Consider the following 288,358-nt stretch of genomic DNA (forward strand, 5'->3'; position numbering starts at 1 on the left):
AAACCTGTAAAAGAAATACTTACCTTGAAAATCAAAAATACTTATGGAGGTAGAGGGATGTGAGGCTGTGGACCATCGGGGTTGATGGCCCGTGCACGCCCTGTTCCTCCTTCGGGAGGGACAGGTTCTTTTTCTTCAACCCTAACACAACGCTGTGGGTGGCTGTAGCTCAGGTGGCAGAGCAGGTCAGCCACTAATCCGAAGGTCGGTGGTTCGATCCCAGGCTGCCCCCTGGCTGCATGCCAAATATCCTTGGGCAAGATACTAACCCCATGTTTGTTAGGATGCCTGGGTCGTTGACCCAGGGTTTTTGAGTTTATGATATTATTTATACTTTCTAGTTTTTGGTTTCTTTGAGTTCTGTCTTATGGTTTTTGTCTCTGTCTTCTTTAGTTGCTCTGTCTCCCCTATCACCTGCATCCCCTTGTCTAGTTCGCGTCTGTGTATCCTTAGTTTCTATATCCCCGTGTCCAGTCAGTGTTTGTGTCTGCCCTGGTCCCACGTCTCTGTTCCCTCTGTAGTGCCTGCATGTGAGTCTGTGTCTTTGTTCAGTCTGTGTTATGTGTTTCCTGTTTTACTTTGAAGGTCTCTGTCTTATCTCAGTGTGTTCAGGTTACGCTTCTTTGGTCTCGTCAGTTCTGATTTGCCCCAGCTGTGTTTCCCTCCTGTTACTCATTTCCTGATTGCTCCCTCTGTGTATTTAAGCCCTGTGTTTCTCTGTGTCCGTGTCGCGATCTACCGTTTTCCTAGCTGTGTGTTCTGTCATTCCTCCAGTTTAAGTTTGTTTTGAGTTTTTTCAGTTATGTTATATTTTGAGTACCAAATTAAAGCCTTTTTGAGTTCACGACTGTCTCCGGAGTCTGCACCTTGGGTCCTATTCCTGTCTGCACACAGCCACACCTAACAATGTTTGCCTACTGGTGGTGGTCAGAGGGCCTGGTGGCGCCAGTGTCCGGCAGCCTCGCCTCTGTCAGTGCGCCCCAGGGCAGCTGTGGCTACAATGTAGTTTGCCATCGCCAGTGTGTGAATGTGTGTGTGAATGGGTGAATGACTGAATGTAGTGTGAAGCGCTTTGGGGTCCTTAGGGACTAGAAAAGCGCTATACAAATGCAGGCCATTAACAGAAAGCAACCAAGTTTATTTAACATGAAAAATGACAAAACACAAAGAAAAGAAATGATTAATAAAAGTCTTTTTTTTTATTTAGCTCATAGGACCATATGCAATGCTATATAGGAATGTTTACACATTTATGAGTGAAACAGTAAGAGCATTTGGAGAGTTTGGAAACATCCCATTAAGAAAGAGAAATCAAACATTTGGATTCATTTTAATAAGCTCAGACTGTAGTTGTGAACTGAGCTTCAGAGAAACACAACATACTGATATTCACTGTAAAGATTTAAATGGAAAAATACAGAAAAACAACATGTGGATCCTGGAATAATGGGAGCATCCATCTTTAAAGGACGGAAGAGGAAGACGTTCACAAGGAATCATTTAGAACAGTTCAAAACATCAACTGATTGAATCCATTAATCTGAAAATGTGTTTCTGAGTGAAAGAGAGAGACATGTACAGACTTAACTCTGTTTCTCTAACAGGAGGACACTCTTTACATTAAACTCAGCAGAAGGACACTGAGGAACCAGGACCAATATAAAACCCAGGATAAAGAGGTTCGGTGAATGTGGTGTTGAAGGTGTGAAGGTGGATCAGAATGTCAGAGGAGACTCTTAGGAAGGACAGAGTGCCAGCAGGACAGTCCACATACACTGCTACTCTGTTAGAAACAGAGGAGGAGCAGAAGATGGATGTGTTACTGTTATTGTGACAGGCAGACTGAGGACCATCATCAGAGCCACACAGACTCCAGGACTGATCATTGTATCCAAACCAACAGGCATCACTGTCTCCTTTCCTTCTGATTCTTCTGTAACTCACTGATATATAAACGTCTCCTCTCCACTCGACCTCCCAGTAATGGCGACCAGTCAGACCATTTCTACACAGCAGCTGATAAAAATAACTAAATCTGTCTGGGTGATCAGGATATGACTGAACCTCCTTCATATGTGTCACCTTCCTGTTGTTGTCAGACAGTTGGAGTCTTTCGTGTACTGTGTTTGTGTCGATTGTGAGTTGACAGGAATCTGATGGAGAGAACAAACACAATCCAGCTGCAGTTATTGATCCATCCTCTGTTCATTGATTGACACTTTGATGATGACTCCTGACAGAGATGTGAATGAGTGATGTGACAGTTTGAAGATGGTTGAATGTGTGCTGCTTTGTTTTTATGAATCACATTAAAAACACACTTACACTTCCTCAGACCTGGTCTCAACCATCGGACTCCAGCAGGCTCCACCCTGAAAGGAGGAGGGGGGTCAGACCAGCACAGTCTCTTTCAGCATGCACACATGGACATTACATGGCTCTCATACACATACTGCTGATGCACATAACAGGCAAGGAAACTAAGATTCCCCAGGGTAATATCAGTGCTCCTGTGCAAGCATTTTTGGCCTCATGGCCTCTAGAAGTTGTAGCAGTTGCTTTCACAGTACTAAAACCAGCTTCTGGTGTATGTGAAAATGTATTTGTTTTCACTGATGTATTCACAAAGTTCCTAAAAACTTTCCCTTCTTAACACCAGAAAGCTGACACTACAGCTAAGGTTTTGCTGAAGAATTGGTTCATATAGTATGGAGTGCCTGAAAAGCTACATTCTGATCACACTGGAAAATTTAACCCTCTCAGGCTCAAATTGTTTTTGTTGCCAATGCACAAAAGAATACCTGCAGTGGTACTTCTGAGTAAGAAAAACCTCATAAAATATGTATGTGGGGTAATCAGGTTGTTAGCTTTTAACTGTTACAAATCTGCAACGCCTGCCTTGATACCCTTGTGTAGATAGCAGAATTTTGCAAATTTTATTGCTGGCAAGGACAACTCCTTAGAGAACACAAGTCAGCTCTCAGTGTTAAATGTTTTCACTTCATAATTTAAGGGAACACCCCCACCAGGGAAACAAAAACGATTTTTGTAGTGGGTGTGGGAAATATATCATTTTTTATTAAGCTTGAGTAGTGACATTTTGGTAAAACTTTTATTAAGTGAAGTAATCATAATCATTTTCTTATACATATTGCAAATGTGCTCATAAAGAGTTAGCATGCAGTCTTTTGAGGATTATAAGCTTCATCTGGCGAGACCATTCAGACGACATATTGTGAAAGGTCACAGAGTGCAGAAAAGGTCAATTCAAACACGCTTACATACACAGACAAGAATTATATATGAGTTTTTAGGTGAGAGGTAAGATATGTTTCTTGCAACTGCATTTTGTGCCTGCATAGCACAGTTGGGACAGGACGTGCTCATGATGTTCCAGAAGATAAGCAAGAAGAGAACAAGCAACAGGAAACACCTGGAATGAAGATGGTTGAAAACAGCCCTTTAAGTATGTTAACGGTTGTCAACAAAAGAAATGTAGCAACTGTCATTAACTGTAATCTATGCATGTTATGTATCTGCTTGACGCAAGAAGGGGCGTAAACCCTGACATATAAAAAACATTGGAAGTGTGCTTTCTTGCGGACATCTATGCTGATGATGTGACGGTGTGTATCTTCCCACGCGTGTGTGTTCAATAAAATCATTGTTTTGACTGAACTCATCTGGACCAGTGGTTTTTTGTTCTCATACCTCAATTACTGTATCAGGACAGACGTTGGGGCCCCCAACGTCTGTTATGCGCACTGCTAAGGCAGGAGAGTAGAGACTATCAGACAACAGACCAGACTGGTTGTAAGATCATCGCGATATGCTTAGACAGGCACACAAGCAAGCCAGGGAATATTCAGAGCAGAAAGCAGCTAATATGTTTTCCTTTAAAAATGAAAAAGTGTACCTTCTTGTAAACGTTGGTCAGTTGGTTTTCTTATGTCACAATTCTTGAGGTAGCATAGGATCCAAGACACTTGGCGACAAATGGGTTACAGAATTGTGAACATTCAGGGTACCACACCCTGTAGAACTTTTTGAAGGAGTGCATAGATCACAAATGTGACCTTGTGCAAGTCCAGTTTCCAAACCTAGAACTAAAACTATTGACACTTATGGACACTCACCCTGTACATGAAGAGTTTCAGGTATATCCTCCACAGTATGCTGTGCTTAACATACCTGCAGTATCAGGAAGTGATGACTTTGACGTTTGCACAATAATGACCATAACAGTCTGGAAATACATGTTGCAGGTAGGAGCAGCAGTGAGAATACGTAAATAATGATATGCATTTTGAAGCTGAGTACAGTGACTTGCCCATCACCGAAGCCAAGGAGAGGCAAATGCTAAGTGCTGACAGCGTGGATTCCTTTCTTTGTTTCTGTGTGTAGCCAGAGCCACGGCCGTATTTTTTGTGTATATTTTTTCCATTGTATATTTTCTACTTTTTTCCCATTTTTTGTATCTTATCTATTCTTGTCACTTTATGAAAAAAACCTTTTCTTTTGAATGACTTTATAACCGAACCCCTTTCACTGCATCCTGCATGGAAACTATTCTCAGACTACACAATTCAAGTGAAGAATAGGCCATTTCAGTTCTGACACACACCTCCACTTTGTAAGCAGACCTTTCTCTACCTGAAATGCAGTTGATTATAGTAGTGTCATCTCAAAATTTAACTGTAGTGTGTTAGGATGCCTGGGTCGTTGACCCAGGGGTTTTGAGTTTATTATATTATTTATACTTTCTAGTCTTTGGTTTCTTTGAGTTCTGTTTTATAGTTTATGTCTCTGTCTTCTCTAGCTGCTGTCTCCCCTGTCAGCTGTATCCCCTTGTCTAGTTCGCGTCTATGTGTATCTTAAGTTCCTATATCCCCGTTTTCAGTCAGTGTTTTGTGTCTGCCCTGTTCCCACGTCTCTGTTCCCTTTGTAGTGCCTGCTTATGAGCCTGTGTCTTTGTTCAGTCTGTGTTATGCGTTTCCTGTTTTACTTTGAAGGTCTGTGTCTTATCTCAGTGTGTTCAGTTTACGCTTCTTTGGTCTCGTCAGTTCTGATTTGTCCCAGCTGTGTTTCCCTCCTGTTACCCATTCCCTGATTGCTCCCTCTGTGTATTTAAGCCCAGTGTTTCTCTGTGTCCGTGTCGCGATCTACCGTTTACCAAGCTGTGTGTTCTGTCTGTCCTCCGGTATTAGTTTATTTTTTTGATTGTTTCCAGTTATGTTATATTTGAGTTTAACATTAAAACGGTTTTTGAGTTTACATCTGTCTCTGGAGTCTGCACCTTGGGTCCTATTCCTGCCTGCACACAGCCACACCTAACAGAAGATCGCGACCAGAACATGGACCCTGCAGACTCTTTTTCCTTTGAGTTCAACGGCGAGATGGAGCGGCTGGTGCGCCTGCTCGATCGCATCGCCCAGTCCCCGGATTTAAGGACCATGGCAGTGGGGCTGAGCGCGGTGGAGGCCATCATTCGGCATAATCCCCAGCTTAGCCAGTTCGCTAAAGACACTGAGTTGGGGAACACCATAACTGCCTGGAGAGAGCAGGTCAGGGCTAGTGAGCTTGCTCTCTCCCTCACTACATCTTCCCCACCGCTGCCGCAGGACAATGCACACTCTGCTTCATCGCCACTGCAGGCTTCCTCCCCTTCCTCACGCCAGCTGGGACCTTGTTCGTCTGTCCGTTCGCCTGCCTTTTTCCTGGCGGCTGTGTGGTCGGAGGATGAGGAGGAGGTCTCCGTTTCTCCGCCGGTTCCTGTTCCCTCGTCTAAAAGGGAGCGACGTCACCGTCGCTCCTCTCCTCGGTCGTCCGTTCAGCCACCTGTCTCCGCTGGAGGGTCCGAGGAACCGCTTCAGCCACCTGTTTCCGCTGGAGGGTCCGAGGAATCGCTTCAGCCGTCTCTTCTTGCTGGAGGATCCGAGGGGCCAGTTCAGCCTCACGCCTCGTCAGCTGGAGGGTCCGAGGAGCCCGTTCAGCCACCTGTCTCCGCTGGAGGGTCCGAGGGGCCCGTTCAGCCACCTGTCTCCGCTGGAGGTTCCGAGGGGCCCGTTCAGCCACCTGTCTCCGCTGGAGGTTCCGAGGGGCCCGTTCAGCCACCTGTCTCCGCTGGAGGTTCCGAGGGGCCCGTTCAGCCACCTGTCTCCGCTGGAGGGTCCGAGGGGCCCGCTCAGCCACCTGTCTCCGCTGGAGGGTCCGAGGAACCCATTCAGCCACCTGTCTCCGCTGGAGGGTCCGAGGAATCGCTTCAGCCGTCTCTTCCTGCTGGAGGATCCGAGGGGCCAGTTCAGCCTCACGCCACCTCAGCTGGAGGGCCCGAGGAGCCCATCCAGCCGCCATTAGCCTCTGCCTCGGCTACACCTGGTCCAGCCTCAGCTTCTGCAGTTCCGCCTGGTCCGGCCTCCGAGTCTGCAGTTCCGTCTGGTCCGGCCTCCGAGTCTGCAGCTCCGCCTGGTCCTGCATCTGCAGCTCCGCCTGGTCCGGCCCCCGAGTCTGCAGTTCCGCCTGGTCCGGCCCCCGAGTCTGTAGCTCCGCCTGGTCCGGCCTCCGAGTGTTCAGCTTCGTCTGCTCCTGAGGTCTCCATGCTGTCTGTTCCTGCACGTCCTGCCCGGCCTGCTCGTCCTGCACGTCCTGTCCGGCCTGCTCATCCTGCACGGCCTGCACGTCCTGTCCAGCCTGCTCATCCTGCACGGCCTGCACGGCCTGCACGGCCTGCACGTCCTGCACGTCCTGTCCGGCCCGCTCGTCCTGCACGTCCTGTCCGGCCTGCTCATCCTGCACGGCCTGCACGTCCTGTCCAGCCTGCTCATCCTGCACGGCCTGCACGTCCTGCCCGGCCTGCACGTCCTGTCCGGCCTGCACGGCCTGCACGTCCTGTCCGGCCTGCTCATCCTGCACGTCCTGTCCGGCCTGCTCATCCTGCACGTCCTGTCCGGCCTGCTCGTCCTGCACGTCCTGTCCGGCCTGCTCGTCCTGCACGTTCTGTCCGGCCGATGACTGGACGTCGTTGCCGTCATGGACAGCCCTCTGAACTACGCCGCCGTCATGGACGGCCCCCTGAACTACGCTGCTGCCTCTCGCCCGGCCGGCCTCCTGATCTGCTCGGTCGCCGTCGGTGCCTCCCGCCCGGCCGGCCTCCTGATCTGCTCCGTCGCCACCGGTGCCTTCCGCCTGGTCGGCCTCCTGAACTGTTTTCTGGGCTCTTGGACTGTCAGCCTCCGGGCCGGCCCCCCTGAACTTTTTTGAGACTATTGCATGGGCCTCTGCGCCTTTCGTGAGCTTTTTTGTTTGTTTGCTTTTGGACTTTGCCTGGGCCTTGGTGCTGTTGTTTTGGACTTTGTTTCTGTATTTTGTTCTGTTGCTTTCCGGGCTCCAGTGTTTGCATTTTTTTTTTTTTTTTTTTTGTTTCTGGCTCCTTGTTTGGTTTGTTTCGAGCCCTCCATCCTGTTTCCCCCGCCGCCCACCCTGGTTGGGTTGTTTTTGTTTTTTTTGATTTTGGTGTTTTGGTTTGGGCTGTCTGGAAGCCAGCCCTTAAGGGGGGGGGGGTACTGTTAGGATGCCTGGGTCGTTGACCCAGGGGTTTTGAGTTTATTATATTATTTATACTTTCTAGTCTTTGGTTTCTTTGAGTTCTGTTTTATAGTTTATGTCTCTGTCTTCTCTAGCTGCTGTCTCCCCTGTCAGCTGTATCCCCTTGTCTAGTTCGCGTCTATGTGTATCTTAAGTTCCTATATCCCCGTTTTCAGTCAGTGTTTTGTGTCTGCCCTGTTCCCACGTCTCTGTTCCCTTTGTAGTGCCTGCTTATGAGCCTGTGTCTTTGTTCAGTCTGTGTTATGCGTTTCCTGTTTTACTTTGAAGGTCTGTGTCTTATCTCAGTGTGTTCAGTTTACGCTTCTTTGGTCTCGTCAGTTCTGATTTGTCCCAGCTGTGTTTCCCTCCTGTTACCCATTCCCTGATTGCTCCCTCTGTGTATTTAAGCCCAGTGTTTCTCTGTGTCCGTGTCGCGATCTACCGTTTACCAAGCTGTGTGTTCTGTCTGTCCTCCGGTATTAGTTTATTTTTTTGATTGTTTCCAGTTATGTTATATTTGAGTTTAACATTAAAACGGTTTTTGAGTTTACATCTGTCTCTGGAGTCTGCACCTTGGGTCCTATTCCTGCCTGCACACAGCCACACCTAACATAGTGTTGGATCTGTGTTTGTCACACAGTCAAGGGTGATTAGGGTATACACCAGGGGGTGTATACCCTAATCTGCAGTGAAATGTAGAGCCGAGCCGCCGAGTGTGCGCCTTAAATGCAACTTGAATCTTTACTGAATCTCAGTATTTGAAACAGAGTTCACTGCTGTAAAGTTTTTATTCAATACAATAAATTTAATATTGGCCATAATATATTTACATTACTAAAATGAGAGAGCACTAGTGTCATGAACAACATTAGCTAATTGTTGTTTACAAGCTAATGTGGAGCAGGGAAATTATTTTACTGCTATTGGTAAATAATCATCATCATTACTATTGCATTAATAATATAATCTGCAGCAATGATATTGTATTCAGAGGTTTAAACAGTGTGTGTGTCTTTCAGAAAGACTAAGTTGCAGGAGTTGACAGGAAGTTGCAGAGGCTTTGCAGAACTGAAACCGAAAGTCATTCTGAGGAGCAGGTTAGACGAGGCTATTTGAATTACTAGGTTATTCAAATTGTCTGTTATACTTTTATATTCTTTTACTAAGCTCTTAGTAGAGGTTCTTGATTAAAACATTTATTCAACAAAGTACATATAGTTTCGGTTAGGTTATTACACATAAGGATGAGCCTCTGGTCTGGTAAAAGGTCAGAAGTGCAACGGGTGAATTGAGAGAGCATTTGAGGACGACACACACACACACTCAGTTAGAGAGAATCATTTATAGGTGGAAGTTTAATCATGTTTTGCTTGGGGTTGCAAAAGAGCAGTTTGTCGCAGAACTGCTGCTGAGGTGTCAAGATGACAAGAGAGCATCCGGCAGTGACAGGAAGTACCGGCCATGAAGATAGAAGACAACGTTCCTTTAAACTGTGTTAAAAGTCATTGTGGTTTTGATTTGACGTGCGTATATATTCTGTCTGTGACGTATGAAGGGGCGTCATTAATTCAAACCCTGATGCTATAAAAATCTGTGTATGCTTTAAGTCAAAGATTAATTCCTGTCTGCGAACAGATTAGTTTTCCCACGCGTGGATTCATTAAAATCAATTGTTTGACCAAGATCTTCTGGACCTGGTTGTTTGTACTCTCCTTCCTCAATTATGTGAACCTTAACACTAATCTTAAAATTACTGTTGGGTGTAGAAATTAATCCCAACAAGCAGTACCATGGTCTTAGCCTCAGATACCTAAGAGGACAAAAAATATCATAAAAAGATAAACACAAATAATGCTGTATAAAATAGCCTGAGGAAGCAGACAGAAGCAGCCTCTCATTGGTGGATTCAAGCTGCCTGTCCTGTGTGTGTGTGTGTGTGGGTGCGTGTGTGCCTGTGTGTCCAAATTAGTAAACATTGGCACGTATGCAATTTTTTACCTTAGCTTATCTACTTGCTGTTCTTTCTTGCCTGTCTAAATTTTCAATTTCTCACCATTTACCAAGAAGTACCTATGAAGGAACTTCAGCTTTTTTCAGCTGACGATTTTTCATTTTCCATATTTCTGTTAATTTATTACGATTCTGCAAAATTATTACGATATCAGCAACTTTTCTAATATTTAACTCAGCTTCTTTACCTGTTTTCAGCAGACAATTTTGGCTGCACAGCATTCACAAAGCACATTTGAAGGAAATGCAAATTTTTCAAGTAATAAAATTATTAACAATTAATAATAAAATACAAATACATAGTAATACAATGTCCTGCGATTAAAGTCGAAGTTGTGGACATTTTTAAATCTTTTGTGATACAGCAAAGGGATAAATCTGAGTATTAGATTATTTTTACAGTAGACACCTTTCACAGGCTACTCTGGCCATTAGAGTACCAGTTCCTGGGGACCTACTGTCCAGGCCACTAAAACTATCCCAGATTAAAGACAACACAATCTAGGCTCTGACTGATTAGTCAGGTTTTCCTGTATCGTTGAAGTAGACAAGACACTGGGCAACTCCCCTCACCCATATATACTGGCTTGACTGAACTTTCCATCACTTACTAGGTAAGACTCATAGAATCAGAAATTGGAACTGAGGTAAACCAAACTTCATTTAAAGGAGTTATGAGCCCTCAAATTGAAAAGGGTGAAGGGTGGGTTTCTGCAGCCTATCTGAAGGAAAATTGAATATATTATGAACCTAATGGATGTAATACAACAGCAGACATTACTAAAGCTGAACGATAGCCAAGCTTAAACACGCTGATCAGTTGATATAGCTTATAATATTGTAACAAGCGTATTGGACTGTGAACAGAACTATGTCTGTGCATTGTAGTGTTTATTGTTGTCATGTTTTGCTGCACCACAGGAAATTGGCGGGTGAGTTACACGGGAAAGCGAGGGGGAGTGTTTTTGTTGTTGTTGTTTTGGGAGCAAGCAAGAGAAGTTGCTGTAACCAGAAGTTTCTTGTGGGCATAACGGCCTGATTGTTCGTGTTCACTGAAGAAACAGTGGTGAGTTTCAAATGGTCTGGTGCTTGAGTGCATAGACACATGTTACATATTGTTAAAGAGTTTATATAATTATACATTATTCATAGAAGTCAACAACTTTATATGAAGCAGATTTGATTTCAGCAGACTGAACTTCATAGTTTACCTGGTGCTGGATTTTATGATCTGACACACACACACACACACACACACACACACACACACACCCTTCTATCACTGTTTGTCTCAGGAAGTGAAATGAGTGGTTTGAGACTCTTTGTAAATGTGATATTGAAATGGGCACAAATACTGGGTAAATACTAGCAGGTCAACAGACCTGCAGTCACTTTCCCTAATCCTCTGGACCTTGTAGTGGTATGACTCTCACTTGTGGCACGAGAGGTCCTAGGTTCAAATTCTGGACAAGCCCCAATTCATGGTATGTTCTCGGCCTTGAGATAAACTGAGCATAACAAGATATTCAACACTCCCAAAGTCTCCTCTGCCACTTATAAAGAATCTATACATGAAACACAGCCTAAATAATGCCACCAGGCTGTAATACCCAGATAATGGACTATTTACAGTCCAGTCCTCCAACCAAAATTTTAGCAGGATGTAGAACAAAAGTGCTAGTTTTTGTAAGACAGTCTGACCATAGCAAATCAGAATCCAAGAATAATTCATGAAGCACATTTAGCTAAAAACTCTGTTTTTGCAATCCTGAAAGAAAAAAAAACCCTCTTTTTTCCTGAAAGAGAGTTAATGTCAGGACTGATTCAGTTACCGTGGTAACAGACTTAACGTAACCTGCTTGCTGCCAGGTTTCGTTTGACAAACCATGAGTTTATCTCAGACTTACCCCCTACTGCTGCACCTGAAACAGATGACACTTAATTTCATGTCATTATTCAAAATTCATAGCATGGTGAAATCATTTGTAGAATTGTATGTTTTTACTTTACATGACTAATTACAGACTAAATCTATAGACCCTTTGGACAGTAATAAAATGGATCTATCAGCCTGTCAATTGGGTTCTGGCACTGAAAAACAATTAGGAACTGATCCGTGAGCAATATTTTGTGTCATAAGGATTGAAAAATGTGCTTCTTTTGGATGTTAGAGATGGTGTGAAATTGCTTTAAAACTAATTTGAATATATTTTATTGTCACCTTCTTAATTTAGCCATCAGAAATTATGCAAAGCATGTATAACATCAAAAGGATTAATCCCAGCATAGGACCCTGTGGTAGCCTGTGACTAATATTTGTGTGTGAATTTTCTCTCTTAATCTATGTGAATAATTGTTGTGATCAGTGCTTTGCAATGTTGTACCCGAGTCTAGTAGGACAAGCACAGAGATAGGTCCACTGTCTAAGGCCATATTAAGATCCTTAGTAACCTTCACTAGTGCCTTTATTTGAAGAATTTCAGTAGCTGGCCTCCAGCTACTGTGATTCAGGGCAGTTAAATTCAGCTAGGTTTAGGTAAGGAGTGTACATGTTCTCTTCTGTCTATAGTCATTTATACTGCATTTTAACAACATAAATTCAAAATAAATCTCATCTCTGGACAGACATTACTACACCAAAAACCAACTAAATTATAAGAGACTCAAGCCCTTTCTCAAGCCACTCTTTTACAACACTTAAATTTGGATAATTGTAGTATTTGTAAGATAAACTCTACATTCTTCTTCAGGGTTAGATAAAAGGTTAGATATGACAAACAACATCTGAAGATACAGTTGTACATGGTTAAGCATCTATGCATTGAAATAATTCAGGTTTTAAATAGTCATCAGTGGAAAATATTGGATCCTGACCTGAGAATTCCCAGTGAACAATGTGGACTCTCCAGTGCAGGAGACAGGAGCATCAGCGCTGAATCCTCCAGGCCATTGTTTCTCAGATCAAGCTCTCTCAGACAACAGGAGGGGGATATGAGAACTGAGGACAGAGCTTTATAGCTTCTCTCTGACAGGTTACAGCCCCTCAGACTGAAATAAAAGGGGGGAAAAGATATTTGTAATCAGATGAAATAATCGAAAAAGATTGATCGAGAGAAGATCGAAAAACAACTCTCAGGGAAGCAGTCTAAGCACACTTATGGTGTGCTTATATATTGTCACAGTCCTGGGTTGATGACCCAGCGGTTTGAGTTTCCAGTGTTTTTGTCTTTTTTTCCATTATGCTAAGTCTGCTCTGAAACGCTTGGTGGCTGTGGCGCAAATAATGCTGTGTCTTCCAACACTGATATCTTTATTTTCCATAAAGGTATTATAAAGTGGGTGATCAGAGTTCTTAAGAATGGCTTCTAGTGTTTTTAGTGAACATCTTTCCACCTCCTCCTCGAGCATGTCCATCCGGGCTCCCATTACACCTAAATTGCTGGCGGTCTGGCTCATATCCAGAACATGATGTGGGCTTTATAGATAAAACCTTCTAAGGAAAACCTACTCTATCAGAGTTAAACCCAGGGTGGAGAGGTGCAGTCTTAGATGGCTCTCTGCAGTTTCTTCCCTTCTTCCTGTTATGGCAGGGTGGGTATCCTAGTATTCCCTCATATTTCTCTGGTAAGGTGGCATCTATCCCACTTTGGATGGAGCAGCTATCATTTCTAGTAATCTGGCCAAATTTATTAAACCCCCCAAAATATGACTATACAGAGTTGGGACCAGGAAGTAGAGTTGCAGTCTTACACACCTCTCTGCAGCTTCTCTCCTCCCAAAATCCCCCTCTCCCCCATCTCCATACAGAATGTGTCAGCTCCCAAACAGACAAAAAACAAACTAAAAACCAGCAAAAAACGACGTGAACATAAAGAAATCACAAAGAAGGAACAAGGTTACAAGGTTACAAATGATCCTCTTATGGCCTCTGAAAGTGGACTGATCTCGGTGCTTGTTCTACTAGACCTCAGTGCAGCGTTCGATACTGTTGACCATAATATTCTATTAGCGTGCTTTATTCGATTAGAGCACGCTGTAGATATTACAGGTACTGCGCTGCAGTGGTTTGTGTCATACCTATCTAATAGATTCCAAATTGTTAACCTCTAATTTTCTGCTTCTAAATTCAGATAAAACTGAGGTTATTGTACTCGGTCCTAAAAATCTTAGCGATATGGTATCTAACCAGATACTTACACTTGATGGAATTACCTTGACCTCCAGTAACACTGTGAGGAACCTTGTAGTAATCTTTGACCAGAATATGTCCTTCAATGCACAAATTAAACAAATATGTAAGACTGCTTTCTTCCATTTGTGCAACATCTCTAAAATTAGAAATATCCTGTCTCAGAGTGACGCTGAAAAACTAGTTCATGCATTTATTACTTCTAGGCTTGACTACTAAGTCCTAAAAACTCCCTGAAAAGATTTAATCAAAAATGCTGCAGAAAGAGTCCTGACAGAGAGTAGAAAGAGAGAGCAGATTTCTCCTGTATTGGCTTCCCTTCATTGGCTTCCTGTTAAATCCAGAATTGAATTCAAAATCCTGCTCCTCACATACAAGGTCTTAAATAATCAGGCCCTATCTTATCTTAATGACCTCATAGTACCATATCACCCTATTAGAGCAGTTCGCTCTCGCTCTGCAGGCTTACTTGTTGTTCCTAGAGTATTTAAAAATAGAATGGGAGGCAGAGCCTTCAGTTTTCAGGCCCCTCTTCTATGGAACCAGCTTCCAGTTTGGATTGAGACACACACTATCTCTACTTTTAAGATTAGGCTTCACACTTTCGTTTTTGCTTTTCGTTCCACGTCTCACGTGTACACCACTTTGTATTGGTCTTTCACGTGGTATTCCAATAAAATTGATTCATGTTTGTGCCTGTAATGTGATAAAATGTGGAACCGTTCAAGGGGGCCGAATACTTTTGCAAGCCACTGTAGTTAGGGCTGGATTAAGTAACCCTGAATCCTCCCTTAGCTCCTCACTTACAAGGTTTTGATAATCATCTTATCATAGTCCCCTTATAGAACTGCTGGGGAATTTCCATTGATGCATTGAGTGTTTTGTCTTTGGTTACCATTTTCACTATGTGTTTATATATCTGTCTGCATTTACTTATTAACCATTATTAACCTTTGGCTTTCTTCCCCAGCATATCTTTGTTCCCTCCTTCCCCTTTTTTGTAATATTACAAGGTTTTTCTATTTTAGAAGAAGTTTACAAGTTTGTGGACAATACTCAGCGGGCCCAACACTCTAAAGGAAAAGAAAGACAATGCAGGAAATTCCACACTTAGCTAACCAAAACTTACTTACTTACTTCCCATTCAGAACCTATATAACACAGGGAAGAACACAAGGACTTCACACCTGAAGACAGAAATTGCTAGCCAAAGGACTCAATTTTGCCATTTCTCCTCAGCAGTCGCCTATAGTGGTCCTCAACACAAGCACAGGAACTGCCATAAGGATCAAGAAATTATCACAAACACATCACATCCTGATTTGCAAAAGTAGAGCAAATCAGGATGAATGTTTCAGCCACCCCTCTCCAGTGCAAATGTCCCTCTGTCTAACCTCAAAACACAAGAAAAGAAGGCCGTCACTTCCCTGAGCAAAGACCACAACATCACTATTTTACCAGCTGACAAGAGAAGGTGCACTGTTGTTCTAAATGGTAAATGGTAAATGGCCTGTATTTGTATAGCGCTTTACTTAGTCCCTAAGGACCCCAAAGCACTTTACACCCAGTCATCCACCCATTCACACACACATTCACACACAGGTGATGGCAAGCTACAGTGTAGCCACAGCCACTCTGTTGCACACTGACAGAGGCGAGGGTTCTAAGCACAACGGATTACCACACAGAAAATATTACACTCCTCAGTGAAAACATAACCTATGAAGCCTTAGAATGAGACCCCACAAGCAGCTACAAATATAAAGTTATCCAGAATAATATATAATATAAATATAATTAAATGTGTCAATAATTAATTAATTAACTGTGTCCTAAATATTTATTTAATTCATTTTTTTCCAATTTTAATTAATTATTTCCACATTTAAGTAATTATTTAATGGTGTATTTAATTAATTCATTATGTCAGTCCTGGCGTTCCATAAATCTGCTTTTGAATGCTGAAAAGAATAAAAATAGAAACAATGGTTTTAATATTTACCAACCAAAGTTAGTGGTCCCTTAATATTTATTTCTATGTTTGATTCTTTATTGACAATATTTAAATCTGCAATTATTAAATAACTAGATTTTAAAAAAATCTTTAAATATGACTTAGGTTTGTCATGGTCAGTGAGGGCGGAGCCGCCGCATCATACTGACAGGCTGCACCTGAGTGCAATTCGAACTACTGGCTTTTTAAGACCAGCATTCAGAATTACACCTCGCCAGATTGTCTGCAAACTTTAGTCAGTCAAGGTTGCCACAGTTTAAGATTCTTCTTGTAATGTTTCTTGTAGTTTTGACTTTTGTGTTTTTCTTCTCACAGAAGACTGCTGGACATTGCCAAACCACTGCTATAACCTGTTTTGATTTTCCTAACTGGTTTGCTTACAGTTTCCTTCATGCACACCTGCCCAGCCCCCAGACGTTGTGGAACTCGCTCTCTGGATTTCCTTCACCTCTCCCCCAGATCATCTCCCCTCTGAATTACTCTCCCGCCTCTGCATAAGTAAGACTGTTAAATGATTTTTACAAGCACTTTGAACCAACTTCTGGCTAACACTTGCTCTCCCTATTTTGCAGTGACTACTCCCTCTCCTATTCTCCTCCCCCTTTTGTGAGTGTGGACGCTTCCTCTCTTTGCTCTCTAAATGCTTTGCTTCTTTTATTGATTTTTATTGATTTTTATGCTGATTTTTCCCTTATTTCCGTATGAGCTTACCTACAATAGCTTCTGGACACTTATAGATCATTAGGACTAAAGTCCTAAACATTTTTATAGTTACCTTATCTTAGGGTTAGTCTTTATTCACTGCAAACCGTTTTTATTCTCCGCGGGAGTTTGCTTCATTTATCTTGGCCGCTGTTTACATCCCGCCAGATGCGGGTGTGCAGGCTGCTTAGTGCGCACTCGTGGAGCAGATACTGCACATGGAGAGGACATTCCCGGACTCTCTCATTGTTGCTCTTGGGGACTTTAACAAAGCCAATCTGAGCCAAGAGCTTCCCAAATACAAGCAGTATATTAAATGCCCGACCAGAGAGGAGAGGACATTGGACCCCGCGCTTCACTCTGACTTTCTGACCACGTCATGATCCACCTGATCCCCGCATACAGACAGAGGCTGAACCTGTCGTGAGGACTAAAAAACTGTGGAGCAACGAGGCTGTGGAGGAGCTTCGCACGTGTTTGGAATCTACAGACTGGGACACAATGAAGGCTGCTTCTAACAGCTTGGACGAGTTTACAGACATTGTCACCTCCTATATCCACTTCTGTGAGGACAGCATTGTGCCATCACGCACCAGGGTGAGTTATAACCTTGACCAACCCTGGTTTACTCCTAAACTCAAAAAGCTGTGGCTGGAAAAGAGAAAGGCGTTCAGAAGCGGAGACAGGGACTGCTACAGAGAGGCCAAGTACAGGTTCACTAAAGAAGTGGACATTGCTAAACATCAGCGCTCTGAGAAGATGCAGCAGCAGATCTCAGAGAATGAATCGGCCTCTGTGTGGAAAAGTTTTAGGAATATCACCAACTACAAGCCTAAAACCCCCCACTTCACTGATGACTTGCTCTTGGCCAACACCCTTAACGACTTTTACTGCCGTTTTGACGAGCCATCAGGCAGCCTTCACACCTCCAACGGCCCCAACAATAGAGACACTTTGGACACTCATTCCCCCACCTCTCCCCCCTCCATAGAGCCATCACCACCATCAAACACTTCACCTAAAACACCTCCCTCCACACCCCACACCAAGGAGGATTTCACACCACCTTCTCCCACCACAACTCTTCATATTCATGAAGCAGATGTGAGGAAGCAGTTTAGAATTAGAATTAGAATTAGAATTCAACTTTATTGTCATTGCACATGCACAGGTACAGGGCAACGAAATGCAGTTTGCATCCATCCAGAAGTGCTTTAGTGATATAGATACATTACAATATATATTAGTAATAATATAGATATGTGAGTATATTACAGAAATGGGTCTATTATGGTATGTTATAATGTACACGGTATGAAGTTTGTTGTGAATATTCTATAACTATAAGTATGTACAGGCTGTAGTGAGTACAAGCTATGTACAGGCTATGAACAGGATATAAATATGAAAAACTATACAGAATATGAAATAAATAACTTTACAGAATCTGAGATATACAGCTATACAGAAATGGGAACTATGCAAGTTGTAGGATTAAAGATTATCGAATGTACAGAATGATTATTTACACAGAGCTATACAGTAGTGCAGTTAAGATAAGTGAGGGTGTAGATAGTTTCTACAGAGGTTATATAAAGTGCTGGTGGTTGTGAGTGGTGGTTCAGTCCATGTTATTATTGTGTGTTTGAGGGTACAGTTGTCCATTGTGGGTGTGTGTATGTTCAGTCCATGAGTTTAACGTGGGTCATATGTCAGGAGGCAGAGTTCAGGAGTCTGACAGCTGTGGGGAAGAAGCTGTTCCGGTACCTGGTGGTCTTAGTCCGGAGGCTCCTGTGGCGCCTCCCAGAGGGCAGGAGGGTGAAGAGTCCATGTGATGGGTGACTGGCGTCTTTGATGATTTTCCCAGCCCTTTTCAGACACTGCTTCCTGTAGATGTCTGTTATGGCAGGAAGTGGTGCTCCGGCGATGCGCTGGGCAGTTTTCACGACCCTCTGCAACGCCTTCCGGTCCGAGGCAGAGCAGTTCCCGTACCAGACTGTTATACAGTTGGTCAGGATGCTCTCGATGGTGCAACGATAGAAGTTCACCAGGATGTCTGAGGACAGGTGGTTCTTCCTCAGAGTCCTCAAGAAGAAGAGGCGCTGGTGAGCCTTCTTGACCAGCTTGGAGCAGTTGGTCGTCCAGGTGAGATCCTCGGAGATGTGGACTCCCAGGAACTTGAAGCTGCTCACACGCTCCACAGCCGTCCCCTTAATGTGGATGGGTGGATGTGGGTCAGCATTCCTCCTGTAGTCCACGATGAGCTCCTTGGTCTTCTCTGTGTTAAGCAGCAGGTTGTTTCTGTCGCACCACTCAGCCAGACGATCCACCTCCTCCCTGTAGGCGGCCTCATCGTTGTCACTGATGAGGCCAATCACCGTGGTGTCATCTGCAAACTTAATGATGGTGTTGGAACCATCAGCAGGTCTGCAGTCGTGGGTGAAGAGGGAGTAGAGGAAAGGGCTCATCACACAGCCTTGTGGTACACCGGTGTTCATCATGATTGTCGATGAGCAGCGGTTATCCAGTCGGACATGTTGGGGGCGGTTGGTCAGGAAGTCCAGTAACCATTTGCAGATGAGGGAACTGATGCCCAGGTCTGTCAGTTTCCTGATGAGCTGTGAGGGGTGGATTGTATTGAATGCTGAACTGAAGTCTATAAACAGCATTCTGGCGTAGGTGTTGTTGTTGTCCAGGTGTGAGAGGACAGAGTGCAGTGCAATGGAGACTGCGTTTAAGAGTCTGAATGCTCGAAAAGCTCCTGGCCCAGACGGTGTGTCTCCTGCCACCCTCAGATACTGTGCAAACGAGCTGGCCCCAGTGTTTTCTGGCATTTTCAACTCGTCACTGCAGGCATGTCATGTGCCTGCCTGCTTCAAGTCCTCTACCATAATCCCTGTTCCCAAGAAACCTAGGATCACTGGACTAAATGACTACAGACCTGTGGCTATGACATCTGTTGTCATGAAGTCATTTCAGCGGCTGGTTCTCTCCTACCTCAAGACCCACACGGCCCCCCTCATGGACCCCCTGCAGTTTGCATACAGAGCCAACAGGTCTGTAGACGACGCTATCAACATGGCTCTAGACTTCATCCTGCAGCATCTGGACTCCCCAGGAACCTACGCCAGGATCCTGTTTGTGGACTTCAACTCTGCCTTCAACACCATCCTTCCAGACCATTTCCAAGGCAAGCTTTCCCAGATGAATGTGCCTGATCCCATCTGCCGGTGGATCACTGAATTCCTGACGGACAGGAAGCAGCATGTGAGGCTGGGAAAGAATGTCTCGGACTCCCGGACCATCAGCACCGGCTCCCCTCAGGGCTGTGTTCTTTCTCCTCTGCTCTTCTCCCTCTACATCAACTGCCGCACCTCCTCCCACCAGTCTGTCAAGCTAATCAAGTTTGCAGATGACACCACCGTTATTGGACTCATCTCAGACGGGGATGAGTATGTCTACAGGAGGGAAGTTGAACGACTGGTGTCCTGGTGCAGCCACAACAACCTGGTGCTGAATGCCCAGAAGACAGTGGAGATTATTGTGGACTTCAGGAAGCACACAGCCCCCCCCCCCCCCCCCCCCCCCCCCCCCCCATCATCCTGACTGACACCCTCATCACCTCTGTGGACTCATTCTGCTTCCATCACCCACGACCTGAAGTGGGAGCCCACCATCACCTCCGTCATTAAGAAAGCCCAGCAGAGGATGTACTTCCTGAGGCAGCTGAAGAAATTCAACCTGCCAACAAGGATGATGATGCAATTCTACACTGCAATCATCGAGTCCATCCTCACCTCCTCCATCACCGTGTGGTACGCTGGAGCAACTATCAGGGACAAACAGAGACTGCAGCGTGTTGTGCGCTCTGCTGAGAAGGTGATTGGCTGCAGACTCCCATCTCTGCAGGACCTGTACACCTCCAGGACACTGGGGCGTGCAGCTCGGATCACAGCTGACCCTTCTCACCCTGGACACAGTCTGTTTTACCTGTTCCCCTCAGGCAGGAGGCTCCGGTCCATTCGCACCAGAACCTCTCGCCATAAGAACAGTTTCTTCCCCTCTGCTGTTGGACTCATGAACAATAACCATATGACTGTTCCCACCACTAACACATGACTATACGCTGTGTTCACTGCATCATTCCATGTTTGGCACTGATTACCACCTGCACTCATGTATATATCTATCTACTTAGCACTTTTAATTCTTATTTTTATGTCTATTTAAGCGTTATATGACAGTATGTTTGCACTAAGTACCGCAGCAATTTCCTAATGTTTTAAACCTGCTCAACATTTGGCAATAAAACCCTTTCTGATTCTGATCTTCAGCGCCCGGTGTGTCTGTGGCCTACACACAGCTGAAGCCTGATTACAGCGTCTGGGAACCAAACAGCCTCAATAGCCTGGAAAGGTGCTAACCGCTAGACTAACTAGCAACAAGATGCCTTCCCTCTCAACAGATGACTACCACAGACTCCTGCAGAAGATTGCACTACTGGAGACAAAAATTTATTGCTTAGAAGTAAACGTAAGTAATTACGTAAAACTTTATTTATATAGCACCTTTCAAGATAAAAATCACAAAGTGCTTCACAGAAGCTAAAACCTAAAAATAAAAATCAACCAAAAGCAAGTTTAAAAAGATGAGTTTTTAGCTGTTTTTTTTTTTTTAAAGCGACCACTGAGTCCACAGATCTCAGGCTCAAAGGGAGAGAGTTCCACAATCTGGGGGCCACAGTTCCAAAAGCTTTGTCGCCTTTTGTTTTCAGCCTCGTGTGTTGGACAGCAAGCAAGCCCTGGTCACATGACCTCAGGGACCTGCTAGGAATGTATGGATGTAAAAGTTCACTTATATATGTTGGTGCTTGTCCATGCAGAGCCCTGAAAGTCAAGGTCAAAACCTTAAACTGGATTCTGAATTTAACGGGGAGCCAGTGCAGCTGAATCAGCAGGGGTGTGACATGGGAAAACTTGGAGGACTTGGTCAGAAGCTTTGCAGCAGCATTCTGAACAACTTGCAGACACTCCAAAGAGGCTTTATATAAACAAGTAAACAAAGAATTAAAATAGTCCAGACGAGATGAAACAAATGCATGAATGACAATTTCTAATTCGGAGCGCGATACAATGGAACTCAGCTTAGCAATGTTTCTCAAGTGATAAAAACAGGAGGGAACCAAAGATTTTACATGGGCATCCAAAGTCAGAGCTGAGTCAATACTAACACCAAGGCTCCTGATAGACGGTTTTGCAAATGTAGCAAGTGGACCCAAGTTTTCCATAATACTAGGTACAACATTTTTAGGAGCACAAACAAGAACTTCAGTCTTCTCCTCATTTAGTTGAAGAAAGTTTCCAGCCATTCAACATCTAATGGAGTATATGCACTTATGCAAAATCTGTAGCTTGGAAACATCATGGGGCTTAAAGGAGATATATAACTGAATATCATCTGCATAGCAGTGATACGAAATGTCCTTAAAAGTGCTCAATAAGTGTTGAAGAGGAAGTAAATACAGTAAGAACAATTCAGGCCCCAAAACTGAACCTTGTGGCACACCATAGGCAAGAAAAGTAGAAGAGGAACTGTACTTAGAGGTAGCCACAGAAAAGGATCGTTTATGCAAATAGGATTCAAACCAGTCCAAAGCAGCCCCTGATATACCCACCCAGTGTCTCAGCCTATCTAGCAGAATATGATGGTCCACAGTATCAAAGGCGGAGGTCAGGTCCAACATCAACAGAACGGAGCATTCTCCTGCATCACATCTCATCAAAATGTCGTTGGAGAGTCTAAGAAGTGTAGTTTCAGTAGAGTGAGCTCTACGAAAACCAGATTGGAATTTATCCAGAATGCTGTATTCATCTAGAACAGCTATAAGCTGCTTAGCCACAACCTTTTCTAAAATCTTAGAAATGAACGGTAATTTTGAAATCGGTCTGTAGCTACTAAGAAGAGAAGCATCAAGCTTAGGTTTTTTTTAACAGTGGGTGAATGACAGCATTCTTACAATAAACAGGGACCTAACCAGAAACCAGTGAGGTATTGATAATTGTGAGCCCACAGGGAACAACAGACTGAAAGACATTTTTAAACAAAGATCCAGGTAAAATATCAAGAGAGCAGGAGGATGCTTTCATTGAATTATCTAACTTGACCAGCTCAGGTAAGGACACAGGTAAAAATCTTTCTAAAATTACAGGCCTAGCTTGAGTTGGAGCAGACAAGAGAGACACAGAAGGAGAGATATTGTTCCTCACGTTACTGACTTTTTCAATAAAGAAAGAAAGAAATTTTTCACAATCTTCATTTGATGAAATTGGGACAGCATGTGGAGCAGGAGCAACAATATCACTAATGGTGTCGAATAGTACCTTAGGGTTACCTGTGCTCTTAGACACTAAGTCTGAGAAATAGGCCGCCCTTGCATCTCGAACTGAAGTGTTAAAAGAGACTAAAAGGTCCTTTAAATGAAGGGGATGGACATGCAAACGCTGTTTCCTCCATAAACGAGGCGATCGTGGGGCGATCGTGGCTCAAGAGTTGGGAGTTCGCCTTGTAATCGGAAGGTTGCCGGTTCGAGCCCCGGCTTGGACAGTCTCGGTCGTTGTGTCCTTGGGCAAGACACTTCACCCGTTGCCTACTGGTGGTGGTCAGAGGGCCCGGTAGCACCAGTGTCCGGCAGCCTCGCCTCTGTCAGTGCGCCCCAGGGTGGCTGTGGCTACAATGTAGCTTGCCATCACCAGTGTGTGAATGTGTGTGTGAATGGGTGGATGACTGGATATGTAAAGCGCCTTGCGGTCCTTAGGGACTAGTAAAGCACTATATAAATACAGGCCATTTACCATTTACCATAAACGCTCAACCTTACGGCAGCAACGCTTTAAGAAGCGAATGCTGTCATTTATCCAGGGAGACGACTTTGAAACCGGAGCTAGTCTAGCTTTGACAGGACAAACATTGTCTAAAATACAAAGACAATGATTATTAAAAACATTTGTTAAAAAATGAACATCTTTATAAGGAGATAAAACTAAATTAAAAGCATCGGAAAATTTTACAGCAGTAGAGGAAGTTAAGATGCGAGAGCTAACCACATGTCGAATAGGAGAGAGGGACAAATGAAAAGACAGATTAAAAAGAATACAATGATGATCTGAAATAAAAATGTCCTCAGTACAAATAAAATTAATGTTTAAACCTAAAGTAAAAACAAGGTCCAGTGTGTGTCTTTTGGTGTGTGTGGGACCAGATACATGCTGAGTAAAATGAAAAGAATCCATGACGCTAAGGAAACCTCTGGCAAAGAGGTCAGAGTCATCATCAACGTGTATATTAAAATCCCCGACTATAACCAGTCTGGACAGCTTCAAAGTTGAGGATCAAAAGTCACTGAACTCCTTTAAAAACATACTGTTTAGGCCAGGTGGACGATACACTACAGTGCAGTAAAATGGATCTTTATTTCCAATTCTAACCAGCTGTAGTTCGAAGGATGAAAAATGTCCGACCGACACTGCGCGACAGTAAAACCAGCTTCCAAACACCGCAGCGACACCTCCTCCTCGACCCGACGTCCGAGGCTGGCTGATGAATGAGTACCCACTCGGACAGAGTTCGATGAAGGATGAAAAGTCACCATCGCGCTGCCAGGTTTTGGTTAGAAATAAGAAGTCCAGTTTCTTGGAAAGAATAAAATCGTTCAGCAGGAATGTTTTATTAGTCATTGATCGAGCGTTAAAAAGCGCCACTCTCAGCGAAGTAGAAGACATATTATTCACAGAAGCAGCCCGATTTAGGGGACAAAGAAACAGAGAGTTTGATCCGCGACGTTCATAAATTCCACTCACCGCGGGGATGGAAGGCCAAACAACAGGAGAGTCTGGATGAACACTCCTGAGGTAGCGCCGTCTCATAGATCCAGGCACAGTTAGTCCCCGCTTCCAGAACAGAGTTTTACCTGGACACCTGCTCTTTTTCCTCTCCTCCTCCGTGACTTGCGCGGACGCAGAAAGGTGCCACTGATGACACCTAACGAAGATCCAGACACCGGTGTCGGCAGCGGAGGATGGAAAATACCGCAGGAGGATACGGCATCTTGACTTATCATAGAGGATCGGATGGATAATAGCGTCAGGTGATCATAGACAAGGGCAGCCAACACATTAGTGACAAAAAGCGAAAGCAAAAAGGCCGAAAAAAACAGCACAGAGAAACCACGGCCGGCAGCGGCAAAGCCAAACACAGGCGCCATCATACCGGAAGTGCGTCAGAGACCATGGAGGTAAATGGACTGTGTGGAAATGAAACAACCTTGCCTTTGATTCAAAACAATAGCAATGAGCAAGCTAGTACACAGCTAAGGAGCACAGATAACATGACCAAGAAAGTAGACTCTGTGCATTATAATAAATCCTCAAGTGATAATCCCCCCTTGGACTGTCTTAGTGCAAAACCAAGACAAAAATCATGTCTCCTGGAAGGGGGAGGACGTATCACAGGCAGACCACAGAGAGCTGAAATCTCTGAAACCGACTGGCCTTCACTTCCTACGAGACAGAGAAGCTCTTCTACCCCTGTATACGGGAGGAAACAGGACTGGACAACTATGAAAAGGAAGGTTAACAACAAACCTCCAAAACAACTGAATGTGAAACTGCAGAACAGATTTTCTCCACTTTCAAAGGACCCTGGATCTATATCGGACAACCATCCATCTAATAGTAGCGAAGTAAGGTCTGAAAATCTGTTGAAAAGTAAAAGGCCACTGGGAAAGCTAAAGGCTAGGCCTGAAACTCTGATTGTGGGTGACTCTGCCATAAAGGATGTACAAAGGATGTGCGGTAAGAACACTAAAGTCCTCTGCTTTCCTAAGGATATGGTTGACAACCTGAAGGAGAGAATTCTTCAAATTGCAGATGAATATCCAACTGTGACAAACATTGTTCTGCATACAGGGTCAAACGATGTGTCCAAACAACAGTCGGAGGTTCTGAAACGGGACTTTACTGGATTATTAAATACTGTAAACTCTCTGAATGCAGCTGTATTCATCAGTGGACCTGTACCGCCCATCAGAGGAGGAGACGAGCGATTCAGCAGGTTGTTTGCACTGAATAAATGGCTTATATCAGCATGTGCTGACCACTCAGTGCATTTTATCAACAATTTTAATATTTTTTGGGAACGCAGGCATCTGTTTAAAGCAAATGGATTTAATTTTAACAAGTCTGGGGTGAAACTGTTCACCTCCAACTGGTTTTATTCCATACGTCATCCATCTGTGCTTGGCGCCAAGGCTGAGATAAACGAGGAGTTATCTCATATAGAGCAACAAACAGTACTCCAAGAACAGACAAAGCCCAGCAGAAACCTTGAGGAGGAGCTTCATCTGCCCCCACCTGGGAAGAGCCTCAGAAAGGAGAGACATCTGAGGCAAGAAGAGGGGTCCCTATTTGCCTCCAACTCTCTCAACAACACCAACGACTAGGACCAGGGACCACGACCTTCCCCAGTCCCCCAAACCCCTGACAGGCCATCACCCTCATCCCCCTCCCTTTCTCCCTCCTCCCCACACCTGAAATTCACTGAGGAGATGATGGAACGGGTCAATGCTGGGCTCCGATCTACCCCCCGGCCCAATCCCTTTTTGTCCCCCATAAACCCCCCACCAGAGCAGCCAAAGGTTCGCCATCGAGCCCCACCCTTAACAGAGCAATCGAAGTTACATTGCCCAGCCTTGCCCCCCTTAGTTTCTCCTTACCACCTTCATGCTCTGTCTCCGCAGTCTGATGTGTGATGTGTGGGTGGTCCAGGCTGCGAGGATTATGGCAGTGGTGTTCAAAAGACAGAGAGCTGCACTCTAAAAGATCTTTAAATATAGTAAACATACCTTGTGTGCCACAGACTGCTCCCAAACACGAGGGGGCAAATAATACCTCTAAAAAACTTAAGTTGGCTTTATTAAACGTTAGATCTTTAGCTGGGAAAACATTTTTAATTAATGATTTAATCACTGAGCACAGGCTTGATTTTATGTTTTTAACTGAAACTTGGTTGGACCAAAGTAACAGTGGAGCTGTTCTCATCGAGACGACCCCTCCTAACTACAGTTTTATCAGTGAGGCCAGGGTGAGCAGGAGAGGAGGGGTTGCTGTCTTATTTAATGAATCATTTCAATGTAAGCAGCTATCTCCTGGAAGTTTTCAGTCTTTTGAATATGTGGCTTTACAGCTGAAGGCCCCATCCAGCGTTGTGTTTCTTAATGTTTACAGGCCTCCCAAATACTGCACAGACCTTTTTAATGATCTCAGTGAACTGCTGTCTGTGATCTGTGTTGATTTTGACTGTGTAATTATTGTTGGGGATTTTAACATCCATGTGGACAACCCTCAGGACAAAGGGACTAAAGACCTGAGTAACACTCTGGGCACTTTTGGGCTGACTCAGCATGTAACAGAGGCCACACATAATAGAGGACACACTCTTGACCAACTGATCTCCAAGAGCTTGAGCATTTCAAACTTTACTGTGTCTGATGTGGGCCTGTCTGATCATTACTGTGTTTTCTTTGAAAGTAAAATTTCAGCACACGCAAATATATCAACAGCAGTGATCACAAAACGGTGTATAACTGAATACAGTAGTGAGATCTTTAACCAGGTCTTCCCATTAACACCTGACTAGGGATGGGTATTGATAAGATTTTCACGATTCCGATTCCATTTTCGATTCTGTTTAACGATTCGATTCTTTATCGATTCTCTTATCGATTCTTTTTAAAAAAGGAGAACACTAAGGTCGATTAGCTTAGAACAGGGGTGCTCAATCCCAGTCCTCGAGAGCTACTGTCCTACAGCTTTTAGATGCATCCTTGTTCTGACACAGCTGAATCAAATGAATGGCTTGTTATCAGGCCTTTTCCAAACTTGATGGCATGCTGAAGAGGTAATCAAACATTTGATTCAGCTGTGTTGGAGTAGGGATGCATCTAAAAGCTGCAGGACAGTAGCTCTTGAGGACTGGGATTGAGCACCCCTGGCTTAGAACTTTGTTTTATATCTTCTCTTTGAACAAGATAGAAATTTAGGAGTAGCATGGCCTTACAAACCCAGCAGTGAGATCTTAAGAGATCCAGCCTACGGCTCTTCAATGGGTATCACAGGGTCCCCAGGAAAAAAAATTGTAAATGTAAAATAATAAAATAACTATTCTTCAGTAGCAATAACAAAGTATACCATAAATTATTTTGTAGCAATTACACAAGAATATCCAGTAATGTCCCTGCCTACAATTAAACACATTCACTTACGGAAAATCGGGGCATCTGCTGTGGCAAATGGGTGCAAGCCTTTGACCACAAACTTAGTCACTGCTCGGTGACATTCGTCTATCCTGGCCTGAAAGGAGACGTTACCGGTAGACTGCAGCGAGAACTGGCAGCATCTGAGCCAGACAGACTCTGTCTCTCTCATCACGGTCACCTAAATGCACAGTAATGGCAGGTTTTGTAATAAGACAGATCACGCTAACATAATATGCACTGTTAGTTGATTATTTACCTGCCGCATTAACGGGAGAGGACGTGCAAACGTTACCGCTGCTGCTGGGTTGGGATTCACGAGTCCGGAGCGGAATTAATAACACGACATTCATTTAAGGTCATCGCGTGTTTTGTGAGCAAATGCTTTTGCATATTCGTAGTGTTTCCACCCTTAAATGAAATGTCTACTTTTCAGGTACTGCAAGTTGCCCTGTTGTCATCCGTTCTCGTAAAGTATAATCAAACTTTTGAGCGTTTGAGCCGCTTACGCGCCGTGTTTCCTGCCAGGTAAATGACGCTCCGCAACGTGGTGACGTCATTCGGGGCGACTGGAATCGATAAGGGAATCATTTGCAAAAATGGCAAACAATTCCAAGGAATTGAAACAGTGGGAACCGGTTCTCAACAAGAACCGGTTTTCGATACCCATCCCTACACCTGACCTGTCCAGAGGTTCAGTCAATGAGCTCATCAATAGCTTCAATGCTAAAATGTTAAATGTAATGGACACTATTGCTCCCATTAAGGTGAAGGTTATCTCTGGAAGGAAGAAGTCTCCATGGACAAACTCCACACCGGTGAAAAATGAAAAAAAGATTGTAGGAAAGCTGAGCACAGATGGAGAAAAAAAACCCTCCAGGTTCATTATGACATCTATAAATAGAAACTTCACAATTATAATTTACAACTGAGGAGTGCAAGGAGGTCCTACTTCTCTGACATCATCACTAAAAACAGTCATAATGCTCGGGTCTTATTTTCTACATTTGACAGGCTAACAAACCCTCCGGATCGAAATTGTGTTGATATCTGGTGAACGCAGTAACCGGGTCATTGCAGCAGATTTCAATGCAAGACACCCTACGTGACCACCCATCTCCCATGCTAGAGCTAGCAAACTGCTTGCTAAGGTTTGTGAAACTGGTTCAGTGTTGGATTTGCAAAAATGTGGACACAAGAAAACTGTCACTAATGAAGAAAGGGCTGTCCTAGCTTATTAGCTACTCACAAATGGCACCCTTAAAAACTCCAGCTACTGCAGCATCTCAACAAGGATGACCCAGATCGGCGCACAGAATTTGCAGAATGGGCAAAACAAAAATTGGAACAGGACCCTCAGTTCACATAGAAGATTTTGTTCAGTGATGAGGCAAACTTTTATGTGAATGGTGAAGTTAAAAAACAAAACCACCGCTATTGGTCTGATACTAACCCACATTAGATGGATCCCTCCAAGACTGTTGGAACAACAAAAGTGATGGTTTAGTGTGGTATATGGGGTACAACGATAGTGGGTCCATTCTTCATCAATGGAAACCTCAAGGCCACTGGATATTTGAAATTGCTACATAATGATGTGTTTCCCTCTTTATGCACTGAAGCTGGCACGTTCCCTGAGTTTTTCCAGCAAGATGGTGCACCACCACATTATGGGTCCGGGCATTCCTAGATGAACAGTTTCCTGGAAAGTGGATTGGTCATCGTGGCCCAGTTGAATGGCCCCCAAGGTCTCCCGATCTGACCCCCTTAGACTTTTATCTTTGGGGTCATCTGAAGGCAATTGTCTATGGTGTGAAGATACAAGATGTGCAGCACCTGAAACTATGGATACTGGATGTCTGTGCTGGCATTTCTCCTGCAGTGTTGCTATCAGTGTGTGAAGAGTTGGAGAAGAGGGTTGCATTGACAATCCAACACAATGGGCAGCACATTGAACACATTTTATAAATGGTCAGAAACTTGTAAATAACTCATGAAAGAATAAAGTTACGTTGAAACCAAGCACACCATTGTTTTTCTTGTGACATTACCAATAAGTTTGATATGTCACATGGCCCTCTTCCAATTGAAAAAACAAAAGTTGTATCCAAGATGGCCGACTTCTAAATGGCCACCATGTGGTCACCATCCATCTTGAGGAGTTTGCCCCCTCACATATACTAATGTGCCACAAACAGGACTTTAATATCACCAACCATTCCAATTTTATTACGGTGTATCCATATAAATGGCCCACCCTGTAGTTCACAGTGGAGAACAGCTGCCGACATAATGTGGATCCGAAGATCCATAATTGGTCTACCTGGGGTCGAAAGTCTCGATAAATGCATGGCTTTTCGGCGGGTATACCGGCTTCTGCGAGTGTGACGCTTATTTTGAGCGATGAAAAAATAATAAGATATAATTTTATATTTATATTTCAAAATCACAATAATCTTCCAATTTAGAACTTAAAGTTTAAAAAAAAGAACTAAACACAAATAAAATACACTTCAGCTTAATACTTCTAATTTGTTTTCCCAAACCACCCGGAGCTGCAAAATAAAGACTAAAGAGCCTCATGCGGCTCCGGAGCCGTGGGTTGCCGACCCCTGGTTTAGAGTGTCTAGAAGAGAGTCCTGTCTCAGTCACTTATGGATGATGTGAGAGGGCGGTGTGTGTTTGTGTGTGTGTGTAGGGGGTAGCTCATCTTAAATCTCTCTGTCTTTGCCCGGATGATGCAGAACCTTCTACCGGATTGTAGAAGTTGGAACAGTTTGTTGCCAAGATGGGACGGGTCCTTCAGTATCTGCGCTGCTCAAGTCCGGCATCTCCTGGTGTAGGTGTCCTGAAGCGTGGGAGAGCAATCCTGCAGCAGCATTCTGCTGTACGGATCACTCTCTGAAGAGCCTTTTGGTCCTTAACACAGCTGTTCCGATACCTCGATGTCACCCCCCCCCCCCCCCCCCCACATAAAATATCACATACAGTAAACAGACACCTTTAACAACTGCCACCAAGTCCGTTACTGGGGTTAATACTGGGTCCTGGACAGTGCATCAGCCACCACGTTGTCCACACCTCTCTGATGTCGGATGTCTATGTTATACTCCTGAGCAAGCAACACCCATCTCATCAATCTTTGGTTATGATTGTACATGTGCTTTAGGAATACCAGAGGGTTATGGTCAGTATAAACCATGACAGGGGTGGTGATTGACCCCACGTACACGTCAAAATGCTGCAGAGCAAGCAACATGGCCAGGGTTTCCTTCTCAATGGTGGAATAGTTGAGTTGATGAGGCTTGAACTTAGCTGAGAAGTAGGAAACCGGGTGACTGATGCCATCAACTCCATCCTGTAACAGTACTGCTCCAGCGCCAGTAGCGCTTGCATCCACTTCCAGCTTGAAGGCCTTGCTGAAGTCGGGAGCAGCCAGTACAGGGGCACTGCAAAGGAGAGACTTGGCACAGTCAAATGCATGTTGGCACTCAGCAGTCCATACGAAGGGTTCCTTTGGACTGCACAGATGAGTCAGGGGAGCCACTACTGTCGAAAAGTTCCGGCAGAAACATCTGTAGTAGCCCACCAGACCCAAGAAGCGCCTGAGGTCCCGTCTGGTGGTGGGCACTGGGTAGCTCAGTACGGCCTCCACCTTTGCATTCACGGGGCGCACCTGGCCATGTCCTACTTGTTTTCTGAGGTATGTCACTACCGCCTTGGCAAATTCACACTTTGCCAGGTTCAGAGTTAGGGAAGCCTGGGTTAAATGAGCAAAAACATCCCTCAGAGTACTCACGTGATCAGTCCAGCAAGAAGAATATACCACAATGTCATCCAAATACACATTACAACTGTTAATGTCCGCTAACACAAAGTTCATAAGTCGTTGGAAAGTGGCTGGTGCATTCCGCATGCCAAACGCCATCACTGTGTACTGCAAGAAATGGTCTGGAGTAACAAATGCTGAAATATCAGAGGCTCTGCTAGTTAGAGGAACCTGCCAGTACCCTTTTAACAGATCTAGCTTTGTTATGTAGGTGGCGGCTCCAATACTGTCTATGCAGTCTTCCATGCGAGGCAACGGGTATGAGTCAGGGACTGTGACTGCATTTACTCTCCTAAAATCAGTACAAAAACGAGGAGAACCATCTGACTTTGGTGTCAGCAGACATGGAGAGCTCCAAGAGCTATGGCTAGGTATCGCCAAACCATTTCCAAGCAGGTACTGTACCTCATTTTTCATTAATTCCCTCTTGAGTGGGGGGCACCGGTATGCGTATTGCTTAATAGGGCACGCATCACCCACGTCAATGTCGTGCTTTAACACTGGGGTTTTAGACGGTACATCCCCAAACAGACTAGGGTGCGCTTGGATCAGATCTTTCACGTCGTCTCTCTCGTCATGAGGAAGATAGGAGAGGTACGTGTCTAAGGCACCAAGAACCTCTGAGTTTGCAAGCCTGCCGCTCTGCTGACCTTCACTACCCTTCACCAAACCATCATCATGGTTTATGGGCACAGAAATGAGTGAGATGGAGCCCTCGCGATCGTCTTCCCTAGAGTGAAACAGTTTCAGCATGTTTATATGGCAGAGCCGTGTTTTACGCCTTCTATCCGGAGTGCGAACGATGTAGTCTGTGTCAATGACTTTGCTCTCTACCACATATGGTCCCGCAAATTGGGCTGACAGAGATGGACCAGATGTGGGCACCAACATGAGTACCTGATCACCAGGTTTAAAAGAACGCTGCACTGCCTTCCTGTCATACTGCCGCTTCATTTTCCCTTGGGCTGCTGACAGAGACTTCTTAGCTATTGCACAAGCATGGTACAAACGTTCCCGACACTGCGTGACAAACTCAAGCACATTTGATTGCGGCTGCACATCAGATAAAAACTGTTCTTTCAGAGCTTTTAGTGGCCCTCTCACACTATGCTCAAAAACTAATTCAGCAGGGCTGAAACCAAGGGACTCCTGTTTTGCTTCACGAGCTGCAAACAGTAGGAATGGCAGTCCCTCATCCCAGTTCTTGTCAGTCACCAGACAATATTTTTCGGATCATCAACTTTATGGTCTGGTGCCATCTTTCTAGTGCATCTTGTGACTGGGGATGGTAAGGGCTGGAAGGGATGTGTTTGATACCAAGTGATTGTAATGTCTGCTTGAACAGTTTTGACTGGAGATTGCTGCCTTGGTCGGTCTGAACAATTCTAGGCAGACCAAATGTTGAAAAGAATTTAAGTAGAGCCTTAATCACAGTGGGAGCGGTGATTTTTCGAAGTGGTATGGCTTCAGGAAAACGGGTTGTGGCACACATGATTGTCAAGAGGAACTGATTACCCGTTTTTGTTCTGGGTAGAGGACCCACACAGTCCACTAAAACACGCTCAAAAGGCTCCCCAACTACCGGGATGGGTTTAAGAGGAGCAGGTGGCACCGTCTGATTAGGTTTACCCACAATTTGGCAAACCTGGCATGTTTTGCAGAACTTGGCAATGTCTTTCTTCAGACCTGGCCAGAAAAAGTGCTGAAGAATGCGGTCATAGGTTTTAGTGATTCCTAAATGACCTGACCATGGGTGTTCATGCGCAAGCTGCAATATGCCACCCCGGTAATCCCTAGGAATGACTATTTGGCGTACCACCCCCCAACCCTCATCACCTCCTTCCTGCTGTAATGCAGGTCTTGAGACCCATTTTCTTAGCAGTAACCCATCCTCAAGATAAAACCTGTGTGCCTTTTTATTGTTTGCTAACTCGCTTACCTCTTTAAAACACTTAGCGAGTGACTCATCCTTTTCCTGAGCCTGGCTCAAACACTCACGTGAGACCGGCAAAGGAAGAACCTCAGACAGAGTAGCCAGACCCTGTTCATCGAGTGCTGGTTTAGAAGGGCTCGCAGCCGGCTCTCTGTCCCCAGTTAGAACAGATCCAAGAACAGTCTCAATCAGGTTCACTTCTTCCGGCTTACGAGCTTGCGACCTGGTAAGAACACTGACAGAAAACACATCAGGGTGGGATTTCAACAGCTCATCCTCTTCTGGGATACAGCTGGGTTTATCCACCACTTCAGGAACAGGGAGTACTTTGTCCCCAGCAATATCATTTCCCATTATAAACTCAACACCCTGAATAGGAAATGAGTTTCTTACTGCAACCTTGAACAAACCAGAGGCTAACTTCGACTGCACATGAACACAATGTAATGGTGGAGGTATGTAGGTGTGGACAAGAGATATTTTATTCTGTATTCTTATGGTCACAGTTATAATCAGAATTATCACTGATCAATCATTTACCATTGTTGAATCAGTTGACAGAATAATCTCTGAATCACATCTATGTTAATCTGAGCAAGATAGCATTGTATACAGATTATCATCACTTTAATCAGTCTATTGTTGTGCTGTATTATCCTTTCTTCTGTTTAAGCTGTTGCACATTTTGTAACCACTGTCTACATTCAGTTTTGCACGTACTCCCGGCCTTTAACAACATGCACACCGTTATGTAATTCACGCACGTTTACATACACACTTAATAAGAACAGAAAGGTCGTCTTAGGACAGTCTTTCTCTGAGAGCTACCCTATCACAAAATGCACAATGTAATACACACTTGTTTTTCTCTAAAGTAGCAATTGAGATCCATATAAGGAGAACTTTTTGAGTGCGAGGAACTGTTATCATTTCCAGTAAGATCTAACTGTGTGACGTCATAATGACTATAAAGCTTTCTGTCTTTGTGCAAACGAAGAAGAAGTCCGGCTCTTCCCACACTGTAATGTGTGTTTTAATAAAATGATCTGTGCTGACCCAAACTATATACCAGTCGTGGTCTCTTCCTCAAAATCCGAACCATGACATAGGCCATCCCAATACCTTGCACTATTGTACTAGCGTTACAAGATGACTCATCACTGACTGGCAAAACGTCGGCCAATAGAAATGATTGTGAGCCACCCGTGTCCCTCAGTATTCTCACGGGCTTTTGATCCCCAGGAAACCCTGTTAAGGAGACAAAACCATCGAAAATGAAGGGTTTAAAACACTTATCAGGTTCACTCATGGTCACATGGGAGGGGGAGTTCAGCGACTTGACTAGGCCAACCCCTTTAGCTTGTTTTAATTGCTGGGGCACTTGTTTACGTTTAAGAGCCAAACACTCAGAAACTATATGCCCCACTTTGTGACAGTAAAAACATTGTCTATCAGACTTGGAACCCGAGGAACCCCTAGGTTGTTGAGGGTGCGGCTTTGTGTCCTTTTTCAGTTGTTCATGATAGTGTGATTCGGATTTACCCACAAACACGCTTTTGTGCGTCAAAGCAAATTCTTCTGCCAGGACAGCTGCCTCCTGCAAAGTGGCCACTTTTTGTTCATTCAGGTACAGCACTGTATGGTCAGGTACACAGTTTTTGAATTCCTCCAACAATACCAGTTCACGCAATGCGTTAAACTCTGACACTTTGCTTGCTTGACACCACCTATCAAATAGTATCCCTTTTTCCCTTGCGAACTCAAGGAATGTTTGAGCAGCGGATTTCCTCAGGGTCCTGAAACGCTGCCTGTAGGCTTCAGGCACCAACTCATAGGCTCTGAGTATAGCGCTTTTCACATTGTCATACACAAGACTGTCCTCGATAGTGAGAGCTGCGCATACTTCCTGTGCCTTACCAATTAATTTGCACTGAAGCAAAAGGGACCAAACCTCCTTGGGCCAATGTAAAGCCATAGCAATGCGCTCAAACGCATTAAAATAGGCCTCCACCTCAGTCTCCCTGAATGGTGGAACTAGGGCAATGATTTTGCCCACATCAAATGCCGGAGGTGCAGGAGCAGGGGGAGAATTATCTGAAGGATTACTATTGTTATCTTCATCCTTCACTGTAGGTGGAGCAGAAGGCTCAGGAGACAATTTGTTAGCTTGCAACTCCAGTTGACGCAACCTAATAGATGTCTCAGCTTCTAGCTCCCGACACTTTAGCTTGAACTCAAGCTTATCCTTACGTTCCCTTTCTTTGGCCTCAAGTTCAAGACAAACTAAACGTACCTTTACGCGTGCACTAACACTGGGATTACTGGATTCGACAGAGAAGGGCTCAAACCGTGGAAGAGAGGCTGGTGGCTTTCCCTCACCTGGTTTGACCACCGTAGGTGTCCCCGCCCCCTCCTCAGCACAAACCTCAGGCTGACCAGAGGTTTCGAGGAGTGACGCGGCATCCCCCGAGTCCACCTCTAAGGGGAACACACCTTTCCCAACCAACCCACTGACAACAAGAGTCTTTAACTCGCTCTTCTTCATGGACTTAGCCACAAGGATTTCATAATGCGCGGCAACAGCACACAAATCCTCCTTCCGACATGCATCAAGCTGGTCCAATGCAGGCTTAGCTATAAAATCACCCAGGCTAAACTGTGCCATAACCAAAATAATCCCGGACGAGCCCCCACTTATGTTACGCCCCACTTAAAAACGAAGTGTTGACTGGAGTGAGGGGTAACACAAAGTGAAAGGGAACACATGAACTACTGGAGAAATAGATGTCAGTATACAAGATTTATTGCCTAAAACTACTACAGTAAAAACAAACACAGGGAAGCTCTTTTCTTCAGGGTCTCCAAGGCCAAAACAACAAACAAAACACCCCCCTTTAGCTAGAAATCAAAACCAAGTACTCACTAACCAAAACAAAATACAATGGCTGAGCTCCCTGTCTAACCAAACCAGGAGAAACCAGTTGAAACAAAAATGGCAGAGAACCCCTACCTGCTTCCACAATGACGAACTAATTAACACAATAAGGGCACACCTTTGCTTACAATAAAAGAAAGAAAACCAAAGTTCACAGAGGTTAAGTTCTCACACACATACACACTAAGGCCCGCTGCCCAAAACTCTACAGCTCACAGCTCTGGCAAAAATGGGGAAAATGGCAGGGGGTATGGCAGTTTAGGATGGCAGACTATATGCCGTGGCTGACAAGCTGGAATACACCTCAGCTGTGGCTCATGAGGCAGACCTGCAACACAAGAAAAGGAGAAAAAAAACTCTTCTACAGAGGGAGAGCCACTAGAGGTCAGCGACCGTAACAAGGGGGTAGCTCATCTTGAATCTCTCTGTCTTTGCCCGGATGATGCAGAACCTTCTACCGGATTGTAGAAGTTGGAACAGTTTGTTGCCAAGATGGGACGGGTCCTTCAGTATCTGCGCTGCTCAAGTCCGGCATCTCCTGGTGTAGGTGTCCTGAAGCGTGGGAGAGCAATCCTGCAGCAGCATTCTGCTGTACGGATCACTCTCTGAAGAGCCTTTTGGTCCTTAACACAGCTGTTCCGATACCTCGATGTCATGTTCTGTGTGAGGATGCTCTCCACAGCGCCTGTATAGAAAGTCCTGAGGATCACTGGAGAGACCCTGAACTTCCTCAGTTGTCGTAGGTGGTACAGGCACTGCCTAGCCTTTTTGGCTGGACCTGAATTTGGACAGACCATGACATGGTCTGACGAGGTGTGGACACCGAGATACTTGAAGGACTGCACCATCTCCACTGGAGCTCCATTAATGATAATGGGCTTGTAGTCTCTGTGCTGACTCCTTCTGAAGTCCATCACCAGCTCCTTGGTCTTGAAAATGTTCAGCTGAAGATGGTTGTCCCGGCACCATGATGCCAGATTCTTTACTTCCTCCATGTAGGCCGCCTCATTGTTGTTGGAGATGGCGCCCAACACCACTGTGTTGTCCGCAAACTTCACAATGGTGTTGGAGCCGTGGTTGGCCACACAGTCTGAAGTGTAGAGGGAGTAGAGCAGTGGTGAGAGGACACATCCCTGTGCTGCTCCTGTGTTGATGTTGATGCTGTTAGAGACAAATCTACCCACCCTCACCACCTGAGTTCTGCCAGTGAGGAAGTCCAACACCAATGCACACAGATGGCTGTTGAGTCCCAGATTCCTCAGCTTTGTGAACAGTCTGCTGGGCACTATTGTGTTAAACGCTGAACTGTAATCAACAAAAAGCATTCTCACATAGTTACCCTGTTTCTTGTCCACGTGGCTGAGGGTGGTGTGCGGGACGTGGGTGATGGCATCCTCTGTGGATCTGTTGGGTCAGCAAGTGAACTGGAGTGGATCTGTGGTGTCTGGGATGGAGGAGGGGATGATGCTCTTCAGCAGCCTCTCAAACACCTTCATTACTACCGAGGTCAGTGCAACTGGCCGGTAATCGTTCAGGGATGAGGATTTGCTGTTCTTGGGCACAGGGATGACAGTCGATCTGTTGAAGCATGTGGGGACCACAGACTTTGCCAGGGACTCGTTGAAGATTGAAGTGAACACACCTGCTAACTGGTCAGTACAGCAGTGCAGCAGACGGCCGGTGATGCCATCTTGCCCCGCCGCTTTCCTTGTGTTTACTCTCCTCAATGCCGCTCGGACGTCGCGCCCCGTGATGCTGATTACCGGTCTCTCGCTGATTGGTTGGTGAATGCAGAGTCGGCGTTGATCGGCGCAGTGTCCCTGGCTTTGTAGTCCGTGCCACATACTCCGTGTGTCGCCCTGGTCGAAGTGAGACTCCACGCGGGTAGATAAAAACTGTGGCACTTAATGCTCAGGAATTCCAGATGTGGCAAGCAGCCGGTCAAGAACAGCACAGTGGGGGGGGGGGGGGGGGGGGGGACTGTGGAGAAGGCAAACGAACTCAAGAACTTCTTCAACAGGTTTGACTGGCACATAAAAGACGACGCTGGCACGGCTGGCAGCCTTAACCCAATTTCCTTCGGGATGAATAAAGTATGATCAATCAATCAATCAATCAATAACCCCCCACACACACCGTCACCCTCACCTTTACAACAAAGCCCTCTCCCTACTCTCCTACCTCCCTCACTACAACTAGTTTTCAACCTCAGCCTACAACTGGGGAGAGTGCCCGCCCTCTGGAAGACATCCTGCATCATCCCGGTCCCCAAAAGGAACTGTTCCAATGAGCTGAATGACTTCTGACTGGTGGCACTGACGTCACATCTTATGAAAACTCTAGAGTGGCTCTTCCTCAGCCTCCTCCGACCACAGGTACAACATGCTCAGGACCCACTACAGTTTGCCTACAAGGCGGATGTCGGAGTGCAGGATGCCATCCTGTACCTTCTACACAGAGCCCACTCACACCTGGACAAGGGAAAAGGCACAGTCAGGATCCTGTTTCTTGACTTTTCCAGTGCCTTCAATACAATCCGGCCCTGTCTGCTCCAGGAGAAACTACACAGGATGCAGGTGGACCCCTGCCTGGTTGCTTGGATCTCTGACTACCTCACCGACAGACCACAGTACGTCAGGCTGAAGGACATCACGTCTGACACTGCGGTCAGCAGCACAGGGAACTGTGCTGTCCCCTCTTCTCTTCACCCTGTACACCTGTGACCTCTGCTACAACTCTGAACTATGCCATATTCAGAAGTTTGCAGATGACATGGCCATCACGGGGTGTATCTGGGATGACCAGGAAGAGGAGTACAGGAGTCTGGTGAGGAACTTCGTCACATGGAGTCACACAAACCACCTGTAATTCAACACCTCAAAGACCAAGGAACTGGTTGTGGACTTCGGGAGGTCCAGAGCAGGTCCACTGCCAGTTCAAATAGAGGGAGAGGAAGTGGAGGTGGTCAACACATACAAGTACCTCGGGCTGTGGGTGGACAACAAACTGGACTGGTCATGCAACACGCAGCACCTGTATAAAAAAGGCCAAAGCCGACTGTACTTCCTCAGGAGGCTGAGGTCTTTTAACATCTGCAGGAAGCTCCTGAGGATGTTTTACCAGTCGGTGGTTGCAGGAGTACTTTTCTATGGCGTGGTGTGCTGGGGGAGGAGCACAGCAAAGAAGGACTCATCCAAGCTGGAGAAACTAATCAGGAAGGCGGGCTCTGTGGTAGGCATGAAGCTGGACACTCTGGTTACAGTGGCAGAGAAAAGGACATTAAAGAAACTGATGGATATTATAAACAATGCTGGGCATCCGATGCACATGGTCGTAAACAATCAGAGGAGTCTGTTCAGCGACAGGTTGCTTCTCCCAAAGTCAAAAACCAACAGACTTAAAAACTCCTTTGTCCCACATGCCATCAGACTGTTTAACTCCTCACTGGAGGCGAGGGAGAAGAGAAACAGGGGGACAAGGGAGGAGGAACAACTGAGCTGTATTGCTTTTTTACACTGTGCAATATTTGCAATATTTGTTTTGTATTTTTCTTATATTCGACTGTGCAATAATCACTGTGCAATATACTCACTCAAATTGTGCAATCCTATTTATCCATATTGTATATTCTGTATTTATATATGCGTATATGTGTATGTATGGTGTATTTATGCTTATATCCTTACTCTCATTCCCCTTTTGTATCTGTAACATGCAACTTATTTTGGTGATGTGCTACTGGAAACTGAATTTCCCAGAGGAACCCACCCGAGGGATTAATACAGTTTCATCTAATCTCTAATCTAATCTATTTCCTTTTCTGAGTTCATATTTAAATCTAGTTAATTGGATTTTTCCTCTTTTAAAATCTAGTCAGTAGAATCATTGTGAACTTCAGGCTCAATATTAGTTTGCTCTGAACCCACAGCTTCATGGAAGCCTTTTGAGTTCTTTATTTCCTCTTTAAAAGCCAACCCATTTCCTCTTGAACTAATTTAGTTTATGGTTTGTAGTCTTTTTTATGTTTCTTGTGTGCATGTGTGCACTCACTCTAAATGAAACATTATCACTCTCTGTTTTTGTGTCTCCGAGTGCTGTCCGCTTTAGAGTCTGTGCGCTCTCATTTGGCTCTGAGCGTGACAAGGTTAGATTGTCACGATCCTGGGTTGGTGACCCAGCGGTTCCAGTTTCCTGTGTTTTTGTCTTTTTTTCTGCATTATAAGTCTACTTTGTTATTTCTAAGGACTATACTATATTAACTGTGTTGTTCTGTTTAGTTTTGTTATTAGATTCCCTCTTGTGCCTTTGCTTGTGTGTCTCCATCTGGGGGGGTCTGTGTTTATATTGTTGTGGAAGTTCTTGTGACGCGTTTCCCCTCGTGTTTTGTGCCGTTATGTTTATCTATGCTTCCCAGCTCCTCTGTGCACTTCCTGTTTTACTGTGATAGTCTCCTGTCAGTGTGCGTTATGATCTGTTTGCTCTTCCCATCTCCTTAGGGTAATTTGTGCCAAGGTGTGTCCTCCTTGCCCTGAATCCCTCTGTATATTTATGTCAGAGTCTCCCTTATTCTCGTGTCATAAGCTGTGTCCCAGTTGCTAGACCGCATCCTTCGGAGGCTGCATTTGAAGGCTGATTACATCACAGCCAGGTGACGAAGGCTGTGCCAATTTGAAGGCTGCCCCAAATGCAGCCGAGAAATGAATCCTTTATTTCCCCAGATTTGAAGGATGGGTCAGGTGTATCCCTCGTGGCCCAACCTATCCCAGATTTCATAGACTTCCAGTTTCCAACAATGGCGGCAGCTACTAGTATTAACCCTAACCCTAACCCTTACATTTTTTTCCTCTAAAGAAATCTTTTGCTATCAAAAATATGTTTTTTATTCATCAAATGGTCTGGAAATAACAGAAGTTATTCAGTACTATACTATGCATGATTGGAATAAGTTTTAAGTAATTTGATTTATTTGTGGGGTTTTATAACACCCGTTGTCCTCGGGGACAAAAATGTCCCCACAGTACAAAGTGTTGCAAAGGGCCATATTTTAACACCATACTGCTTTCAAACATCTTTGATCTTGGATCACTGATGTGTGGGGTCAAGCAATGGTCATAACAACCAATGCAACAACAGGCAGCACAATGAGGAGGCAGGTGGTCTACAGTCAATTAAATTTTATTTATACAGCTCCAAATCACAACAGTTGCATCAAGGTGCTTCATATTGTAAGGTAGACCCTACAATAATACATACACAGAAAGTATGCTCACAAGCCTCCATTGCACTGGAGGCTTGTGAGCTATTTTTTTTTTTTTAGCTCACAAGCCTGGATGTATAAAGGAATGAGCAGTAGAAGAATGCATATATTGTCCTCTAGTATAATGAGGAGGAAGTATCAATGTTCAGGGAGATCCAGGGTTAGAAGATAAAGAAAATATTGCTAATATTTAGATCAAATGCTACCTTTTCTCTAAAAAAGCACATCACCCACCTGCAGAAGTGTAAGAAGGCTATGAAATGAAGGAAAGTGATGAAGAGTAAGTTCAAGTAGGTTCTCAGGCATCCAGGACATGGTAGTCTGAGGAGCTTGGAACGAAAGTAACTAGGCTTCTTGAAGTTTCAGAATGTGAAACTGAAATAGAAGATGTGTCAGGGGACTACACATCTTCCATTTCAATCATGATGAAGATCAAGCAAGAAAGAGGAGTCAGGTGAGACATAAGAATAGTTGCAGTAATGTGAGGAAACATTGATCTAGTCTTCTATCCTTCCCAGTGACAGAATCTACCATGGTCCAAGCACATATGCCAGGTCCCGTACTCCTTCAATTGGTTTTCTACTCGAGTACCGAAAGCATTATACACAATGTATTGTGCTTGAATAATGCTTTTTAACTTTCATATGTTCAGTTACTTGCCCAAGGACACCTTGGAAAGAACTCAAGACTAGAGCACACAGAGATTGAATCAACAACCATACAATTAGTAGTTGACCTCAGTGTTGGGTAAGTTACTTTTAAAAAGTAATTAATTACTAATTACTAATTACTTAATCAATATTGTATTTACAATACTTATCTAATTACTGTGTCTGAAAAGTAACTTAATTACTCAATAAGTAATTTAACTAAATATTTCTTAAAATCTCTATAAACCATGAGTGGACAAACAATAGAAGTTAAACTCTTTAAATAATGATTTTATTTTATTTTTTTAAGACGGAGACTCTACAGTACGCAGCGGTAGCATATCTTCCACAATGTAGCCTGCAATCATTTTTTTAAGCTCACCTTCAGTTGCTTTCTGTGCTGCTGAAGTAAAATCAAGTTTTGCCTGCTTAGCAGGAGTTGCCACAGTGTTATCCATGGATAATGAACAAGGATCACTCAGAAGTGTTTGTCTATGCTCTCGTGTCAGGCGCTTCAGTAGACTACTCATGCGGCCGATAGTTTTTTCTCCCCAGGACATAACTTACATATTACTGTAATGTTCTTGTCTGCTTGTTTCAAAAAAAAATGAAGAGACGGGAATATGTCAATTTCATGAAACAGCCACTTGCTTCAGCTGAGCAAACTGGCAGCAGCAAACTGGCACGAAATGATGTGCACCTGCACTACAACGATGTTAAAGTGGCAGAGTTTACTTTTACCTTTAGAAGATAAATTATTGAAATTAAATAATGATATTCGGTGAGTTTAATTATTTTACAATGAAAGGCAAGTACATTGTAAGTAACTGTGATTAAAATACCTAAAAATGAACAGTAATCAGTTACTCTACTTTTTCAGTTGAAAAGTAATTTAATTACAGTACCAACACTGGTTGACCTGCTCTACAGCCAACTCAATGACAAACAAGGAGGGACAACAAGAGAGGAAGAAAAATGGATCGAATGCAGCTGTAGGCATTTGTGGGTATATTGATTCTTACTCCCGTGCATCTATCCAGTAAAGTTGCTACGGGCAGTTTATGATATCTTGAGTTTGGTAGGGAAGTTTTCATGCATGTTAATCATAGAATCTCAAAAAGGATATCATTTCATGATAAAGACACAATAGATGATCGTCATTCATGACACAATTATTGAAGTGTATGGAACAAGTGGGTGTTTCTCCTGCTGTTGATGTACGATCCAAGTACTGATATGACTGTGATATGACCAACTCCCCTTCAGATGACTCTGTCAATTCCAACAGAACATCCCAAGTAAACCAGGGAACTATGAGATAAAAACAAGGGTAGCATGTGATGCCAGGTACAGCTGTACATGGAACATGCAAGTGTACGATGGCAATCTGTCTTGCTTGCAGTCAGGGCACGCGAGTTATCCCTAACATTGCAGGTTTCCAAAAGAAAACAATCACCTGTTTACTTCATATGCCCTTGAGCTGAAACTACAGAAAAAGAAAGCTGTCCATGATGGGACCAGTACAGAGGAATAAACTTGAGCTTCTTCCAGCATTTGTGTCAAATATGGACACACCTTTGTTCTCATGAAAGTTTGCCTTCACTAAGACCCATGCCTTGGTGTTCCTACCATGCCAAAATATAGAAAAATGCCATGTAATGAGTTGGAATACAGTTGAATAAAACCTTGAAACACAGAGATGGATGATATTTTATACGTATTGTTTTATAAATAAATAAATAGTCAAACCAGACGGGGTAATTTTTAACCACAGAGGACAACAGATTTGCTTATTTGCTGCCAGTTAAGTAATTTAAAAACAGCTTCCTAAATTAACTTTGGCATATACCGGTCTGTGAGTAGGTAAATTTTGTGGTAATGTGTTGATCTTAAGTAAAACTAAGGTGTAACACTAAATTGATTGGAAATTTATACTTTATACTTTAAAAAACACTCAAATGAAGTGGGGACATTTTTGTCCCCTGAGGACCACAGGTGGATGGAGATTGGGAGGACATTATAAAGGTTAATATTACTCTCTCTGGGTCACTTAATAAAGTTTAGGACTCGGCCCAAGTAGACCGCACAGGCCGGGTCCTCTTTTTTGGCCTTGTATTGTTAAAGTTGAAAGTGGAAAAACTGAATCTTGTAGTTGAACAATTACTGGTTAAAACTAAACCTATTGGATGTAGGTTGTTAGAACAAAACATTTTCAGCACCTGAAATATTTAAAAAAGTAAGTTACAATTTAGAAGGTCAAAACTTTTATCTTTTTTTGCCATAGAGCATAGGCTTATGCAAATTTTTAATAATTAGGTTATTACAAAAATTATTGTGTTCCAGGTGCATTTGTTTCAGGATATTGAAGGCAAAAATCAAATAATGCTTATCATCAAAATTTTAAAGCTAAGAGGATGATCACATCTTAACTTACAGAGCTGTGTGGGAGGCTTTGACCACTGGCAGCAGCCTCAGAAGAGCCTCCTCTGAAGCAGAGTATTTCTTCAGGTCGAAAACATCCAGATCTTTTTCTGATGACAGTAAGATGAAGACCAGAGCTGACCACTGAGCAGGAGACAGTTTATCTGTGGAGAGACTTCCTGATCTCAGGGACTGTTGGATCTCGTCCACTAGAGAACAATCATTCAGTTCATTCAGACAGTGGAACAGATTTATGCTTTTCTCTGCAGACAGATTCTCACTGAGCTTCTTCTTGATGCACTCAACTGTTTTTTTATTGGTCTGTGAGCTCCTTCCTGTCTGTGTCAGCAGACCTCGTAGGAGAGTCTGATTGGTCTGCAGTGAAAGACCCAGGAGGAAGCGGAGGAACAAGTCCAGGTGTCCATTTGGACTCTGTAAGGCCTTGTTCACAGCACTCTGGTGGAGAGATTTTAAATTAATTTTCTTTTCAAATAATTTAGACTTTTTGTGAGTTGTTTGTTGTTCTTCTAGCATATTGACTCCAGAGTCGATGAAGGTCAGGTGGACATAAAGAGCAGCCAGAAACTCCTGAACACTCAGATGGATGAAGCAGAACACCTTGTCCTGGTACAGTCCTCTCTCCTCTTTAAAGATCTGTGTGAACACTCCTGAGTACACTGCGGCTGCTCTGATATCGATGCCACACTCTGTCAGGTCTGATTCATAGAAGATTAGGTTTCCTTTCTGCAGCTGATCAAAAGCCAGTTTTCCCAGAGACTCAATCATCTTCCTGCTCTCTGGACTCCAGTGTGGATCTATCTCAGCTCCTCCATCATACTTGACCTTCTTCACTTTGGCCTGAACCACCAGGAAGTGGATGTACATGTCAGTCAGGGTCTTGGGCAGCTGTCCTCCCTCTTCGGTTTTCAGCACATCCTCCAGAACTGTAGCAGTGATCCAGGAGAAGACTGGGATGTGGCACATGATGTGGAGGCTTCGTGATGTCTTGATGTGGGAGATGATCCTGGCGGCCTGCTCCTCATCTCTGAATCTCTTCCTGAAGTACTCCTCCTTCTGTGGGTCAGTGAACCCTCTGACCTCTGTCACCATGTCAACACGTTCAGGAGGGATCTGATTGGCTGCTGCTGGTCGCATGGTTATCCAGAGGTAAACATAGGGAAGTAGGTACCCCCTGATGAGGTTTATCAGCAAGACATCCACTGATGTGGACTTTCTAGGGTCCGTTAGGACTGTAGTTTTGTGAAAGTCCAGAGGAAGTCGACACTCATCCAGACCATCAAAGATGAACACAACCTGGAAGTTTTCAAAGCTGCACATTCCTGCTTCTTTTGTTTCAGGAAAGAAGTGGTGAACAAGTCCCACCAAGCTGAAATTTTCCTCTTTCAGCACATTCAGCTCTCTGAAAGTGAATGGAAATATGAACTGGATGTCCTGGTTGGCTTTGTCTTCAGCCCAGTCAAGGGTGTATTTCTGTGTCAAGACTGTTTTCCCAATGCCAGCCACTCCCTTTGTCAGCACTGTTCTGATTGGTTTGTCTCTTCCAGGTGAGGCTTTAAAGATGTCTTCTTGTCTGATTGTTGTTTCTGGTCTGTCAGGTTTCCTGGATGCTGCTTCAATCTGTCTGACCTCATGCTCATCATTGACCTCTGCAGTCCCTCCCTCTGTGATGTAGAGTTCTGTGTAGATGTGATTCAGAAGGGTTGGGTTTCCTGCTTCAGCAATCCCCTCAAACACACACTGGAACTTCTTCTTCAGGCTAGATTTTAGTTCCCTTTTACAATGTTCACTAAAAAATGTCACTAAAAAGAATGAAGAAGCAAAGATAAATGTGAATACTGGAAGTTTTATTTCTTGGAAATTTATCATTATTTTAAGAGACATTCACAGATTTCCAACCAGTAGCTTAAATCTTTAAAGAAGAGATCATGAACTTCATTTGTCCTAGGGCCAGACTTTCTTTGTCAGCAGACACTGAAGGTGAGATGCGCACATTTTATTCATTCATCCATCCATTCTCCTTTGCTTATACTTACTAATGCTACAGCGCTTATACATGCTTATAGTTGAGTGATGAATGAATAGATTGCTTGACGTTATTTAACATAAACTGGGAAGCCCAAGAGTGAGCTAACCAGGCAAGAAAAACTCTTCATAGCTCACTAACGTTAGCAACTTCCAAGTCAACCTGGCTGCATAAATCAATGAAACTGCAGACAATAAGCTAGATGTGAAGCTGTCTGGCAGGCTGGAGAAGTCTCACTCACTGACTCATGTGTCAGATGCAGCAAGGTCCAAATGGTTCCTAAACTGTCAAGAGGGAACACAGCCTGCATCAGCAAGCACCGACTGGGTGCTGAGTATAAACTAGAGAGACAGTGGGAACTGCTAGATACCCACAATGGCTGGAGAACTCTCACTCACTGGGCTGGGGTGGCCACAACAAGTGGGGCAGTAGCCTTGGCAGAGAAGCCCAGACTCTCCCTCTCCCTAGCCATTTCCTCTAGCTTGTCCAGGCGAACACCAAGGCATTCTGTGGTAGATTTATAGATGACATGGTCAGGTCATTCCCAGGCCAGCTCAGATATCCCTTCAGCATGTCCTGGGTCACTATGTGTGAGGATAAGGGTAGGGATGTAGATTGACCAGTAAATCAACAGCTTTGGTTTTGCACTCAGCTCACACTTTTCACCATGATATGGGCCAGTACAGCGTCTGTATCACTGCAGACATTGCACCAGTCCTGCAGGATGCAATGTAGGGACCTGGTGTAATGTGTGTCAGGTGGCAGTCAGGAGGGGTGGGGGTGGGTTAACGAAGCTGGCTAATGTAACAACACCTGCATGAAAGTTTAAATCCATCTATCTTGTTCCGCTTATCGGGGCCTGGTCACGGGGGCAGCAGGCTAAGAAGAGAAGCCCAGACCTTCCTCTCCCCAGCCACCTCCTCCAGCTTATCCGGTGGAACACCAAAAGTGTTCCCAGGCCAGCCAAGAGTTATAATTTCTCCAGCATGTCCTGGGTCTGAACAACCTCAAATGGCCTCCTCTCGGTGGGACATGCCTGTAACACCTCACCGAGGAGGCGCCGAGGAGGAATCCTTGCCAGATGCCCGAACCACCTTAGCTGGCTCCTTTCAATGTGGAGGAGCAGCGGCTCTACTCTGAGCCCCACTAAGATGGCCAGACTTCTCATCCTATCTCTAAGGGAGAGGCCAGCCATCCTTGGGAGGAAGCCCATTTCCATCGCTTGTATCCGTGATCTCATTCTTTCGTTCACTACCCACAGCTCGTGACCATAAGTGAGGGTAGGGGCGTAGATCGACCTGTAAATTGAGAGCTTCGCTTTTATACTCAGCTCCCTCTTCACTGTGACAGATTGGTACAGCGTCCAACCATGTAGACTGGTTGAGTAAACTCCCATGCACCCTCAAATATCCTTGGGAGGATAAAGAGCTGGTCCAATGTGCCACGAACAGGACAAAAACCATATTGTTTCTCTTGTATAGGTTCGACTAACGGACGGACTCTCCTTTCCAGCACCCTGGTATAAACTTTCCCAGGGAGGCTGAGATCCCTCTATAGTTGGAACACACTCTCCAGTCCCCTGTCTTAAATATGGGAACCACCACTCCGGTCTGCCAATCAAGAGGTACTGCCCCTGATCTCCACATACCATTGTAGAGGCATGTCAACCAGGACAGCCCTCTAACATTCAGAGCCTTCAGACAATGAGGGGGGACCTCATCCACTCCAGGGGCTCTACCACTAAGGAGTTTTTGCTTCCTCCACCGCCCGAGCCGCATTCGACTTGGCCTGTCGGTACCTATCAGCTGCCTCCAAAGTCCCACAGACTAACCAAGCCTGATAGGACACCTTCAGCTTGGTGGCTCTCCTCACCTCTGGTATCCACCATTTGGTTCGGGGATTGCCACCACGACAGACACCAATCACCTTGCGGCCACAGCTCAGTGCAGCGGCTTCGGCAATGGAAGCACTGAACATAGTCCATTCGGACTCAGTGTCCCCACTCTCCCTCGGAATGCTGTTGAAGCTCTGCCAGAGGTGTGTGTTGAAGATTTCACGGACTCAGGGGTTTAACGTCTACACAGTAATTTTATAAGTAAGCTGTGGGATGTGGCTGGGCCAGCTGGAGTGTCTTAAAGAAGTATCCATGCACCACATGACTAACGCTAACCCTCTACCCCTCGTAGGAGGTTAAGTGGGGTAAGTTGATGTAGAAAACTACAATAGTCTAGGGGCCACGGGCCGCCACTTGACATTCACTCCATAATAGAAATTCTCTTACTGCTCTGCAGATGGTCAGCAAGCTCCTCTTGCTTCATTCTCCTCAGGAAGTCCAGTGTGATCTTCAACAATGCCTCTTTAGTGCCCCCCCTCTGCTCCTCATCTTCCCTCTGACTTTCTAAGCATTCTGGGTAATCTGGACTCAGAACCTTCTGGATCTTCTTAAGCTCATTCTTCACGAAAGCAATGATGTTTTCTTCCAGCAGCTGGAACAGAATACTTTAAGAATGACCCAATCAGACTGAAATGATGGACCCAAACATCAGATCCATGTTGGGCACACTGTCACTGGTCTACAAATAGCAGCATGGAGATGACTGTGAACAAAATAGATATAAAAGTAGCTGTACATGTACAGACCACAAATATGGAGTCCAGCTGTGTTTGATGCTGCTGGGTAGGCTGACCACTGGGGACATCTGAGCTCTCCTGATCCAATCTGTGGAGGAACCATGAAGAATTAGTTCAAAGTCATATTAAAAGTTTTATGATGTGTGTTTGTTCTCATAGAACATCATCTTAAGCTTGTAAACTGTATTCCAGATTTAGCTGACAATATAAGGAATTTTTTTTTTGTCTGTTTCAAATTTGTGAAATCACTACCTCATCATGGTGTAGGGGTTTGTGTATCCCAGAGGCTATGTTGTCTGGGAGGTTTTGCCCCCTGGTAGGGTCTCCCATGGCAAATTGGTACTGATTGAGGGACCAGAAAAAAAAAGATTTGGAAGACACCTATGAAAAGACCATTGAGGGAACAGTTCACCGTGCCTGGGATAGGGTTACTGGGACCCTGCCCCGGATCCAGACCCCGGGAGGGCAACCGAGGGCAAGCGTCTGGTACTGAATGTAGTCTGTGCTTATGCAGCTAGTTGCTTGTCAGAGTACCCAGCCTTCTTGGAGCCCCTGGGTGGGGTGCTGAAGGGTGCTCTGCCTGTGGACCATGTTGTCCTACTGGGAGACTTCAATGCCCATATGGGCAACGACAGTGAGACCTGGAGGGGCTTGATTGGGAGGAACGGGCTACCGGATTTGAACCAGAGCGGTGTTTTGTTGTTGGACTTCTCTAAAAACCACAGTTTGGCCATATTGAACACCATGTTCGAACATAAGAGTGTCCATGAGTGCACATGGCACCAGGACGCTCTAGACCGCAGGTCGATGATCCATTAATCAGGCCTCCGGCCATATGTTCAAAACACTCGGGTAATGAGAGGGGCTGAGATGTCAACCCATCACCATCTGGAAGTGAGTTGGATCAGGTGGACAGAGAGGATGCTGGACAGACCTGGCGTGCCTAAACATGCAGTGAGGGTGGGCTGAGAATGCATAGCAGAGGCCCCAGTCCGTGGGATCTTTAACACACACCTCTGGCAGAGGTTCAACAGCATTCCGAGGGAGAGTGGGGACACTGAGTCTGAATTTACCATGTTCAGTGCTTCCATTGCCAAGGCCACTGCACTGAGCTGTGGTCACAAGCAATGTTCCCCCACGGTCTCTGCGCACAGAAAATCTGCACTGTGCACAAAAAAAATCCAACCTGAATTGAAATTAACACAAATAAATAACAATTCATTCAGTGCTGTTTTGCAGTGTGAGTCAGTGAGTGACTGGTGACTGGCTGTTCCACCCAATGATGAGATTCACATTCGTATGTACGCAGCTAATCAACGTCGCTAACAGGCTATGACAGCATCCTTATTTGCTGACACTGGTGTTTTAGGTAGCAAAGCAGATACCGAACGTTTTCACTAACCATACAAATAATTGATTTCAGGTGTTCCAATCACTTCCATGTCTACATGTGCATAAAATCAAGCACCTAGGCATGCAGACTGTTTTACAAAAATATGTGAAAGAATGGCTCACTCACGGGACCTCAGGAAACTCCAGTCTCGTACTGTCATAGGATGAAATCAGTCAGCTGTTAGAGGGTTTCTAATAAAGTGGAAAAGATCTAACGACAGAAGTGTTAGGCCACGTAAAATCAAAGAGTGGGGTCAGCTGATGCCCAGTGCAGAGAGGTTGCCAGTTTTCTGCAGAGTCAATTGATGGAGTCAAATTGTTAAATGTTGTCATTGTGTTACTTAAATTTGTAAATCTTGGTTTAAACTGTATGATCAAAGACATCCCTTTGTTTCTAACTCCCAGCCTGTTAGAGGGGAGGCTGTAGTGTTTTATTACAGGCACATTCTATGTGAAGGTTCTGTTTTGTTGTTTAGTAAACTTCCTGCCCTTTATGGCCTCACTTGTGTTGTGCATGGTGAACCAATACAGGAATTGAGCCATATATAGGGTGCAGGGGAGATTGCCCTTTATATGACCAAGGATGTTGTTAAAAACAGTTGTAATCAGGAAGTCACGCACACAGAGACACACACTCACTCACATGCACACACACACACACACACACACACACACACACACACACACACGTGCTTACACGTGCACACACATACACACACAGTGCTTTATCTTTTATAACCATAAGGGGGGGTTACAATGGGTGGTGCTTGTGTGTACTGTAACTGTTTTCAATAAAAGGCGGCAAGCGAAAGCTGGTTCTTCGAAGTGGTCTGACCGAGGGCAGAAGGGCTGCTCTGAGATCCTTCCCTTGCGCAAGTGAAATCGCTGTTCGTCTTGCTTCCTTGTCGTTAACGGGAATAAGTTTCTAAACCAGTGGGGCCTGTGGAAGCGCAGACCCAACATCAATCACTACAGGCCTCCAAACTTCACATGGCCATTTGATTATCTTAAGAGGAGAGTCTCATCGAATGGGTTTCCGTGGCAACCAACTGCTCTGCCCTGGGTCTCTTTGTGACCTCTCAGACTGATTAACAGCTTACTCTTAAAGATCAGACACAAAGCCATGAAAATTAGAGACAGCAGCTCTGTTCTTTAAAGAACCCACTCAGTACATATTTTCCCCACAGATATGAGCATCATGGTCTGGTAAATGGTAAATGGACTGGTTCTTATATAGCGCTTTTCTATTCTATCTTCAGCACTCAAAGCACTTTACACAACTTGTGCATTCACCCATTCACACCAGCACTTTGTTAACTGAGTGCTTTCTAACTAACATTCATACTCCGATGGATGCATTGGAGACCAACTTGGGGTTAGTGTCTTGCCCAAGGATATTTGGCATGCAGACTAAGGGGGGAGCCAGGAATCGAACCACCAACCTTCAGAACAGCAAATGACCAAGTATAATATTTCTATCTTTTAAGTTTCATCTTTTTTTTTTCTTTTTTTTTTAATGAATCTTTATAAAAATCTGAGGATTTTTCAGGTCACATTCATCAGGGAAAACACAAACATCTGAAGGAGCTCATTACAGTTCTCTTACCTCTGTGGTCTAAGTTCCTTATTGAACGTTGAATATCGGTATCTGGACCCACTATTGGATCCTGTAGACCGAGCATGCTGACCGCTGCAGACAAAAACATGTTTTATTCAATGAGTGATAAATTCTTTGCTGAAATCATTGAAGCAGCTCTGATGTCACAGCAGTCTATGCATATTAAAACAAAAAAACAAAAAAAACCCGAAAAAGTATTACATTCTTTATGAATTAATAAACTAAAGCTGTTTTAATATTTTATTATATACACAATGCAAATGTGCTCAAAACGAGTTGGCACTCCGTGTTTGAGGTTCAAAAGCTTCGTCCAGGTATTCTCTGGACTGAATATTGCAGGATAACATTGAGCACTTGAGGGTTCTTTTCTCTGTATGCTTACACACATATGGTAATGGTTAGAACAGTCTCTGGGTCAGGAAGTCAGAACAAGGTATCCTGAATTGGGCCTTAGAATCAGCAGAAGGATAATAGCAGATAGTCAAGGCTACGCAGGGTGTGTTTTTGTGTGTGTTTGTCTGCGCCTTTCTGATTCAAGGAAAAGGAGCCAATAGGAGGTCGAGGGAGTGAGAGGAACTGAACGGGGAAGGATTCTCAGCAGACTGCCACATTCATGTTGGGAGAAGATAGGCATAATAATGTTTCTCATTGTCACAGTATAATGACCAAATCTAATATTTTCAACTTTTCTGTTTTATTGTTTTTTTAATTAATCTTTTTAAAAATCTGAGGATTTTTCAAGTCGTATTTATCCAGGAAAACACAAAAATCTAAAGGAGCTCATTATAGTTCTCTTACCTTGTTGGCCCAGGTTCATTACTGAAGTCTGGATTGTTACCTTTGGAACAGTCACTCATCATAGACAGATCACACAATCCTGTAAACTGAGAACTCTGACCTCTGCAGACACAAACATGTTTTATTCAGTGAGTGATAAATTCTCTGCTGGAAGTCGAGAAGCAGCTCTGATCACACAGCACTCTATCCAGAAAAGTCCAGACCTTCCTCTCACCAGCTACCTCCTCTTGCTTATCAGGGGAATCACAAAGACATTCCCTCTTCACAAAGGCATTCTTCTCAAATGGGAACTCCATTAATGCTAACAGGCATAAAGGTGCTTTTGGAATGGCCGGCTGTTTAATCAACTGACACACTAGCCAGGAGATATACCATCTGTACAGTTTTACGCATGGATGACTGGTCAATAATATTTGGCCATTATTAGTCCAGAGATTTCTCATATCCCATATGCCCTAACATGAGGTTATAAAGAGCAGTCTCAAAAACATGATTTTCCTGTAGCCTTTCAGCATCAAACACTGGCTGTGTTCCTCCTGTGTGCAAGTGGCTCAGGGGGTTGGGTCTTCGGTTCGATCCCCGGGCTCTCTGTCCCGGTCGTTGTGTCCTTGGGCAAGACACTTTACCCTACCGCCTACTGGTGTTGGCCAGAGGGGCCGATGGCGCGATATGGCAGCCTCACTTCTGTCAGTCTGCCCCAGGGCAGCTGTGGCTACAACCGTAGCCAGTGTGTGAATGTGAGAGTGAATGAATAGTGGCATTGTAAAGCGCTTTGGGTGCCTTGAAAAGCGCTATATAAATCCAATCCATTATTATTATTATTACAAGTGTCATAACTCACTCGATATCATCTTTAATCAATATGAAATGCGGGTAGGTCCCTGCTGCTTCCTGGTACACCAAGTGACTATAATTTTTATCACTTGGTTGTGATGGAAGTTTATTTTATGTACTGGTCACGTGTTTTAGTAATATCCTTTTTGTGACACTGAATTATATGGGAAACGTTCAGCTTTAACTTAATTGCACACATACAGTTAAGCATTGTGAGAAAATTGGTGACAGTCAGTGGTGGGATTCAACAGGTGGTGAAGCACTTTGTTATTCATGTCTTTTAGGATGGGGGGACGAGGCAAGGAGCAGTCTTTATGTGACACTGTAAGAGAAGATTGTAAAGGTTGTAAACTCTCCACTTCTGGAGGGTGTAGACAACAGCTGTGGAGTGCTGATCTGTATTTTAAAAAGGGCTGAGCTATACATCTTTAGCCTTCTTCTTGTGTTAGCTTTCTGTTATCATATCTTATGTTAACGGGTCGGTTTTGACCCGTGTATTAAATCAGCTATAAAATACACTAAAAACAACAAAACAACAAGTTATCGTCCAATTTGTTTCTCATCTCTTGGTTACCTTGTTAGGCTTCCTTACCCATGAAAATGCTGGTTTTAATACTTTTGGTGTGGGCCTCTGGGTCTTTTTTTGTCACTAAACCCCTCAATTTCAATTAAAAAAGATAGTGAAATAAATCTCAAGAGAATCATAATAATAAATAAAAGGTTTTTGTGTTACCTGACTATTACTGAGGGGTATAGTACACATCTCTTAAATAAATCTTTTATTGATTTTTTTCATTTTAATATTAATAACTAAAATTACATCTATGGTGGTACGGGTCAATTCCGACCCATAGATGTTTACATCATCCATCCATCCATCCATCTTCATCCGCTTTATCCGAGGCCGGGTCGCGGGGGCAGCAGCCTAAGCAAAGAGGCCCAGACCTCCCTTTCCCCAGCCACCTCCTCCAGCTTGTCCGGGGGAACACCAAGGCGTTCCCAGGACAGCCGAGAGATATAATCTCTCCAGCGTGTCCTGGGTCTGCCCCGGGGCCTCCTCCCGGTGGGACATGCCTGGAACACCTCGCCCAGGAGGCGCCCAGGGGGCATCCTTGTCAGATACCCGAACCACCTCAGCTGGCTCCTTTCGATGTGGAGCAGCAGCTGCTCTACTCTGAGCCCCTCCCGGATGGCCGAACTTCTCACCCTATCTCTAAGGGAGATAGTATCCGCGATCTCGTTCTTTCGGTCACTACCCACAGCTCGTGGCCATAGGTGAGGGTAGGGACGTAGATCGACCGGTAAATTGAGAGCTTCGCTTTTACACTCAGCTCCCTCTTCACCATGACTGACCGGTGCAGCGTCCGCATTACTGCAGCTGCAGCCCCAATCCGTCTGTCGATCTCCGGCTCCCTTCTCCCATCACTCGTGAACAAGACCCCGAGATACTTGAACTCCTCCACTTGGGGCAGGAACTCATCCCCGACCCGGAGTGGGACTCCACCCTTTTCCGGCTGAGAACCATGGCCTCAGATTTGGAGGTGCTGATCCTCATTCCCGCTGCTTCACACTCGGCTGCGAACCGTTCCAGTGCGAGCTGGAGGCCCTCACCCGATGAAGCCAACAGAACCACATCATCCGCAAAAATCAGAGATGAGATTCTGAGGCCACCAAAGCGAAAGCCCTCCGCCACTTGGCTGCGCCTAGAAATCCTGTCCATAAAAATTATGAACAGAACCGGAGACAAAGGGCAGCCCTGGCGGAGCCCATCACCCACCGGGAACGAGTCCGACTTATTGCCGGCAATGCGAACCAAGCTCTTGCAACGGTTGTATAGGGATCAAATGGCCCGTAGCAATGGGCCAGACACCCCATATTCCCGCAACACCTCCCACAGGACACCCCGAGGGACACGGTCGAATGCCTTCTCCAAGTCCACAAAACACATGTAGACTGGTTGGGCAAACTCCCATGCACCCTCAAGTATCCTGGAGAGGATAAAGAGCTGGTCCCGCGACCAGGACGAAAACCGCATTGTTCCTCCTGTATCCGAGGTTCAACTAGCGGACGAACTCTCCTTTCCAGCACCCTGGCATAGACTTTCCCAGGGAGGCTGAGGAGTGTGATCCACCTGTAGTTGGAACACACCCCCCGGCATCAAGAAAAGACAAAAACTTTTTTTTGTTTCAGCAGTAGACCTTTAAAACAAACTGAAAAAAAGAAAAAAGTCCACTCCTTTCTTTTGGTTGTAGTCGTGGGTAATTGTGGGCTTTTTATAACTTCCCAATGATACAGCTACACCTTTGTGAAGTTTCCTTTGTGAAGTTTCCTTTGTAAAGTTCTTGTCCGAGGTCATATCTGTTAAAAAATAAAATAAAATATCACAGCTGATATTGTGACCCTGCAGTCCAGTGGTCATATCGAGGACCACACATTTTCATTTGATCTTCTCAGGGGTGCCACTCACTAGTGATGTGCGAAACCACTGATTTCCTTTCCGATCCAATACCAAGTAATATTCAGGGTGGTATCGACGATACTGATCCGATACCGATACTCAAAATGATTACAGGACATCAGATTACTTGTTCTTATCACTTAACAATGCAGAGTTCATCATATAGAAATAAAAAAAACTGAAGTTGTGCACTATTTGAACACCTTGCCTGCCAGCAGCACTAAAGGACTCCGTGAGAGACGTCTGTCAGCACCTGTCCCTCTCCTGCTCTTCAGTTCCTCTCAACATACGCTCGTCATATCCTGTGATATGATTTACTCTGAGGTGTTTGACAAGGGTAGTGATGTTGCCACAACCATACATGCCAACCCCCCCGGGAGAATCCCGAATTTCAGTGCCCCTCCCGAAAATCTCCCGGAGCCACCATTCTCCCGAATTTCTCGCGATATTCCACCCGGACAACAAAATTGCAGAATTTATAGCGTGACCCAACCAATTCCAGTCTCTAACAATGTCAGCAGCAACTTAGTTTTAATATTACTCTTATTTCTCTTTCTGGGTCGCAAAAAAACTTTGAACATATTTTCTGTTGACAAAGAACCTTTTGGCAGTGTGGATTTACTTCATACTGAAAGAATTTTGAGTGTTTGAAGCCTCGCTACATGCTGCCAAACTGGCATTTCATCTCTGAGCAAGCTATCCCAGAGAAGTAAGCAAGTATTGAAGTTCAGCTCTGAATGTTTCTAAAGCATCCCTCCATTAAGTTTAACAACCGATATTTGGAGCTCAGACGTCTGTTCATTGTTAATGCTAAGTCTGACAATACGATGGATAGACTCAAGCTGCACTTTGCAAAAAGCAGTGTTGCAGGCTAAACAGTTCCATGGCTCAAAACAAAAACTATGAAAAACATTTTTTTTCCATACTTCTGATAAGATTTGTATAGAAATTACACAAAATTCAATCTCTGGTTAAATTTGATAGAAACACCTTATACTAACATCATCTTGATAAAAGGTGAGTGTACTGAGAAGCAATGTTTTCATTTATTTGCAATGCTTTCTACTCTGGATGTTAAGCTTTAGCTATGAAAGGGTCCATTCTATAACGTTTTTTAAGATTTTGAATATAAACATTACTTTGTCCTCAACATGGTTTATTAAGGTGGTACAGTAACAGGGCAGTTAATGCTGAGGGAGAGTCCTCACGAACAAAACACTTTTTAGCTCCGATAACTGCCTCCCACCCCCATTACCACTCAATGTTTTTCATGCACCAAAACCAAATCATGCTTCTTTTTTTTTTTTTTTTTCTTTTTGCCTGTCCCATTTGGTTCTTTAGCCATCAGAATTGTTGTCTGAAGACCAACAAGGATACCCAATGGATTTACTTTGCCAAATGGATCATCGTGGCATTGCCGTATTGGTCCATTTGGTCGATCTTTGTTTTTATTATTTATTATATTTTATTTTCAGATGTTACAGACGGGACAGACATGAGTGAGGGATAGGAAAGGGAGAAAGAAAGAGGAAGGAAAGGAAAAACAGAAGGGGAGAGGGACAGTGAGAAAGGGGGGGGAGAAAAAAAAATAAAAATCTCCTGGATCACCTGTTGAGAGAAAAATAGAAAACAAGCAAAAAAAACAAAGCAACATACTAAACACAACACCATGGCATTAATCTAGCTAAGTGTAAACAGCAGTAAATACTAAATATTCAATGTTGTTGTGCAGCACGCAGGACAGATGTGCTTCGAAGTAGCGGCCAGGAAAGGTGTAATTTGGGTCTACGAGCAGTGAACACCCGTGTGCATACCTGTGTGGATCAGCGCACTTGTATTCCAAAGGTTTCTCCATGTAACGATCTGCTAGGGAGTGTGGGGGGGCCACAGCCCCGTCCTCCAGGGTGTGAAGCGGGTATGGAGGAGATCAAAACTCCAGACATCCAGAGGCCCCCAGAACACAAGAGACCATGGAAGACCAACAGAGGGGCAGCCGCGCCACTGTTCCAGTAAGAGCTGAGGAGAGTCCCAGATGAGGGTTCACTCAGCAGCCGCGGAGCAGAAGCCAGGGGGAGTTGCAGTGACGCGCCCATGAGCTCCGCCGGCCCCCAGCTGTGCCTGAGTGACCGAGCCCCAGGCCGAGAGGCCGGGGGCACCCCACCTCCGAAGTGGCCCGAGCGAGCCCCAGGCTCCAGGCCCCGATAAGCGGCCGCCAAGGAGTGAGCCGGTGTGTACCTGGACGCCCACCCCCAGACACAAAGAACCACCAACGCACCGACACCTGAGGGAGTCCGCCACCGGCAGGGGAAGTGGTGGTGGGTGGAGATAGGCCTCCAAACCTTGGAGGGCCTGAGGTGTCCCCAGAGAGGTGGCGTCTGATACCCAGCCTGACATATAGACACAGACATACAGGCACACACAGACACAAACATCCATTCCCACCCTCATGCTCTCATGTGCACTTACTCCACACTCAACCAACGTGGAGACAGACATAAAGAGACGCTGTACACACGATCACACTCCCCAAGCGTACTCTAAAAACCGGGTCTAGGTACCCTTGCCCCTGGAGGGGGGAACTGCACCCAGACCCAGGTGGTGTTACCCTTTTCCCTGCGGTGGGGAGAGGCAGACCACCCCGACTCCGTAGCAGCAGGGAGGCCCCACACCCCAGACCGCAGTCGGATGGCCAACTCCTCCTAGCCCTCCCGCTCCAGCAGGCCGCAGAGAACGGGGGTGGGAGAAGACTCCAAACCTCCCTCCACCCGCTCATTGTAGTGTTGATGCATGTGTGTTCTAAGGTGCAATTAAAACCCAGGAGGGCATGGAGCTACCTGCCAAGGAGCAGCAGGTAAGCGCATAGTCCCTCCTGATAGCCCTTAATGTCTAAGTGTATTTAAAATTGAGAGGTGGGCAACGACGCCAGGGGTGAGGTGTACACCCTGATGGTAATTTGGACTCCGTGATTGTGCCCACCCCCAAGATCCTATATGTATGTGTAATGAGAGTGTGAATAATGTGAATGTCTAAGTTGTGGGATAAAATTGAGGCAGAGGCAGCCAGAAGGGGACAGGGGGGGGGGGGGGGGGTAGCCTCATCTGCACCCTGGTGACATACCCCTACTCCAAGGTCCTGCATGTTGCATGTGTGGGTGGTTGTGGTGGAGCGGGAAGAGGGAGGCAGCTGGAGATGGGGAGGGAAGGAAGGGAGGGGCAAGTGACCCCTCCCTGGGGCCAGCTCCCCCGCTGACCCCAGTCGGCACCCCCATACTCCGCGACCCGCCAGGGAAAGGGGGCCCAGGCCCATCCAGACCGGGACCCAGTGCAGCAGCGCCTCCCGGCCCCACAGGGCCCGGGACAGTCCACCCAACCCCACCACAGAGAAAACTGCACCCACCCCACCATCCACTCATCTTCCAGACTACATAAGACAGTAAACGCCCAGGCTGAGATCTTCCTCCACCTCCCCTGTGTCTCCCCCTCCTGCAGAGAGAGTTCCTGAAGAGAGGAGAGCTCCTGCAAGATGTGACCATCCCCCCCACCAGTTGAAGAGCCCCCCAGGTGGCTCGACGCACCGGTGGCACCCTGCTCCAGGGCTGGGCCCCCATGCACCCACCTGCCCACAACCCCGGCAACACACCAACCAGGACCCAAGCCCCCAAGGCCCGGCCCGGGCCCCAGCCCAGAGACGGAGCACCCCCAGAACCTCACGCCCATCCCGGACCCACCCAGGGCCAGCCAGGCTACCAGGTCAGTAACCCACGTCCATCAGCACAGACCCTCCCCTAGCCCCGCTGCACGCAGCCGCGAGGAAACAGTCACCTGAGAGCCAACAGAGCCCCCAACCGGACATGACCGCTACCCCGGGTTGAGCCCCCCAAGGAAGATGCCTCCGGGGAACCCCCCGACGCCCTAAGCCTGTCCCTACCCCCACACCAATCACAACAGTGAAGGCGGGACCAAACTATGACCCCCCACCCCCACTAGGTGATGGAGCTGATAAAAGGAGCCCAGAGCAATTGATCTGATGTGGTGGCAGAGGCTGTGTCAAGACTAATGTAATCTAATAGATAATTTCTATATTGGTTAGAATTAAGATTATTTTTATTTTTCCAGTTCATGAGGACTGTTTTCTTGGCTATGCATAGGGCAGTGAAAACCATATGGGCTATATTCTTTTCTGAAGTGACATTATCTAAGCTGCCCAGTAAACACAATAAGGGGGAAGTTGGAATGTTACATTTCTTATGATATGTGAAGACTTTGATAAGTCTTCACATATCTCGCGCCAAAACTTTTGCACTGGTGGACAGAACCAAAGAGCGTGGATGTAATTGTCTGGTGTATTGCCTTGACAGTGTGAGCAGTTGTTGGAAGATGTAAAGCCCATCTTGAACAGCCGATGACCTGTATAGTGCACTCTATGTAGTATTTTGTATTGTATTAATTGCAGACTGGGATTTTTAATTAATTTAAAGGTTTTTGAGCAAATCTGAGACCAGAAGTTTTGGTCTAAGCTGACTGATAAATCTGCTTCCCACTTTGCAATAGGAAGGGATATTGATTCATCTAATTTAGAAAGTGTTCTGTATATTTTAGATAATAATTTGGGGGATTTAAGAGTAAGAAAATGTGCCGCACTTAGTGGTGTTTGTAATTCAACTTGACTGAGGTTAAATTTTTTTTTTACTATGGATTTAATTTGTTGATATTCTAAAAATCTTGTCTTGTTGATCCCATATTGTTCAACTAGTCTGTCAAATGGAATAAATTCTGTTCCCTCTAATATATGTTCTAAGTATTTAATTCCTTTACAACTCCATTCTGGGAAATTAATCATATTATTGTTTTGTAATATGTCAGGGTTATTCCAGATAGGTGTACGTTTGCATGGGATTAATGAAGACTCCGTTATTTTTAGAAACTCCCACCATGCTGTCAGAGAAAAGCTGATGTTGATACTTTTAAAGCATTCATGTCTTTTGATGTTTGAGCTAATAAATGGTAGGTCTGAAATCTCTAGATCCTTGCATAGTGCCTGTTCAACATCTAGCCAAGGCTCAACTAAGAAGGTATGTTTTAACCATTCTGAGATGAACTGAAGCCTGTTGGCTAAGAAGTATTGGTGAAAATTAGGCAGATCTAATCCTCCTCTATCCTTGGTTCTTTGTAGCGTTTTTAAGCTGATACGCGGGGGTTTATCTTTCCAAAGGAATTTGGAAATATATGAATCCAGAGATCTGAACCAATCTTGTGATGGTTTGTTAGGGATCATCAAAAATAAGTAATTTATTTTTGGCAAGATCATCATTTTTATAGTGGCGACCCTTCCCATGAGTGATATGGGTAAAGATTTCCATCTAGTCAGATCGCCTTCTACTTTCTTTAGAAGTGGGATGTGGTTTAATTTAGTTAAGTCTGAAAGCTTAGGAGAGACATTAATACCTAAATATTTAATATTTCCGGACTGCAGTGGGGCAGAGGAAGAATTATGGAAGGAGCAGTTAATGGGGAGAACTGTAGATTTTGGCCAGTTAATTGAATAATCTGAAACTCTTGAAAACCAGTTTATTAAAGTAATTACCTCAGAGAGGTTGGCTTGTGTGTTTTGCAGAAAAAGCAACACTTCATCCGCATAGAGACTGATTTTATGTTCTATGTTCTTACATTTTATGCCCTTAATTGTTGTAGCCTGTCTAAATGCTGCTGCTAGAGGTTCGATAAAAATTGCAAAAAGTGAAGGGGAGAGTGGGCATCCCTGTCTGGTGCCCCTCAGGAGACAGAAGCTGGAGGATGTCTGGTCATTTGTTCTGATACGAGCCGTTGGGGAATTGTATAATATTCTTATCCAGTTTATGAAAGAGTTTCCAAAACCAAATTTGTGTAAAGTTGCGAATAAAAATTTCCAATTAACTCTGTCAAATGCTTTTTCTGCATCTAGAGATAATATTATGGTTTCGATGTTTTTATCGTATGAGTAGTCTATTAAATTAAGTAATCTACGAGTGTTTGTTGAGGAGTGCCGACCTTTTATGAAACCAGTTTGGTCAGGATGAATTAAGAGGGGGGTCATTTTCTCTAATCTCTTTGAAAGAGCTTTGCAGATTATTTTAAGGTCTACATTTAAAAGAGAAATTGGACGATAGCTTGAGGGAAATAAAGGGTCTTTGCCTGGTTTTAGCAGGAGACTAATATTGGCAGAATTCATATTTGGTGGCAGTCTGCCATTTTCCTCGATTTCCTGCAACATGCCGTGGAATACCCGTCTCACTAAAAAAGCCCTTTGCATAGCGGCTGATCCCACACACCCAATGCAAAGCTTCTTCAAGCTGCTGCCGTCGGGGAGGAGACTGCGGAGTCTCCAGGCCAGGACCAGCAGGCTGAAGGACAGCTTCATCCATCAGGCTGTCAGGAAGCTTAACTCCCTCCCGATTCTGCCCCCTCTCCCCTCTCTCCTCCACGGTCTCACTGAACTCTGTCACACACACACAAACACACACACTCTCTGACTCACTCACTGGCCTGCACCAGTTACCAGTCACTTTGTGGAGCATTGGACTGCCATTACCTCATAAGACTTTGTTGTTACACTTTCTCTTACTGTACATTACTAAATCTCCATTTGCACTATTTGCCTATTTGCACTACTCTGCCTGGTTTACACTCAATGTCACTTACCCATTATATTGTATATTATATAGCTTTCTTGTTATATGTAAAATTGTATTTATTTAAATTTTTACTTTTTAATTATTTTACTTGCATTTTTTAATCACTTTTATATTTAAATATATTTAAATGTTCATTTGCTATTTATCTAGGGATTGAAGAGTAACGCAATTTCTATTCTCCGTATGTCCTGTACATGTGGCAGAATCGACAAATAAAGTTGACTTTGACTTTGACTTTGACTTTGAATACTGGTGCCAAAATTGTCCAGAATTCTTTGTAGAATTCTGCAGGGAAGCCGTCTAGACCTGGAGCCTTATTATTGGGCATACTTATCAGGGCTTCCTGGAGTTCACTTGGCGTCAGTGGCGAATCCAGTTCCATTGCTTGACTGTCTAGTAATTTTGGAAGAGTTACGTTGTCAAGAAACAGATCAATTTCATTTTTAGATGGGTTTATTTGTGGTGAGTATAAAGTTTCATAGAAATCCCTAAAAATGTTGTTTATTCTTCCAGGATCATATGTTGTGTTCCCCGATAAATCTTTAGCAGCACATATAGTTGTTTTTTCTTTATTTATTTTTAGCTGGTTAGCTAGAAATCGACCTGATTTGTTACTGTGTTCAAAATTCTGCAAGCGTAGTCTTTGTATAAGGAATTGTGTTTTTTTATTAATAATTTCATTTAATTCTAGTTTTGTTTTGCATATTTTGTTCAATGTTTCCTGATCTTGGTTGCACGCGTAGGCTTCTTCTAGTGATTTGATGTTTTTTTCTAATTCCTGAATATTTTTGTTTTCTTCTTTCTTTTTGTGTGATGAGAAAGAAATTATTTTACCTCTCATCACAGCTTTCCCTGCTTCCCATAGAACAGAAGCTGATGTTTCAGGAGTGTCATTAAAGTCTAAATATGAAGTCCATTCCTTTTTAAAACATTTAATAAAGTCTTCATCTTTAAGTAGTGATATATTAAATCTCCAGTTTTTTCTTGGCGTAGTGTTATTCTCGTGCATTAGTGTTAAAGATACAGGAGCATGATCGCTGACAGCTATAGGATGAATCTCAGTGTCTGAAATGTCACACAGCAGTGAGCTGCTGACCAAAAAATAATCCAGACGAGAGTAAGAGTGATGAACATGCGAGAAAAAAGTATATTCCTTACTGGTGGGGTGAAGAGAGCGCCATGCATCGCAAAGACCAAAGTCGCTCATATACTGTTTGATTATATTTGTGGACTGCCAATTGCACTGAGTTCCTGTTGTGTTGAGCCTATCCATGTCTTCATTTAGTCCAAGGTTGAGGTCACCGCCAAGAATGAGTGTGCAATCAAGGTGTTCAGAGAGTGCACTAAAAAATCCGTGGAAGAATGAGGGTTCATCAACATTTGGACCGTATATACTTACAATACATAGTTTTTTGTTCAATATTGATAGTTTAATAATTAGAAATCTACCCTCTGGATCTATAACTGTATCGAGTACTGTAAAATTAACATTTTTATGTATTAAAATTGCTACTCCCAAGCAAATCATGCTTCTTAAAAGACAGTAGCACTGCAACAGAAATAGTGGACACATTACAATAAAATCACTAGGATCATTACAATACTATATAATCATATAGATATACACACACACTATAAAGCAACACTGGAATGTTTTTATATATGAGAAACACTATGTTAACCCTTGTATGGTGTTCGGGTCTGTGAGACCCATGCCATTTAGAGGCCGTTGCCCCTTTAGGCAGCATATACCATCAAAACCTGCAAAATATGGTATAAAGATATTTACACTTGATTATGACAGATTTTTTTTTGTAACATTTTATTTAAAAAAAACGAGAAGCACATTAATTCATAAATGTGATCGAACAAAGGTAAAGGGGAAAAAAATTAACCATGTTTGCTTTTCACATGGCTCGTAATTGGGATGAAGTAAACATCTGTTGAGTAATTTAAAATAAAATAGTTTGATAGTGTTAATTGGAAAGCCAAAACTCTAGTGGGTCCACCAGACCCATGAACACTGGCTGAGTAACAAAAATACGAACACCACACAAGGGTTAAGCATTTAACCTATATATTTAAATTGTATGTAACCTATATAGTTAGGTCAAGTATATCATACAGTTATGCCACTTGCTGTATGAGCACATGTTGATGCATACTGCTTGTTGTAAGATTCAGTAATTAGCATTAACAGCAATGTTTGACCGTATCGTGACCTATTTTGATAAAGCAAAGTAAAGGGTTAATTAAAGGTTTCTCTCGGCAGATAGCCCTTAGCCAGAGTCCTGACCGAGCTCTGGCTGGTACCTGACCCTGCACCTTTTCAAGATTCAAGATTCTTTATTTGTCACGTGCATGGTTATACAGGTATAACACGCAGTGAAATGTGACCTGATATGCTCCTCGACTGTGCAAAGAAAAACAGAGAGAGAGAGACAGAACTTTATATACAGTGGATTAGTATATACAAGGAGGACATTATGTGTAGCAAGTGGGTGAGTTATGTACATTACATGAATATAAATAAAATAAAAGAATCTGGAAATGTACAGCTCGTGTACATTGCGTGAGGAGGGTGTGAGAGTGTCTTGTGCTATAGCGAGGCCAGAAGGATTCAGGATGATATGAGAATGTGGTAATGAGTCTTGTCTCAGTCACTTAAGGATGATGAGGGGGTGGGGGTGTGGCTGATTCAACACACGAATGTCCTGAGGATTAAATTCCTCTTGAGCCTCTCTGTTCTTGTTTGGATGGTGCGGAACCTTCTGTCTGATTTCAGAAGCTGGAACAGTTCGTTGCTGGGATGGAACGGGTCCTTCAAAATCTGAGTTGCTCTAGTCCAGCATCTCCTGACAAAAATGTCCTGTAGGGAAGGCAGAGCAGTCCTGCAGCTGCATTCTGCTGTACGGATCACTCTCTGAATAGCTTTTTTTCTATCCTTGACACAGCTGTTTCCATACCAGGATGTGATGTTCTGTGTGAGGATGCTCTCCACAGCGCCTGCATAGAAAGTCCTGAGGATCACTGGAGAGACCCTGAACTTCCTCAGTTGTCGTAGGTGGTACAGGCGCTGCCTAGACTTTTTGGTCTCAAGCTGAATGTGGGCAGACCATGTCAGGTCTGAGGAGATGTGGACACCGAGATACTTGAAGGATTGCACCCTCTCCACTGGAGCTCCATTGATGATAATGGGCTTTTAGAAAAAAAAAAAAAAAAAAAAAAAAAGATGATAATGGGCTTGTAGTCTCTGTGCTAACTCCTTCTGAAGTCCACCACCAGCTCCTTGGTCTTGCCAACGTTCAGCTGGAGATGGTTGTCCCGGCACCACGATGCCAGATTCTTCACTTCATCCCTGTAGGCCGCCTCATCATTGTTGGAGATGGTGCCCAACACCACTGTGGCATCAGGAAACTTCACAATGGTGTTGGAGACGTGGTTGGGTTATGATTCAGTGTTATGGATATTTTTTGTACTGTGTTTTTTGTTTGCCACACCAGAAGGTGGCATAGTTTGTGTCCTGTGTTATTGCTGCTACGTGAGTTCTAGGTGGAGGCTGACCATTGGTGAAGGACTGGGAGAGGCCGGCTATGAATGAGGACCCTTCTCAACCAGCACACCCCCGCCTACTTCCTGTTCCCAACAAACTGTGCATGTGGCTGTGTGTGAATTTGTATTCTTGAAGCTTTTGCCGTGTTTTAAATAGTTTGTTGTAAATAGATGTAAATAGTTGTCAATATTTTTTTTACTCGGTAGCTGTAGGGGTGAGAAGCCATTTTTCTTTGGGAACCTTTTCTCCTGTTTTTGGTTAGGGAGGCAGGTAAGACACCTGTAATTTTCTTTTGGGGTTTTCTGTGAAGGTAAGCCAGCTGCATTTCATTTCTAGAGTTTTTGTTTGTTGTTTTGGCCATGCTCACCATGACGCCCGCTACCTTTTGGGACTTAATAAACTGACTGGCTGTTGTGAAATCCGTGGCAGTTGTCTTTTTGGTTCGTCTTCCTTGAGAGCAGGGAGTGTGGGGGCATTTTTCCTTATTTTTATTTTCCTTATGTCGTACGCCGGTTTTCCCTGGGCTGGGGTGTAACAGTGGCCACACAGTCTGAAGTGTAGAGGGAGTAGAGCAGTGGCGAGAGGACACACCCCTGTGGCGCTACCGTGCTAATGGTGATGCTTTTGGAGATGCACCTACCCTCACCACCTGAGTTCTGCAAGTGAGGAAGTCCAACACCCATGTACACAGACGGCTGTTGAGTCCTAGATCCTTCAGCTTTGAGAACAGTGTACCGGGCACTATTGTGTTGAATGCTGAGCTGTAATCAACAAACAGCATTCGCACATAGTTACCCTGTTTCTGGTCCATTCAAGAGTGGCTGAGGGTGGTGTGCAGGACGTGGTTGATGACGTCCTCCATGGATCTGTTGGGTCGGTAGGTGAACTGGAGCGGATCTGTGGTGTCTGGGATGGAAGAGGAGATGGTTTTCTTCAACAGCCTCTCGAACACCTTCATTACTACCGAGGTGAGTGCAACTGGCCGGTAGTCATTCAGGCTGGGAGGGCTTGTTCTTGGGGACAGGGATGATGGTACATCTGTTGAAGCATGTGGGGACCACAGCCTTAGCCAGGGACTCGTTGAAAATCGAAGTGAAGACACCTGCTAGCTGGTTAGCACAGCACCGCAGCAGACGGCCGGTGATGTCGTCTGGCCCTGCCACTTTCCTTGTGCTCACTCTCCTCAGCGCCGCCCGAATGTCGTACTCTGCAATGCTGATAGCTGGTCCCTCTCTGATGACGTCACTGTCCTCACTTGTCAGGCAGTCGTTAGAATTAGCTTCCTGGCTAAACTTGAAATGGGCATAGAACTGGTTCAGTTCATTGGAGAATGCACAGTCAGCTTTGGTCGGCGCAGTGTCCTTGGTTTTATAATCCGTGATTGTGCGTAGTAAGTGCCACATGCCCATTGAGTCGCCTCGGCTGAAGTGAGCCTCCACTCGCTCCCGATACCGGCGTTTGGCATCCCTCACCACGCGCTGCACGCCGTATGAGGCCGCTTTGTAGGTGCTCATATCGCCAGTGGCGAGACCCGCGTTGTAGGTGGCGGTCCTGGCTTTCACTGCAGCGTAGATCGTTCTGTCCACCCACGGCTTCTGGTTCAGGAACGTCACGACTGTCGCAGTGGAGATGATCTCATCTGCTAGAATGTTTACGAAGCTTACTGCTACATCCGTAAACTCATTGATGTCAACTGCGCATGCTCTGAACATGTCCCAGTCTACGTCATTGAGCGTGTCCTTTAGTGTAGCTTCTGATTGGGCCAACCAGCATTCCGCCTCCCTTGTAGTTACTTCATCCCTCCGAATGTGTTGTTTATACTCCGGGATGAGGAAAATGGCGTTGTGGTCAGACTTCCCAAAGGCCAGGTGTGAAACAGCCTTGTAGCCCTGCTTGTAAATGGCCTGCATTTGTATAGCGCTTTTCTAGTCCCTAAGGACCCCAAAGCGCTTCACACTACATTCAGTCATTCACCCATTCACACACACATTCACACACTGGCGATGGCAAGCTACATTGTAGCCACAGCTGCCCTGGGGCGCACTGACAGAGGCGAGGCTGCCGGACACTGGCGCCACCGGGCCCTCTGACCACCACCAGTAGGCAAACATGGGGTTAGTATCTTGCCCAAGGATATTTGGCATGCAGCCAGGGGGCAGCCTGGGATCGAACCACCGACCTTCTGATTAGTGGCTGACCTGCTCTGCCACCTGAGCTACAGCCACCCACATTGCTACACACCTTGTATGGCGTGTAGCAATGGTCCAGTATCCAATCTGCCCTCATCGGACACGTGACATGTTGGTGAAAGGTCGGCATGACCGAGGTTCGCTTTATTAAAGTCTCCTACTACAATGAGTGCTGAGTCCAGATCCCTGTTTTGAAAGGCACTCAGCACATCATGTAGTTCGGATAGAGCCATACCTGTGTCCGCTTGGGGTGGGATGTAGACCACTGTAGCGATTACCGAGGTGAACTCACGGGGCAGGTAGAAAGGGCAACACTTAATGGTCAGGAATTCCAGATGTGGTGAGCAGCTGGTGGAGAGAGTAGAATTGCTCCTGGGGTCACACCACTTTCTGTTTACCATGAAACACACTCCTCCACCTTTTGTTTTGTTCGACTCAACCATTCTGTCCGCATGGAGCACGAAGAATGAATCCGACGGAGTTATGACATGGTCTGGCACGGTGGGGATGTCTCCATGAAGAACAGCATGTTGCAGTCCCTCATGTCACATTGGAAGGTGACTCTTGCCCTCAGATCATCTAGTTTGTCCTCCAACGATTGTACATTAGCCAGCAGGATACTGGGCAGTGGTGTGTGGTGCGCCTGCTGTCTCAGTTCGTTCCGAACGCCAGCGCGTTTCCCCCGGCGTTTCTTTGTTCTGCGCCTCGGGTGAGCGTCCTGTCCATTGTTGTTGGCCGTGCCATATAGTATCTCGGTCGGCCAGGATGGGTCTGGTTTAAAAGTGTCCAAGATCACATGTGTAAACTTGATACCAATGTATAACACGGTAATAAAAAAGTAAACAGCTAAAAAGTTGCATAGACTGTGCGGAGCGGTCAGGAAGGCATTTGGACGTGGCCGCGCCATCTTGGTTCACCTTCTGTTTTTGGCTGAAGGATAAGTGGAACATTACCCAGTAGCAGGGGATGGGGTAGGGGCTTCAAAATTTGCGACTGGCAACTGCAAACATGTGTTTTATGACTACAGAAAAAAAAACAACCAAAACAGAAAACAGAGCAGTCAGGGCAATGAGCTACTAAAGCTCCTTCTGTATTTTTTTTCATTTATTGCTACAATTTAACACTTTAAGGCAGGAACACTCTGACCGGTCTTAAAGCGTTAAAACGAAAGATTCCTGCTGAAAGATATTGTTCCTTATCACAGCAGCTTTTTCTTTATTATGCAGAAAAACTGTTAAATATATAACTTCTTTATACGGAAAGAAAGGGGAGTTTCATTGCTCCGGGCATTTAAGATTAAAGTGGGCTGTATGTAGACTGTGATGTAAAATGAAACTGACACCCCCGATCTAAAACATTTATAAAAATTGCAAGCCCGTTTCAGGGTTTTTCTCTCTAGGAGGATAGATGGGTGCACTCACTGCAAGGTGCAGTGCTGCAACTTGTAATTTCAAGTGCAAAGCAAATCAAATTATTTTTAAACTAAAGATTTTTCTCCTGAATTCCTTCTGAAAAAGTATTTCTAGCAGTAGCCAAGTGCTGAAAGGCTTTCACTTGGGTACTCTCACAGTCTCATCTCTGCTTTTCACAAATGATGTGGTTCTTTTGGCTTCATCAGGTGCTGGCCTCCAGCTCGCTTTAAAATGGTTTGCAGCCGAGTGTTAAGCGGTAGGAATGAGAATCAGCACCTCCAAATCTGAGGCCATGGTCCTCAGAAATAACAGGGTGAAGTGCCCACTCCAGGTAAGGGACAAGTTCCTGTCCAAAGTGGACGAGTTTAAGTATCTTAGGGTCTTGTTCAGAAGTGATGGGAGAAGGGAGCGAGAGATCGACAAAAAGATTGGTGCGAAATGGAGGAGGAGGTAAGTGACGGAAGTGACGGACAAGGTAAGCGACTCATGTTGTAAGTGACGTCAGACGCGGGAGATTTTGGCAGAAAATTAAAGCGAATTGTAGTTTAGATTTGAAAAAATTCCTTTAAGCTTCAGTATTACCAAATACACTTATCAATTGTTTTATAACTAACAACATTTGTGTAAATCATCTCCAACACCCTGGAGAACAACAGGGAGAGTTTAGAGGCTCTCCAAGATTACATTGATCAGTGCTTCCAGGATCTCGTGATGAAGAAGGCCCAGAGTGCAGCTTCCCCGGCCAAACCTGACACGCCGTCGTCGAAAAGACTTCGCCCGGCAGATTCCCCCGGCACAACATCGCCAGCCGGCAAAAATATTGTCGACATACTGGAGTCAATTGACCAACGATTGTCCAGTTTCGATGCAAGGCAGTCCTTGGTGGAGATTCTTCACCGGGAATTTAAATCCTCGCGAGACTCCCTGGAGTTCAGCCAGCAGCAGGTAGAAACGCTCGCTGCTTAAAATACCACGCTAAGGGAGTCGGTGAAATGTCTCACAGACAACGTTACCCAGCTAAATAGAGAAAATAAAAAAATAAAAGAAACAGTTATTGATCTACAAGCTCGTGGAATGCATGATAATCTCGTATTTTCTGGTATTCCAGAAGCCGCTGGAGAGGACGCGGAGACTACGGTAAAAAGCTTCATCAAAACCCACCTGAAGCTGCCGGAGGACTCGGTGAAGAACATCGCCTTTGATAGGGTGCATCGCATCGGCCCCATGCGAGCTGCGACCGGGAGACCACGTCCTATCGTGGCCAAATTTGGCCACTTCAAACAAAAGGAGCAGGTGAAAAGCCGCGGCAGGGAATTAAAAGGAACGGACTTCAGCATGAACGACCAGTTCCCCAAAGAGATCCTGGAACGACGCAGGGTCCTCTTCCCAATCCGACGCGGCTTCATCCAGAAGGGCTCCCGCGCTGTCATCGCTGTGGACCGGCTGTACGTGGACGGACAGCTTTACCGCAACCCCGACATCACTCCGTGGCTGTATTAACTTCACACCAGATAAGAATCCGCTACACCCTTTCCCTATCCACTCACACTAACTTGCATTAACATCTGTTTAACTTACTAGTATCAAATCGCATCTTAAGTGTGATATCATAGCAGAATTAACACCGTCACTCTCCGTCAATGGTTTGATTGGAATGTTTCCGTTTTTTTTCCCCTTCTCATTTTTTTATCTCTCTTTTTCCCCCCCTTGTTTTTAAGCTGCTCAACCTTGTCCTTGGTTTCTTTCTTTTGTTTTGTTTTTTTCTCTTTCACTGCTTCGATCACCTGCTTCCACACTCATCCAAAAACAACATCCTTTATTTCGACACATTCGCACAGCACGATCATGCACAATCATGCTCTCAACGGAAGCACATTTACATCAGTCAGACAGCGCACACAGACCTATAGGATACACACACTTAAGCCAAGCGTATTCATATTAGTCAATATGCACACTCATAGTCAGGCTCAGGGAGCATCTCGCCACACATTTTTTCTCGCTCTCCCTCTCTTTATTTACGAACAAGTGATGTATTCCCTCCACCTGTCTAAGCAACACACACAGCGTACACCACTAGTTATACACAGACATCTATGGGTGCACTGAGGTTTGTTACATGGAATATAAATGGAGCTGGCTCCAGAGAAAAGAGGTTAAAAATATTTAACCAACTCAAGATACAAGATGGCGCTGGAGTGACGGCAGCCTTTCCAAGTAGCTCTGCAACACCGCACCTTTTTTGTTAACTTTAACTTTTTTAGACTAGGCTTTTCAAACTTTTTTTCACCTTCCTCTACTTATACCTCTTAGATATAGCGATACAAGATGGATAATGCACTTTTTAAAACTTCTGGAACCAGTTCCTTCATCTATTCGAGAGCGGAGCTGCTGGCACTAAAAACAAAGGGACAGACCGGCATGCGACACAACATCCCGGCCGAGCTAAAGAGGAGCTACAGAGGCTGCAAAGCTGGAGCGAGGAGAGCGGATCACCGGAGGCGATTCAAACCATCAATCCCGACAGTGATCATGGGCAACGTGAACTCGTTACAGAATAAGATTGATGAACTGTGCGCTCTGAACAACCACAGACTATACCGTGAGTGCAGCTTGTTTATCTTCACGGAGACGTGGCTAACCGAGCTAACGCCGCAGGCTAACGTAGATCTATGCGGTTTCACATCCGTGAGAGCCGATAGGGACACGCAGGCCAGCGGAAAAAGCAGAGGTGGGGGACTCATTGTCTACGTTAACAACAGATACTGTAACCCTGGACACGTCTCCGTTAAAGTTTCGGTATGCCGTCCGGACCTGGAGCTGCTAGCTGTTAGCTTGCGGCCATATTATCTACCTCGGGAGTTCAGTCATGTGATCTGTGTGTGTGTTTACATCCCTCCGAGGGCCGACGCAACAGCTGCCTGTGAGAAAATACACACAGTCACAGCAAGACTTCAGACACAAAACCCCGAGGCTTTCATTATTATATCTGGAGACTTTAACCATGCCACACTGGACTCTACTCTGGCTGCTTTTCACCAGTTTGTGAATTGTCCCACAAGGAGCAACAGGACAATTGACCTATTGTATGCTAATGTGAGAGATGCATACAGAGCCACCCCCCTCCCCCCACTAGGGAAGTCAGACCACAACCTGGTTTACCTACAGCCACAATACACACCCCTCGTCCAAAGGCAGCCTGTCACAACGCGCTCCATCCGGAGATGGACCCCAGAAAAGGAGGATGCTCTGAGGGACTGTTATGACACCACAGACTGGGATGTGCTCCTGAGCCCACATGGTGAGGACATAGAGGGGGCGACACACTGTCTTACAGACTACCTCAACTTTTGTGTGGACACGGTCGCCCCTGCTAAGACGGTACGGTGTTATCCTAATAACAAACCGTGGGTAACACAGGAAGTCAAAGCTGTCCTCAACATGAAGAAGAAGGCTTTCAGGAGCAAAGTGAAGGAGGAGATGAAAGCAGCACAGCGGGAGGTGAAACGCTGCCTGAGGGAAGCAAAGGACACCTACAGGAGGAAGGTGGAGCAGAAGTTGGAGAGGAACAATATGAGGGAGGTCTGGAATGGTGTGAAAACCATCACAGGCCACAACACCAAGAAAAGCACAGTGGGGGGGACTGTGGAGAAGGCAAACGAACTCAACAACTTCTTCAACAGGTTTGACCAGCCCACAACCCCCCCACCCTCACCTTCACTACAGAGTCCAATCCCCACTCTCCTACCTCCCTCGCTTCCCCCCCTTCCTGACACCATGACACCCCCCTCCTCCAATCCCTCTCTCAGCAGCAAGACATCTCCCCCCCTCCCCTCTTCCCAAACATCTCCCAGTGTCAAAGTGGATCAGGTCAGGAGACAACTGAGGAAGCTTCGCCCCAGAAAGGCAGCAGGCCCAGACAAGGTGTGTCCTAGGATGCTAAAGGCGTGTGCTGCTGAACTTGGGGAGCCGCTACAACGAGTCTTCAACCTCAGTCTGCGACTGGGGAGAGTGCCCTCCCTATGGAAGACATCCTGCATCGTCCCGGTCCCCAAAAAGAACCGGCCCAATGAGCTGAATGACTTCCGACCGGTGGCACTGACGTCACATCTTATGAAGACTCTAGAGCGGCTCTTCCTCAACCTCCTCCGACCACAGGTACAACATGCCCAGGACCCACTACAGTTTGCATACAGGGTGGGTGTCGGAGTGGAGGATGCCATCCTGTACCTCCTACACAGAGCCCACTCACACCTGGATGGGGGAAAAGGCACGGTCAGGATCCTGTTTCTTGACTTTTCCAGTGCCTTTAATACCATCCGGCCCTGTATGCTTCAAGAAAAACTGAACAGGATGGAGGTGGACCCCTGCCTGGTGGCTTGGATCTCCGACTACCTCACTGACAGACCACAGTACGTCAGGCTGAAGGACATCACGTCTGACACAGTGGTCAGCAGCACAGGAGCACCACAGGGAACTGTGCTGTCCCCTCTTCTCTTCACCCTGTACACCTCTGACTTCTGCTACAACTCTGAATTATGCCACATTCAGAAGTTTGCAGACGACACAGCCATCATGGGGTGTATCTGGGATGATCAGGAAGAGGAGTACAGAAGTCTGGTGAGGAACTTTGTCGCATGGAGTCACACAAACCAACTGCAACTCAACACCTCAAAGACTAAGGAACTGGTTGTGGACTTCGGGAGGTCTAGAGCAGGTCCACTGCCGGTTCAGATAGAGGGGGAGGAGGTGGAGGTGGTCAACAAGTACAAGTACCTCGGGCTGTGGGTGGACAATAAACTGGACTGGTCATGCAACACAGAGCACCTGTATAAAAAAGCCCAAAGCCGACTGTACTTCCTCAGGAGGCTGAGGTCTTTTAACATCTGCAGGAAGCTCCTGAGGATGTTTTACCAGTCGGTGGTTGCTGGAGTACTTTTCTATGCTGTGGTGTGCTGGGGGAGCAGCACAGCAAAGAAGGACTCATCCAGGCTGGAGAAACTGATCAGGAGGGCTAGCTCTGTGGTCGGCATGAAGCTGGACACTCTGGTGACAGTGGCAGAGAAAAGGACATTAAAGAAACTGATGGACATTATGGACAATGCCAGGCATCCTCTGCACATGGCCATTAACAACCAGAAGAGTCTGTTCAGTGACAGGTTGCTTCTCCCCAAGACAAGAACTAACAGACTTAAAAACTCCTTTGTCCCACACGCCATCAGACTGTTTAACTCCTCTCTGGAGGGGAGAGGGAGGGGAAACAGGAGGACAAAGGAGGGGGGAACAACTCAGCTGTAGTGCCTCTTCACTTCACTGTGCAATACTTTTGTAAATAGTCAACAGTGCAATAGACCTCAATACTTGAAATGTGCAATTCACTTGTATTTTTATTTTTTATTCCTATTTATTCTATTTATCCCCTTCGTATATTTTATTTATATTGTCTCTGTATTTATATATATGTGTGTGTGTGTGTGTGTGTGTGTGTGTGTGTATATATATATATAATATTCTGTAACTGTAACTTCTGTCGGTGCTGTGCTTTTTTGGAAATCGAATTTCCCAGAGGAACCCACCCGAGGGATTAATAAAGTTCTATCTAATCTAATCTAATCTAACTCAAAAAACTACAGGCAGATGTTGTCCTTTTACAAGAGACCAGCAGACCTCTTAGAGGTTCGAATGAACTTAAAACACCTGAGTTTCCTAAAGTGTTCTCAGCTTGTTATTATTCTAGACAAAGGGGAGTAGCAATTTTAATACATAAAAATATTAATTTCACAGTACTCGATATAGTTATAGATCCAGAGGGCAGATTCTTAATCATTTAACTATCTATACTTGATAAAAAGCTATGTATTGTAAGTGTATATGGTCCAAATGTTGACGATCCCTCATTCTTTCACGGTTTTTTCAGTGCACTCTCTGAACACTTAGATAGAACACTTGTCCTTGGAGGCGACCTCAACCTTGGACTAAATGAAGACATGGATAGGCTCAATACAGCAGGAACTCAGCGTAATTGGCAATCCACAAATATAATCAAACAGTATATGAGCGACTTTGGTCTTTGCGATGCATGGCGCTCCCTTCACCCCACCAGTAAGGAATATACTTTTTTCTCACATGTTCATCACTCCTACTCTCGTCTGGATTATTTTTTGGTCTGCAGCTCACTGCTGAGTGGCATTTCAGACACTGAGATTCACCCTATAGCTCTCAGTGATCATGCTCCTGTATCTTTAACACTAATGCACAAGAATAATACTACGCCAAGTAAAAACTGGAGATTTAATACATCACTGCTTAAAGATGAAGACTTTATTAAATATTTTTAAAAAAGAGTGGACTTCATATTTAGACTATAATGACACTCCCGAAACATCAGCTTCTGTTCTATGGGAAGCAGGGAAAGCTGTGATGAGAGGTAAAATAATTTCTTTCTCATCACATAAAAAGAAAAAAGAAAACAAAAATATTCAGGAATTAGAAAAAAACATCAAATCACTAGAAGAAGCCTACGCGTCCAACCAAGATCAGGAAACATTGAACAAAATACTCAAAACAAAACTAGAATTAAATGAGATAATTGATAAAAAAAAAAAAAAAAATCTTAGTACAAAGACTACGCCTACAAAATTATGAACATGGTAATAAATCCGGTCAATTTCTAGCAAACCAGCTAAAAATAAATAAAGAAAAAACAACTATATGTGCTGTTCAAGATTCATCTGGGAACACAATATATGAACCGATACAAATAAACAACATTTTCAGGGATTTCTATAAAACGTTGTATTCACCACAAATAAACCCATCTAAAAAAGAAATTGATCAGTTTTTGGACAACATAACTCTTCCAAAATTATTGGACACTCAAGCAATGGCACTGGATTCACCACTGACATCAGGTGAACTCCAGGAAACCCTGATAAGTATGCCCAATAATAAGGCTCCAGGTCCAGACGGCTTTCCTGCAGAATTCTACAAAGAATTCTGGTCGATTCTAGCACCAGTTTTCTACAGAACGTTGTTGGAAATTAAAGAAAAGGGCAGACTTCCATCAAATATGAATTCTGCAAACATTAATCTCCTGCTAAAACCAGGCAAAGACCCTGTATATCCCTCAAGCTATCGTCCAATATCCCTTATAAATGTAGACCTTAAAATAATCTGCAAAGCTCTCTCAAAGAGACTGGAGAAAATAACCCCCCTCTTAATTCATCCTGACCAAACTGGTTTCATAAAAGGTAGGCTCTCATCAACAAATACACGTAGATTACTTAATTTGATAGACTACTCATACAGTAAAAACCTTGAAACTACAATATTTTCTTTAGATGCAGAAAAAGCATTTGACAGAGTTAACTGGAAATTTCTATTTGCAACTTTACACAAATTTGGTTTTGGATCCTCTTTCATAAACTGGTTAAAATATTATATAATTCCCCAACAGCTTGTGTCAGAACAAATGACCAGACATCCTCCAGCTTCTGTCTCTTGAGGGGCACCAGGCAGGGATGCCTAGCAGCAGCAATTAGACAGAATTCAGTAATTAAGGGCATAAAATGCAAGAACGTGGAACATAAAATCAGCCTTTATGCGGATGATGCGTTACTCTTTCTCCAAAATTCACAAACCAATATCTCTGGGGTGATTGAATTGATAAACTCTTTTGCAAGAATATCAGATTACTCAATTAACTGGTCAAAATCTACAGTCCTACCGATTAATTGCTCCCTCCATAATTCCTCTTCTACACCACTGCAATCGGGAAATATAAAATATTTAGGTATTAATGTTTCTCCCAAGCTTGCAGATCTAACTAAATTAAACCATATCCCACTTTTAAAGAAGGTAGAAAATGATCTGGCTAGATGGAAATGTCTACCTATATCACTCATGGGAAGGGTTGCCGCTATAAAAATGATGGTCTTACCAAAAATAAATTATTTATTCTCAATGATCCCAACTAAACCGCCACAAGATTGGTTCAGATCTCTAGATTCATGTATGTCCAAATTCCTTTGGAAAAAAAAAACCCATGTATTAGCTTAAAAACACTACAAAAGACCAAGAATAAAGGAGGACTAGAACTGCCTAACTTTCAGCACTACTTCTTAGCCAACAGGCTTCAGTTTATCTCAGGATGGCTAAAACATACCCTCTTAGATGAACCTTGGCTAGATGTAGAACAAGCACTTTGCAATAATCTAGAGATCTCAGACCTACCATTTATCAGCTCAAACATCCAACGACATGAATGCTTTAAAAGCATCAACATCAGCTCTTCTCTGACAGCATGGTGGGAGTTTCTAAAATTAACGGCATCTTCATTAATCCCATGCAAACGTACACCTATCTGGAACAACCCTGACATATTACAAAACAATAATATGATAAACTTTTCAGATTGGAGTGGTAAAGGAATTAAATATTTAGAACATTTACTAGAAGGAACAGAATTGCTTTCATTTGACGGACTAGTTACACAATATGGGATCAACAAGAAAAGATTTTTAGAATATCAACAAATTAAATCCATAGTAAAAAAGAAATTTAAACCAGGTCAAGTTGAACTACAAACACCACCAAGTGTGGTTCAATTTCTTACTCTTAAAACCCCCAAATTACTATCCAAAATATACAGAATGCTTTCTAAAACAGATGAATCAATATCACTTCCTATTGCAAAATGGGAAGCGGATTTATCAGTTAACTTAGACCTAAACTTCTGGTCTCAGATTTGCTTAAAAACCTTTCATCTAATTAGAAATCCCAGTCTTCAATTAATTCAATACAAAATATTACATAGAGTGCACTATACAGGTCATCGGATGTTCAAGATGGGCTTTACGTCTAGCAATAACTGCTCACACTGCCAAACCAATTCACCGGACAATTATATCCACGCTCTTTGGTTCTGTCCACCAGTTCAGAAGTTTTGGCGCGAGATATGTGAAGACTTATCGAAGTGTCTGAAATGTAACATTCCAACTTCCCCCTTAGTGTGTTTGTTGGGCAGCTTAGATAATGTCACTTCAGAAAAGAAAATCGCCCATATGGTTTTCACTGCCCTATGCATAGCCAAGAAAACAGTCCTCATGAACTGGAAAAATAAAAATAATCTTAATTCTAACCAATATAGAAATTATCTATTAGATTACATTAGTCTTGATACAGCCTCTGCCACCACATTAGATCAATTGCTCTGGGCTCCTTTGATCAGCTCCATCACCTAGTGGGGGTGGGGGGGTCATAGTTTGGTCCCGCCTTCACTGTTGTGATTGGTGTGGGGGTAGGGACAGGCTTAGGGTGTCGGGGGGTTCCCCGGAGGCATCTTCCTTGGGGGGCTCAACCCGGGGTAGCGGTCATGTCCGGTTAGGGGCTCTGTTGGCTCTCAGGTGACTGTTTCCTCGCGGCTGCGTGCAGCGGGGCTAGGGGAGGGTCTGTGCTGACGGACGTGGGTTACTGATCTGGTAGCCTGGCTGCCCCTGGGTGGGTCCGGGATGGGCGTGAGGTTCTGGGGGCGCTCCGTCTCTGGGCTGGGGCCCTGGCCGGGCCTTGGGGGCTTGGGTCCTGGTTTGTGTGTTGCCGGGGTTGTGGGCAGGTGGGTGCATGGGGGCCCATCCCTGGCGCGGGGTGCCGCCGGTGCATCGAGCCGCCTGGGGGCTCTTCAACTGGTGGGGGAGATTGTCACATCTTGCAGGAGCTTTCCTCTCCTCAGGAACTCTCTGCAGGAGGGGGAGATACAGGAGAGGTGGAGGAAGATCTCAGCCTGGGCGTCTATTGTCTCATGTAGTCTGGAAGATGAATGGATGGTGGGGTGGGTGCAGTTTTCTCTGTGGTGGGGTTGGGTGGACTGTCCCGGGCCCTGTGGGGCCGGGAGGCGCTGCTGCACTGGGCCCCGGTCTGGATGGGCCTGGGCCCCCTTTCCCTGGCGGGTCGCGGAGTATGGGGGTGCCGACTGGGGTCAGCGCGGGAGCTGGCCCCAGGGAGGGGTCACTTGCCCCTCCCTTCCTTCCCTCCCCATCTCCAGCTGCCTCCCTCTTCCCGCTCCACCACAACCACCCACACATGCAACATGCAGGACCTTGGAGTAGGGGTATGTCACCAGGGTGCAGAGGAGGCTACCCCCCCCCCCCCCCCCCGTCCCCTTCTGGCTGCCTCTGCCTCAATTTTATCCCACAACTTAGACATTCACATTACTCACACTCTCATTAGACATACATATAGGATCTTGGGGGTGGGCACGATACACGGAATCCAAAGTACCATCAGGGTGTACACCTCACCCCTGGCGTCGTTGCCCACCTCTCAATTTTAAATACATGTAGACATTGAGGGCTAGCAGGAGGGACCATGCGCTTACCTGCTGCTCTCTGGCAGGTAGCTCCATGCCCTCCTGGGTTTTAAATGCACCTTAGAACAAACATGCATCAACACTACAATGAGCGGGTGGAGGGAGGTTTGGAGTCTTCTCTCACCCCCATTCTCTGCGGCCTGCTGGAGCGGGGGGGCTAGGAGGAGGAATTGGCCGTCCGACTGCGGTCTGGAGTGTGGGGCCTCCCTGCTGCTGCGGAGTCAGGGCGGTCTGCCTCCCCCCACCGCAGGGAAAAGGGTAACACCACCTGGGTCTGGGTGCAGTTCCCCCCTCCAGGGGCAAGGGTACCTAGACCCGGTTTGTAGAGTACGCTTGGGGAGTGTGATCGTGTGTACAGCGTCTCTTTATGTCTGTCTCCACGTTGGTTGAGTGTGGAGTAAGTGCATATGAGAGCATGAGGGTGGGAATGGATGTTTGTATATGTGTGTGCCTGTATGTCTGTGTCTATATGTCAGGTTGGGTGTCAGGCGCCACCTCTCTGGGGACATCTCAGGCCCTCCAAGGTTTGGAGGCCTATCTCCACCCACCACCACTTCCCCTGCCAGTGGCGGACTCCCTCAGACATCGGTGCGTTGGTGGTTCTTTGTGTCCGGGGATGGGCGTCCAGGTACACACCGGCTCACTCCTTGGCGGCCGCTTATTAGGGCCTGGAGCCTGGGGCTCGCTCGGGCCACTTCGGAGGTGGGGTGCCCCCGGCCTCTCGGCCTGGGGCTCGGTCACTCAGGCACGGCTGGCTGCCGGCGGAGCTCACGGGCGCGTCACTGCAACTCCCCCTGGCTTCTGCTCCGCGGCTGCTGAGTAAGCCCTCATCTGGGACTCTCCTCAGCTCTTTCTGGGACAGTGGTGCGGCTGCCCCTCTGTTAGTCTTCCTTGGTCTCTTGTGTTCTGGGGGCCTAAGGATGTATGGAGTTTTGATCTCCTCCATACCTGCTTCATGCCCTGGAGGACGGGGCTGTTTGTATATTCTATTACTCTTGTTCTCTTCTGCTTGTTTTCTTTTTCCTTTCTCAGCAGGTGATCCAGGTGATCGATATATGCATTTTTCTCCTTTTTTTTTTTTTTTCTCTGCCTGTTCTGTTGGTTTTTGTCTTTTGCCCTTCTCCCCTGTCCCTCTTCTCAGCTGTTTCTCTTTCCCTCTTTCTTTCTCCCCTTCTTTCCCCCAGTCAAGTCTGTCCCGTATTCAGTAAGTGAAAATAAAATAAACAATAAAAGGTGAATCAAATGGACCATTACGGCAAGGCTGGGATGGTCAATTTGGTAAAGTAAATCCGTTGGGCATCTTTCTTTGCCTTTAGACAACAATTCTGATGGCAAAAGAGCCAAACGGGACAGGCAAAAAAAAAAAAAAAGTTTATTTTTATGACATAGATTGGATCATGAGTGGGGAAACGGAGCATTTTTAGTTTTGTATAGTATTTTCACACATTTCATGTGTCAAAATAAAGGGGGAATTTAGGGTTTATTAATTTAATTGTTTAATAATTTAGGATCATTTTATGACTTTTGGGTTTTTTGGTCATTTGGATATGGTAAAACTGAAACTGTTATTTTATATTAAGGTTAAAGGATTAAAGTGAACTGAATCCTGTTTAGTAGATACGATGCCAGTGTTTTAAAGCTGTATACAAATCTTAGAGGGAAATTGTGGGACACGTTGACAAAAAGATATGCTTTGGGGAAAATTAGTGAGGGTTGAAGGAGTAGAACAGGTTTGATTTCTTTTTTGGATTTCTAGAAGAAGTGGTTATAATATAGGCTTACACATACAGATATTACATAGATTTATTTTTAGGATAAAGGGGAGAGCTTATAAGTAGAAATGATTTTTATACATATTGCATTTTGTGCCTTTAAAGGAGTTGTGGCTCAATTCGTCTCTTGAGGGTCACGCGCCTTTGGCTAGCGCTATGATTAACCAATCTACTGTGAGGATGATGTGAGTTATTAAAGGATTGCACACGCTTACAGACACAGAGTCCAGAAATACACATGAAAGTATTGATTCCAGGCAAAAGGCCTCAAATTCATTTAGCTTTTAACTGAACTTAAAGAAGGACCAAAGGAAGGAAAGCATGTATTTTGGTTACGTCTGATAAACTAGAATTAGAAGGTATTTTTACATTAAAATGGCAAAATGAAATAAAAAGGCTATACCAAAAACAGGTTATAACATAGGAAATGTGAGGTTAAAATGAAGTTAGTGTTAACACACAGGAGTTGTTTCTCTTATATGCTTAAACTTAATTGATTAAAGTGGTTGTTTTATTTTGGAGCTTTTAGTAGACTAGGCGCTTATAATGATTTTCTTGTTAAGAAAGAACCCACTCAGTACATATTTTCCCAACAGATATGAGCATCATGGACTGGTTCTTATATAGCGCTTTTCTATTCTATCTTCAGCACTCAAAGCCCATACCAAAACTTGTGCATTCACCCATTCACACCAGCACTTTGTTAACTGAGTGCTTTCTAACTAACATTCATACTCCGATGGATGCATTGGAGACCAACTTGGGGTTAGTGTCTTGCCCAAGGATATTTGGCATGCAGACTAAGGGGGGAGCCAGGAATCGAACCACCAACCTTCAGAACAGCAAATGACCAAGTATAATATTTCTATCTTTTAAGTTTCATCTTTTTTTTTCTTTTTTTTTTAATGAATCTTTATAAAAACCTGAGGATTTTTCAGGTCATATTTATCCGGGAAAACAAACATCTGAAGGAGCTCATTACAGTTCTCTTACCTCTGTGGTCTAAGTTCCTTATTGAACGTTGAACATCGGTATCTGGGCCCACTATTGGATCCTGTAGACCGAGCATGCTGACTGCTGCAGACAAAAACATGTTTTATTCAATGAGTGATAAATTCTTTGCTGAAAGTCATTGAAGCAGCTCTGATGTCACATCAGTCTATGCATATTAAAACAAAATAACAAAAAAAAACCCCAAAAAAGTATTACATTCTTTATGAATTAATAAACTAAAGCTGTTTTAATATTTTATTATATACACAATGTGTGAATGTGTGTGTGAATGGGTGGATGACTGGATGTGTAAAGCGCTTTGGGGTCCTTAGGGATTAGTAAAGCGCTATACAAATACAGGCCATTTACAATGCAAATGTGCTCATAACCAGTTGGCGCTCCGTGTTTGAGGTTCAAAAGCTTCGTCCAGGTATTCTCTGTACTGAATCTTGCAGGATAACATTGAGCACTTGAGGGTTCTTTTCTCTGTATGCTTACACACACATGGTAATGGTTAGAACAGTCTCTGGGTCAGGAAGTCAGAACAAGGTATCCTGAATTGGGCCTTAGAATCAGCAGAAGGATAATAGCAGATAGTCAAGGCTACGCAGGGTGTGTTTTTTGTTGTTGTTGTTGTTTGTGTGTGTGTGTGTGTTTGTCTGTGCCTTTCTGATTCAAAGTAAAGGAGCAGATAGGAGGTCGAGGGAGTGAGAGGAACTGAACGGGGAAGGATTCGTAGCAGACTGCCACATTCATGTTGGGAGACGATAGGCATAATAATGTTTGTCATTGTCACAGTATAAAAACTGTATGTCCATTTCAGGGTTTTTCTTTCTAGGAGGACAGATGGGTGCACTCACTGCAAGGTGCAGTCCTGTAACTTGTAACTTCAACTGCAAAGCAAATTCAATTTTTTTTAAAACTACAGATATTTCTTCTGAATTCCTTCTTTAAAAAAATGAACACGACACTACTTTCTCTAGCTTATCAGGGGAATCACAAAGGCATTCCCGACAACAAAAACTCTTTCATTCTTGAAGAAAGAAAAAACACAAATTGCCTTACTTTCAGAAAGTCATTTAAATGATTTGGAACACTCAAAACTAAAAAGAAGTTGGGCTGGCCAAGTTTTTTACTCATCCTATAATACAAAAAGTAGAGGAGTAGCCATCCTTATCCATCGTAATCTGCCTCTAACCATAGAAAAAGTCATAAAAGATAAGGAAGGACGCTACATTCTTATATGTGGTTTCTTATTTAGAGAATCTATCTCCATAGGATGTGTTTATGGTCCAAATTCAGAAGATGTCTTGTTTTCCCCCAATCTCTTAACCCATGTTTCAGCCATAGCTTCCCCATATTTGGTTTTGGGAGGTGACTTTAATTGTGTTCCTGATCCTAGGGTTGATAAATCTCCACCAGGGGGTGACTTGTCGCCAAAAAGCATTAGACTGATAGAGTTTTCTTCTGATCTAGAAATTTTTGATTCCTGGCGAGTAGCTCACCCCACAGATAGGGATTTCACTTTTTTTTCTTGCCCCCATCAGATTTTCTCAAGAATAGATTTGCGCCTGTCATCCAGGATGGTGTTGGATAGGATGGAAGAGTGCTCAATAAGTTCTTTTCCATTATCTGGTCATTCAGTAGTAAGTATAAATATTCACCCACCTTATTTTGAGCCATATTCCCACCGATGGAGGACAAATCCTTATTTATTGAGTAACCCCCTATTTATTGAGTATATCACTAAAGAGTGGAATGTTTTTATGACCATTAATATAACGGAAGATGTAAGCCCATCTTTATTGTGGGAAACTGCAAAAGCCTATCTTAGGGGTAGTATTATCTCATACACCACAGCGCAGAAAAAGGCTTCAATGTAAGAACAACTCAATTTAGTGCACATAATACAAAAACTAGAAGTGCAGTTTAAAATCTCCAGGTCCAAAACTATACTTAAGAAGTAGCCCGCTCAGCTTTAAATCAATTACTGACTAAAAGAGCAAAGGCAGCAATTTTCTTTGCTAAGCATAAATTATAAGAATCTGGGAACAAACCTGGCCGTCTCTTAGCAAAAATAGCAAAAGGCAGGACAGATACAAACGTCATACCATCACTGTTTGATAATAAACATGTCAAGCATTATAAAACAACGGATATCAATCAAATTATGAAGCAGTTCTATATGCACTTGTACTCATCAGAGTGTAGTAATACAGATGGGAAGATGTGGGAATTTCTAGAGAACGTGCCTGTTGTATCGTTATCAGAAAGTCACAGGAAAAAGTTAAAGAACCCTATGACAGAGGAGGAAGTGCGACTTGCTATTAACTCCCTTAACCTCCTAGGACCTGGCGTCCACATATGTGGACATCACACTTTGTGTTCTTTAGACCAAAATACTGAATTTTGCTCTACATGGGCCTAATATCCACTTACGAGGACATTATACTGCTACTGTTCTATCAAAATTTTAAACAAATATCCTCAAATGTAGCTCTTATTTTTCTTCAAAACAAAAATAAGGTTAAAAAAAAAAAACAAACATCTGGCAATTCTTTGTTTTTACATTCATCTGGCCCCAATATGCCCAAATATCAAAGACAAATTAAAAATGTATGCCGTGGAGGAGTTCAGGTCTTAGGAGGTTAAAGGTGGAAAAGCACCAGGGCCTGATGGTTTCTGCCCAGAGTTTTATAAAAAACTAAGTCATCTTCTTGCAGGACCATTGTTCATTCTTAAAAGGACTGTTTTAAGAATGAACAATTGCCCTCAAAACTCAGACCGGCAAATATTTTGTTAATTTGAAAGAAAAATAAATCACCAGATAGGTGTGAATCGTACAGACCGATCAGCCTCATCAATGTCGATCCTAAATTACTCTCCAAGCTATTAGTAAGGAGGCTAGAGGGCATTCTCACACTGCTTATAAACCCTGATCAAACAGGCTTTATTCAAAATCATTTCTCGTCTAATATTTGTAGACTATTAAATATTATACAATACTCGAATCAGACAAATTATAAATGTTATATCTTTAGATGCCAAAAGGGCATTTGACAGAATCGAGTGGACATATTTATTTAATGTATTAGAAAGATTTGGCTTAGGTGAGGGTTTTATTGCATGGATTAAAACTATCTACAAACTTCCAGAAGCTTGGACAATCATGTACAATCATCAGCGTTTCCACTGCAAAGAGGTACGAGGCAAGGCTGTCCCCTCTCCTCTTTGCATTAGTACTTGAACCTCTAGCTGAGGCCATTCGCCAGCACCAAGATGTGCATGGTATAACAGTGGGTGGAACAAATCATAAGATAGCATTGTATGCTGACGATATTTTGCTGTTCTTATCAAAACCAGAACAATCAATACCAGCAATTATGTCCACTATACATGAGTTCAGCTCTTTCTCTGGTTACAGAATTAATTTTGGGAAATCAGAGGTCATGCCGCTGGGTGATCAGATTAACTCTTTGCCAGATATTTCTAACCCCTTTTAATTGTCCCCCAGCGGCTTTACATACCTTGGGCTAAACATTCCACCAGTTCTTAAAGATTTATGGAAACTGAACTTATCACCCGTTATAATAAAAATTTAAAGAGATTTAGATAGATGGCAAAAATTGCCGCTTTCTCTTATGGGGCGCGTGAATTTAATCAAAATGAGTATTCTCCCGCGTTTATTATATCCCCTACAAATGCTGCCTTTACTGATCACCCAGAAAGTTTCTTGAGATATAAAAAAAGCCTTTTCAAAATTTATCTGGCGTGGCAAGAAACCTAGATTAAGGATTGGAACTTTACAACTGCCTATAGATAGGGGATGCTTAGGCTTACCAAATTTAATTTTTTATAATTGGGCATGTCATAGCGGTGTCTTATGGGAGTGGCTACATGCTTTTCTAAATTCTCACTCTCACCTAGACTCTTTGTCCACTTTACCTTATTCCCTTTGGAGTTTAGCTGTCTGTGACAAAAAAACAATATTACAAATGGGGATTAAGAATAACCCAATCATTTATAATACAATAAGGGTCTGGAGGGAAATGCGTAGAAGGTTGGGTAGAGAAGATTGCACTTCATTCTTGACTCCTTTACTGAGAAACAAAGACTTCGTTCCAGGAATGTCTCGCAGTATGTTTGATAAGTGGCATAAAAATGGATTAAGGGTAATTGGCGATTTGTATCAAAACAACACACTGATGAACTTTGAGCAATTGCAGTCAAATTTTAATATTCCTAGTAGAGATGGCACGATACCACTTTTTTATGTCCAATACCGATACCGATATCGTAAATTTGGATATGTGCCGATACCGAAATGAATCTGATATAGTGTGTTTTATAATCAATAAAACTGCTTTTTTTAATATCTTGCTGCTTTTTTGTAAGTTTGTATACTCAAGTTTTAACAAAAGGTCAAGGTCAAGGTCAAGGTCAGATTTATTTATATAGCACATTTCCAACAGCCGATGCTGCACAAAGTGCTTAACAATAACAATAAAATTAAAAACTACAGTGTAATACAATAATAACAATAGAAACAATAGAATAGAAGAATTGAAACAATACTAACTAATTCAGTACAATAATAACAATAGAAACAATAGAATAGAAGAATTGAAACAATACTAACTAATTCAGATAAATCCAAAATGCTTGGGTCATAATGTGTTAAAAGCCAGAGCGTAAAAGTGTGTCTTTAGTAAAGATTTAAATTGCTCAAGAGTTTGAGCAGATCTAATATTAAAGGGGAGACTATTCCAAAGTCTGGGACCTGCCACAGAGAAGGATCTATCACCACGAGATTTGAGGTTAGTCCGTGGAATGGACAACAATAGTTTTGAACTAGATCTCGTGGGTTTTCCTGGAGCATAGGCAGAGAGGAGCTCAGACAAGTAGGGGGGGGCTCGGGCGTTGAGTGACTTAAAAACAAAAAGTAAAAGTTTAAATTGGATCCTGTAGGGGACAGGGAGCCAGTGTAAAGAGGCTAAAATTGGGGTTATATGCTCTCTCCGTTTAGTACCGGTTAGCAGGCGAGCAGCACTAAAGCTATTCTGTTACACCTGTATGCAAAAAATACACTGCACCCAAAATATTTCATAGTTCAGCAATACTGATCAAGCTAATAAACTTAAACCTACTCCGTCATCCCTATTCTGGTATTTTAAAGAGTAAGCAACCTAACCAATCTGGTTCTAAAACTCAGAGAAAGAAAAATAGGAAACCCTCCACCTCATTATGCTTAATCGGCGTAATCAACTTTAATTTGATGCAGTGTGAAAAAAAAATGCACAGAAATCAATTATTTTTCAAGAATAATTAAATAGATTCAACATCTTTCTTCAACAGAACTGCAGACTGCACAGATGGTTCCTTCCCAAAGGAAAAAGTACTATAGCTTACTAGGGTATATTTGACTATATAATTACTATATACAGTAATGGACTTCTATACATTTTACATCAGATTAAAACTTTGGGTGTAAGATTCGGATAATTTTTATTAAAAGCTAGACATTTTAAATCAGAATAAGAGAGAAAAGTATGTCTTTGTGCCCCCCTTTTCCCTGTTAATGCCCTATCGGGCCCCCTTGGCTAAACTTTGCTAGATCCACCCCTGCACAGTTACCAGCCGTCAGCTACGTAGAAAAAGATCCTGGTGTAGAAAGTAATATTAAATAAATTCTAACAACATCTTACCAAGCTTAAACGTGCTGCTGTTGTTCAGTCGCTGGTTTCCTGTTTCTGGCGCGAAGTGGGCGATAAACAAGCAAGAGAGACGGACTCGCGACAGAAAAGCCGATCAGCTGATCATTAATCAGTTTCACGATTGAAGTAGCAGCAGGAGGGGGAGGGGGAGAAGAGGCAGTCGCTCCATACATCGGTTGTTAAGCTTAATGCGGGAATGCTTTACAAACATTCAGAGATGAACTTACAGACTTTCTTTACTTCTCTCTGGGATAACTTCCTCAGAGATGAAATGCCAGATTGGTAGCGAGGCTACAAATACACACAGCCGCTCTATCACCTGACTCACACTGCTCCGACGTGCTACAGTTATGAGCAGACTTATGCCATGTCGCAAGTTTTGTGAGGTGCTTTTTTTGATATTTAATGGATCGGATTACATTTTTTATTCCTTGATATCCGATCAAGTAATTTACGTCAGATACCGATACTTAATATCGGATCGGTCCATCTCTAATTCCTAGAGACCACTTTTTTGGCTTTCTCCAGGTTCGTACCTTTGTTCATTCTAAAATTCCACAGTCTTCAGAACTAGTTATATATGATGATATTGAGACATTTCTTATTAAGCGAAAAGACAGAACTCATTTTATCTCAGCCTTTTATTCTCTCCTATATACTCTCAGTAGCAACACATTGAGTGCTATTCATAAATAGGAGAGAGATCTTAATAATCAATATACCGAAGAGGAGTGGAAAGGAGCCATTAACATGGGTAGTTCCACTTTTACTTGCAACCGCTTGCGAGAAACCCAATACAAATCATACATCGCCTTTACATAGCTCCTAATGTCTTGCATAAGATTGCACCTCATATTTCCCATTTTTGTAGTACATGTCAAAATAGAAACTGACACTTTTTTTCATTACATTTTGGGAATGTAAATTAATCAAAAGATTTTGGAGCTCCATATCTCAAGAACTAAGTAATATTTTTAACAATCTGCATCAAAGGGACCCTAGGTATTTTCTTCTTGGCCTACCCTCAAAAGAAGTAACATTAAATCACTTGCAGCGCAAATTATGTGACAAATTATTTCTGCTAGCTAGGAAATGTATTCTCATTAATTGGGTTAAGGATAAACCTCCCTCTGTGACTTTGCAGTAAAGAGAATTATTTAAAGTTATTCCTCACAAAAGAACTGCTGTCTGTGAAAGTTCTCAGTCATCCACGTCATCGTCTTCAAGCAACTTAAAGAAGTCCAGACGCTTTTCTTTGCAAGCTCCTTTGACAAAAGAACTGCTGCTATTTTAGGAGGAAATGAGGGTCTCTTTCTCAATGTTTGGTCCCCTTTGCTTTCTAATTTGCCAAATGATTTGTCCCAATTGTTGAGGGGGGGTTGTTCCGATTAAGATGTTCTCAGTTAATAAATATGTGAAAGAATGGCTCGCTCACAGGACCTCAGGGAACTCCAGTCTCGTACTGTCATAGGATGCAGTCAGTCAGCTGTTAGAGGGTTTCTAATAACGTGGAAAAGATCTAACAACAGAAGCTCATCCGTGAAGTGTTAGGCCACGTAAAATCAAAGACTGGGGTCAGCTGATGCCCAGTGCAGAGAGGTTGCCAGTTTTCTGCAGAGTCAATCACTACAGGCCTCCAAACTTCACGTGGCCTTCAGATTATCTTAAGAGCAGAGCCTCATCGAATGGGTTTCCGTGGCAACCAACTGCTCTTCCCTGGGTCTCTTTGTGACCTCTCAGACTGATTAACAGCTTACTCTGAAAGATCAGACACAAAGTGCCATGAAAATTAGAGACAGCAGCTCTGTTCTTTAAAGAACCCACTCAGTACATATTTTCCCCACAGATATGAGCATCATGGAGTGGTTCTTATATAGCGCTTTTCTATTCTATCTTCAGCACTCAAAGCCCATACCAAAACGTGTGCATTCACCCATTCACACCAGCACTTTGTTAACTGAGTGCTTTCTAACTAACATTCATACTCCGATGGATGCATTGGAGACCAACTTGGGGTTAGTGTCTTGCCCAAGGATATTTGGCATGCAGACTAAGGGGGGAGCCAGGAATCGAACCACCAACCTTCAGAACAGCAAATGACCAAGTATAATATTTCTATCTTTTAAGTTTCATCTTTTTTTTCTTTTTTTTTAAATGAATCTTTATAAAAACCTGAGGATTTTTCAGGTCATATTTATCCGGGAAAACAAACATCTGAAGGAGCTCATTACAGTTCTCTTACCTCTGTGGTCTAAGTTCGTTATTGAACGTTGAACATCGGTATCTGGGCCCACTATTGGATCCTGTAGACCGAGCATAATGACCGCTGCAGACAAAAACATGTTTTATTCAATGAGTGATAAATTCTTTGCTGAAAGTCATTGAAGCAGCTCTGATGTCACATCAGTCTATGCATATTAAAACAAAATAACAAAAAAAAACCCCAAAAAAGTATTACATTCTTTATGAATTAATAAACTAAAGCTGTTTTAATATTTTATTATATACACAATGTGTGAATGTGTGTGTGAATGGGTGGATGACTGGATGTGTAAAGCGCTTTGGGGTCCTTAGGGATTAGTAAAGCGCTATACAAATACAGGCCATTTACAATGCAAATGTGCTCATAACCAGTTGGCGCTCCGTGTTTGAGGTTCAAAAGCTTCGTCCAGGTATTCTCTGTACTGAATCTTGCAGGATAACATTGAGCACTTGAGGGTTCTTTTCTCTGTATGCTTACACACACATGGTAATGGTTAGAACAGTCTCTGGGTCAGGAAGTCAGAACAAGGTATCCTGAATTGGGCCTTAGAATCAGCAGAAGGATAATAGCAGATAGTCAAGGCTACGCAGGGTGTGTTTTTTTTGTTGTTGTTGTTGTTTGTGTGTGTGTGTGTGTTTGTCTGTGCCTTTCTGATTCAAAGTAAAGGAGCAGATAGGAGGTCGAGGGAGTGAGAGGAACTGAACGGGGAAGGATTCGTAGCAGACTGCCACATTCATGTTGGGAGACGATAGGCATAATAATGTTTGTCATTGTCACAGTATAAAAACTGTATGTCCATTTCAGGGTTTTTCTTTCTAGGAGGACAGATGGGTGCACTCACTGCAAGGTGCAGTCCTGTAACTTGTAACTTCAACTGCAAAGCAAATTCAATTTTTTTTAAAACTACAGATATTTCTTCTGAATTCCTTCTTTAAAAAAATGAACACGACACTACTTTCTCTAGCTTATCAGGGGAATCACAAAGGCATTCCCGACAACAAAAACTCTTTCATTCTTGAAGAAAGAAAAAACACAAATTGCCTTACTTTCAGAAAGTCATTTAAATGATTTGGAACACTCAAAACTAAAAAGAAGTTGGGCTGGCCAAGTTTTTTACTCATCCTATAATACAAAAAGTAGAGGAGTAGCCATCCTTATCCATCGTAATCTGCCTCTAACCATAGAAAAAGTCATAAAAGATAAGGAAGGACGCTACATTCTTATATGCGGTTTCTTATTTAGAGAATCTATCTCCATAGGATGTGTTTATGGTCCAAATTCAGAAGATGTTTTGTTTTCCCCCAATCTCTTAACCCATGTTTCAGCCATAGCTTCCCCATATTTGGTTTTGGGAGGTGACTTTAATTGTGTTCCTGATCCTAGGGTTGATAAATCTCCACCAGGGGGTGACTTGTCGCCAAAAAGCATTAGACTGATAGAGTTTTCTTCTGATCTAGAAATTTTTGATTCCTGGCGAGTAGCTCACCCCACAGATAGGGATTTCACTTTTTTTTCTTGCCCCCATCAGATTTTCTCAAGAATAGATTTGCGCCTGTCATCCAGGATGGTGTTGGATAGGATTGAAGAGTGCTCAATAAGTTCTTTTCCATTATCTGGTCATTCAGTAGTAAGTATAAATATTCACCCACCTTATTTTGAGCCATATTCCCGCCGATGGAGGACAAATCCTTATTTATTGAGTAACCCCCTATTTATTGAGTATATCACTAAAGAGTGGAATGTTTTTATGACCATTAATATAACGGAAGATGTAAGCCCATCTTTATTGTGGGAAACTGCAAAAGCCTATCTTAGGGGTAGTATTATCTCATACACCACAGCGCAGAAAAAGGCTTCAATGTAAGAACAACTCAATTTAGTGCACATAATACAAAAACTAGAAGTGCAGTTTAAAATCTCCAGGTCCAAAACTATACTTAAGAAGTTAGAAGTAGCCCGCTCAGCTTTAAATCAATTACTGACTAAAAGAGCAAAGGCAGCAATTTTCTTTGCTAAGCATAAATTATAAGAATCTGGGAACAAACCTGGCCGTCTCTTAGCAAAAATAGCAAAAGGCAGGACAGATACAAACGTCATACCATCACTGTTTGATAATAAACATGTCAAGCATTATAAAACAACGGATATCAATCAAATTATGAAGCAGTTCTATATGCACTTGTACTCATCAGAGTGTAGTAATACAGATGGGAAGATGTGGGAATTTCTAGAGAACGTGCCTGTTGTATCGTTATCAGAAAGTCACAGGAAAAAGTTAAAGAACCCTATGACAGAGGAGGAAGTGCGACTTGCTATTAACTCCCTTAACCTCCTAGGACCTGGCGTCCACATATGTGGACATCACACTTTGTGTTCTTTAGACCAAAATACTGAATTTTGCTCTACATGGGCCTAATATCCACTTACGAGGACATTATACTGCTACTGTTCTATCAAAATTTTAAACAAATATCCTCAAATGTAGCTCTTATTTTTCTTCAAAACAAAAATAAGGTTAAAAAAAAAAAACAAACATCTGGCAATTCTTTGTTTTTACATTCATCTGGCCCCAATATGCCCAAATATCAAAGACAAATTAAAAATGTATGCCGTGGAGGAGTTCAGGTCTTAGGAGGTTAAAGGTGGAAAAGCACCAGGGCCTGATGGTTTCTGCCCAGAGTTTTATAAAAAACTAAGTCATCTTCTTGCAGGACCATTGTTCATTCTTAAAAGGACTGTTTTAAGAATGAACAATTGCCCTCAAAACTCAGACCGGCAAATATTTTGTTAATTTGAAAGAAAAATAAATCACCAGATAGGTGTGAATCGTACAGACCGATCAGCCTCATCAATGTCGATCCTAAATTACTCTCCAAGCTATTAGTAAGGAGGCTAGAGGGCATTCTCACACTGCTTATAAACCCTGATCAAACAGGCTTTATTCAAAATCATTTCTCGTCTAATATTTGTAGACTATTAAATATTATACAATACTCGAATCAGACAAATTATAAATGTTATATCTTTAGATGCCAAAAGGGCATTTGACAGAATCGAGTGGACATATTTATTTAATGTATTAGAAAGATTTGGCTTAGGTGAGGGTTTTATTGCATGGATTAAAACTATCTACAAACTTCCAGAAGCTTGGACAATCATGTACAATCATCAGCGTTTCCACTGCAAAGAGGTACGAGGCAAGGCTGTCCCCTCTCCTCTTTGCATTAGTACTTGAACCTCTAGCTGAGGCCATTCGCCAGCACCAAGATGTGCATGGTATAACAGTGGGTGGAACAAATCATAAGATAGCATTGTATGCTGACGATATTTTGCTGTTCTTATCAAAACCAGAACAATCAATACCAGCAATTATGTCCACTATACATGAGTTCAGCTCTTTCTCTGGTTACAGAATTAATTTTGGGAAATCAGAGGTCATGCCGCTGGGTGATCAGATTAACTCTTTGCCAGATATTTCTAACCCCTTTTAATTGTCCCCCAGCGGCTTTACATACCTTGGGCTAAACATTCCACCAGTTCTTAAAGATTTATGGAAACTGAACTTATCACCCGTTATAATAAAAATTTAAAGAGATTTAGATAGATGGCAAAAATTGCCGCTTTCTCTTATGGGGCGCGTGAATTTAATCAAAATGAGTATTCTCCCGCGTTTATTATATCCCCTACAAATGCTGCCTTTACTGATCACCCAGAAAGTTTCTTGAGATATAAAAAAAGCCTTTTCAAAATTTATCTGGCGTGGCAAGAAACCTAGATTAAGGATCGGAACTTTACAACTGCCTATAGATAGGGGATGCTTAGGCTTACCAAATTTAATTTTTTATAATTGGGCATGTCATAGCGGTGTCTTATGGGAGTGGCTACATGCTTTTCTAAATTCTCACTCTCACCTAGACTCTTTGTCCACTTTACCTTATTCCCTTTGGAGTTTAGCTGTCTGTGACAAAAAACAATATTACAAATGGGGATTAAGAATAACCCAATCATTTATAATACAATAAGGGTCTGGAGGGAAATGCGTAGAAGGTTGGGTAGAGAAGATTGCACTTCATTCTTGACTCCTTTACTGAGAAACAAAGACTTCGTTCCAGGAATGTCTCGCAGTATGTTCGATAAGTGGCATAAAAATGGATTAAGGGTAATTGGCGATTTGTATCAAAACAACACACTGATGAACTTTGAGCAATTGCAGTCAAATTTTAATATTCCTAGTAGAGATGGCACGATACCACTTTTTTATGTCCAATACCGATACCGATATCGTAAATTTGGATATGTGCCGATACCGAAATGAATCTGATATAGTGTGTTTTATAATCAATAAAACGGCTTTTTTTAATATCTTGCTGCTTTTTTGTAAGTTTGTATACTCAAGTTTTAACAAAACAAAAACACTAAAGCTATTCTGTTACACCTGTATGCAAAAAATACACTGCACCCAAAATATTTCATAGTTCAGCAATACTGATCAAGCTAATAAACTTAAACCTACTCCGTCATCCCTATTCTGGTATTTTAAAGAGTAAGCAACCTAACCAATCTGGTTCTAAAACTCAGAGAAAGAAAAATAGGAAACCCTCCACCTCATTATGCTTAATCGGCGTAATCAACTTTAATTTGATGCAGTGTGAAAAAAAAATGCACAGAAATCAATTATTTTTCAAGAATAATTAAATAGATTCAACATCTTTCTTCAACAGAACTGCAGACTGCACAGATGGTTCCTTCCCAAAGGAAAAAGTACTATAGCTTACTAGGGTATATTTGACTATATAATTACTATATACAGTAATGGACTTCTATACATTTTACATCAGATTAAAACTTTGGGTGTAAGATTCGGATAATTTTTATTAAAAGCTAGACATTTTAAATCAGAATAAGAGAGAAAAGTATGTCTTTGTGCCCCCCTTTTCCCTGTTAATGCCCTATCGGGCCCCCTTGGCTAAACTTTGCTAGATCCACCCCTGCACAGTTACCAGCCGTCAGCTACGTAGAAAAAGATCCTGGTGTAGAAAGTAATATTAAATAAATTCTAACAACATCTTACCAAGCTTAAACGTGCTGCTGTTGTTCAGTCGCTGGTTTCCTGTTTCTGGCGCGAAGTGGGCGATAAACAAGCAAGAGAGACGGACTCGCGACAGAAAAGCCGATCAGCTGATCATTAATCAGTTTCACGATTGAAGTAGCAGCAGGAGGGGGAGGGGGAGAAGAGGCAGTCGCTCCATACATCGGTTGTTAAGCTTAATGCGGGAATGCTTTACAAACATTCAGAGATGAACTTACAGACTTTCTTTACTTCTCTCTGGGATAACTTCCTCAGAGATGAAATGCCAGATTGGTAGCGAGGCTACAAATACACACAGCCGCTCTATCACCTGACTCACACTGCTCCGACGTGCTACAGTTATGAGCAGACTTATGCCATGTCGCAAGTTTTGTGAGGTGCTTTTTTTGATATTTAATGGATCGGATTACATTTTTTATTCCTTGATATCCGATCAAGTAATTTACGTCAGATACCGATACTTAATATCGGATCGGTCCATCTCTAATTCCTAGAGACCACTTTTTTGGCTTTCTCCAGGTTCGTACCTTTGTTCATTCTAAAATTCCACAGTCTTCAGAACTAGTTATATATGATGATATTGAGACATTTCTTATTAAGCGAAAAGACAGAACTCATTTTATCTCAGCCTTTTATTCTCTCCTATATACTCTCAGTAGCAACACATTGAGTGCTATTCATAAATAGGAGAGAGATCTTAATAATCAATATACCGAAGAGGAGTGGAAAGGAGCCATTAACATGGGTAGTTCCACTTTTACTTGCAACCGCTTGCGAGAAACCCAATACAAATCATACATCGCCTTTACATAGCTCCTAATGTCTTGCATAAGATTGCACCTCAATTCAATTCAATTCAATTCAATTTTATTTATATAGCGCCAAATCACAACAAAAGTCGCCTCAAGGCGCTTCATAGATACAGAGAAAAACCCAACAATCATATGACCCCCTATGAGCAAGCACTTTGGCGACAGTGGGAAGGAAAAACTCCCTTTTAACAGGAAGAAACCTCCGGCAGAACCAGGCTCAGGGAGGGGCGGCCATCTGCTGCGACCGGTTGGGGTGAGAGAAGGAAGACAGGATAAAGACATGCTGTGGAAGAGAGACAGAGGTTAATAACAGATATGATTCAATGCAGAGAGGTCTATTAATACATAGTGAGTGAGAAAGGTGACTGGAAAGGAAAAACTCAATGCATCATGGGAATCCCCCGGCAGCCTACATCTATTGCAGCATAACAAAGGGAGGATTCAGGGTCACCTGGTCCAGCCCTAACTATATGCTTTAGAAAAAAGGAAAGTTTTAAGCCTAATCTTAAAAGTAGAGATAGTGTCTGTCTCCCGAATCCAAACTGGAAGCTGGTTCCACAGAAGAGGGGCCTGAAAACTGAAGGCTCTCCCTCCCATTCTACTTTTAAATACTCTAGGAACAACAAGTAGGCCTGCAGAGCGAGAGCGGAGCGCTCTAATAGGGTGATATGGTACTACAAGGTCATTAAGATAAGATGGGGCCTGATTATTTAAGACCTTGTATGTGAGGAGCAGGATTTTGAATTCAATTCTGGATTTAACAGGAAGCCAATGAAGGGAAGCCAAAACAGGAGAAATATGCTCTCTCTTTCTAGTCCCTGTCAGGACTCTTGCTGCAGCATTTTGGATTAGCTGAAGGCTTTTCAGTGAGTTTTTTGGACATCCTGATAATAATGAATTACAGTAGTCCAGCCTGGAAGTAATAAATGCATGAACTAGTTTTTCAGCGTCACTCTGAGACAGGATATTTCTAATTTTAGAGATGTTGCACAAATGGAAGAAAGCAGTCTTACATATTTGTTTAATATGTGCGTTGAAGGACATGTCCTGGTCAAAAATGACTCCAAGGTTCCTCACCGCGTTACTGGAGGCCAAGGTAATGCCATCCAGAGTAAGAATCTGATTAGATACCATATTTCTAAGATTTTCAGGGCCGAGTACAATAACCTCAGTTTTATCTGAATTAAGAAGCAGAAAGTTAGCGGCCATCCAGGTCTTTATGTCTTTAAGACATTCCTGCAGTTTAACTAATTGGTGTGTGTTATCTGGCTTCATGGACAGATAGAGCTGGGTGTCATCTGCATAGCAGTGAAAATGTATGCTATGTCTTCTAATGATACTGCCTAAGGGAAGCATGTATAATGTAAACAGAATTGGTCCTAGCACTGAACCCTGTGGAACTCCATAATTAACCTCAGTGTGTGAAGAGGACTCTCCATTTACATGCACGAATTGGAGTCTATTAGATAGATATGATACAAACCACTGCAGCGCAGTACTTGTAATACCTACAGCATGTTCTAATCGCTCTAATAGGATATTATGATCAACAGTATCGAACGCTGCACTGAGGTCTAGCAGGACAAGCACAGAGATGAGTCCACTGTCAGAGGCCATAAGAAGATCATTTGCAACCTTCACTAAAGCTGTTTCTGTGCTGTGCTGAGCTCTGAAACCTGACTGAAACTCTTCAAATAAACCATTCCTCTGCAGATGATCTGTTAGCTGTTTGACAACTACTCTTTCAAGGATTTTTGATATGAAAGGAAGGTTGGAGATTGGCCTATAATTAGCTAAGACTGCTGGGTCTAGAGATGGCTTTTTGAGTAAAGGTTTAACTACAGCCAGCTTGAAGGCCTGTGGTACATAGCCGATTATTAGAGATAGGTTGATCATATTTAAGATCGAAGAATTAATTAATGGCAGGACTTCTTTGAGCAGTTTTGTAGGAATGGGGTCTAAAAGACACGTTGATGGTTTGGAGGAAGTAATTATTGAAGTTAACTCAGAAAGATCAATTGGAGAAAAAGAGTCTAACTTAATATCAATGGTACTAAGAGTAGCTGTAGATAATATTACATCTGTGGGATGATTATTGGTAATTTTTTCTCTAATGATAAAAATTTTATTTGTGAAGAAGTTCATGAAGTCATTACTAGTTAACGTTAAAGGGATGGTTGGCTCAAAAGAGCTCTGACTTTTTGTCAGCCTGGCTACAGTGCTGAAGAGAAACCTAGGGTTGTTCTTATTTTCTTCAATCAGTGATGAATAGTAAGATGTTCTGGCTTTGCGGAGGGCTTTCTTATAAAGCAGCAAACTATTTCTCCAGGCTAAATGATGATCCTCTAGATTTGTGACACGCCATTTCCTCTCCAGATTACGAGTCATCTGCTTTAGGGTACGTGTTTGAGAATTATACCACGGAGTCAGGTACTTCTGATTTGAGGCCTTAGTTTTCACAGGAGCTACAGTATCCAGAGTCGTACGTAGTGAGGAGGTGAAATTATTAACAAGATAATCGACCTCTGTTGGGGTAGCGTTCAGATAGCTGCTTTGCTCTGTGTTGGTACAGGGCATTGGAGATGATAACAGTGGGTGGATTATATTCTTAAACTTAGTTACAGTGCTTTCAGAAAGACATCTACTTTGATAAAGTCTACTCTTCACCGCTGTGTAATCAATTATTGTAAATGTAAATGTTATCAGGAAATGATCAGACAGGAGAGGGTTTTCAGGAAACACTGTTAAATGTTCAGTTTCTATGCCATATGTTAAAACAAGATCTAGAGTGTGATTAAAGTGGTGGGTGGGTTCTTTTACATTTTGAGAGAAACCAATTGAGTCTAATAACAGATTAAATGCCATGTTGAGGCTGTCATTTTTAGCATCTACATGGATGTTAAAATCACCCACAATAATTATTTTATCTGAGCTCAGAACTAAATTAGATATAAAGTCTGAGAAATCAGACAGAAACTCTGTGTAAGGCCCAGGTGGACGATAGATGATAACAAGTAAGACTGGTTTCTGAGTTTCACAGCTGGGGTGGACAATGTTAAGCATCAGGCTTTCAAATGAATTAAAAGTCTGTCTTGGTCTTTCATTAATTAATAGGCTGGTGTGAAAAATTGCTGCCACACCGCCCCCTCGGCCTGTGCTTCGAGATTTCTGGTAGTTAGAATGGCTCGGGGGTGTTGATTCATTTAAACTAACATAATCATCCTGCTGCAACCAGGTTTCTGTAAGGCAGAGTAAATCAATTTGTTGATCAATTATTAAGTCATGTACTAACAGAGACTTGGAGGAGAGAGACCTAATATTTAATAATCCACATTTCACTGTTTTACTCTTTGGTTCAGATGTGGATACTGTATTGTTCTTTCTTTGTGATTGTTTATGTTTAAGTTGTTTGTTGCTGGTTTTTAGTTTGTTTTTTGTCTTTTTGGAAGCTGACACAGTCTCTATGGAGATGGGTTTTTGGGGGGGTAGCAGGAGGAGAGAAGCTGCAGAGAAGCGTGTAAGACTGCAACTCTGCTTCCTGGTCCCAACTCTGGATAGTCATATTTTGGGGGGTTTAATAAATTTGTCCATATTTCTAGAAATGAGAGCTGCTCCATCCAAAGTGGGATGGATGCCGTCTCTCCTAACAAGACCAGGTTTCCTCCAGAAGGTTTGCCAATTATCTATGAAGCCCACATCGTTTCTGGGACACCACTCAGACAGCCAGCAATTTAAGGAGAACATGCGGCTAAACATGTCACTCCTGGTCTGATTGGGGAGGGGACCAGAGAAAACTACAGAGTCCGACATTGTTTTGGCAAAGTTGCACACCGATTCAATATTGATTTTAGTGACCTCCGATTGGCGTAACCGGGTGTCATTACTGCCGACGTGAATTATGATATTTCATATTTCCCATTTTTGTAGTACATGTCAAAATAGAAACTGACACTTTTTTTCATTACATTTTGGGAATGTAAATTAATCAAAAGATTTTGGAGCTCCATATCTCAAGAACTAAGTAATATTTTTAACAATCTGCATCAAAGGGACCCTAGGTATTTTCTTCTTGGCCTACCCTCAAAAGAAGTAACATTAAATCACTTGCAGCGCAAATTATGTGACAAATTATTTCTGCTAGCTAGGAAATGTATTCTCATTAATTGGGTTAAGGATAAACCTCCCTCTGTGACTTTGCAGTAAAGAGAATTATTTAAAGTTATTCCTCACAAAAGAACTGCTGTCTGTGAAAGTTCTCAGTCATCCACGTCATCGTCTTCAAGCAACTTAAAGAAGTCCAGACGCTTTTCTTTGCAAGCTCCTTTGACAAAAGAACTGCTGCTATTTTAGGAGGAAATGAGGGTCTCTTTCTCAATGTTTGGTCCCCTTTGCTTTCTAATTTGCCAAATGATTTGTCCCAATTGTTGAGGGGGGGTTGTTCCGATTAAGATGTTCTCAGTTAATAAATATGTGAAAGAATGGCTCGCTCACAGGACCTCAGGGAACTCCAGTCTCGTACTGTCATAGGATGCAGTCAGTCAGCTGTTAGAGGGTTTCTAATAACGTGGAAAAGATCTAACAACAGAAGCTCATCCGTGAAGTGTTAGGCCACGTAAAATCAAAGACTGGGGTCAGCTGATGCCCAGTGCAGAGAGGTTGCCAGTTTTCTGCAGAGTCAATCACTACAGGCCTCCAAACTTCACGTGGCCTTCAGATTATCTTAAGAGCAGAGCCTCATCGAATGGGTTTCCGTGGCAACCAACTGCTCTTCCCTGGGTCTCTTTGTGACCTCTCAGACTGATTAACAGCTTACTCTGAAAGATCAGACACAAAGTGCCATGAAAATTAGAGACAGCAGCTCTGTTCTTTAAAGAACCCACTCAGTACATATTTTCCCCACAGATATGAGCATCATGGAGTGGTTCTTATATAGCGCTTTTCTATTCTATCTTCAGCACTCAAAGCCCATACCAAAACGTGTGCATTCACCCATTCACACCAGCACTTTGTTAACTGAGTGCTTTCTAACTAACATTCATACTCCGATGGATGCATTGGAGACCAACTTGGGGTTAGTGTCTTGCCCAAGGATATTTGGCATGCAGACTAAGGGGGGAGCCAGGAATCGAACCACCAACCTTCAGAACAGCAAATGACCAAGTATAATATTTCTATCTTTTAAGTTTCATCTTTTTTTTCTTTTTTTTTAAATGAATCTTTATAAAAACCTGAGGATTTTTCAGGTCATATTTATCCGGGAAAACAAACATCTGAAGGAGCTCATTACAGTTCTCTTACCTCTGTGGTCTAAGTTCGTTATTGAACGTTGAACATCGGTATCTGGGCCCACTATTGGATCCTGTAGACCGAGCATAATGACCGCTGCAGACAAAAACATGTTTTATTCAATGAGTGATAAATTCTTTGCTGAAAGTCATTGAAGCAGCTCTGATGTCACATCAGTCTATGCATATTAAAACAAAATAACAAAAAAAACCCCCAAAAAAGTATTACATTCTTTATGAATTAATAAACTAAAGCTGTTTTAATATTTTATTATATACACAATGTGTGAATGTGTGTGTGAATGGGTGGATGACTGGATGTGTAAAGCGCTTTGGGGTCCTTAGGGATTAGTAAAGCGCTATACAAATACAGGCCATTTACAATGCAAATGTGCTCATAACCAGTTGGCGCTCCGTGTTTGAGGTTCAAAAGCTTCGTCCAGGTATTCTCTGTACTGAATCTTGCAGGATAACATTGAGCACTTGAGGGTTCTTTTCTCTGTATGCTTACACACACATGGTAATGGTTAGAACAGTCTCTGGGTCAGGAAGTCAGAACAAGGTATCCTGAATTGGGCCTTAGAATCAGCAGAAGGATAATAGCAGATAGTCAAGGCTACGCAGGGTGTGTTTTTTTTGTTGTTGTTGTTGTTTGTGTGTGTGTGTGTGTTTGTCTGTGCCTTTCTGATTCAAAGTAAAGGAGCAGATAGGAGGTCGAGGGAGTGAGAGGAACTGAACGGGGAAGGATTCGTAGCAGACTGCCACATTCATGTTGGGAGACGATAGGCATAATAATGTTTGTCATTGTCACAGTATAAAAACTGTATGTCCATTTCAGGGTTTTTCTTTCTAGGAGGACAGATGGGTGCACTCACTGCAAGGTGCAGTCCTGTAACTTGTAACTTCAACTGCAAAGCAAATTCAATTTTTTTTAAAACTACAGATATTTCTTCTGAATTCCTTCTTTAAAAAAATGAACACGACACTACTTTCTCTAGCTTATCAGGGGAATCACAAAGGCATTCCCGACAACAAAAACTCTTTCATTCTTGAAGAAAGAAAAAACACAAATTGCCTTACTTTCAGAAAGTCATTTAAATGATTTGGAACACTCAAAACTAAAAAGAAGTTGGGCTGGCCAAGTTTTTTACTCATCCTATAATACAAAAAGTAGAGGAGTAGCCATCCTTATCCATCGTAATCTGCCTCTAACCATAGAAAAAGTCATAAAAGATAAGGAAGGACGCTACATTCTTATATGCGGTTTCTTATTTAGAGAATCTATCTCCATAGGATGTGTTTATGGTCCAAATTCAGAAGATGTTTTGTTTTCCCCCAATCTCTTAACCCATGTTTCAGCCATAGCTTCCCCATATTTGGTTTTGGGAGGTGACTTTAATTGTGTTCCTGATCCTAGGGTTGATAAATCTCCACCAGGGGGTGACTTGTCGCCAAAAAGCATTAGACTGATAGAGTTTTCTTCTGATCTAGAAATTTTTGATTCCTGGCGAGTAGCTCACCCCACAGATAGGGATTTCACTTTTTTTTCTTGCCCCCATCAGATTTTCTCAAGAATAGATTTGCGCCTGTCATCCAGGATGGTGTTGGATAGGATTGAAGAGTGCTCAATAAGTTCTTTTCCATTATCTGGTCATTCAGTAGTAAGTATAAATATTCACCCACCTTATTTTGAGCCATATTCCCGCCGATGGAGGACAAATCCTTATTTATTGAGTAACCCCCTATTTATTGAGTATATCACTAAAGAGTGGAATGTTTTTATGACCATTAATATAACGGAAGATGTAAGCCCATCTTTATTGTGGGAAACTGCAAAAGCCTATCTTAGGGGTAGTATTATCTCATACACCACAGCGCAGAAAAAGGCTTCAATGTAAGAACAACTCAATTTAGTGCACATAATACAAAAACTAGAAGTGCAGTTTAAAATCTCCAGGTCCAAAACTATACTTAAGAAGTTAGAAGTAGCCCGCTCAGCTTTAAATCAATTACTGACTAAAAGAGCAAAGGCAGCAATTTTCTTTGCTAAGCATAAATTATAAGAATCTGGGAACAAACCTGGCCGTCTCTTAGCAAAAATAGCAAAAGGCAGGACAGATACAAACGTCATACCATCACTGTTTGATAATAAACATGTCAAGCATTATAAAACAACGGATATCAATCAAATTATGAAGCAGTTCTATATGCACTTGTACTCATCAGAGTGTAGTAATACAGATGGGAAGATGTGGGAATTTCTAGAGAACGTGCCTGTTGTATCGTTATCAGAAAGTCACAGGAAAAAGTTAAAGAACCCTATGACAGAGGAGGAAGTGCGACTTGCTATTAACTCCCTTAACCTCCTAGGACCTGGCGTCCACATATGTGGACATCACACTTTGTGTTCTTTAGACCAAAATACTGAATTTTGCTCTACATGGGCCTAATATCCACTTACGAGGACATTATACTGCTACTGTTCTATCAAAATTTTAAACAAATATCCTCAAATGTAGCTCTTATTTTTCTTCAAAACAAAAATAAGGTTAAAAAAAAAAAACAAACATCTGGCAATTCTTTGTTTTTACATTCATCTGGCCCCAATATGCCCAAATATCAAAGACAAATTAAAAATGTATGCCGTGGAGGAGTTCAGGTCTTAGGAGGTTAAAGGTGGAAAAGCACCAGGGCCTGATGGTTTCTGCCCAGAGTTTTATAAAAAACTAAGTCATCTTCTTGCAGGACCATTGTTCATTCTTAAAAGGACTGTTTTAAGAATGAACAATTGCCCTCAAAACTCAGACCGGCAAATATTTTGTTAATTTGAAAGAAAAATAAATCACCAGATAGGTGTGAATCGTACAGACCGATCAGCCTCATCAATGTCGATCCTAAATTACTCTCCAAGCTATTAGTAAGGAGGCTAGAGGGCATTCTCACACTGCTTATAAACCCTGATCAAACAGGCTTTATTCAAAATCATTTCTCGTCTAATATTTGTAGACTATTAAATATTATACAATACTCGAATCAGACAAATTATAAATGTTATATCTTTAGATGCCAAAAGGGCATTTGACAGAATCGAGTGGACATATTTATTTAATGTATTAGAAAGATTTGGCTTAGGTGAGGGTTTTATTGCATGGATTAAAACTATCTACAAACTTCCAGAAGCTTGGACAATCATGTACAATCATCAGCGTTTCCACTGCAAAGAGGTACGAGGCAAGGCTGTCCCCTCTCCTCTTTGCATTAGTACTTGAACCTCTAGCTGAGGCCATTCGCCAGCACCAAGATGTGCATGGTATAACAGTGGGTGGAACAAATCATAAGATAGCATTGTATGCTGACGATATTTTGCTGTTCTTATCAAAACCAGAACAATCAATACCAGCAATTATGTCCACTATACATGAGTTCAGCTCTTTCTCTGGTTACAGAATTAATTTTGGGAAATCAGAGGTCATGCCGCTGGGTGATCAGATTAACTCTTTGCCAGATATTTCTAACCCCTTTTAATTGTCCCCCAGCGGCTTTACATACCTTGGGCTAAACATTCCACCAGTTCTTAAAGATTTATGGAAACTGAACTTATCACCCGTTATAATAAAAATTTAAAGAGATTTAGATAGATGGCAAAAATTGCCGCTTTCTCTTATGGGGCGCGTGAATTTAATCAAAATGAGTATTCTCCCGCGTTTATTATATCCCCTACAAATGCTGCCTTTACTGATCACCCAGAAAGTTTCTTGAGATATAAAAAAAGCCTTTTCAAAATTTATCTGGCGTGGCAAGAAACCTAGATTAAGGATCGGAACTTTACAACTGCCTATAGATAGGGGATGCTTAGGCTTACCAAATTTAATTTTTTATAATTGGGCATGTCATAGCGGTGTCTTATGGGAGTGGCTACATGCTTTTCTAAATTCTCACTCTCACCTAGACTCTTTGTCCACTTTACCTTATTCCCTTTGGAGTTTAGCTGTCTGTGACAAAAAACAATATTACAAATGGGGATTAAGAATAACCCAATCATTTATAATACAATAAGGGTCTGGAGGGAAATGCGTAGAAGGTTGGGTAGAGAAGATTGCACTTCATTCTTGACTCCTTTACTGAGAAACAAAGACTTCGTTCCAGGAATGTCTCGCAGTATGTTCGATAAGTGGCATAAAAATGGATTAAGGGTAATTGGCGATTTGTATCAAAACAACACACTGATGAACTTTGAGCAATTGCAGTCAAATTTTAATATTCCTAGTAGAGATGGCACGATACCACTTTTTTATGTCCAATACCGATACCGATATCGTAAATTTGGATATGTGCCGATACCGAAATGAATCTGATATAGTGTGTTTTATAATCAATAAAACGGCTTTTTTTAATATCTTGCTGCTTTTTTGTAAGTTTGTATACTCAAGTTTTAACAAAACAAAAACACTAAAGCTATTCTGTTACACCTGTATGCAAAAAATACACTGCACCCAAAATATTTCATAGTTCAGCAATACTGATCAAGCTAATAAACTTAAACCTACTCCGTCATCCCTATTCTGGTATTTTAAAGAGTAAGCAACCTAACCAATCTGGTTCTAAAACTCAGAGAAAGAAAAATAGGAAACCCTCCACCTCATTATGCTTAATCGGCGTAATCAACTTTAATTTGATGCAGTGTGAAAAAAAAATGCACAGAAATCAATTATTTTTCAAGAATAATTAAATAGATTCAACATCTTTCTTCAACAGAACTGCAGACTGCACAGATGGTTCCTTCCCAAAGGAAAAAGTACTATAGCTTACTAGGGTATATTTGACTATATAATTACTATATACAGTAATGGACTTCTATACATTTTACATCAGATTAAAACTTTGGGTGTAAGATTCGGATAATTTTTATTAAAAGCTAGACATTTTAAATCAGAATAAGAGAGAAAAGTATGTCTTTGTGCCCCCCTTTTCCCTGTTAATGCCCTATCGGGCCCCCTTGGCTAAACTTTGCTAGATCCACCCCTGCACAGTTACCAGCCGTCAGCTACGTAGAAAAAGATCCTGGTGTAGAAAGTAATATTAAATAAATTCTAACAACATCTTACCAAGCTTAAACGTGCTGCTGTTGTTCAGTCGCTGGTTTCCTGTTTCTGGCGCGAAGTGGGCGATAAACAAGCAAGAGAGACGGACTCGCGACAGAAAAGCCGATCAGCTGATCATTAATCAGTTTCACGATTGAAGTAGCAGCAGGAGGGGGAGGGGGAGAAGAGGCAGTCGCTCCATACATCGGTTGTTAAGCTTAATGCGGGAATGCTTTACAAACATTCAGAGATGAACTTACAGACTTTCTTTACTTCTCTCTGGGATAACTTCCTCAGAGATGAAATGCCAGATTGGTAGCGAGGCTACAAATACACACAGCCGCTCTATCACCTGACTCACACTGCTCCGACGTGCTACAGTTATGAGCAGACTTATGCCATGTCGCAAGTTTTGTGAGGTGCTTTTTTTGATATTTAATGGATCGGATTACATTTTTTATTCCTTGATATCCGATCAAGTAATTTACGTCAGATACCGATACTTAATATCGGATCGGTCCATCTCTAATTCCTAGAGACCACTTTTTTGGCTTTCTCCAGGTTCGTACCTTTGTTCATTCTAAAATTCCACAGTCTTCAGAACTAGTTATATATGATGATATTGAGACATTTCTTATTAAGCGAAAAGACAGAACTCATTTTATCTCAGCCTTTTATTCTCTCCTATATACTCTCAGTAGCAACACATTGAGTGCTATTCATAAATAGGAGAGAGATCTTAATAATCAATATACCGAAGAGGAGTGGAAAGGAGCCATTAACATGGGTAGTTCCACTTTTACTTGCAACCGCTTGCGAGAAACCCAATACAAATCATACATCGCCTTTACATAGCTCCTAATGTCTTGCATAAGATTGCACCTCAATTCAATTCAATTCAATTCAATTTTATTTATATAGCGCCAAATCACAACAAAAGTCGCCTCAAGGCGCTTCATAGATACAGAGAAAAACCCAACAATCATATGACCCCCTATGAGCAAGCACTTTGGCGACAGTGGGAAGGAAAAACTCCCTTTTAACAGGAAGAAACCTCCGGCAGAACCAGGCTCAGGGAGGGGCGGCCATCTGCTGCGACCGGTTGGGGTGAGAGAAGGAAGACAGGATAAAGACATGCTGTGGAAGAGAGACAGAGGTTAATAACAGATATGATTCAATGCAGAGAGGTCTATTAATACATAGTGAGTGAGAAAGGTGACTGGAAAGGAAAAACTCAATGCATCATGGGAATCCCCCGGCAGCCTACATCTATTGCAGCATAACAAAGGGAGGATTCAGGGTCACCTGGTCCAGCCCTAACTATATGCTTTAGAAAAAAGGAAAGTTTTAAGCCTAATCTTAAAAGTAGAGATAGTGTCTGTCTCCCGAATCCAAACTGGAAGCTGGTTCCACAGAAGAGGGGCCTGAAAACTGAAGGCTCTCCCTCCCATTCTACTTTTAAATACTCTAGGAACAACAAGTAGGCCTGCAGAGCGAGAGCGGAGCGCTCTAATAGGGTGATATGGTACTACAAGGTCATTAAGATAAGATGGGGCCTGATTATTTAAGACCTTGTATGTGAGGAGCAGGATTTTGAATTCAATTCTGGATTTAACAGGAAGCCAATGAAGGGAAGCCAAAACAGGAGAAATATGCTCTCTCTTTCTAGTCCCTGTCAGGACTCTTGCTGCAGCATTTTGGATTAGCTGAAGGCTTTTCAGTGAGTTTTTTGGACATCCTGATAATAATGAATTACAGTAGTCCAGCCTGGAAGTAATAAATGCATGAACTAGTTTTTCAGCGTCACTCTGAGACAGGATATTTCTAATTTTAGAGATGTTGCACAAATGGAAGAAAGCAGTCTTACATATTTGTTTAATATGTGCGTTGAAGGACATGTCCTGGTCAAAAATGACTCCAAGGTTCCTCACCGCGTTACTGGAGGCCAAGGTAATGCCATCCAGAGTAAGAATCTGATTAGATACCATATTTCTAAGATTTTCAGGGCCGAGTACAATAACCTCAGTTTTATCTGAATTAAGAAGCAGAAAGTTAGCGGCCATCCAGGTCTTTATGTCTTTAAGACATTCCTGCAGTTTAACTAATTGGTGTGTGTTATCTGGCTTCATGGACAGATAGAGCTGGGTGTCATCTGCATAGCAGTGAAAATGTATGCTATGTCTTCTAATGATACTGCCTAAGGGAAGCATGTATAATGTAAACAGAATTGGTCCTAGCACTGAACCCTGTGGAACTCCATAATTAACCTCAGTGTGTGAAGAGGACTCTCCATTTACATGCACGAATTGGAGTCTATTAGATAGATATGATACAAACCACTGCAGCGCAGTACTTGTAATACCTACAGCATGTTCTAATCGCTCTAATAGGATATTATGATCAACAGTATCGAACGCTGCACTGAGGTCTAGCAGGACAAGCACAGAGATGAGTCCACTGTCAGAGGCCATAAGAAGATCATTTGCAACCTTCACTAAAGCTGTTTCTGTGCTGTGCTGAGCTCTGAAACCTGACTGAAACTCTTCAAATAAACCATTCCTCTGCAGATGATCTGTTAGCTGTTTGACAACTACTCTTTCAAGGATTTTTGATATGAAAGGAAGGTTGGAGATTGGCCTATAATTAGCTAAGACTGCTGGGTCTAGAGATGGCTTTTTGAGTAAAGGTTTAACTACAGCCAGCTTGAAGGCCTGTGGTACATAGCCGATTATTAGAGATAGGTTGATCATATTTAAGATCGAAGAATTAATTAATGGCAGGACTTCTTTGAGCAGTTTTGTAGGAATGGGGTCTAAAAGACACGTTGATGGTTTGGAGGAAGTAATTATTGAAGTTAACTCAGAAAGATCAATTGGAGAAAAAGAGTCTAACTTAATATCAATGGTACTAAGAGTAGCTGTAGATAATATTACATCTGTGGGATGATTATTGGTAATTTTTTCTCTAATGATAAAAATTTTATTTGTGAAGAAGTTCATGAAGTCATTACTAGTTAACGTTAAAGGGATGGTTGGCTCAAAAGAGCTCTGACTTTTTGTCAGCCTGGCTACAGTGCTGAAGAGAAACCTAGGGTTGTTCTTATTTTCTTCAATCAGTGATGAATAGTAAGATGTTCTGGCTTTGCGGAGGGCTTTCTTATAAAGCAGCAAACTATTTCTCCAGGCTAAATGATGATCCTCTAGATTTGTGACACGCCATTTCCTCTCCAGATTACGAGTCATCTGCTTTAGGGTACGTGTTTGAGAATTATACCACGGAGTCAGGTACTTCTGATTTGAGGCCTTAGTTTTCACAGGAGCTACAGTATCCAGAGTCGTACGTAGTGAGGAGGTGAAATTATTAACAAGATAATCGACCTCTGTTGGGGTAGCGTTCAGATAGCTGCTTTGCTCTGTGTTGGTACAGGGCATTGGAGATGATAACAGTGGGTGGATTATATTCTTAAACTTAGTTACAGTGCTTTCAGAAAGACATCTACTTTGATAAAGTCTACTCTTCACCGCTGTGTAATCAATTATTGTAAATGTAAATGTTATCAGGAAATGATCAGACAGGAGAGGGTTTTCAGGAAACACTGTTAAATGTTCAGTTTCTATGCCATATGTTAAAACAAGATCTAGAGTGTGATTAAAGTGGTGGGTGGGTTCTTTTACATTTTGAGAGAAACCAATTGAGTCTAATAACAGATTAAATGCCATGTTGAGGCTGTCATTTTTAGCATCTACATGGATGTTAAAATCACCCACAATAATTATTTTATCTGAGCTCAGAACTAAATTAGATATAAAGTCTGAGAAATCAGACAGAAACTCTGTGTAAGGCCCAGGTGGACGATAGATGATAACAAGTAAGACTGGTTTCTGAGTTTCACAGCTGGGGTGGACAATGTTAAGCATCAGGCTTTCAAATGAATTAAAAGTCTGTCTTGGTCTTTCATTAATTAATAGGCTGGTGTGAAAAATTGCTGCCACACCGCCCCCTCGGCCTGTGCTTCGAGATTTCTGGTAGTTAGAATGGCTCGGGGGTGTTGATTCATTTAAACTAACATAATCATCCTGCTGCAACCAGGTTTCTGTAAGGCAGAGTAAATCAATTTGTTGATCAATTATTAAGTCATGTACTAACAGAGACTTGGAGGAGAGAGACCTAATATTTAATAATCCACATTTCACTGTTTTACTCTTTGGTTCAGATGTGGATACTGTATTGTTCTTTCTTTGTGATTGTTTATGTTTAAGTTGTTTGTTGCTGGTTTTTAGTTTGTTTTTTGTCTTTTTGGAAGCTGACACAGTCTCTATGGAGATGGGTTTTTGGGGGGGTAGCAGGAGGAGAGAAGCTGCAGAGAAGCGTGTAAGACTGCAACTCTGCTTCCTGGTCCCAACTCTGGATAGTCATATTTTGGGGGGTTTAATAAATTTGTCCATATTTCTAGAAATGAGAGCTGCTCCATCCAAAGTGGGATGGATGCCGTCTCTCCTAACAAGACCAGGTTTCCTCCAGAAGGTTTGCCAATTATCTATGAAGCCCACATCGTTTCTGGGACACCACTCAGACAGCCAGCAATTTAAGGAGAACATGCGGCTAAACATGTCACTCCTGGTCTGATTGGGGAGGGGACCAGAGAAAACTACAGAGTCCGACATTGTTTTGGCAAAGTTGCACACCGATTCAATATTGATTTTAGTGACCTCCGATTGGCGTAACCGGGTGTCATTACTGCCGACGTGAATTATGATATTTCATATTTCCCATTTTTGTAGTACATGTCAAAATAGAAACTGACACTTTTTTTCATTACATTTTGGGAATGTAAATTAATCAAAAGATTTTGGAGCTCCATATCTCAAGAACTAAGTAATATTTTTAACAATCTGCATCAAAGGGACCCTAGGTATTTTCTTCTTGGCCTACCCTCAAAAGAAGTAACATTAAATCACTTGCAGCGCAAATTATGTGACAAATTATTTCTGCTAGCTAGGAAATGTATTCTCATTAATTGGGTTAAGGATAAACCTCCCTCTGTGACTTTGCAGTAAAGAGAATTATTTAAAGTTATTCCTCACAAAAGAACTGCTGTCTGTGAAAGTTCTCAGTCATCCACGTCATCGTCTTCAAGCAACTTAAAGAAGTCCAGACGCTTTTCTTTGCAAGCTCCTTTGACAAAAGAACTGCTGCTATTTTAGGAGGAAATGAGGGTCTCTTTCTCAATGTTTGGTCCCCTTTGCTTTCTAATTTGCCAAATGATTTGTCCCAATTGTTGAGGGGGGGTTGTTCCGATTAAGATGTTCTCAGTTAATAAATATGTGAAAGAATGGCTCGCTCACAGGACCTCAGGGAACTCCAGTCTCGTACTGTCATAGGATGCAGTCAGTCAGCTGTTAGAGGGTTTCTAATAACGTGGAAAAGATCTAACAACAGAAGCTCATCCGTGAAGTGTTAGGCCACGTAAAATCAAAGACTGGGGTCAGCTGATGCCCAGTGCAGAGAGGTTGCCAGTTTTCTGCAGAGTCAATCACTACAGGCCTCCAAACTTCACGTGGCCTTCAGATTATCTTAAGAGCAGAGCCTCATCGAATGGGTTTCCGTGGCAACCAACTGCTCTTCCCTGGGTCTCTTTGTGACCTCTCAGACTGATTAACAGCTTACTCTGAAAGATCAGACACAAAGTGCCATGAAAATTAGAGACAGCAGCTCTGTTCTTTAAAGAACCCACTCAGTACATATTTTCCCCACAGATATGAGCATCATGGAGTGGTTCTTATATAGCGCTTTTCTATTCTATCTTCAGCACTCAAAGCCCATACCAAAACGTGTGCATTCACCCATTCACACCAGCACTTTGTTAACTGAGTGCTTTCTAACTAACATTCATACTCCGATGGATGCATTGGAGACCAACTTGGGGTTAGTGTCTTGCCCAAGGATATTTGGCATGCAGACTAAGGGGGGAGCCAGGAATCGAACCACCAACCTTCAGAACAGCAAATGACCAAGTATAATATTTCTATCTTTTAAGTTTCATCTTTTTTTTCTTTTTTTTTAAATGAATCTTTATAAAAACCTGAGGATTTTTCAGGTCATATTTATCCGGGAAAACAAACATCTGAAGGAGCTCATTACAGTTCTCTTACCTCTGTGGTCTAAGTTCGTTATTGAACGTTGAACATCGGTATCTGGGCCCACTATTGGATCCTGTAGACCGAGCATAATGACCGCTGCAGACAAAAACATGTTTTATTCAATGAGTGATAAATTCTTTGCTGAAAGTCATTGAAGCAGCTCTGATGTCACATCAGTCTATGCATATTAAAACAAAATAACAAAAAAAACCCCCAAAAAAGTATTACATTCTTTATGAATTAATAAACTAAAGCTGTTTTAATATTTTATTATATACACAATGTGTGAATGTGTGTGTGAATGGGTGGATGACTGGATGTGTAAAGCGCTTTGGGGTCCTTAGGGATTAGTAAAGCGCTATACAAATACAGGCCATTTACAATGCAAATGTGCTCATAACCAGTTGGCGCTCCGTGTTTGAGGTTCAAAAGCTTCGTCCAGGTATTCTCTGTACTGAATCTTGCAGGATAACATTGAGCACTTGAGGGTTCTTTTCTCTGTATGCTTACACACACATGGTAATGGTTAGAACAGTCTCTGGGTCAGGAAGTCAGAACAAGGTATCCTGAATTGGGCCTTAGAATCAGCAGAAGGATAATAGCAGATAGTCAAGGCTACGCAGGGTGTGTTTTTTGTTGTTGTTGTTGTTTGTGTGTGTGTGTGTGTTTGTCTGTGCCTTTCTGATTCAAAGTAAAGGAGCAGATAGGAGGTCGAGGGAGTGAGAGGAACTGAACGGGGAAGGATTCGTAGCAGACTGCCACATTCATGTTGGGAGACGATAGGCATAATAATGTTTGTCATTGTCACAGTATAAAAACTGTATGTCCATTTCAGGGTTTTTCTTTCTAGGAGGACAGATGGGTGCACTCACTGCAAGGTGCAGTCCTGTAACTTGTAACTTCAACTGCAAAGCAAATTCAATTTTTTTTAAAACTACAGATATTTCTTCTGAATTCCTTCTTTAAAAAAATGAACACGACACTACTTTCTCTAGCTTATCAGGGGAATCACAAAGGCATTCCCGACAACAAAAACTCTTTCATTCTTGAAGAAAGAAAAAACACAAATTGCCTTACTTTCAGAAAGTCATTTAAATGATTTGGAACACTCAAAACTAAAAAGAAGTTGGGCTGGCCAAGTTTTTTACTCATCCTATAATACAAAAAGTAGAGGAGTAGCCATCCTTATCCATCGTAATCTGCCTCTAACCATAGAAAAAGTCATAAAAGATAAGGAAGGACGCTACATTCTTATATGCGGTTTCTTATTTAGAGAATCTATCTCCATAGGATGTGTTTATGGTCCAAATTCAGAAGATGTTTTGTTTTCCCCCAATCTCTTAACCCATGTTTCAGCCATAGCTTCCCCATATTTGGTTTTGGGAGGTGACTTTAATTGTGTTCCTGATCCTAGGGTTGATAAATCTCCACCAGGGGGTGACTTGTCGCCAAAAAGCATTAGACTGATAGAGTTTTCTTCTGATCTAGAAATTTTTGATTCCTGGCGAGTAGCTCACCCCACAGATAGGGATTTCACTTTTTTTTCTTGCCCCCATCAGATTTTCTCAAGAATAGATTTGCGCCTGTCATCCAGGATGGTGTTGGATAGGATTGAAGAGTGCTCAATAAGTTCTTTTCCATTATCTGGTCATTCAGTAGTAAGTATAAATATTCACCCACCTTATTTTGAGCCATATTCCCGCCGATGGAGGACAAATCCTTATTTATTGAGTAACCCCCTATTTATTGAGTATATCACTAAAGAGTGGAATGTTTTTATGACCATTAATATAACGGAAGATGTAAGCCCATCTTTATTGTGGGAAACTGCAAAAGCCTATCTTAGGGGTAGTATTATCTCATACACCACAGCGCAGAAAAAGGCTTCAATGTAAGAACAACTCAATTTAGTGCACATAATACAAAAACTAGAAGTGCAGTTTAAAATCTCCAGGTCCAAAACTATACTTAAGAAGTTAGAAGTAGCCCGCTCAGCTTTAAATCAATTACTGACTAAAAGAGCAAAGGCAGCAATTTTCTTTGCTAAGCATAAATTATAAGAATCTGGGAACAAACCTGGCCGTCTCTTAGCAAAAATAGCAAAAGGCAGGACAGATACAAACGTCATACCATCACTGTTTGATAATAAACATGTCAAGCATTATAAAACAACGGATATCAATCAAATTATGAAGCAGTTCTATATGCACTTGTACTCATCAGAGTGTAGTAATACAGATGGGAAGATGTGGGAATTTCTAGAGAACGTGCCTGTTGTATCGTTATCAGAAAGTCACAGGAAAAAGTTAAAGAACCCTATGACAGAGGAGGAAGTGCGACTTGCTATTAACTCCCTTAACCTCCTAGGACCTGGCGTCCACATATGTGGACATCACACTTTGTGTTCTTTAGACCAAAATACTGAATTTTGCTCTACATGGGCCTAATATCCACTTACGAGGACATTATACTGCTACTGTTCTATCAAAATTTTAAACAAATATCCTCACATGTAGCTTTTATTTTTCTTCAAAACAAAAATAAGGTAAAAAAAAAAAAAAACATCTGGCAATTCTTTGTTTTTACATTCATCTGGCCCCAATATGCCCAAATATCAAAGACAAATTAAAAATGTATGCCGTGGAGGAGTTCAGGTCTTAGGAGGTTAAAGGTGGAAAAGCACCAGGGCCTGATGGTTTCTGCCCAGAGTTTTATAAAAAACTAAGTCATCTTCTTGCAGGACCATTGTTCATTCTTAAAAGGACTGTTTTAAGAATGAACAATTGCCCTCAAAACTCAGACCGGCAAATATTTTGTTAATTTGAAAGAAAAATAAATCACCAGATAGGTGTGAATCGTACAGACCGATCAGCCTCATCAATGTCGATCCTAAATTACTCTCCAAGCTATTAGTAAGGAGGCTAGAGGGCATTCTCACACTGCTTATAAACCCTGATCAAACAGGCTTTATTCAAAATCATTTCTCGTCTAATATTTGTAGACTATTAAATATTATACAATACTCGAATCAGACAAATTATAAATGTTATATCTTTAGATGCCAAAAGGGCATTTGACAGAATCGAGTGGACATATTTATTTAATGTATTAGAAAGATTTGGCTTAGGTGAGGGTTTTATTGCATGGATTAAAACTATCTACAAACTTCCAGAAGCTTGGACAATCATGTACAATCATCAGCGTTTCCACTGCAAAGAGGTACGAGGCAAGGCTGTCCCCTCTCCTCTTTGCATTAGTACTTGAACCTCTAGCTGAGGCCATTCGCCAGCACCAAGATGTGCATGGTATAACAGTGGGTGGAACAAATCATAAGATAGCATTGTATGCTGACGATATTTTGCTGTTCTTATCAAAACCAGAACAATCAATACCAGCAATTATGTCCACTATACATGAGTTCAGCTCTTTCTCTGGTTACAGAATTAATTTTGGGAAATCAGAGGTCATGCCGCTGGGTGATCAGATTAACTCTTTGCCAGATATTTCTAACCCCTTTTAATTGTCCCCCAGCGGCTTTACATACCTTGGGCTAAACATTCCACCAGTTCTTAAAGATTTATGGAAACTGAACTTATCACCCGTTATAATAAAAATTTAAAGAGATTTAGATAGATGGCAAAAATTGCCGCTTTCTCTTATGGGGCGCGTGAATTTAATCAAAATGAGTATTCTCCCGCGTTTATTATATCCCCTACAAATGCTGCCTTTACTGATCACCCAGAAAGTTTCTTGAGATATAAAAAAAGCCTTTTCAAAATTTATCTGGCGTGGCAAGAAACCTAGATTAAGGATCGGAACTTTACAACTGCCTATAGATAGGGGATGCTTAGGCTTACCAAATTTAATTTTTTATAATTGGGCATGTCATAGCGGTGTCTTATGGGAGTGGCTACATGCTTTTCTAAATTCTCACTCTCACCTAGACTCTTTGTCCACTTTACCTTATTCCCTTTGGAGTTTAGCTGTCTGTGACAAAAAACAATATTACAAATGGGGATTAAGAATAACCCAATCATTTATAATACAATAAGGGTCTGGAGGGAAATGCGTAGAAGGTTGGGTAGAGAAGATTGCACTTCATTCTTGACTCCTTTACTGAGAAACAAAGACTTCGTTCCAGGAATGTCTCGCAGTATGTTCGATAAGTGGCATAAAAATGGATTAAGGGTAATTGGCGATTTGTATCAAAACAACACACTGATGAACTTTGAGCAATTGCAGTCAAATTTTAATATTCCTAGTAGAGATGGCACGATACCACTTTTTTATGTCCAATACCGATACCGATATCGTAAATTTGGATATGTGCCGATACCGAAATGAATCTGATATAGTGTGTTTTATAATCAATAAAACGGCTTTTTTTAATATCTTGCTGCTTTTTTGTAAGTTTGTATACTCAAGTTTTAACAAAACAAAAACACTAAAGCTATTCTGTTACACCTGTATGCAAAAAATACACTGCACCCAAAATATTTCATAGTTCAGCAATACTGATCAAGCTAATAAACTTAAACCTACTCCGTCATCCCTATTCTGGTATTTTAAAGAGTAAGCAACCTAACCAATCTGGTTCTAAAACTCAGAGAAAGAAAAATAGGAAACCCTCCACCTCATTATGCTTAATCGGCGTAATCAACTTTAATTTGATGCAGTGTGAAAAAAAAATGCACAGAAATCAATTATTTTTCAAGAATAATTAAATAGATTCAACATCTTTCTTCAACAGAACTGCAGACTGCACAGATGGTTCCTTCCCAAAGGAAAAAGTACTATAGCTTACTAGGGTATATTTGACTATATAATTACTATATACAGTAATGGACTTCTATACATTTTACATCAGATTAAAACTTTGGGTGTAAGATTCGGATAATTTTTATTAAAAGCTAGACATTTTAAATCAGAATAAGAGAGAAAAGTATGTCTTTGTGCCCCCCTTTTCCCTGTTAATGCCCTATCGGGCCCCCTTGGCTAAACTTTGCTAGATCCACCCCTGCACAGTTACCAGCCGTCAGCTACGTAGAAAAAGATCCTGGTGTAGAAAGTAATATTAAATAAATTCTAACAACATCTTACCAAGCTTAAACGTGCTGCTGTTGTTCAGTCGCTGGTTTCCTGTTTCTGGCGCGAAGTGGGCGATAAACAAGCAAGAGAGACGGACTCGCGACAGAAAAGCCGATCAGCTGATCATTAATCAGTTTCACGATTGAAGTAGCAGCAGGAGGGGGAGGGGGAGAAGAGGCAGTCGCTCCATACATCGGTTGTTAAGCTTAATGCGGGAATGCTTTACAAACATTCAGAGATGAACTTACAGACTTTCTTTACTTCTCTCTGGGATAACTTCCTCAGAGATGAAATGCCAGATTGGTAGCGAGGCTACAAATACACACAGCCGCTCTATCACCTGACTCACACTGCTCCGACGTGCTACAGTTATGAGCAGACTTATGCCATGTCGCAAGTTTTGTGAGGTGCTTTTTTTGATATTTAATGGATCGGATTACATTTTTTATTCCTTGATATCCGATCAAGTAATTTACGTCAGATACCGATACTTAATATCGGATCGGTCCATCTCTAATTCCTAGAGACCACTTTTTTGGCTTTCTCCAGGTTCGTACCTTTGTTCATTCTAAAATTCCACAGTCTTCAGAACTAGTTATATATGATGATATTGAGACATTTCTTATTAAGCGAAAAGACAGAACTCATTTTATCTCAGCCTTTTATTCTCTCCTATATACTCTCAGTAGCAACACATTGAGTGCTATTCATAAATAGGAGAGAGATCTTAATAATCAATATACCGAAGAGGAGTGGAAAGGAGCCATTAACATGGGTAGTTCCACTTTTACTTGCAACCGCTTGCGAGAAACCCAATACAAATCATACATCGCCTTTACATAGCTCCTAATGTCTTGCATAAGATTGCACCTCATATTTCCCATTTTTGTAGTACATGTCAAAATAGAAACTGACACTTTTTTTCATTACATTTTGGGAATGTAAATTAATCAAAAGATTTTGGAGCTCCATATCTCAAGAACTAAGTAATATTTTTAACAATCTGCATCAAAGGGACCCTAGGTATTTTCTTCTTGGCCTACCCTCAAAAGAAGTAACATTAAATCACTTGCAGCGCAAATTATGTGACAAATTATTTCTGCTAGCTAGGAAATGTATTCTCATTAATTGGGTTAAGGATAAACCTCCCTCTGTGACTTTGCAGTAAAGAGAATTATTTAAAGTTATTCCTCACAAAAGAACTGCTGTCTGTGAAAGTTCTCAGTCATCCACGTCATTGTCTTCAAGCAACTTAAAGAAGTCCAGACGCTTTTCTTTGCAAGCTCCTTTGACAAAAGAACTGCTGCTATTTTAGGAGGAAATGAGGGTCTCTTTCTCAATGTTTGGTCCCCTTTGCTTTCTAATTTGCCAAATGATTTGTCCCAATTGTTGAGGGGGGGTTGTTCCGATTAAGATGTTCTCAGTTAATAAATATGTGAAAGAATGGCTCGCTCACAGGACCTCAGGGAACTCCAGTCTCGTACTGTCATAGGATGCAGTCAGTCAGCTGTTAGAGGGTTTCTAATAACGTGGAAAAGATCTAACAACAGAAGCTCATCCGTGAAGTGTTAGGCCACGTAAAATCAAAGACTGGGGTCAGCTGATGCCCAGTGCAGAGAGGTTGCCAGTTTTCTGCAGAGTCAATCACTACAGGCCTCCAAACTTCACGTGGCCTTCAGATTATCTTAAGAGCAGAGCCTCATCGAATGGGTTTCCGTGGCAACCAACTGCTCTTCCCTGGGTCTCTTTGTGACCTCTCAGACTGATTAACAGCTTACTCTTAAAGATCAGACACAAAGTGCCATGAAAATTAGAGACAGCAGCTCTGTTCTTTAAAGAACCCACTCAGTACATATTTTCCCAACAGATATGAGCATCATGGAGTGGTTCTTATATAGCGCTTTTCTATTCTATCTTCAGCACTCAAAGCCCATACCAAAACTTGTGCATTCACCCATTCACACCAGCACTTTGTTAACTGAGTGCTTTCTAACTAACATTCATACTCCGATGGATGCATTGGAGACCAACTTGGGGTTAGTGTCTTGCCCAAGGATATTTGGCATGCAGACTAAGGGGGGAGCCAGGAATCGAACCACCAACCTTCAGAACAGCAAATGACCAAGTATAATATTTCTATCTTTTAAGTTTCATCTTTTTTTTTCTTTTTTTTTTAAATGAATCTTTATAAAAACCTGAGGATTTTTCAGGTCATATTTATCCGGGAAAACAAACATCTGAAGGAGCTCATTACAGTTCTCTTACCTCTGTGGTCTAAGTTCCTTATTGAACGTTGAACATCGGTATCTGGGCCCACTATTGGATCCTGTAGACCGAGCATGCTGACTGCTGCAGACAAAAACATGTTTTATTCAATGAGTGATAAATTCTTTGCTGAAAGTCATTGAAGCAGCTCTGATGTCACATCAGTCTATGCATATTAAAACAAAATGTCAGGGTTTCTGGGTCTTTGACCCAGTATTCTTAGTTCATGTTCACTGTTTATATTCTGTCTGCTTCACCTCCTGTTTTATTGTGTTAGCCTTGGTCCATGTGCATTATGTTCCGTCCTCTTCCCGTTTATCATTAGGTCATTATGTTCAGCTGTGTACTCACCAGGTTCTAATCTCTCATCACTCAGCCTGTGTATTTATGTCCCTCAGTTCAACCAGTCCAATGTCTTGTCATTGATGTTATTGTGATGTTGTTCTCGCCGCCGTTAGGTTGTCCTCTGTTCAGTTCCGTCAGGTCAGCCGGTCAGTTGTCAGTCAGTCTTTCATTCATCCATTCAGTCAGTCGTCCAGCCGGCCAGCCGTTTCCTACTTCTGTTCTGTTTGTTCACTCCGTTGACAATAAAACACCAATCTTCACCTACCTGTGAGTCCAGCGTTTGGGTCCTCCTTCTTTCGTCCACGACCTCATCCTGACAGAATGACAAGACCCGTGCCACGAAGACACGATGTGGACCCAGCGGACTCGGACCTCTTCGAGCGGCAGGACGCAGCGCTCTCCATTTGGGCGGAGAAGCTCAGGTAGAAACAGCGGCTCTTCTCAGAGAGGGAGCTCGTCTTCGAGGGGACTCGTCTGGCTCTGGGCGGGCCTCGGAGACGCCGCGGTCCTCCACCTGCTGCCTCACCTGCAGCGGAGCATTCGCCGCGGAGAGTGGGCGTCACAGGCCAAGCTTCGGCCGCTCCCTCTCCCGCTGCTCCGCTCCTCGCTCACCCGCCAGCCGTTCTACTCACCGGACCTTCAACCTCGCCATGGCACAGCGGCTCCACCTACCACCTCGGCTCAATGGAGGCTCCCGTGCCAGAGGCTCATCTGTTTACCCCGCCCGCTTCCTCTACCCGGAGAAAGCGGCACACACGCCACCGTAACATGGACTATTTCCAGCCACTCCCGGCGGTGAGTCCCAGTGACTGTTTGCCACCTTCCTCAGTTGACCCTTCACATGAGATAAATAATAGACGCCTCTCCGATTCATGGGGAACGTCCCTCTTGGACGACAATGTGGACTGGGTAGACTTTTTCTGCTCTGTTTCCCCAAAGACAGCTCAGTTAAAGACTGTAAATAGTGGTGGCAGAAAAATCAGAACAATCTCCAATAAACCTGCCAGTAACACACACACCGTCACTATTTCCACACCCAGTATTCAGCCATTTCCCACCAGCACAGGGGCCCGGTCTACGCCCACACCAGTGCCAGCTCCCAGGAGGAGGGCAGCTGCGACCCGGTCTACCTCCACACCCGCTTCTGTTTCTCAGGTGGGGGTGACTGGTGTCCAGCCACCTTCCGTGCCCGTCCCAGCGCCCAGGTTGAGGGCAACCAGAACCCTGGAGTTCCACAGGGTTCAGTGCTAGGACCAATTCTGTTTACATTATACATGCTTCCCTTAGGCAGTATCATTAGAAGACATAGCATACATTTTCACTGCTATGCAGATGACACCCAGCTCTATCTGTCCATGAAGCCAGATAACACACACCAATTAGTTAAACTGCAGGAATGTCTTAAAGACATAAAGACCTGGATGGCCGCTAACTTTCTGCTTCTTAATTCAGATAAAACTGAGGTTATTGTACTCGGCCCTGAAAATCTTAGAAATATGGTATCTAATCAGATTCTTACTCTGGATGGCATTACCTTGGCCTCCAGTAACGCGGTGAGGAACCTTGGAGTCATTTTTGACCAGGACATGTCCTTCAACGCACATATTAAACAAATATGTAAGACTGCTTTCTTCCATTTGCGCAACATCTCTAAAATTAGAAATATCCTGTCTCAGAGTGACGCTGAAAAACTAGTTCATGCATTTATTACTTCCAGGCTGGACTACTGTAATTCATTATTATCAGGATGTCCAAAAAACTCACTGAAAAGCCTTCAGCTAATCCAAAATGCTGCAGCAAGAGTCCTGACAGGGACTAGAAAGAGAGAGCATATTTCTCCTGTTTTGGCTTCCCTTCATTGGCTTCCTGTTAAATCCAGAATTGAATTCAAAATCCTGCTCCTCACATACAAGGTCTTAAATAATCAGGCCCCATCTTATCTTAATGACCTTGTAGTACCATATCACCCTATTAGAGCGCTCCGCTCTCGCTCTGCAGGCCTACTTGTTGTTCCTAGAGTATTTAAAAGTAGAATGGGAGGGAGAGCCTTCAGTTTTCAGGCCCCTCTTCTGTGGAACCAGCTTCCAGTTTGGATTCGGGAGACAGACACTATCTCTACTTTTAAGATTAGGCTTAAAACTTTCCTTTTTTCTAAAGCATATAGTTAGGGCTGGACCAGGTGACCCTGAATCCTCCCTTTGTTATGCTGCAATAGATGTAGGCTGCCGGGGGATTCCCATGATGCATTGAGTTTTTCCTTTCCAGTCACCTTTCTCACTCACTATGTATTAATAGACCTCTCTGCATTGAATCATATCTGTTATTAACCTCTGTCTCTCTTCCACAGCATGTCTTTATCCTGTCTTCCTTCTCTCACCCCAACCGGTCGCAGCAGATGGCCGCCCCTCCCTGAGCCTGGTTCTGCCGGAGGTTTCTTCCTGTTAAAAGGGAGTTTTTCCTTCCCACTGTCGCCAAAGTGCTTGCTCATAGGGGGTCATATGATTGTTGGGTTTTTCTCTGTATCTATGAAGCGCCTTGAGGCGACTTTTGTTGTGATTTGGCGCTATATAAATAAAATTGAATTGAATTGAATTGAACCCAGCTTGACCTCCCTGGAGGCTTGGAGGAGCTAACCGGTCCACCTGCTACTTCACCACTTCATCCACCTCCTGACCCAGCCTTTCACGCCCTCGCACTATCCCTAGTTAGATTAGCTGAACTGTCCCCTGCCCAGGCACCAGCCTTACGAGCCCAAGCCGTAATTTTATCTCCGTCACTAGCTCAATCTGTAGCTCAGCCAGCAGCCACGCCTGCCTCTGTTCCTCCCTTAGCATCTCCACTCCAGTCAGTTCCCTCACCTGCTGTTCAGCTTTCCCTCCAGTCAGTTCCCTCACCTCCTGTAGCTCAGTCTCCACCTGTCCTCCAGTCACCTGTAGTCCAGTCTCCACCTGTCCTCCACTCTTCTGTAGTCCAGTCTGCCGCCCAGTGCCCTGTAGTCCAGTCGCCTCCTGTTTCCCAGTCACCTGTCCACCATCCCGTCCAGTTCCCGGACCTGCAGCCACAGCACCCAGAGCCAGCTGTGAGCCTTCCTGCTTCTCAGCCAGGGGTTTCCGCACCCGCTGGCCCGGCCGCTCCTCAGCCAGGGGTTTCCGCACCCGCTGGCCCGGCCGCTCCTCAGCTAGGCGCCTCCGCGCCTACTGGCCCTGCCTGTCTCCAGCCAGAGGCCTCCGCGCCTACTGGCCCTGCCTGTCTCCAGCCAGAGGCCTCCGCGCCTACTGGCCCTGCCTGTCTCCAGCCAGAGGCCTCCGCGCCTGCATCGCCCGGCCCGGCCTCTGCCTCAGCTGCACCCACGCCCGGCCCGGCCTCTGCCTCAGCTGCACCCACGCCCGGCCCGGCCTCTGCCTCAGCTGCACCCACGCCCGGCCCGGCCTCAGCCTCAGAGCCTTCGTCTGCTGCAGCCTCAGAGCCTTCGTCTGCTGCAGCCTCAGCCTGTGCTTCGCCTGGTCCCGCCTCGACTGGTCCTGTGCCCACCGGGCCTCGGCCAGTACGCCTGACACTGGAGAGCCGCCGCCGCTGCCTTCCGCACGGCCGGCCCCCGGACCGCCATCGCCTGAGTGGCCGCCGTTGCCTTCCGCACGGCCGGCCCCCGGACCCTCTTCTCCTGAGTGGCCGCCGTCGCCTTCCGCACGGCCGGCCCCCCGAACTGCGTCCACGTCGCCGCCATCGCCTTCCGCACGGTCGGCCCCCGGACCAACGCTGTCATCGCCGCCGTCGCCTTCCGCACGGTCGGCCCCTGGACCAGCGCTGTCATCGCCGCCGTCGCCTTCCGCACGGTCGGCCCCCGAACCAGCGCTGTCGTCGTCGCCGTTGCCGTCCGCACGGTCGGCCCCCTGAACTGTCTCTGTGTGGACTCCGTCCCTCCGTCCTGGGCCCCCTCCGCCCGCCCTGTCCTGGTTTTTCGTTCTTTTGGCCGTCGGGTGCCGGCCTTTGTGGGGGGGGGGGTACTGTCAGGGTTTCTGGGTCTTTGACCCAGTATTCGTAGTTCATGTTCACTGTTTATATTCTGTCTGCTTCACCTCCTGTTTTATTGTGTTAGCCTTGGTCCATGTGCATTATGTTCCGTCCTCTTCCCGTTTATCATTAGGTCATTATGTTCAGCTGTGTACTCACCAGGTTCTAATCTCTCATCACTCAGCCTGTGTATTTATGTCCCTCAGTTCAACCAGTCCAATGTCTTGTCATTGATGTTATTGTGATGTTGTTCTCGCCGCCGTTAGGTTGTCCTCTGTTCAGTTCCGTCAGGTCAGCCGGTCAGTTGTCAGTCAGTCTTTCATTCATCCATTCAGTCAGTCGTCCAGCCGGCCAGCCGTTTCCTACTTCTGTTCTGTTTGTTCACTCCGTTGACAATAAAACACCAATCTTCACCTACCTGTGAGTCCAGCGTTTGGGTCCTCCTTCTTTCGTCCACGACCTCATCCTGACACAAAATAACAAAAAAAACCCAAAAAAGTATTACATTCTTTATGAATTAATAAACTAAAGCTGTTTTAATATTTTATTATATACACAATGTGTGAATGTGTGTGTGAATGGGTGGATGACTGGATGTGTAAAGCGCTTTGGGGTCCTTAGGGATTAGTAAAGCGCTATACAAATACAGGCCATTTACAATGCAAATGTGCTCATAACCAGTTGGCGCTCCGTGTTTGAGGTTCAAAAGCTTCGTCCAGGTATTCTCTGTACTGAATCTTGCAGGATAACATTGAGCACTTGAGGGTTCTTTTCTCTGTATGCTTACACACACATGGTAATGGTTAGAACAGTCTCTGGGTCAGGAAGTCAGAACAAGGTATCCTGAATTGGGCCTTAGAATCAGCAGAAGGATAATAGCAGATAGTCAAGGCTACGCAGGGTGTGTTTTTTTTGTTGTTGTTGTTGTTTGTGTGTGTGTGTGTGTTTGTCTGTGCCTTTCTGATTCAAAGTAAAGGAGCAGATAGGAGGTCGAGGGAGTGAGAGGAACTGAACGGGGAAGGATTCGTAGCAGACTGCCACATTCATGTTGGGAGACGATAGGCATAATAATGTTTGTCATTGTCACAGTATAAAAACTGTATGTCCATTTCAGGGTTTTTCTTTCTAGGAGGACAGATGGGTGCACTCACTGCAAGGTGCAGTCCTGTAACTTGTAACTTCAACTGCAAAGCAAATTCAATTTTTTTTAAAACTACAGATATTTCTTCTGAATTCCTTCTTTAAAAAAATGAACACGACACTACTTTCTCTAGCTTATCAGGGGAATCACAAAGGCATTCCCGACAACAAAAACTCTTTCATTCTTGAAGAAAGAAAAAACACAAATTGCCTTACTTTCAGAAAGTCATTTAAATGATTTGGAACACTCAAAACTAAAAAGAAGTTGGGCTGGCCAAGTTTTTTACTCATCCTATAATACAAAAAGTAGAGGAGTAGCCATCCTTATCCATCGTAATCTGCCTCTAACCATAGAAAAAGTCATAAAAGATAAGGAAGGACGCTACATTCTTATATGCGGTTTCTTATTTAGAGAATCTATCTCCATAGGATGTGTTTATGGTCCAAATTCAGAAGATGTTTTGTTTTCCCCCAATCTCTTAACCCATGTTTCAGCCATAGCTTCCCCATATTTGGTTTTGGGAGGTGACTTTAATTGTGTTCCTGATCCTAGGGTTGATAAATCTCCACCAGGGGGTGACTTGTCGCCAAAAAGCATTAGACTGATAGAGTTTTCTTCTGATCTAGAAATTTTTGATTCCTGGCGAGTAGCTCACCCCACAGATAGGGATTTCACTTTTTTTTCTTGCCCCCATCAGATTTTCTCAAGAATAGATTTGCGCCTGTCATCCAGGATGGTGTTGGATAGGATTGAAGAGTGCTCAATAAGTTCTTTTCCATTATCTGGTCATTCAGTAGTAAGTATAAATATTCACCCACCTTATTTTGAGCCATATTCCCGCCGATGGAGGACAAATCCTTATTTATTGAGTAACCCCCTATTTATTGAGTATATCACTAAAGAGTGGAATGTTTTTATGACCATTAATATAACGGAAGATGTAAGCCCATCTTTATTGTGGGAAACTGCAAAAGCCTATCTTAGGGGTAGTATTATCTCATACACCACAGCGCAGAAAAAGGCTTCAATGTAAGAACAACTCAATTTAGTGCACATAATACAAAAACTAGAAGTGCAGTTTAAAATCTCCAGGTCCAAAACTATACTTAAGAAGTTAGAAGTAGCCCGCTCAGCTTTAAATCAATTACTGACTAAAAGAGCAAAGGCAGCAATTTTCTTTGCTAAGCATAAATTATAAGAATCTGGGAACAAACCTGGCCGTCTCTTAGCAAAAATAGCAAAAGGCAGGACAGATACAAACGTCATACCATCACTGTTTGATAATAAACATGTCAAGCATTATAAAACAACGGATATCAATCAAATTATGAAGCAGTTCTATATGCACTTGTACTCATCAGAGTGTAGTAATACAGATGGGAAGATGTGGGAATTTCTAGAGAACGTGCCTGTTGTATCGTTATCAGAAAGTCACAGGAAAAAGTTAAAGAACCCTATGACAGAGGAGGAAGTGCGACTTGCTATTAACTCCCTTAACCTCCTAGGACCTGGCGTCCACATATGTGGACATCACACTTTGTGTTCTTTAGACCAAAATACTGAATTTTGCTCTACATGGGCCTAATATCCACTTACGAGGACATTATACTGCTACTGTTCTATCAAAATTTTAAACAAATATCCTCACATGTAGCTTTTATTTTTCTTCAAAACAAAAATAAGGTAAAAAAAAAAAAAAAACATCTGGCAATTCTTTGTTTTTACATTCATCTGGCCCCAATATGCCCAAATATCAAAGACAAATTAAAAATGTATGCCGTGGAGGAGTTCAGGTCTTAGGAGGTTAAAGGTGGAAAAGCACCAGGGCCTGATGGTTTCTGCCCAGAGTTTTATAAAAAACTAAGTCATCTTCTTGCAGGACCATTGTTCATTCTTAAAAGGACTGTTTTAAGAATGAACAATTGCCCTCAAAACTCAGACCGGCAAATATTTTGTTAATTTGAAAGAAAAATAAATCACCAGATAGGTGTGAATCGTACAGACCGATCAGCCTCATCAATGTCGATCCTAAATTACTCTCCAAGCTATTAGTGAGGAGGCTAGAGGGCATTCTCACACTGCTTATAAACCCTGATCAAACAGGCTTTATTCAAAATCATTTCTCGTCTAATATTTGTAGACTATTAAATATTATACAATACTCGAATCAGACAAATTATAAATGTTATATCTTTAGATGCCAAAAGGGCATTTGACAGAATCGAGTGGACATATTTATTTAATGTATTAGAAAGATTTGGCTTAGGTGAGGGTTTTATTGCATGGATTAAAACTATCTACAAACTTCCAGAAGCTTGGACAATCATGTACAATCATCAGCGTTTCCACTGCAAAGAGGTACGAGGCAAGGCTGTCCCCTCTCCTCTTTGCATTAGTACTTGAACCTCTAGCTGAGGCCATTCGCCAGCACCAAGATGTGCATGGTATAACAGTGGGTGGAACAAATCATAAGATAGCATTGTATGCTGACGATATTTTGCTGTTCTTATCAAAACCAGAACAATCAATACCAGCAATTATGTCCACTATACATGAGTTCAGCTCTTTCTCTGGTTACAGAATTAATTTTGGGAAATCAGAGGTCATGCCGCTGGGTGATCAGATTAACTCTTTGCCAGATATTTCTAACCCCTTTTAATTGTCCCCCAGCGGCTTTACATACCTTGGGCTAAACATTCCACCAGTTCTTAAAGATTTATGGAAACTGAACTTATCACCCGTTGTAATAAAAATTTAAAGAGATTTAGATAGATGGCAAAAATTGCCGCTTTCTCTTATGGGGCGCGTGAATTTAATCAAAATGAGTATTCTCCCGCGTTTATTATATCCCCTACAAATGCTGCCTTTACTGATCACCCAGAAAGTTTCTTGAGATATAAAAAAAGCCTTTTCAAAATTTATCTGGCGTGGCAAGAAACCTAGATTAAGGATCGGAACTTTACAACTGCCTATAGATAGGGGATGCTTAGGCTTACCAAATTTAATTTTTTATAATTGGGCATGTCATAGCGGTGTCTTATGGGAGTGGCTACATGCTTTTCTAAATTCTCACTCTCACCTAGACTCTTTGTCCACTTTACCTTATTCCCTTTGGAGTTTAGCTGTCTGTGACAAAAAACAATATTACAAATGGGGATTAAGAATAACCCAATCATTTATAATACAATAAGGGTCTGGAGGGAAATGCGTAGAAGGTTGGGTAGAGAAGATTGCACTTCATTCTTGACTCCTTTACTGAGAAACAAAGACTTCGTTCCAGGAATGTCTCGCAGTATGTTCGATAAGTGGCATAAAAATGGATTAAGGGTAATTGGCGATTTGTATCAAAACAACACACTGATGAACTTTGAGCAATTGCAGTCAAATTTTAATATTCCTAGTAGAGATGGCACGATACCACTTTTTTATGTCCAATACCGATACCGATATCGTAAATTTGGATATGTGCCGATACCGAAATGAATCTGATATAGTGTGTTTTATAATCAATAAAACGGCTTTTTTTAATATCTTGCTGCTTTTTTGTAAGTTTGTATACTCAAGTTTTAACAAAACAAAAACACTAAAGCTATTCTGTTACACCTGTATGCAAAAAATACACTGCACCCAAAATATTTCATAGTTCAGCAATACTGATCAAGCTAATAAACTTAAACCTACTCCGTCATCCCTATTCTGGTATTTTAAAGAGTAAGCAACCTAACCAATCTGGTTCTAAAACTCAGAGAAAGAAAAATAGGAAACCCTCCACCTCATTATGCTTAATCGGCGTAATCAACTTTAATTTGATGCAGTGTGAAAAAAAAATGCACAGAAATCAATTATTTTTCAAGAATAATTAAATAGATTCAACATCTTTCTTCAACAGAACTGCAGACTGCACAGATGGTTCCTTCCCAAAGGAAAAAGTACTATAGCTTACTAGGGTATATTTGACTATATAATTACTATATACAGTAATGGACTTCTATACATTTTACATCAGATTAAAACTTTGGGTGTAAGATTCGGATAATTTTTATTAAAAGCTAGACATTTTAAATCAGAATAAGAGAGAAAAGTATGTCTTTGTGCCCCCCTTTTCCCTGTTAATGCCCTATCGGGCCCCCTTGGCTAAACTTTGCTAGATCCACCCCTGCACAGTTACCAGCCGTCAGCTACGTAGAAAAAGATCCTGGTGTAGAAAGTAATATTAAATAAATTCTAACAACATCTTACCAAGCTTAAACGTGCTGCTGTTGTTCAGTCGCTGGTTTCCTGTTTCTGGCGCGAAGTGGGCGATAAACAAGCAAGAGAGACGGACTCGCGACAGAAAAGCCGATCAGCTGATCATTAATCAGTTTCACGATTGAAGTAGCAGCAGGAGGGGGAGGGGGAGAAGAGGCAGTCGCTCCATACATCGGTTGTTAAGCTTAATGCGGGAATGCTTTACAAACATTCAGAGATGAACTTACAGACTTTCTTTACTTCTCTCTGGGATAACTTCCTCAGAGATGAAATGCCAGATTGGTAGCGAGGCTACAAATACACACAGCCGCTCTATCACCTGACTCACACTGCTCCGACGTGCTACAGTTATGAGCCGACTTATGCCATGTCGCAAGTTTTGTGAGGTGCTTTTTTTGATATTTAATGGATCGGATTACATTTTTTATTCCTTGATATCCGATCAAGTAATTTACGTCAGATACCGATACTTAATATCGGATCGGTCCATCTCTAATTCCTAGAGACCACTTTTTTGGCTTTCTCCAGGTTCGTACCTTTGTTCATTCTAAAATTCCACAGTCTTCAGAACTAGTTATATATGATGATATTGAGACATTTCTTATTAAGCGAAAAGACAGAACTCATTTTATCTCAGCCTTTTATTCTCTCCTATATACTCTCAGTAGCAACACATTGAGTGCTATTCATAAATAGGAGAGAGATCTTAATAATCAATATACCGAAGAGGAGTGGAAAGGAGCCATTAACATGGGTAGTTCCACTTTTACTTGCAACCGCTTGCGAGAAACCCAATACAAATCATACATCGCCTTTACATAGCTCCTAATGTCTTGCATAAGATTGCACCTCATATTTCCCATTTTTGTAGTACATGTCAAAATAGAAACTGACACTTTTTTTCATTACATTTTGGGAATGTAAATTAATCAAAAGATTTTGGAGCTCCATATCTCAAGAACTAAGTAATATTTTTAACAATCTGCATCAAAGGGACCCTAGGTATTTTCTTCTTGGCCTACCCTCAAAAGAAGTAACATTAAATCACTTGCAGCGCAAATTATGTGACAAATTATTTCTGCTAGCTAGGAAATGTATTCTCATTAATTGGGTTAAGGATAAACCTCCCTCTGTGACTTTGCAGTAAAGAGAATTATTTAAAGTTATTCCTCACAAAAGAACTGCTGTCTGTGAAAGTTCTCAGTCATCCACGTCATCGTCTTCAAGCAACTTAAAGAAGTCCAGACGCTTTTCTTTGCAAGCTCCTTTGACAAAAGAACTGCTGCTATTTTAGGAGGAAATGAGGGTCTCTTTCTCAATGTTTGGTCCCCTTTGCTTTCTAATTTGCCAAATGATTTGTCCCAATTGTTGAGGGGGGGTTGTTCCGATTAAGATGTTCTCAGTTAATAAATATGTGAAAGAATGGCTCGCTCACAGGACCTCAGGGAACTCCAGTCTCGTACTGTCATAGGATGCAGTCAGTCAGCTGTTAGAGGGTTTCTAATAACGTGGAAAAGATCTAACAACAGAAGCTCATCCGTGAAGTGTTAGGCCACGTAAAATCAAAGACTGGGGTCAGCTGATGCCCAGTGCAGAGAGGTTGCCAGTTTTCTGCAGAGTCAATCACTACAGGCCTCCAAACTTCACGTGGCCTTCAGATTATCTTAAGAGCAGAGCCTCATCGAATGGGTTTCCGTGGCAACCAACTGCTCTTCCCTGGGTCTCTTTGTGACCTCTCAGACTGATTAACAGCTTACTCTGAAAGATCAGACACAAAGTGCCATGAAAATTAGAGACAGCAGCTCTGTTCTTTAAAGAACCCACTCAGTACATATTTTCCCCACAGATATGAGCATCATGGAGTGGTTCTTATATAGCGCTTTTCTATTCTATCTTCAGCACTCAAAGCCCATACCAAAACGTGTGCATTCACCCATTCACACCAGCACTTTGTTAACTGAGTGCTTTCTAACTAACATTCATACTCCGATGGATGCATTGGAGACCAACTTGGGGTTAGTGTCTTGCCCAAGGATATTTGGCATGCAGACTAAGGGGGGAGCCAGGAATCGAACCACCAACCTTCAGAACAGCAAATGACCAAGTATAATATTTCTATCTTTTAAGTTTCATCTTTTTTTTCTTTTTTTTTAAATGAATCTTTATAAAAACCTGAGGATTTTTCAGGTCATATTTATCCGGGAAAACAAACATCTGAAGGAGCTCATTACAGTTCTCTTACCTCTGTGGTCTAAGTTCCTTATTGAACGTTGAACATCGGTATCTGGGCCCACTATTGGATCCTGTAGACCGAGCATGCTGACTGCTGCAGACAAAAACATGTTTTATTCAATGAGTGATAAATTCTTTGCTGAAAGTCATTGAAGCAGCTCTGATGTCACATCAGTCTATGCATATTAAAACAAAATAACAAAAAAAAACCCCAAAAAAGTATTACATTCTTTATGAATTAATAAACTAAAGCTGTTTTAATATTTTATTATATACACAATGTGTGAATGTGTGTGTGAATGGGTGGATGACTGGATGTGTAAAGCGCTTTGGGGTCCTTAGGGATTAGTAAAGCGCTATACAAATACAGGCCATTTACAATGCAAATGTGCTCATAACCAGTTGGCGCTCCGTGTTTGAGGTTCAAAAGCTTCGTCCAGGTATTCTCTGTACTGAATCTTGCAGGATAACATTGAGCACTTGAGGGTTCTTTTCTCTGTATGCTTACACACACATGGTAATGGTTAGAACAGTCTCTGGGTCAGGAAGTCAGAACAAGGTATCCTGAATTGGGCCTTAGAATCAGCAGAAGGATAATAGCAGATAGTCAAGGCTACGCAGGGTGTGTTTTTTGTTGTTGTTGTTGTTTGTGTGTGTGTGTGTGTTTGTCTGTGCCTTTCTGATTCAAAGTAAAGGAGCAGATAGGAGGTCGAGGGAGTGAGAGGAACTGAACGGGGAAGGATTCGTAGCAGACTGCCACATTCATGTTGGGAGACGATAGGCATAATAATGTTTGTCATTGTCACAGTATAAAAACTGTATGTCCATTTCAGGGTTTTTCTTTCTAGGAGGACAGATGGGTGCACTCACTGCAAGGTGCAGTCCTGTAACTTGTAACTTCAACTGCAAAGCAAATTCAATTTTTTTTAAAACTACAGATATTTCTTCTGAATTCCTTCTTTAAAAAAATGAACACGACACTACTTTCTCTAGCTTATCAGGGGAATCACAAAGGCATTCCCGACAACAAAAACTCTTTCATTCTTGAAGAAAGAAAAAACACAAATTGCCTTACTTTCAGAAAGTCATTTAAATGATTTGGAACACTCAAAACTAAAAAGAAGTTGGGCTGGCCAAGTTTTTTACTCATCCTATAATACAAAAAGTAGAGGAGTAGCCATCCTTATCCATCGTAATCTGCCTCTAACCATAGAAAAAGTCATAAAAGATAAGGAAGGACGCTACATTCTTATATGTGGTTTCTTATTTAGAGAATCTATCTCCATAGGATGTGTTTATGGTCCAAATTCAGAAGATGTCTTGTTTTCCCCCAATCTCTTAACCCATGTTTCAGCCATAGCTTCCCCATATTTGGTTTTGGGAGGTGACTTTAATTGTGTTCCTGATCCTAGGGTTGATAAATCTCCACCAGGGGGTGACTTGTCGCCAAAAAGCATTAGACTGATAGAGTTTTCTTCTGATCTAGAAATTTTTGATTCCTGGCGAGTAGCTCACCCCACAGATAGGGATTTCACTTTTTTTTCTTGCCCCCATCAGATTTTCTCAAGAATAGATTTGCGCCTGTCATCCAGGATGGTGTTGGATAGGATGGAAGAGTGCTCAATAAGTTCTTTTCCATTATCTGGTCATTCAGTAGTAAGTATAAATATTCACCCACCTTATTTTGAGCCATATTCCCACCGATGGAGGACAAATCCTTATTTATTGAGTAACCCCCTATTTATTGAGTATATCACTAAAGAGTGGAATGTTTTTATGACCATTAATATAACGGAAGATGTAAGCCCATCTTTATTGTGGGAAACTGCAAAAGCCTATCTTAGGGGTAGTATTATCTCATACACCACAGCGCAGAAAAAGGCTTCAATGTAAGAACAACTCAATTTAGTGCACATAATACAAAAACTAGAAGTGCAGTTTAAAATCTCCAGGTCCAAAACTATACTTAAGAAGTAGCCCGCTCAGCTTTAAATCAATTACTGACTAAAAGAGCAAAGGCAGCAATTTTCTTTGCTAAGCATAAATTATAAGAATCTGGGAACAAACCTGGCCGTCTCTTAGCAAAAATAGCAAAAGGCAGGACAGATACAAACGTCATACCATCACTGTTTGATAATAAACATGTCAAGCATTATAAAACAACGGATATCAATCAAATTATGAAGCAGTTCTATATGCACTTGTACTCATCAGAGTGTAGTAATACAGATGGGAAGATGTGGGAATTTCTAGAGAACGTGCCTGTTGTATCGTTATCAGAAAGTCACAGGAAAAAGTTAAAGAACCCTATGACAGAGGAGGAAGTGCGACTTGCTATTAACTCCCTTAACCTCCTAGGACCTGGCGTCCACATATGTGGACATCACACTTTGTGTTCTTTAGACCAAAATACTGAATTTTGCTCTACATGGGCCTAATATCCACTTACGAGGACATTATACTGCTACTGTTCTATCAAAATTTTAAACAAATATCCTCAAATGTAGCTCTTATTTTTCTTCAAAACAAAAATAAGGTTAAAAAAAAAAAACAAACATCTGGCAATTCTTTGTTTTTACATTCATCTGGCCCCAATATGCCCAAATATCAAAGACAAATTAAAAATGTATGCCGTGGAGGAGTTCAGGTCTTAGGAGGTTAAAGGTGGAAAAGCACCAGGGCCTGATGGTTTCTGCCCAGAGTTTTATAAAAAACTAAGTCATCTTCTTGCAGGACCATTGTTCATTCTTAAAAGGACTGTTTTAAGAATGAACAATTGCCCTCAAAACTCAGACCGGCAAATATTTTGTTAATTTGAAAGAAAAATAAATCACCAGATAGGTGTGAATCGTACAGACCGATCAGCCTCATCAATGTCGATCCTAAATTACTCTCCAAGCTATTAGTAAGGAGGCTAGAGGGCATTCTCACACTGCTTATAAACCCTGATCAAACAGGCTTTATTCAAAATCATTTCTCGTCTAATATTTGTAGACTATTAAATATTATACAATACTCGAATCAGACAAATTATAAATGTTATATCTTTAGATGCCAAAAGGGCATTTGACAGAATCGAGTGGACATATTTATTTAATGTATTAGAAAGATTTGGCTTAGGTGAGGGTTTTATTGCATGGATTAAAACTATCTACAAACTTCCAGAAGCTTGGACAATCATGTACAATCATCAGCGTTTCCACTGCAAAGAGGTACGAGGCAAGGCTGTCCCCTCTCCTCTTTGCATTAGTACTTGAACCTCTAGCTGAGGCCATTCGCCAGCACCAAGATGTGCATGGTATAACAGTGGGTGGAACAAATCATAAGATAGCATTGTATGCTGACGATATTTTGCTGTTCTTATCAAAACCAGAACAATCAATACCAGCAATTATGTCCACTATACATGAGTTCAGCTCTTTCTCTGGTTACAGAATTAATTTTGGGAAATCAGAGGTCATGCCGCTGGGTGATCAGATTAACTCTTTGCCAGATATTTCTAACCCCTTTTAATTGTCCCCCAGCGGCTTTACATACCTTGGGCTAAACATTCCACCAGTTCTTAAAGATTTATGGAAACTGAACTTATCACCCGTTATAATAAAAATTTAAAGAGATTTAGATAGATGGCAAAAATTGCCGCTTTCTCTTATGGGGCGCGTGAATTTAATCAAAATGAGTATTCTCCCGCGTTTATTATATCCCCTACAAATGCTGCCTTTACTGATCACCCAGAAAGTTTCTTGAGATATAAAAAAAGCCTTTTCAAAATTTATCTGGCGTGGCAAGAAACCTAGATTAAGGATTGGAACTTTACAACTGCCTATAGATAGGGGATGCTTAGGCTTACCAAATTTAATTTTTTATAATTGGGCATGTCATAGCGGTGTCTTATGGGAGTGGCTACATGCTTTTCTAAATTCTCACTCTCACCTAGACTCTTTGTCCACTTTACCTTATTCCCTTTGGAGTTTAGCTGTCTGTGACAAAAAAACAATATTACAAATGGGGATTAAGAATAACCCAATCATTTATAATACAATAAGGGTCTGGAGGGAAATGCGTAGAAGGTTGGGTAGAGAAGATTGCACTTCATTCTTGACTCCTTTACTGAGAAACAAAGACTTCGTTCCAGGAATGTCTCGCAGTATGTTTGATAAGTGGCATAAAAATGGATTAAGGGTAATTGGCGATTTGTATCAAAACAACACACTGATGAACTTTGAGCAATTGCAGTCAAATTTTAATATTCCTAGTAGAGATGGCACGATACCACTTTTTTATGTCCAATACCGATACCGATATCGTAAATTTGGATATGTGCCGATACCGAAATGAATCTGATATAGTGTGTTTTATAATCAATAAAACGGCTTTTTTTAATATCTTGCTGCTTTTTTGTAAGTTTGTATACTCAAGTTTTCCATCCATCCATCCATCTTCAACCGCTTATCCGAGGCCGGGTTGCGGGGGCAGCAGCCTAAGCAAAGAGGCCCAGACCTCCCTCTCCCCAGCCACCTCCTCCAGCTTATCCGGGGGAATACCAAGGCGTTCCCAGGCCAGCCGAGAGATATAATCTCTCCAGCGTGTCCTGGGTCTTCCCCGGGGCCTCCTCCCGGTGGGACATGCCTGGAACACCTCACCCAGGAGGCGCCCAGGGGGCATCCTTGTCAGATGCCCGAACCACCTCAGCTGACTCCTTTCGATGTGGAGCAGCAGCGGCTCTACTCTGAGCCCCTCCCGGATGGCCGAACTTCTCACCCTATCTCTAAGGGAGAGGCCAGCCACCCTTCGGAGGAAGCTCATTTCCGCCGCTTGTATCCGCGATCTCGTTCTTTCGGTCACTACCCACAGCTCGTGGCCATAGGTGAGGGTAGGGACGTAGATCGACCGGTAAATTGAGAGCTTCGCTTTTACACTCAGCTCCCTCTTCACCACGACGGACCGGTGCAGCGTCCGCATTACAGCAGCTGCAGCCCCAATCCATCTGTCAATCTCCGGCTCCCTTCTCCCATCACTCGTGTACAAGACCCCGAGATACTTGAACTCCTCCACTTGGGGCAGGAACTCATCCCCGACCCGGAGAGGGCACTCCACCCTTTTCCGGCTGAGAACCATGGCCTCAGATTTGGAGGTGCTAATCCTCATTCCCGCTGCTTCACACTCGGCTGCGCACCGTTCCAGTGCGAGCTGGAGACCCTCACCTGATGAAGCCAACAGAACCACATCATCCGCAAAAATCAGAGATGAGATTCTGAGGCCACCAAAGCAAAAGCCCTCCGCCACTTGGCTGCGCCTAGGAATCCTGTCCATAAAAATTATGAACAGAACCGGAGACAAAGGGCAGCCCTGGCGGAGCCCATCACCCACCGGGAACGAGTCCGACTTATTGCCGGCAATGCGAACCAAGCTCCTGCAACGGTTGTATAGGGATCGAATGGCCCGTAGCAATGGGCCAGACACCCCATACTCCCGCAGCACCTCCCACAGGACACCCCGAGGGACACGGTCGAATGCCTTCCCCAAGTCCACAAAACACATGTAGACTGGTTGGGCAAACTCCCATGCGCCCTCAAGTACCCTCGAGAGGATAAAGAGCTGGTCCAGTGTTCCGCGACCAGGACGAAAACCGCATTGTTCCTCCTGTATCCGGGGTTCGACTAGCGGACGAACTCTCCTTTCCAGCACCCTGGCATAGACTTTCCCAGGGAGGCTGAGGAGTGTGATCCCCCTGTAGTTGGAGCACACCCTCCGGTCCCCCTTCTTAAAGATGGGGACCACCACCCCGGTCTGCCAGTCCACAGGTACTGCCCCTGATCTCCACGCAACATTGCAAAGGCGTGTCAACCAGGACAGCCCTACAACGTCCAGAGCCTTCAGGAACTCGGGGCGGACCTCGTCAACACCAGGGGCTCTGCCACCAAGGAGTTGTTTAACTGCCTCAGTGACCTCGCCCCCGGAAATTGGCGGGTCATTCCCCTCATCCCCAGACTCTGCTTCCTCCTCGGAAGACGTGTCAGTGGGATTAAGGAGGTCCTCGAAGTATTCCTTCCACCGCCTGACAATTTTCTCAGTCGACGTCAACAGCGCTCCACCAGCACTATACACAGTGCAGGTAGAGCACCGCTCTCCCCTCCTGAGACGCCTGACGGTTTGCCAGAATCTCTTCGAGGCAGTCCGAAAGTCTTTTTCCATGGCCTCTCCGAACTCCTCCCACACCCGAGTTTTTGCTTCAGCCACTGCCCGAGCCGCATTCCGCTTGGCCTGTCGATACCTGTCGGCTGCCTCCGGAGTCCCACAGGCTAACCAAGCCAGATAGGACTCCTTCTTCAGCCTGGTGGCTCCCTTCACCTCTGGTGTCCACCATTTGGTTCGGGGATTACCACCACGGCAGGCACCAACCACCCTGCGGCCGCAGCTCAATGCAGCAGCTTCGGCAATGGAGACGCTGAACATGGTCCATTCGGACTCAATGTCCCCAGTCTCCCTCGGAGTGCTGTTGAAGCTCTGCCGGAGGTGTGCGTTGAAGATCTCAGGGACTGGGGCCTCTGCTAGACGTTCCCAGCACACCCTCACTACGCGTTTAGGTGTACCAGGTCTGTCCAGTGTCCTCCCCCGCCACCTGATCCAACTCACCACCAGGTGGTGATCAGTTGACAGCTCAGCCCCTCTCTTTACCCGAGTGTCCAGAACATATGGTCGCAGGTCTGGTGATACGATTACAAAATCGATCATCGACCTACGGCCTAGAGCGTCCTGGTGCCACGTGCACTTATGGACACTCTTATGTTCGAACAGGGTGTTCGTTATGGACAAACTGTGATTAGCACAGAAGTCCAATAACAAAGCACCGCTCGGGTTCAGATCAGGGAGGCCGTTCCTCCCAATCACGCCCCTCCAGGTCTCGCTGTCGTTACCCACGTGAGCATTGAAGTCTCCCAGCAGGACAACAGAGTCTCCAGGTGGAGCACCTTCCAGCACCCCCCCCCCCCAGGGACTCTAAGAAGGCTGGGTACTCTGAACTGCCACTCGGCGCATAAGCGCAGATGACAGTCAGGACCCGTTCCCCGACCCTAAGGCGCAGGGAACAAACCCTCTCGTCCACCGGGAAAAACCCCAACGTACCGGCAGCAAGCCGAGGGGATATTAGAATACCCACCCCAGCCCGCCGCCTCTCACCAGGGGCAACTCCAGACTGAGACAGAGTCCAGCCCCTCTCCAGGAGACTGGTTCCAGAGCCCAAGCCATGCGTAGAGGTGAGCCCAACTATATCTAGCCGGTACCTCTCAACCTCACGCACTAACTCAGGCTCCTTCCCCACCAGAGAGGTGACATTCCATGTCCCTATTGCCAGTCTTGGCAGCCGGGGGCCTCCGCTCCTGGCCGCCACCCGACACACAATGCATCCGACCCCTATGGCGCCTCCTGCGGGTGGTGGGCCTGCGGGAGGATGGGCCCATACTCAAGTTTTAACAAAACAAAAACACTAAAGCTATTCTGTTACACCTGTATGCAAAAAATACACTGCACCCAAAATATTTCATAGTTCAGCAATACTGATCAAGCTAATAAACTTAAACCTACTCCGTCATCCCTATTCTGGTATTTTAAAGAGTAAGCAACCTAACCAATCTGGTTCTAAAACTCAGAGAAAGAAAAATAGGAAACCCTCCACCTCATTATGCTTAATCGACGTAATCAACTTTAATTTGATGCAGTGTGAAAAGGGAAAAGGGTGGAGGTCTCAGCCGGAAAAGGGTGGAGTGCCCTCTCCGGGTCGGGGATGAGTTCCTGCCCCAAGTGGAGGAGTTCAAGTATCTCGGGGTCTTGTTCGCGAGTGATGGGAGAAGGGAGCCGGAGATTGACAGACGGATTGGGGCTGCAGCTGCTGTAATGCGGACGCTGCACCGGTCCGTCGTGGTGAAGAGGGAGCTGAGTGTAAAAGCGAAGCTCTCAATTTACCGGTCGATCTACGTCCCTACCCTCACCTATGGCCACGAGCTGTGGGTAGTGACCGAAAGAACGAGATCGCGGATACAAGCGGCGGAAATGAGCTTCCTCCGAAGGGTGGCTGGCCTCTCCCTTAGAGATAGGGTGAGAAGTTCGGCCATCCGGGAGGGGCTCAGAGTAGAGCCGCTGCTGCTCCACATCGAAAGGAGTCAGCTGAGGTGGTTCGGGCATCTGACAAGGATGCCCCCTGGGCGCCTCCTGGGTGAGGTGTTCCAGGCATGTCCCACCGGGAGGAGGCCCCGGGGAAGACCCAGGACACGCTGGAGAGATTATATCTCTCGGCTGGCCTGGGAACGCCTTGGTATTCCCCCGGATAAGCTGGAGGAGGTGGCTGGGGAGAGGGAGGTCTGGGCCTCTTTGCTCAGGCTGCTGCCCCCGCGACCCGGCCTCGGATAAGCGGTTGAAGATGGATGGATGGATGGATGGTGAAAAAAAAATGCACAGAAAACAATTATTTTTCAAGAATAATTAAATAGATTCAACATCTTTCTTCAACAGAACTGCAGACTGCACAGATGGTTCCTTCCCAAAGGAAAAAGTACTATAGCTTACTAGGGTATATTTGACTATATAATTACTATATACAGTAATGGACTTCTATACATTTTACATCAGATTAAAACTTTGGGTGTAAGATTCGGATAATTTTTATTAAAAGCTAGACATTTTAAATCAGAATAAGAGAGAAAAGTATGTCTTTGTGCCCCCCTTTTCCCTGTTAATGCCCTATCGGGCCCCCTTGGCTAAACTTTGCTAGATCCACCCCTGCACAGTTACCAGCCATCAGCTACGTAGAAAAAGATCCTGGTGTAGAAAGTAATATTAAATAAATTCTAACAACATCTTACCAAGCTTAAACGTGCTGCTGTTGTTCAGTCGCTGGTTTCCTGTTTCTGGCGCGAAGTGGGCGATAAACAAGCAAGAGAGACGGACTCGCGACAGAAAAGCCGATCAGCTGATCATTAATCAGTTTCACGATTGAAGTAGCAGCAGGAGGGGGAGGGGGAGAAGAGGCAGTCGCTCCATACATCGGTTGTTAAGCTTAATGCGGGAATGCTTTACAAACATTCAGAGATGAACTTACAGACTTTCTTTACTTCTCTCTGGGATAACTTCCTCAGAGATGAAATGCCAGATTGGTAGCGAGGCTACAAATACACACAGCCGCTCTATCACCTGACTCACACTGCTCCGACGTGCTACAATTAGGAGCCGACTTATGCCATGTCGCAAGTTTTGTGAGGTGCTTTTTTTGATATTTAATGGATCGGATTACATTTTTTATTCCTCGATATCCGATCCAGTAATTTACGTCAGTATCGGACCGATAGTTATATATGATGATATTGAGACATTTCTTATTAAGCGAAAAGACAGAACTCATTTTATCTCAGCCTTTTATTCTCTCCTATATACTCTCAGTAGCAACACATTGAGTGCTATTCATAAATAGGAGAGAGATCTTAATAATCAATATACCGAAGAGGAGTGGAAAGGAGCCATTAACATGGGTAGTTCCACTTTTACTTGCAACCGCTTGCGAGAAACCCAATAAAAATCATACATCGCCTTTACATAGCTCCTAATGTCTTGCATAAGATTGCACCTCATATTTCCCATTTTTGTAGTACATGTCAAAATAGAAACTGACACTTTTTTTCATTACATTTTGGGAATGTAAATTAATCAAAAGATTTTGGAGCTCCATATCTCAAGAACTAAGTAATATTTTTAACAATCTGCATCAAAGGGACCCTAGGTATTTTCTTCTTGGCCTACCCTCAAAAGAAGTAACATTAAATCACTTGCAGCGCAAATTATGTGACAAATTATTTCTGCTAGCTAGGAAATGTATTCTCATTAATTGGGTTAAGGATAAACCTCCCTCTGTGACTTTGCAGTAAAGAGAATTATTTAAAGTTATTCCTCACAAAAGAACTGCTGTCTGTGAAAGTTCTCAGTCATCCAGGTCATCGTCTTCAAGCAAGTGTTTTATTGGGAAAAGATACACTGCATATAGAGAATATATCATTAAATTTGATCAGGAGCTGCTGCCACCACAAAAACAAAACAAAACAAAGGCATTCCCAGGAAAGCTGAGAAATATAATCTTTCTTATTGTGCAGAAGCTCAGACAACATTCTGAAACAAAAGCTTTTATTAATTTTACAAACCTGACATACTAGAACCTTGTTCTTACAAACATCAAGCAACCAATAGGGGCAAGGGCGAAGATTTGGCATGGACGGAAGGGACCAATAATTTGATCTCTTCGAGTAAAGAAAAAACCGACCTGATAGAAAGAAAGAAATGATCTGTCAAAGTCTCATTCACCCAGCGGTGCAGAAAGAGTTAAATTACTTTCTCTACTGGAGTCATATGTTATGTGACAAATATGGCCAATGTGACTGGCTGTGCTTTTCTGGGAGCTCTTTTTAGTTTTAGCAGCGGCAAGCCTGCGCTGTGAGGACCTGCAAGGAGGAGGATGGCAGCACAAGGGAAGAACCTGCATATAAGAAAGTATTTTTCAAAGAAACCTGTGAGTCACTTAAAGTTAGGTTCACTCATAAAATGTGTCCGCCATAATAATGTTACAAGCTATGCTAGGCTTTGGCCCACATCAGTCTAAAATTGTATGTAACCATGATTAACGTTTTTGGAAACTAACTGCACAACATGCAGCACTATTAGTTATCTCAGTCTCCCAGAGTAGCATTTCTAATTTTGATTGAAACTGTCAGAGAAAACGGCAGCCTCAAGCAAGCCAGGATATTAGTTTACAGAGGCTTTTAAAATTATATGTCTAACGTTAAAATGTTGGTGACACAATAACTTCATCCTAATGGCACTGACATAGTCATAGGGTTCATTTTTCGGACAATATATCATGAGGTAGTCATGATAATGCAAATATTCCACCTCGTAGTGCAGTTTGCACAAATTGTTTTAACAATGCTCTCACCGTACAAACATTACTGATGAGTCAAGATCTGCACAAATTGACAGAAACACTGAAGCAGCTACACATTTTATTCTTATTGTCATGTATGTCCTAATTGTCAGGTGACAGAAGAACCAACACAAAGCTCAGAGAGTAATGGTGACACAAGATCACAGGTGAAATTGGATGATGACCTGGTGGTTCATTACTGTATTTGAAGCACATGTGTGACTGCATGTATGTGGAATGTCTCACTGTTGTTCATCAGGTGACAGAGGCAGCTCTGCCATGTTGTAGCTCAGACAGAGGTGAAGAGGCGAGGTCACGGGTGACTGACTGATGATTCGGTGCTATAGATTAACTAGTGTTTATTATCCTGGCAATTGTTAGGTTGCTGATGTAAATTGATTAATTAGTGTATATTTGACAAAGAATCTGAATTGACAAGTCTCACTTTTCATATGGCATGGATCAATGCGTTATTTTATCAGGTGGCAATATGTCCTAGTTCAGTCAGAGGGGAAGAGCCAGGGCCAAAGGTGAGGCACATCAAGCACATAATAATAATTTTAATCTGAGGATAAAACGCATGTACTGAGGCTGAAAGAAGCTTCAGTGCTCTCAGAAGACTAAAAAGATGGCTAAGGTTAACAATTACTCAAATGAGATTAAACAATGCTGCTGTATGCCATGTCCACCAGGAGAGACTCGACAGTATAGATGTAAAATAAATATGCCAGCAGTTTGTCTCAGGAGAAGGCATGTGTTTGGCTCCTTCATATAGTGGACATTGAGTTGTCGTGTGGGGCACCAGTAGTCCATGTCTGTTGCTGTAACAGTAGTTCATGTTTAGAATAAAACATTCCAACTCAAAAGTCAAAGTTAAAGTCAGCTTTATTTGTCAATTCTGCCACATGTACAGGACATACAGAGAATTGAAATTCCGTTACTCTCAAAACCTAGATGAATAGCAAATAAACATTTAAAATATAAGAGAGTGATTAAAAAATGCAAGTAAAATAGTTAAAAAGTAGAAATTTAAATAAATACAATACAATTTTACATATAACAAGAAAGCTATACAATATACAATATACAGTATTCAGGTAAGGGTAAATGGCATTGAGTGCAAACCAGACAGAGTAGTGCAAATAGGCAAAATAGTGCAAATGGAGATTTAGTAATATACGATAAGAGATAGTGTGACAGACAAAGTCTTATGAGGTAATGGCAGTCCAATGCTCCACAAAGTGACTGGTGCAGGCCAGTGAGTGAGTCAGAGAGTGAGTGTATGTGTGTGTGTGACAGAGTTCAGTGAAACCGTGGTGGAGAAGAGGGGAGAGGGGGGCAGAATCGGGAGGGAGTTAAGCTTCCTGACAGCCTGATGGATGAAGCTGTCCTTCAGTCTGCTGGCCCTGGCCTGGAGACTCCGCAGTCTCCTCCCTGACAGCAGCAGCTTGAAGAAGCTTTGCATTGGGTGCGTGGGATCAGCTGCTATGCAAAGGGCTTTTTTAGTGAGACGGGTGCTGTAAATGTCCTGGAGGGAGGGGAGAGAGACACCAATGATCCTCTCTGCAGCTCTCACTATGCGTTGGAGGGTTCTATGGCAGGACGCATTGCAGGCTCCAAACCACACAGTGATGCAGCTCGACAGGATGCTCTCGATGGTGCCTCTGTAGAAAGTGTACATGATGGGGGCTGGTGCTCCTGCTCTTCTTAGTTTGCGGAGAAAGAAGAAAGAAAGGGACTTGATAGGGACTATAGTGTGCCTAAAATGTTGCATAATTTTGATGATAGATCTTTTACTTTGTGGTAATCTTAGAGGAGTAGTTTTATGGACAAAAACCACCAGGTCATTCAGTGTTCCCTTAGTGCTAATGGTAAATGGTAAATGGACTGGTTCTTATATAGCGCTTTTCTACTCTTCTGAGCACTCAAAGCGCTTTACACAACTTGTGCATTCACCCATTCACACCCATTCGCACAAGCACATTTTTCTAGGTAACATTCACACATACTCACACTCCGATGGATGCATCGGAGAGCAATTTGGGGTTAGTATCTTGCCCAAGGATATTTGGCATGCAGATTAGGGGAGGCCAGGAATTGAACCACCAACCTTCCGATCAGTACATGACCTGCTCTACTGCCTGAGCTACAGCCACATCTCTAATGTGTAAGAGATGTTGGTGTACTATAACTGAACTAATGTTGTTAAGTCCTTAAAGTCATATTCTTTTATTTTCATGACTGTATTTGAAGCTATTTTTATTTTTGTATGACACCTGATTTATATGGAATATGGCTGAAGTAAACTAAAGCCTAAAATACTTTTGTCAGTCATTTGTTTAATAGTAATTTAACATTATATAATTCACATATAAAACTATGAATTGTAATTTTAAATGGTTTAAAACCATGCAGAATAGCATATACAGGCAAGCATATTTCTCCTTTTTTTTTTAATCAAGAAGCAAAGACAAAAAGGAAAAAAAAGAAACAGGGAAGGGTTCGATGGTTGAATCATCCGTCCCCACCAATGCCAAAACCAAATCTACGCCCTTGGATAGGGGGTCACTACTCCAAAGCATTTAAGTGGGTAATATTTCCCACTCTGTTCTGCCCTCAGCAGATCTGCAGGAGACAATCTAAATACTTTATAAAATGCTTTTGTGTCACTGGACATTCTGCACTCTTGGTTGGTGTGGGTGTAAAGAAAATGAAATACTAAATGGAACGATTTAAGCTTTAACCTCCTTTCCTTTTCTTCTAATTATTCAGAGACAGCAGCCTAAGTAGAGAAAGTCAGACCTACCTAGTTTATCTGGCAGAATACAAGCACTCCAGTTTTATGTTCTCTTAACCACAAAGGACGGATAGATAGCGTTCCGACTGTTTTCCCAAATCTGTGACACTCAATAGATATTTGTAGTCCATAAATTTGTTTTCTGATTTTCTTTGATTCCAAACTGCTTCTCCTTTTATATTGTTTTAAAATTGAGCAGCAGTGGATATCTCAGAGGAATTAATGGCCACTGGGAATCTGGTTAACGTTGAGAGTCGCATGGATTCCAGTTAATACCACCAGATTCTTCTTCAAGAATCAGTGACAAAGTTGAAGCTGCACCAGGGCTGGATCTTTCAACAAGACAACGACCCTAAACACTGTTCAAAGTCTACTAAGGCATTCATGCAGAGGAACAAGTACGACATTCTGGAATGGCCATCTCAGTCCCCCAGACCTGAATATTATTGAAAATCTATGGCGTGACTTAAAGCGGGCTGTCCATGCTCGGAAACCATCAAACCTGACTGAACTGGAGATGTTTTGTAAAGACACGATTGAGGACCCACACACATGGCGTTTCACATTGCTATGCATTTTATTTTGTCACACGCTGAGTTTTTGATCAGCACCAATGTTTTCGATGTGGTCAGCTTTCCAGCTGCCACATCCAGTCGGTTGAATGTGTGTGTCACATAAACAGGAGTTCTTGTTCCATCTTTAAGGGTTAGGGGTTAGCCCCATATTCACGTTTCAAGTTTTCTTAGCTGCTATGATGCCTGACAGGAGCTTCCACGTGATGCTGAGGCAGGTTATTGGTCGGTAGTTGGAGGGGACCGGTCCCTTCTGGGGGTCCTTGAGGATCAGGACTGTCCGGCCTTTGGTTAGCCATTCCGGGTGTCTCTCGTCAACTAGCAGCTGGTTCATTTGTGCTGCCAGGCGCTCGTGGAGTGCAGTCAGCTTCTTCAGCCAGTAGGTGTGAAACATGTCAGGGCCTGGTGCTGTCCAACTATTCATACTGGAGTCCCTTTCTTGGATATCTGCCACTGTGATGGTTACTGGACCCTGTTCGGGGAGTTTGCTGTGGTCTGCCCTCAGATCCACTAGCCACTAAGCATTGCCGTTATGGGTTGCGTCCTTCTCCCATATGCTCTTCCAGTATTGTTCTGACTCCAGCCTTGGTGGTGCTGTTCTCATATTGTTCCCCTGCCACTGAGAGTACACCTTGGCTGGTTCCGTAGAGAACAGCTGGTTTATTCTCTTGCCTTCTATCTCTCTGGTGTACATCTTCAAGCGGTTGGCCAAGGCTGTGAGTCGTTGCTTGGCAGTTTCCAAGGCCTCAGGTATGGACAGCTTCCTGTACTTCTTAGGCACCTTCTTTATCGTGCCTTTCTGCAACTCCGATAGTTGGCTAACCTCTCTCCGTGCTACCTTGATCTTAGCCTCTAGCCTCCTTCTCCATGGAGGGTACTGCCCCTTGTGGCTGTTCAACTTGTCACTGCTGCCGTATTGTAGATCAGCTTATTAGTGTTGGTAATCGTGGCTTTAGGTATCCTCCGTAGTGCTGCATTAACATCATCTAGGAGACCTTCTGAGGGTACTTCACGTAATCTTGGTAACCGGCTACGGGGGGGGGGTTCCAGGTTTCAAGCTTGGCCATGATCCTATCTTTCAGGTCAGTTCCTCTCGCACTCAATGATCCTTCTTCTATCGCACTTGGGGCTTGGTACCCAATCTCAGGTGGGGGTGATGATATCTCCCCCCTGCACTGGCGTCCTGGCTCCCCCTTGCCGTAGCATTTATGTTGTACCTCATCAATCTCTAGCTGTGAGAGCAGTCCCTTCTTTCGAATGTTGAAAGACTGAGCTACTAGTTGTTTCGCCGTCATTGTGGATGTTGGGTATCGAAGAATCCATAGGTCCCCCAGCCTATTCATGTAACCCCTTCTGCCAGGGTTACTTGCATAGTAGCATTCCAACAACGCCCTGTTTTCATCTCTTGCCCACCAATGCCTTCTTGTTCCAGTAGCCCACTTCTCGTCAGGGTGCCCTGGTTCCTCAACACCTGACACGGACCTTGTTTATCCGGGCGACGTCCGAGCCGGCATGCCTTCATTTGGGCTGGAGAAGTGTAGTCGGATGATAACAAAGAGAGGGAAGGTAGTCAGAACTGAGGAAATCAAACTACCAGAGGGCAAAATTGCAGACATAGAGGACAGCTACAAGCAAATGGAAACCAGGAAGAGGCTGCTAGGAAAGCTGCAACCACCAAGTACCTGCAGAGGGTCAGGCAAGTCCTGAGGAGTCAGCTGAATGGTAAGAGCAAGATCCGGCCTATCAACACCTATGCCCTACCTGTGATCAGGTACGCTGCTGGGGTAATAGGCTGGCCAAAGGAGGAAATAGAAGCCACTGACATAAATACAAGAAAGCTCCTTACCATGCATGGAGGGTTTCACCCCATGTCCAGCATCCTGAGGCTGTACGCTAAGCGGAAGGAAGGAGGCCGGGTTCTGGTGAGTGTCAGCACCACAGTCCAGGATGAGACAACGAACATCCACAAATACATCACAAAGATGGCCCCAACTGACAGCGTACTCAGTGAATACCTCAGGCAGCAGAAACCCAAGAAGAGGAGGAAGGCGAGGAACCATCATGAAAGGACAGGCCCCTGCAGGGTGCAAGATGCTAGCAGGCAGGGCATACATGGAACGCCATTACCAAGTGGCCGGCATAGTGTACAGGAACATCTGTGCCGAGTATAACCTGTAAGTCCCGAGGTCAAAATGGGAGATGCCCCCAAGGGTGATAGAGAATGACCGATCCAAGATCCTGTGGGACTTCCAGATACAGACGGACAAAATGATGGTTGCTAACCAACCGGACATAGTGGTGGTAGACAAACAGAAGAAGACGGCCGTAGTGATCGATGTAGCAGTTCTGCATGACAGCAACATCAGGAAGAAGGAACACGAGAAGCTGGAGAAATACCAAGGGCTCAGAGAAGAGCTCGAGAAGATGTGATGGGTGAAGGTGACGGTGGTCCAGAGCGCAGTCCTAGGAACAGCTAAGATACTGCGCAGGACCCTCAAGCTCCTGCGAGTGGGGAAATTTATATATATATATATATATATATATATATATATATATATATATATACACACACCCAGCACGCCCCTACGGGCGGTTTATCCTTCAAGCTCGGGTCCTCTACCAGAGGCCTGGGAGCTTGAGGGTCCTGCGCAGTATCTTAGCTGTTCCCAGGACTGCGCTCTTCTGGACAGAGATCTCCGATGTTGTTCCCGGGATCTGCTGGAGCCACTCGCCTAGCTTGGGAGTCACCGCACCTACTGCTCCGATTACCACGGGGACCACCGTTACCTTCACCCTCCACATCCTCTCGAGCTCTTCTCTGAGCCCTTGGTATTTCTCCAGCTTCTCGTGTTCCTTCTTCCTGATATTGCTGTCATTCGGAACCGCTACATCGATCACTACGGCCGTCTTCTTCTGTTTGTCTACCACCACTATGTCCGGTCGGTTAGCCACCACCATTTTGTCCGTCTGTATCTGGAAGTCCCACAGGATCTTAGCTCGGTCATTCTCCACCACCCTTGGGGGCATCTCCCATTTTGACCTCGGGACTTCCAGGTTATACTCGGCACAGATGTTCCTGTACACTATGCCGGCCACTTGGTTATGGCGTTCCATGTATGCCTTGCCTGCTAGCATCTTGCACCCTGCTGTTATGTGCTGGATTGTCTCTGGGGCATCTTTACACAGCCTGCACCTGGGGTCTTGCCTGGTGTGGTAGACCCCAGCCTCTATGGATCTTGTGCTCAGAGCTTGTTCTTGTGCTGCCATGATTAGTGCCTCTGTGCTGTCTTTCAGTCCAGCTTTGTCCAGCCACTGGTAGGATTTCTGGATATCAGCCACCTCCTCTATCTGCCGGTGGTACATACCGTGCAGGGGCCTGTCCTTCCATGATGGTTACTCTTCTCCCTCCTCTTTCTTGGGTTTCTGCTGCCTGAGGTATTCACTGAGCACTCGGTCAGTTGGGGCCATCTTCCCAATGTATTCTTGGATGTTCGTTGTCTCATCCTGGACTGTGGTGCTGACACTCACCAGTCCCCGGCCCCCTTCCTTCCGCTTAGCGTACAGCCTCAGGGTACTGGACTTGGGGTGAAACCCTCCATGCATGGTAAGGAGCTTTCTTGTCTTTATGTCAGTGGCTTCTATTTCCTCCTTTGGCCAGCCTATTACCCCAGCAGCGTACCTGATCACGGGCAGGGCGTACGTGTTGATGGCCCGGATCTTGTTCTTACCATTCAGCTGACTCCTCAGGACTTGCCTGACCCTCTGCAGGTACTTGGTGGTTGCAGCTTTTCTAGCGGCCTCTTCATGGTTCCCATTCACCTGCGGGATCCCCAGGTACTTGTAACTGTCCTCTATGTCTGCAATGTTGCCTTCTGGTAGTTCAATTCCCTCAGTTCTGACTACCTTCCCTCTCTTTGTTACCATCCGACTACACTTCTCCAGTCCGAACGACATTCCAATGTCATTGCTGTATAGCCTGGTAGTGTGGATCAGTGAATTGATGTCTCGTTCACTCTTGGCATACAGCTTGATGTCATCCATGTACAGGAGGTGGCTGACAACTGCTCCATTCTGTAGTCGGTATCCGTAGCCAGTCTTGTTAATGATCTCACTGAGGGGGTTCAGGCCTATGCAGAACAGCAGTGGGGACAGAGCATCTCCTTTGTAGATCCCGCACTTGATGGTGACTTGTGCAATGGGCTTGGAGTTGGCCTCTAGTGTTGTGCGCCACATCCCCATTGAGTTCCTGATGAAGGCTCTTAGGGTCCCATTGATCTTGTACAATTCTAGGCATTCCAGGATCCAGCTGTGGGGCATTGAGTCATAGGCCTTCTTGTAATCAATCCAGGCAGTGCACAGGTTGGTCAGTCTGGTCTTGCAGTCTCGGCTGACTGTTCTGTCTACCAGTAGCTGGTGTTTTGCGCCTCTGGTATTTTTGCCAATTCCTTTCTGTGTCCCGCTCATGTATTGACCCATGTGCCCGTTCATCTTAGCCGATATGGTGCCTGACAGGAGCTTCCATGTAGTACTGAGGCAGGTTATTGGTCGGTAGTTGGAGGGGACCGGTCCCTTCTTGGGGTCCTTGGGGATCAGGACCGTCCGGCCTTCGGTTAGCCATTCCGGGTGTCTCTCGTTAACTAGCAGCTGGTTCATTTGTGCTGCCAGACGCTCGTGGAGTGCAGTCAGCTTCTTTAGCCAGTAGGCGTGAACCATGTCGGGCCCTGGTGCTGTCCAACTCTTCATACTGGAGACCCTTTCTTGGATATCTGCCACTGTGATGGTTACTGGACCCTGTTCAGGGAGGTCGCTGTGGTCAGCCCTCAGATCCACTAGCCACTGAGCATTGCCGTTATGGGTTGCGTCCTTCTCCCATATTCTCTTCCAGTATTGCTCCGTCTCCAGCCTTGGTGGTGCTGTTCTCTTATTATTATTGTTCCCTTGGCACTGAGAGTACACCTTTGCTGGTTCTGTGGAGAACAGCTGGTTTATTCTCTTGCCTTCTATCTCTCTGGTGTACCTCCTCAAGCGGCTGGCCAAGGCTGTGAGTCTTTGCTTGGCAGTTTCCAAGGCCTCAGGTATGGACAGCTTGCTGTATTTCTTATGCACCTTCTTTGTCGCACCTTTCTGCAACTCCGTTAGTTGGCGAACCTCCCTCCGTGCTACTTTGATCTTGCCCTCTAGCCTCCTTCTCCATGGAGGGTACTGCCCCTTGTGGCTGTTCAACTTGTAGCCAAGCATCTCACTGATCACTGCTGCCGTATTGTAGATCAGCTTGTTAGTGTCGGTAATCGTGGTTGTAGGTATTGTCCGTAGTGCTGCATTAACGTCATCTAGGAGACCTTCTGAGGGTACTTCACGTAATCTTGGTAACCGGCTACGGGGGATCCAGGTTTCAAGCTTGGCCATGATCCTATTTTTCAGGTCAGTTCCTCTCGCACTCAACGGTCCTTCTCCTATCGCACTTGGGGCTATGTGCCCAATCTCGGGTGGGGGTGATGATATCGCCCCCCTGACCTGGCGTCCTGACTCCTCCTTGCAGTAGCATTTGTGTTGTACCTCGTCAATCTCTAGCTGTGAGAGCAGTCCTTTCTTTCGAATGTTGGAACACTGAGCTACTAGTTGTTTCGCCGTCATTGTGGATGTTGGGTATCGAAGAATCCATAGGTCCGTCATCCTATTCATGTAGCCCCTTCCGCCGGGGTTACTTGCGTAGTAGCATTCCAACAACGCCCTGTTTTCGTCGATTATCAGTACTCTAGTCAGTCTATTGTTGTTCTGTATGATTCTTTCTATTTGCTTAAGCAGCTAACCGCTCAGACTGGTGGGTCCTTTTGGACCCAGCCCTGTGTAACAGGCAGTTCTGCACATACTCAGGCCTGTAACATTATGCACACACTTATATAAGACACGCACATTCACACACACACTTAGTATTAATAGGAGGGTCGTCTGAGGACAGTTTTTCTGATAGATACACTTTCACAAAATGCACAATATAATACACACTTGTTTTTCTCTAAAAGTAGCAGTTGACTTCAGCACTAAGCAGGAGAGGAACTACCAGACCCCCGTCATCAACGAGTGCCCAGTGGAGAGAGTGGACAGCTTCAAATACCTCGGAGTTCACATCACGCAGGACCTGTCTTGGTCCTGTCACATCAACACCGTGGTGAAAAAGGCCCGACAGCGTCTCTACCACCTCAGACGCTTGAGAGACTTCCAACTGCCCTCCAAGGTGCTCAGGAACTTTTACTCGTGCACCATAGAGAGCATCCTGGCGGGAAACATCTTAACCTGGTTCGGGAACAGCACCATGCAGGACAGACGAGCTCTACAGAGGGTTGTGCGGTCAGCTGAGCGCACCATCCGCTCCGAGCTCCCTGACCTGCACTCAATCTACAGCAGGTGGTGCTGGACCAAGGCCAGGAAGATCGTGAAGGACCTCAGCCATCCCAACAACAGACTGTTCTCTCTGTTGAGGTCAGGAAAGCGATTCCGCTCCCTGAAGACCAACACAGAGAGACTGAGGAGGAGCTTCTTCCCGCAGGCGATACGGTCTCTCAATCACACCACCACACAGTACTGACCCACACATACAGTTCGTACACACACACTGGACTTTTTGGACTTTGGTTTTGCACAACACTGGTCACTATATTCTTCATTTCCGGTTAATACTTGTACAGCTGCTGTTATTGTGTATATATTTATTTATATTTAGATTTCTTCATACATTCTTATATAGTTCTATATTGTGTATTTTGTTGTACAGTTATTTTATTTTCAACTTTAATTTATATATTTATCTTTATCTTATTCTTCCCAGTTAAATTTACCCTTCATTCTAATTTGTGTTGTACAGTTATTTCATTTTTAACCTTAATTTATATTTTATTCCTTCCTAGTTAAATTTACCCTTTTTAATTTTTCATATTTATTTCCTATCTTATTCATAGCCTTTTCCTTTTTTGTTTTCTTTAGGTCACGAGCAGTTGTCCAAGCATTTCACTACATATCGTACTGTGTATGACTGTGTACGTGACAAATAAAATTTGAATTTGAATTTGATTTGAATTTGAATTTGATTTGATTTGATGTCCAGATAAGGAGAACTTTTTGAGAGGTGGGCAATTGTTATCATTTCCAGTAAAGATCTAACTGTGATGTCATCATGGCAATATAAGGATACGGCACGGTCCATTCGAAGAAGGATTGTATTGCAAATTGTCCTTCCCACACTGACTGCGCAAAGTGTGTATAATAAAGATCACTATTTTTGACACCTACCCCGGACTCAGCCTGCTTTCTTCTCTTACCCAAATCGAACGAACTTTAACAATTCTTGGTGCCGAAACACGGTTGGGGAGGAGAAGAGCGTGCGGCTCGTCGTGGAGGTGACAAAGGGACGAAGGCCAGCAGCTTATCTGAGTGACGCCAGGCGAAATAAGAAAGGTGAGTAGTGCCACCTGTTGATGTTTATCCAAAGGCGCTATATTGGAAGTTAAAATTAAATTTAATTAAATAATATTCACTCAGTATAGGCTTCTGGCGTTGGTCCATAGTGATCTTGAGTAATTAGTTTTAAAAATAGGGAATATTGGTCTGACTAAATTTATTGCTGTTTATTTTGGGGGTGACTTTTGAGCTAAGAGGTTATATGTGTTTAAGACAATACGATTTAAAATGTTTAATGCCAGACAGTAAATCGGTAGTGTAGGGAATTTGGTTTAATTGATCAGCAGAAACGCGGTTTCGGGCGTCAGGTAATTAAACTGGGGGCGGAGACCTCGCAGTGATGCTTATAATATATTGAGTAAACTTGTTTAGGACGGGGGCGCGGCCCTTAGGAATGCAGTTTTCGTTCAGCAGGTGGCACTGACCCCTAATCGCGGACGCGTGGTTAGGTTTTAGCCCGGAGTTGGCCTTCCGTTGAGAACTTGGGACACTCAGTTAACAGGCTGGCAATTCTACGAGTGAATTGTCTTTATACTGCATTTTTTGATCGACAGAGTCGGACACGCCTGCCCCTGTTAACGTCAGGGACCGGTGAGCTTTACGTAAAGCCGAAAGCGTGAGATGTGATATGTCACGTGGATGGTGGAGGTCCTGTTTTTTTTTCCTGACGGGGAGCAGGTATAAATTAATTAGTTTAGAAACTTGACCGCGGCCGGCGAGGGCGTTCCCGACACGGGGGATTGACCAGCAAGGCGCGGCCTGGGCTTACAGTTTTTAAATTGGTCTAAAAGTTAGGAATACCGGTATAGAAATAGAGAAATAAAGAAGATAGCTGTTACGGCATATAGTGTTTTCTTATGTCTATGCGGGCCCGTGTGTAAATAGAATATAAATTACCCGTGTGTGTGAATTTAAAAGTGTAAACTGTATAAACTGTCTTTTGTTGTTGAATTTCTTCTCTGTGGATCCAGAGTGTGAAAAAACGAAAACGCCCTTCTCTTCTCTCGCTGTCAGAGAAGAAGAGAGTGTGTGTGTATTTCTTCTTAGGAGAAGGAGGGGCTGTGCTGTGCTGTGCGGTAGCGGACACACTCGCGGGTACGCGCGGGGTGTGTGTGTATAGCTGCGGCCTTGGTTTCATCTCCTTATTTCTCCATTTTATGCTTCTTAGTTTTTTGGTTAGGTGAAAGTGTGTTTCAGAAGTGTGGTTAAAAGATTTCAGTATATTAAATAAACTAAACCTTGTAGTCGTGTGTTCAAGGTTCAAGGTTCAAGGTTTTTTATTTGTCACATGCATAGTTATACAAGTATAACACACAGTGAAATGTAGCCTGACACGCTCCTCGACATGTGCAAAAAAATTGGTGGGGGGGGGGGGGGGGTAGGGGAAGAACATTATATATATATATATATATGTAGTATATACATTGGGTGAATGTGCAGTAGTAGCAGCAAGCAGGTGAATTCTGTACATTAATATGAATAGACATCTGACTATTTTACAGGATAGACAATATAAACATGTTTAAAATTAAAGGAATTGAAATGTACATTGTGCCTTGGTTTAGAGTGTCTGGAAGAGAGTCCTGTCTCAGTCAATTATAGATGATGTGAGCGGGCGTGTGTGTGTGTTTAGGGCACGGATGGCTTGGGGATAGAAGCTCCTCTTAAGTCTCTCTGTCCTTGCCCGGAAGATGCGGAACCTTCTACCAGATTGCAGAAGTTGGAACAGTTTGTTGCCAGGATGGGACGGGTCCTTCAGTATCTGCGCTGCTCTAGTCCGGCATCTCCTGGTGTAGGTGTCCTGAAGCGGGGGGAGAGCAATCCTGCAGCAGCGTTCTGCTGTACGGATCACTCTCTGGAGAGCTTTTTGGTCCTTCACACAGCTGTTCCCAAACCACGATGTCATGTTCTGTGTGAGGATGCTCTCCACAGCGCCTGTATAGAAAATCCTGAGGATCTTTGGAGAGACCCTGAACTTCCTCAGTTGTCGTAGGTGATACAGGCGCTGCCTAGCCTTTTTGGTCTGGACCTGAATGTGGGCAGCCCATGTCAGGTCTGAGGAGATGTGGACACCAAGGTACTTGAAGGACTGCACCCTCTCCACTGGAGCTCCATTGATGATAATGGGCTTGTAGTCTCTGTGCTGACTCCTTCTGAAGTCCACCACCAGCTCCTTGGTCTTGCCGACATTCAGCTGGAGGTGGTTGTCCTGGCACCACGATGCCAGATTCTTCACTTCATCCATGTAGGCCGCCTCATCGTTGTTGGAGATGGCACCCAACACCACTGTGTCGTCAGCAAACTTCACAATGGTGTTGGAGCCATGGGTGGCCACACAGTCTGAAGTGTAGAGGGAGTAGAGCAGTGGTGAGAGGACACATCCCTGAGGTGCTCCTGTGTTGATGGTGATGCTGTTGGAGAAGCACCTGCCCACCCTCACCACCTGAGTTCTGCCAGTGAGGAAGTCCAACACCCATGCACACAGACGGCTGTTAAGTCCCAGATCCCTCAGCTTTGTGAACAGTCTGCAGGGCACTATTGTGTTAAACGCTGAACTGTAATCAACAAACAGCATTCGCACATAGTTACGCTGTTTCTTGTCCACGTGGCTGAGAGTGGTGTGTAGGACGTGGGCAATGGCATCCTCTGTGGATCTGTTGGATCTGTAGGCGAACTGCAGCGGATCTGTGGTGTCTGGGATGGAGGAGGAGATAATGTTCTTCAGCAGCCTCTCAAACACCTCCTGCAACAGCAGGGCCTACGGATGTGGGTCAGGCAACTTGTTCGCCTGTTTTGTTCCAGCTGAAGTCTGAAACGCCAATTTGGAAACCACAGTATAGGCAAAAGAGAGAAGCTGAGGAGGGAATTGCAGAAACCATTGAAGGGCTATTGCAAGTAGGGGTCCTTGAGCCCTCTCAATCCTACTGGAACACTCCTATTTTGCCAGTAGAGAAGCACGGGACAGGAAGGTACAGAATGGCACATGACTTAAGAGCCATCAATGCCATTTTACGTACTGACACGGTGCCAGTCCCAAATCCATACACAGCATTGACGGCATTAACACCAGAACAGAAGTGGTTTACATGTATTGATCTAGCGAATGCATTTTTCTGTCTCCCATTGCATGAGTCTCTGAGGGACATTTTTTCATTCACATATAGGGGGCAACAGTACAGATACACAAGGTTGCCACAAGGGTTTGCACTCTCCCCTGGCATCTTCAACCAAGTGTTGAAAGAAGCTTTATCGCCATGCCATCTTCCAGAGGGGTTTTCACTGGTGCAATATGTTGATGATTTGCTCATTGCAGCTCCGTCTGCTTCGGCATGTACGGCAGCTTCATTTACCATACTGAAGAGACTCGCTGAGTGCGGTTTTAAGGTCAGTAAAGAAAAGTTGCAGTTGGTCCGACCAGAAGTAACATTTCTGGGCCGTGTCATTGCTCACAAATCAGTGGGTCTGCTAAACACTCATCGTGATCAGATTTTGACACATCCAAAACCGCGTATGGTTAAGGAGTTGCTCTCATTCTTGGGGTTAACAGGATACAGCCGGCACTTCATTCCAAATTATGCAGGCAAAACAGCCCTGTTGAGGGATTTGGTAAAAACGGCAGGTGTCAGAAATCTTAAGGCTGAACTGTCATGGACATCGGCCACTGAGTCGGCGTTTATCGCATTGAAACAGGACTCGTCAAGATCGGCTGATCTTGCTATCCTTAATTATGAACAACCCTTCTATCTTGATGTTTCAGAAACACACGGGATAGCTAATGGGGTGTTGTTTCAGAAAAAAGGGGGAGGGAGAGATGTACTTATGTACGTCAGCATCAGGCTGAATCCATTAGAGACAAGGCACCCGACATGCACACAGCATGCCATTGGGGTGTCAAAAATTATACAAAAGACAGCACATATAGTGAGGGACCATCCGTTGAAGGTGCTGACCACCCACAGTGTGGTGGCATATGTTAACTCACAAGCCTTCACCATGACACCTCTCACACAACAGAGAGTGTGTAAAGTTTTAGACGCTCCCAACTTGACCTTCACACATGAAGGAATCAACATGGCAGATTTAATGGGGTCAGGAGAAGAACCCCATGACTACGCAAAGAGAGCTGAAGTCGACGAGAAGATAAGAGAAGACTTGAAAGCAGAACCTCTGACAGGAGCTGAGGATTGGTTCACGGATGGATGCTGCTACAGAGATGAGGAAGGATTAAAAGCAGGCTACGCGGTAGTTTGCAGAAATGGAGCTGAATTTGAAGTAAAGGAGGCTGGAAGACTTGAAGGGCAGCAGTCAGCCCAAAGAGCAGAAGTAATTGCTCTAAGTCGAGCTTTGAGACTTGCAAAAGGAAAAAGAGTCAACATTTACACGGACTCAGCTTATGCCTTTGGTGCAGCTCACGTGGAGCTGGCCCAATGGAGAAGAGCAGGATTCAGGACAGCAGGTAATGCACCAATCTGCCACAAGAAGGAAATGGAGGAACTTGAGCAGGCCTTGGGAGATCCTGAGGAGGTGAGCATCATAAAATGCAAAGGCCACTCCTCAGGGACCGGCATGGTGGCCAGAGGAAATCAGGAAGCCGATCGAGCTGCAAAAGAGGCAGCGGGTTATAAAGCATCACGGCAGATGGTACAAATAAGTGTGGAGGAAGAACCAGGAGTCAACATGCTACAGGAAGCTAGGAAGGCCCAAGAGGAGGCGGCCCCAGAGGAAAAGGGGGTCTGGAAGAGTTGAGGAGCCAGGGAAGAAGGAGGTCTCTGGCGAGGACCTGACGGACGACCAGTGTTGACAGCCAACTTGGCAAAACAGAAGATTGCCGAAGCACACGGGCTTGGCCATGTAGGCGTCGCCCAGATGGGGAGACATCTGTGCCATTGGTGGCATCCCTTTTTGAAGGATATGATCAAGGAGAAGGCCAGGACGTGTCTGATCTGTGGGAGGCACAATCCGAAGCCAGTGATTAAACCAGAGGCAGGTAAGTTCCCCATTCCAGAAAGACCAGGAGAAGAGATTGTCATTGATTTCACTGACATGATTGATCCTGTGCAAAGAGGAGTTCGATATCTACTGGTAAGTGTAGATGCTTTGACAGGTTGGCCTGAGGCATGGCCAACCAAGAGGGAGGATGCAAAAAGTGTGATTAAGGGTTTAATCAATCATTACATCCCCCGGCATGGTTTTCCTAAGAGAATTAGGTCAGACAATGGGACTCATTTCAAAAACAAAGATTTGGCAGAGGTAGAACAGAAGCTGGGGTTGCAACATAGATTTGGCACTGTGTAGATTTTGGCACTCCCAGTCGCAGGGAAAGGTAGAAAGAATGAATCTAAACCTGAAGAATAAAATTGCTAAGATTTCTGCTCAGACGGGGCTAAATTGGGTAGCAGCCCTGCCAATTGCATTGATGATAATAAGATGTTGTGTTAATCAATCCACAGGTTTCACACCATATGAGCTGTTGACAGGACGACAGTTTCCAGGTCCTTGGACAACAGTTCCGGCAGAAGAAAGTATAAAAAGTAACAGAAAACATATTGAATGTTGGAAAGAATTAAAAGCTCTTGTGTCTAGTTTCACACAACAGGTTGGAGAGGGAGTGAAAGCGGAGGATAGGTCCATCCTCGATGCCAAGGCGGTGTGGCTGAAGGTCATTAAGCGAAAGTGGAGAGACCCGAGGTGGACCGGACCCTTCGAAGTAACTGCCCGAACCACCAGCGCGGTCCGTCTGAAGGGGAAAGGGGAGACCTGGTTCCATTGGTCTCAGTGTGCAGTCGCGGACGAGAGCTTGCTGGAGCTAAGCTCCACCCCAACTGACACAGGGGGAACATAGAGGCAGAATAATCCTCTCCCCTTGTGCAACGGTCCTCCTCAGTAGTCTAACCTGAGTCGAGGCGAAGAAAGAAGAGGAGCGTCCCGTCACACGTCAAGTATTAATCCATTCTAGGCTCCTAAATAGGCTAGGGCTCTAGTCTGAAGTAATGGATAGTTTAAAGGAATCTTAATAGTTTTGTACGTTAATCACATACTTTTATACTTATAACTTTATATTCTCATTACGCAGTTTAAGGTAAAAGTAAAAGAGCCTGGGAGCATTATGAAACTGTGGGAAAATTGGAAAATAACGGGGATGTTGGGGTTAATAAGTGTTATAACATGTGTGTTTGTTTTTTGGCAGACAGGTGAATTGCCCAGACGCAGAGGTCTGTCCACTCCAGAGTCCCAACCAATTAAGTCGTCGAGAAAATTCAAGCGCGAGGTTGGCTCAGGTGGGAGTGATGAGTGTCTCAAAGCCAGTGGCGGAGTCGAGTTTGGGTATGTTAATGGGTCCACGACAGCGTTCACATTCGATTTGTGTGAGGTAATTAAATGCTCAGGAGACGGTAGCAGCTGGAAAACTTATGATGTGTGGGTTTGTTATCACCCCATGGTTTGTTACCCCAAGTCGGTGTGGGGTCCATCAATGAACGGAGAAATTTACACTTATATAACGGATCAGTGGTGTTCTTGGCAGGATGTGGTTGCGTGGACAGGAGTAGGATGGCAGCCGACAGTGCCACCGGCCCTGGAAGGGATAGCCATTCAGAGAGATTATTCTGTTACAAATAACCCTGTCACTCTTTCCCTAGGACCATGGAGCAAACTCCCTGAAGCGGGGTATGACGGGGGAGCCTTTTATCTAGTCATAGGGGTAGATAAAATAGGGACAGATCCAGTAGGGGTAATTCGGGTGAATTTATTCAATCCCAGATCTAAACTGATAGGGAATGACGCTGCAGTAAATTTCACAGAGCAAATAGACCCCCTAGAGATAGTCACCTACAAGGACGCACCAGAGAAATGGCTTGTTGCCGCAGATTACACTAGATTAAAACCTCAAGAGTTAATAGAGCGTGCCACAGGTTTTGGTGATAGGAATCTTTGGTTAGATTGGGTGGCTCAAAATGCTAAAGAGCAGAAAGTGGTCGATTGTGTTGCTTGTGCTACGGCGCGACCTCGTCTGTTTACAGAACCCGCTCCTCTGTATCCAGAGGATGAGTGGGGTTATAATTGTATGTTGAGATTAACTAGAGAGGCGGTGAACACAGCTAACTGCACCACTTTGTCAGGTTTATATCCGCCAATTGATAAACGTACACAACCAGGTTCATTCACACCAAAACGAGATAATTATACATGTTTTGAGTTCTCTACCGACAGCGTGAGATATACGGTAGGAAGGATTGATCCAAGCTGGTGTCAGAGGACGATCCCAGGCAGGACTACCAATAATGTAAGTGACCCAAACACAATTATAGGCACCTGGGCGAGAGGTGGGCTATATTATTATTGTGGGCAGTATACCCTTTTGGTGCAGGTTCCCTTGGGGAGTGTGGGAACATGTGCTCTGGTGCGCTTAGGTGCACCTTTGATGCTTATAGGAAGTATGCTAGAGACAGTTCCACAGCAGGGCGCGGATGTGTCAACAGCCAGACGTAGGAGAAGCACAAGGGGTATGCACAGGTATGATCCAAGATGGGACTCGCCGACCTGGATTGACTCGATAGGAGTTCCCAGAGGAGTTCCAGATGAGTATAAGTTAGTTAATCAGATAGCGGCCGGCTTTGAAAGTGTGTTTTTATGGATAACTCCAAATAAAAATGTTGATCGCATTAACTATGTCCATTATAATGTGTTGAGACTCTCTAATCTCACTAGCGACGCGGTGGAAGGCCTTGCGGAACAATTAGGACCGACGTCTTTAATGGGAATCCAAAATCGAATGGCGCTGGACATGTTATTGGCTGAAAAAGGAGGGGTTTGCGCTATGTTTGGGGATTTATGTTGCACCTTTATTCCCAACAATACTGCTCTGGACGGGACGGTCACTAGGGCGCTCGAGAATCTGAAAACGTTATCTAGAACCATGCATGAGCAATCAGGCGTGAACGCGGGGCTGGGAGATTGGATCACGTCTGTCTTTGGGCAATGGAAGGGTGTGTTTATGTCTGCCATGTTTTCTCTTATAGTTTTTCTAGGTATATTGATGATTGGGTGTTGTCTCATTCCTCTGGTAAGGCAGGTGTTGGTAAATCTGGTGAGCAGGGCCATAGATTCTGGTTCAGCTGTTTCAGCTGGTCCGGGACATATGATGCCGTTGCGAGAAGCCGCCTGGACGGAGGAGTGACACAATAGCTGGGTAAAAGTTGGCCTTTTTTTTTTCTAAAGGCCAAAGAGGAGGAGTGTGCCCAGGAGATATTTTATTTTGTATTCTTATGACCACAGTTATAATCAGAACTAGAAAGCGAAAATTTCTGAAGAAATTTTAAGTGTGCCTATGCAGCCGCTAATCAGTGTAGTTTGCCATTCAAACGGCTACAGAGAGCAAAACTCAGCAGAGCAGCCATTCTCCACCATGAACTATGGTAAAACCAAACACCACTCGCGCCTCACAGATGACGGCTTACAGTTTTGTGTAAAGATGAGGTGACTTCGTACAGCCCCGATTTGCAGACGCTGTGCGCAGAGGTTCATAAGCAGACCCGACAATGTTTGCATGAACACGCTTTGAAGCATTACGTTATGGACCACTTTTCACACATAGTTGCTGTACCCAAACAGCCGGCTGTAGCTTTTCATCTCACAGCCCGACACATACAAAAAACAAAAAAAAAAGCAGAGAGAGCACAGACTTTACACCTGAGAGAGGCGTGATTGCAGATGTCGCTGAGGTGGGTCCACCTCCCCTGCAGCGGCACTGCAGACCACGCCCTGCCACACACATCAAACACGTAAAATAAATATTTATGCACTTTTGCATTCACTTTTTGTTTTTTGTTATTTTTACACAGTGTTCTGAATGATTAACAATGGTCTACAGCCAATCTTTTGTGTTATTATACAAACTTTGGTTGTAAGATTCAGATAACTATTTAATAAAAGCTAAATATTTTATATGAGAGTAAGAAAGAAAAGTATATCTTTGTCTCATACTCTCATCAGACAATACATGAACCTCTCAATAAACAAAATATATGCTCGGCTTAAATGACAAACCGCTATTTTACACAGTGGAACACTTATTTTTAAACAAAACCAATGCAGTTCGCCACTGACAGTGCTTACCTTTGCACATCACAGTAAACACTGAACCAAGATGGCGCCCGCGCGAAAAAGAAATCTGAACTACGGTGTCCTGCAGAGGACAAATGGTCAAATTGCTAAAATTTACAACATATATGCAGCTCAACAGCGACACCTTGTGACTTATTCCAGTTACTACCTTACATATACATAACGTCTTACCTGACATTCAGTTCACCGGACACTCGTACCGAATCACCAGCCCATATAAATGAAAAATAAGTCCAGCAGCCAACCAAGAGTCATCACGAAAGACTAGGGGTGACACGAGACCGTGAGCGGGCCTGGGTGTCAGCCAGCCCGGCCTGGGTGTCAGCCAAGCCGCCCTAGCCAGCTAGCCGGCTAGCTGCCACGCGGCGGTGAAACGAGAGCGTGAGCCGGCCTGGGTATCAGTCAGCCCGGCCTGGGTGTCAGCCAAGCCGCCCTAGCCAGCTAGCCGGCTAGCTGCCATGCGGCGCTAGCAGTAACATCGTCAGAGATATGGAACTTCTTGATAAAATATGGGACTTCTTGATAAAACGAGCAGATATTTGAAGTTTACACACCTACATTCTCGCCTGAAAATAGGGGAGGCTGTCATAAAGTTCAACATCAGTAACTTAGCGCGCACAGCTGTATAGAAACTCCGTGGTGCTAGCTAGCACGCAGTACAGTTATTGTAACTGTCAGCACAACGAAAATAAACTACACCTAAACTCGGTTTATATCTGACCCAAATCGAGTGCAGTTAATAACGTCTTACCTGAAATTCAGTTCACCAGCCGCCTGCTTCTCCTGCATTGGGTTTCCCTTATCCACGATTGAGCTCCGCGTTACCGACCACCGGTCGATCGGTGGCCGCCTCGCATGTTTCTTTCCCCGCATACGAGGGGAAGAGACATATACCGGTGGCTAACGCGGAGCTAGCTAGCCACCGGTATATGAACAACTCAGTTATTTTTTCCACATCAACCAGCATCATCGGCCCATATAAACGAAAAATAAGTCCAGCTAATACAAAGACTGTTTGCGGAGCGATCGGGGGTGAAAGGAGTTAGAGACGCCTCACTGAAAGCCAAGCCTGGGTGCTTTTGAGCGAAGCGGCGCCGGCTAGCCGGCCGGCCGAAGTAGCTAGCCGGCTAGCCGGCCGGCCGAACTAGCTAGCCGGCTAGCAGCAACATCGTGAGAAATCTGTTGCTAATATGGGATGTTTTGACAAAACGAGCAGATATTTGACGTTTACACACCTACATTCTCACCTGAAAACCGGTCGATCGGCGGCCGCCTCGCATGTTTCTTTCCCCACATACGAGGGGAAAGAGACACATACCGGTGGCTAGCTAGCTCCGCGTTAGCCACCACCAAACAACTCAGTTAGTTTTTCCTCATCGGCCCATATAAACGAAAAATAAGTCCAGCTAAGACAAAGACTGTTTGCAGAGCGATCGGGGATGAAAGGAGTTAGAGACGCCTCACTGAAAGCCAAGCCTGGGTGCTTTTGAGTGAAGCGGCGCTAGCCGGCTAGCTAGCCAACATTTTGAAAACTCTGTTGCCAATATGGGATGTTTTGACAAAACGAGCAGATATTTGACGTTTACACACCTACATTCTCACCTGAAAATATCTTAAAAGTTTACTTTGTGACCTAGAAACACAAATAAGAGGAATATATTAAACGAAGTGGCAGCCGCCATTGTTTGACTGGTAGAGGCGTGCTTTGAATTGTGGGATATGCAGTTTCCCACCAAGCATACACCCTTGCCGTTACCGTAACTATTCAATGCTTCGCGCAACCTTAAGAATTCCAATGGTTCCCGAAAGCACCGACGCTGTGCGCGCCGTTGATATTGTCGTCATTATGGTAATCCAAATACGGGGACATACCACTAGAGTGAGCCAACACACCACAAATTAAGTTTCACTTACATTTGAAGTTAAGTTTCACTTTGCTAAGTTTCACTTTGCTTCCCATTCATTTCAATGGGCAAAAACTTGCATTAAAATATTCATATTTAAAAAACTATAGAAGTAATAAACACCAAAAGTCATAGCGACTCATTCCAGCTCCAGCCGCACAAAATGATATAACATATGTGAACCTTGTCTCAAAACTGTGGGGCGAGTTACGGTCCAAAATTTCAGGCGGAAAAAGGAAAATAATAATAACTAGAAAAATTTGCATTTCCTGCGAAAATGCAGTGTGGATGCTTAAAGCTGAAGCTGTATGCAAAAAGTAGCTGAAAAAGCTGAAAAGTTGCAGAAATTGTAAAAACTTTGCAGAAGCAAAAGAAGTTTGCTAAAATGGAATAACTTAGCAGAACTGCAATATCTTAGAGGAAACATAATACTTGGCAGAAATACAATAGCATAGCAGAATTTAGCAGAAATATTGTAACTTACCAGAAACATGATAACTTCTCAAAAATACAAGAATTTAGGAGAAATAGTATAAGATAACAGAAAGAATATATTTAGCCAAAAATACTTAAACATTACAGAAACACTATGATTTAGAAAAATAGTACAACAGAGCAGAAATATTGTGATTTACCAGAGACACTGTGATGAACTATGAATATTGTAATTTTAAATTGAGACTATGTTTTAGCACAAATATTATAATTTGGCAGAAATACTATAATTTAGCAGAAATACTATATTAAGCACAAATCCTATAAAAAGCAGAAATGGTATGATTAAGCACAAATACTACATTTAGTAGAAATACTTTGTTTTAGCACAAATCCCATAAAAAGCAGAAATACTGTACTATGATTTAGTAGAAAAACTATAATTAATCAGAAATACTAAATTTAGCAGAAATACTATATTAAGCACAAATACTATGAAAAGCAGAAATAGTATGATTAAGCATAAATACTACATTTAGCAGAAATACTATATTAAGCACAAATCCTATAAAAGCAGAAATAGTATATTAAGCACAAATCTTATAAAATAGCAGAAACAGTATGATTTAGCACAATAGTAATAAGTTAAACAGAAAAATTGGAAAAGCAAAATGGACAGCTGAAAATATGCTGAACATGCTGAGGGTCCCTCAAATATACTTGTTAAATGACAAAAATCTGCAAAAAAATTTATTACAGCCACACAATCACAAATATGTACACATGAGGAAACACACATGCACAGAGAGACCCACACACAAGATCCAATTCAGTCAACCAGTCTAAATATATTGAATTTAAATCTTAGAATGAGATCATCCCATTAAAAGCCTTTCTCTCTCTCTCTCTCTCTCTCTCTCTCTGTCACACACACACACACACACACACACACACACACACACACACACACACACAGGGAGAGAGAAGTAAGTTTCTAGGTCAGCCTGGGAGCTGGTGAATTTGAATCCACCAATCAGAGAGGCTGTGCACTTTTCCCCACCAAAACAGGTGCATCTGTTTACACACGCAGCAGCACAGAGAGACACAGGATTTTTGCAGTCTATTTCTCATAGTGACGACTCCCCTCAAACAAATGACCGTAATTTCCTAACCGTAGGGGCTAGAACGGTCATTCTTACACCGTTTTGTTCAGAAGAGATGGGGGAATCTTCAAGTGTTGACAATTTAATATTAAAATATGAATTTTTAGAGATATATGACATGGATGACTTGTTGACTTAGAAGCCACGAATTCCCCAATATGCAAATTTGAATGCCTGAGACCACATATGTGATTGGCTGGCTGGGAAGCCGTGCAGGCCCTGATTTGTGGATTTGAATTCCTCAGCCCTCAGATATGATTGGCTGGCTTAGAAGCCACGAAGGCCCCAATATGCAAATTTGAATGCCTCAGGACACTTATTTGATTGGCTGGGAAACTGTGCAGGCCCTGATTTGAAAATTTGAATGTCTCAGTCCTCACAGAGGATTGGCTGCCTGGGGACCTGGCAGAAATATATAGAAATACTATTATTAAGCATAAATACTACATTTAGTAGAAATAGTATGTTTTAGCACAAATACTATAAAAAGAAGAAAAACTATAATTTAGCAGAAATACTATATTAAGCACAAATCCTATAAAAAGCAGAAATATTATAATTTAGAACAAATAGTATAAAAAGCAGAAATACTATAATTTAGCAGAAATACTATGTTAGGCACAAATCCTATAAAAAGCAGAAATACTATAATTTAGCAGAAATACTATATTAGGCATAAATCCTATGAAAAGCAGAAATACTGTATTTAGCACAAGTACCGAAAAGTACCAGAAATACTATGATTTAGCAGAAATACTGTATTTAGCACAAGTACCGAAAAGTACCAGAAACACTATGATTTAGCAGAATAGTAATAACTTATTGAAACACAAATGCACAGAGGGACACACAAACACAGGCTCTAATCCAGTCAACCAGTCTAACTATGTTCAATTTAAATCCTACAATGACATGCTGTCAAATAAGGGCAGGGTCCTCTCTCTCCCACTAAACACACACACACACACACACACACACACACACACACACACACAGGGAGAGAGGACTAAGTTTCTAGGTCAGCCTGGGAGCTGCTGAATTTGAATCCACCAATCAGAGAGGCTGTTTACGTTTTCCCGCCAAAACAGGTGCATCTGTTTTACACACGCAGCACAGAGACATAGACCTGCTTCTTTCAGTTTATTTCACATAGTGAGGATTCCCCTCAAACAAATGACCATAATTTCCTAACCATAGGGGCTAGAGCGGTCATTCTTACACCGTTTTGTTCAGAAGAGATGGGGGAATCTTCAAGTGTTGACAATTTATCATTAAAATATGAATTTTTAGAGATATATGACATGGATGACTTGTTGACTTAGAAGCCACGAATTCCCCAATATGCAAATTTGAATACCTGGAGCCCACATACATGATTGGCTGGCTGGGAAGCTGTGCAGGCCCTGATTTGTGGATTTGAATTCCTCAGCCCTCAGATATGATTGGCTGGCTTAGAAGCCATGAAGGCCCCAATATGCAAATTTGAATGCCTCAGGACACATATATGATTGGCTGGGAAGCCGTGCAGGCCCTGATTTGAAAATTTGAATTTCTCAGTCCTCACAGAGGATTGGCTGCCTGGGGACCTGGCAGAAATATATAGAAATACTATGATTAAGCATAAATACTACATTTAGTAGAAATACTATGTTTTAGCACAAATACTATAAAAAGCAGAAATACTATAATTTAGCAGAAATACTATATTAAGCACAAATCCTATAAAAAGCAGAAATAGGATGATTAAGCATAAACACTACATTTAGTAGAAATACTATGTTTGAGCAAAAATCCTATAAAAAGCAGAAATACTATATTAGGCACAAATCCCATAAAAAGCAGAAATAGTATGATTAAGCATAAATACTACATTTAGTAGAAATACTATGTTTTAGCACAAATACTATAAAAAGCAGAAATACTATAATTTAGCAGAAATACTATATTAAGCACAAATCCTATAAAAAGCAGAAATAGGATGATTAAGCATAAACACTACATTTAGTAGAAATATTATGTTTGAGCAAAAATCCTATAAAAAGCAGAAATACTATATTAGGCACAAATCCCATAAAAAGCAGAAATAGTATGATTAAGCATAAATACTACATTTAGTAGAAATACTATGTTTTAGCACAAATAGTATAAAAAGCAGAAATATTGTAATTTAGCAGAAATACTATATTAGGCACAAATCTTATAAAATAGCAGAAATAGTATTATTTAGCACAATAGTAATAAGTTAAACAGAAAAATTGGAAAAGCAAAATGGACAGCTGAAAAAATGCTGAACATGCTGAGGGTCCCTCAAATATACTTGTTAAATGAAAAAATCAGCAAAAAAATGCACAGGGAGAGAGAAGTAAGTTTCTAGGTCAGCCTGGGAGCTGCTGAATTTGAATCCACCAATCAGAGAGCCTGTGTACTTTTTCCCGCCAAAACATGTGCCTCTTTTTACACACGCAGCACAGAGAGGCACAGGATTATTGCAGCCTATTTCTCATAGTGAGGACTCCCCTCAAACAAATGACCATAATTTCCAAACCGTAGGGGCTAGAGCGGTCATTCTTACACCGTTTTGTTCAGAAGAGATGGGGGAATCTTCCAGTGTTTACAATTTATCATTAAAATATGAATTATTAAAGATATTTGACTTGTAATGCACCATAACTGAGTAGAGCGAAGCAAAAACTGCCTTGACTTGCCCTCAAACAACGCTTTCTAACTCAAAATCTATTTGGAGTATCGATATCATTCTTTCACCGTAAGAGACAGCAGGCTTTGGTGAACAATCATGGAAATTTTCAGGTCTCTGTGGAAATCCAACAAAAAGTTATGACGAGAGAAAAAAGTGGTTCATTTCCACAGTTTGAAATCTGAAGAAATCTGAGCGAAGGACGAATTTCCTACCCTCAAACAAGTCCAACTCATTTCAGAACGGTAATAGGTGAGAAAGAAATTCTTGAATTGTGAGCGTCAGGGGTGTCTGAAGATATTCGGGGACAAGCCTCATGTCTTAACTTTGCTTCGTTAAGGAGATATGACGATTCGAATATGCCTCTCATTACAGAAATCCAGCGGTGATTTTGAACAAGCTCTCCATTCACTTTATATGGAGAGTTTTCTGACCTTGTGTTAGTCTGAGGAGATTTGCAAAAATTCTATAAATCCCACAACAATGATGGTGACATTTTCTGAAAGCCAGCAAAAATACCTACGTTTTGATGTATAATTTGTGGAAGTTGAGTGAAAATTGAGCAAGTAGCAGGAAGTTGTTCGGACATGAAGTGAAAATTGCAAAACCTTCAGTGGCACACTGGAAGCCAAGAGCATAGCAACCATAACAACGCATGTATTTTGTGAAAAATCACAATTTTGCAACTCAAAACTTTAAGAGGCATAAAAGTAAAACAGTAGAAGATTTGAAAAAGCTGAATCATACCTGAATAGCCCAATAATTTGTGAACATTTTAAAATTTGAATGGTTGTTCTAGGTGAAAATATGAGGAAGTAGTTAAGTTTCAAAAACAAGCAAATTTTAGCAGAATTGCTGAAGTTTCCCATTCATTTCAATGGGACAAATTAAAGGAAAAAAGCTTAATATTTTAAAAAGTATAATAGTTAAAAATACCAAAAGTCATAGCGCACATTAGCAGAAGAAGCAGAATAGTTTAAAATTTGAACGGTGAAAATCGGCTGAAAATTGTGGAAGTAGTTAAGTGCCAAAAAGTGTACGGAAGCAACTAGAATAATAATAATAAAGAATAAAGAGAAACAGGAACTCAATAGTGTGGATGCTTAAAGCATCCACACAACTAGAAAAATTTGCATTTCCTGCGAAAATGCAGTGTGGATGCTTAAAGCTGAAGCTGTATGCAAAAACTAGCTGAAAAAGCTGAAAAGTTGCAGAAATTGTAAAAACTTTGCAGAAGCAAAAGAAGTTTGCTAAAATGGAATAACTTAGCAGAACTGCAATATCTTAGAGGAAACATAATACTTGGCAGAAATACAATAGCATAGCAGAATTTAGCAGAAATATTGTAACTTACCAGAAACATGGGGGTTAAATACTGTACTATGATTTAGTAGAAAAACTATAATTAATCAGAAATACTAAATTTAGCAGAAATACTATATTAAGCACAAATCCTATAAAAGCAGAAATAGTATATTAAGCACAAATCTTATAAAATAGCAGAAAGAGTATGATTTAGCACAATAGTAATAAGTTAAACAGAAAAATTGGAAAAGCAAAATGGACAGCTGAAAAAATGCTGAACATGCTGAGGGTCCCTCAAATATACTTGTTAAATGACAAAAATCTGCAAAAAAATTTATTACAGCCACACAATCACAAATATGTACACATGAGTAAACACACATGCACAGAGAGACCCACACACAAGATCCAATTCAGTCAACCAGTCTAAATATATTGAATTTAAATCTTAGAATGAGATCATCCCATTAAAAGCCTTTCTCTCTCTCTCTCTCTCTCTCTCTCTCTCTCTCTCTCTCTGTCACACACACACACACACACACACACACACACACACACACACACACACACACACACACACAGGGAGAGAGAAGTAAGTTTCTAGGTCAGCCTGGGAGCTGGTGAATTTGAATCCACCAATCAGAGAGGCTGTGCACTTTTCCCCACCAAAACAGGTGCATCTGTTTACACACGCAGCAGCACAGAGAGACACAGGATTTTTGCAGTCTATTTCTCATAGTGACGACTCCCCTCAAACAAATGACCGTAATTTCCTAACCGTAGGGGCTAGAACGGTCATTCTTACACCGTTTTGTTCAGAAGAGATGGGGGAATCTTCAAGTGTTGACAATTTAATATTAAAATATGAATTTTTAGAGATATATGACATGGATGACTTGTTGACTTAGAAGCCACGAATTCCCCAATATGCAAATTTGAATGCCTGAGACCACATATGTGATTGGCTGGCTGGGAAGCCGTGCAGGCCCTGATTTGTGGATTTGAATTCCTCAGCCCTCAGATATGATTGGCTGGCTTAGAAGCCACGAAGGCCCCAATATGCAAATTTGAATGCCTCAGGACACTTATTTGATTGGCTGGGAAACTGTGCAGGCCCTGATTTGAAAATTTGAATGTCTCAGTCCTCACAGAGGATTGGCTGCCTGGGGACCTGGCAGAAATATATAGAAATACTACATTTAGTAGAAATACTATGTTTTAGCACAAATACTATAAAAAGAAGAAAAACTATAATTTAGCAGAAATACTATATTAAGCACAAATCCTATAAAAAGCAGAAATACTATAATTTAGAACAAATAGTATAAAAAGCAGAAATACTATAATTTAGCAGAAATACTATGTTAGGCACAAATCCTATAAAAAGCAGAAATACTATAATTTAGCAGAAATACTATGTTAGGCACAAATCCTATAAAAAGCAGAAATACTATAATTTAGCAGAAATACTATATTAGGCATAAATCCTTTGAAAAGCAGAAATAGTATGATTTAGCAGAAATACTGTATTTAGCACAAGTACCGAAAAGTACCAGAAATACTATGATTTAGCAGAATAGTAATAACTTATTGAAACACAAATGCACAGAGGGACACACAAACACAGGCTCTAATCCAGTCAACCAGTCTAACTATATTCAATTTAAATCCTACAATGACATGCTGCCAAATAAGGGCAGGGTCCTCTCTCTCCCACTAAACACACACACACACACACACACACACACACACACACACACACACACACACACACACACACAGAGGGAGAGAGCTGCCGAATTTAAATCCACCAATCAGAGTGGCTGTTTACGTTTTCCCGCCAAAACAGGTGCATCTATTTACACACGCAGCACAGAGAGGCACAGGATTATTGCAGCCTATTTCTCATAATGACGACTCCCCTCAAACAAATGACCATAATTTCCTAACCGTAGGGGCTAGAGCGGTCATTCTTACACCATTTTGTTCAGAAGAGATGGGGGAATCTTCCAGTGTTGACAATTTATCATTAAAATGTGAATTATTAAAGATATTTGACTTCTAATGCACCATAACTGAGTAGAGCGAAGCAAAAACTGGCTTGACTTGCCCTCAAACAACGCTTTCTAACTCGAAATCTATTTGGAGTATCGATATCATTCTTTCACCGTAAGAGACAGCAGGCTTTGGTGAACAGTCATGAAAATTTTCAGGTCTCTGTGGAAATCCAACAAAAAGTTATGACGAGAGAAAAAAGTGGTTCATTTCCAGGGTTTGAAATTTGAAGAAATCTGAGCGACGGACGAATTTCCTACCCTCAAACAAGTCCAACTCATTTCAGAACGGTAATAGGTGAGAAAGAAATTCTTGAATTGTGAGCGTCAGGAGTGTCTGAAGATATACCGGGACAAGCCTCATGTCTTAACTTTGCTTCGTTAAGGAGATATGACGATTCGAATATGCCTCTCATTACAGAAATGCAGCGGTGATTTTGAAAAAACTCTCCATTGACTTTATATGGAGAGTTTTCCGACATTGTGTTGGTCTGAGGAGATTTGCGAAAGTTCTATAAATCCCACAACAATGATAGTGACATTTTCTGAAAGCCAGCAAAAATACCTACGTTTTGATGTATAATTTGTGGAAGTTGAGTGAAAATTGAGCAAGTAGCAAGAAGTTGTTCGGACATGAAGTGAAAATTGCAAAACCTTCAGTGACACACTGGAAGCCAAGAGCATAGCAACCATAACAACGCATGTATTTTCTGAAAAATCACAATTGTGCAACTCAAAACTTTAAGAGGCATAAAAGTAAAACAGTAAAAGATTTGAAAAAGCTGAATCATACCTGAATAGCCCAATAATTTGTGAACATTTTAAAGTTTGAATGGTTGTTCTAGGTGAAAGTATGAGGAAGTAGTTAAGTTTCAAAAACAAGCAAAATTTAGCAGAGTTTTGGAAGTTTCCCATTCATTTCAATGGGACAAATTAAAGGAAAAAAGCTTAATATTTTAAAAAGTATAATAGCAAAAAATAGCAAAAATCATAGCAGAAATTAGCAGAAATAGCAGAATAGTTTAAAATTTGAACGGTGAAAATAGGCTGAAAATTGTGGAAGTAGTTAGCGGACGAAAAACGAGCAACTTGAAGAATAATAAAGTATAAAGAGAAACAGGAACTCAATAGTGTGGATGCTTAAAGCATCCACACAATAAAGAATAAAGAGAAACAGGAACTCAATAGTGTGGATGCTTAAAGCATCCACACAATAAAGAATAAAGAGAAACAGGAACTCAATAGTGTGGATGCTTAAAGCATCCACACAACTAGAAAAATTTGCATTTCCTGCGAAAATGCTGTGTGGATGCCTTAACGTTGAAGATGTCAGCTGAAAAAAGCTGAAAAAGTTGAAAAAACAAAAAACATTGCCCTGAGCAGGATTCGAACCTAGCCCTTCTGGTCTAAAGGCGGCAACTCACCTCACTGCACCAAACTCATTCGCACAACGAAGAGGTGGAGAGACTGACAATTCTTGTGAAATTAGCAGAAGCTGCTTAGAATTGTGCTGATAAGAGGTGAAAAGGCTAAACATTTGGCAGAAAAGAGGTGAATCAGAAGAATTTCTGCTGAAAAGAGGTAAAGAAGCAAAAAGATGAGCTGAAAAGAGGTGTAGAAGCAGAAGTGCTTGCTGAAGATGGCTGTATGTGTAATGACACACTGGAGAGTGTCAATAAAGCAGAGCGCATGCAAACAGGGAACATGTGTAGCAACTGTCACAGGTAGGCTTCAAACCTCTGCCACCGGGTCTCACGGCAGATGCCCTACCCTCTGAGCGAAATGAGCTCTGGTCACAAGCAAAGATATGATGAGAGGGACAATGTGCACTGTGGAGCAGAAGCTCAAATTAGCAGAAAAGAGGTGAAGAGGAAGAACTTTGTTGTGAAATGAGGTAAAGAAACTGAAATTTGTGCTTAAAAAAAGTGAAAAAGCTGAACTCTGAAATCCTGCTAAAACAGCAGAAGAGGCTGATATTTTTCAGCTACTCATTGAGCCAAACTGGTTCTCACGTAACTGAAAAAAGGTGGAAAAGCTTACAATTCTAATGAAAACAGCAGAAGAGGCTGAGATTTGTGCTGATAAGAGGTGAAAATGCTGAACCAATCAGAGGTACTGCTTCTGTCTGCTTCATCAGGCTGTGTACTTGTATGTATTTCTGCCATAGACTGTTAACAAGAATCTGAGGTCCATATTAGAAAAGCTGCTAAAATCATAAAACTTTGCAGAATTGTAATAAATTATCAATATGAATTACCCGTCTGTGATAGTGTATAAATTTGTACTCAAAAACTAGGTGGGATAGAAGCATAATTCTTGCACTGGGTGAATCAGCGGACTTTGGTGTACTTTGACTGCGATTTACATAGCTCTTTGTATCTCCGTGGCGGAGACATGACGAGAGAAGAAATGGCTTAATTTTCGGAGTTTGAAAAATGAGAGGAGGACAGATTTCCACCCCTCAAACATGTTTTTGCAGAAACACTGTAATTTCGCTTAAATAGTATGAAATAGCAGTAATACTATGATTTGGCAGAAATACTACTTTTTAGAACAAATACTATTGTACAGAATGGTGTACGTCAGTTTAATGCTGGGTGGTGCTGCAATAGTAACTATCCTCGGTCAGAAGGAGAGGCTGACATCCAGGGATTAGATTACCACAGGTGGAGTTTATTGGCGGTCAGATGGATGGTAGAGGGAGGCATGGCATACAGTAGGAGGATGTGGAGAGGTGATATGGTGTGGTTTCTATGATTAAGAAAACTGGCAACAAATTCCTCCACTACAAATCAGTCTGATACCACTTCTTACAGGGTTCACGTTTACTAAGGCACTACCCAAAAGGCGCCACAAGAGGGCACTCCAACACAAGAGATGACCTATTTACCCTGTTAACACCCCCTACTTAGCCACTACATACTACAGTGATATTACAGTATACAAATTCACACAAATACTATGATTTGGCAGAAATACTATGACTTAGTAGTAATACTATAACATAACAGTTCAATGTTCTTGCACAAATACCACAATATGGCAGAAATACTGTTTTAGCATAAATACTGTGATTTGGTATAAATACTACGATTTGGCACACATACTATATTCCACAAATACACTATAACATAACAGATATTCTACGACTTAGTAGTAATACTATAACATAACAGAATTATTAATTGGGCACAAATACCACAATTTGGCAAAAATACTATGATTGGGTACAACTACTATGGTTTGGCAATAATACTGCATTTTAACACAACTACTGAGATTTGATTTAAATACTATGATTTTGAAGAAATACTATTACTCCATACAAATACGATGCTTTGGGACAAATACTATGTTTTGGTTCTAATACTATGATGTGCAACAAATACTATGATTTGGCACAAGTACTATGATTTAGTACAAATACTATGATTTGGCAGAAATACTATGCCTTAGTAGTAATACTATAACATAAGAGATATACTATGGTTTTGCAGACATACTATGTTTTTGCACAAATACCATGATTTGGAACAAATGCTATGATTTAGCAGAAATACTATGATTGGGTACAAATACTATGATTTGGCAATAATACTGCATTTTAACAACAACTACTGAGATTTGATTGAAATACTATGACTCCATACAAATATGATGCTTTGGCACAAATACTATGATTTGGCAGAAATACTATGACTTAGTAGTAATACTATAACATAACAGATTTCCTAAAAAAAACTATGAAATTGCAGTAATTCTATGACTTGGCAGAGATACTACGTTTTAGCACAAATACTATAACAACGCAGAAATACTATGACTTAGTAGTAATACTATAACATAACAGTTCAATGTTCTTGCACAAATGCCACAATATGGCAGAAATACTATGTTTTACCACAAATACTGTGATTTGGTATAAATACTACGATTTGGCACAAATACTATATTCCGCAGATACACTATAACATAACAGATATTCTACGACTTAGTAGTAATACTATAACATAACAGAATTATTAATTGGGCACAAATACTACGATTTGGCAAAAATACCATGATTCGGCACAAATACGATGACATGGCAAAAATACTATGATTGGGTACAACTACTATGATTTGGCAATAATACTGCATTTTAACACAACTACTGAGATTTGATTGAAATACTATGATTTAGAAGAAATACTATTACTCCATACAAATATGATGCTTTGGGACAAATACTATGTTTTGGTTCTAATACTATGATGTGCAACAAATACTATGATTTGGCACAAGTACTATGATTTAGTACAAATACTATGATTTGGCAGAAATACTATGCCTTAGTAGTAATACTATAACATAAGGGATATACTATGGTTTTGCAGACATACTATGTTTTTGCACAAATACCATGATTTGGCACAAATGCTATGATTTAGCAGAAATACTATGATTGGGTACAAATACCATGATTTGGCACAAATGCTATGATTTAGCAGAAATACTATGATTGGGTACAAATACTATGATTTGGAAATAATACTGCGTTTTAACAACAACTACTGAGATTTGATTGAAATACTATGATTTAGAAGAAATACTATGACTCCATACAAATACGATGCTTTGGCACAAATACTATCATTTGGCAGAAATACTATGACTTAATAGTAATACTATAAAATAACAGATTTCCTAAAAAAACGATGAAATTGCAGTAATTGTATGACTTGGCAGAGATACTACGTTTTAGCACAAATACTATAACAACGCAGAAATACTATGACTTAGTAGTAATACTATAACATAACAGTTCAATGTTCTTGCACAAATACCACAATATGGCAGAAATACTATGTTTTACCACAAATACTGTGATTTGGTATAAATACTATGATTTTGCACACATACTATATTCCGCAGATACACTATAACATAACAGATATTCTACGACTTAGTAGTAATACTATAACATAACATAATTATTAATTGGGCACAAATACCACGATTTGGCAAAAATACCATGATTCAGCATAAATACGATGATTTGGCAAAAATACTATGATTGGGTACAAATACTATGATTTGGCAATAATACTGCATTTTAACACAACTACTGACATTTGACTGAAATACTATGATTTAGAAGAAATACTATTACTCCATACAAATACGATGCTTTGGGACAAATACTATGTTTTGGTTCCAATACTATGATGTGCAACAAATACTATGATTTAGCACAAGTACTATTATTTAGTACAAATACTATGAATTGGCAGAAATACTGTGACTTAGTAGTAATACTATAAAACAACAGATATACTGTGATTTTGCAGACATAGTATATTTTTGTACATATACTATGATTTGGCACAAGTACTATGATTTAGTACAAATACTCTGATTTGGCAGAAGTACTATCTTTTGGTAGAAATTCCTGCTAAAAGGCACTATTTCTGCGTTTTAGCAGCAACACTGTAATTTGGCATAAATACTATGATTTGGGATAAATGCTATGATTTGGCACATATAATATATTCAGCACATATATTATAAAATAACAGAAATGTTTGGCCCCAAAACCATGATTTTGCACAAATACCATGATTTTGCAAAAATACTATGAATTGGCAGAAATACTATGATTTAGCAGAAGTACTAAGATGTAGTAGAAGTACTTTGCTTTAGCAGAAATACTATGATTGAGGAGTAATACCTAAACATAGGAGAAATATTGATACACAGACACACATACACAGACAGTAAAGGGAACAGGAGCTGTGGAGAGTCTGGGCTTGGTATATGTAGGTCAGTTAAATTAGCTGCACCTGCTGTAGTCAGCCCTTACACACACAGACACAGAGAGAGGTGTGAGTTTTCTTCAGTGTATTTCTGACATTCAGGATTCCCCTCGAACAAATGGCCATAATTTCCTAATTTCCTAGAGGCTAGAACGGTCATTCAGGCATCGTTTTATTCAGAAGAGATGGGGGAATCTTCAGGTCTTCATAATTCAGAGATAAAACATAAATTATTAAAGATATATGACTTGTAATACACTGTAACTGAGTAGAGGGGAAGCAAAAACTGCCTTGACTTGCGCTCAAACAACCTTTGGTAACTCTAAATCTATATGGAGCATCAAAATCATTCTTTCACCGTAAGAAACAGCAGGCTTTGGTGAACAGTCATGGAAATTTTCAGGGCTCTGTGGAAATCCATCAAAAAGATATGACGAGAGAAAAAAGTGGTTCATTTCCAGAGATTGAAATCTGATGAAATCTGAGCGAGGGACAAATTTCCTACCCTCAAACAAGTCCAACTCATTTCAGAATGGTAATAGGTGAGAAAGAAATTCTTGAATTGTGAGCGTCAGGAGTGTCTGAACATATACGGGGACAAGCCTCATGTCTTAACTTCGCTTCGTTAAGGAGATATGACAATTTGAAAATGCCTCTCATTAGAGAAATCCAGCGGTGATTTTGAACAAACTCTCCATTGAGTTTATATGGAGAGTTTTCCGACATTGTGTTGGTCTGAGGAGATTTGCGAAAGTTCTATAAATCCCACAACAATGATAGTGACATTTTCTGAAAGCCAGCAAAAATACCTACGTTTTGATGTATAATTTGTGGGGCTTGAGTGGAAATTGAGCGAGTAGCAAGAAGTTGTTCGGACATGAAGAGAAAATTCAAACAGTTTCACTGTCCCCTCTGAGTTAATTGCATAGCAACCATAGCAACGCATGTATTTTCTGAAAAATCACAATTTTGCAACTGAAAACTCAAAGAGGGATAAGATTAAAACGGTAGAAGATCTGAAAAAGCTGAATCATACAGGAATAGCCAAATCATTTGAGAACATTTTAAAGTTTGAATGGAGTTTCTAGGTGAAAGTATGAGGCAGTAGTTAAGTTTCAAAGACAAGAAAGTTTTAGCAGAATTGTGGAAGTTTCCCATTCATTTCAATGGGACAAATTAAAGGAAAAAAGTGTAATATTTTAAAAAGTATAATAGTAATAAACACCAAAAGTCATAGCCGGCATTAGCAGAAAGAGCAGAACAGTTTAGAGTTTGAACGGTGAAAATAGCACAAAAATTGTGGAAGTAGATCCACGGCAAAAAGTGTACGGAAACACCCGGAATAATAATAAAGAAGAAAGAGAAACAGGATCTCAATAGTGTGGATGCCTATTAAGGCATCCACACAATAAAGAGAAACAGGAACTCAATAGTGTGGATGCCTTGAGGGCATCCACACAATAATATAGTGGAATAAAGAATAAAGAGAAACAGGATCTCAATAGTGTGGATGCCCATTGAGGGCATCCACACAACTAGAAAAATTAGCATTTCCTGCGAAAATGCAGTGTGGATGCTTTAAGCTGAAGCTGTATGCAAAAAGTAGCTGAAAAAGCTGAAAAGTTACAGAAATTGTAAAAACTTTGCAGAAGCAAAGGAACATTGCTAAAATGTAATAATTTAGCAGAACTGCAATATCTTAGAGGAAACATAATACTTGGCAGAAATACAATAGCATAGCAGAACTTAGCAAAAATATTGTAACTTACCAGAAACATACGAGAATTTAGGAGAAATAGTATAAGATAACAGAAAGAATATATTTAGCCAAAAATACTTAAACATTACAGAAACACTATGATTTTGAAAAATAGTACAACATAGCAGAAATACTGTGATTTACCAGAGACACTGTGATGAACTATGAATATTGTAATTTTAAATTAATACTATGCTTTAGCACAAAAACTATCATTTGACAGAAATACTATCATTTGGCAGAAATACTATGTTTCAGCACAAATATTATAACATAGCAGAAATACAATTATATAGCAGAAATGCTGTATTTAGAAAGAAAAATATAATATAGTAGAAATAGTATGATTTGGCAGAAATACTATATTTAGCACATATACTGTAACATCACAGAAATTCCTCCAATTAGTAGTAATACTTTAACATAACACAAATGTTATGATTTGTCACAAAAATCATGATTTGGCAAAAAATACTATGATTTAGCAGAAATACTATGATTGAGCAGAAGTACTAAGATGTAGTAAAAGTACTTTGATTTAACAGAAATACAATTATGGAGGAGTAATACTTTAAAATGAGAGAAATATTGATACACACACACATACACAGAGCCTAAAGGGAAGAGTATTTGTGCCATGGAGTGTTAACAAGAATGTGAGGTCCATATTAGAAAAGCTGGTAAAATCATAAAAGTTTGCAGAATTGTAATAAATGATGAATATGAATTACTGGTCTGTGACAGTGTATTAATTTGTAGGGAAAAAAACATGTTGACAAGGTGGAATCAAACCCACGATCTTTGGCTTGCAGACCCGTGTCATTACCAACTGCGCCACTGGGAAAGAGAGGAGCCGTATTGAAAAACAGGGTGATGAGCAGTCAGTATTACATCGCGGTGAGAGGCTCAAAATGCAGTTTTTTGGAGTTACAAAACGTTCTGTAACTCAAAACTAGGTGGACTAGAAGCATAATTCTTCTACTGGCTGAATCAGCGGACTTTGGTGTACATTGACTGCGATTTTCATTGCTCTATGTACATCCGTCGCTGAGATATGACGAGAGAGGAAACGAAAAACCTCAAATATGATTGGCTGGCTGGGAGGCCGTGCAGGGCCTGATCTGTATATTTGAATGTCTGAGTCCTCACAGAGGATTGTCTGCCTGGCAGAAATATATAGAAATAGTATGATTAAGCATAAATACTACATTTAGCAGAAATACTATATTAAGCACAAATCCTATAAAAAGCAGAAATAGTATATTCAGCACAAATCCTATAAAAAGCAGAAATAGGATGATTAAGCACAAATCTTATAAAATAGCAGAAATAGTATCATTTAGCACAATAGTAATAAGTTAAACAGAAAAATCGGAAAAGCAAAATGGACAGCTGAAAAAATGCTGAACATGCTGAGGGTCCCTAAAATATACTTGTTAAAATCTGGTTGACTGAATTGGATCTTGTGTGTGTGTCTCTCTGTGCATGTGTGTTTCCTTATGTGTACATATTTGTGATTGTGTGGCTGTTTTGAATCCACCAATCAGAGAGCCTCTGCACTTTTTCCCGCCAAAACTGGTGCATCTATTTACACACGCAGCACAGAGAGACACAGGATTATTGCAGCCTATTTCTCATAGTGAGGACTCCCCTCAAACAAATGACCATAATTTCCTAACCGTAGGGGCTAAAGCGGTCATTCTTACACCGTTCTGTTCAGAAGAGATGGGGGAATCTTCCAGTGTTAACAATTTATCATTAAAATATGAATTATTAAAGATATTTGACTTGTAATGCACCATAACTGAGTAGAGCGAAGCAAAAACTGCCTTGACTTGCCCTCAAACAACGCTTTCTAACTCGAAATCTATTTGGAGTATCGATATCATTCTTTCACCGTAAGAGACAGCAGGCTTTGGTGAACAATCATGGAAATTTTCAGGTCTCTGTGGAAATCCAACAAAAAGTTATGATGAGAGAAAAAAGTGGTTCATTTCCACAGTTTGAAATCTGAAGACATCTGAGCGAGGGACAAATTTCCTACCCTCAAACAAATCCAACTCATTTCATAATGGTAATAGGTGATAAAGAAATTCTTGAATTGTGAGTGTCAGGAGTGTCTGAAGATATACCGGGACAAGCCTCATGTCTTAAAGTCGCTTCATTAAGGAGATATGACGATTCGAATATGCCTCTCATTAGAGAAATCCAGCGATGATTTTGAACAAGCTCTCCATTGACTTTCTATGCAGAGTTTTGAGACCTTGTGTTGGTCTGAGGAGATTTGCGAAAATTCTATAAGTCCCACAACAATGATAGTGACATTATCTGAAAGCCAGCAAAACTACCTACGTTTTGATGTATAATTTGTGGAAGATGAGTGAAAATTGAGCAAGTAGCAAACAGTTGTTCGGACATGAAGAGAAGACTGCAAAACCTTCAGTGGCACACTGGAAGCCAAGAGCATAGCAACCATAACAACGCCAAGTGAACTCCAGGAAGCCCTGATAAATATGCCCAATAATAAGGCTCCAGGTCCAGATGGCTTCCCTGCAGAATTCTACAAAGAATTCTGGACAATTCTGGCACCAGTATTCCACGGAATGTTGCAGGAAATCGAGGAAAATGGCAGACTACCACCAAATATGAATTCTGCCAACATTAGTCTCCTGCTAAAACCAGGCAAAGACCCTTTATTTCCCTCAAGCTATCGTCCAATTTCTCTTTTAAATGTAGGCCTTAAAATAATCTGCAAAGCTCTCTCAAAGAGATTAGAGAAAATAACCCCCCTCTTAATTCATCCTGACCAAACTGGTTTCATAAAAGGTCGGCACTCCTCAACAAACACTCGTAGATTACTTAATTTAATAGACTACTCATACAATAAAAACATCGAAACCATAATATTATCTCTAGATGCAGAAAAAGCATTTGATAGAGTTAACTGGAAATTTTTATTCGCAACTTTACACAAATTTGGTTTTGGAAACTCTTTCATAAACTGGATAAGAATATTATACAATTCCCCAACAGCTCGTATCAGAACAAATGACCAGACATCCTCCAGCTTCTGTCTCCTGAGGGGCACCAGACAGGGATGCCCACTCTCCCCTTCACTTTTTGCAATTTTTATCGAACCTCTAGCAGCAGCATTTAGACAGGCTACAACAATTAAGGGCATAAAATGTAAGAGCATAGAACATAAAATCAGTCTCTATGCGGATGATGTGTTGCTTTTTCTGCAAAACACACAAACCAACCTCTCTGAGGTAATTACTCTAATAAACTGGTTTTCAAGAGTTTCAGGTTATTCAATTAACTGGCCAAAATCTACAGTTCTCCCCATTAACTGCTCCTTCCATAATTCTTCCTCTGCCCCACTGCAATCCGGAAATATTAAATATTTAGGTATTAATGTTTCTCCTAAGCTTTCAGACTTAACTAAATTAAACCACATCCCACTTCTAAAGAAAGTAGAAGGCGATCTGACTAGATGGAAATCTTTACCCATATCACTCATGGGAAGGGTCGCCACAATAAAAATGATGATCTTGCCAAAAATAAACTACTTATTTTTGATGATCCCTAACAAACCATCACAAGATTGGTTCAGATCTCTGGATTCATATATTTCCAAATTCCTTTGGAAAGATAAACCCCCGCGTATTAGCTTAAAAATGCTACAAAGAACCAAGGATAGAGGAGGATTAGATCTGCCTAATTTTCACCAATACTTCTTAGCCAACAGGCTTCAGTTCATCTCAGAATGGTCAAAACATACCTTCTTAGATGAGCCCTGGCTAGATGTTGAACAGGCACTATGCAAGGATCTAGAGATTTCAGACCTACCATTTATTAGTTCAAACATCAAAAGACATGAATGCTTTAAAAGTATCAACATCAGCTTCTCTCTGACAGCATGGTGGGAGTTTCTAAAAATAACGGAGTCTTCATTAATCCCATGTAAACGTACACCTATCTGGAATAACCCTGACATATTACAAAACAATAATATGATTAATTTCCCAGAATGGAGTTGTAAAGGAATTAAATACTTAGAACATATATTAGAGGGAACAGAATTTATTCCATTTGACAGACTAGTTGCACAATATGGGATCAACAAGAAATTTTTTTTAGAATATCAACAAATTAAATCCATAGTAAAAAAGAAATTTAACCTCAGTCAAGTTGAATTACACACACCACCAAGTGCGGCACATTTCCTTACTCTTAAATCTCCCAAATTATTATCTAAAATATACAGAACACTTTCTAAATTAGATGAATCAATATCCCTTCCTATTGCAAAGTGGGAAGCAGATTTATCAGTCAGCTTAGACCAAAACTTCTGGTCTCAGGTATGCTTAATAACCTTTAACTTGATTAAAAATCCCAGTCTGCAATTAATACAATACAAAATACTACATAGAGTGCACTATACAGGTCATCGGATGTTCAAGATGGGCTTTACATCTTCAAACAACTGCTCACACTGTCAAGGCAATACACCAGACAATTACATTCACGCTCTTTGGTTCTCACCACCAGTGCAGAAGTTTTGGCGCGAGATATGTGAAGACTTATCAAAGTGTCTGAAATGTAACATTCCAACTTCCCCCTTAGTGTGTTTGTTGGGCAGCTTAGATAATGTCACTTCAGAAAAGAATATAGCCCATATGGTTTTCACTGCCCTATGCATAGCCAAGAAAACAGTCCTCATGAACTGGAAAAATAAAAACAATCTTAATTCTAACCAATATAGAAATTATCTATTAGATTACATTAGTCTTGATACAGCCTCTGCCACCACATCAGATCAATTGCTCTGGGCTCCTTTGATCAGCTTCATCACCTAGTGGGGGTGGGGGGTCATAGTTTGGTCCCGCCTTCACTGTTGTGACTGGTGTGGGGGTAGGGACAGGCTTAGGGCGTCGGGGGGTTCCCCGGAGGCATCTTCCTTGGGGGGCTCAACCCGGGGTAGCGGTCATGTCCGGGTGGGGGCTCTTTTGGCTCTCGGGTGACTGTTTCCTCGCGGCTGCGTGCAGCGGGGCTAGGGGAGGGTCTGTGCTGATGGACGTGGGTTACTGACCTGGTAGCCTGGCTGGCCCTGGGTGGGTCCGGGATGGGCGTGAGGTTCTGGGGGCGCTCCGTCTCTGGGCTGGGGCCCTGGCCGGGCCTCGGGGCCTTGGGTCCTGGTTTGTGTGTTGCCGGGGTTGTGGGCGGGTGGGTGCATGGGGGCCCATCCCTGGCGCAGGGTGCTGCCGGTGCGTCAAGCCACCTGGGGGGCTCTTCAACTGGTGGGGGAGATTGTCACATCTTGCAGGAGCTTTCCTCTCCTCAGGAACTCTCTGCAGGAGGGGGAGATATAGGAGAGGTGGAGGAAGATCTCAGCCTGGGCGTCTATTGTCTCATGTAGTCTGGAAGATGAATGGATGGTGGGGTGGGTGCAGTTTTCTCTGTGGTGGGGTTGGGTGGACTGTCCCGGGCTCTGTGGGGCCGGGGGGCGCTGCTGCACTGGGCCCCGGTCTGGATGGGCCTGGGCCCCCTTTCCCTGGCGGGTCGCGGAGTATGGGAGTGCCTACTGGGGTCAGCGGGGGAGCTGGCCCCAGGGAGGGGTCACTGCCCCTCCCTTCCTTCCCTCCCCATCTCCAGCTGCCTCCCTCTTCCCGCTCCACCACAACCACCCACACATGCAGGGCCTTGGAGTAGGGGTATGTCACCAGGGTGCAGAGGAGGCTACCCCCCCCCCCCCTCTGTCCCCTTCTGGCTGCCTCTGCCTCAATTTTATCCCACAACTTAGACATTCACATTACTCACACTCTCATTACGCATACATATAGGATCTTGGGGGTGGGCACGATACACAGAGTCCAAATTACCATCAGGGTATACACTTCACCCCTGGCGTCGTTGCCCACCTCTCAATTTTAAATACACGTAGACATTGAGGGCTATCAGGAGGGACCATGCGCTTACCTGCTGCTCTCTGGCAGGTAGCTCCATGCCCTCCTGGGTTTTAATTGCACCTTAGAACACACATGCATCAACACTACAATGAGCGGGTGGAGGGAGGTTTGGAGTCTTCTCTCACCCCCGTTCTCTGCGGCCTGCTGGAGCGGGGGGGCTAGGAGGAGTTGGCCGTCCAGCTGCGGTCTGGGGTGTGGGGCCTCCCTGCTGCTGCGGAGTCGGGGCGGTCTGCCTCTCCCCACCGCAGGGAAAAGGGTAACACCGCCTGGGTCTGGGTGCGGTTCCCCCCTCCAGGGGCAAGGGTACCTAGACCCGGTTCGTAGAGTACGCTTGGGGTGTGTGATCGTGTGTAGATCGTCTCTTTATGTCTGTCTCCATGTTGGTTGAGTGTGGAGTGAGTGCATATGAGAGCATGAGGGGGGGAACGGATGTTTGTGTCTGTGTGTGCCTGTATGTCTGTGTCTATATGTCAGGTTGGGTACCAGACACCACCTCTCTGGGGACATCTCAGGCCCTCCAAGGTTTGGAGGCCTATCTCCACCCACCACCACTTCCCCTGCCAGTGGCGGACTCCCTCAGGTGTCGGTGCGTTGGTGGTTCTTTGTGTCTGGGGGTGGGCGTCCGGGTACACACCGGCTCACTCCTTGGCGGCTGCTTATCGGGGCCTGGAGCCTGGGGCTCGCTCGGGCCACTTCGGAGGTGGGGTGCCCCCGGCCTCTCGGCCTGGGGCTCAGTCACTCAGGCACAGCTGGCTGCCGGCGGAGCTCACGGGCGCGTCACTGCAACTCCCCCTGGCTTCTGCTCCGCGGCTGCTGAGTGAGCCCTCATCTGGGACTCTCCTCAGCTCTTACTGGGACAGTGGCGCGGCTGCCCCTCTGTTGGTCTTCCTTGGTCTCTTGTGTTCTGGGGGCCTCTGGATGTCTGGAGTTTTGATCTCCTCCATGCCTGCTTCATACCCTGGAGGACGGGGCTGTGGCTCCCCACACTCCCTAGCAGAGCGTTACATGGAGAAACCTTTGGAATGCAAGCATGCTGATCCACACAGGTATGCACACAGGTGTACACACGGGTATTCACAGACGCGGACTACGGCTTTCTTGGCTGCTGCCTCAAAGCACATTGTGCGCTGTCTATCTTGCGTGCTGCACAATATCGTTTATTATTTAGTATCTACTGATATCTACTGCTAGCTAGTTTATTGTGATGGTGCTGTTTTTTTTATTATGTTGCTCTTTGTTGTTTGCTTTCTCTTCTGTTTTTTTTCTCCATACAGGTGACCCAGGTGTTTTGTTTGTTTTTTTTGTTTGTTTTTCTTTCTTTCTTCTCCCCCTTCTCACCGTCTTTTCTCCCCTTTGGTTTTCTTTCTTTCCTTCCCTCTCTTTCTTTCATTCTCTCTCCCTGTCCTATCCCCCAGTCATGTCTGTCCCATTTGTAGCAACTAAAAATAAAATAAATTCATAATTATAATAAAGGTCAATCAAATGGACCAATATGGCAAGGCCATGATGATCCACTTGGTAAAATAAATCCGCTTGGCATCTTACTTGGCCTTCAGACAACAATTCTGATGGCTAAAGATCCAAACGGGACACAAAAAAAAAAAAAAACCCATAACAACGCATGTATTTTGTGAAAAATCACAATTTTGCAACTGAAAACTTTAAGAGGCATAAAAGTAAAACTGTAAAAGATTTGAAAAAGCTGATTTATACCTGAATAGCCCAATAATGCTTAAAGCATCCACACAATAAATAGTAATAAGTGTGCCTTTGCATAGGCACACTTAATTATCATTGATTAATCATTTACCATTGTTGAATCAGTTGACAGAATAATCTTTGAATCCCATCTATGTTACTCTGAGCAAATATTAATGCACACAGATTATCAGTACTCTAGTCAGCCTGTTGTTGTTCTGTATGATTCTTTCTATTTGCTTAAGCAGCTAACCGCTCGGACTGGTGGGTCCTTTTGGACCCAGCCCTGTGTAACAGGCAGTTCTGCACGTACTCAGGCCTGTAACAACATGCACACACTTATATAAGACACGCACGTTCACACACACACTTAGTATTAATAGGAGGGTCGTCTGAGGACAGTTTTTCTGATAGATACACTTTCACAAAATGCACAATATAATACACACTTGTTTTTCTCTAAAAGTAGCAGTTGATGTCCATATAAGGAGAACTTTTTGAGAGGTGGGCAATTGTTATCATTTCCAGTAAAGATCTAACTGTGATGTCATCATGGCAATATAAGGATACGGGACGGTCCATTCGAAGAAGGATTGTATTGCAAATTGTCCTTCCCACACTGACTGCGCAAAGTGTGTATAATAAAGATCACTATTTTTGACACCTACCCCGGACTCAGCCTGCTTTCTTCTCTTACCCAAATCGAACGAACTTTAACACTTGGGTCCTCTACCAGAGGCCTGGGAGCTTGAGGCCACAAACATGAATCACTTTTATTGGAATTCCACATGAATGACCAATACAAAATGGTGTTCATGTGAGAAGTGGAACGAAAATCATACATGATTCCAAACTTTTTTTTTTTTTTTTTACAAATAAATAACTGAAAAGTGGGGTGTGCGTAATTATTCAGCCCCCTGAGTCAATACTTTGTAGAACCACCTTTTGCTGCAATCACAGCTGCCAGTCTTTTAGGGTGTCTCTACCAGCTTTGCACATCTAGAGACTGAAATCCTTGCCCATTCTTCTTTGCAAAACAGCTCCAGCTCAGTCAGATTAGATAGACAGTGTTTGTGAACAGCAGTTGTCAGATTTTGCCACAGATTCTCGATTGGATTTAGATCTGGACTTTGACTGGGCCATTCTAACACACAGATATGTTTTGTTTTAAACCATTCCATTGTTGCCCTGGCTTTTGTCATGTAATTAATATATTCTTAGTGCTTATTTTCTTATTATATTGTTTATTATTATTATATTGTACTTTAATAATGAAGGTTTAGGGTTACTCAGTGCTCAGCCAGACTGAAAAACAGGAAGTTAGTGTAGAGCTGTACAAGCATATTAATAAATACAAGGAGCCAGACAGAAAAGAGGAACTTTGCCATAGAAGCAATGTTTGTATCGAAACTGTGACGTGTAAAGTACCAAAATAATACCTATATGAGAGACAATTTATGATTCTAATGTTAGAGATCCTGCAACTGGCGTTTGGGCTGTGCAGGGGTCTCTCTCTTCCGGAAGATGATTGAATAAAAAGAAATATAAATGTTTTAACACACTATGAGTCTGTTTTCTCTGTTCTATCACGGGGACAAAAGAATCGGGGTTAATATTTGGTGTTTCTGCCCGGTTCTCCTTTGCAACAGAGAGAACAAATGTGGCCGAAGGTTGGATCTGATATGAGGTGAACAGAAGACCGGTCTAAAAAGATTTAAAGGTAGGCACAAACCTGTTCAGAGAAAAAGCAAATCTGTGCATATTGGCTGAATTCTAAATCATCTGTTTGCTGAGTTGATGATCTTAACTATTAAATTGGCTCAGTAGTGGTAAAACTAAAGTCTTGAGAATAAAGTAAAGCTTTGAAGTAAGGGTAATGAAACTTTGAGAACAACAGTACTGGTTTAAAAGTTATGTGAGATGTCATGGTAAAAGAGAAAAGAGACCAATGTGTGATTAAGAAGAAGAGAATATAAGAGTTTATTTGTCAGTTTATGGTTTAATAAGTGTCATTTCAAGTTCAGCCGTGGAAACAGCCTCCCTATTGGAGATGTCCAATAGGTTCTCCGACGTGAGAATATTCCTGGTTAAGCTACCAGCCAAGACTTGGGACCTTGGTTAAAAATAGCTAATGATCAGAGGATGATTTTGTGGGACACTTATTTGTCAGTAAAAAGAGTAATTTCAGACATGGAAGTCTGACAAAAGGACACCTTGAGTGGTGTCTAAGTGACTCAGGATTTCAGAGAATCGAGTCACTTGTGGTCTTGAGTTTTAATGGTAAATTGATTTTAAAGGAAAATCAAGGTTTACTGTGTTAAAAGTATTTCTGATGATATTACTGGACCCGGTGTGATGCTGTTTAACTGACTCAGGATTTCAGAGAATTGAGTCAGTTGTGATTTTGAGTCTTAATGGTAAATTGATTTTAAAGGAAAATCAATGTTTACTATGTTGAAGTAATTCTGATGATATTACTAGATGTGCTGTGATACAAGTGAAGAATCAGTTGTGTACATGGGGATACAAAATTGTGTTGATATTGATGGATCGACTGTGGTCCATCTGATAAGTTAATGCTGGGTGCACTGAGACAAGAAACTGTTTTTAAATCATCACTGACTGCAGTGATATACATGTGCTGAAGATTACTGGAACGGGCGAGGTCTATTTGATGAAGTTCCTGAGCAGATAATGACAGAAACACTTTTTGAATTTTGTGGAGAATTCTGAAGTATTGAGGTTGAATTTTCTCCGTACTTGGTGCGCTGTGAGGACTTATATCATGGTTATAAGTCCAAAGCTTTATGCCCTGGAGGCATATATATATATATATATATATATATATATATATATATATATATATATATATATATATATATATATATATATATAGATATATGAGATGGAGAGTGAAGGTAACGGTGGTCCCCGTGGTAATCGGAGCACTAGGTGCGGTGACTCCCAAGCTAGGCGAGTGGCTCCAGCAGATCCCGGGAACAACATCGGAGATCTCTGTCCAGAAGAGCACAGTCCTGGGAACAGCTAAGATACTGCGCAGGACCCTCAAGCTCCCAGGCCTCTGGTAGAGGACCCGAGCTTGAAGGATAAACCACCCGCAGGGGCGTGCTGGGTGTTGTTTATGTATATATGTATATATATGTATATATATATATATATATATATATATATATATATATATATATGTATATATATATATATATATATGTGTGTATATACATACTGTGTTGTTGTTTGTTTTCTTTTTTCTTCTTTTAAGAGGTGATCCAACTGATTTTTTTCAGTGTCTTCACTTAGTGCCCCCTTCCCCTGTGTTTTGCTTTCTTTCTTTCTTGTCCCTTTCTGTCAGACTGTCTGTCGAATATGTAAGAACTTAGAAAATCAACTAAAAAAAAAATGAACAAAAAAACAAAAAAAGGAAACTGAGCAGTCAGGGCTTTTGAGCTACCGGAATTTTTCACATTTATATTCTACAATTTAAGTCCAAAGAGTCCTACTGACAAATATTGTTCTCTTTCACAGCAGCTTTTTTTTTATTATGCAGAAAAACTGTTAAATATGTAACTTTTTTATACTGACAGAAAGGGGATTTTCATGGGTCCGGGCATTTAAGATACTGCAGCTGTTTCCTATGTAGACTGTGATGTAAAATGAAACTGATGCCCCTGATCTAAAACATTTTCTTAGTTTTCTTTTCAATGAGTCTTTGTAAAAATCTGAGTTTATATTTATGCAGGGAAAACACAAACATCTAATGGAGCTCATCACAGTTCTCTTACCTCTGTGGTCTAAGTTCCTCAGTGAACATTGTACATCGATGTCTGAACCCACTACTGGATCCTGTAGACCGAGAACTCTGACCGCTGCAGACACAAAAATGTTTTATTCAATGGTAAATTCTCTAATAAAGTCATTGAAGCAGCTCTGATCACACAGACTGCAGATACTGCAGCTGTTTCCTGTCAGTAACAGTCCTCTTAGACTAGAGTTCAGCTTTTTACAGGAAAACTGGACAAAACTGATTTTTGTTAGAAATTAATTTTCATTTCCTCTCAGCACACAAACAAAGTCATAAAATCAACCAGAATCAGCACCAATTAATGTCAGTGCATAATTATTTCCGTTAACTGAAAGTTCAGTTCTCTGACCTCATTGATCCAGATTCATCACCAAAGAATGGATGATAGTCTTCGGGCCAGTCACTCGGCAAAAACTGACAACTAGATCCTACAGACTCTGTTTTTTTCATGTTTCACACACACACACACACACGTGTGAACGATCTCAGGATCCTTTACTGTGGAAGAGAAAAAGCCTTCATCACAACATCAGCCAAGTGAGGAAGACTCAAGGAGGAAGATGACATCACCCCAGTCTTCCATAAAGAGAAGAGTTCACAGAGTGAATCCAGATGAAGAAGAGCAAGAGTTTATAACATGATTCAGAAACAACAAACTCTTTCAGAATTTAAAAAAGAAGTGTCAGAAGTGGAAAAATGTCCCATAAATGAAGATAAATCACATGAATGAAAAGCTTCACTAACAACTTTTAACAACATCGAAATGCAGCTTTTTACAGTCTGTGGGCAAACCGATCTTTTTTGTCTCTCTTCAGACTGGATTTAACTCTGTGTGTGCATGCCACACCTTTATCTGTTCACTCCAAAAATATGCTGTCTTACTGCTCAGACTGAGTCAGAGTAAAGTTCACATGCTAATGTGCACTCTTGAAGTTTTTACTCAAGAAAAGTGATTTATTGCACTTTAATTTTCTTAAAAATGATGAAGTACATTACATTTATAGACCTCAGTGTCATGAAATCTAGGAACCAACTGTTCTTACACATACATTTTTTATTGAGGTGCATTAATTTATTGTATATTTGAGTGCATTTTTATTGTCAGCTTAATGACATTTTTTTTTAAGTTTGAAAAACAACTTAAGTTATTTTAAATATGTCCAGAAATAAATCTCGACTATTCCTTTTAACACAGATAACATTAAACTTTAGTTGTTGATCTGTGTTTTTAGTCAAGGAAAAAAATCCCATCGAAGTCTAAACTAGAAAAACTGGTAACTGCGTGAAGCATAGTTTCAGTTTAAAGATCACTTGATATCTGTGAAGCATCAACATAAAAGAACAAAGTGAAGAAAATGTCTTACATTCTGCCCCGGAATTTCCTACAGACAAACCATTAAAGGAGGAAACAAAGCAAACTTACAGTTTCTTCACACACACACCAAAAACAAGCTCCAGTTCACACCTGGACACTAAACACGGACACACAGGTAAGCTGCTTCCTGGTAGGAGGCGGGACTCCACCTGAAGAGGGACAGGTGGAAGGGAGGAGGAGGCAGATTTTCTGAATGTTTAACTTTGTGTCGTCAGATTTAAGGTTATTTGTCTCTGTTTTTCTCTGAGCAGGTTCTGTTCTTCTTAAAATATCAAAATGAGTCTGTATCTTTCAACAAATTCACAATTATCAGTAAACTTCCCCTAAAAATGCCTAAGCTTGAAAATCAGCATAGCTTGGTACCAATACGAGAACTTCTTTTTCATGGCCGTCATTCAAAGTGATACACACTCTATTTTTTAAAAAACGGCCATCTATTCAGATGTTTCAACGTTGCTCCTGAATTCAGCATACAGATGAACTTTCCACTACAAGTTTCATAACTTGACCACAGATCAGTGGCGGAGCGGGGGGGTGGCTTACTGGGCTTAAGCCCAGGTTGTTTTTTCAGAAGCCCGGGTCTTTTGGAGACTTCTAAATGGCCACCATGGTCACCACCCATCTTGAGGAGTTTGCCCCCTCACATATACTAATGTGCCACAAACAGGACTTTAATATCACCAACCATTCCCATGTTATTACGGTGTATCCATATAAATAGCCCACCCTCTATAACAGTACTGGTATATATAGTGACCCCCCTGAAATAAAAGTACAGCCATATAAGCTTGTATTCATGCAGCCATTAAAACAGAGTATTTTTTTTTTAACATTTATAGTTAATACATGAGCGGGGCACAGAAAGAAATTGGGAGAAGTACGCGAGAAGCAAAATATCAACTCCTGTTAGACAGAGCAGTCGCGCAAGATTGCAAGAGCAGGCTCACAAACCTGTGCTCTGCCTGAATTAACTACAAGATGGCCTATGACCCGATGCCCCACACCTGGATCCTGGCATTCCTAAACTGTACAAGATTAAGAGGACCCTAAGAGCCTTCATCAGGCACTAGAGGCATGCGTGCGTGTGTGTGTATGCTCGCCACACCTTCATGTGTTTATTCCTAAAAAATGCCGTCTGACTCCTCAGACTGAGCCTCAGTCAGAGTAAAGTTCACATGCTGTGTTAGGGCGGTTACTCAAAAACAAAGTAAAGTATTACACATTACTAGTTCCTTTTCCTAAAAATAATGTCACAGGCTGGGTCTCCGACCCAGCACTCTGAGTTTTCTTTGTAATTTTCTTATTTTTTGATATGTTATTAGTTTTTGTGTTATTTCCTATTTGCCTTTAGTTTGGGCAGTTATTGGTTATTGTTCCTGGGTTTTCTATGTTTTGGGGTTTTGTATTTATTCATCACGTATTAGGTCTGTTAAGTTGTGTTGTCATGTTTTAGTTTTAGTATTTCCTGTTTTATTCTGACAATGTCATGTGTTCTTTGTTCATTGTATTTAGCTTTCCTCTCCTGGTCCTGTCATTAGGTTTATGTCTGTCAGCTGTTCCCCCATGTGTCTCCACTTCCCCTGATCACCTCATGTCTGTATTTAAGCCTTTTGTTTTCTTCATGCCATTGTCGGGTCGTCTGTTTATTTGACCTCAGTCTTAGTTACGGTTTTCGTCTGTTATGTATTATTAGTCTTAGTCATAGTCTTTGCTTGTTATTTTCCACCACAGTCATAGTTTAGGTTTTGGTCTCAGTACCGTTTAGTATTTTGTTTCTTAGTGTCTTGTCAGTTTACTTTGGTTTCCTGGTTTACTCTGCCGTCATCTAATAAAGGATCACTTTTCTGTTCAAACTTACAACTCCTCGTCTTCATCTGCTTTTGGGTCCTGTTTCCATACACATCGGCGCACCCCGCCGTGACAGAACGACCCGACCAGTCATGGACCCAGCGGATTCTGCTCTCACCGAGTGTCTGGTGGAGACTGCTCGGATCTAAGCGATCCTCGACCGCATCTTTACAGCGCCCGATTTGAAGAGCAAGCTGGTAATGATTAACGTTGCTGAAGCTATTATGGAGAGGGATCCCCGCCTTCTCCAGCTCCCGGACTCACCTGCCATAGTTGATGCCTTTACGAGGATAAAGGAGATGCTGCAGGCCCAGGGACTGTCGAGTCAGGAAATGGCTTCCAGCACCCACCAGTCACAACAACCCCACAATCAGTCATCTCCATTGCTGCCTCCGGAACCTGAGTGTGTTCGTGTCGGTTCGCTGAGATTCGCCGCAGCGTCACCACCTCTCAGCTCACCAGTTTCCACGCCCTCATCACAGTCTCGCCATACTCCTGTCACAGTTCAGCGCGAGGAAGCGCCGCACACCATAGACTTGGACGACGACGAGCGCCAGTCTATATTCTGCGCTCTCTTGGAGGAGGAGCTCCGGTGGAAGCCGTGGCTCATTCCGGAGCACGAGCACTCTTTCCGGGGAACTCGACTGGCTCTCGGGGGACCTCGGAGTTATCAGGGACTTCCACCTATTGCACCGCCGTCTTCCACTCTCAAGAAAAAGCGGCGTGCGCGCCATCGGCGCTCCACACCACGAACACAAGTGAGTGATTATGTTTTGGCTCCTCATGTTTTTTCTCCGGAGGTTTTTGAAACTGACTTCTCCGGTTCATGAGCTCGGCTGCAAAGAGACTGTTTGCACAGGAAATGCTAGCCATCAGGCTCAGCTAAGCTGTTGTGGGACTGCAAACCAGGCCGTTTTGGAGCCGGGGACGGAGGTGCAGCTTGTGCAGCCTTTTTCAGTGTTAGCTGGAGGGCCCGAGGAGCCCGTCCGGCCTCACATTTTGTCTGCTGGAGGTTCAGGAGAACCCAGCCAGCTTCATGCTTCGTCTGCTGAAGGTTCAGGAGAACCCAGCCAGCTTCATGCTTCGTCTGCTGGAGGTTCAGGAGAACCCAGCCAGCTTCAAGTTTCGTCTGCTGGAGGTTCGGGTGAACCTAGCCGGCTTCAAGTTTCGTCTGCTGGAGGGCCCGAGGTGCCCGTCCAGCCTCATGCCACGTCAGCTGGGGGTTCAGGAGAACCACACCAGCCTCATGCCTCGTCAGCTGGAGGGCCCGGGGAGCCCATCCAGCCTCATGCCTCGTCAGCTGGAGGGCCCGAGGAGCCCATCCAGCCTCATGCCTCGTCAGCTGGAGGGCCCGAGGAGCCCGTCCAGCCTTACGTCTCGCCAGCTGGAGGGCCCGAGGAGCTCGTCCAGCCTCACGCCTCGTCAGCTGGTGGGCCCGAGGAGCCCGTCCAGCCTCACGCCACGTTAGCTGGAGGGCCCGAGGAGCCCGGTCAGCCTCATGCCTCGTCAGCTGGAGGGCCCGAGGAGCCCGTTCAGCTTCACGCCTCGTCTGCTGAAGGGCCCGAGGAGCCCGCTCAGCCCCGCGCCACATCAGCTGGAGGTCCTGAGGAGCCCGTCCAGTTTCACACCTCGTCAGCTGGAGGGCCTGAGGAGCCCGTCCAGTTTCACACCTCGTCAGCTGGCGGGCCCAAGGAGCCCGTCTGGCCACCTTCTGCTTCACCACCTGTGGCTGCAGCGCCACCACCTGCTGCGCTACCGCTTGCTGCTTCTGCGCCTCAGCCTGAGGACGACGCCTCGCCTGGTTCTGCCACACCTCAGTCTGAGAACTCATACAAACTCATTTCACCCACTATAGACTGTGTGTTGCTGCAACTTACACAGCCTCCTGCCACGTCAGCTGGGGGGCCCGAGGAGCCCGTCCAGCCACCACCTGTGGTTGCCTCACTGTCACCTGGTTCTGCTTCTGCTTCGCCTGTTCCAGCTTCAGCCTTAGCTTCTGTTTCGCCTGGTCCAGCCTCAGCCTCAGTTTCTGCTTCGTCTGGTCCAGTTTCAGCCTGTGCTTCGCCTGGTTCAGTTCCGGCCTCTGCTACGCCTGGTCCAGTTTCTGCTACGCCTGGTCCAGTTTCTGCTATGCCTGGTCCGGCTCTAGCCTTTGCTTCTGCTTCATTTGGTCCGGCCTCTGCTGCTGCCTCGCCTGGTCCGGCCTCTGCTGCTGCCTCGCCTGGTCCTGCCTCTGCTGCTGCCTCGCCTGGTCCTGCTCCTGCTTCGCTGTCACCTGGTCCAGCCTCGGCTTCTGCTTCTGGTTTGTCTGGTCCAGCTTCAGCCTGTGTTTCGCCTGGTCCGGCTTCGGCCTCGACTCCTGTTTCGCTGTCGTCAGTTCCAGCCTTTTTTTTTTTTTTTTTTTTTTTTTTTAATAAATAGGACAGGGGGAATGAATGAGAGAAAGAGGGGAGAGAAAGAAAGAAAACCAAAGGGGAGAAGAGACGGTGAGAAGGGGGGGGAAGAGAGAGAAAAAAAAAAGAAAAAAAAAAATCCTGGGTCACCTGTATGGAGAAAAAACAAAAAAAAACAAAAAAAACAAACAAACAGAGGAGACAGCAAACAACAAAGAGCAACATAATAATAGAGAAAACAAAGCACCATCACAATAAACTAGCTAGTCATAGATATCAATAGTTACTAAATAATAAACGATATTGTGCAGCACGCAAGATAGACAGCGCACAGTGTGCTTTGAGGCAGCAGCCAAGAAAGCTTTAGTCCGCGTCTGTGAATACCCATGTGTGCATACCTGTGTGGATCAGCATGCTTGCATTCCAAAGGTTTCTCCATGTAATGATCTGCTAGGGAGTGTGGGGGGGGCCACAGCCCCGTCCTCCAGGGTGTGAAGCGGGTATGGAGGAGATCAAAACTCCAGACATCCAGAGGCCCCCAGAACACAAGAGACCATGGAAGACCAACAGAGGGGCAGCCGCGCCACTGTTCCAGTAAGAGCTGAGGAGAGTCCCAGATGAGGGCTCGCCCAGCGGCCGCGGAGCAGAAGTCAGGGGGAGTTGCAGTGACGCGCCCGTGAGCTCCGCCGGCCCCCAGCTGCGCCTGAGTGACCGAGCCCCAGGCCGAGAGGCCGGGGGCACCCCACCTCCAAAGGGGCCCGAGCGAGCCCCAGGCCCCAGGCCCCGACAAGCGGCCGCCAAGGAGTGAGCCGGTGTGTACCCGGACGCCCACCCCCAGACACAAAGAACCACCAACACACCGACACCTGAGGGAGTCCGCCACTGGCAGGGGAAGTGGTGGTGGGTGGAGATAGGCCTCCAAACCTTGGAGGGCCTGAGGTGTCCCCAGAGAGGTGGCGTCTGATACCCAACCTGACATATAGACACAGACATACAGGCACACACAGACACAAACATCCATTCCCACCCTCATGCTCTCATATGCACTCACTCCACACTCAACCAACGTGGAGACAGACATAAAGAGACGCTGTACACACAATCACACTCCCCAAGCGTACTCTACAAACCGGGTCTAGGTACCCTTGCCCCTGGAGGGGGGAACTGCACCCAGACCCAGGTGGTGTTACCCTTTTCCCTGCGGTGGGGAGAGGCAGACCACCCCGACTCCGCAGCAGCAGGGAGGCCCCACACCCCAGACCGCAGTCGGACGGCCAACTCCTCCTACTAGCCCTCCCGCTCCAGCAGGCCGCAGGGAATGGGGGTGGGAGAAGACTCCAAACCTCCCTCCACCCGCTCATTGTAGTGTTGATGCATATGTGTTCTAAGGTGCAATTAAAACCCAGGAGGGCATGGAGCTACCTGCCAAGGAGCAGCAGGTAAGCGCATAGTCCCTCCTGCTAGCCCTCAATGACTAAGTATATTTAAAATTGAGAGGTGGGCAACGACGTCAGGGGTGAGGTATACACCCTGATGGTAATTTGGACTCCGTGATTGTGCCCACCCCCAAGATCCTATATGTATGTGTAATGAGAGTGTGAATAATGTGAATGTCTAAGTTGTGGGATAAAATTGAGGCAGAGGCAGCCAGAAGGGGACAGAGGGGGGGGTAGCCTCCTCTGCACCCTGGTGACATACCCCTACTCCAAGGCCCTGCATGTGTGGGTGGTTGTGGAGGAGCGGGAAGAGGGAGGCAGCTGGAGATGGGGAGGGAAGGAAGGGAGGGGCAGGTAACCCCTCCTTGGGGCCAGCTCCCCCGCTGACCCCAGTAGGCACTCCCACCCTTCGCGACCCGCCAGGGAAAGGGGGCCCAGGCCCATCAGACCGGGGCCCAGTGCAGTAGCGCCCCCCGGCTCCACAGAGCCCTGGACAGTCCACCCAACCCCACCACAGAGAAAACTGCACCCACCCCACCATCCACTCATCTTCCAGACTACATAAGACGGTAAACGCCCAGGCTGAGATCTTCCTCCACCTCTCCTGTATCTCCCCCTCCTGCAGAGAGTTCCTGAAGAGAAGAAAGCTCCTGCAAGATGTGACCATCCCCCCCACCAGTTGAAGAGCCCCCCAGGCGGCTCGACGCACCGGCGGCACCCTGCTCCAGGGCTGGGCCCCCATGCACCCACCCGCCCACAACCCCGGCAACACACCAACCAGGACCCAAGCCCCCGAGGCCCGGCCCGGGCCCCAGTCCAGAGACGGAGCGCCCCCAGAACCTCACGCCCATCCCGGACCCACCCAGGGGCAGCCAGGTTGCCAGGTCAGTAACCCACATCCGTCAGCACAGACCCTCCCCTAGCCCCGCTGCACGCAGCCGCGAGGAAACAGTCACCTGAGAGCCAACAGAGCCCCCAACCGGACGTGACCGCTACCCCGGGTTGAGCTCCCCAAGGAAGATGCCTCCGGGGAACCCCCTGACGCCCTAAGCCTGTCCCTACCCCCTCACCAATCACAACAGTGAAGGCGGGACCAAACTATGACCCCCCACCCCCACTAGGTGATGGAGCTGATAAAAGGGGCCCAGAGCAATTGATCTAATGTGGTGGCAGAGGCTGTGTCAAGACTAATGTAATCTAATAGATAATTTCTATATTGGTTAGAATTAAGATTATTTTTATTTTTCCAGTTCATGAGGACTGTTTTCTTGGCTATGCATAGGGCAGTGAAGATCATATGGGCTATATTCTTTTCTGAAGTGACATTATCTAAGCTGCCCAGTAGACACACTAAGGGGGAAGTTGGAATGTTACATTTCAGACACTTTGATAAGTCTTCACATATCTCGTGCCAAAACTTTTGCACTGGTGGACAGAACCAAAGAGCGTGGATGTAATTGTCTGGTGTATTGCCTTGACAGTGTGAGCAGTTGTTGGAAGATGTAAAGCCCATCTTGAACATCCGATGACCTGTATAGTGCACTCTATGTAGTATTTTGTATTGTATTAATTGCAGACTGGGATTTTTAATCAAGTTAAAGGTTATTAAGCATACCTGAGACCAGAAGTTTTGGTCTAAGCTGACTGATAAATCTGCTTCCCACTTTGCAATAGGAAGGGATATTGATTCATCTAATTTAGAAAGTGTTCTGTATATTTTAGATAATAATTTGGGAGATTTAAGAGTAAGGAAATGTGCCGCACTTGGTGGTGTGTGTAATTCAACTTGACTGAGGTTAAATTTCTTTTTTACTATGGATTTAATTTGTTGATATTCTAAAAAAAATTTCTTGTTGATCCCATATTGTGCAACTAGTCTGTCAAATGGAATAAATTCTGTTCCCTCTAATATATGTTCTAAGTATTTAATTCCTTTACAACTCCATTCTGGGAAATTAATCATATTATTGTTTTGTAATATGTCAGGGTTATTCCAGATAGGTGTACGTTTGCATGGGATTAATGAAGACTCCGTTATTTTTAGAAACTCCCACCATGCTGTTAGAGAAAAGCTGATGTTGATACTTTTAAAGCATTCATGTCTTTTGATGTTTGAGCTAATAAATGGTAGGTCTGAAATCTCTAGATCCTTGCATAGTGCCTGTTCAACATCTAGCCAGGGCTCAACTAAGAAGGTATGTTTTAACCATTCTGAGATGAACTGAAGACTGTTGGCTAAGAAGTATTGGTGAAAATTAGGCAGATCTAATCCTCCTCTATCCTTGGTTCTTTGTAGCGTTTTTAAGCTAATACGCGGGGGTTTATCTTTCCAAAGGAATTTGGAAATATATGAATCCAGAGATCTGAACCAATCTTGTGATGGTTTGTTAGGGATCATCAAAAATAAGTAATTTATTTTTGGCAAGATCATCATTTTTATAGTGGCGACCCTTCCCATGAGTGATATGGGTAAAGATTTCCATCTAGTCAGATCGCCTTCTACTTTCTTTAGAAGTGGGATGTGGTTTAATTTAGTTAAGTCTGAAAGCTTAGGAGAGACATTAATACCTAAATATTTAATATTTCCGGATTGCAGTGGGGCAGAGGAAGAATTATGGAAGGAGCAGTTAATGGGGAGAACTGTAGATTTTGGCCAGTTAATTGAATAATCTGAAACTCTTGAAAACCAGTTTATTAAAGTAATTACCTCAGAGAGGTTGGTTTGTGTGTTTTGCAGAAAAAGCAACACATCATCCGCATAGAGACTGATTTTATGTTCTATGTTCTTACATTTTATGCCCTTAATTGTTGTAGCCTGTCTAAATGCTGCTGCTAGAGGTTCGATAAAAATTGCAAAAAGTGAAGGGGAGAGTGGGCATCCCTGTCTGGTGCCCCTCAGGAGACAGAAGCTGGAGGATGTCTGGTCATTTGTTCTGATACGAGCCGTTGGGGAATTGTATAATATTCTTATCCAGTTTATGAAAGAGTTTCCAAAACCAAATTTGTGTAAAGTTGCGAATAAAAATTTCCAATTAACTCTGTCAAATGCTTTTTCTGCATCTAGAGATAATATTATGGTTTCGATGTTTTTATCGTATGAGTAGTCTATTAAATTAAGTAATCTACGAGTGTTTGTTGAGGAGTGCCGACCTTTTATGAAACCAGTTTGGTCAGGATGAATTAAGAGGGGGGTCATTTTCTCTAATCTCTTTGAGAGAGCTTTGCAGATTATTTTAAGGTCTACATTTAAAAGAGAAATTGGACGATAGCTTGAGGGAAATAATGGGTCTTTGCCTGGTTTTAGCAGGAGACTAATGTTGGCAGAATTCATATTTGGTGGTAGTCTGCCCTTTTCCTCGATTTCCTGCAACATGCTGTGGAATACTGGTGCCAAAATTGTCCAGAATTCTTTGTAGAATTCTGCAGGGAAGCCGTCTGGACCTGGAGCCTTATTATTGGGCATACTTATCAGGGCTTCCTGGAGTTCACTTGGCGTCAGTGGCGAATCCAGTTCCATTGCTTGACTGTCTAGTAATTTTGGAAGAGTTACGTTGTCAAGAAACAGATCAATTTCATTTTTAGATGGGTTTATTTGTGGTGAGTATAAAGTTTCATAGAAATCCCTAAAAATGTTGTTTATTCTTCCAGGATCATATATTGTGTTCCCCGATAAATCTTTAGCAGCACATATAGTTATTTTTTCTTTATTTATTTTTAGCTGGTTAGCTAGAAATCGACCTGATTTTTTACTGTGTTCAAAATTCTGCAAGCGAAGTCTTTGTATAAGGAATTGTGTTTTTTTATTAATAGTTTCATTTAATTCTAGTTTTGTTTTGCGTATTTTGTTCAATGTTTCCTGATCTTGGTGGGACGCGTAGGCTTCTTCTAGTGATTTGATGTTTTTTTCTAATTCCTGAATATTTTTGTTTTCTTCTTTCTTTTTGTGTGATGAGAAAGAAATTATTTTACCTCTCATCACAGCTTTCCCTGCTTCCCATAGAACAGAAGCAGATATTCCGGGAGTGTCATTAAAGTCTAAATATGAAGTCCATTCCTTTTTAAAGTATTTAATAAAGTCTTCATCTTTAAGTAGTGATATATTAAATCTCCAGTTTTTACTTGGCGTAGTATTATTCTTGTGCATTAGTGTTAAAGATACAGGAGCATGATCGCTGACAGCTATAGGATGAATCTCAGTGTCTGAAATGTCACACAGCAGTGAGCTGCTGACCAAAAAATAATCCAGACGAGAGTAAGAGTGATGAACATGCGAGAAAAAAGTATATTCCTTACTGGTGGGGTGAAGAGAGCGCCATGCATCGCAAAGACCAAAGTCGTTCATATACTGTTTGATTATATTTGTGGACTGCCAATTACGCTGAGTTCCTGTTGTGTTGAGCCTATCCATTTCTTCATTTAGTCCAAGGTTGAGGTCACCGCCAAGAATGAGTGTGCAATCAAGGTGTTCAGAGAGTGCACTAAAAAAACCGTGGAAGAATGAGGGTTCATCAACATTTGGACCATATATACTAACAATACATAGTTTTTTGTTCAATATTGATAGTTTAATAATTAGAAATCTACCCTCTGGTTCTATAACTGTATTGAGTACTGTAACATTAACATTTTTATGTATTAAAATTGCTACTCCCCGTTGTCTAGAATTATAACCGGCTGCAAACACGTTAGGAAACTCAGGTGTTTTAAGTTTGTTTAAACCTGTGACAGGTTTGTGAGTTTCTTGTAATAAAACAACATCTGCCTGTAGTTTTTTAAGCTGGTTAAATATCTTTAACCTCTTTCCTCTGGTGCCAGCTCCATTTACATTCCATGTGACAAACCTCAGCATGCCCTTAATTGTGCGTGTATGTCTAATGATGTATGCTGGGTGTTTCGTTTAGACAGGTGGAGAGAATATGGAAACATCCCTTGTTTGTAAATAGAAAGAGAAAAAGAAGTGTGGTGAGAGGCTCCATAAGTCTGACTATGTGTGTGAATATTCACTAATATGAACAAGCGTGGCTTGCTTATGTGTCCTGCAAGTCTGTGCGTGCTGTGAGGCTGTTGTGAATGTGCTGCCGTTGAGCTGATGTGTTTGCGTGATCGTGTTGTGAAAATATGGAGAAATAGAGGGTGTTGTTTGTAGGTGAGTGGGGAGGTAGGTGACCACAGCAGTGAAAGACAAGAGAAAGAAAGAAACCACATGAACTGTGAGCGACAACAAAAAAAAAGAAACGAAACGGAAACATTCCAATTAAAGCAATGACGGAGGGTGACGGTGTTATATCTGCTATGACATCTTATTGATATTACTAGCTTAAACTCATGTTAAAGGAGAGAGTGTGAATGAATAAGAAAAGAGTGTAGCGGGTTCTTATCTGGAGTGCAGTTAATATAACCAGTCAGTTCCAGCCTTGGCTTTTGTTCCTGCTTCGCCTCCGCCTAGTCCAGCTTCGGCCTCTTTTTCTGTGTCAGCCTCGCCTGGTTCTGCGGTTGTGTTGCTGTCGCCCAAGCCTCGTTTTGTCCCTCGGGATCGCCGGCCGCTTTCCGGGCCGTCTGCTGGGCTTCATTGCCGTCGGGGTCGGCCCCCTGAATCTTTGACCTGTGACCTGCTGTGCTCTCGACCCCCGGGTCGGCCCCCTGAGCTCATGGCCTATGGACTACTGGACCGTTGGCCTCCGGGTCGGCCCCCTGAACTTTTGATCTCTGGCCTGCTGTGCTCTCGACCTCCGGGTCGGCCCCCGGAACTCATGGATTTTGGCCTGCTGGACCGTTGGCCTCCTGGTCGGCCTCCCGAACTTTTGGACTCTCTTTTGTTGTGCTGTCGACCTCCGGGGCGGCCGCCTGAACCGCTTCGCCATTCGCTCCTGTTCTGCCGGGTTCATGGTCGCCCTCCTGAAGCTGGGTCTCGGACTTTTGTGCCCTTGTTGTTTTTGGCCTGTGTGCTTCTGGTGCTTTTTTTTTGGTTTTGTTTCCGGCCCTCCTTCCTGGTCCCCTTCCGCCCGCCCTGGGTGGGTTGTTGTGGTTTTGTTTTGTGTTTGTTCGGTGTGTTCTCGTTTCTTTGTTTTTTGTGGTTTTGTTTCTGGCCCTCCTTCCTGGTCCCCCTCCGCCCGCCCTGGGTGGGTTGTTGTGGTTTTGTTTTTGTGTTTGTTTTCTGGGTGTTTTCGGGCGTCTGGAATCTGCCCTTAAGGGGGGGGCTCTGTCACAGGCTGGGTCTCCGACCCAGCACTCTGAGTTTTCTTTGTAATTTTCTTATTTTTTGATATGTTATTAGTTTTTGTGTTATTTCCTATTTGCCTTTAGTTTGGGCAGTTATTGGTTATTGTTCCTGGGTTTTCTATGTTTTGGGGTTTTGTATTTATTCATCACGTATTAGGTCTGTTAAGTTTTGTTGTCATGTTTTAGTTTTAGTATTTCCTGTTTTATTCTGACAATGTCATGTGTTCTTTGTTCATTGTATTTAGCTTTCCTCTCCTGGTCCTGTCATTAGGTTTATGTCTGTCAGCTGTTCCCCCATGTGTCTCCACTTCCCCTGATCACCTCATGTCTGTATTTAAGCCTTTTGTTTTCTTCATGCCATTGTCGGGTCGTCTGTTTATTTGACCTCAGTCTTAGTTACGGTTTTCGTCTGTTTTGTATTATTAGTCTTAGTCATGGTCTTTGCTTGTTATTTTCCACCACAGTCATAGTTTAGGTTTTGGTCTCAGTACCGTTTAGTATTTTGTTTCTTAGTGTCTTGTCAGTTTACTTTGGTTTCCTGGTTTACTCTGCCGTCATCTAATAAAGGATCACTTTTCTGTTCAAACTTACAACTCCTCGTCTTCATCTGCTTTTGGGTCCTGTTTCCATACACATCGGCGCACCCCGCCGTGACAAATAATGCAGAAAATTACTTAATTACTTCCTGGAGTAAGTCATTTTTTAAACCTGGGCTCAAAAACAGAGGTGAGAAAGTCTTTTTGTTCATGGCTCATAACATTTGTATATGCTCCTTGACATAAAAGCTGCTTAATCTGTCAATAATTGAAAAGAATAGTTATTCTCACTGGTTTTCAGCTCTAGTTAAGCAGGATGGGTTTTATTGTGTAAATACACTCTTATTTACTTGTTTTATTGTTTGAGATTTCTTTCATAGGGGATTTATATTTTAGGGAATTTAGTGATTGGAGTAACTTTATGTGATTTAATATTCAAAATAATATTTTCTCCCCTCTCTTTATTATAATCCAGTTCATTATCTGTCTGAAATTTCTACAAACAGAATCTGCTGCTTGAGAGCACCATATCCTTGACCCTGTGTGGTGGAGATTTAGTAAAATTAATGTGGATCCAAGAAACAAAATATTTTCTCTTTTGTGAAATCCAATTGTTTTTTGTTTTTTTTGTTTGCACACCAGAAAGGAGGAGATGGAGTTTTGAATGGGCTATATTAATATTTAGATTAGATAGATTAGATTAGATAAAACTTTATTAATCCCTCAGGTGGGTTCCTCCGGGAAATTCGGTTTCCAATAGCACAGCACCAACAGAAGTTACAGAATGTGAGCAGAAATATACCATATATACACATATGTAAATACAGAGTATACAAAGGGTATAAATAGAATAAATAGGAATAAGAATACAAGGGAATTGCACATTTCAATTATTGTGAGTCTATTGCACCGTTGGTTATTAACAAAAGTATTGCACAGTGAAAAGGCGCTACAGCTTAGTTGTTCCCCCCTCCTTTGTCCTCCTGTTTCCCCTCCCTTTCCCCTCCAGAGAGGAGTTAAACAGTTTGATGGTGTGTGGGACAAAGGAGTTTTTAAGTCTGTTGGTTCTTGTCTTTGGGAGAAGCTGCCCATCACTGAACAAACTCCTCTGGTTGTTCATAGCCGTGTGTAGAGGATGCCCAGAATTGTCCATAATGTCCAGCAGTTTCTTTAGTGACCTTTTCTCTGCCACTGTCACCAGAGTGTCGAGCTTCATGCCTGCCACAGAGCTAGCCTTCCTGATCAGTTTTTCCAGCCTGGATGAGTCCTTCTTTGCTGTGCTGCTCCCCCAGCACACCACAGCATAGAAAAGTACTCCTGCAACCACCGACTGGTAAAACATCCTCAGGAGCTTCCTGCAGATGTTAAAAGACCTCAGCCTCCTGAGGAAGTACAGTCGGCTTTGGGCTTTTTTATACAGGTGCTCTGTGCATCATGACCAGTCCAGTTGGTTGTTCACCCACAGCCCGAGGTACTTGTATGTGTTGACCACCTCCACCTCCTCCCCCTCTATTTGAACTGGCAGTGGACCTGCTCCACAACCAGTTCCTTGGTCTTTGAGGTGTTGAGTTGCAGGTGGTTTGTGTGACTCCATGTGACGAAGTTCCTCACCAGAGTCCTGTACTCCTCTTCCTGATCATCCCAGATGCACCCCATGATGTCCGTGTCATCCGCAAACTTCTGAATATGGCATAGTTCAGAGTTGTAGCAGAAGTCAGAGGTGTACAGGGTGAAGAGAAGAGGGGACAGCACAGTTCCCTGTTGTGCTCCTGTGCAGCGGACCACAGTGTCAGACGTGATGTCCTTCAGCCTGATGTACTGTGGTCTGTCGGTGAGGTAGTTGGAGATCCAAGCGACCAGGCAGGGGTCCACCTGTATCCTGTTTAGTATTCTATTATTTACAATCAGTGTTGGGACTAACGCGTTATTAAGTAACGCGTTACAGTAACTACGTTATTATTGTGGTAACGAGCACGGTAACTAGTTATTATGCCAAAATCAGGAACGCGTTAGTCGTTACTGGGATTTAGATAGGCTCGTTATTCGTTACTTCGTGTGGTGGCTATCGCGGCGCTTCCACAGATTCAGTAACATTAGCAAGTGGTGGAGGCCAGCAGGTTGATTAGAGAAAGGGGACGCAGAAGGAGGAGAGACCCGAGGCGGCCGCCGGTCCGAGTGTGAACTGAACTTCAGGTAAGAAGTTATGACCTGCAGTCTATCTGGGTCAGATATGAACCAAGTTTAGGTGGAGTTTATTTTCGTTAATCTGACTTTTTCCGTTCTGCGTACTAGCTAGCATGACCGAGTTTCTATACAGCTGTGTGGGTGCTATGGTGTTAATGATGTTGAGCTTTATTTTGTTCATAAGGTTAATTATTAGAGTTGCCAACCGTCCTGTAAAAAACAGAATCGTCTGGTATTCAGAGAAAATATTATGCGTTTCGTATTGAGGTGAAAAGGAACAGTTTGTCCCGTAATTCAGCTACAATGAAAAAGACACAAAGCTGGAGTTATTCTGTGTTTACGCTGCACAGCTGCCTCTTTTTCTCTCATTCTCTCCCCTCCCTCTCCTGTTTCTACTTCAATCATGAAACTGATCAATGATCAGCTGATCAGCTCTCTTGTTTGTTTATCGCCCACTTTGCACCGGAAAGAGGAAACCGCCGAACAGGTTTACCTTTTAGGTGACATAAATGAGTTGAAGGGAAGTCATGAACTGTTTCTGAGAGACAGATAACACCAGGATACTTTTTTAGGTAGCTGACTGTCACGGACCCAGCTCTGGAGGACTCGGGGATCCGTGAGCAGGATGGACCATTATTATTATTATTGTTATTAGTGTTGTTATTTGGGGATGTGTGTTTTTCTGCACTATGCTGTGTTCGGTGTTCCACTCATTATATGTAGAGGCAGGGTGTGTGGGTGTGTACATGTGTGGCTGGAGGATGGAGAACAGCTACATGCAGGCCTGATGGGTGTGGCCCTGCAGGAGGATTGGCCACACCTGAAGTTCCTGCCACACACCTGTTGGTGATCAGGGCTCGTCGGGGGGAGCTACTTAGGAGAGTGTTGGAGCTCCCACCGGCGCGGGATCATTGACTTGTCTACCCAAGTTAGTGTGTGTCAGCGTACGACGGTGCAGTTCGTGTATGCCCGCCAGGGTTGGTGTTGATGGCTGTTTTTGTGGTTTTCCCCCCCAGGTGGAAGAGTGGACCAGAACGGCAGCACACACAGGGTGTGTGAGAACACAACAGCGGGGAGCACGAGCACAGACGTCGGAGGGGAGCACACACACACGGGATTCAAGGGAGCAGCAGGGATTTATTGTGTTTACAGCCTTCACTGTAAATAAAGTGCACTGTTTGCATCGCAGAACCATGCGTTTTGGGTCCTCATTCCCCCATATCCCCACGGTCTGCCAGCCAGACCGTGACACTGACAGCTGGTAACTGTGCAGGTGTGGATCTAGCAAAGTTTTGCCTGGGGGCCAGGTAGGGCAGTAACAGGGAGAGCTGGGCACAAGGAAATAAATGTCTCGCTTTTAAAAAATAATTATCTGAGTCTTACAACAAACGATTGATAGATTGATACATATATACCATCAGAACAGTGTACATCACTGTCACAACAGCGTTTGTTTTCATTCAAAGGCTTCATGATTTTTCCTATAATGGCGGGCCGGTCTCTAGTCAAAATGCCTGGGCCAATTTTCTGTCCCAGTCCAGCCATGTATGCAGCTCATCTGCAGTCTGGTGTTGCCTACATCTTCCTATTTGGAAGGCAGAATTTCCCAGTTCTGAGTACAATCGAAAGCACCACGACTGCAGTTTTTGTGTTGAATGTAAAAAGTGCACATGACGCTGTGACGTAGGCTAGAATCATGGCAGCAGTCAATGACGGTCCAGGCGTGGGATTTCTCTCGTGGAAAAATGCACATTATTTTTTTTTCTATTGGTAGGTGGCACAGTGCACTTGTGGCAAGTAAGCAAGCTAGAAGACTGGCAAAGTTATGGACGCAAGACATTAACAAGAGAATTCTGAGTAAAACCAAAGTTACTTTCCCTAGTAACTAGTTACTTTGAAAGTAACGAGTAACTTGAAGTAACTGAGTTACTTTTGATAGAAGTAACTAGAATGTAACTAAGTTACTAATTTAAAGTAACTTACCCAACACTGTTTACAATAGAAGAGAAGAGTAGAAGAGGATACTGAGTCATTATTTTTCTATTCTATTCACTATTCACTCTTCACTAAAGTCAGCATTAGTTCTCATCTGTCCTTACATCATATTTGTGAGAAACAAAAATGCTTTGTATGATGTCTCAGGTTTTTGTGATAGACTGATTATTAGGTGAAGTTCAGAATGAAGTAATCAGTCGTGGTCAAAAGTTACCTATTTAAAAAAATGTATAAATAATGGTAAAAGAAGTCCCATCAAAGAAAGGTAATGTAGACCAGGTAAAAACAATTAGAAGAGTTAATAACTTTGTTCAACGGGATATCAATGTTGTTGGTGGTGTTACTCGATGAGTCACGAGAGCGTCTCCTTCACCAAAATCAAAAGCTCCATTTTACACTGTGTGCGCAATTATTATGCCAGTTGGGTATTTTGGCCATATCATAATTTTTACGCATGTTGTCCAACTTCAATCTGTATAAACTTGAGTGCTTATTGGATTTAAGTATATCAGGTGATCTGTATTTGTGTAACGAGTGAGGGTGTTTCCTAAGGAGATCAACACTCTATATAAAGGTGTGCATAATTACTAGGCAGCTTCACTCCCTCAGGCAAAATGGGCAAATAAAGAGATTTAATGGACTATGCAAAGTCAAAAATTGTGAAAAGTCTTTCAGAAGGATGTAGCGCTCTTGAAATTGCAAAGACATTGGGGCGTGACCACAGAACCATCAAACGTTTTGTTGCAAATAGCCAACAGGGTTGCAAGAAATTTATTGGGAAAAAAAGACGGAAGTTAACTGCCAAAAATTTGACAAGAATCAAATGTGAAGCTACCAGGAAGCAATTATCCTCCAGTGCTGCCATATTCCAGAACGGCAACCTACCCGGAGTGTCAAGAAGTACAAGGTGATCAGTGCTTAGAGACATGGCCACGGTAAGGAAGGCTGAAACCTGACCACCACCTGAACAAAACACACAAGTTGAAATGTCAAGACTTGGCCAAGAAATATCTGAAGACAGATTTTTCAAAGGTTTTATGGACTGATGAGATGGGAGTCACTCTTGATGGACCAGATGGATGGGCCCGTGGCTGAATCAGTAATGGACACTAAGTTTCACTTTGACTCAGACGCCAGCAAGGTGGAGGTGGCGTACTGGTATGGGCTGGTATTATTAAAGATGAGCGGGTTGGACCTTTTCGGGTTGAAGATGGCTCCAAAACCTGCCAGTTTTTAGAAGACACTTTCTTCAAGCAGTGGTACCAGGAAAAAGTCTGCATCTTTTAAGAAGACCATGATTTTTATGCAGGACAATGCTCCATCACATGCATCAAAGTACTCCACCTCATGGCTAGCCAGTAAAGACCTTAAGGATGAAAGATAATGACATGGCCCCCTTCCTCCCCTGGCCTAAACCCTATTGAGAACATGTGGGCCTTGCTTAAATGGGAGATTTAGAGTGTAGGGAAACGGTCCTCTGAACAGTGTCTGGGAGGCTGTGGTGCTGCTGCACAAAAAGTTTATCATCATCAGATCAAGAAACTGACAGACTCCATCAATGGAAGGCTTGTGACAGTTATTGAAAAGAAGGGTGGCTATATTGGTCATTGATTTTTATTTTAAATTTTTATTTTGACATGTCAGAAATGTTTATATGTACATTTTGAGTTTTTTTTATTATTCTCACTTTAACATTTGCAAATAAACTAGTGAGATTGGAAAATGTTTGCATTTTTTAAATTAGTGGCATAATAATTCTGCACACTAATAGTTGCCTAATAAATCTGCACATAAATATATATATTCTCTTAAATACAAAACTTAAATACAAAACCTGGGGAAGTGACGGACAAGGTAAGCGACTCATGTTGTAACTGACATCAGATGCCGGAGATTTTGGCAGAAAATTAAAGCAAATGGTAGTTTAGAATTTAACCAGTTCCTTTAAGCTTCAGTATTACCAAATACACTTATCAATTGTCTTATAACTAACAACATTTGTTTAAATCATCCCCAACACCCTGGAGAACAATGGGGAGAGGTTAAAGGGTCTCCAAGATTACATTGATCAGTGCTTCCAGGATCTTGTGATGAAGAAGGCCCAGAGTGCAGCTTCCCCGAACAGGTGAAAAGCTGCAGTAGGGAATTAAAAGGAACGGACTTCAGCGTGAGCGACCAGTTCCCCAATAAGATCCTGGAATGACGCAGGGTCCTCTTCCCAATCCGACGCGGCTTCATCCAGAAGGGCTCCCGCGCTGTGATCGCTGTGGACCGGCTGTACGTGGACGGACAGCTTTACCGCAACCCCGACATCACTCCGTGGCTGTATTAACTTCACACCAGATAAGAATCCGCTACACCCTTTCCCTATCCACTCACACTAACTTGCATTAACATCTGTTTAACTTACCAGTATCAAATCGCATCTCAAGTTTGATATTATAGCAGAATTTACACCGTCACTCTCCGTCAATGGTTTGATTGGAATGTTTCTGTTTTTTTCCTTCTCGTTTTTTCTCTCTCTTTTTCCCCCTCTTGTTTTTAAGCTGCTCACCCTTGTCCTTGGTTTCTTTCTTTTTTGTTTTTCTTTCACTGCTTCGATCGCCTGCTTCCACACTCATCGACAAACAACATCCTTTATTTCGACACATACGCACAGCTTCTCAGCTTGTTATAATTCTAGACAAAGGGGAGTAGCAATTTTAATACATAAAAATATTAATTTCACAGTACTCGATACAGTTATAGATCCAGAGGGCAGATTCTTAATCATTTAACTATCTATATTTCATAAGAAGCTATGTATTGTAAGTGTATATGGTCCAAATGTTGACGATCCCTCATTCTTTCACGGTTTTTTCAGTGCACTCTCTGAACACTTAGATAGCACACTTGTCCTTGGAGGCGACCTCAACCTTGGACTAAATGAAGACATGGATAGGCTCAATACAGCAGGAACTCAGCGTAATTGGCAGTCCACAAATATAATCAAACAGTATATGAGCGACTTTGGTCTTTGCGATGCATGGCGCTCTCTTCACCCCAACAGTAAGGAATATACTTTTTTCTCACATGTCCATCACTCCTACTTTCAACTGGATAATTTTATGGTAAGCAGCTCACTGCTGAGTGACATTTCAGACACTGAGATTCACCCTATAGCTGTCAGCGATCATGCTCCTGTATCTCTAACACTAATACACAAGAATAATACTACGCCAAGTAAAAACTGGAGATTTAATACATCACTGCTTAAAGATGAAGACTTTATTAAATATTTTAAAAAAGAGTGGACTTCATATTTAGACTATAATGACACTCCCGGAATGTCAGCATCTGTCCTATGGGAAGCAGGGAAAGCTGTGATGAGAGGTAAAATAATTTCTTTCTCATCACATAAAAAGAAGAAGAAGCCTACGCGTCCCACCAAGATCAGGAAACATTGAACAAAATACTCAAAACAAAACTAGAATTAAATGAGATAATTGATAAAAAAACAAAATTCTTAGTACAAAGACTACGCTTACAAAATTATGAACATGGTAATAAATCCGGTCAATTTCTAGCAAACCAGCTAAAAATAAATAAGGAAAAAACAACTATATGTGCTGTTCAAGATTCATCTGGGAACACAATATATGATCCGAAACAAATAAACAACATTTTCAGGGATTTCTATAAAACGTTGTATTCACCACAAATAAACCCATCTAAAAAGGAAATTGATCAGTTTTTAGACAACATAACTCTTTCAAAATTATTAGACACTCAAACAATGGCACTGGATTTGCCACTGACATCAGGTGAACCCCAGGAAGCCCTGATAAGTATGCCCAATAATAAGGCTCCAGGTCCAGACGGCTTCCCTGCAGAATTCTACAAAGAATTTTGGACGATTCTAGCACCAGTTTTTTACAGAACCTTGTTGGAAATTAAAGAAAAGGGCATAGTTCCATCCATGAATTCTGCAAACATTAATAATGGATATACAGGCAAAGACCCTGTATATCCCTCAAGCTATCGTCCAATATCCCTTATAAATGTAGATCTTAAAATAATCTGCAAAGCTCTCTCAAAGAGACTGGAGAAAATAACCCCCCTCTTAATTCATCCTGACCAAACTGGTTTCATAAAAGGTAGGCACTCATCAACAAATACACGTAGATTACTTAATTTGATAGACTACTCATACAGTAAAAACCTTGAAACTGCATCATTTTCTTAAGATGTAGAAAAAGCATTTGACAGAGTTAACTGGAAATTTCTATTTGCAACTTTACACAAATTTGGTTTTGGATCCTATTTCATTAACTGGTTAAAAATATTATACAATTCCCCAACAGCTTGTGTCAAAAAAAAAAAGACCAGACATCCTCCAGCTCCAGCCTCTGTCATGATCCTTGGCCATGTTGGCCCAGATTTCTTAGTTTTCATGTATTTTTGTATTTTGTTCTTTATTTAGGCCATGATTCCTGGGTTGCTCTGTTAAGTTGTTCCTTATTTGATTTCGCCTTGTGACTTTTACCCCTTGTGTGCCCCTCTGTGTATCTGTGAGCCCTCGTTTCCCCTCCTTGTGTTTTATTCCATGTTTTCCCCAGCCCGTTATGTCTGTGCTCTCTCTCCTCCTGTCTGAACCTCTGTGTACTTCCTGTTTTACTTTGACAGTCTCCCGTCAGTGTTGCGTTTACTCCTGCCGTGTCTTGTTATGATTATCAGTGTCACGTGTGCTCCCACTTCCCTCCCTCAGTTCTTTTTTGCGTTCTCCCTCATTCATGGCTCATTCATTACGTTATAGTTTCAAAATGTCAAGGTTCGAGTTTTTGAGGAGGAGACAAACGACTGCATGGTCCTCAGTAGATGCCAAAATAGTGGTTTTATTATACACATATACATGTGGGGAAGATGAGCATCATAAACCTTTTAGAGCGGATCTCCCCCGAACAACCATGTCACAAGGCTTTTATTGCAATGATGACGTCAAGTCACATGATAAGTATCAGTCAGTTCTCAGAACTCAAGAAGTTCTCCTTATATGGCCTCCAGATGTTTCCACTCAGTCCAGCACTCAGAGAAAACCAGTGTGTGTGGTGTGTATATCTATTCGTGTCGATTGTGAGTGTGTGTGTGTCAAACAGGGAGCATGTCCTGAGACGCCCTCACAGTTCTCCATAAGTGTGTGTGTGAACGTGCGTGTTTTACATAACTATGTGCATGTTGTTATTCGCCTGAATATGTGCAAGTGACTGGAACAGGCCCAGCTGGACCCACCAGTTCGAGTGGTGTGAATACACTGATGTACAACAGCTTAAGCAGATAGAAAGAATAATACAGAACAACAACAGACTGATTAAAGTGCTGATAATCTGTGTACATTAATATTTGCTCAGATTAACATAGATATAAATCAAAGATTATTCTATCAACTGATTCAACAATGATGAATGATTGATCAATGATAGTTCTGATTATAAACTGTCACCATAAGAATACAAAATAAAATATCTCTTGTCCACACCAGTTTAGTTTGTATGATTTTGCTCTCCACCAATAAAGCTGTGAATTTTGAGTTCATTCCTGCCTCTGTGAGTTTGCGATTGGGTCCTCATCCAGCCTGCACACAGCCGAATCATGACACTCTCCCGAGGGGCACCAGGCAGGGATGCCCACTATCCCCTTCACTGTTTGCAATTTTTATTGAACCACTAGCAGCAGAATTTAAACAGAATTCAGTAATTAAGGGCATAAAATGCAAGAACGTGGAACATAAAATCAGCCTTTAAGCGGATGATGTATTACTCTTTCTCCAAAACTCACAAACCAATATCTCTGGGGTGATTGAATTGATAAACTCTTTTGCAAGAATATCACATTACTCAATTAACTGGTCAAAATCTACAGTCCTACCGACAAATTTCTCCTTCCATAATTCTTCTTCTACACCACTGCAATCGGGAAATATAAAATATTTAGGTATTAATGTTTCTCCCAAGCTTGCAGATCTAACTAAATTAAACCATTTCCCACTTTTAAAGAAAGTAGAAAGCGATCTGGCTAGATCGAATTGTCTACCCATATCACTCATGGGAAGGGTTGCCGCTATAAAAATGGTCTTACCAAAAATAAATTATTTATTCTCAATGATCCCAACTAAACTGCCACAAGATTGGTTCAGATCTCTAGATTCATGTATGTCCAAATTCCTTTGGAAAAATAAACCCCACTTATAAGCTTAAAAACACTACAAAAGACCTAGGATAAAGGAGGATTAGAACTACCTAACTTTCAGCACTACTTCTTAGCCAACAGGCTTCAGTTTATCTCAGGATGGCTAAAGCATACCCTCTTAGATTAACCTTGGCTAGATGTAGAACAAGCACTTTGCAATAAACTAGAGATTTCAGATCTACCATTTATCAGCTCAAGCATCCAACGACATGAATGCTTTAAAAGCATCAACATCAGCTCTTCTCTGACAGCATGGTGGGAGTTTCTAAAAATGACGGAGTCTTCATTAATCCCATGCAAACGTACACCTATCTGGAACAACCCTGACATATTACAAAACAATAATATGATAAACTTTTCAGATTGGAGTGGTAAAGGAATCAAATATTTAGAACATATATTAGAAGGAACAGAATTTATTTCATTTGACAGACTAGTTACACAATATGGGATCAACAAGAAAAGATTTTTAGAATATCAACAAATTAAATCCATAGTAAAAAAGAAATTTAAACCGGGCCAAGTTGAACTACAAACACCACCAAGTGTGGTTCAATTTCTTACTCTTAAAACCCCCAAATTACTTTCCAAAATAAACAAAATGCTTTCTAAAACAGATGAATCAATATCACTTCCTATTGCAAAATGGGAAGCGGATTTATCATTTAACTTAGACCAAAACTTCTGGTCTCAGATATGTTTAAAAACCTTTCATTTAATTAGAAACCCCAGTCTTCAATTAATTCAATACAAAATACTACATAGAGTGCACTATACAGGTTATCGGATGTTCAAGATGGGCTTTACGTCTACCAACAACTGCTCACACTGCCAAACCAATTTGCCGGAAAACTATATCCATGCTCTTTGGTTCTGTCCACTAGTTCAGAAGTTTTGGCGAAAGATATGTGAAGACTTATCAAAGTGTCTGAAGGCAAGTGTTAAGGTTCAAATATTGAGGAAGGAGAGTACAAACATCCAGGTCCAGAAGAGCTTGGTTAGACAATTGATTTTAATGAAATACACGCGTGGGAAGACCAGCTCCGTTCGCAGACGGCGCTGGTCTCTGACTTAATCAAAGCATAAACAGATATTTTATACCATCAGGGCTTAAATTTAATGACGCCACCTCAACGTCAGATCCATTTCATACATAGGTCAGATCAAAACCACAATGACTTTTAACACAGTTTAAAAAGAACATTGTCTCTGTCTTCATAGCAGATGTTTCCTGTCAACCTTCCTGATTAGCGCTTCTTCAAAACCACAGACAATGTTTTGCAGTGAGCGAGCACTTTTGCAAGCCCACAATTACAAGCAAACATGATATGTCACGACCTTACGTGGCACTCTGTGTCACCTCTCACCTACTAACGCTCACAGTCAAACAGAGGCCACTGTCAACAATTTACTAAAACTATAGATGTAATATAAATTGAATAAATGTTTTAACCAACTGACACTACTTAAAACTCAATACAAGAATATGAACATATAAAAGATAATAAAAATGACCTGATATAAGTGTTTTGTAAGAATGTATTGCAATTCCTTCTATGTTCTAGTTTCCCTCAGCATGTATAACCTGGACAGTCACGCCAGTGAAGCTTAAGACCCTTAACGAACCAAACATCAACTCAAAATAAGCACAGATATGCAATATGTATAAAATAGTTATAACTGCATCTGGAATACAAGGTTAATAACCTCCGGCCCCTTCAAAAATGTCAACATCCATTGAACTCTACTGTCAAAAATCCACTAGTCTCGATCAGTATGGCACTTTTAAATGTCCGCTCTCTGTTGAACAAGTCTTTTATTATTAATGATTTAATTTTAGATAATAAACTTGATTGTTTATTTTTAACTGAAACATGGCTGGGTTCGGATGCATCAGTTTTTCTCACTGAGGCCTCCCCACCAAATTTTAGTTTCTCCTTTTCTTTTAGAAGTGGTAAGAGAGGTGGTGGGACTGCATCTTTAACCCTGATGCACCCGCCAGGGGGAGAGCGGCGGGGTCGGGGGATGTGGGTCCCCCGCGGAGGGAGGGAGGAGGTTTGGGGTCGCGAGATCCCCCGACCCGAGGGGATGGGATGGGAGGGCGGGGTCGGGGGATGCGGGTCCCCCGCGGAGGGAGGGAGGAGGTTGGGGTCGCGAGATCCCCCGAGGGGATGGGATGGGAGGGAGAGAGAGAGAGAGAGAGAGAGAGAGAGAGAGGGAGACGTGAGTTTGACAGAGAGCACACTTGCAAGCATGGACGATAAAGTTGTGTAAAAGGTGGTCGAGAAACACCCCGGCGAAAGCACAGCACGTTGCGCGGCGAGATGATAAGAGCGTGGATGGCGGGTACTAAGCGTGTCGGGGTTACAGGTTACAGAGGCGGTGTCCGGGCGCGTGCTGTACAACAACAACAACAACAACGGCAACAAGGTGCCAAAGAGAAAGAAGAAGACGAAGAACACGATGAAGACAATGTCACACACTAGACCGTGGGAGCCGAAGAGCACTAAGGTCGGTACAGGTGGATCGCAATCGCCGGCGGTGTCATCGTCGTCCTCCTCCTCCCGCTCACCATCACCATCGTCGTCGCAATCACCATCATCATCACCATCACCATCACCAGCGCGTTTGGCGTACGCGGGGTGCGCTACGGTCGCTCCGTTGTTGAGACCGGCCACGTTTCCCTATCGAGGGCTAGGGGTCGAGGAAGACAAAGAGTGGCAGTGGCAGCAGCAGCAGCGGCGGCAGCAGCAGCAACAACAAGAGGAGAACTCGGAGGAGAACTCTGAGGAGGAGGAAGAAGAGGCCGAGGAGTATAACAACTCGACAGCCCGAATGCTCGACAAAGAGGAGGAAGAAGACAACGACGACCTCGACCCGCGAGGACGAGGCCCCACCGAAGAGGCCGTGGCGGCGGCGCGAGACGAGGCCTCCTCGTTCATGGCCTACTTCCCGCCGGAGATAGAGGACTCTGTGATCGCCATGACCAACCTGGAAGCGGACAGGCGCAGGCCCGCCATCGACGGATGGAAGCCCATGGGCCACGTCGAGTTCCGAGCCTACGTGGGGCTGCTCGTGCTCGCCGGCGTGTACAGGTCCCGGGGAGAGGCCTGCGAGAGCCTGTGGGATGCCGAGAGCGGAAGGTCCGTGTTCAGAGCCACGATGCCGCTCAAGACCTTTCGAGCCTACTTGAGCGCGCTGCGCTTCGATGACAGAGAGACCAGACGAGCCAGGCGAGGCGAGGGCGGCGGCGTCAGCGATAGCTACGACAAACTGGCCCCCATCAGAGCCGTGTGGGACGAGTGGTGCGCGAGGTTGCCCGCCATGTACCGCCCGGGACCGGAGGTCACCGTCGACGAGAGACTGGTGCCGTTCAGAGGTACGTGGTGTGTGTGTGTGTGTGTATGTGTGTGTGCGGCGTGCGGATGAGAGGAGGAAGAGGAGCGGGAACAACAACAACACTAGCTTTCTGCTATTGTCGTCGTCGGGTTCTGCGGCTGTGCTTTTACACGACTTTATCGTCCACGCTTGCACGTGTGCTCTCTGTCAAACTCACGTCTCTCTCTCTCTCCTCTCTCTTCCTCTCCTCTCTCTCTCTTCCTCTCCTCTCTCTCTCTTCCTCTCCTCTCCTCTCCTCTCTCTCTCTCTCTCTCTCTCTCTTCCTCTCCTCTGTCTTCCTTTCCTCTCCGCTCCTCTCTCTCTCTCTCTCTCTCTCTCTCTCTCTCTCTTCCTCTCCTCTCTCTTCCTCTCCTCTCCTCTCTCTTCCTCTCCTCTCCTCTCTCTCTCTCTCTCTCCATCAGGACGGTGTCCTTTCAGACAGTACATGCCCAGCAAACCGGCCAGGTACGGGATCAAGATATGGGTGGCGTGCGACGCGCAGCTACGCGTGGAAGATGCAAGTCTACACCGGTAAGCCCGACAAGCGCGGCCCTCCCGAAAAGCACCTGGCCACTCGAGTGGTCGTGGACCTCACCGAGGGATTGTCGCCGGGACGCAACGTCACGTGCGACAACTTTTTCATCTCGCGCGAGCTCGCCGACAGGCTCTATCGCGAGAGAGGCCACACCGTGCTGGGCACTCTGCGATCGAACAGACCCGAGATCCCAAGAGAGCTGCACTGCGTCAAGGGCAGGGCCGTGGGCTCCGTCGAATCCGTAGTACTTGGCGGCTCCGCGGGACGAGGGGGAGGAGGAGGACGAGGAGGAGGAGGAGGGCCCGACACGATCATCCTCTCCTACGTGGCCAAGAAGAACAAGAACGTGCTGCTCCTCACCAACGCTCCTCGCTACCACCACCACCACCATCGCTCCGGCCCCGAGCCCCGGCCTAGCCGCCGCATCAGCAGCAGCAGCAGCAACAGAAGCAGCGGCAGCAACAGAAGCAGCGCAAAACCGCCCTTGGTGCTGCATTACAACCGAACCAAGGGAGGCGTCGACAACCTGGACAAGGTCGTGTGCACGTACAGCTGCAGGAGAAAGACCTGCAGGTGGCCCGTGGCCCTTTTCCACAACATAGTCGACGTCGCGGCCTACAACGCGTTCGTGCTGTGGAGGGAAATTCACCCCGACTGGATGGCGGGTAAGATCAACAAGCGACAAACAACAAACGAGCGACTGGGCAAAGCGCTCGCGTGCCCCATGCTCGAAGCCAGGGCGTTAGCGCGAGGAGGAGGCAGAGGAGGAGGAGAAGGAGGAGGAGGCAGAGTCGCGGTCCGAGGCACTACCACCGAGGCCGACGGTGCCGACGCCAATGATCGTACTACTCGTGCCGCCTCTAATGCTACGCCACGCGACTCCTCTCCGGTCAAGAGGCGAAGGTGCCGCGTGTGTCCCAGGAGCAAAGACGACAAGACCAAGATCCTGTGCCACGAGTGCCGAGTGCACGTGTGTACACACTGCGCCATCACATACTGTCCCAACTGCGCTGCTTCTTCCCGCACCGCCGCTCCCCAGACGCCACCGACGCCATAATAACACAAGAGCCCCACGGGGGTCCTAGCGACCCCCCACCCTATCATCGTCGTCGTCATTATCATCGTCATCATCATCATCATAACACATATATGCCCCAAGGGGGGGGGGGTCCTAGCGACCCCCACCCTAATCACCATAACACACATATGCCCCGAGGGGGTCCTAGCGACCCCCACTCTCATCATCGTCGTCATCATCATCATCATCATCATCATCATCATGAGCATCACATATGCCCGAGGGGGGGTCCTAGCGACCCCCACCCTAATCACCATAACACACATATGCCCCGAGGGGGTCCTAGCGACCCTCACCCTAATCATCATAAAACACACATATGCCCCCCCCCCCCCCAGGGGGGGTTACCAAGACCCCCCCATCACCACCACCACCAACACCGTCATCGTCATTATCATCATCATCAATACCATCCTAATAACAACACACACGCCCCTCGGGGGGTCACCACGACCCACGCCCCGAGAACAGGCGGGCGCACAAGGGTTAAGGGAAACAAGCGCCTCGACGCCAAAGCTTTCTTCACGTTGTAATAAAATATACAGCCACAGGGGGGCGTTTTAAAAACGCACTCCCCTGTCGCGCGCTGCCCTAATGGCATTTCCCACGCGAGCCCCGCCTTTCCTTCCAGGCAGAGATCCTCCTAGTTGAAATAACTGCGTTTTCGCGCAGGCTCTATGGCGCGCGGCCCGCAGAGGGTGCCTTTTTTCCGTCCCCGGGTATGTTGATATGGAAAGGAAGAGACTTGCTATGCTCGCAGGATTAAAGAAGGTGTTAGCTCCAAGACTAACACCTTCTTCGTAGGTGTTAGCCTTGGACCCATATTGGACTTTGTTATCACTGTCGATCCGAATATCATTGCGCTCGCCTTCGTGGGAACCTCTGTAATTTTCATCCGCTTCACCCTCAGCGCCCTGTACGCCGAACGCAGGACCTACCTGTTTCTTGGAGGCACACTCATGTCTGGTCTTTCTGTGCTGTTCCTAATGTCTCTGATAAATATGGTCTTTGGATCTATCAACCTGTTTAAGGCGGACATGTACCTGGGGCTGCCCCTCATGTGCGGCTTTGTCCTGTTTGACACTCAGCTTATTATCGAGAAAGCAGAGAACGGGGACAAGGACTACATCTGGCACTGTGTGACCTTGTTTATTGATGTCATTAGCATTTTTAGGAGACTGATGATCATCCTTTCCATGAAGGAGAAAGACAAGAAGACGGTCTCTGAACGTATTCTGTGCAAGATAATACCGACCAATGTGTGAAATGACTGCATGTACGCTGTATTATTACATTACCTGAAAGAACGCACCACAAGTGTACAGAGATGTACGGTTTTGTTCTAGGTTTTTATTGTCGTCAATAAACAAAGACTACAACATTTCATGTGAGTTGTTTGTGCACTTGGAGAATGAGATTATGCTAGAGTGCAGGTTAATGCAGAGCGCCGCGTCTCGCTTTAGCCGGCATTCCGAGGACTTTGCGAGTCCTCAGCTGCAATACGTTAATGTCGTCGGGCTCAGCGATGGCTGGCTTGTCATCAGTTTTGGTGCTCTGAGAGGCAGCTTGGTTCGGCCTCAATGCGTTGGTGTCTTCGGGCTCGGCGATGGCTGGGTCGCCTGCGGTGCCCGTGCTCTGGGAGCCAGCTTGATTCTCAGCATTGTCGGCCGACTCGGAGGCCATTAGCTCTGCGCCCAGAGCGTATAGGCAGATATAGCCCGTTACCTCCGCCATGATATTCCAGACCGGGTCGATGTCCACAACTCCTCATCTCAAGACGCGAGCGGTCTCGCTGGGACACTTAGCCGTAGGCTGGACCTTGACTCTCACCGTGAACTCGTGGTCCATTTCAAGAGTGAACCACATTTCGTAATCGTCCTCGGACAAGCCCACATTGTCGTGGCCTTCGCATTTGGGATCGCCCGAAGCCTCATGTAACTTGTCCACAAACCTTGCTATTGTCCTGGCGGTGACATACAAATCCTTGGCGTACTCGGCATGGTCAACGGGGTGTTCGTGCACGTAACGGAGCATAGCCAGACACCATCTGTTGTTCCCCGTATCACTCAGCGAGTGTCTATACAGAAACATGTTAGACATCATGACCTTGAATGTTAAAGTAAATGGCTCGACCGTCTTGGTAAACTCTGCAAACGTGTCCAAGTAGACCTGCCGTTTTGCAGTAGAAGTCGCAGACGATTGCGCACCTTCCAAGAGCACTAGCTGGGCGGTCGGGTTCATCTCGGTGTATTTGTATTATGTTGCTATCCTCTGCAAAGCTCCTATGTCTTGGGTGACGGTGTGACTTGTTCGAATGCCGGTGAACGTAGAAGCAGGGGTTCGGTTTTATGTATTCTGTTTAACCATGGGTGGGGTTTTAGCCGAGACTAGAAAGAGGTAAGTGGTTCAATGGTGTTGTGAAACACACAGTCATAGACACGGTTGGTTGCACATAAGATTGTGTACACAGTTTTATTTCAGCGACCATCCACATCACAAAACAGACGTTGTTACACATAAGAGTTGTCACAGACACAGTGAACCGTCAGTGCACACATTGCGATGTGATGCCTTTGTAGTTATGGTATGGATACAACACAAGGGAACGTACAAGTCAACACAGCTCTTAGTTCATTTCATGGGCCTCGGGTATGTACCATTCAACCGGTGCAGGAGTTGTAGGGGTAGGGGTAAGTGGGGGTGGTTTACGGATCGGCTGTGCTTGCAGGCACTCCAACTTGCGACTCTCGTTTCTGTTTATGCTGCAAACAAGCGGTGAAAAGGAACGTTATCACATATGAATGGCCCATAACATAATAATTCTACCAATATGTTTTTTTGCACATCGGACCAACTCACGAGATATTCAGCGTGTGCACCTAGCTCACCTTTCCCAGCATAATAATATCCGCTTGCCTCTAACCCCCTCAATGGACATGCACAACATCTGGGCAGAATGGTCAGGGTTTATCCTGGTGACACTGAGGCAAGAAACGTATAATATCAATCGCAGTGTTGTAGATCAAGTTCAAATTGTAAAATGTACAAAGACACACTTGGAGACTTACACCAACTCCTCTCTGTCACAACTTGGCTGCTTTGGGAAGACTCGAAAATCCGACAGTCTGCCTTTAACGACCCGAGTCCTGGGACACATGCAGCGTCCTGACGTAAATGCAGCAACAGGGAAGTGTATGATTGCAGTGAGGTTAGCGTAATAGCGTTGGTGATAAAACAGACACCCTCCTAGACTCTACTAAGCAACAAATGTGGAAACTAACAGTGTCACTTATGGTTGTATATCACATTCTATCAAAGTTATCAACCCTGAGACAGGTCCATGTAAGCCAGAGCAACAAAAAAACGTCAACCCCACACATCGTCCTTGTAAGGTAATTTCTCCTTGTCGACAAATCACAGAATGAGCCTCTGAAGAGCCCTGTGTTCACATGTCACGGGTAACCCATACTCACATACTGTATATAGTATGGTTAATACCATCTGTTAATACGATCTGTCAATGAGATATATTCGTAAGGTAATTATTGTCATTTTAGTGGTTTGTACTACATACACAGTCGGTGGTCAGTGACCATGTGCAACATAGACACCAGGATTGTGCACTGTCTACTAGCGTGACAACGAACGCAGATGTGATCGATCGATAGTGTTTGTGTGTGTGGAGACACAAACAATCTGTGGTTATTGCCAAGTGTTTATTTCAAACAGTTATACAGTATATCGTACACCGTGCATTGACAGGAGCATGTTTTACTTTCATTTAGTAGCACAAGCAAAATGTTAGTAACTCTTGTTGCAAAAGCATGGTATCTTGTTGATACAAATCAAATGGTATCACGCCTGTATAGACTGCTTTAGTATTACCCTAAACCACAGCTCTGTCATCTGCCTAAAACCTTGGGTGGTTTGATATTGACGTTATCATAGTTGCACATTAGATGGAGATTGTGCTCTTGTCCGCTTCTGCGTAGTTGAACAGCACCGCAACGTGACACTGTGTAGTACCCAGAAGGTCTCCGGTGGAAAATTCCGCCGTGCACTCCAGACCTTGCTGTGTAGACTTCATCGTACACTGACGGACTTCAGTTCCGCATGTGACCTTCAGTGTCGAAAGAGTGTCCTGTGTGGGTGGAAAGCATCGATACACACAATGGATTCCACTACGGGCATCCCTGTGACATTGGAAACGTACAGGGTGTGTATAGGCCGCAGACCGAGATAGAACCCTGCTCCACTCGCTCCATAGTATGCCTGCGGTGTTCTGTTGCTGTCGGACGCGTGCTCTAATGGTGTAGTTTGAGGTCACAAGGTCTTGAATGTGAGCTACACAAAGCTTGCCATTCTCACATTGGACGGTATTCACCCCACTCGGCTCATCGGCACCTGTGACGGTCCATTCAATCTCCGCAGTGTAGTCCTCAGTCCAAATCGTGGAAAATGTGCTCAAAGTCACTTCGTCGAAACTCACGGACAGAGTGGGGCTGGCCATCTTTACTCCACATTGCGGATTCACGAGGCTGTTTGATTCTTGTATGCCACCTATATTAAGACGTACCTTGCAATTGTGTTGTAACGCATCAGGGCTCGTGAGTTGCACATCACACTTCACAGCCCCATAACGCCAGCTACTACTACTCCATTGGGTCCCATCGTCTTTGTCAAATTCAGGTATACATTGGTGCGCTTCGGTTTCACATATAACCTCCGATATCACTTTAGCCTGTGGCTTGTAGTACAGATGATCTTGGGCATACCGGTGTATCACTGTTAGCCGCCTGCTACCGTCCGTGATCAGATGAGACAACACAGGAGGCCTGCAGTTCAGTGGTGGACACGGAGATTTCCATGCGGTTTGAGCCAACACAGGTCCCACTAGGACAAGGCCAAGCTATTTGCCTACTGCGAAAAAGTACAAAGAACCTTCCTCTCCTGGTTACCACCGTACAACAAGAACTTGTGTTCAAAGTTATCGCTTCAAGACATTCTGGACTGCGAACTCGATTGCGGGGCCATTTACTTTATCAACACCGTAGACTTCACCGGCCCCGATCCAAGTGATAGGGATTACGCCGAAAGGTCTTGCACCGAGCCTACATTCGGCTTACAGATCCAAAGCTACAATGGAACCGTGCCCACTGGACGTCCTAACTCGTGGGAGACCACGCGTACACCTGTCATGGACGATTACACCCGACGTGAAATGGGGCTACCTCCCCGCCATGTGTCTTCTGCTACAGTGCCCGCCGCGGTACAAAGACCTGGGCCTGGGAGCTACAGGGCAGATGGGCCGTCCGTGTCGCAGGAGGTAATCGACGTGGACAGACCATCCGTACAGGAGGCAATCGACGTGGACGGACCGTCCGCATTGCAGGCGACAATCGACGCATCTTTCAACGAACCCCAACCGTCAACATCCTCTACGCCTCCTGTGTCAATCGGAAGACCTACAGACCTATACACGTGTCCCTGTTGTTACGAACGGACAGACATGTGTGTGTTTAACTGTGGACACGTTGCATGTGAGAATTGCATCCTGAAAAGCGTGACAGTGTCAGGGTTGCGAAGGTGTTTCTACTGTAAAGGCCGGTGGACGTGGTACCGGTTCGTCCGTATGAGTAGCGTGTCACAGAATGTAATCTGTTCGGATTGTGCTAAGGCTAAGATGTACATCAAGACTTGTGGTCATGCTAGCTGCGAATGTCCTAATCCTGTTTGTTCAGAATGTGCACGCGGAGAAACGGTCAGGTTGTATCTTTAAGTGTAACATGTGTCACGCATAGACATAGTCTTGCGCACCTGTACTCTACTACGTTTTAGCGAGAGAATGGGCATGTGTTTGCTTGCATTGTGATGTTTGTACATGTATGTGTTGACATTGTAATCACCATTTGTCAAATAAAACAAAAAAAAACACACAAAGGGGTTACCACGTATCAGCTTGAATTCTGTGTCATCAGCTATGTATGAGTACGTGTGCTGTGTAATACCAAAACGTTCACAGACTCGGTTTATAGTACGGATTATAGCTCGGCATTTAACACCATTCTTCCATACAAACTGGACACCAAGCTAAAAGACCTAGGGCTTCCTCACAGCACCTATAAGTGGATCAATAGCTTCCTCACCGACCGCAGACAGAGAGTGAGAGTGGGATGTTACACATCTCCAGCCCTAAATCTAAGCACTGGGTCGCCACAGGGCTGCGTGCTTAGTCCACTGCTCTACTCGCTTTATACACACGACTGCACCCCCGCCCACCAGAGCAACACCATTGTAAAGTTCGCAGATGACACTACTGTGGTGGGGCTCATATCTGGGGGAGATGAGTCTGCCTACAGAGATGAGGTGGAGCGGCTGTCTTCATGGTGCAAGGATAACAACCTTCTCCTAAACACGAAAAAGACCAAAGAACTCATAATTGACTACAGAAGACACAAGACAGAAATCCAACCACTAATCATCAGCGACGACTGTGTGGAGAGGGTGGCAGACTTCCGCTTCTTGGGAGTCAGCATAGAGGGAAACCTATCCTGGAGTGTGAATACCTCTGAGCTACTGAAAAAGACACAACAGAGACTGTACTTTCTGAGAGTGCTTAGGAAGAACAACATCACACAGAGACTGCTGGTGTCTTTCTACAGAGCCTCCATCGAAAGCATACTAACGTACTGCATAGGCATATGGTACACTAGCTGCACAGTGGCTCAGAGGAAAGCACTCCAGGGAGTAATCAACGCTGCCCAAAGGACAATCGGCTGCCCTCTCCTCAAACTGAAAGACCTACACAGTTCCCGCTGCCTCAAAAGAGCCCATAACATCATAAAGGACACCTCACACCCTGGACATTCCATGTTCGAACTGCTGCCTTCAGGTAAACGGTATAGAACAACATACACAAGGACTAACAGACTCAAACACAGTTTCTACCCAATTGCAATATCATGTCTCAATGCTACTGAAAGTAGATGACTTTCATTGCCCCTGTTGTCATTTGTGCCCTTGATGTTGGAATGCTTTCAGACATGTTTTGTTGGATGCGCTAACAAATTGATTGAGTGATTGATTGTTTGAGTGATATATCAACTAGGTTGTTGAGTGTCTGTATGGGGCCTTAGGCCTGGATTGCTTGGGTGTATCTACGGTATGAGAATACTGTATTTTATATGTATTTCTATCTTTTATATCCTATCATTATAGTTTTTAAGTATTTAATTATAGTTTTTAAGTATTTATCTTTTTGTGATGTTGCACTGACCAGAGACATCTTTCAATTTCATTGTACCTGTGACAATGACAATAAAGAATATTCATTCATTCAAGACAAACTTTATTTGGTTTTATGTACAGTCTGGGGTAGTAACAACAGATGTGATCTTTGTGTGACCAACAGTGTAGAATTATGTTCGGGAGATCACATTGACAAAATGAAGACATTCACTCAAACACAACCACCGTTCTGACTCCACGGCTCTCCTGATCGGTGCTAGTACCAACGTGCACCCACACAGGTCCGTTAAGGTGAACCATGCCTGCTGCCGATATGAAGACAGATGCATCTGCTCTGCATATCGTCAGCCCCCCACGGACCTGATCGGGGCTTCCCGCCCTGCACGTGTTCACATTAGCTGGAGGTTGAAACCATTGTTCGCTCACAGGGTTAAGGGAAAACCAAAACTTGTCATATTGTAAATCCGGGGCGATGGGGCGTATGTAGAAGTCCACTATCATGGAGCAATCTACCTCATTGTTCACCCCAGTCTGTGGTTCGAGTTTCGTGTACCCAGGTCTTTCCATCACCTCGAGTTCTTCGGCCACCAATCTACCATTCGGTTCTATGAAGTTAGAGACAATAATGCATAGGCCGTGGTCGCGCCGATCGGGGTCCGCACCGGCAGTGTAGACGACACAGGAGCGTTCGTCCTTGTTAAGGTGCACTCGCAGTTAATCTCGTTTAGCTGGGCCTTTTGCAAGTGAGTCCAGGTTGTCAGTTACCACAACGTCGCCTTTTGCCGTAATGTGGTACGTGTCTCCCAAACGCACACTCCCACTGCATGTGGACACTACAATGTCGGTCGGCAATGAGGTGAGGTCACACCCGAGTGAACATGGGTAGGCTTCCAATTTACAGAGGTCGAGGTGGATTCCAAGCTCCACGCGTCCCTTAATGCTAATGTCATCTATAGGAGTATTGCAACCCATACCTCTCGGGCATACTTTAACGAGGAACACATCACCATCGTATGTCTTTACAGGTACCGCGACCTTCGTGTCCATGGTTTCAGAACAATATCAGCACTCACACAGGTCAGCAGCTGGCTTTATTCTTCATCGGCAACACAGCTGTGGGTCGGCGAGAACTGTGCTGTGGGTCTCAATGCAGATTTTCCACTTGTGGGACAAATAAAACATGCAGATTTGCTGTGTGTGTGTGTGTGTGTGTGTGTGTGTGTGTGTGTGTGTGTGTGTGTGTGTGTTTGTGCAACATTGACATTTGTTTACTCAGATCCAAGGCAGGCCAAACGTCTGTGTTACAACCTACATACAAAAGACACACATTCACAATATATGGGTACACACGTCTGTTTTATTTCAAAGTGTTTCAAACTTTACAGCGTTTGCAGACCCAGTATCCATCATCCCTGCATTTGGCACAGGAGAATTTCTGACATGTCGCACAGGTAAACCTGCTGCGATTCCTGTTACAGCTCTCTTGCACCTGCAGTGCACAATGGAAGATCTGTGCTGAGAGTCGAGGAAGGTGTGAATGTGTGTCTTTTATATTTACAGGTCAGTCAATGTGTGGGATATTTTGTATAAATACGGCAGGCATTTCTGAAAGTTGTAACACAGAGGTTTGGCCTGCCTTGGATCTGAGCAACTCTGAGTGAGCAAATGCAAATGTGCCAGGCATCAAGGATAATGGGTGGTTTGCACAACAAAAGCCGGAGGAGAAACGAGCTGACGACCTGTGAAAATCTCAGCAGGGGTGATTAACACCTCGGGACTTGCACCAGAAAATAAAAAAGCCAGTAATTCTAGGGGGTGTTGGGTTTAGGGAAGTTACGCAAATTTGCGCAGGTTAGTAAACCTAGTGTTGAAGCAGACCGTGTAATTGATTGTGATTTTCTCAAATATACACACAGGAGACCGCTTCGTCCAGTTCACACCAGTTCACACCCAGGATTCCGTCGAGCTTCACTTCGTTCAATACAGAGGTGAGAGTGTTACGTTTCCCACGTTGTCAATCTGTAATGCAGCCAACACGTCTCTCCAGTTGTAATAGAATGTAGGTTTAAAGCAGCCCGCCGTGCCTTTAAAGCACACTGTGTAATTGTGATATTCTCCAATGTCGACTTGTGGTATTCCAAGGTCAGGTGACAACTTTATGTTGAAATAGTACACGGGTCCAGCTGGCGGTGGCTCTAGGTACAGTGATTCTGAGCTCAGCATGCGTGACACAGAGCTCGACTGGTTGAACAGCAAACACAATATGCAAGCCGTAGGGCTTGCTCCGTATGTGTTCGCGGTGTCGTTGTCACACCTCGTGACGTCGGCGTACGCTTGAGGCGATATCAACGCTCTCAGCGGCCGGCGTTCGCCGTCGGCTGCGCTGACCAGCATGCCTTTGCAGTTATGTGCGTTTGAACAAAATGGCAAACGTTGATCGTTTAACATTTGCAGTAACAGGTCTCTATTGTACGTGTGTCGAATGAGGGCTCTACCCGGTATAGCTCTCTCGCAGAGAGAGCTATAGCGGCAGTTCCCTTATGGTCTTATGGTCAGCACCGGAGTGCAGCTTGTGCACAGAGCCGATCCCTGAGTGGAATCACACGCACACGGCTCGGACGCGGTGTGTGTGTCATGAAACAATACTTTGATGTCAGATGGAGAAATGTGTCTGCTTTGCAACACTTTGCGCATTACACGATGTCTGATCTCCTGTCTATAACGGTCCACTTTGATCACGTCGCAAACGTGCCGTGTGTCATCCACCGGGCAGTCCGCCGCAGATCTCGTCTTTGGCCACAACGTGCACATTTCACGACGCTTGCCGCATGTAGTCTCTCGTGAACATTTGACACAAGGCTCGCCCACGCTACGCCCGGCCGAGCATCCGGCACAGAGCCAAAGACAGCACACTTTTTCCACAGCATCCTGAAAGGTCGAGCATATCCCGCACACAAAGCGTGAAATGACCTCACACGACGTGAAGTGCGGCTGACTTAAGTACCATCTAGGATTGCCTCCTAAACACATGCTGCAAACTCTCACGTTGCAGGGACACCGAAGCTTGACGCCTGCTCTATGTCTGTCTTTGCTGCTTTTCACCAAGGTCACCCGACACACTAGGCACTTCGAGTCATTGCTGTTGTGTTTTTTGTGTCCGGGTTTACCCAGTCGGCCGCTCCGCGTGTCTTTGTAGCTCGTCGTAGATACGCGCCTGTACAAGTTCGTAGCTTTGCACACAGACCTGACCAGTGCGTCTTTGCGTTTCTTCTCGCAATCTCTCAGCAGGTCTTCTGGAACCCGAGTTGTGGAAAACGAAGCGTTTTCGATGGCGAACCGAGGGCTTTGCTGTGCTCTATTTAAAGCACTGTCGCTGGAGCCCATGCCTGTGATAGACGACATGGTGTACATCCCCGGGGCGGAAGGCTTCCGTCTGACTGAAATGATGTCGGTGGCCCCGTGTCTAGATCACAGGTTCAACTTTGCTCACAGCGTACACGTACTGCTGCAGTGGACCTCCAGTTCGGCAAAGGCACGCTGTCCCTGTGATCAGCGTACAGACGGCAAAGCCGGTGATATAGTGCGACGAGTCGATCATGTGAGACACGACCGGGTCTCCGCGAGAGCAGCAGAATATCGAGCGCGATCCGGCTATTGCCTTTATCGATATTCCGGCCTTCGAGATGAGCCAAGTCGTCACAGCGTACAGATGGATATTGAACCATCGCAGCACGGACTACACCAAGTGTTGCGACGCTGTGGTTGTGCATCAGATACAGAGATCCAAGTGGCTGCCTCCGGGGCTTTACGTGTAGAGAAGAAGGCCTACGCACTTTTTGGCTGTGAATGTAGCTGTGAATGAACAATTCAACCTTAACCGAACAGCCATCGACCCCGAGCTGCCGAACGCCATAACGATTGACATGTTCCCGGGCTGCGATAACTACAGCGCCATGTACATTGTGACGCACAAACAGAGTAGGCTCACACCCGAGTACGGCAATAGGATATTCGGAGAGGCCGCAGCGTTGGGTATCGTGGAGTCGGTGCATCCACCCGGATACATGTCAGCGTCCGAGCGTTACGAAGTGGCCATCAGGACAGAGAGGATATATGTGTTAGACCAACTGTCACGGGCTGCGATAGCAGACCGTGGAGTGACAGTGAAAGCAGGGCCCAAACGCGAGACTCTAAGTGAAGGACAGTGGATTTATTTACAAGAGGTGAAAAACACACAACTATATACAAAATCCCAGCACTGTGGTCCCGTGGTGATTCTCCCTGAATCCCACACAGTGCAGATGTCCGTGAGAAGTGAAAGGTGGCGACTCCAAAAAACTCCAATTCCCACACCGTGACTAGAGGCGTACTCCGCTCCCGATTCCTGGTAACACAAAAGGCAGAGGGTTAGCAGGGGATCTGTTTCCTCGGAGGTTACGTAAAAGCTCACGGCAGTACTGACGAGTTCTGACTCAAGGATCCAGCGTCGGCCTCAGCTCAGCTGCAGTCCTAAATGCCGTTCCTAGACGAGCGTAATCTGCTGCAGCTGGCAGAGGACGACAAGCGGCAGGTGCGGCTGTCTCTCGAGTAGACCACTTCCGGGTTCGCAGTCTCCTCAGCTATCCCACACTTCCGGAAGCTCACACAGAGACACATGGAGAGACGGAGAGCAAACCAATACAACACACGGAAAACATAAACATAAACATACACTGAAAATGCCTGAGCCCTGGGTCCCTAGACCCAGGCCATGACAGTACCCCCCCCCCCCCTAAGGGTCGGCTCCCGACGACCCAAAAACACAAACCAAAAACAACAGTACAACCAACCCAGGGCGGGCGGCGGGAGGTCCAGGACGGAGGGCCCCAAAACCACTCCGCTAAACAGCCACTACAAAGCAACAACAGAAAAACACAGTTCAACAGTCCAATCCCCCGGTCCAGCGGCAGCAAACACAGTTCCGGCGGCCGACCTGCAGGATGGCAAAACAAGCGGGACCCGCTGCGGGTTAGACATTGGCGACAAAACAGTCCAGGTGGCCTACCTCTAACCCCTTGATGGAAACGCAGCAGCTCCGGCGGGCGGCCACGGGTCCGGCAGCCGCGGCGGAACGGTTCTGGTGGCCTGCCACGGGTCCGGTGGCGGCGGCGCTGCTCCTCCGGCGGCCTGCCACGAGCCCGGTGGCGGCGGGGGAACGGTTCTGGCGGCCTGCCACGGGTCCGGTGGCAGCGGCAGCGCTGCTCCTCCGGCGGTCTGCCACGAGTCCGGTGGCGGAACGGTTCTGGCGGCCTTCCCCGGGTCCAGTGGCAACGTCGCTGCTCCAGTGAGGAACAGCGAGGCGTGGCACATGGTCTATGACGCGCCGGTCGCTGACGTGGACGCACTGGACGTGGATGGCGTGGAGGTCCTAAACAGAAGCCCCAGGTACACCACCAACCCGTTCATGTGTCTAACCGTTTTTCCCCACTCGGCGACACACCCGCCGGGGGTCAAACTCTGGTAATTGGCGATTCTGTTCTCAGACATGTGAAGCTAGAGACACCGGCAACCATAGTCAATTGTCTTCCAGGGGCCAGAGCAGGCGACATTGAAGGAAATTTAAAACTGCTGGCTAAGGGTAAACGTAAATTCAGTAAAATCATAATTCACGTCGGCAGTAATGACACCCGGTCACGCCAATCAGAGGTCACTAAAATCCATATTGAATCGGTGTGCAACTTTGCCAAAACAATGTCGGACTCTGTAGTTTTCTCTGGTCCCCTCCCCAATCAGACCAGGAGTGACATGTTTAGCCGCATGTTCTCCTTAAATTGCTGGCTGTCTGAGTGGTGTCCCAGAAACGATGTGGGCTTCATAGATAATTGGCAAACCTTCTGGAGGAAACCTGGTCTTGTTAGGAGAGACGGCATCCATCCCACTTTGGATGGAGCAGCTCTCATTTCTAGAAATATGGACAAATTTATTAAACCCCCCAAAATATGACTATCCAGAGTTGGGACCAGGAAGCAGAGTTGCAGTCTTACACACTTTTCTGCAGCTTCTCTCCTCCTGCTACCCCCCCAAAAACCCATCTCCATAGAGACTGTGTCAGCTTCCAAAAAGACAAAAAACAAACTAAAAACCAGCAACAAACAACTTAAACATAAACAATTACAAAGAAAGAACAATACAGTATCCACATCTGAACCAAAGAGTAAAACAGTGAAATGTGGATTATTAAATATTAGGTCTCTCTCCTCCAAGTCTCTGTTAGTACATGACTTAATAATTGATCAACAAATTGATTTACTCTGCCTTACAGAAACCTGGTTGCAGCAGGATGATTATGTTAGTTTAAATGAATCAACACCCCCGAGCCATTCTAACTACCAGAAATCTCGAAGCACAGGCCGAGGGGGCGGTGTGGCAGCAATTTTTCACACCAGCCTATTAATTAATGAAAGACCAAGACAGACTTTTAATTCATTTGAAAGCCTGATGCTTAACATTGTCCACCCCAGCTGTGAAACTCAGAAACCAGTCTTACTTGTTATCATCTATCGTCCACCTGGGCCTTACACAGAGTTTCTGTCTGATTTCTCAGACTTTATATCTAATTTAGTTCTGAGCTCAGATAAAATAATTATTGTGGGTGATTTTAACATCCATGTAGATGCTAAAAATGACAGCCTCAACATGGCATTTAATCTGTTATTAGACTCAATTGGTTTCTCTCAAAATGTAAAAGAACCCACCCACCACTTTAATCACACTCTAGATCTTGTTTTAACATATGGCATCGAACCTGAACATTTAACAGTGTTTCCTGAAAACCCTCTCCTGTCTGATCATTTCCTGATAACATGTACTTTTACAATAATTGATTACACAGCGGTGAAGAGTAGACTTTATCAAAGTAGATGTCTTTCTGAAAGCACTGTAACTAAGTTTAAGAATATAATCCACCCACTGTTATCATCTCCAATGCCCTGTACCAACACAGAGCAAAGCAGCTATCTGAACGCTACCCCAACAGAGGTCGATTATCTTGTTAATAATTTCACCTCCTCACTACGTACGACTCTGGATACTGTAGCTCCTGTGAAAACTAAGGCCTCAAATCAGAAGTACCTGACTCCGTGGTATAATTCTGAAACACGTACCCTAAAGCAGATGACTCGTAATCTGGAGAGGAAATGGCGTGTCACAAATCTAGAGGATCATCATTTAGCCTGGAGAAATAGTTTGCTGCTTTATAAGAAAGCCCTCCGCAAAGCCAGAACATCTTACTATTCATCACTGATTGAAGAAAATAAGAACAACCCTAGGTTTCTCTTCAGCACTGTAGCCAGGCTGACAAAAAGTCAGAGCTCTTTTGAGCCAACCATCCCTTTAACGTTAACTAGTAATGACTTCATGAACTTCTTCACAAATAAAATTTTTATCATTAGAGAAAAAATTACCAATAATCATCCCACAGATGTAATATTATCTACAGTTACTCTTAGTACCATTGATATTAAGTTAGACTCTTTTTCTCCAATTGCTCTTTCTGAGTTAACTTCAATAATTACTTCCTCCAAACCATCAACGTGTCTTTTAAACCCCATTCCTACAAAACTGCTCAAAGAAGTCCTGCCATTAATTAATTCTTCGATCTTAAATATGATCAACCTATCTCTAATAATCGGCTATGTACCACAGGCCTTCAAGCTGGCTGTAGTTAAACCTTTACTCAAAAAGCCATCTCTAGACCCAGCAGTCTTAGCTAATTATAGGCCAATCTCCAACCTTCCTTTCATATCAAAAATCCTTGAAAGAGTAGTTGTCAAACAGCTAACAGATCATCTGCAGAGGAATGGTTTATTTGAAGAGTTTCAGTCAGGTTTCAGAGCTCAGCACAGCACAGAAACAGCTTTAGTGAAGGTTACAAATGATCTTCTTATGGCCTCTGACAGTGGACTCATCTCTGTGCTTGTCCTGCTAGACCTCAGTGCAGCGTTCGATACTGTTGATCATAATATCCTATTAGAGCGATTAGAACATGCTGTAGGTATTACAAGTACTGCGCTGCAGTGGTTTGTATCATATCTATCTAATAGACTCCAATTCGTGCATGTAAATGGAGAGTCCTCTTCACACACTGAGGTTAATTATGGAGTTCCACAGGGTTCAGTGCTAGGACCAATTCTGTTTACATTATACATGCTTCCCTTAGGCAGCATCATTAGAAGACATAGCATACATTTTCACTGCTATGCCGATGACACCCAGCTCTATCTGTCCATGAAGCCAGATAACACACACCAATTAGTTAAACTGCAGGAATGTCTTAAAGACATAAAGACCTGGATGGCCGCTAACTTTCTGCTTCTTAATTCAGATAAAACTGAGGTTATTGTACTCGGCCCTGAAAATCTTAGAAATATGGTATCTAACCAGATACTTACTCTGGATGGCATTATCTTGGCCTCCAGTAACACTGTGAGGAACCTTGGAGTCATTTTTGACCAGGACATGTCCTTCAAAGCATATATTAAACAAATATGTAAGACTGCTTTCTTCCATTTGCGCAACATCTCTAAAATTAGAAATATCCTGTCTCAGAGTGACGCTGAAAAACTAGTTCATGCATTTATTACTTCCAGGCTGGACTACTGTAATTCATTATTATCAGGATGTCCAAAAAACTCACTGAAAAGCCTTCAGCTAATCCAAAATGCTGCAGCAAGAGTACTGACAGGGACTAGAAAGAGAGAGCATATTTCTCCTGTTTTGGCTTCCCTTCATTGGCTTCCTGTTAAATCCAGAATTGAATTCAAAATCCTGCTCCTCACATACAAGGTCTTAAATAATCAGGCCCCATCTTATCTTAATGACCTTGTAGTACCATATCACCCTATTAGAGCACTTCGCTCTCGCTCTGCAGGCCTACTTGTTGTTCCTAGAGTATTTAAAAGTAGAATGGGAGGCAGAGCCTTCAGTTATCAGGCCCCTCTTCTGTGGAACCAGCTTCCAGTTTGGATTCGGGAGACAGACACTATCTCTACTTTCAAGATTAGGCTTAAAACTTTCCTTTTTGCTAAAGCATATAGTTAGGGCTGGACCAGGTGACCCTGAATCCTCCCTTTGTTATGCTGCAATAGACATAGGCTGCCGGGGGATTCCCATGATGCATTGAGTTTTTCCTTTCCAGTCACCTTTCTCACTCACTATGTATTAACAGACCTCTCTGCATTGAATCATATCTGTTATTAACCTCTGTCTCTCTTCCACAGCATGTCTTTTATCCTGTCTTCCTTCTCTCACCCCAACCGGTCGCAGCAGATGGCCGCCCCTCCCTGAGCCTGGTTCTGCCGGAGGTTTCTTCCTGTTAAAAGGGAGTTTTTCCTTCCCACTGTCGCCAAAGTGCTTGCTCATAGGGGGTCATATGATTGTTGGGTTTTTCTCTGTATCTATGAAGCGCCTTGAGGCGACTTTTGTTGTGATTTGGCGCTATATAAATAAAATTGAATTGAATTGAATTGAGGCCGCGCTAGACGTGGAGGTCCCTCCGGTTCGCTGACCTCCGGCTCCGGCTGATCGGGTCCCTCCTCGGCTGGCAGCGAGAGCCCCTCCTCGGCTGGCAGCGCCGGTTGTTCCTTCCGCTCGCCGAGCTCCTCTGCTGGTGGTTCGCTGAGCTGCTCCTGCTCGCTGAGCTCCTCCGGCTCGCTGAGCTCCTCCGGCTCGCTGAGCTCCTCCGGATCGCTGAGCTCCACAGCTGGCGACGCGGGCTCCTCCCGCTCGCTGAGCTCCGGCTCGGGCATGCTGAGCTCCTCCGGCTCGCTGAGCTCGACAGCTGGCGACGCGGGCTCCTCCCGCTCGCTGAGCTCCCGCTCGGGCATGCTGAGCTCCTCCTGCTCGCTGAGCTCCGGCTCAGGCAGAGCGAGCTCCTCCCGCTCGCTGAGCTCCGGCTCGGGCATGCTGAGCGCCGGCTCCCGCTCGATGAGCTCCGGCTCCCGCTCGATGAGCTCCGGCTCCCGCTCGATGAGCTCCGGCTCGGGCAGAGCGAGCTCCTCCCGCTCGCTGGGCTCCTGCTCCGGCTCGCAGGGCTCCACAGCTGGCCGTGCGGGCACCTCCGGCTGCGCTCCAGTCACAGATGGATGATCCGGAGGCGAAGATGGCGATGCGGTGTACGCAGGCGGGGAAGGTGAAGGTAGAGCCGGTGAAGAAGATGGCTGAGGGGTGACTACATGCGGATGAGATGATGACGGCGCTACATCCGCAGATGGTGAAGCCGCCAGCGGCGTGGAGACTGCTGAATGAGGCGACGCTAGTCGTACTGTAGGCCGGCTTGCAGCAGCGTCAGCGGTGTCACCATCCACTGAAAACAAAAAAGCAGATGGGGTGAGAAATGAAAAAGTGTCCTTATTACTCACCTCAGCCGGTTCTTGAGATGTCCGGGAGGGCGGCTGCGGTGAGGAACGCCGGCGGCACGAACATAGTTTCCATGTCGACGTCGGGGCCGGCGTCTCAGGCTGTGAATCCACCAGCTGTCCGGGCCGGAGAGCAGCCTGAGGAGGAGAGTGGAGGTGGAGGGTGGAAAGCAGGAAGTCCAGGACTACTGAATTAAGGGAGTCCACCAACCAGGGGAATTCAAACAGCATCCCCTGCAGCCGCCTCTCCACGGCGCGACGCAACCCCTCCGCGGGCTTCTCCCACCACAACTCACACATGCGGTAAACCTTGTCCATAACCTCCCCCCTGAGCCTCTCCTCAGAGACCGCTGGATCCACACGTGGCGCTGTAAACTGAGCTGAAGGTGGCCGCTGATTGGCTAACCGAACTTAAGATGGCTGCTGATCAGCTGACTGAACAAACATAGCCCCAGAATAAAGAGTTCTAGACGAAACAGTCTTGATTCCTGGATTTGAAAGAACGTCAGGCGCACAGTCTTCTGAACCTATGGGAGAATAATCGCACTTAAAACGAAAACTTCTATTTTCCCAAACCGGGGAAACACGAGCTGTAGTGTTCATGAAGCTGGCGGAATGTGACGAGGGCGGATTTTGATGTGGCTGCTCCTGCAGTGATGTGGGAGTGCTGGGTGTGTCGGGTGGCACGAGAATAATCCCTAGCATCTTATAGAATGCCTGAGCGGGCGTAAGCTGATTGCTGTCAGGCTCATAGTAATCCTCCCGGGACCGGCTAGGGCGTTCTCTGCGAGACCGAGGCGTCCGCGGAGAGGAAGCAGACGAGTGGGCCGAAGGGTAGGCTGCCAGCGAGGAACGGCAGCACGGAGGCCCTCCAAGCACTAGTCGGGTCCCGTCAAAACGGGAGCTGCGCTGAGTCCGCGGTGAGTCCGCTGGGTCCATAGTGGCTGGATCCTTCTGTCACGGGCTGCAATAGCAGACCGTGGAGTGACAGTGAAAGCAGGGCCCAAACGCGAGACTCTAAGTGAAGGACAGTGGATTTATTTACAGGAGGTGAAAAACACACAACTATATACAAAATCCCAGCACTGTGGTCCCGTGGTGATTCTCCCTGAATCCCACACAGTGCAGATGTCCGTGAGAAGTGAAAGGTGGCGACTCCAAAAAACTCCAATTCCCACACCGTGACTTTAGAGGCGTACTCCGCTCCCGATTCCTGGTAACACAAAAGGCAGAGGGTTAAGTAAGTAAGTAAGTAAAATTTATTTATATAGCACATTTCACAGATAAAAATCACAAAGTGCTTTACAGTAAGATCAGACATACAAGTTAAAATTAATTAAATTAATTAAAAGCCCGTTTGTATAAAAATGTCTTCAGCTGCTTTTTAAAGGAGTCAGTAGAGTCTAGACAGCGTAAAGACAACGGCAGAGAGTTCCACAGCCTAGGTGCCAGTGCCTGAAAAGCTCGATCCCCACGTGTTTTAAATCTAGTACGTGGGACCACCAGAACTGGAGTAATGTGTGACCTCTTGTTTGTACCAGTTAACAGTCTTGCCGCTGCATTCTGTACAGACTGAAGGCGATCCAGAGCTGATTTGTTAAGACACGTAAAAAGACCGTTACAATAATCCAAACGAGAAGAGATAAAAGCATGAATAATCATCTCAAGTTCTGCCTTTGACACCAGTAGCCTGAGTTTAGAAATGTTTCTTAGATGATAAAAACAGTTCCGGACAAGTTGTTTAGAGTGTTTCTCAAGAGACATCGAACTGTCAAATATAACACCTAAGTTTCTGAGACTCGACTGAAATGAAGGGTCTAAAAAACTGATATGCTGCCTAATTTCTTAGCAGGGGATCTGTTTCCTCGGAGGTTACGTAAAAGCTCACGGCAGTACTGACGAGTTCTGACTCAAGGATCCAGCGTCGGCCTCAGCTCAGCTGCAGTCCTAAATGCCGTTCCTAGACGAGCGTAATCTGCTGCAGCTGGCAGAGGACGACGAGCGGCAGGTGCGGCTGTCTCTCGAGTAGACCACTTCCGGGTTCGCAGTCTCCTCAGCTAACCCACACTTCCGGAAGCTCACACAGAGACACATGGAGAGACGGAGAGCAAACCAATACAACACACGGAAAAAATAAACATAAACATACACTGAAAATGCCTGAGCCCTGGGTCCCTAGACCCAGGCCATGACAGTACCCCCCCCCCCCCCCCCCAAGGGTCGGCTCCCGATTCGTAGAGCACGCTTGGGGAGTGTGATCGTGTGTAGATCGTCTCTTTATGTCTGTCTCCATGTTGGTTGAGTGTGGAGTGAGTGCATATGAGAGCATGAGGGGGGGAACAGATGTTTGTGTCTGTGTGTGCCTGTATGTCTGTGTCTATATGTCAGGTTGGGTACCAGACACCACCTCTCTGGGGACATCTCAGGCCCTCCAAGGTTTGGAGGCCTATCTCCACCCACCACCACTTCCCCTGCCAGTGGCGGACTCCCTCAGGTGTCGGTGCGTTGGTGGTTCTTTGTGTCTGGGGGTGGGCGTCCGGGTACACACCGGCTCACTGCTTGGCGGCTGCTTATCGGGGCCTGGAGCCTGGGGCTCGCTCGGGCCACTTCGGAGGTGGGGTGCCCCCGGCCTCTCGGCCTGGGGCTCGGTCACTCAGGCACAGCTGGCTGCCGGCGGAGCTCACGGGCGTGTCACTGCAACTCCCCCTGGCTTCTGCTCCGCGGCTGCTGAGTGAGCCCTCATCTGGGACTCTCCTCAGCTCTTACTGGGACAGTGGCGCGGCTGCCCCTCTGTTGGTCTTCCTTGGTCTCTTGTGTTCTGGGGGCCTCTGGATGTCTGGAGTTTTGATCTCCTCCATGCCTGCTTCATACCCTGGAGGACGGGGCTGTGGCTCCCCACACTCCCTAGCAGAGCGTTACATGGAGAAACCTTTGGAATGCAAGCATGCTGATCCACACAGGTATGCACACAGGTGTACACACGGGTATTCACAGACGCGGACTACGGCTTTCTTGGCTGCTGCCTCAAAGCACATTGTGCGCTGTCTATCTTGCGTGCTGCACAATATCGTTTATTATTTAGTATCTACTGATATCTACTGCTAGCTAGTTTATTGTGATGGTGCTGTTTTTTTTATTATGTTGCTCTTTGTTGTTTGCTTTCTCTTCTGTTTTTTTTCTCCATACAGGTGACCCAGGTGTTTTTTTTTTGTTTTTTTTTTTCTTTCTTTCTTCTCCCCCTTCTCACCGTCTTTTCTCCCCTTTGGTTTTCTTTCTCTCCCTCTCTTTCTTTCATTCTCTCTCCCTGTCCTATCCCCCAGTCATGTCTGTCCCGTTTGTAGCAACTAAAAATAAAATAAATTCATAATTATAATAAAGGTCAATCAAATGGACCAATATGGCAAGGCCATGATGATCCACTTGGTAAAATAAATCCGCTTGGCATCTTACTTGGCCTTCAGACAACAATTCTGATGGCTAAAGATCCAAACGGGACACAAAAAAAAAAAAAGAAAAAAAAAAGAAAAAAAAACAAGAAAAAAAAAAACCAAAAGGCAGAGGGTTAGCAGGGGATCTGTTTCCTCGGAGGTTACGTAAAAGCTCACGGCAGTACTGACGAGTTCTGACTCAAGGATCCAGCGTCGGCCTCAGCTCAGCTGCAGTCCTAAATGCAGTTCCTAGACGAGCGTAATCTGCTGCAGCTGGCAGAGGACGACGAGCGGCAGGTGCAGCTGTCTCTCGAGTAGACCACTTCCGGGTTCGCAGTCTCCTCAGCTAACCCACACCTCCGGAAGCTCACACAGAGACACATGGAGAGACGGAGAGCAAACCAATACAACACACGGAAAACATAAACATAAACATACACTGAAAATGCCTGAGCCCTGGGTCCCTAGACCCAGGCCATGACACCAACGGTGGAGGGCGTTCGACACCAAAACGAGATGCGTCCACGCCATACCCAGGATCAAAGGCATGAAAGCCATCTTATGGTCTAACCACAACGGCGATGTACAGAACACAGAGTGTAAAGTGTTGAGTTGGCTCTTTGGCCACTCCAACGAATTGCCCTCGGACGTGCAGATGGTAGACTACACTGGCGAAACTCTCGGGGTCCCGTACATACTAGTGGACATGGACACATTCACCGGCGTTTTACCGCAGCCTCCTCACGCCGGCAATGTCGTTTTTCACACACACACATTTCACCGGCGATTTAGCAGCAGCTACGGCCGCAATCGGGCATGTTACGGGCCCTAGAAGCAGGATGGGCTCGCCTTGTCAAGGTAAACGGCTCGATGTCTGGTACACGTTACCCTCAATGGGTTCGTGCCATCCAATGCCTTACACTTGTGATGATAGATACGCAGACGTGAACTGTGAGATTATTCTGTTATTATATGTTATCTTATATATGTAGTTAAAGTAGTCTAATTATGTTAACTGCTGTAGGTCATATAATTTCCTTTATTCTAGATTGTGTGCTGTGTATGTGATTTAGTTCTCATTATACTTTTGAGTTAACAGAACATGTTCACATATTAGTTTATTAGATAAATGTGCATCACTCTGTATCCTTGATCTGCTGTGAATGTGTTACACTGTTTTCTTGACATGCTTTATTGTTGAATCATAAAAAGAAGGTTGTAAGCAGGAGACTTGGTGTCTAGGGCAGAAGAGATAAACCACAGAGAGCAGAGAAACAACTGCCGAGGTCATAACTTAGGCGCCGTAAGAGAGAAAGAATGTTAATGTTTGGTCTTTTACGACTGGGTGGGGGCCGCTAGAGGGTATAAGAAGCTGTGTAAACCGTCACCATTTTGAGACTTGCTGTGACCCTCTGCAGGCAGGTCTCCCCATCATGATGGTTCTAAATGCTCTTTGTGTTGAATTGTATGGAAATAAATGATTGTTGATTGAGCATTTATACACCGAGTATTGTCCTTCCTTCAGCCCAAAGATTCAAAGAATTGGGAGATTTCAACAGAACATAACAGATGAGATGAAGGCAGACTTGATCGAATGGACACTCAAAACAGACGCCGCTGACTGTCAAGGCCTTGCCGTTCAGCACACACTGTATTACCACTGGGAGAACGCTCAGTACAAGATGATGTTGTGCCACACTGTACCAGACGCAGACACTTCGCTTAACATGTTCAGGCTTTGATTGTCGTATTGTGCGATACTCTAAGTTATCTCCTTCGTTTGGAAATGTGTGTGTGTGTGTGTGTGTGTGTGTATAGTACTACCTCAGTCTTTGTCTGATGGTGTACTACCTCAGTCTTTGTCTGATGGTAGCCCCAGCAGTGGCAATTTATTCACACACACACACACACACACACACACACACAATACACTATTTATAAAGCACACTATCATCTAGTCGATCCTGTTTCACGCTTTGTATTTCAGGACAGTGTCATGGCTCAACGGGATTATGGTGTTGCAGAGTGGAAGCGCATTGCCAAAGCGCTGCATTCTGGAGCCTTGCACAACGACGTGACTTTCGAAACTACCCAAGGCGCTCTCAACCGTCTGTACTATTACCAGGAGTCATACATCGCCGCGGTCAGCGGCCATGACCATGGACAGTATCGTGATTTCTGCTACATTCATAAAGACAAACCGTGTCCCACTCATCAATGTCAACTTAAATTGAGTGTGTTTTTTTCCAGGGTAGCCACTGACAATCGATGCGCATTGTGCAATGGTGTGACAATGGCTCCGAGCGCCGACGGAACCGTCGCCTACGGGGTCGAGAACGGAGGACCATGGTGTGAGATGTCGGATTTGGAACAGTTGTCTCTGAAACACTTGGAACACTTAGCTGTTTACCACACGCCATATTTTGTGATGTTGTTTCTGGGGTCAGTGAAGAACAAACGACACGTGTTACACAGCGATCAGGCGAGCAGGCAGGAACTGGTGCGTGTCATCTACAGCAAGTACAGGCACGGAGAGACGCCATTGACCTTTCACAATAGACAGGATAGGGATATCACTTTCCTAAAGCTGTGGTGGAGATACATGAACCGACAAAGCTCTAAGGTACTGAATCTCAAGATCCCTTATTATCTTGAAATACCCAACACCACAACCCACGGCACGTGGAACCCTGTACGCGACAAATTTGCAGACAGAACACCGGAGCCAGTCTACTCGTTTATCAAGAGTGCGTGCATATGCCGCGACGTGTGGTGCGAGGACAACGCGTACAACGCTCCGCTATGTACGTCTCCAACATTAAAAAGCGTTGTACGTGAAAATGACAACTCTGTCGTGTATTCGCTACAGACACCCGTGTCTAAGCTTCACATCGATACAGTCTTGGACGCCACTGTGACAACGTACAACACCAGAGATGGGGAGTCCTTAGGTATGTCGCTGCCGTGTTTCAAACCGCTCGCCCCCAGGCTGGACTCGCTGGTGTTGGAGGAGTCTGTGGACTGCACCGTGCTGTTGCTGCGTGCAATTGTATCATTACACAAGATCTGGATTCCTCTCGAGTCGTGGCTGACACAGGAACGCTGTAACGGCAATCCCACTCTACCCGTGACCAGGCACAGGGTTGCCGCGGGCGTGTTGGGCTGCTTCAGGGATATGTACGAGAAAAACACAGTGCCTCCCAGGCAACTGTATGCTACCCACCGAGACTTGATCAAGACGTTGCTAGTGAACACATGCACGTGGGATGTCATGTCTTTATTACCCTATGTCTGTATGAATAAGATGTACAGGGCAGTAAACAGTGCGGTGGACGAGACGAGCCTGAGGAAGGCCTGTTGTGGGATAATGGTGCAGATATTGCTACCCCTCACCGGTGATGTTGAGAGTGCAGTGGACGGTTGGTGGAGTAGTGACGCGTCGGACAGTGCCCATACTATCGAGTCGCAGTTCTTACTCTTGTGCAAAGAAGGCTTCCGTGATCTGAACACTTGGGGACGCGTTACAACCCGAATCGTTTGGCATCCGATGCGTCTCGCAAGTGGACAGCGGCTATGTCTGGCTGGGCGACAGCGTGACGAACGACAACGTTATGAGAGATCGGCTGTCGGAGATGTCACCGTCATCGACATACCACCGAAGCAAACCGTGCCATCTGAAGGAACTCTCACCGCGCTGATCCACAGGCCTGGCACAAGAGTGCCAGAATGTTTCAGAGGACTGACAAGTGCACTCACAGTGAATGCTATGTGTGTGTCTATGCCCAACGACATGATAATGCGCCGACATGAATTCCGTCATAGCCAAGCTAGTAATAATGTCTACCACGGACCCGGTAAGAGGCCCTTGGCTCCTGACAGCAGCAGCGATCCGCAGGATGACGGTAGCGCTTGACCTAAAATGTCTTATGTTGAAATGCACACCGATGAGCCCATCATCATAGAGCTAATGAACTTTCCCCATAACGACGACACCCACAACATCACGCTACCAAGTATAGGGGACAACGTTGTCCCGAGTGGGCCATGCCATTCCACCAGCTTTTCATTCGACAGCCGCTTGTTCAACACTGGGACCTCGCTGGCGGACGTCGAGGATTTAAATGCTGGATATCCGCTGATGGCAACCATCGAGGATCTCGATACTATAGACGCTTGCGCGCTGATGCACAACGCCACAAATCCTTCCTACGACATCGTTGCTCCAATGCTGAACATAGAGGTAGACGGCGAGGAGGTAGACGCCGAGGAGGTAGACCTCTCGGAGGCAGACTTCTCCGAGGTTGACCCCTACGATGTAGCCTCTTTCGATGTCGACACCACGATCTCGGGCTTGTTTCCCCACGTAGCGGCCGACAAAATACATGTTAGTAATGGCGAAGACTGTGACATATTGGCTTTGAGTAACACAGACAAACGCAAGCTGTGGCCAGCCCAAATGACTACAGGCCTGTTGCACTTACGCCTGTAGTGATGAAGTGCTTTGAGAGACTGGTCTGTCAGCACATCAGGGCCGGTCTGCCTCCCACTCTGGACCCCCACCAATTTGCCTACAGGACAAATCGTTCCACCGAGGACGCCATCACCATAGCACTCCACACTGCGCTGAGTCACCTGGAGCACCGAGGAAGCTATGTGAGAATGCTCTTTCTGGACTTCAGCTCAGCATTCAATCATATCATCCCGGAGATCCTGGTCCAGAAACTGTCTCACCTGGGACTCTCCACCCCCATCTGCCTCTGGATCAAGGACTTCCTGACAAATAGACCACAGTCTGTCAGACTCGGCCCCCACCGGTCCAGCACCATCACACTCAGCACCGGGTCTCCACAAGGATGTGTTTTGAGTCCCCTCCTGTTTACGCTCTACACATCCGACTGCTCCCCTACCCATCTCTCAAACACCATCATAAAGTTCGCGGATGACACCACAGTGGTTGGACTCATCTCAAGGGGGGATGAGTCGGACTACAGAGATGAGGTCAACAGACTGACTGAGTGGTGTTCAGTTAACAACCTCCAACTGAACACCACGAAAACTAAAGAACTTATCTTGGACTTCAGGAAGGGCAGAGCAGACCCGGCCCCACTTTACATTCACGGGAGCTGTGTGGAGAGGGTACACTCCATGAGGTTTCTGGGCGTGCAGATATCTGATGACCTCTCCTGGACTGCAAATACTACAGCGGTGGTTAAAAAGGCCCAGCAGCGTCTCCACTTTCTGAGAGTGCTCAGGAGGAACAACCTGGAGGAGAGGCTGCTGGTGACATTTTACAGAGCCACCATAGAGAGCATCCTAACGTACGGCATAACAACATGGTATGCAGGGTGCTCAGCTGCAGACAGGAAAGTACTGCAGAGGGTCATCAACACAGCCCAGAAGATCACTGGCTGCTCTCTGCCCAGCCTGGAGGTCACTGCAAACTCTCGGTACCTCAGCAGAGCTGGCAATATCATCAAGGACCACTCTCACCCCAGCAACCAACTGTTTGAACTATTACCGTCAGGCCGACGGTACAGGTCACATAAAACCAGGACAAACAGATTCAGGGATAGCTTCTTTCCCAGAGCTATCACCGTAGTAAATAAGCACAAAAACAATTTAACCTATTCCATACCGTCACTGTCATTATATTATGCTGCTATTCATACTGTCATTATATTAATGCTGCTATCCTGTATATATTGTACATACTATTGTTTGAGTACTTACGATTGTTTTTTTGTACTTTTTATATTTTACATTTATATTTATTATTGAAACTTGCACCAAGGGAGTGGCACTCCAATTTCGTTGTACTCTGTACAATGACAATAAAGGCTATTCTATTCTATTGTATTCTATTCTATTCTAAGTAGCAAACGGTGGCACCACAGTGTGAGCAGATGGGTGGTTGTGATGACACGCCAGCGGGTCCGAGTCATGGAGACCAGCCAACCCAGGCCGTGCATGACGTCCGACTCGACAGCCCTGTGAGCGGTGACAGTGCACGACAGCCGGGTAGACTAACATGTCAGCGCGCCCGAAGAAATCCACTGCCGACAGATGACAAATCGGCGCTCGAACTACCTGACAGTGTCCTGTACCCAAGCGAATACACATCGGACGAGCCAGAAGTACTGCGTGCTACAACCGAAGCCGATCTGAGGTTCTTAGATAAAGTGCCAAAATGGAGGTCTAACGGAGTGCAGTACAGTCACCTGAACAATGCATGCTACGGGACAACGGATTCGCCCTACTTCACAATGGCTTTCACGACAGCCTTCGAGATCCAGAAACACAAAGGCTATGCCACTAGGCTAATGCTAAGGCAAATCCCCGACACGCCTCAAACCAACCCCAACGTGGGCTTAGAGAAAGTCGTTTGCACGCACGGTTGCGATGCCAACGCTCAGCAGGCGTCCGATGTTTACAGAACAGCTGTCGAGGATATCGACTCGAACTACATTATGGGCATATACGTATGTTCTAGACTGACGAGAAAATTTACCCGTCCGAAGGAATTCACCTACACACGATTGGATATACCATCGGTGACAATAAACTGCAAGACCGGCGATAGGGTATACTACACAGTAGATCTATCGAAGCCACCCGAGCGGGGGTTTCGCTACTTGTGTCTACATGTCAACGAATTCCCGATCGGCATGAGAATAGATACCATTCTCGACATCAAGAGCACAGAAGCCTTGTACTTGGGCCACGTACTGACCGCACAGAACATCACCGGGCTTTTGGTCCACAGGATTTTCTCTGAAGACGCAGAGTTATCGGAGACTGTTCTGGACATGCACACGCAGTTGCAGATACACCCGTTTGTGGCAAGGACATTCGCCTTGCACCTCATGAAGATGCCCTTCACGGACACAGGCGTCACCGGGGCCTTTGTCGGGGAGAATGTGGGCGAATGGAATTTAGGGAGTCCGGACGGATTGGCAAATATGACCGACAGCCAAAAGTGTACGCTGGTGTACCACATCACCACTTGTCTTATCAAAGCACAAATCCTGACAATGAGTATACTCGGGTTTCCCCTGTTGAGACTACACCCTGGTAGGATATGGAGAGACAGTGCGCGCTTCAAAGTGGATTTGCTGGCATGCCTGCTCGATCACATCACGTCCAAACTGAATTCGCAGGTCCACGCGCGCAAGAACGCGAAAGAGGTCTTTGACAGTCCCATTGCGCCAGTGCCGGGTGGTGTGCGTGCCATCACCGACACGCTCAGTACGTTAGACCTCGACCGATTTGTACCTCAGTGGGAAAACGTGCCTGACTACCACGACGATTACGAAAACGACGTTCCCGATGGCGACATAGAGGTTTTCTATTGTATGTATGAGCAGTTAACACAGCAAGATGTGCGGGACGTGGACATATTGTCTCTCCTGGGTGAATGTGAAACATATCAAACTTTCACTGTACCGACTGCAAACTGCCAGTCTGCACCGTTTGCGCCGTTTCATGTGCAAATACACAATCAGTACGTCAAGTGGAACAAGGTCATAATAGTCGAACCGGTACAGGCAGCGGACGCTCTGCCACTGCCTACGTTGATCCCACAACGTTCATCGAAAAATAAACGACGTTCTTCTTCGACCACACGGCGTCGTTCTTCGACCACAACGAGGATTCCTGCACGTGAGCCCAACGAAACTGCTCCTGCTCAAAGACAGCTTCCTGCGCCAAGACCATCCAAAAGCAGAGCCCCCCGCGGGTCAATTTCTATACCGACCCCAGCCGCGTCACAAGCACGAGCATCCCGCCAGAGAGCAGATGCCGTGTCGCTACCACGAACACCACCTTCCCTCGAAACAGAGCAACCTCCCCAACCTGCATCGCCCGTCCCTGACACTGAGAGAAATCAGAGATACGCGCATGCATTGAACCGCGATGTTGACTATATGAACACATGTAACAGTGTTTATTACGACGGCTGATTTGTCTCCCTGTTCACTTTGACCAGTACATGTATATATTAATGCCAATTTATGCGCGTGCACGCCTGTGTGTTTGCTTTAATGCTTTAATTCAATTCAATTCAATTCAATTTTATTTATATAGCGCCAAATCACAACATAAGTCGCCTCAAGGCGCTTCATAGATACAGAGAAAAACCCAACAATCATATGACCCCCTATGAGCAAGCACTTTGGCGACAGTGGGAAGGAAAAACTCCCTTTTAACAGGAAGAAACCTCCGGCAGAACCAGGCTCAGGGAGGGGCGGCCATCTGCTGCGACCAGTTGGGGTGAGAGAAGGAAGACAGGATAAAAGACATGCTGTGGAAGAGAGACAGAGGTTAATAACCGATATGATTCAATGCAGAGAGGTCTGTTAATACATAGTGAGCGAGAAAGGTGACTGGAAAGGAAAAACTCAATGCATCATGGGAATCCCCCGGCAGTCTATGTCTATTGCAGCATAACTAAGGGAGGATTCAGGGTCACCTGGTCCAGCCCTAACTATATGCTTTAGCAAAAAGGAAAGTTTTAAGCCTAATCTTGAAAGTAGAGATAGTGTCTGTCTCCTGAATCCAAACTGGAAGCTGGTTCCACAGAAGAGGGGCCTGAAAACCGAAGACTCTCCCTCCCATTCTACTTTTAAATACTCTAGGAACAACAAGTAGGCCTGCAAAGCGAGAGCGAAGTGCTCTAATAGGGTGATATGGTACTACAAGGTCATTAAGATAAGATGGGGCCTGATTATTTAAGACCTTGTATGTGAGGAGCAGGATTTTGAATTCAATTCTGGATTTAACAGGAAGCCAATGAAGGGAAGCCAAAACAGGAGAAATATGCTCTCTCTTTCTAGTCCCTGTCAGTACTCTTGCTGCAGCATTTTGGATTAGCTGAAGGCTTTTCAGTGAGTTTTCAGGCTACAGGCTACATAACTTTCTGCACCGACTCCATTGTTCCAGCTCAGACTGTTCATTGTTACCCAAATAACAAGCCGTGGGTGACTAAGGACATCAAAGCCCTCCTCAACAACAAGAAGAGGGCTTTCAGAGGGGGCAACAAAGAGGAGGTGAGGAAGATCCAGGTGTTACTAAAGGACAAGATCAGAGAGGCTAAGGACAATTACAGGAGGAAGCTGGAGTGGAAACTCCAGCAGAACAGCATGAGAGAGGTGTGGAGGGGCATGAAGACCATCACTGGATTCAGGCCAACCAACAGCAGGGGAGCTGAGGGAGGTGAGAATAGAGCCGACGAGTTGAATCTGTTTTTCAATAGATTCGACACCACAGTGTCTGCTCACACCCCCACAACCTCACCTGTAGTCAGCCTGGAACCCAGAGCCACACCACTGTGCCAGCCTCTCTCTTCACATGTTGCCTCCTGTGAGATTCCTGACACTCCTCCCCCACCCATCACCTTCACTCAATACCAGGTTGAGATGCAAATGAGGAGACTTCACTCAGGCAAGTCTGCTGGACCAGACGGAGTGAGTCCCCTTGTCCTCAAGACCTGTGCCCCCCAGCTGTGTGGAGTCTTTCATAAACTGTTTATGCTGAGTCTGAGTCTGCAGAGGGTCCCGGTGATGTGGAAGACATCATGCCTCGTCCCTGTACCAAAGACGCCTCGTCCCAGTGGCCCCCAGGATTACAGGCCCGTGGCACTGACCTCCCACATCATGAAGACCCTGGAAAGGCTCATCCTGGACCAGCTGCGACCCATAGTAAGACCACATCTGGATCCCTTTCAGTTCGCTTATCAGCCTAGTCTCGGAACAGAGGACGCCATCATCTACCTGCTCAATCGTGTCTACACCCATCTGGACCAGCCGGCGAGCACTGTGAGGGTCATGTTTTTTGACTTTTCCAGTGCTTTCAACACCATCAGGCCGACCCTCCTGGGTGATAAGTTAGCAGCGATGCAAGTGGATGCTTCTCTGGTGTCCTGGATTGTTGATTACCTGACAGGAAGACCACAATATGTACGTCTCCCACAGTGTGTGTCTGACAAGGTGATTAGCAACACAGGGGCACCACAGGGGACTGTCCTCTCCCCCTTCCTCTTCACCCTCTACACCACAGACTTCAGCCACTGCACAGAGACCTGCCATCTTCAGAAGTTTTCTGATGACTCTGCGGTGGTTGGATGCATCAGCAGGGATGATGAGACAGAATATCGGGCTGTGGTCGACTCCTTTGTCACGTGGTGTGAGCAGAATCATCTGCAGCTCAACGTGGCAAAGACCAAGGAACTGATCGTGGACTTCAGGAAGACCAGGAAACACTTGACCCCTGTTTCAATTCAGGGGGTCAGTGTTGACATTGTGGAGGACTATAAATACCTTGGAGTACACATTGACAATAAACTGGACTGGGCTAAAAACACCACAGCACTTTACAGGAAGGGCCAGAGTCGTCTCTATTTTTTGAGGCGACTGAGGTCCTTCAACATCTGCCAGAAAATGCTGAGGATTTTCTATGAGTCTGTTGTGGCCAGTGCGATCCTCTATGCTGTTGCATGCTGGGGGAGCAGGCTGAGGGTCGCAGATGCCAACAGACTTAATAAACTAATCCGTAAGGCCAGCAATGTTGTGGGGATGGAGCTGGACTCCCTCAAGGTGGTGTCGGAGAGGCGGATGCTGTCCAAGATAAAGACAATGTTGGATAACACCTCCCATCCACTCCATGACATGCTGGTCAGTCACAGGAGCTCGTTCAGTGAGAGACTGAGATTACCGAAAAGCACCACTGAACGACACAGGAAATCTTTCCTGCCTGTGGCCATCTCCCTGTACAACGCATCCACTTAACACACTGTTTGCTGCTACAACTACACATGTTTCTTTTCCAACTATTTATTTATAAGTGACTTATGTATGTATGTATATATATGTATATATTGTACTATTCTTAGTTAGCGTATTGTCTGTCTTGTCTTAATGTTGGTTTAAAATGGAGCACTGTAACAAAAAATAATTTCCCCCAGGGATCAATAAAGTATTCTGATTCTGATTCTGATTCTGATTTTTGGACATCCTGATAATAATGAATTACAGTAGTCCAGCCTGGAAGTAAAAAATGCATGAACTAGTTTTTCAGCGTCACTCTGAGACAGGATATTTCTAATTTTAGAGATGTTGCGCAAATGGAAGAATGCAGTCTTACATATTTGTTTAATATGTGCATTGAAGGACATGTCCTGGTCAAAAATGACTCCAAGGTTCCTCACAGTGTTACTGGAGGCCAAGGTAATGCCATCCAGAGTAAGAATCTGGTTAGATACCATATTTCTAGGCTTTTCAGGGCCGAGTACAATAACCTCAGTTTTATCTGAATTAAGAAGCAGAAAGTTAGCGGCCATCCAGGTCTTTATGTCTTTAAGACATTCCTGCAGTTTAACTAATTGTTGTGTGTTATCTGGCTTCATGGACAGAAGCCAGATAAGGGACTGGCTTCTGTCCATGTCTGCCACAACTAGTCCCTGCTGCACTGGGTTTCATTTACTATATATATCCACAAGTGAATTTTGTTCTTGTCAATGTGAAAATAGACATGTTCGTCTCTGTACAGAGGGCGAGGGTTCTTTATTATACACACATGAGATTACATTTGCTGTATGTCTACGAGTGCTTGGTTTTTTTGAATTGTACATTCAAGGACCTCTCAGGGCATTGTTGCCCTAATAATAGGTTGGAAATGATTATTGTCAATGTGGAAATATGTTCATCGCTGTACAGAGGGTATGAGTTCTTTTTTATACACAGAGAATTTTTCCCGTGGGCTAATAAGATGAAATGTACTTCTTCCACCGAAAGCCATCTCTTCGGTATCATAAGCAGAGTGTACAAAGCGTTTTCATCGTCGACTTTATTGTCATTAAGGTACACTGTAAATTCTCGGTTCTTCGTTCTGTGCGCAAAGATATGAGCCGCCGTTTTTCGTACCAATATGTCTCGTGCCTCAAATGAACATTCTCGCTCCCGGTCCAATAACACCGAAGCGGTGTGAAATCCACAGTACCCGTCGCCTTTCACCGGTGTCACTGCAATGTCATTCAAGCGAAGATATTCCTTCAAGGTGTCACCCACGGGTATCGATCCCCGTGGTGTAGGTTGATTGCTGATGACACACCAACCGCGCTGGGTCAAATACAACGCACCGTGGGGACGGTTTACATAGTGCGGATTGAACACGTTGTATTCGCTTCCGTGCGCGATCACTTGGATGTTCAGCCCAAACATACCTCCGACTATAGCCGTTATCAGGACAAACTCACGCTCTTTGTCGCAGATTTCACGCAGTTGCACAATATTGTTGCACACCGAAAGCGTACTGGGTTGACTTGGGAGTCTTTTCACTATCAAATGTACCATAACTGCGAGCGTTTCTGGTGTCCTGGGCTCGCTAGTAGCATGGGACCGTTTAGTCGTGAGCACCCATAACGCTTGTATCAACCATGGATAAATGTTGTCAGCATTCACGTCGTGGTGGTCCTTGGACCCCTGTACACTGTATGATGTCCGACCTATGTTTGTCATACAGGGATTGTTTATCACGGGATCGTCATTTACTGTGTACTGCTCTTTGTTCACATGGGCCAGATTCGCCAAAAACGTGTCCTCCTCGTCAAACCCCAGATTCTCGACGCTGTCGACCACAAGTCCCTTGCATACACAGTGTTGTCTTGGTACGACGCCCTGGGACACACTAAGGTTAGCTACACCCAGTGTCAACATGTCCACCTCGACGTCAGCATCGGGTTGATGTGTAGTCTCCTCACCGGACGCGCTAATTCGATACAGTGGCATGACATACGAGGTTCAACAAGATGCCGATACTGTGTTTAAGTGCGTGCTAAACGCACTGGCGGACGACGGCGACCCTCGATGCAAACAAGCATCTGACCTGTGGACTATACGGAAACGACAATCGGCACAGTGTTCAACGTGTAACGCGGAATGCGTCTCGCACCATGCGGCGAACAACGTGATTGTATATATTGGGGAAAACGAGCCAAAAAAGCTACAGGACTACATGGACGACTACTCTGAGTCCTTTAGAGTGTCCGACTACCACTGTGGCACCTGTCAAGAGGAGACAGAAGTGAACGTCAATACGGATATCACAGAGCTACCCGCGGTCCTATGTTTCACCCTTGCCAGAGGGCAGTGGTGTGTGCAACGCGGAGAGCTTATGGTCAACACCAGTGCGATCGACGGACCAGAAGAACTAGACTGTAGTAGGATGTCTGCAACTTCACAGCCTACAAAGTACGAACTGTACGGTATGATAACTCACACAGGCCCCTATGAGTTCGGTCATTTGTGAAAAAGATGTCCAAGTGGTATTTTGTTGACGGCGATGTTGTGAAACAGTGCCCCGTATTACCCTTATTGTACTACAACCTGCCTGCTCATTTGTTCATGTTAATGTACAGAAGAATCTAAGTGCACCCCGGCGGATTGTTGGTTTGTGATTGTACAGTCTGTATGTGTTCACTTTGACGAGATGTCTGTCATACGGATGCAAAATAAACATGCAATAAAACAAAACAGCGTTTGTAATGTTTATTTACAATTACAGTCAACAGGCAAAATCCAAATGTATTTATTTTGTATCCACCACAGTTAGGTCAGTCACATGAAAACTCTTACTGTCGGCCCAGTGTTACACGTTGGACAAACCCTGGTAGAACAACCGCAGGTTGCATGGCCGCATATCATTATGTACACCCTAGGCTTATTGCACTCTACGCAGACAATGTCCGGCTTGACACTGCTCGTGTCCACCGCACGACAAAAAGTCCATTCTGCTTTGCACACAAAACACGAGCGCTTCTTCGTCACCCTGACGCCCTGGTCGATGCATGCCGAGCAGCACATGTGTCCGCAGCTCAACATGCACATTGGCTTCCTTTCGTAACAGCAACAACACGCCAGCAGATCAGCCCCGTGAGATCCTGCGGCCGCATCCGAGTCCGAGCGTTCTCCAGCGTCTGCGCCAATTACCCAGGATCCTGGTCAAGCGACCAGGATCCAGGTCGCTTTCAAGCGACCTGGATCCTGGGTAACAAATGTCAACCGGCGTTCATGTTCAAGGTCCGGCGAGGTGATGCCCTCCCATGGTGATCGATGTGGTTGCATTCGGGCCACACCCACGCTAGGAGCTCCCCTGCATCGAGCCATCTCTTCTGCGGTTAAGGCGTCAGTGTACTTGGGTTGTGTTTTCATAGAGTCCCACACCCACGGTACATGTGACTCCTCGTACCTTACAATACGTGCACCGAATGTAATCGCGGAGTCACTTAAGAGTTCTCGACGGCTGACAAAATAGGGCCACGTATTGTCAGATACGTCCTGGGTGAAGGCGCTTACTATTCATCACTGATTGAAGAAAATAAGAACAACCCTAGGTTTCTCTTCAGCACTGTAGCCAGGCTGACAAAAAGTCAGAGCTCTTTTGAGCCAACCATCCCTTTAACGTTAACTAGTAATGACTTCATGAACTTCTTCACAAATAAAATTTTTATCATTAGAGAAAAAATTACCAATAATCATCCCACAGATGTAATATTATCTACAGCTACTCTTAGTACCATTGATATTAAGTTAGACTCTTTTTCTCCAATTGCTCTTTCTGAGTTAACTTCAATAATTACTTCCTCCAAACCATCAACGTGTCTTTTAAACCCCATTCCTACAAAACTGCTCAAAGAAGTCCTGCCATTAATTAATTCTTCGATCTTAAATATGATCAACCTATCTCTAATAATCGGCTATGTACCACAGGCCTTCAAGCTGGCTGTAGTTAAACCTTTACTCAAAAAGCCATCTCTAGACCCAGCAGTCTTAGCTAATTATAGGCCAATCTCCAACCTTCCTTTCATATCAAAAATCCTTGAAAGAGTAGTTGTCAAACAGCTAACAGATCATCTGCAGAGGAATGGTTTATTTGAAGAGTTTCAGTCAGGTTTCAGAGCTCAGCACAGCACAGAAACAGCTTTAGTGAAGGTTACAAATGATCTTCTTATGGCCTCTGACAGTGGACTCATCTCTGTGCTTGTCCTGCTAGACCTCAGTGCAGCGTTCGATACTGTTGATCATAATATCCTATTAGAGCGATTAGAACATGCTGTAGGTATTACAAGTACTGCGCTGCAGTGGTTTGTATCATATCTATCTAATAGACTCCAATTCGTGCATGTAAATGGAGAGTCCTCTTCACACACTGAGGTTAATTATGGAGTTCCACAGGGTTCAGTGCTAGGACCAATTCTGTTTACATTATACATGCTTCCCTTAGGCAGTATCATTAGAAGACATAGCATACATTTTCACTGCTATGCAGATGACACCCAGCTCTATCTGTCCATGAAGCCAGATAACACACACCAATTAGTTAAACTGCAGGAATGTCTTAAAGACATAAAGACCTGGATGGCCGCTAACTTTCTGCTTCTTAATTCAGATAAAACTGAGGTTATTGTACTCGGCCCTGAAAATCTTAGAAATATGGTATCTAATCAGATTCTTACTCTGGATGGCATTACCTTGGCCTCCAGTAACGCGGTGAGGAACCTTGGAGTCATTTTTGACCAGGACATGTCCTTCAACGCACATATTAAACAAATATGTAAGACTGCTTTCTTCCATTTGCGCAACATCTCTAAAATTAGAAATATCCTGTCTCAGAGTGACGCTGAAAAACTAGTTCATGCATTTATTACTTCCAGGCTGGACTACTGTAATTCATTATTATCAGGATGTCCAAAAAACTCACTGAAAAGCCTTCAGCTAATCCAAAATGCTGCAGCAAGAGTACTGACAGGGACTAGAAAGAGAGAGCATATTTCTCCTGTTTTGGCTTCCCTTCATTGGCTTCCTGTTAAATCCAGAATTGAATTCAAAATCCTGCTCCTCACATACAAGGTCTTAAATAATCAGGCCCCATCTTATCTTAATGACCTTGTAGTACCATATCACCCTATTAGAGCGCTCCGCTCTCGCTCTGCAGGCCTACTTGTTGTTCCTAGAGTATTTAAAAGTAGAATGGGAGGGAGAGCCTTCAGTTTTCAGGCCCCTCTTCTGTGGAACCAGCTTCCAGTTTGGATTCGGGAGACAGACACTATCTCTACTTTTAAGATTAGGCTTAAAACTTTCCTTTTTTCTAAAGCATATAGTTAGGGCTGGACCAGGTGACCCTGAATCCTCCCTTTGTTATGCTGCAATAGATGTAGGCTGCCGGGGGATTCCCATGATGCATTGAGTTTTTCCTTTCCAGTCACCTTTCTCACTCACTATGTATTAATAGACCTCTCTGCATTGAATCATATCTGTTATTAACCTCTGTCTCTCTTCCACAGCATGTCTTTATCCTGTCTTCCTTCTCTCACCCCAACCGGTCGCAGCAGATGGCCGCCCCTCCCTGAGCCTGGTTCTGCCGGAGGTTTCTTCCTGTTAAAAGGGAGTTTTTCCTTCCCACTGTCGCCAAAGTGCTTGCTCATAGGGGGTCATATGATTGTTGGGTTTTTCTCTGTATCTATGAAGCGCCTTGAGGCGACTTTTGTTGTGATTTGGCGCTATATAAATAAAATTGAATTGAATTGAATTGAAAAGTGATGTCGTTGCGATCGGCTCGTTCGGGGCGTGAGATGTTATCCAGCCTTCAAACCGTGCCTTTAGGCGTGACGAGTATTGCTCGAATTTATCTGCAGGGATCACCGCATGTATTAGAGTTAAAGACGTTTCAATGATCCTACGATCCAGGGTACGCAGACGCCATTTGCTCACGCAATACCTTTACCAGCAATGTCAAACACCCAAAGTGAGCGTGTGGCCTCTCAGTTTGTGTCGTATAAACCACGGGAGAGTTGTGGGTTTGCGGCCCGTGCTGTAGGTCGGCCGGTGCTGTAGGTCGGCCACCTTGTTATTTTGGAGTAGGAGTGGGGGTTTTAGGTGTAACATATAGTGGTTATATGTATTATAAATAACATATCACACTGAGCAAAGTGATCGTGTTCGTTTATTTTTTTTCATTGTTTCAAATACACACAAAGAGCAAAGAGCATTGTGACATGGGAACAAACATACACAGTTTCACAGCGGTACAATGATCCACGTGTGTTGAATACACCACATTGCCTAGAAACGAATGTCATTTCTTGTCAAAATATTTCCACAATTTTTTTTTGCATTGTTTCAAATACACACAAAGAGCAAAGAGCATTGTGACATGGGAACAAACATACACAGTTTCACAGCGGTACAATGATCCACATGTGTTGAATACACCACATTGCCTACAAACGAATGTCATTTCTTGTCAAAATATTTCCACAATGTACCATTGCTATTGCTCACACGGGTACGTTTCGCGGCGGGCTCGCCATAATCGGAATATGTTGCGAGGGGAGGTCGGTCAGAGCAAGGTTGCAGTGTTTGGCTGACATCGATTGTTTTTGCCAGCGACTCTAAATATTTGATCATGACGCTACTATGAGGACCAGGGCACAGTTTTTCTTTTCTGTGCACGACTGACATAGTGGCCACGGTGTCACAGGGGCAATCAGCGTTTGTAGTTACACCCTCAACCCGGCTCACATAGCAACGATGTGTCCACAAAAGTCCACGCTGTCCTCTAGATCACCGTTGGACTCTACAGGTGCCACTGGGTCTTCCACAGGGCGATGCAAATCCACAGCGTGGTCGATGGACACGTCTTCTGTGGAAGCGCTCGTTCTTCGGCGTTTAATCTCTGGAGACTTACACGCACTGGACCCGTCGTCCGTGCTCGAGCTCAGTCTTGGGCGTTTAATCTTTGGAGACTTGCACTTGCTCTCGGGATTACTGGCGTCCGAATCCGAATGAAAAGAAGGTGACTTTCTCCGACGCTTGCCTGGACCTTTTGCTCGATTGCCCTTGTGCTGCTTCTTCCTGCTGGTTGTTGTCTTACGGCTTAAGCGATCAATCGGCGTTTCCTTTGCCTTTCTAGGTGACTTTGTAGGAGACTTTGCGGGCGACTTGCTAGTCAACTTTGTACTTGTCGTCGGTCTATCGTCACCATGAGTGTCTTCATTGCCGTGCTGTTTCATAACACAAGTGCGTCGTTTTGCTATTCTCTCTTTTTTTTTTTTTTTTTTCTTTTTGCCTGTCCCGTTTGGCTCTTTTGCCATCAGAATTGTTGTCTAAAGGCAAAGAAATTGACCAAAATTGACCAAATTGACCATCCCAGCCTTGCCGTAATGGTCCATTTGATTCACCTTTTATTGTTTATTTTATTTTCGCTTACTGAATACGGGACAGACTTGACTGGGGGAAAGAAGGGGAGAAAGAAAGAGGGAAAGCGAAACAGCTGAGAAGAGGGACAGGGGAGAAGGGCAAAAGACAAAAACCAACAGAACGGACAGAGAAAAAAAGAAATAAAAAAAATGCATATATCGATCACCTGGATCACCTGCTGAGAAAGAAAAAAGAAAACAAGCAGAAGAGAACAAGAGTAATAGAATAAACAACATCACAATGATATATGGGAATATGACAGTAAATACTAAATATTAAACATTATTGTGCAGCACATAAGATCAACAGAACACAGTGTGCTTTGAGGTAGGAGCCAAAAAGGGTGTAGTTTGTGGGTGTGATCACCCGTGTGTACACCTGTGAGCATGGACGCGCTTGTTTTTTTTTTTTACAAGGTTCCTTCATGTAATGATCTGCTAGAGGGTGTGGGGGGGCTACAGCCCCGTCCTCCAGGGCATGAAGCAGGTATGGAGGAGATCAAAACTCCAGACATCCAGAGGCCCCCAGAACACTAGAGACCAAGGAAGACTAACAGAGGGGCAGCCGCGCCACTGTCCCAGAAAGAGCTGAGGAGAGTCCCAGATGAGGGCTCACTCAGCAGCCGCGGAGCAGAAGCCAGGGGGAGTTGCAGTGACGCGCCCGTGAGCTCGGGGGCACCCCACCTCCGAAGTGGCCCGAGCGAGCCCCAGGCTCCAGGCCCCAATAAACGGCCGCCAAGGAGTGAGCCGGTGTGTACCTGGACGCCCATCCCCGGACACAAAGAACCACCAACGCACCGATGTCTGAGGGAGTCCGCCACTGGCAGGGGAAGTGGTGGTGGGTGGAGATAGGCCTCCAAACCTTGGAGGGCCTGAGATGTCCCTCGTTTTGCTATTCTTGCCGGGGCGGGTTCCTCCTCCTCCGAGTCAGAGGAAAATAACACGCCTTTATGTACACCAGAGTGTTCGGGGATGTCGTGGTCCGACTCAGTGTCAGAGTCATCAACGCGACGGCGACGGTCAATTCGACCGAAGGCTATCTCTTTTACAGGGCCGCAAGTGTCAGAGTCACTCTCTACGATGCTGTAATCGTCCTCGCTCCTGTCGTCACTGAAGTCGTCCTCCAAGTCGTATTGATCTAGACTCTTGTCATCATCATATCTGCCTGACAATTCATCCTTGTCATACTCCTCCGTGGCCAGCAACTCTTCGCCTTGGGCCGCTGTGTAGTCATACTCCCCTTCTTCGTCCTGGCCAGATTCCTCATCGGTGTCATCCTCGCAGCTCATTGCTTCCTGGCAAAGCAATTCTCTGTCAGCGTTGGAGCGGGACGTTTTGTTGGCTCTACTTTTCTTGCACTTATCACGGTCCACCAGCGTGGTCTTTGTTGCGAGTGTACGCGCAAAAGCTCGTTTGCCTTTTCTTGCCTCAGATGAAATTGTGGCCTTTGTTGCGGGTGCACGCGTGGAAGCTCGTTTGATTTTGCTTATCCGGTTTTTGGTCGATATGGCGCCCAAGCGGTCGATCAGAGCCAAACTCAGTTTATCTTGTAAACCATGGGCGTTCAGCTGTTCTACCACGATGGGATTACTAGACACCCATTGTTCCAACACGAACTGTATTTCTCGTGCAGCAGCGTTTTCTCCAAGCCGAGGACGCTGCACACAGCTTCTCGTCTTGTGTCTCCTGTAGCCCTCACCTCAGTAGTCATGAAGTGCTTTGAACGCCTGGTCAGAGACTTCATCATTTCTTCACTACCAGACACACTGGACCCACTACAGTTCGCTTACCGTCCAAATCGTTCCACAGACGATGCCATCTCTCATCTCCTCCACACATCACTCACTCACTTGGACACTAGAAGGGGGAATTATGTTAAAATGCTCTTCATAGACTACAGCTCTGCATTTAACACTATAATTCCCTCCACACTCACCACCAAGCTGGAGCATCTGGGACTCAGCTCATCTATGTGTCAGTGGATCTCCAACTTCCTAACTGGCAGACCACAGGCAGTAAGGATGGGCGGACATGTCTCAGCCTCCACCACTCTCAGCACTGGAGCCCCCCAGGGGTGTGTTCTGAGCCCCCTGCTGTACTCTTTGTACACATATGACTGTGTGGCCACTACCAGCTCCACCACCATCATCAAGTTTGCTGACGACACCGTCGTGGTGGGCCTGATCTCTGATAACAACGAGACGGCCTACCTGAAGGAGATTAGGAATCTGGAGAACTGGTGCCAGAGGAACAACCTCCTTCTAAACGTCAGTAAGACAAAGGAGCTGATAGTGGACTTCAGCACTAAGCAGGAGAGGAACTACCAGACCCCCGTCATCAACGAGTGCCCAGTGGAGAGAGTGGACAGCTTCAAATACCTCGGAGTTCACATCACGCAGGACCTGTCATGGTCCTGTCACATCAACACCGTGGTGAAAAAGGCCTGACAGCGTCTCTACCACCTCAGACGCTTGAGAGACTTCCAACTGCCCTCCAAGGTGCTCAGGAACTTTTACTCGTGCACCATAGAGAGCATCCTGGCGGGAAACATCTTAACCTGGTTCGGGAACAGCACCATGCAGGACAGACGAGCTCTACAGAGGGTTGTGCGGTCAGCTGAGCGCACCATCTGCTCCGAGCTCCCTGACCTGCACTCAATCTACAGCAGGCGGTGCTGGACCAAGGCCAGGAAGATCGTGAAGGACCTTAGCCATCCCAACAACAGACTGTTCTCTCTGCTGAGGTCAGGAAAGCGATTCCGCTCCCTGAAGACCAACACAGAGAGACTGAGGAGGAGCTTCTTCCCGCAGGCGATACGGTCTCTCAATCACACCACCACACAGTACTGACCCACACATATGGTTCTTACACACACACACTGGACATTCTGGACATTGTTTTTGCACAACACTGGTCACTATATTCTTCATTTCTGGTTAATACTTGTACAGCTGCTGTTATTGTGTATATATTTATTTATATTTAGATTTCTTCATACATTCTTATATAGTTCTATATTGTGTATTGTGTATTTTGTTGTACAGTTATTTTATTTTCAACTTTAATTTATATATTTATCTTTATCTTATTCTTCCCAGTTAAATTTACCCTTCATTCTAATTTGTGTTGTACAGTTATTTCATTTTTAACCTTAATTTATATTTTATTCCTTCCTAGTTAAATTTACCCTTTTTAATTTTTCATATTTATTTCCTATCTTATTCATAGCCTTTTCCTTTTTTGTTTTCTTTAGGTCATGAGCAGTTGTCCAAGCATTTCACTACATATCGTACTGTGTATGACTGTGTACGTGATAAATGAAATTTGAATTTGAATTTGAATTTGTTATCTGCGTACAACCAAGGTGCGCTTTGTAATAGAGTCCCTATGTTTCTGACCCACGTGCCTAAAGGGGGGTTGTCAGGCACGATCATAGAAAAGCACCAGGGTTTTTGGGATGGTGATACTGGCCCAGTTGCGACGTCGACGTCGCGTCTCGACGCTTTTTCTGACCTAGGCGAGACAGATCCTACTGAGACGTTCGACGCTTTGCGGTTGGAGTTACCGTCGTCCGGCGGCGTGTTGCTGTTGTCGTCGTTGTCATCGTCGATATCGTCGGCAGTCTTTGTGTTCTTCTTCAGCTTGTTCATTTTGTTGTGGTACACCCTCAGGTTGTGGAAGAGCACTTTCATGTTGCTATATTCTCTGCCTCTCGCAGTGTCTTTCGGAGCCGGTGTGCCTTTTATCAGCTGTTGCCACTTCTTAAAGGTGTCGTTTATGTTGTGGGTGCCCAAGTTCCTGAACAGGTCTCTCGTTGCATGCCTTTGCGCTTTGTTGATGACACCGCTGTTCGACGCTCTAATCCGCTTGTCGATGCTGGCCAGAGCGCCCCAGTGTTCCTTGAACTGTTGCTGCAGTAAAGCGATGTTGTTCCTATGAATCTGCACGCAATACGCGCCGTCTTCGTTGTAGCACTCGTAGGCTCGAACGTACTGATTGGCCTTTTGCGTATTACACAGTAACAGCTGTGCAACAGCAAACGCATTGGGCACCCTGTCGTCCATTAGCTTGATGCCCAGATCCACTATCTCGCACATTATCGGATCTTCGATCGCGCAGGCCACGTGTTTTGGGGTGTAGTTACACCAGTTGCTGGCGGGAGGGCTCACCCGTTTTTGGAACGCGGTAAGCGCAGGATTGGTTATGTCCTGATGCAACTCGGGTCCGGCCAGGAAAGTCTCTCTGCCGCTGAGCTCGTTTAGCAGTGTGTAGCAACACCGCAGCAGCTCTCCGCTACCTTTTACACAGGAGTGTTTCAAGGCACTGCAAAAGCGTGCGGTGGTAGATATGTATAACGTTCGCTTGTCCTTCTGCTGGTCCTGCAACGAAACCACCGCTGTCATGTTACCTCGCTTACGGCCCAACACACGTGCCGTGCGTCTGAAGTACACAGTTTTGGCCACGCCAGCGTGACATGTGAATCTCGACAGATCGCATATCACGTCCACGTCCGAGAAACGCTCCACACTTCCCGGTCGTTTACTGACTTGCAGGGCAGCTGACTCTGTGTCCAGTACACAACACGTGGGTTCCACATCAGCAATGGTGCCTCCGCTTGCCCCGCACGTCTGCGTAGCAAGCGGAGTCAAAGCAGTCAAAAGCGACTTGGAAGGGTTTTGTTTGAAACGGCCGATGTCTTCGATCACCATGTCTCTGACGATTTTCCGTGTCGTCTTGTGTTGAAACGCTTTGCATTTCTCGGATAACATAGACTCTTTCACTGTCATGGCTTCGGCTACCTGGTCGAATAAACCAACGGTGTCGGTGCATGTGAACGCCCGACTGTCCTTTTGTGCATCTGAGTACCAGGCAGGCTTGTCGGTCACTACGAACTGCATATTCGTCCCGTGTGTGAGTGCTCGCCGGCTACGAGACCCAGCACACTTCCTGTCCGACTCACAGCGTTTCTTGTCCGACTCACAGCACCTTCTCCGCCGACCCACAGCACCTTCGCCGCCAACCCACAGCACCTTCGCCGCCGACCCTACAGCATCAACGCTGCCGACCTACAGCACCAACGCTCCCGACCTACAGCACCAACACCGCCGACCTACAGCACCAACGCTCCCGACCTACAGCACCAACGCTCCCGACCTGCAGCACCAATGCTCCCGACCTGCAGCACCAACGGCGCCGACCTCCAGCACCAACGCCGCCGACCTGTGGGTTTGACGCAGCCGACCTACAGCACACCCTTCCCAACCTGTAGCACAACCTTCCCAGCCCGTTGTGTTGTTGTATAATTTTGATAACCAATACCCTGTTAGACCAATAAACCTCGTCGACAACCAATAACATGACTGATAGAATCATAGCTGTGAAGCCACAAAATCTAGTCTCTCATGCATCTTACTGGTGAAGTTCCTAGCTACTGCACGCAGCCAGGACTACGAGTAATATTTACAAGATGGCAACGGTCCATACTGTGTCGTAGTAGTAGTAGTAGTAGTAACAGCTAGTTAGTTAGTTTTATCGGTACATTCCGATATGATGGTCGACAGGCCCAAGGTCGTGCTTAGTACTGGACAATGTTTCCTGCCTGATATTGACAGGGACACTGTTGTGATTGACAATGTCACTGTGCCCCGGAAAAGGAAAGCTTTATTTCTATCGGTTTCCAATGATGTCGTACACGACAGTCCATCGGACGAACTTTCCTTCTCTGCGTTGTCCCCCACCGATAGAGCTTGTCAGGTCAAGGAATGTTATTTTACTGTCACTGTGTTATCATTCACATGCACTGTCATTATTTCATCATTACTTCATTAGTCTGCATCACTTATCATCAGTTTATCATCAATATTATCATGTATCATTTATCATTTAGTAAATCTGCTAACGGTGTGGTTACTGAATGATCTTGTATTCCTGACCACGCAGAATAAAACACATTCTAGATACAATACTCTTATCATGCAAAGCACCAGCATGGCTGCAGGTCCAGGCGGTCCGCAGTAAGTCAGATGAGGACACTCGAACTTTCATTGGCCTGGACCTACAATCTCACATAACTGCACACTCGTGTACACAATTGTTTATGTTCCCAAATACCGATGATGGGAAACATCTGGTTTCAAGCTTGGGAAAGTGTTGTTGGTCTGAGAAGATGAGTTCTAGGAATTGTCCTGACGTCATAATGGCTATAAAGCTTTCTGTAACGAGCAGAGAGGGGAAGACCGGCTTCCCACACTGTACAATCTGTGTGTGTTTAATAAATCACTTTTTTGGACACCTCCTAGGACTCTGTCTGCGCTTATTTTTCCTTCCAAATCAAAAGAACCTTACAAGCTACATTCCAACTGCTTCTTTATCCGACGTATTGTTGCAAAGGTTCTTCCATGTCGCCTCCTATCCGAGAGGATAACGCCCACGGAAGATTGTTTTGTTTTATTCTAAATATAGACAATGACAACGAAGTATCAAGTGGAGATGGCAGTACGCAAGTGCAACCCGACTCCTCGCAGGTGGGATACACACCTAGGAATTATCTACTGGATCTACTTGACATGGACGCTGGTATAGACGTGTTTGGCCAGGACGACGTGGCCGATGTGCAATCGGACGATGACGACGACGATGACGACGAGCTGCACAAACAAGCCTTCAACGCCTTCATGAGACTGCAGCTGGTCAGGAAGAAACTCTCCTCGCTAAACAATGCAATGGTAGCAATGAAGGATGAGAAAGCTGAATTGTCAGCCATATTCCATTGGGTGGACATAGTCTCAGACGCATTGAACTCTAAACAGTTGGACAAGAAAACAGTTAAAGAATTACAGGGATCTTTGTACACACCAGTGTGTCACTCTGGGAAAACTGCAGTGGTGTTGCCGCAGAGCATAACTCGTTTGAAGCTTAAGACCCTCGAGACATCGATATCTACGATGACGGACATTTGCCTGCGAGGCGAAGGCCAGACGTTGTTCAGAGCACTGATAGCTAGTTTAGGGCCAACGCGGTGGCTCGAACAAAGCGTCATGTCAACATATAATCCAGATGTGCCTGGCAATGTGACACACATGGACAAACTCAAGGCCTTCACCCACGATCTAGCGCGCAATCGCGAGTCGACTCACGAGGACTGATTGTGTTTAGGTACGCCCTGGACAGCCTCATAGATTCTGACACCCCAGACTTGTTCACTCGAAGCATGCTTCACAAACACGTACCGGTGAACAGGAGTGTCATGGATGTCGGGTTGCGCAAAACACGCACCCAGCGCAGAACTCTACATCTCGCGCGCATGTTAGACAGCGGACACTGTGACTGTAGCCGCGGGAGTGGCGACAACATGCCGTGCCGAGGACAATGTTACGCGGCGTATGCCTGCTACTACAATCATGCAGAAACGCACCCATTTGTCACAAGCAAAAATGATCACAGCTACTATTTTGCACATTTGTTCCCACAGTTGGGTAAAATCGAACGTATGAGCAAAGAAATGAAACAGCAGTACGGTGGTAGGTCAGTTTGAGCTCATAGCAGATATGGTCTTTACAATCTTGACAAGATGCCACTTTGGCGAACGAGATACAATATATATGGGTTTACACGAAGTTGTAGATGGGAGTCTAGGCAACGCATCTTTGTCTCTCGGACACCACCTGCCGGACATACATTCACAACTATGCAGGACAGTCTGCGACGACGGCCAACGGGAGTACGCCAGCATAAAGGTGTACGACGCGGCAGTAGTTAAACACCTGTTCTGTGACACCTTGGCAATAACTAGACTGTTTCAAGCGTCGACCACCTTTAATTACATCATAACAAACACCGCACCCAGATACACCATCGAATGTATCATGCTGTTGAACATCACCGGTCCCGGGGAAGGTAAAAGTTACACTAACAATGTGCTGGAGTATCAATTTCGCGCGATGAGGGATTGCATCGAGAGGCTAACTTCGTTCACGATGCAGGCCTTCAAGTACAAGCAGAAGAGGAATGCTTGTGTGGTGATGATAGACGATGCTCACATAACACACGAGAAAAACACCAAATCGATCGATAGAGAGAATCAAACGTCATCCCCAACACGTTCAAAAACCGGTTGGACACCAGCACTCTAGAAAGCGACGTCGTGACCAAAGATCCCATGACAGGCAAAATTGCCACGGTGAAATTCCAAGCTGTTCACAACTGCGGATTTGTGTGGAACACAAACACCATGGGGTTCATGAGTGACGCCTGGGCAGACAGGTGTCCGATAATGGAATCTGAACATCCTAAAGAGGTCAGTCGCACTCGAAGCACTGTACAAATTAGGGATGTGGTGGAGAAGCGGAAGATGGATCGCATCGCAGCGCTTTGCCTATACAGACAGACTCTAATACAGTCTGCTACGATGATCGCGGACTCCGAAGTCGTGCAATTCGGAGTCCGGTTTGACAGCGCTAGAGACGCGTGCGTCGCCGCGTTTTACGAGACGCACATCGAGTGCACGGGGATGGTGGGCCGGAGGGTTGCTTTCTGCATAAACCAGCTGGTGTTCACGGAGGCGATGAAGCTGGCCTGTCATTTTGTGTTTGACATTTGGATCCCTCCCTGGACTCATATTCCCGATAAGGCCGACTACCCGGATTGCGAATCGTTCACAAGGACACTGAACGAAAACAGACTGCGAGCGCTGAACAAGCTGTCCTTCGGACAAATATGCTTAGAGACCAACGCCGTGTACAAACTGTGCACGGCGGCCTGTCTGCCAGATATATGTCCTCGAGCCCTCGACTCGCAGGGAAGGTTTGCGTGTAAGGTGTTGGGATACGTTTTAACACAGGTGTACGAACAGAAACTCAAGACGACTATCAAAAACGGCACCCTGTCTGTTTCAGGGATAGAGGACATGTTTTTCTCGGCGGAGCACAACAAGGACGACAATGGCACTGCGCACGAGATGCTCATGTTGTGTTCGACGTGTAAAGTTCCGGCGAGGTCTGCTGTCAACAGCGAGGTGAAGACGCGTAAATTTTGCACGTACAGATTGTCCCATAGCTAGCTTCCCTCTCACGTGAAGAGAGGTCGGGCGAAGGTGAATAAAAAAGTGAGCACTGTCACGTTGTCACTTGAAATGCTGTATGACATGTTAGCGACCTACGCCCCGATTCTCATGCTGGATTCTGGTCTCAAGTCACCTCGGCTATGCTTGATTCTTACGAGCAGAGCGCCGACGAGGAGGAATGTGAGAATGCTATGGGTCAGTATTACGAGGACGCGAACGAGCGACCGCCGCCGCAGTGTCCTAGGTTGTCATTCACGCTAGATTTCACAGAGGACCCGCTTCGCTTGCTGGTGTTGGAAGCTACAGCCGGTGTGAAGGCATTGGACGAGCTAACCTTCCACAGATGTGTGCTGGGCGGCGAGACATTTCAGTGCTCGGCGCCTTTGTATTACGGAGCTGTTTTACTCGAAGCGCTGGGCGAAGCGGCTCCTGATCTGGCTTACAACGAAAGCCACCTCAAAAGAAGCCAACGTGGGCCCGCGGCACACATTCCACGGACCGAGGTTGACGGTGTATTCTGGAGACTACGCGGGTGTACCGGTTAAGAACATGAGTTCGTTTTGCAAAACTAGGACTACGTATCATCAGGATCAAGTGCTTCTGACGAACGATACAGTGGACAGGGACTACCTCTTCGAATTGGAAGAAGATTGGGAGTGGAAGGATGCGTGTGATGTGTTCAATCACGTTTTCAAAGATGACAATTTTACGGTCGACATGTTGAAACGAGATTACGCTGTGACCATGATCACAATGGTCAGTGATTACCGACGCTCGGGGCCTTGTCGTGGGGAACCAGACAATGGTAGAACAGCGCTTGCATTGCGGAGACACACAGCTCTTACACACGGTGGAAAGAGAGAGGATTGTACTGACCTAACCCAATGCTCGCATGCTGCACCACAGGGGAAACGTTCACAAAAAAGAAAACAAACGCTATCACACCACTCTTCGCAACGGGAGAGATCGCACGGATCGAAACGGGGATCGTCCAAGAAACACCGGGGTTCATCTTGTGATTAAATGTGTCTGTGCAGACTACATGTTGTTGTTGTTGCTGTTGTTGTTGTTGTTGTTGTATATACTTTCCACAAAATAAAGTGTCGCTGCTTCCTTACTACACGCATCTAGTTTGTTTCTTTGTTGTATGAAATGTAGACTTCACATACAGCCAGTGTACGGCGCAGGACAAAGAAGAAGGACAGGAATGTGTAGAAAACAACCACACCTCAACAGCAAGCAGATTCTATACAAAAGTCAGAGTAAAGCTTTCGGCGAATTTATTTACACAAAGAACATATACACATTTACACCATATATACACACACATTTACACCGCTTTCCTGGTAGTTACACACTGGTACTTTTGCTCATAGCGCGCAGAGTACCTTGGCCCTTCGGTTGACGAGTATATACAACACAGGGTTTGACAGGCAATATAAATGACCGACACCCGTGCAAATGTTCAACACTGTCGCTACGTTGCAATTTCTATGTGAACGAAAGTACAGCACATTGACACATCGATGTTAGCAGGCCTCTTCCTCCTTCCCTTTCTCGAATGAAGTATCAGCAACATGTACGAGTTCGCAAACAACCCCAGTAACATCACCAACCCATGGATAAGAGGCACGCACACAGCACTGCTGCTGTATGTTGCGTTTCGGTCACAGCTATGTGTACGGTTTAGCAGAGGCCTGATTGTCTCATTGTACAGCACGATGGTACGGTGTGAAATGTTAGCAATCGGCTCCATCTTGTCCAACACAAGCCTACAGTGTAGCTGTATATGTGCTCATGCGTGAAGTCCACTAAAACTGTGCCTCGGGCGGTCAAGTTTGCCGACCTGGCTACATTATTCAGCCGACCTGGATACATTAGCAGAGGCGGTGGTGTATGTTTCATGATCAAGAACAGCTGGTGTGATTAGGCGAACATGCACCCGGTCAAATGCTTCTGCTCACCGGACCTGGAGTACCTGATGATTAAGTGCCGGCCATTCTGGCTACCGAGGGAATTTACAGCAGTGATTATTACGGCTGTTTACATTCCCCCACAAGCCGACACTGACCGAGCACTCAGGGAACTGTACAGCGCGATCAGCAGTGAGGAAACCGCACACCCAGAGGCGGCGTTTATCACAGCCGGAGACTTTAATAAGGGAAACCTGAAGAAAGTCTCACCAAAACTCCACCAACACATCCATTTCAACACTCGTGGAGACCGGCTACTTGACCACTGCTACACCTCTTTCTGGGATGCGTACAAAGCCCTCCCCCGCGCCCCATTCGGCCAATCAGATCACCGCTCCATCCTGCTCCTGCCCACCTACAGGGAGAAGCTGAAACGGGAAGCTCCAACCCGTAGGGCGGTGCACCGTTGGACGGACCAATCGGAGTCTGCGCTGCGGGACTGTTTTGATCACGCGGACTGGGAAATGTTTCACGTGGCTGCTAGGGACATTGATGAGTACACAGACTCAGTCTGCGGATTTATCAGGAAATGCGTGGAAGATGTCGTCCCATCCAGAACAGTTAAATCCTTTCCAAATCAAAAACCCTGGATTAACGGAGATGTTCGCGCGGCACGGAGCACCGCCTTTGCCTCCGCGAACACATCGGACTACAAACACGCACATTACCAACTCCGGAAGACGATCAAAGCAGCCAAACGTGAGTACAGGGACAGGGTGGAGCAACAGTTTGACAACCCTCGGAGTATGTGGCAGGGACTAAACACGATCGCAGACTTTAGAGGAGAAACCAGCACACCGCAGACCATGGCCTCTCTGTGTGAGGATCTAAACGTATTCTACGCTAGATTCGACACAGCGAACACCATGAGACCGGACAGTGTGCGCACCGCGGATGACGTCAGTGCACACACTGTGTCTGAGGAGGATGTGCGAAAGTGCTTCAGGAAGGTGAACGCACGCAAAGCTACTGGTCCGGACGGGATTCCCGGCCGCGTCCTCAAGTCATGCGCGGCTCAGCTGGCTGGAGTGTTCACGCACATCTTCAACCTTTCCCTCTCTCTGTCTGTAGTCCCAGCCTTCTTCAAAATAGCCACCGTCGTCCCTATACCAAAATCCTCCACCATCTCCTCATTGAACGACTGGCGACCTGTAGCCCTGACCCCCATCGTAAGCAAATGCTTCGAGAAGCTTGTCAAGGACTTCATCTGCTCTGCACTACCCGACTCACTGGACCCTCTACAGTTCGCATACCGCCACAACAGGTCCACTGATGATGCCATAGCCCTGACACTACATACTGCCCTGTCACACCTGGAGAAGAGAGACACGTATGTGAGAATGCTGTTCGTAGATTACAGCTCAGCATTCAATACCATCGTTCCCTCGAAGCTAGACAGGAAACTGCAGGATCTAGGACTGAGCAGCTCCCTCTGCAGCTGGATCCTTAACTTCCTGTCTGACAGACGCCAAGTGGTCAGACTGGGCAGCATCACCTCATTCCCCATCACACTGAACACTGGTGCTCCACAGGGGTGTGTACTGAGCCCTCTCCTATACTCACTCTACACCTACGACTGCACGGCCACTAACAACTCCAACATCATTGTGAAGTTTGCGGACGACACTACAGTGGTGGGTCTTATCACCAATGGTGATGAGACGGCCTACAGGGAGGAGGTCAGCGCCCTGACCCACTGGTGTCAAGACTACCATCTCACCCTCAACGTCGCAAAGACAAAGGAGTTGATAGTGGACTTCCGGAGGTGCAGAGAAGTACACACCCCCATCACCATCAACAGCGCTGCTGTGGAGAGAGTGAGCAGCTTCCGGTTCCTTGGTGTACATCTGGCTGAGGATCTTACGTGGTCAGGACACACAAACAAAACAGTGAAGAAGGCGCAGCAGCGCCTCTTCTTTCTCAGGAGACTGAAAAGATTTGGCATGAGCCCCCGCATCCTCAGGACCTTCTATCACTGTGCCATTGAGAGCATCCTCACTGGATGCATCACCACCTGGTATGGCAACAGCACCGCCTACAACTGCAAAGCTCTCCAGCGAGTAGTGCGGTGCTCTGAACGGATAATTGGAGGTGAGCTTCCCTCCAAGACATGTACAGGAAGCGCTGCCTGAGGAAAACGGGGAGGATCATCAAGGACTCCAGTCACCCCAGCCATAAACTGTTCAGACTACTTCCCTCAGGAAGGAGGTTCTGCAGCATCCGGTCCCGTACCAGCAGACTGAGAGAAAGCTTCTTCCACCAGGCCATCAGACTGCTGAACACGTCATAGACACCTCACCTTCACTACTGGAACTTCAACATTATGCACTCCGTACTGTACAGTAATGCCACTGTTTTGCACATGTCTCAACTCTGTATATTTTTATATATTTTATTTTATTGTTTACTCTATTTAATTTGTAAAATATGTGTATACACACACACACGTAGAAAAATATTTAGTATACACATCCAGAAATGCATATACTATTATATATTGTACATATATTTATTAGTTTCAGATGTAGCCATTCTTGTATTTTGCTTGTTTACGTTATTGTATTTTGCACAACTCTGTTGCTTGTGAAGCTCGCACACAAGAATTTCACTCACATGTGCTGTACCAATGTACCTGCACATGTGATGTGACAATAAAAGTGATTTGATTATTCGGCCGACCCGGATACATTATTCGGCCAACCCGGCCATATTATTCAGCCGACCTGGATACATTAGTCCACCAACCTGGATACATTATTCGGCCGACCCAGATACAGCAACCGACTGTGATTTACACACAAGTTGCTCCGTAATCCAGACATACCAGCGGCTGCTAAACACAGCATTAGCCTTATACTGCTCTCGCTCGAGTAGCCGATTGAGATACAGTAGCCTTACAAGAGCCCCATGGTGCTATTATCCGTGTATCGTCGTGCTAACGTAGCTAGCATCCTTTTGTGCAGCATCCATCTCAAGCTATCTGAGGCTAAGCTCGGATCGCGAACATGAGCCTAGAGAAACTCGAAGCGTACAGGCACGACATAGCCGAGTGCCACGAATCGTTATACGGCATAGTTGAGGACGCCTCGGAAGCGTTCCGAAACGATGACTTGGTGTCCACCCCGAACCTAGTCAGGCAAACCCGTGCGGTCATCGATCACTGTCTGGAGAGCGAAGAGCCGGCCGTGGCGTTTCTCCGTATAGTACAGGCTAATAACAAGGACTTGTACGAGAGCATGGAAAAGCACGGAGCGAAAGGTCCCCCAGGTACTATAACTCGTAAGATGGCACGTTAAACGCTGACTTTCCGTCGATGCTAAGTTGCCCTGTCTGTTGCTTTCCACTAGAGCGAACCAAAGCCACTCACACCTTAACGGACGACGTGCAGTCAGCGCTGAGAAGCGGGCTAGACCGAGTATCGAAAGCCATCGCCGACTACAGCTTCTTACCCAAAGTCACCGAGATCCTGCCAGCTGTGGACCACATGTTCGCAGAACGCGTGTTACTGACCGAAGAATACGAAGACTTTCACGTTGTGTTCCGCAAGGGCGATTCACGGCTGGTGGATATTCAATTTACATGTTATCAGTCGCAGACAGCTTATCAACATGATAGAGAATACATAATTGATGCGTGTGAAAATGAAATGCTGGAAGTGATTCGCAAGCTGCTCCATAATCCAGATATACCAGCGTTAGCCTTATACTGCTCTCACACAACATGCACATATACGGCCTGGATGACTGGGATGCACGCATGGTTTGCATGCGGATCGACTGACTGCTGAATGAGTACGGAAAACGTGAGCGTGACAGTGTGTGATGTTTGCTCTTATTAGCTGCCTTTGTAAAGCATTTCGAGTGTTGTACGTTGGAATTGATGGTTGTGAAATAAACAGAAATTACACACACAAGTTGATAGTCTCCGTTTATTCCTAATTTTATTGGCACACAGATACATACCCCCCCCCCCCCATGTACATAAACACCCAAGTTTCATACTTAGCACAACGCAGCCACCCCAAACTTTCGCCGTTTCGGCAAAAGTCATAACACTGTTCTCGTCTACACGGAAACCATAAGCGTCGCTTCCTTTTGGATGCGCCAAGCTCCACAGGTCATACACATATTTCATGGTTCTGAACGTCAGCGACGATCACGTCAGAGTCCAACTGGCTTGTGCTTTGCCAGGGATCTTAGCCATGAAAGCCAATATCTTATAAAGAACGTGGTACTGTTCCAAAGATGTGGCGCGATCTTCGTTATCCCACGCAGCCTTTAGATCGTCACACCAGCTCGCGAACCGATCGTTCGCACCAACCTTCAGAAGCCCCTTGGGTCCGAGTCCGGAACGTGCGGGTGTAATCCGTACCGAACAGGATAAGAAGGACGAGGAGTTTATGTTTTAGGTGTTGGTACTTCGCGACGTCTTGCTTGACGCGAACGTACAGATGAGAGCCCATTTTGGTCAGTCGCAGGTACCTGCCGTGACTGAAGCGAGGCACCTTGCCTTCCATGTACAGCTTGCTAAGTTTGTTCATGCGTTTGAGTAGTCGCTTTGAGCTCACAACATGCGCGTCGTCCTCCACAGTGAGCTTTCCCCCACATCGTTTGTTATTCACAGCAGAGCCCTCAGAGGCCACGGCGTCGTGACATGCGGGTAACAACTCAAAAGTGTCAACGAATGCCGATTTCGATTTCAACCCCCGCGGACCCACGGCAAGGCGTGCTAGTATCTTGCGCGCAACTTCGGCTTTATCCGTTGCATTTAACTTGAACAATCTGGTGAGAAATTCGCCGTACACGGAGCCTCTTATTCCACTCAGATAGAAATACCTAGCTAATTGTTGTGGCAATGTGGAGTGTTGGTCTTTGTCCGCCACGAGACTTTCCCACTCTTCGTGCAGAAGCTCAAGCTCTTCCCCGAGGTGATCGTCGTCTTCCGCAATGTCGTACAGCGTACGGAATCTGGGCTTGCGGGCTTCGAAGTCCACGTCAGTTGTCCGTAAACCGCCGACCCTGGGCGCCTCCGCGAGCAGGTTGCCAAACGCGGAGCTGTGCATCCGTCGATTGCTTTCGTAGCTCGTGTTGGCCAACCGCAATGTGAGCCCTTCGCGCCCGCAAGCCGTGAGCACGGCTATCACGTCTGAGTCTGCCGTGCATACCAGAACAGTGCCCGGAAGAGCGTTGGCTAGTTCTACCATCAGAGTATCGGCTTCTGTGCTCGAGCTCTTCCGGCACACAGCGTCCAGAAACACGAGGTGTCCCTCCAGAGGTCGATTCGCAAACGATGCCATGTACACCCCGTGGACTCCGGGCGGTCTGGCTACGGTTCCGATGCCGTCGACTTCATTTTTCAGATGAAACACCACATCTTCGTTGTTAGATTCACACAAGATGTCACGGGAACCCCAGTCCCGTCCGGTGACCAGAAACACTGCCTTTATTGCCACGTTGGTGTCGCGTAGCAGTTTCAAGGTGAGATAGTCTATAGCGTCCGCGTTCCGTCTACAGAAATCCAGGTGGGGCGCAAGCGGGTAGCGGTCTCTGGTTTCTCTAACCGCCGGCTTTTGCGCTCCCCGTCCGTCCTTTACCAGAATCAGACACTCTGACGTCCATCTGTCTCGATTGTAATGTTCCGCCAGTGTTCTTGCCATGTTTTCGATGGACGCTAGCCGATCTCCTTCCACGTAGTCGCTAGCCTTGACCTTAAATCTCATTATCAAATGGTCGACTAACATCCAGTCGTATCGTTCCGTGGGTCGCTCTATCACATCGAACGGTGATAGATGGGGATTCGCGAGCATAACGTGCAGCGCCTGGTTCTTCAGTCCCATTGTCAGACGTCCTATCAACTCGTCGGGCCTGACTGGCGTTATTATAGCAGCCGCACTCTCGCACACAGGCGCGCACACACACACATTTCAGTGATCAGGCACGCGTTGTGTCGGCTGCTATGGAGGCTGTTGGTCGGAGTGCACTTTGTCGCGTTTAAGTTTCTTCTTTTCTTCGTTGAAACATATGTTCCTGTGGCTTAGATCTCCGGGGTCGACTTGTGAGCAAAGGTCCTCTGTGTACATAGTATCGCTTCTGTTATATGACCTTATGTGCACACAAGTAGGAGCTAGACAGTTGAGAACCTGTGTGCAGAAACATGTCAGCCAAGGGAAATTACGCCTCATGCTTTTTGATACGGTGGGCTTGGTACAGCTCTGTATTCTAACCAAATTCGTCCCGGGTCTCACTATGACCAAGTGGGCGGTGGAGCGCTGAGCCGCGCTGGGGTAGGTGATGGAAAACATCACCCACGTCAGCCACAGCTGGGTGTTATAACGCCATAGCGTTGCTTTATCTAGAACGTCGCTATGCCTGGTCTTGAGCTCTAGCAACACCACTGTGTTTGTGACCGTGTCGTACGCAACCATGTCGATTTTGGTGTAGAACCCCCAGTCTGGCTGTATGCCCTTACACCCGGCTACACAGCGGTTATGGTACGTGTACCGCTTTTTTGTGCCCGAGCAGCGGTCGGGTGACGGTATACCGGCCACTCTTAAGCCTCCGCAAATCGGACGCAGGTGCAAGGCCTCTAGTTGCGTGAGGATAAGTTGGGAAACTGGACCGACCTGGGGTTTGGATTTTTTCCCGTTGAATACATCTTTGCAATCTGCGTCCACCGCCACTCCGATGTGCGTTGACATACGTGTTTTATCCCACACCCGCCTACATGCCGCTACACTAGGGACTTTGTTATACGTAAATATCCGCAGCACACCAGCCTGAAACTCTGAAGCCTTGCACTCGGAGACGTTCACTTGTTTGATGTAGTCGACGACCCAGTCCAATTTACTTTCGGGGTTGCTGTGTCGGTCTTGCAGTGCTCGTGTGAACACGTCCATGTTTATCAGGTTATGGTTTCCTCGCCTTTTCTGCTGAGCCATAGAGTCCAGCGTTCTCGTTATGCCTTGCACTTTGTACCACCGATGGTCATTCGTCGACTTCGCGTGCAGGCAGCCTGACACGGTCTTGAATTCGATCGTCGCATTTCCTAACCTCGTCACGCAGAGCAAAACTAACAGCGGTCCGTTCGGCAAAGCATTGTGTATCGGCCGACATGGTGTACTAATAGTCAGTAGATACAAAAAAACCCCGCATGTTCGCCAGACACGTTACACGCAACGACGATGAACCGCAAGAGAATGCCCCCATTAAAGTCGCTCGTGTCGAACGGCAAAGACATGTTCGCGGCAAAACTCGCGCCCGTGTCGGGTGCCGCAGCCTCGTCCATGGCGAGATTCACAGGCTGCCTCGGAAGCTCAATTGCTGTCATAACATCTCTCATCGTGGGTTTCCTGACACTACCAAATAACATCATGTATTTCCTCGACCATAAGCATTCGTCCAAGCTGACGTACTATGACGACAGTAACCAAGAGCACAGATACGCTTACATTCACGCTGGGATTGCTCTGGTCGTCCTAGGGTGCCTTGCCATGGTGGTGAGCATAGTGCTAAGTTACTTCGCCGCAAACAGCAAACGGAAGGTCGATGCTTCGGCCGCCACTTCTACCAACCCTGTCACACGGGGCACCATGACTGTGTACGCGTGCTTGGCGATGATGAACGTGGAACTGTTTATGGCCGTGATCGCCGGGTGCATGGAGTTGCTATATCGTCCCCTCACCAGTAACGAGCATAGGTCGCATAATGTCGAATGTGCTATTGCGGTGTTCAACATCATCATATACGCGATGTACGTGGTCACCATGATACTTACGGCCTCCGTACTGCGAGGGAAACACGAAAAAGAACACAGTGACTCTGACCCCTCCGATATGACGGACGTTGTGACCAACATGGCAGTGCCGCGGGAATATGTTACCAGAAGTTCAAACCTGTACAATTCACCAACTGGTTATATGATGTAGTGCTATTCTGGTGTTGTTGTTGTTGTAGTGTGCAAAAAAAAAAACAGCAATAAAGATTCACGCCTGTGTAGGGTACCAAAGTCTCTTTTTATTGTTGTTGATTTACATGTGGAACGGTCGTACAGGACAAGGTGTGTGTTACACTTTATTTTTTAACTACCAGCAGACATGCATCACACAGTGGCGAGCGATAGAGCACGTGGAAACAAGGTTTCTTCAAGAGAAGATACATGCAGCATCCCAGGACAGAGCACCTAGATGGTGGACATAACATGGGAAAAACACCACGTATTAGATACACACGTGCACCGAGCGTATCTCGGTGCAAAGCGCGTGTCTTACCCAGAAAATGGCAGAAGTCTAAAAGTTAACAGTGCCGGGAGTCTGTGTCACACATTGTCATGATGATTATCAGTGGTGATGAGAGTTAGGCAAAAAGGATACAAGAGACAGCTACGTTTGTGATTCTCAAGTCCCAGGGAGGGGTTTCGTACATTACAACGCACACATAGTTGCACGGAAATCAAAAGAGCCCTCTCTACAGACTCCTTGCATATACGGACTTGGCATGGATTGGTACGACGGGGTGCATTTGAAAGACAGGGCTTTTACGGCGCACGAAAGGGACTCACTCGAACGGCATGCTCGTGTGTTGAGTGTAAAAACTAAAAATGGAGAGATGATGGGAGTAAAAGGAACCGTTGTCAAGAGGCCAATGGACTTGAAGTTAACACATTATCATCACATGAATGCCTTGGTGGCTTTACTCTCCTGTCACACGGACCAGAGTTGCGAGTCTATCATTTGTTACCCCGGACGAGAAATACGGAGCGGTAACCCAAAATGACACGGAAGACCACACGTGTACCAACTGTACCTCCATCGTCATTCCTGTCAGATACACGCAGAGGGAACTGCTGATGTAAAGTACAACGACTTGCCGTTGCGAGAAGACAAGACTAAGAACTTCTTTGAACGATTTGATGTGTCACCGTGACTTTTTGTGCCGCTGAATAGTAGTAATAATGCGATGAATCTTAATGTCCTTTTCTTTTGTCTGTGCGCAGTGTTAGATAAAATTCACACATATTGCTTGATGTTGTCAACTGCTATGCCTGAGTTCCAGTGTCTGTGACATTTTCACTTTTCACGAGTATTTGTCTGTCTGACATGAAAGACCCCAATGAACGTTATGGCTTTGTCGACTTTCGCGGAGTTGGTGCTATTTGTTCATATAACTCTACGCCAGTGAAAATGTTCAACCTGCGATTCATACATTTTAGATATACTCAATGTCCAAACCTAAAGGCCTCTGGGTGTGATTTATTTTTATTATTATTATTAATATTATTATTATTATTATTATTATTATTATTATTGTGCGGCTTTACGCAGCGCATGTCGGTTTCGAGGCCTTTCGTCACCATTACCAACATCGAAACCGAGAATGTCCGTAAGGCGAAGTCGAGCTTTATGTGGGCCGCCAGGACAGCGGGAAGACTCGAGCGAGAAGAGTGATCGGTGTCACACGCGGGTAATCAACAGCCTGAAACGTGAACTGCTAGAGCTTCAAAACACCTTGGAGTTGGAGCGTACGCAACGCCGGGAGCGAGATGCGTGCGAGTCCGAGTCAACGTCAAACAGCCCCAATGAGCTGCACCAATCCCACCGACTGGCAGCTGACCTTGAATTGTGTAAGAAGGAACTAGCGGCAACCAGACAAGCTTTAGACGAGGCGTGCGAAGAACGGGAGGCCCTTAGGGCCCAACTGTCAACAGTTCAAACGGCATCATCAGCTACCAAAGACGCCGAAAACAAAGCGGACGAAGCCCTGCTTCGCTTGGACTGGATAGGCAGCCATTATCTAGCGGTGACTCTTCCCGAAGACCACATGTTCAAACCGGGAGAGCCCGTTACTCCGGCGGGGGTCTTGCACAAACTGTACGAGATAAGAATGGGTAGTAGACTGGCCACCGGGTTCACTGTGCTGTTGGAAAATATAAACATTATGCTCTCACACACGGACACGCAGTGGTACGCGAAACACTTTGGTTTTCGCTCCGGAATCCGCACCAACGGAAACGACTACATATCCGCGGACAGGATAGACTCAGATGAATTCGCCTGGCTGCTGTTTGAGTACGGGGCACACGCCCTGCTCGTCCAAGTGTTAGCCCGGCTTCAGATTGTGTTAAGCAGCACAGGTAAAGGCGGCGTGACAACCATGGCTCTGTGCACAGGCAAGTCCATGTACACAGCGTACGTCGTCTTGTTCCGCGACACCGTGTCTAAGGCCTTTGAGCGATTCGAGCGCGTGCGAGACAGGGCTTACAAGGTTCGAAAGGAGCAAGGTGTGTTGTACATGTCTCTGACTGCAGGATTGGGCCGCAATCTTGAAGCGCAGTTGTCATCCTCGCAGGTCGTCCGTAGTAGGGCCTTGCGATCAGTCATCGAAGGCATAGAGGCCCCTTCTCATGTGAACAACCCCGCTGCGGATGGTGTAAAACACGCAGACGGCCCCTTCAAAGTAAGTGACTCGCTGTCGGATTTTCTCAGACGCAAGACCCGGGTAAACGACCAAGGCAAAGCAGGGCGGGTCCCTGCATTTACCAGCCAACAAGCTCTTGCATATAAGTCTCAACAGGAAAGTGCGGCCCGAGTACACAAACGGGTGGTGTTTGATTCGCCGTGGCCGTAATCTCAACAAATAGTATGGCTGACAATCGACCCGCGGGCAACGCTGCAGGCGAGCTGTCTCGGAAAAGACAACGCGTGGAATCAGAGCAAAGTGATGTGGATAACAGACGCGCGGCCATGTTAGCGCTTTCTAGATATTGCCAAGAACAATGGGTCAGGGCTATGACACGCTTGCACATGTGTCGAGGACGCGCGCTGACAGTGGCGTTGCTCAACGGTGACGCCGGGTGTGGCAAATCGTATGCAATTTCGCTGCTGATCGTGCAGCTGAACAAGATGAACGTGAGCGTGGCCATTAGCGCCCTGATGAACAAGGCCGCGGGAACCCTAGGGGAAATGTGTTCGATCAAGGACGTGTATACATTACACAAGCTCATGGGATTTCGAAAAGGACTACTGGATAACAACCTGTCGCTGGAGCGGTTCACCGAGACGTACCGGGAACTGCACTGTTTCGCACTAGCAAAGTTTACGAAAGTCTACCACTCTAAGCTAATGGAAGACAAACACCTGAACGAACGACACTTGTGCGTCACAGCGAGCCCTGAATCGTGTGCGACCTGCAGTGCTTTGTTTCAAAAACTAAGGGTGTCGACCAAGCCTTCTGAGCAGGCTCCCATGCAAGACGCCCCTCCGTTTCTTGGTGTCAATGTTATTGTGGTGGACGAATACGGCCTGATGACCGCGGACCTGTTGGAACGTACGTTACGTTGCATGGAGTTGTTTTATGGACCGGGAAAGGGACCGTTGGTTATTTTCTTGGGTAGCGTTTCGCAGCTACAGCCGGTGGGTTCTTCTACACGGATATGGGAAGACGGCTGATTCGAGACGTTGTTAGCGCACTGCACGCCACTGTTTGTCAACAGAAGGCAGTTCCAAGACCCCGAGTACGCCGAGGCTGTGACATATCTTCAATTCAACACTGTGACAGAGCAATCCAAACGGATATTCACTAGCCAAGCGACTGTCAGCGAACGAGACACGATGGACCCCACGTACCATCCGGACAGGCTGCGTGTATTTCATCAGGATAAACAGCAGAGGGAGTACACGGCGGCGTACATCAAGCATTACACGAAAGACGTACGTACCAGAGACAGGTTTCTCAAGGTTACACGTTGCGGCGCCTCGCGCAAAGGCCCTAACGCCTGGTACGACGTTCTGAAACAGGCCGCTCAGGCACTGCCGAAACTGTTCTTGCTACCGCCGTACCGCCCGAGTGTTCGGCCCACGGAGAGGGATTATCTCACCATGGATCGACTCTGGATCGGCTGTAGAGTGAGGCTGATATGGCACATGGATTCGAACGGGATACAAATAGCAAGTGGCCGAAGGCCCAGCTCTCTTCTGCCTTCCAAAGAGTCTCGGCGGCAGGCGAACGAGGCAAAAGTCAGCGACACCGAGGGCGTGATAGTCGACATTAAATTAAAAACGAGTCAGGGATTCAACGTGTGTGAGGGGAACACAGAGCGGGACAGTCTACAGAGTGAGTCCCTCCGAGTGGCGCTGTCACAACTGGGTGGTGGCCACCCACCCGCTGGCGTGTTTGTTGGCCATGAACACATACGACTGTCAAGGCTGTACAGTTCACGGTCAGGTGCTGTACCACCCCCCTAAGTACTTTGCGAGCTCGCCTATTAAACCCTCAGTGTATGTGGTGTTGACCAGGGTGGTGAACCGAGAAAACCTACGGATGACAAACTGTAACTTTGCTAACAAGGTGGGACGTGTTGATTTTTACAACGACAACCTGGTGATGTATCGTAAGAGAGTGGAGATGAACTACTCGTGCTGAAAGGGTGCTTGTGTGGGTTTTTTGTTAGGGTTGTTGTTGTTGTTGTTGTTGTTTTTTACAAGGCCGAGATGGATGGAGATTGTTGGCACAGACTGACGTTGGAAGAAATGATACTCCTGACATGTTCAACCGGCTCACAGGGAAACACTGTCACCGATAACACGGTTCACATGGACCGGCTCTTCGCGGCTAACAACACACCACCTAATCAGTTGGCACAAGATGACTTGGAGACATACATAGTTGCTCGTTGGTGCCCTTGGTTCTCTCGGTCGTTTGGACCTCTGTCTGATTGTGACATGAACACGCTCGCGGTCAAATTGCTCAGATCATCAAAGTGTTGCACCAGTACGACTGCACTAGAAGTACTTACTGCAGTGGCAATCGTATTGACTCGGCCTAACCTTACACAGCGACCGCACAGCTGCGATCGCACTCTGGCTAAGAGGTTGTTATTCAAAGATTGAAGTGTCCACGGATAGCGCTAGCAAGCCATGTCGTCCACGCGAGTACATCGACCTATACGGATCTACACGCACGGTCTCACTGAGCGGAAAAACCCCTCCAAGGATGTTCCTTTCGGCAGTTACAAATACAATTCAGCAAACAATGACTTGCCCGGGGGGTTATTCCACTTTGTTCGCGACGGAGACCTATATCTGCCTACGCTACACGGACTGAACGCGTAATACATTCAAACTCTAAAGGATGTGGCCGTGTGCTCTGCCAACAGTTCCATGGCCAGTAGGCCGTTTCTCAACGCGCCTAACATGTACGAAGTCGAACTGATCAACACGGGCAACAAGCAATTGCAACAAGGCGACCGATTCACCGTACAGCTACCAAACCAACGTGACAGGACCGCTCAGTTAGAAGCGCCCCTGGACCCCGGGTATGATCTGCACGTCAATAAGGGCATATGGGGAGGATTGCTGGCCACTAGGCGGGTGAACACCGAAACCGGAGGAGACTGCGTCAAAGAGCTCCTACGTGGTATAAAGGACGAAGAGGCGTTCGACGTGTTCGAGCTCATGTCGCCTTACACGCCAAATAGCACGCTATCGATGCTTACGCTGGTAGCCAAGACCAGACCTGTGTCATGCGAATGCAGTGGATGCCGCGAACAGAGAACTCAACCAGATGAACGTTGAAGCAGTTATCGACGACAATCACGTCAAACAATATTTGAGAACTGTGATACGGCATGCTGTGACCATAGTGGAAAGCGTCCAGGGGTTTTCCTGCGGACAAGTTATTAGAGTTTGCAAAGGATACACAACTAGTCCTATTCATACCGGGGAGAGGTTCTGTGCGCAGCTGAATGTGAGCCGTTGGCTTTCGTGACAAACACATTTGTGCGTTACCAATATAAATGTATGTATGTATGTGCATGTGCGTGTTGATCTCAAGAATAAATGACATGAAAACAACCTACATGTGTTGAGTGTACTTTATTCACATTGCGAGATACACCGTCCACTTAGCGTGGCAAGTCATTTGAACCGTGCGAGTACTTCTTGATGTAAGTTGGGTCGAGTCGATAAGGGTGACCGTGAGACAGCCGATCAGCTTGTAGGGTTTTGCGATGGCTTTTCAATTTCTGTTTCAGGCGGTGTTCCACAGACCTGTCCTTTGTCACCACCGCTTGCTCTGGGGGTTCTCGGTGCTCCGAGTCGCCTGGGGCATCCTCTTCGATTGTGCTCTGTGGCCCGCCGAGTGCGGAATCCTCCGAGGGTTCCATGCTGCTGCTACTGCTCCGCGGATCCCCTCGACAGCCTTTTGTTTCCTCTCTATGTAACGCTTGTAACGATCGAGATGTCAGCGGTTGCGTCGCGAAACCCCGGTGGTGTAATCGCACTTTGTCTTAGGATACCAGGGATTTAGGTCCCAGGGTACGGTTTCGTCGTTGTCGTCCAATACGGTGGGCCTGCATCGTAATCCAGTGAATGTGCTGCACTTGTGGTAGGGGGAAGCGATGCCCAGGGGCCATCTGCCTTTCTGTGCGTCACCGGTCATGATGCTGGTGTCGCTCTGAACGCACGTACGTACAGATAGCACTTAACGAACCACAGCGTAGCGTTCGCCAATACCAGGGGACGCAGAGTTAATGCTACGAAATCCAACAGGGCCTTCTTGTTGCACTTTTGAATGTCTCTGGCCATGGTGCCGGGTGATCTGTAAGCACGTGCTCGCAGAAAGTACTCGACGCCCACACCAGGGGCCCGCAGAGTTAATGTAGTGGAATCCAAGAGCTGCTCCGCGTTCCTTGTGAGCACAGGCTTCAGATTACACGTTATCCGGGCAGTTTCATTGTAGTAGTAGTACTATCTGCGTGAATCTGATGAGCACCACGTACATCGCAATCGCTGGGATCCCGAACAACAGGGCAGATGAATCTGTCACTGGATTAAACGCCAGATGAGCCGTATTGTAAAGCAGTAGGAGCAGCGATAGGATAGCCCAACCGACAGGGGCCTGATTGTACTGGTCTCGATTTATTGTCGGTATCTCCTTTTTGTGCTCACGTCGTTCGTCGAAAGTGGTGTGCAATGCACGATCTTCTCTGCAAAGTGCTAACACCTCTGCGTTGCCCGTTGTCGCTACGGCAGAGTACTGCAATTGCCCGATCGTCTCGCTTAGCATCTTAAGTTCCACGGTGCAATAGGACCACATGGCTTTCAGTTCTGCCAGAAGAAATAGCATCCTATATCCATAGTACCAGTCGTCCAATGCTGGAGCGGTTGTCAATGTCCACAAGGCATGCAGGCTGCATAATCCGATGGCGCACATTTGCATTTTTACCTTAACTCCCATTAAGTTATGGAATATGGAATATGTTCACCCACACAGACCTGGACCAGTACGTCTCATCTGTACTGGATTACATCTCCGAAACCACAGACAGTGTCACCACCCAGAAACGGATCACCATGTACCCCAACCAGAAGCCTTGGATGAACCGGGATGTTCCTCTCCTCCTGAAGGCCCGCAACACTGCCTTTAGGTCAGGAGATGCACACGCCTACAGCACAGCCAGGGCTAATCTAAAGAAGGGCATCAAAAAAGCCAAACACCATTACAAAAAGAAGGTAGAAGAACACTTCTCCAACTCCAACCCCCGACGCATGTGGCAAGGACTCCAGACCATCACAGATTACAGGACCACCAAACCCTCCCCCGCATCCTCTGATGTCTCCTTCCTCAACGAGCTCAACAACTTTTATGCTCGTTTTGAGCGAGGGAACCCCACAACCACAACCAAAGCAGACATGACGCCAGACCACCAACCTCTGACTCTCTCCCCCACCGATGTAGGAGCGGTGCTGAGCAGGATCAATGTCCACAAGGCTGCAGGCCCTGATGGCATCCCCGGGCGTGTTCTCAGAGCGTGTTCTGGGGAGCTTGCAGGAGTGCTCACAGACATATTCAATCTGTCCTTGGCCCACGCTGTGGTACCGGCCTGCTTCAAATCCACCTCCATCGTCCCGATACCCAAAAACTCCAACCCATCTTGCCTCAATGATTACCGCCCAGTAGCACTCACCCCCATCAGCACTAAGTGCTCAGAGCGACTGGTCCTAGCACACTTCAAATCCTGTCTCCCACCCTGGA

At 44.5% G+C, this 288,358-nt stretch overlaps 2 protein-coding genes and 3 pseudogenes across 2 annotated transcripts; 4 read left to right on the forward strand and 1 right to left on the reverse strand.

Moving 5' to 3' along the window:
* Positions 1–1,180: 1,180 nt before the first annotated feature.
* LOC146557348 (NACHT, LRR and PYD domains-containing protein 3-like) lies at positions 1,181–194,274 on the reverse strand. The gene is made up of 18 exons (XM_085248399.1): positions 194,201–194,274; positions 193,127–193,275; positions 192,758–192,841; positions 133,284–133,367; positions 126,071–126,118; positions 121,297–121,380; positions 113,956–114,039; positions 102,736–102,819; positions 91,516–91,599; positions 83,560–83,643; positions 53,316–53,417; positions 52,506–52,589; positions 49,517–49,595; positions 49,158–49,362; positions 44,846–46,652; positions 12,469–12,642; positions 2,326–2,372; positions 1,181–2,153 (listed from the first exon to the last, which is right to left on the reverse strand). The coding sequence occupies exons 2-18, from the start codon at positions 193,225–193,227 to the stop codon at positions 1,627–1,629; spliced, it is 3,762 nt and encodes a 1,253-aa protein (XP_085104525.1). The 5' UTR covers positions 193,228–193,275; positions 194,201–194,274; the 3' UTR covers positions 1,181–1,626.
* LOC146557349 (uncharacterized) lies at positions 16,879–19,951 on the forward strand (annotated as a pseudogene).
* LOC146557350 (uncharacterized) lies at positions 25,342–26,304 on the forward strand (annotated as a pseudogene).
* On the forward strand, positions 70,694–71,965 carry LOC146557351 (uncharacterized). The gene is made up of 3 exons (XM_085249556.1): positions 70,694–70,881; positions 71,339–71,376; positions 71,540–71,965. The coding sequence occupies exons 1-3, from the start codon at positions 70,694–70,696 to the stop codon at positions 71,929–71,931; spliced, it is 618 nt and encodes a 205-aa protein (XP_085105682.1). The 3' UTR covers positions 71,932–71,965.
* A 28,434-nt stretch (positions 194,275–222,708) lies between the features above and the next one.
* LOC146557352 (putative Bax inhibitor 1 pseudogene) lies at positions 222,709–223,244 on the forward strand (annotated as a pseudogene).
* Positions 223,245–288,358: the final 65,114 nt, after the last annotated feature.

The sequence above is a fragment of the Mchenga conophoros genome, linkage group LG16 (assembly GCF_057382185.1).
Source record: "Mchenga conophoros isolate Kocher_MC1m ecotype Shallow Benthic linkage group LG16, M_conophoros_male_GT1.1, whole genome shotgun sequence".
NCBI lineage: Eukaryota > Metazoa > Chordata > Actinopteri > Cichliformes > Cichlidae > Mchenga > Mchenga conophoros.

Excerpts from the sequence above, each read along its gene's own strand:
- LOC146557351 (XM_085249556.1), top strand. The coding sequence starts at position 70,694 with ATGAGAATCAGCACCTCCAAATCTGAGGCCATGGTCCTCAGAAATAAC. Across the intron at positions 70,882-71,338 it reads GGTGCGAAATGGAGGAGGAG|AATCCTCGCGAGACTCCCTG; the intron begins GTAAGTGACGGA and ends ACCGGGAATTTA. Across the intron at positions 71,377-71,539 it reads TGGAGTTCAGCCAGCAGCAG|AAGCCGCTGGAGAGGACGCG; the intron begins GTAGAAACGCTC and ends CTGGTATTCCAG.
- LOC146557348 (XM_085248399.1), bottom strand. The coding sequence starts at position 193,227 with ATGAAAAAAACAGAGTCTGTAGGATCTAGTTGTCAGTTTTTGCCGAGT. Across the intron at positions 2,373-12,468 it reads TGTTCACTGGGAATTCTCAG|GGTGGAGCCTGCTGGAGTCC; the intron begins GTCAGGATCCAA and ends TCCTCCTTTCAG. Across the intron at positions 2,154-2,325 it reads GAGACCAGGTCTGAGGAAGT|ATTCCTGTCAACTCACAATC; the intron begins GTAAGTGTGTTT and ends TCTCTCCATCAG.